The sequence below is a fragment of the Bos indicus x Bos taurus genome, chromosome 10 (genome assembly GCF_003369695.1).
Source record: "Bos indicus x Bos taurus breed Angus x Brahman F1 hybrid chromosome 10, Bos_hybrid_MaternalHap_v2.0, whole genome shotgun sequence".
In the NCBI taxonomy this organism is placed as follows: Eukaryota; Metazoa; Chordata; class Mammalia; order Artiodactyla; family Bovidae; genus Bos; species Bos indicus x Bos taurus.
The window spans coordinates 69412451-69700808 of record NC_040085.1 but is presented as its reverse complement, the minus strand read 5'-3'; the positions used below and the strand labels follow the sequence as shown (position 1 = coordinate 69700808).

At 39.8% G+C, this 288358-nt stretch overlaps 2 protein-coding genes across 6 annotated transcripts; both read left to right on the top strand.

The window, feature by feature from the left end:
- The first annotated feature begins 8778 nt into the window (after positions 1 to 8778).
- Positions 8779 to 55934, top strand: WDR89 (WD repeat domain 89). 4 transcript variants are annotated; one of them, XM_027554274.1, is made up of 4 exons: positions 8781 to 8859; positions 27824 to 27948; positions 45873 to 46009; positions 54624 to 55934. In XM_027554274.1, the coding sequence occupies exons 3-4, from the start codon at positions 45986 to 45988 to the stop codon at positions 55812 to 55814; spliced, it is 1215 nt and encodes a 404-aa protein (XP_027410075.1). In that variant the 5' UTR covers positions 8781 to 8859; positions 27824 to 27948; positions 45873 to 45985; the 3' UTR covers positions 55815 to 55934. The 4 variants fall into 4 exon arrangements, with proteins under 4 accessions (XP_027410078.1, XP_027410075.1, XP_027410077.1 ...); XM_027554276.1 differs by lacking the exon at positions 45873 to 46009 and having other exon boundaries at positions 27824 to 27888; XM_027554275.1 differs by lacking the exon at positions 45873 to 46009.
- Positions 55935 to 98925: 42991 nt separating this feature from the next.
- Positions 98926 to 259474, top strand: PPP2R5E (protein phosphatase 2 regulatory subunit B'epsilon). 2 transcript variants are annotated; one of them, XM_027554272.1, is made up of 14 exons: positions 98926 to 99508; positions 101676 to 101839; positions 184354 to 184550; positions 214446 to 214547; positions 220946 to 221038; positions 238571 to 238701; positions 238858 to 238917; positions 240778 to 240886; positions 242315 to 242368; positions 242473 to 242523; positions 244170 to 244289; positions 247488 to 247615; positions 249689 to 249790; positions 254803 to 259474. In XM_027554272.1, the coding sequence occupies exons 2-14, from the start codon at positions 101683 to 101685 to the stop codon at positions 254900 to 254902; spliced, it is 1404 nt and encodes a 467-aa protein (XP_027410073.1). In that variant the 5' UTR covers positions 98926 to 99508; positions 101676 to 101682; the 3' UTR covers positions 254903 to 259474. The 2 variants fall into 2 exon arrangements, with proteins under 2 accessions (XP_027410073.1, XP_027410074.1); XM_027554273.1 differs by having other exon boundaries at positions 99032 to 99508; positions 101679 to 101839; positions 254803 to 259470.
- Positions 259475 to 288358: the final 28884 nt, after the last annotated feature.

The following is a 288358-nucleotide window of genomic DNA, read 5'->3' as shown; positions in this document are numbered from 1 at the left end:
TATACTTCTGCTTAAATGACTACATTAAACCTTTGACTGTGTGGATCACAATTACCCTGAATGGATTTTCAATTTGGGAATTTAAGGGTGAGAAAATAGTAATTAATTAGATTAATATATTCATGACTGAGACTTTATTTAATGTTCCTTTCCTCTTTTAACCTTTCACTTCATTAGCCTGAGAGCAATCATCTGTAATCATTTATAATCATCTGATTGCAAACTGATGACTCTCAAGTCAAGCTTCTGACTCTCACTGTGACTCTGTATTTTATCACCATCATCACAACGTATTTGCTCAAAGGAAAGAAAACTTGATTTTGCTTCAATGTGATATTATTGCTCAGATATTAAGATGCTGGCAATCATGATGAGATCCATCTTTACAATTCTTTGCACAACTTAGGATTTTGTGTCATCTGGTATGGAAATTTATTTATTGTAATACACTGCTTAGAAAATTAAATCCAACTTCCTACTAAATATTTTTCTAGGATAGTGATGAGAGAGAATCAAACTATATGTAAATCCAAAAATGGGAAGACAATGAGTGGAGTTACCAGTGGTATTTGAGTCTGAGAACCAAAAGTTCCAGAAATCTTTCAAAAGAAAACAGATGGTGTTCATATTTCTTTTACAGCTCAGATGAATAATTTTGTATTATACCATCATATAAACCAATTGGAAATCACATGAAAAAAAGAAAAATCCTAATGAGTCTGTATTTCACATAACTTCATATCAATTGTCTCTTTATTACTGCACTCTACTCTGCCTGTAACTTGGATCTACTTCATCATTTAAACTTTGATTCCACTTCATGGCTGTTGTATAATCCTAGTGTTATCATTACATTTTTTTTTCAAGGATAATTTTTAACAACTAAAGGGCTCAGCAAACATCTTTTTTTATCATCCTTCCTAGAATCACTCAGAGCAACTGGTATAAATGGACCAAGTGCTGGAATTTGAACCAGAGGCTCCTGAACACCTGTACTGTGGCAAGCACTGTGGGGAGGGCTTTATTTACATTGTGTTTATTTTCATAATCTCATTGAAAGGAATATATTGTCACCTGATGAATAATTTGAAGTTTAGAGAGATTAAATAACTTCTTCAAAATCATACAGTTTTGAGTAATAGTCCTTATTAAAATATTTGCTTATTTTAGTTACATTTGGTGGGGGAGTCATCATTTAGAGATACAAAGAATCCTATCTACAAATGAAATGACTTGCTTATAAATAATCTAATAGGAGATGTGGTGGGAAAGTGGGTGAGAGCATAGATATAAGTTTAGCCATCAGTTAAGTTGGTTGATAGGGTCATATACATAATGGTTCATGATACCATTTTTTTCTACTTTTGTATAAGATGGAACTTTCCCACACTGAAGTTTTTAAAAGTAGCCTGGAATGTAGAACTACAATAAAAAAGAAAGTGTAAAGGTGTAGCTGGACCACAAAGAAGGCTGAGTGCTGAAGAATTGATGCTTTTAAATTGTGGTGCTGGAGGAGACTCTTGAGAGTCCCTTGGACTGCAAGGAAATCAAACCACTCAATTCTAAAAGAAATCAACCTTGAATATTCATTGGAAGAACTGATGCTGAAGCTGAAGCTCCAATACTTTGCCCCACTAATGTGAAGAGCCAGCTCACCGGAAAAGACCCTGATGCTGGGAAAGATGGAGGACAGGAGGAGATGGGGGCAACAGAGGATGAGATGGTTGGATGGCATGACTGACTCAATGGACATGACTTTGAGCAAACTCTGGGAGACAGTGAAGGGTACTGCAGTTCATGGGGTCACAAAGAGTTGACAGACACAACTTAGCAACTGAACAACAACAAATCTGTAGTAGTGTTCACCTTAGCAATTCAAGAACTCTTTCAGCTGTATCCTTTTAGAGCTGATCCGGAGGAAGAGCCCTGGATCAACTTTAACGTGCATGGGTAAATAAGTACTTCCATAACTTATTTAATAAAGAAGTGATGAGAATTCCCTGGAAGTCCAGTGGTTAGTACTTGGCACTTTCACTGCTGGCCTAGGTTCAATCTCTGGTTGGGAAACTAAGATCCTGCAAGCCTGGCAACACAGTCAAAAAAGAAAAAAAATTTTTTTTCAAAGTAATTATTAAGATCCTAAGCTGCTCCTGTTGATCCTAACCACACCTCTATAATAAACTATGGTCCTAATTCTTAGTTAAATAGAAGACCCAAGGACCAACCGTTTGTCAAATACTCTAGTCTTTCTTTCTTCTCCTCTTGACTCCATTTAGTGTGCTATTTTACTATTTGTTCATTCTTTTTAACTTCAAAGTAGCAGGAAGAGAACAAACAGCTTAAACCATTCAATTCACCACCTTTGAGCAGCTCTGTGGAGAGGTTTTCTGGAGGTAGGTGGTGTTTTGGGTCAATATAATTATCAGTTGCAGTACCAGTTCTGCCTCTTCTTCAACTCTCAGCTGTCTAAAGGGGTTATAGGAAAGTCCATCTTAAAACTGAAGGAATTAAAATACTGTCACTATCTTGAAAAATCCGCACGGTGACTGCAGTAAACCAATTGGCACCTGTTACAGGATGTTCTAGCCACCTCTCCACCCTGTGGCTTCAACGGCAATGTTGTTGACATTTTCAAAAGGTCCAGAGCGGGTAGCTTGCCAGGAAGTCCTTCTCATACAGAGGTAGACATGCCTACAGGTGGGCCTTTATACTGAGAAACCTCTGTGATTCAAGAGTTGGGCAACATATTCCTGATGCTAGGGAATCAAGCCAAAGGCTTCAAATGTAGGCTGTCAGGCCAACATCTCAAGGAATAGCCAAAGAGGCAGAAAGTTAGAGAAACAGGCTGGAATGGAGTTTGAAGGTAGAGCCATTCCTTTTAGACGCATTTTACCAGAGAGTGGAAATGGAATTGGTTTGTACATCCTGTGTGCTTATACTAACCCTCTTCCCAAAATACAAGACACAATGTCAAATATAGTTTCCGGGAATGAGCTGCAAACCTGAACCCCAACTCTCAAAGATCTCAAGGTCTTTATCTGTGTGCTGCCATGAAGGTATTTTGTAGATGTAATTACTGTTCATTATCAGTAGACTTTAAATAAAGGTTATCCTAGATAATCTGGCCAGGTCCAATTCAATTAGCTGAAGGGCTTTCAGAGCAGAACCGAGGTTACTAGGAAGAAATTCTGCCTGTGGATTGCAACTTCAGCGCATGCCTGAGAGTTCCAGACTCCTTCTCCTGACACACTGCTCTACAGATTCAGACTCGTCTTCTAGCCAGCCCCACAATTGTCTAAGTCAATTCCTTGCAAAAAAAAAGAAAAAAAAATCCTTAATTTATATCTCTGACTGGTTCTGTTTCTCTCATTGAGCCTTGGTACAGTGATTGAGCCTGAATATTTCCAAATAGTATTATGTGTAATTCAGACTTCACATTTTAACAATAGCAAACAAAAATATTTTTGTGCATATATACCAGTCATAGATTTTATTTTCTTGGGTTCCAAAGTCACTGGTGATGGTGACTGCAGCCATGAAGTTAAAAGATGCTTGCTCCTTGGAAGGAAAGCTATAACAAGCCTAGAAAGTGTGTTAAAAAGCAGAGACACCATTTTGCCAACAGAAGTCCATACAGTCAAAGCTATGGTTTTTCCAGTAGTCAGCACAGATGTGAGAGTTGGACCATAAAGAAGGCTGAGCCCAAGAATTGATGTTTTCAAACTGTGGTGCTGGAGAATACTCTTGACAGTCACTTAGACTACAAGGAGATCAAACCAGTCATTCCTAAAGGAAATCAACCTTGAATATTCATTTGAAGGACGGAAGCTGAAGCTAAAGCTCCTATACTTTGACCACCTGATACAAAGAGCCAACTCATTGGAAAAGATCCTGATGCTGGGAAAGATTGAAGGCAAAAGAAGAAGGGGGCAGCAGAGCATGAGATGGTTAGATAGCATCACCAACTCAACGGACATGAATCTGAGCAAACTCCAGGAGATAGTGGAGGACAGAGGAGCCTGGCATGCCACAATCCACGGAGCCACAAAGAGTTGGACATGACTTAGTGACTAAATAACAACAGGAGTGAGAGTATGTGTGGAGTGTATGTATATGTGTGCTCTTTTGACTAGGCTTGACCTTCAGCCCCGTGTCCTTCCTTGCAGTGTTCAAGAATCCTATAGCAAGAATCTTGCTAAGGCAGTTAAACCAGAATCACCCTCTCTCAATATCTGATTGAGTGCCTCATCCTTCATTATCCCCCAGGTGATGTCCAATTATACCTACCAACTTTTAGTAAGAACTGTTGAGTAATGTAGCAATAATCCCCCCTAACCCTGATATTTCCTCATAGTAAACTTCCACCCACTGCCCCCCTATCCCCTGACTATAAATTCCTGCTTTCCCTGTTGGACTCAGAATTGACTCTAATCTCTCTCCCTTTTTACAGAACCCTACCACAGTACCTACCTTGAAGAAAGTCCGCCTTACCTTCTTAAAAAGTGTCATGAATAACTTTTTTCTTTAACACTTCAGACTTTTTTGATCATATATTTCTCAATAATTTTTTTTACCACTCATACATATGTAAACATATTTATATATATGTGATTAGGTTTCAAAGTTTATCCTGCTATATCATGTTCACAATTTTAAAAAATACCTATATATATATATATACACACACACACATATATATAAAGAAAAGTGTTATAAGATTCCCACTGTCCCTACCTACTATCCAGTGAAACCACAGCCAAGGGAACGGGCTTGGCCGAATCAGCAGGGAGAGAAAACCCTGTTGAGACTGATTCTAGTCTAGCACGGTGAAGAGAAATGAGAGGTATAGGATAAGTGGGAGGCCCCCGGCACCCTACCACCCCTGTGTCTGCGAGGGAGCGGGGTGGGGTGCACCGGCCTTGCAGGCCACCAGTGAAATATTCTGATCATTTTTTCACTGACCGAGTGAGGCGCAGGGGCGGGGAGAGGGGGGTGCGTGGCAGTGGCAAGCTCATTTCTGGCACCAAGTGCCCCGCCAGGGCCAGTGCCAGGTGGGGAGTTTGACTGAGGCCGTACACCTGCAAATGGTGTCCTAAGGCGAGCTCAGGGAGAACAGAAACCTCCCATGGAGCAGAAGAGCAAGAACTCGCTTGATCTTGATTTTCAGTACGAATACAGACCGTGAAAGCGGGTCTTCACAATCCTTCTGACCTTTGGGGTTTTAAGCAGGAGGTGTCAGAAAAGTTACCACAGGAATAATTGGCTTGTGGTGGCCAAGTGTTCATATAGTGACGTTTTTGATCCTTTGATGTCAGCTCTTTCTATCATTTTGAAGCAGAATTCACCAAGCGTTGGGATGTTGACCCACTAATTGGGAACGTGAGCTGGGACTAGACTGTGGTGAGACAGATTAGTTTTACCCTACTGATGATGTGTTGTTGCCATGGTAATCCTGCTCGGTAGGAGGAACTGCGGGTTCAGACATTTGGTGTATGTGCTTGGCTGAGGAGTCAATGGGTCAAAGCTACCATCTGTGGGATTATGACTGAATGCCTCCAAGTCAGAATCCCATCCAGGCAGAATGATATGGCAGCCCTGGGAATCCTTGGTTGGCCTTGGACAGCCAGTCCCCTGCCATCCCTGCCAGCGGCCTGCCACCCACGTCCCTCTATGCACAGCATGGCATGCCCTGCTGCGTGCTGGGACCAGGTCATACATTAGGACCGGATCTGGTGCAGAAAGCCTTTCGTCCTAAGACACGGGGCACAGCCAGAAAGATGGCTACCCCCTCGCCTGTCACCACCACAGGTTTGTGGGGAACCTGGTGCTTAACCATTGGTAGATGACCTGCTCCTGGGTTGGGGTTTCATAGGCAGCAGAGCAGCTCCCTTGCTATGATCTATTGAAAGTCAGTCCTGGACACAAGGGTTTGAAAAAAGGAAAAAAGCAAAAAACATTTTTTAAAAGTGTTGATATTAAAAAGTAAACACAGGAACTTTCCCGGGTGGTCCAGTGGCTGGGACTCCACGCTCCTGGTGCAGGGGGCCCAGTTTGACCTGGTCAGGGCAATAGATCCCGTGTGCTGCAACTAAAAGGTCCCTCCTGTCATGACTAAGACTCGGGGCAGCCAAATAAATAAACAAGTAAATAGTTTCAAAAAGTAAACACAAGCAGGGATTGTAATATTCGTTTCCTGTATCTCAAAGTCATCTTGCATTTCTCTCACTTTGAGGTCATTTCTTAAAACTATTTCCCAACAGATGGTGTACAAAGATGATTCCTGGGTTAAAGGGAAGTAGTGGTGACTGCTGCAATTTCTGTTTTTAAATTCTGAGTTAAAAAAAAAAAAAACTATTCAAGATGTTTCCCTTTAAATGGAATACTTTGAGTGCTTCCGAAATACTCCAAAAGAGCGAACTTAGGACAGTTAATACAGATCAGCCAAATGTGCCCAGGATTCAGTTATTCAGTTGATTTGTCACTCTGCTGAACCATGCTAATCATAGTAGCAGTCTTGATATCTGCAATTTTTATTCTTAGTAATACAAATTTAATTAATATCCCAAATGGATCACTGATTTAAAATAGGGGCAAAAGAAAAATATTTTCAGAATGTTAGTTAATGGAAGGCATTAAAACTAACAAATTTACATTTTTGTCTGATGGTGATTTTCATACCAATATATTTCACTGAGTACATCATATCAAATATTTAAAGGAGAAATATAGTGGTGGTTACACTGTTTGGCTCTTTACGTAGAATTATAGAGAAAAAAAACCACTTATGTTTCTCATGTTTCATTTACAAAGAAAACCTGAGACCTTCTGTCATCATTTACAAGACACAAAAAATTGTAAAACCAATTATTCCAAGATTAGTCATAAGAGCAGTTTCTGCTTGGCTTAAATCCTCTAAATTGTCCTTAATTTTTTGTCCAGCAACAAGCCCTGTTTTTTTCTTACACACATGAATGTTTGTATTACATATTAAATAGAAAAAAAAAATGTTGTAAAGGGCCACTCAGAAAAACTTTTGGTATTTATAGATTTTCACTTTTCTTAAACACAAAGCAATGAAATATTACTAAATGTGCTCACAGACGTGAAAGAAGTTCATGATTCAATAAAACCAAGGAAGTGAAGTGAAGTGAAGTCACTCAGTCCTATTCGACTCTTTGTGACCCCATGGACTGTAGCCTACCACGCTCCTCCATCCATGGGATTTTCCAGGCAGGAGTACTGGAGTGGGTTGCCATTTCCTTTGCCAGAGGATCTTCCCGACCCAGGAATCAAACCCGGGTCTCCCACTTGTAGGCAGATGCTCTACCACCTGAGCCACCAGGGGAAGTCCTAAAACCAAGGAAACTTTCTTAAACCAGCATGTTTCCAATAAGACTGAAAACAGACTTCATAATACAATGTTTAATAATATATAGTGTGTGTGTGCCTCCTGAAATTGGTCATGTTTGACATTTTAACTACAGCATTATTTTCCTATCAACACAGTAGCCAGTTCTGCTTTTTATCATATCAACACCTGATTTACTAAACAGACGAAATAGTATATATAACTGTCAAGTTTAAAGCACTTTTCAAATATTGTCGAGTGAACACGAACATGAAAATCAAATACCATTTTGCTGTAAAAGCAAAAAAACCAAGACTTTTACTATCTACTTTGTATGTTAATCACGAACATCTAGCAGAGGGCTTCGCTGGTGGCTCAGTGGTAAAGAATCAGCCTGCAATGCAGGAGACTCAGGTTCGATCCCTGGAAGAGGCCATGGCAACCCACCCCAGTATTCTTGCCAGGAGAATCCCATGGACAGAGGAGCCTGGCGGGTTACATAGTCCATAGCGTCGCAAAGAGTCAGACACGACTGAAGCATCTAAGCAGCATCAGCAGAGGCACAGTAGTGAAATGGTTTAAATACTAGTATTTACCTTTACATACATGAAGACCTTCTAGTTTTCCTAAGTGTCCTTTGGCTTTAATACTGCTGATAAGCGAAAGGATAAGAAAGCACAACGGAAAACAAGAAAACCACAGTAACTATCAGCGGTTGTTAACATGGAGAAGCAGCAACAACAATCACATTCAAAGCTATGGGACATATGCGTCCAGGACCACAAATCCCAGGATTGCCTGGGGTGGACGCGGAGCTACGTTCAAATTGATAACTTTTTCAGCCAATGACACAGGCAAGTCAAAGACCGCGAAAAGGCCAGACTCCTCTGCGTTCCAAAACTGAAGTCATTATTTTAAAGTTCTGAGTGTATATGGGTGTTTCAGGGCCCGATTCGAAGTACTCAGTATTTCTCACCCTCAGAAACTTACTGGTCAACGTACCGTCTACCCGAGTGTGGCTCGGTGGTAGTTCTAGCGTCTAAACGCTGAAAGGAACTCACGTCACCTTTTGTCAACGGAAGTACCCAGTCGCCCAAGAAAGAGGCGGAACTCACTTTCTTCTTGCCCTTTCTCGCACAAGGCGCCAGGAAACTTACGCCTTCGTTACAACCAATGAGTCACTAAAACTTCCGTTAACGTAACGTACTTCCGTAACCTAAAGGGCGATGTTGCCCGTCCCTATACGGAAGCTGGGTCTACGTCTGCGCAGATGCCTAGTGTTCTTCCAATCCGGAAAGAGGCCAACTCCCGGCGTTTCTCCTCACCTCCCCACCCCACCTCTTTCCCCTCCCCTGGGCAATGGCCCGCCTCTCTGCTGTTGACCAATCCTCTGCGGGGTCCTTTGCCCGTTTATCCAATCAGAGAGTTGGAGGGTGGAGTTCCGGTCGTCCGCTCAGCTCCGAGTCTGTGCTCGAGTCCGTTCCCGCACCAGTCGTGGGCGTCCTGGTCAGGTATATTTTCCAGGCCTGGGGTGGTTAAGGTTCCTGGGATGGGCAGCTATCTTGACGGTCGGCGACAGTGCCAGTTGACTCTAGAAAACCGAAGTCGCTGAGCCTGTAGCACTAGGGGCAGAAGGAAATTAGGGGAGGCGGTGAGAGGTAGCCACGTGTTGGGACTTCTGGTGCAGTGATCCGAGTCATACCCATGCTGTCACTGCTCCGCCGATCTTCTGAGGGTTAGGTTGGTGTCGCCGAAGCCGTCCTGTTTGGGTAAAAACTAAGCGCCTGTTTGTCAAGTGTTCAAGGAGGGGTAGCTGGGACCTATTTTTCCCCTACCCGCACTCCCTCCTCTCGCATTCTTTCCTACCCACCTCTTGGGTTGGTTAATTTTCGGGATCAGAAAAGCAGATTCTCCTTTGGGAAGAGAGGTCCTGGAGTATGTAGTACGAACTGTGAGACTAGCTGCTCTGATAAGCGCTTTACGTGTATTATGTCATTTAATCCACACAGCAACACCTAGAAGGGTAGATACTCATTTTCATGCGGAGAAACACATTACTCGGCTATATGTTCTCTTCAGCTTCTTTCTGACCACTTGCGTATGACATTCGGTTTCTATGCACGTAAAATTAAAATATGGTATTGCTTGTAAAATGTTGATCTTGTTTTCTTTTCTAACTTGAAGTTATTTTAGAAGTTAATACAACATACCTAGACATTGCTGTTGTCGAGGTAAAATAATCTAGTAGAAAGACATCGGAGTAGGAGCCATTTACTAACCTTTAACTGGGCAAGTCACCCTCTCAGCTGCTGCTTTTTCCACTGCAGAATTGAATTCAGTACCAGACTTGCCTGCTTCCTAGAGTTGTGAGGATCAAATGAGATAATGAATATAAATTATTGATGTTAACTACATAGGACTCTTTCTGCTTTTCAGTTTCTTTCCTGTAGAAGCTAGACTACCTTTAACATGCAATATATAATATACTTAAAATATTATACACACACACACATACAGTGGATAACATGCAGCCTATTACCACTTGAGTTGAAATACCTCTTAAGCCTATGTGGCCCACTTAGCTGCTTATCCAGGGTTCAGGATCTTATTCCCTATGAATGCAGAAGTGGTACTTGTCTGGTTTGTATTCTTATCTTACACTGCTGTAGACAGCATAAAGCAAAAATAGTTCAGCTCGTTTAACTGCTTTTCTGAGTTCTGATTACTTCTGGAGACTCTGAGAGGAAGTCCCATTTCTTTGGTTTTTTTCAGCTTCTAGAGGCCACTTGTATTTCTTGACTTGTGGCTCCTGTATTTTAAAAGCACATCTCTGAAATCTGTGTTTCCATGATCTTATCACCCTCTGCCTTCCTCTTAATGGGGCATTTCTGTTTACAAATAGGTCCCACCTAGATCAGTCAGTTCAGTCACTCAGTCATGTCCAACTCTTTGCAACCCCATGGACTGCAGCACACCAGACTTCCTTGTCCATTACCAACTCCTAGAACTTGCTCAAACTCATGTCCATCGAATTGGTGGTGCCATCCAACCATCTCATCCTCTGTCGTCCTCTTCTACTCCTGTCTTCATTGTTGCCCAGCATCAGGGTCTTTTCCAAGGAGAAAGTTCTTCACATCAAGTAGCCAAAGTATTAGAGTTTCAGCATTAGTCCTTCAAATGAATATTCAGGACTGATTTCCTTTGGGATGGACTGGTTGGATCTCCTTGCAGTCTAAGGGACTCTCAAGAGTCTTTCCAACAACACAGTTCAAAAGCATCAATTCTTTGGCAGTCAGCTTTCTTTATAGTCCAACTCTCACATCCATACATGACTACTGGAAAAACCATAGCCTTGACTAGATGGATCTTTATTGGCAAAGTAATGTCTCTGCTTTTTAATATGCTGTCTAGGTTGGTCATAGCTTTTCTTCCAAGGAGCAAGTGTCTTTTAATTTCATGGCTGCAGTCACCATCTGCAGTGATTTTGGAGCCCCAGAAAAGTCTCTCACTGTTTCCATTGTTTCCCCATCTATTTGCCATGAAGTGATGGGACCGGATGCCATGATCTTAGTTTTTTGAATGTTGAGTTTTAAGCCAGCTTTTTCACTCTCCTCTTTCACTTTCATTGTGGCTCTTTAGTTCTTTGCTTTCTGCCATAAGGGTGGGGTCATCTGTGTATCTGAGGTTATTGATGTTTCCCCCGGCAATCTTGATTGCAGCTTGTGCTTCATTCAGACCAGCATTTCTCATGATATACTCTGCATATAAGTACTACTCTGCATGTAAGTTAAATAAGCAGAGTGACAATGTACAGCCTTGATGTACTTCTTTCCCAGTTTGGAACCAATCTGTTGTTCCATGTCCAGTTCTAACTGTTGCTTCTTGACCTGCATATAGATTTCTCAGGAGACAGGTCAGGTGGTCTGGTATTCCCATCTCTTTCAGAATTTTCCAGTTTGTTGTGATCTACACAATCAAAGACTTTGGCATAGTCGATAAAGCAGAAATAGAGGAAGTTCATGGTTCATGTACTATTGAAACCTGGCTCGGAGAATTTTGAGCATTCCTTCACTAGTATGTGAGATGAGTGCAATTGTGCGGTAGTTTTAATATTCTTTGGCATTGCCTTTCTTTGGGATTGGAATGAAAACTGACCTTTTCCAGTCCTGTGGCCACTGCTGAGTATTCCAAATTTGCTGGCATATTGAGTACAACATCTTCACAGCATCATCTTTTAGGATTTGAAATAGCTCAACTGGAATTCCATCACCTCTACTAGCTTTGTTTGTAGTGATGCTTCCTAAGGCCCACTTGACTTTGTATTCCAGGATGTCTGGCTCTAGGTGAGTGATCACAGCATTGTAGTTATCTGGGTCATGAAGATCGTTTTTGTATAGTTCTTCTGTGTGTTGCTGCCACCTCTTAATATCTTCTGCTTCTGTTAGGTCCATAGCATTTTTGTTCTTTATTGTGCCCATCTTTGCATGAAATGTTCCTTTGGTATCTCTAATTTTCTTGAAGAGATCTCTAGAATTTCCCATTCTATTATTTTCCTCTATTTCTTTGTGCTGAGGAAGGTTTTCTTATCTCTCCTCACTATTCTTTGGAACTCTGCATTCAAATGGGTATATCTTTCCTTTTCTCCTTTGCCTTTAGCTTCTCTTCTTTTCTCAGCTATTTGTTTGGCCTCCTCAGACAACCATTTTGCCTTTTTGCATTTCTTTTTGTTGGGAATGGTCTTGATCACTGCCTCCTGTACAATGTCACGAACCTCTGTCCGTAGTTCTTCAGGTACTCTTGTCTCTCAGATCTAATCCCTTGAATCTATTTGTCACTTCCACTGTATAATCATAAGGGATTTGATTTAGTTCATACATGAATGGTCTAGTGGTTTCCCACTTTCTTCAATTTCAGTCTGAATTTGAAAATAAGGAGTTCATGATCTGAGCCACAGGCAGCTCTCGATCTTGTTTGTACTGACTGTATAGAGCTTCTCCATCTTTGGCTGCAAAGAATATAATCAATCTGATTTCAGTATTGACCATCTGATAACGTCCATGTGTAGACTCTTCTTTTGTGTTGTTCGAAGAGGGTTTTGCTATGACCAGTGCATTCTCTTGGCAAAATTCTGTCAGCCTTTGCCGTGCTTCATTTTGTACTACAAGGCCAAATTTGCCTGTTATTCCAGGTATGTCTTGACTTCCTACTTTTGCATTCCAGTCCCCTATGATTTGCCAACAAAGGTCCGTCTAGTCAAGGCTATGGTTTTTCCAGTGGTCATCTATGGATGTGAGAATTGGACTGTGAAGAAAGCTGAGCACCAAAGAATTGATGCTTTTGAACTGTGGTGTTGGAGAAGACTCTTGAGAGTCCCTTGGACTGCAAGGAGATCCAACCAGTCCATTCTAAAGGAGATCAGTCCCGGGTGTTCATTGGAAGGACTGATGTTGAAGCTAAAACTTCAGGACTTTGGCCACCTCATGCAAAGAGTTGACTCATTGGAAAAGACCCTGATTTTGGGAGGGATTGGGGGCAGGAGGAGAAGGGGACGACAGAGGATGAGATGTCTGGATGGCATCACCGACTTGATGCACATGAGTTTGGGTGAACTCCTTGAGTTGGGAGGACAGGGAGTTGGTGATAGACAGGGAGGCCTGGCATGCTGTGATTCATAGGGTCGAAAAGAGTTGGACACGACTGAGCAACTGAACTGAACTGATGATGAAAAGGACATCTTTTTTGGGTGTTAGTTCTAGAAGGTCTTGTAGGCAGATAATCCACCTAGAGAATCCAGAGTAATCCGTCAATCTCAAGATCCTTAGTTTAATTACAGAATCCCTTTAACTTGTAAAGAAACATTCATAGGTTCCAGGAATTAGAGAAAGGATGTTCTGGGGGTGCATTATTTTGGTTGCCACAAAGGGTATAAAGAAGGATAAAACAGGTTCTGTACTAGTGCAGCATGAAGACCAGTAGGATATGCTGAAAGAAAAAATATTAAGTGACTTCTGGATTGCTGTGAAAAGATCCTTCTTAGTTACCATAGTTTGGTGCTTCGGCTTTTCTACTGGGGAATAGAAGAGGTAAATGAGTATTCCTGTGATAATGTGAATACAAAGCCTGAATTAATCCCTTAGAAAAGTGAAATTTCTTTGAATTCTAGTCTGCCGTAAAAGTTCGTGTGAGTTTTGCATTCAATTTCATAATATTTATGTTTGATACTGTGTTGAACTGTTGCCATATCATAACCTTGCTGTTCTAGGGAGAATAGAGTTTATTTTGTAGCTTCTTATAATAGCCAGTTTACTGTAGTCATAGGTGTGTCCCCTAGTTTAAGAAGCGTAACCTCAGAAGACGGAGATGTATTCTAAGGAAGTCAGTAAAGACTGAGTCTCATTCCTCCTAAGGCTGGAATATGCGTGAGTCTTCATGGAGACCTGGACTGATAGTCCCTCATCATTAATTCCCTCCAGTCCCCCCAGCAAGGAGACAGTAGCTCTGATGACTTCAGTTTTTACTCATATCTTCAGAAGGTAACAATCTGTTGCTCTCATGTCTGGTTGGAATTAATAATTCTCAAGAGACAGAATCTGATGAGTGTGTTACCATCCAAGTATAGATATATTGGAATAAGATAATACATGAAAGAACTCAGCTCCAAGTAGTCATTTGGTATTCAAGAACTCAGTTCAGTTCAGTTTAGTCGCTCAGTCGTGGACCCCAGGGACTGTAGCATACCAGGCTTCCCTGTCCATCAGCAACACCCATTCCCTTCTTCAAGAGGTCTTCCTGACCCAGGGATCGAAACTCGGTCTCCTGCATTGCAGGCAGATTCGTTACTGTCTGAGCCACCAGGGAAGCCCAAGTCCTTTTTAAGCTGGCTCCCTTCCTTTGCCATCATCAAATCCATAGGAAAAAAATCTCACATCCTTTGCCCTGAAAATAATGCATTGTAGTACAGCCATTTATCCTTGTTCTGTTTGAGCAGGTATCCAGCCACAGTCTCTTGGACCTTTCCAGGCATGGCTCTTGTTTCAACAGTTAGCAGGGTACCAGATCAAGGTCTGAGCTACTCTCATAAAAATGGGCATGAAGAAAAAATTCCACAGTATTTTTCCACAAATAACTTATTCCAAAAATGAATTTTTCAGCTTCTTTTGTGCTTTTATTCTTTAAAATGCATGTCATGCTACTGATTACAAAATTAGTTTTAGGCTACCTTCTTTGCAAGTCCAGTGTGAGTGGTCTGCTTCCTAACTTAGGACTGTGAGGGCATAGTACACAGTCTTAGACTCTAATATATTTTTGTATACTTAAGGTACAGTTTATTGGGTATTTTCTTGGGAATTTTAACTGATTTTTTAAAAAAAAATCTCCCAGTAGTTTGAATTTTTAAAAAAATCCAAACCTAAGGTATTTCACTTAGGAGAAGGAAATGGCAACCCACTCCAGTATTCTTGCCTAGAGAATCCCGTGGACAGAGGAGCCTGGTGGGCTGCTGTCCATAGGGTTGTACAGAGTCAGACATGACTGACACAACTTAGCATGCATGCAACATATTTCACTTACTAAATGTTTCTCTTTGGTTCACTGGTCTTCTGGAGAAGGAAGTGGCAACCCACTCCAGTACTCTTGCCTGGAGAATCCCATGGACGGAGAAGCCTGGTAGGCTACAGTCCACAGGGTCGCAAAGAGTCGGACACGACTGAGCGACTTCACCAGTCTTCTCTGTTTCTTTGCCCTATAGTAATTCACATGAAATAAATATAGAGGAATGAATATTTTTGAAACTGTCTTTGAAACTGATAATCTCTGGGAAGCTAACATTTAAGTGATTGAGATGAATGATAGAAGTGTTATTTTTTTTTTAATCCTAGAAAATAGTAGTATTGTAGAGTTACATTATTTCACATTTATGCATTTAAAATTGGATTTATTTAGCTTTATTTTATTTATTTTTTATTTTGTGGCCATGGCATGCAGTAGATGAGATATTAGTTCCCCTGCTTTAGAAGCGTAGAATCTTAACCACTAGGTCACCAGGGAAGTCCTCACTTCGCTTTAAATGCAGATTTTTCTTGGGTTCCAAGTTTATTTTAGCTAAATTAACTAGTTCATCATTTCAGTTGGAGAACTTGTACATCATACAATAATGAGATTTTTAGCAAATAGACCATAAAACTTCATTATATTTTCTACTGTACCTTTTCCAACTTTTCTTGGCTATAAAGCAACTTGAAAAGTATAAAGCTTAAAATTTTGGCAGCATAATGTGATAAAAGAAGCACTTGGAGTCAGATCTATCTAGGCCGTGTTAACGATTTAACTTCTCTGAGCTTCTGTTTACTTATTAAAATAAGGATAATAAAGATAATAAGGATATTTGTCCTATTTCAGGGTTGTGAGAAGTAGATGAAATGACAAATACTGTAGTACTTAGAAAAATACTGGTTCTTTCATAAAATAGATTATATTAAGTATCGGTAGTGCCTGTAAAGAGTTGAAATATAACACTAATTCTATTGTGAACTCCACTAGTTCATGTGATTTTTGAAATTTTGCTGTTTCATAAGTTGACTGGACTAAAATACAATAAAAATGCTGTCTGTCAAGTCTTTTAAGTTAATATTAGTGTTAGTTAATATTTGTCTCCAAATTTCATTGCTTTGCTAACAGTAGAATTTCGTAGGAAAATTAAAAGCAACCTCTGTGCCATTATAGTTAAAATTGTTTCTCTGGTAGTAGATTAGTTTCTCATATCAGTTAATATATTTCTTTTACATGGTCTTTGTATTGGTATATATACTGAGGTAAGTGATGGTGCCATTCTCTCTGTGGACATTCATTCTGATCATTATTACTTTTTATTGGCTTTAAAAAAAAAGAATTTCACTATTTCTTTTTTATTATTATTACTTAATTGGAGGAAAATTGCTTTGCAATGTTGTGTTGCTTTCTGCCGTACAACAATGTAATTTAGCCATAACTATATGTATATATCCGGAGAAGGCAATGGCACCCCACTCCAGTACTCTTGCCTGGAAAATCCCATGGGCGGAGGAGCCTGGTGGGCTGTAGTCCATGGGGTCGCAAAGAGTCAGACACGACTGAGCGACTTCACTTTCACTTTTCACTTTCATGCATCGGAGAAGGAAATGGCAACCCACTCCAGTGTTCTTGCCTGGAGAATCCCAGGGATGGGGGAGCCTGGTGGGCTGCTGTCTATGGGGTCGCACAGAGTCGGACACGACTGAAGCGACTTAGCAGCAGCAGCAGCATATATATATATATCACCTCCTCCTTGAGCCTCCCTCCTGCCCACCCCCATCCCACCTTTGTAGGTCATCACAGAGCAGCAGGCTGGGCTCCCTGTATTACACAGCAGCTTCTCGCCAGCTATCTGTTTCACATATGGTCATCTATGTATGTTGATGTTACATTCTCCATTCATCCCACCCTTTCCTTCCCACACTGCGTCCACAAGTCCATTCTCTATATCTGCATCACTGTTCCTTCACTGCATATAGGTTCATTGATACCATTTTTCTAGATTCTATGTATATGAGTTAATATGTGATATTTGTTTTTCCCTTTCTGACTTACTTTACCCTGTATAACAAGCTCCAGGTTCATCCACCTCACTAGAACTGACAAATGTGCTCCTTTTTATGGCTGAATAATATTCCATTGTATATATGTACCACAACTTCTTTATCCATTCACCCTTTGATGAACATCTATTTTGCTTCCATGTCCTAGCTATTGTAAATAGTGCTGCCATGAACGTTGGGGTACGTGTGTTTTTTTCAGTTATGATTTTCTCAGGGTATATGCCCAGTAGTGGGATCAGTGGGTCATATGGTAGTTTGGGGCTTCTCAGGTGATGCAGTTGTTAAAGAATCCACCTTCAGTGCAGGAGACTCAAGAGACTCTTTTCCTGGGCAGGAAAGATCCCTTAGAGAAGGAAGTGAGAACCTATTCCAGTATTCTTTCCTGGAAAATTCCATGGACAGAGGAGGCTGGCCGGCTGCAGTTGATAGGGTCGCATAGCACTGGACACGACTGAGCGTGTATGCACGTGTGTAGTTCTATTCCTAGTTTTTTAAGGAATCTCCATACTGTTCTGCATAGTGACTGTATCAATTTACATTCCTACCAACAGTGCAAGAGAGTTTCCTTTTCTCCACATCTTCTCCAGCATTTATTCTTTATAGATTTTTTAATGATGGTCATTCTGACTGGTGTGAGGTGATACCTCATTGTAGTTTTGATTTGCATTTCTCCAATAGTGATGTTGAGCATCTTTTCATGTTTTATTGGCCATCTGTAGGTCTCTTTGGAGAAATGTCTGTTTAGGTCTGCTCATTTTTTGATTGGGCTGTTAATTTTTCTGATATTGAACTGTATGAGCTGCTTATGTATTTTGGAGATTAATCCTTTGTCAGTTGTTTCACTTGCAATTATTTTCTCCCATTCTGAGGGTTGTCTTTTAATCTTGCTTATTGTTTCCTTTGCTGTGCAAAAGCTTTCAAGTTTAATTAGGTTTCATTTGTTTAATTTTATTTCCATTATTGTAGTTCAGTTCAGTCCAGTCCCTCAGTCTTGTCCGACTATTTGCAACCCCATGAACCAAAGCACGCCAGGCCTCCCTGTCTATCACCAACTTCCGGAGTCCACCCAAACCCGTGTCCATTGAGTCGGTGATGCCATCCAACCATCTCATCCTCTGTCGTCCCCTTCTCCTCCTGCCCTCAATCTTTCCCAGCATCAGGGTCTTTTCAAATGAGTTAGCCCTTTGCATCAGGTGGCCAAAGTATTGGAGTTTCAGCTTCACCATCAGTCCCTCCAATGAACACCCAGGGCTGATCTCCTTTAGGATGGACTAGTTGGATCTCCTTGCAGTCCAAGGGACTCTCAAGAGTCTTCTCCAACACCACAGTTCAAAAGCATCAATTCTTTGGCGCTCAGCTTTCTTCACAGTCCAACTCTCACATCCATACATGACCACTGGAAAAACCATAACCTTGACTAGACAGATCTTTGTTGACAAAGTAATGTCTCTGCTTTTTAATATGCTGTCTAGGTTGGTCATAACTTTCCTTCCAAGGAGTAAGCGTCTTTTAATTTCATGGCTGCAATCACCATCTGCCGGAGAAGGCAATGGCACCCTACTCCAGTACTCTTGCCCGGAAAATCCCATGGACAGAGGAGCCTGGTAGGCTGCAGTCCGTGGGTCACTAAGAGTCGGACACGACTGAGTGACTTCACTTTCACTTTTCATTTTCATGCATCAGAGAAGGAAATGGCAACCCACTCCAGTGTTCTTGCCTGGACAATCCCAGGGATGGGGGAGTCTGGTGGGCTGCCATCTATGGGGTCACACAGAGTTGGACACAACTGAAGTGACTTAGCAGCAAGAGCAGCTGCTGCTGGTGGGCTGCCATCTATGGGGTCGCACAGAGTTGGACACAACTGAAGCGACTTAGCAGCAGCAGCAGCAATCACCATCTGCAGTGATTTTGGAGCCCAGAAAAATAAAGTCAGCCACTGTTTCCACATCTATTTGCCATGAAGTGATGGGACTGGATGTCAAGATCTTAGTTTTCTGAATGTTGAACTTTAAGCCAACTTTTTCACTCTCCTCTTTCACTTTCATCAAGAGGCTCTTTAGTTCTTATTTACTTTCTGCCATAAGGGTGGTGTCATCTGCATATCTGAGGTTATTGATATTTCTCCCGGCAATCTTGATTCCAGCCTGTGCTTCTTCCAGCCCAGCGTTTCTCATGATGTACTCTGTATAGAAATTAAATAAGCAGGGTGACAATATACAGCCTTGACGTACTCCTTTTTCTATTTGGAATCAGTCTGTTGTTCCATGTCCAGTTCTAACTGTTTCTTCCTGATCTCCATATAGGTTTCTCAGGAGGCAGGTCAGGTGGTCTGGCATTCCCATCTCTTTCAGAATTTTCCACAGTTTATTGTGATCCACACAGTCAAAGGCTTTGGCATAGTCAATAAAGCAGAATTATTGTAGAAGGTGGGTCAAAGAGGATCTTGCTGTGATTTATGTCAAAGAGTGTACTGCCTATGTTTTTCTCTAAGAGCTTTATTGTTTCTGGTTTTACATTTAAGTCTAATCCGTTTTGAGTTTATTTTTGTGTATGGTGTTCTGAAGTGTTCTAGTTTCATTCTTCTACATGTAGTTGTCTTGTTTTCCTAGGACCACTTATTGAAGAGTGGTCCTATCTTTTCTCCATTGTATAGTCTTGCCTCCTTTGTCAAAGACAGGGTGCCCATAGGTGTGTGGGTTTATCTCTGGGCTTTCTATCTTGTTCCATTGGTCTATATTTGGGTCTATGTTTCTGTTTTTGTCCCAGTACCATACTGTCTTGATGACTATAGCTTTGTAGTATAATCTGAAGTCAAGAAGTTTGAGTCCTCCAGCTCCATTTTTCTTTCTCAAGATTACTTTAGCTATCTGGGGTGTTTTGTGTTTCCGTACAAATTGTGAAATTGTTTGTTCTAGTTCTGTGAAAAATTCCCTTTGGTAGTTTTGACAGGGATTGTATTGAATCTGTAGGTTGCTTTGAGTAGTATAGTCATTCTGACAATATTGATTCTTCCAACCCAAGAACATGGTATATCTCTCCATATGTTCATGTCATCTTTTATTTCTTTCAACACTGTCTTATAGTTTTCTGCATACAGGTCTTTTGTCTCTTTGGGTAGGTTTATTCCCAAGTATTCTTTTTGTTGCACTGGTGAATGGGATTGTTTCCTTATTTCTCTTTCTGATTTTTCATTATTAGTATATAGGAATGCAAAGGATTTCTGTGTATTAATTTTATATCCTATGACTTTACTGTATTTATTGATTAGCTCTAATAATTTTCTGGTTGCATCTTTAGGGTTTTTTTACATATAGTATCATGTCATCTGCAAATATCACCGTTTCTTAAATTTCAACAGAGCTAGTGAGGTTAAGAGCACAGAATCTTAAACCAAACTACCTGAGTTGAATACTGGCTCCAATTATAACTACTTTATAGGCTGTTAGGAGAGTTAAATGAGTAAATATTTGTGAAGTGCTTGAAACAGTGCCTGACACACACTATTTTTTTTAAATTTATTTATTTTAATTGGAGGCTAATTACTTTACAATATTGTATTGGTTTTGCCATATATTGATGTGAATCAGCCACAGGTATACATGTGTTCCCCATCCTGAACCCCCTCCCATGTCCCTCCCCATCCCATCCCTCTGGGTCATCCCAGTACACCAGCCCTGAGCACCCTGTCTCATGCATCAAACCTGGACTGGTGATCTGTTTCACATATGATAACATACATGTTTCAGTGCTATTCTCTCAAATCATCCCACCCTCACCTTCTCCCACAGAGTCCAAAAGACTGTTCTGTACATGTGTGTCTCTTTCGCTGTCTCGCATATAGGGTCATCGTTACCATCTTTCTAAATTCCATATATATGCGTTAGTATACTGTATTGGCTGACACACACTATTAAGTAAATTCCTTCCTTGATGATTTTATTCATATATCATTCATCAAGTATTAATGTGAAATACTAGCAACAAGAGAAGAAGCTCTAGATGATGGCTTATATTTTAAATTATATCTTGTACCTGACATTATTTTAAATCTTTCTTTAAGCCTATAAATACTTGGAAATTTGCACATCTAGGCATCTAAAATTGGCACTGGATTTCACATCATTGATATTACCACTGTCTTTTTAAAAACTTCCTTAGTATGAAGATTTTCCACATATATATGCTTTAAATATTTTAACTATATGTCACTTGGTTGTATGAATTCATTTTTGTTAGTGCCAGCACCACTTTATATTAAACTGTTTATTTTTAATTTGGCTACGCTGGGTCTTCATTGCAGCATGCAAGATCTTTTAGTTGCAGCATGTGGGATCCAGTTCCCTGACCAGGGATTGAACCCAGGCGCCCTGCACTGGGAGCACAGAGTCTTAGCCACTGGACTACCAGGGAAATCCTGAATGGCCATTTTAAAATGCTTTGTGAAATATGTTCTTTATATCATTTGAGAGGTAGTATAAGGAAGTATTTAAGACTGTGGACTCTGAAGCCAGATTTGAGTTCCAGTCCCTGTTCTACATTTGTGAGCTGAGTGACCTTTGGCATGTCACCTACCCTTTCAAGCTTTACTTCCTAATTATAAAATAGGGAAAGTAAGTGTATCTACATTGTAGGGTTGTCTGGGAGGGCAAATGAGATATTCATATAAGGCATTTAGAACAGTGCCTGGATTATAGCACGAGTTCAGTCTATCCTTAGTTACTGTTAATGTCACTGATGTATACAGAAGAATTGGTAAACACAGTAAGTAGGAATGTGAGGATTCTGTGAATTACTGAGGGTCACATGAAAAAAAAGAAAAAAGTAAGGCCCCTCACTTATAGTGCAGATGTTTTCCCATGAAAAGAGTGTCTCCTTTTCTAACATTAACACCTTTTTGCTCACACATAATGACTAGGTACATCCAAGAGACATGTTCCTTCATTTTCCATTGTGTTTCCAACTCTTGGCTGCTTGTTAGAGTATTTTTATCTTGGTTCTAATTCTGTCAGACTGCTTCTCTTTCTTCATGAATCCTTCAGTCCTGCAGCATGCATGACAAGCATCTATTTTCAAGAAAGGAGAATAGATATTGAAACTAAATTTTTCATAATGGTTAGTTTATTTTAAAACATTTGACTTCATTAGCCTTTCGTTAATTTGTATTTCATGTAGCACTGAATTATTTTTGCAGAGCTATTTTATTCTTTCTAAACTTACCCTCCCTCCCCCCCCCTGAAATTATAAAGTCGAACTGAAGTTATTTCTTAGGAACTAAGAAAGGAGCTTGAAAATCACACAAATACCCTGAGCCATTCTAAAAATAGGAAAGATGCAATTTGTGAATCATCAGTTTATTTTTTTAAATTTTGAAAGATTATAATTTGGATGTATTTTTTTGGCATCAAAAACATGTTTATATCATATGAGCAAAGCAATTAGTATTTAGTGCTTTATACTGGAATTTTTGAATTTTTTTGATCCTGTAACCTGTTTTGTGAAGGAAGAGTTGCATCTTGAACATATTTGCTCCGAATTTGGGTGTGTAGGACTAGTTATTAAATTACATTCAAATCATCAGGTGTTTGTTCGCTAAATACTTTCTACATATAGGGTGATGTTCCTAAATCCCAGCCCGTTCTTCAGTTGTGCTTTCATGGTGCTTTCTAGGAGGTCGAGTGAATTGACCTCAAAACTGTGGTTATGGGTTGTTGTTGTTGTTTTTTTTTTAATCAATATTGATAAGATTATTACTATTTAATTTCTCTAGAAAGGGGATAGCTGCTTCTAAAGGTTCGTCTGTGTGTATGTGTGTTTCCCGTCTTTGGCTGTCATTGTTTTACATCTGCGGGTAGTTCCTTATCTTTGCCACCTTGTCTGCCTCTCTTGAGTGTGTTTCGTATCTGTTTGTGTTTTTACACTCCTCTCATGGGAAGTAGGATTTCCTGAGGCATGCTGTGGAGTTAGTCTCTAGCTGATAAAAGATTGATATTAGAGAACTGAAAAATATAGTTCCTGTCCTTAAGAAATTTATACTTTATACTGGGAAAGAAGCAAATATAAATATGTAACACATACAACTAGGGATAAATAACATCTTAGTATATTTAGTATGTGATTGCTAAATGAGTAACAGTTGATATTTTGGCATTCAGAGTAAGTAGAAACACTTTAGGTTAAGAAGGATTTTGTAGTACTGGTGAACTTTTAGCTGGATCTTAAAGCATGATCAAGATAACTCAAAATGATGTAGGATTCTTGGGAAGAGTAGCAACTCTTTTAGCAGCTGTATTGTGGAGAAAATATTTTGCCTATTAAAATGTTGAGTCTAGGGTTGCTATAAAATACATTGTGTAATTCACATGTTCAAATGTCTGCAGCCCATGTGAAACAACAATAGAACATATGTCATACTTTATGAAAATTATTCAGTTTTATGAACTTAAATGTTTGTGAAATCATATATCTGCTTTTATTTCTGATATACTGAATGTCAATATTTTTTACAAGATGAAGTTGGCATCTAAGAATAAAACGCTTACATGCTGTTTCTCCTGTGAGAAGTAAAAAATTTTCCCATTCTTGCCATCTTTGTTCAGGAGTCAGTTAGCTGTTGAATCAAGTGTTTCCTGTCATGCTCCGTATCAGGCACGGAGGAAGTTACTGTAGTTGCAGATGAGAGGTAATGGAAAGCAGGAAGACAGTGGCAGGGCAAACAGTGAGGACGTGGGTGTGAAGGGCGATTTTCCAGGTAGGCTGTATTAGCTGGTGGAATCTTGTCCTTGGCCTCCCTTTAATCAAAGGTAATTCTGAGATTTTTTTAACAGAGATGAAGAATATATGTTTGAGTTACATTTTCAGTATATTTAATTTCAAGTTTTAGCAATATGTTCAGGGGTAGAGGTCTAGGCAGACATTAGAAAAACAGGATTAGAATTTTGAAGAGAGATCAGTGTTGAGAATAAAAGCTAGGAGTTCACATAGAGGTAGTAATTTATATTGCCAGAGGAAGAGAGGAAAAGAACAACTAAGAAAGTCTTAGTTGTCCTGGGAGCAGTTTAAATATCTTCTGTTTAGAGACTTTGTAGTTAAGTCCTGAATGATGTTTTTTGTCATTCTCTAATTTTTGCAGCTGTTGCTTTTTTTCTTAATTAATTAAATTAGAGGCTAATTACTTTACAATATTGTGATGGGTTTTGCCATACATCAACATGAATTAGCCACAGGTGCACATGTGTCCCCCCCATCCTGAACCCCCCTCCCGCCTCCCTCCCCACCCCATCCCTCTGGGTTCTCCCAGAACACCGACTTTGAGTACCCTGCTTCACGCATTGAACCTGCACTGGCCGTCTGTTTTAAATATGGTAATATACATGTTTCAATGCTATTTTCTCAAATCATCACACCCTCGTCTTCTCCCACATAGTCCAAAAATCTGTTCTTTACATTTGCATCTCTTTTGCTGTCTTGCATATAAGGTCATCGTTATTGTCTTTCTAAATTCCATACATATGCATTAATATACTGTATTGGTATTTCCTTTTCTGACTTACTTCACTCTGTATAATAGGCTCCAGTTTCATCTATCTCTTTAGAACTGACTCAAATGCATTCTCTTTTTTATAGCTGAGTAGTATTCCATTGTGTATATGTACCACAACTTCCGTATCCATTCATGTACTGATGGACATCTGCTGCTGCTGCTGCTAAGTCACTTCAGCTGTGTCTGACTCTGTGCGACCCCATAGACGGCAGCCCATCAGGCTCCACTGTCTCTGGGATTCTCCAGGCAAGAACACTGGAGCATGTTGCCATTTCCTTCTCCAATGCATGAAAGTGAAAAGTGAAAGTGAAGTCTCTCAGTCGTGTCCAACTCTTAGCGACCCCATGGACTGCAGCCTACCAGGCTCCTCCGTCCATGGGATTTTCCAGGCAAGAGTACTGGAGTGGGGTGCCATTGCTTTCTCTGGATGGACATCTAGGTTGTTTCTGTGTCCTAGCTATTGTAAACAGCGCTACAATGAACAATGAGGTACATGTGTCTCTTTCAATTCTGCTTTCTTTGTGCACCTGTTGCTTAATGGTGCTAATCATTGGTGCCAAGAGCAAAGTAGGCAAGTATTAAAAAAGAATTTGATAGTTTAAGTCCAAGCTAAATGTTTCATGTTTCAGTTCAGTTCAGCCACTCAGTCGTGTCTGACTCTTTGCAACCCCATGAATTGCAGCACGCCAGGCCTCCCTGTCCATCATCAACTCCTGGAGTTCACTCAAACTCATGTCCATTGAGTCGGTGATGCCATCCAGCCATCTCATCCTCTGTCGTCCTCTTCTCCTCCTGCCCCCAATCCCTCCCAGCATCAGAGTCTTTTCCAGTGAGTCAACTCTTCACATGAGGTGGCCAAAGTACTGGAGTTTCAGCTTTAGCATCATTCCTTCCAAAGAAATCCCAGGGCTGATCTCCTTGCAGTCCAAGGGACTCTCAAAGAGTCTTTTCCAGCACCACAGTTCAAAAGCATCAATTCTTTGGCACTCAGCTTTCTTCACAGTCCAACTCTCACATCCATGTTTAGTAAAGTTAAAATTGACAGTACATTATTTTCAGTCCTTTTTATCCTTCACATCAGATCTATATAGTAAGTGTGGAATTTTTTGTCTCTTAATATCCGGCTTTTGCAGGATGATTCAAGAATTACTCCTTCTGTTGGTTCTTTCTCTGATATCAGGATCTTTCACTGTGTTCAGAAAAAAGGAAATGAGTTTAGAACTTAACTACATTCTTATCTTCCTGTGATATGGCACAGAGTGATTAAGAGCACTGGTCTGTCCTATTGAATCTTTACACAAGCATAAAACTATAAATATTTATGTTTAAGGGTTTTTACCACTCTTTTGATTTCTATTTCAACAGATCCCTTTTGGCCATTCACCTAATTTAGAGTAATAAATAGTGAACCTAGACTTTGAAATGTAAAAGATGTCTTTAACTATCAATTTATAAATATTTATAAAATATAGCCTTTTGTATGAGAGATATGGTGACATGATTATAAGCTCTCCAGTATCAGGAAGCCTCATTCTGGCTTAATCTCAAGTACTGATTAACAGTGGAAATTAAAAGAATGTTAAGGTGTTCTTCCCCCAGTATGTATATTCAATTTCATGTCAGTTGTCATGGTTAATCATGGGCTTCCCAGGTACTGCTAGTGGTAAAGAACCCACCTGCTAATGCAGGAAACAAGAGACACAGGTTCCATCCCTGGGTCTGGAAGATCCTCTGGAGGAGGGCATGGCAACCCACTCCAGTATGCTTGCCTGTAGAATCCCATAGACAGAGGGGCCTGGCAGACTATGGTCCATTGGGTCACAAAGAGACACGACTAAAGTGACTTAGCACAAACACATTGTTAACAGCATGGGTGTGTGTGTGTGTGTGTGTGTGTGTGTGTGTTTGTATATGTGTGTAAAATCTAATAAGTTATTCTGCAAGTTTATCATTTGACACTTGCATTTCTTTGAAATTTTCTATGCTGACACTTACTAGTCTTATGGGCCAGCCATCATTTTGATCACTTAATATGTAGTAGTTAATTTGTATCTTACAACAACCCTAATAGGTTGTCTTATAACAACCCTATTAGGTTGGAACTGTTAACCCCTGTTTAAAGATTAGAAGCTGAAACACATAGCTAGTGAAGCCAGAATTTGAACCTTGACAGTCTGGCAGTATACTCATCCTCTTAACTATTGTACAGTATCTATTTCTCTAAGTCTCAGTTTCCTCACCTAAAGGGCAGTAATAAAAAGATTATTTTTTAGAGTTACTGATTGGTAGGACTAAATAAAGCAATGCTTGTGAAGAGACTGATTTAGGATCCTAGATATTAATGATCAGTTAATACTTATTTGGCTACTTTTTTGGGGTTCTTCTGTTTCTTTTTTCTTTGTCTCCTTTAGAGTTTTTATTTTTCCTCTGCCCATTTCTTTTAACTGGTGTTTCAGGGTTCCATTCTTGACTTGCTGTTGTATATCATTCTGTATAATTCCCCTTCAGGAGGTTCATCCACTTCCCTAGTTTTTAACTACTGCCTACTTCCTGTAGGTCAGTGATCCAATTCTATACTTTCCTCCTGATGTATCCAAATGTCTGCTGTACATCCTCCTTTGCCTACCCCCCACATGTCCTTCCAGCTTGACTTGGATAAAACTATAAAAGGTTTTAATCTAAAATGAAACTAAAGGATATGAAATGGAGAATCTCACACGTTAGCTCTCAGAACAGTGAAACTTGAAGACTAAGAGACTGATTTTCCATAAATGCCTGATTTATAAAAGATTGAAACTTAACCTCTCACCAATGAATTGCTCCCCATCTTTGAGCCAGTTAACTCTGCATGGCCCCTAATTGGGCTCTTCCCTTTCACACTCCTTGCCCATGAATGCAACCCATTCTTAACCTTCTTCAGTGGACTCACCTATAGCTCACTGCAGCTGCATGTCCTGAATTACAATATCTCTGCTGCTGCTGCGGCTAAGTCACTTCAGTCGTGTCTGACTCTGCGACCCCATAGACGGCAACCCACCAGGCTCCCCCGTCCCTGGGATTCTCCAGGCAAGAACACTGGAGTGGGTCACTATTGCCTTCTCTGAATATCTCTGCTACTGCAGAATAAACTGGATTTTTGGTATCTCGTGAAGAAGGGAATGGCAATCCACTCCAGTGTTCTTGCCTGGAGAATTCCATGAACGGGGTGGGGAGCCTGGCAGGCTACAATCCATGGAATCACAAAGAATCAGACATGACTGAGTGACTAACATACACACACATTTGGTATCTTGAGTTTGCCTCAGCTTACCTCTTTTCTTTTAGGTTGACCTTACATGGTGTCATAAGTGGGATCTGAAGGCACCAACCACTTGAACCTCTGGAGTCAAGTGAGTTTCCTATACTTGAGTCCTTTGCACTGTTAGCTTCTGTGAGCCATTCTAACTTTGGTAAGTCTCCTCAGAGCTCAAGCTGCCTTCTTTTGTTTGAGCTCTCCTACTTTATTCAGGATCTAGATAGAGACAGCTTGCCCTTCTGGTAAGTACTCTTGTTTCTGATAATTGTATCTAGTCATCTGAATGTACTAAAGGTACATTTAGTATTGAATGTACTAAAGTACCCCCCCCCCCACCCCCCGCCTGCAACAACCACCACCTTGAGGGATCCTAGCCAGTTTTATGTTTAAAAAATTTATGGTCTTTCCTCATGTGCATGTTTGACTAAATAGACCAGTTTTACTAAGGATAACGCAGAACTCCAATGGCCATTATGTGGAAACTTTGATCTCTGCAAACTTGTTTTCTTTGAACTAAATTAGAAGACCATGGCTACAATATTAAGCAATCTGAGTAGGATAGTTATTTTAGTTGGTATCTAGAGGCTACTAAATGTTCAGGATTCTAAAATTGCCTCCTTATTGTTTCTAAATTAACCGAAGCAAATAAACAACCAAAGATGGATTTAAAAAATCCCAGGTCTCTTCCTCAGTGCTAACTAAGGTCCTTTCTAACCCCACTGTTCCATCTCCTCTATATCTCCCTTTACCCTTCCTGAGTCTCTTCTCTGAATTTACTTTCCTTACCAAACAGAACCCATTAAGACCTTCTTTTTCAAAATTAGACCTTCTGAGGATCCTACTAAAAACTGCCCTAGATTTCCTACACCCCATGGACAAAGGGCAACATAAGGGCTGTAATAAAGGATTTCCCCTCGGTAACTGAAGATCCCAATATATTTGCTGAAGAATTCAATGCTGTAACCCAAACCCACCAACCTCATCTCCCTAATCTCTGTTAATTAGTCTACTTGCTTGTTGGAGAAGGTCAAGCCCCACAGTAGATTAAAACTGCAGCTTGGGGAAACCCTGAACAATTTCTAGGGTTTAAGTTAAACCAACCATTAGTCCTTTTATATGGTTAACCTCATGGCAGAGCCAAATGGCTACACAAAGCCATCCCTGGAGCCTTCCCAAAACCTGCGGACTGGAATTAAAGTCAGGTATGCATCCAAAAGCCTGCTGAACCCTTCCATGATTATTACAACAATCTCCAAACCATTTCCAAAGGGAATTCCGGACTCCCTATAGCTGTTGAGTCCTCTCAGGTGGCTTTTAATTCCGTATGTATAAATGGCCTACATAAGGACTTATCCTTGTTGGTCAAAAGAACCTGTATCAAAGGGAAGGAGTGTTCACCCCTGACCTTGTCAATCTGGCTAATAAATTAGCTCACACCATATAAGATGACTCCAGAAAGAAAGAAAAAAATGATAACTAAGATTTTGAATCTACAGCACCAATAGATGGAAACTCCAAAGCAAATCCATCCTACAAGAATGTGTCATTATTGTAGAAAACCTGACCAGGGGAAAGGATTGCTACAAATTGAACTCCAAATAGTTACAACCTTCTCAGAACCCTGGCCAAATCCACACCAATGATGGGGCTTCAAGGACACACAGAGACTGTTCCTGTTCTGCCATTAAATAGACTGGGGAAAACTACTCTCCAGATCAGGGACAAATTCCTTACAGTGTAAACTGGCACAGGGGCTGCTCCTGTCAGTGCTCCATCCCACTGCAATTGAACAGGCCCTTCCCTAGAGTAGTATATATGTTCAAATAGTGGGAGTCTTAAGTAAACTGCAGTGTAAACTGCAATGTGTCCCTATTTCTCAGCCCATATTTTTTGATCTGGACCTTTTGTAAGGCAAATGTCTGCTTCTTAGTGATTTGGGTCCCAGACATTTATTGGGATGAGATTTTCTGGAGAAACACAGTGCTGCCATTTTTTTCTCTCAAAACGTGGAAGTTAAAAAAAAAAAAGGTGGAAGTGTCTCTTGAGTTTAAGTTCAACATTCAGGAAAATTCAACCCCCATTGCCATTATTTGCATTCTACAACCCAAGGCAGTCCAAACTTTGCACTCATCTGCTCTATTAAACCCAGAATTCTCTGATCTATCTTTGGGTGAAATCCTTAACTGAAATAGGCACAATTCATAGTGCCCCTCCCATTATGATCCAGGTGGACCCCACAAAACCTCTCCTAAGAATAAACAAATACCCTATGAATAAGGAAGGGTACACAGCATAAGGCAAATTATAGAGGACTGTAAGGCCCAGGCACTTACTCTCCTTGGTACTATCCTTGTGTTAATAATACCCTTATTTTGCCTGTAAAAAAAACACCAGTGGCTGTGCAAGACCACAGGGCAATACATAGCATTGTAATTCTCTGCCATCCTGTCTTTTCTAATCCCTGCATGCTATTAGTATCCATCCATGCTGGAAGCACCTTTTACATTGTAATCAGTTTAGGCAGTGAGTTTTTAGTATCCCTGTTGAAAGGGATAGTCAGTGTCTCTTTGCCTTTACCTGAGAAGGACAACAGTACATCTGGACAGTCATGCCTCAAGGCTCTACTGAGGCCTTCTTACTTCTCACCATTTTGACAGGCTGATTTAAATGACATAAAATTCTCCAGGGGCTCCACCTTACTACTACCTTTGGATGAGCTTCCTTTTTGTTTGCCCTCCTAATACTTCTTGCAAAAAGAAGTATTTGCTGAAAATCTCAGCCCTTAAGGGACACACAGTCTTGAAGGAGAAATTACAATTTGTCCAAACTCAGGTTCAATCTTGAGGACATTTAGTCTCAAAACAGGTGCTACACGTAGATGCTGATAGGCTTCAAGGCATTTTAAACTTTTCAAACCATAAAAGCAAATGTTTCTTGGTTTTGGTTTTTTGGCCATGCCATGCAGTTTGTGGGATATCAGTTCCCCGACCAGGGGCTGAATCTGGACCTTGGCAGGGAAAGCCCAGAATCCTAACCATGAGGTCACCAGGGAATTCCCAAAAGCAAATGTTAATTGTGAGGTTTTCTTGGGCTAGCTGGCCATTGTCATAATTGGATCCCAAATTTCTTTTTGTTGGTTCAGCCCCTGTATTCCCTGCTAAAGAACACCAGCCTGACCCCATAGTTTGGGATGATCAAGATTGCTTGGCCTTTAAGATCTTGAAGGAAAGCTTAATAAGTCTACCTGCCCTTGGACACCTAAATTGTCAGCTACCCTTTTCCCTTTTTGTATATGAGAAAGCGGGGAATACCCTCAGGTTACTTACCCAAAACCATGGGGCTATCACCAACCTCTAGGTTGCGCAGCCAACAATTAGATGCAGTGACCTGAGGATACCTCCCTCCCGTGCCTGAGAGCTGTGCCTGCTTCCACTCCTTTAGCGAAGGCTACTGAAGAAATTGTTATAGGATCCTCTTTAATCATCTTTGTGCCTTAGCCTGTTGAGCCTCTCTTAAATTTCACACCACGCTCAACATCTTTCAGCGAACCACCTTACCACCTATGAAATCCTCTTACTTACCTCCCCTCGTACCACTCTTACTCACTCTTAAGTCTCAACCCTGCTCTCCTTCTTCCCTCTTGCACTGATGAAATTCCCCATGTCTCTTTGACTTTGATGGATCACCTCTTGACCCCTCATGACTTACAAGAAAGATGTAAGGTGTAAGAAGAAAGAAGAAAGATGTAAGATAACTTAGAAGATTCATAAGCTCTTACCCTTTGAAATAATTACAGGACAGTCCCTGCTTTCTTTGACCTACAAATAATAAATAGGGGATATACTTCAGTTTTGCAAAGATGTAATTAAATCCACTGAGAATAATAATATTTTCCATAATAATGCTTTGGAAAAATAATCTTTCTATGGCATGCTCCCAGGAAACAAAGATGTCAAATACCACATTTGCAGCCTGGTCTATTGGAAAAGGCATCTCCATAAAGTTTCCTTCCAACCTTGTTGGAAGGGCCCCTCACAGGTGTTGCTGACTAAAAGCCTGTGTCACTAAGCTCCGAGGGGTGGACTCCTGAATTCATGTGTCTCTTCTATAAAAAGTGGATCTGCAACCTAACTGGTGATTCAGAGGTAAAATTTTCTAATGACTGAAGCCAATGACATCAGAAATAGATAGCTTTCCCAAGATAACCAGACCAGGCCTGTGTCATGCTGCTTAAAGTTCTAATGGTCCTTTCTCTGGATTTCTTGCTGCCCCCTCGTTTAGCTTTAGCACATCCTTTGGTTCCCTGCTTAGAAAAACTCCAAGATTCTGCCAGCCTTACTGATAGTTTGATTTGTGCCAGAGCTAATAACACTCATGATGAACCTGAACTGGTAGCCTGGCTATTATCCTTAGAAGGATGGCAAGGTCTCTCTGGCAGAGATGTAGTATTTTCCTTTGGTCCCTTTGAACTGTTACACATTCTTCCTTCTGGCAAATTGGCAGCAGACATTATAACATTCCACTGGGTGCCCCCCACCCACAAAGGTATACCCCTCACTCAAGTCTGGACTCTTACCCATAATCTTCCTTTGTGTTTCAAAAACGTTAATGGGACTGCTAAAAACTTTGTGGTGGGGTAACAAAAATTATAACAGTACTGGGGGATGAACAGTGGATATCCTTCCATTCAATGGTAATTTGGTTGATAAGAAATCTAGTAAGTGGTGGGAACGTACCTTCTCTCTGGAGATTCCCCAGACCTCCATCAGAACCTCACCCACAACAATCCAACTCTCCCATTATTCCAAATATATAGAAATTTAAGATGTTCTTATAGCCATTTCCACCATGCTGACTATCATGAGCTATATGTAAATGACTCTTTTTGGTCATGAGAGCTCTTCTTTTATCAGAGGAAAAAAAATACCTGGGCTAAAGGGCCCACTTATGCCCTTTATTCAGAAAACACTGGTTATTTCTTTCTGTGTGGAAGGAATATGTGTTCCACATTCCGCCTTGAATGGAAGGGACACTGCAGAGTTGTTTCCCTCACTCCTGACGCCAGAGTCAGGAAAACCCTCCCTTCCACTGGAAGAACCCACTTGGGTTCTTTCTCCTCACAACTTAAAGGAGCATGTGAACCTTTTGTTTAGTTAAAGTTGTAAAACAGTTGTTGTGGGTTTAAAATATATCCATAAATTCTTAGATATTCTTCCTTTCAATAGGTGGAACCTAACTGTCCTACCTTAAGTGGGCTGTAGTTAATGACTCTCATCTATCAAGTAAAATGTGTCAAAAGTGGCAGTGTGGTTTTCAGGACCAGATCGTGAAAGGCATAGTGGCTGTATGTGTGTGTGTGTGTGTGTGTGTGTGTGTGTGTGTGTGTGTGTGTGTTCTTTCTCTCTGCCTCTCTCTTGGATCACATCTTCTGGGGAAAGTCAGTTGCCACATCTTGAGGACACTCAAGCAGTTCTGTGACGAGGTCCATCTGATCTGGAATTTAGGCATCCTGCCAATAACCAGTAGAGAGGTGAGGCCTCATCCACAGTGAGGAAGCATTCTGGGGAAGAAAGTCCTCCAGCATCGTCAAGCCTTCCGCTGACCACAGTCTTCGCCACCATCTTGACTGTAGCTTCATGTGAGACCCTGGGTCAGAAACACTCATCTAAGCCCCTCTCTTACTCTTGGAAACTGTGTGAAATAACGCATGCTTATTGTTTTAATCTGCAAAGTTTTGAGTAATTCACAATGCAAAAAAATTAACACACCATATTATCTTTGTCATAGGGGTTTAATTTTAGTAAAATGTGAAAACTAAAAAATCAATGTGAAAACAAACAGAAAAACTAGAATGGATATAATTTTGGATGGATGCCCTCTGATAACCCTGTAGTAGTTAGAAAGGGATTTGAGTGTGTCTTTGGCTGTCTTTTCCCCCTTGGGTTAAAGTAATAGATTGTGAAAAAGCAAGTCGAAACCTCTCCATAGTCATGGGAACTACCTTCAGTGCTTCTCTTAGAGCTTTTGAATAGCAGCAAACCCAGATATACAGCCTAGCAAAAGTAGTCTTACAAAACCACAGAGCCCTAAACCTCCTTACTGCACAGTAGGGAGGAACCTGTGCCTTGCTCTGGGAAGAATGCTATTTTTATGTTAACAAATAGGGAGACACAGTGCCCGAACTAAAAATGATGGACAGTATCAATCTCTTAACTGAAATAGGCCAAGCCCTAGGACTTAAGATGTTTTCAAGCTATTAAGTATAGGTAGCTGGGGAAACTGGTTGAGAAGTTTGTTCCAGTCAGTAGCTATAATTGGACTTCTGACCCTGGGTATAATCCTTCTAATGAAATGTCTGCTGTCTTGTTTCAATAGGCAAATGCCTTTCTCTCAGATATACATACAGAATAAAGTTCCTAAGGCTTATCCTGAGGCTTAATTGACCATGAAACCAAATTGACTCCCTTAGAGGAGTGTGACTGAGATTCTCCATGTTTAAATGAGGCAAAAAATCAACTTGTCATGCCCTCTTCTATGGGACAGAGCATCCTGGGTTGGTCCTTTGCAGCTTCAAGGGATTCACAGCCCAACATCTAGCAACATCTCAGACTAAACAAATACCCAAGGTTGATCATCAATACTTTTCTATGAAAGATCTTGTTCAAATGAGAAAAAAGTAAAAGGATTTTAATGTAAAATGGAACCAGAGGATATGAAATGGAGACCCATGCATGTGCCCTCAGAAAAGCAAAACTTAAAGACTGAGAGACTAATTTCCCATAAATACGTGACTTAGAGAATTATCAGTTCAGTTCAGTCACTCAGTTGTGTCCTGACTTTGCGACCCCACGGACTGCAGCATGCCAGGCTTCCCTGTCCATCACCAACTCCTGGAGTTTGCTCAAACTCATGTCCATTGAGTCGGTGATGCTATCCAACCATCCCATCCTCTGTTGTCCCCTTCTCCTCCTGCCTTCAATTTTTCCCAGCATCAGGGTCTTTTCCAATGAGTCAGTTCTTCACATCAGGTGGCCAAAGTATTGGAGCTTCAGCTTCAGCATCAGTTCTTCCAGTGAATATTTAGGACTGATTTCCTTTAGAATTGACTGGTTGGATCTCTTGCAGTCTCTTATAGACTCTCAAGAGTCTTCTCCAACACTACAGTTCAAAAGCATCAGTTCTTCGGAGCTCAGCTTTCTTTATAGTCCAACTCTTACAACCATACATGACTATGTGAAAAACTATAGCTTTGACTAGACAGACCTTTGTTGACAACGTAATGTCTCTGCTTTTTAATATGCTGTCTAGGTTGGTCATAGCTTTTCTTCCAAGGAGCAACTGTCTTTTAATTTCATGGCTGCAGTCACCATCTGCAATGATCTTGGAGCCCAAAATATAAAGTCTGTCACTGTTTCCATTGTTTCCCTATCTATTTGCCATGAAGTGATGGGACTGGATGTCATGATCTTAGTTTTCTGAATGTTGAGTTTTAAGCCAGTTTTTTCACTCTCCTCTTTCACCTTCACCAAGAGGCTCTTTAGTTCTTCTTCGCTTTCTGCCATTAGGATGGTGTCATTTGCATATCTGAGGTTATTGATGTTTCCCCCAGCAATCTTGATTCCAGCTTATGCTTAATCCAGCCCAGCATTTTGCATGATGTTAAATAAGCAGGGTGACAGTATACAGCCTTGACATACTCCTTTTCCTATTTGGAACCAGTCTGTTGTTCCATGTCCAATTTTAACTGCTGCTTTTGATCTGCATACAGATTTCTCAGGAGACAGGTCAGGTGGTCTAGTATTCTCATCTCTTTAAGAATTTTCTACAGTTTGTTGTGATCCACACAGTCAAAGGCTTTGGCATAGTCAAGAAAGCAGAAATAGATGCTTTTCTGGAACTCTTTTGCTTTTTCGATGATCCAGTGGATCTTGGCAATTTGATCTCTGGTTCCTCTGCCTTTTCCAAAACCAGCTTGAACATCTGGAAGTTCATGGTTCACGTACTGTTGAAGCCTGGCTTGGAGAATTTTGAGCATTCCTTTGCTAGCATGTGAGATGAGTACAATTGTGTGGTAGTTTGAGCATTTTTTGACATTACCTTTCTTTCGGATTGGAATGAAAACTGACCTTTTCCAGTCCTGTGGCCACTGCTGAGTTTTCCAAATTTGCTGGCATACTGAATGCAGCACTTTCACAGCCTTATCTTTTAGGATTTGAAATAGCTCAACTGGAATTCCATCACCCCCGCTAGCTTTGTTTGTAGTGATGCTTTCTAAGGCCCACTTGACTTTGCATTCTAGGATGTCTGGCTCTAGGTGAGTGATCACACCATCGTGGTTATCTGGGTCATGAAGATCGTTTTTCTATAGTTCTTCTGTGTATTATTGCCACCTCTTGTTAGTATCTTCTGCTTCTGTTAGGACCATTTCTGTCCTTTATTGTGCCCATCTTTGCATGAAATGTTCCCTTGGTATCTCTAATTTTCTTGAAGAGATCTCTAGACTTTCCCATTCTATTGTTTTCCTCTATTTCTTTGCACTGATCACTAAGGAAGGCTTTCTTATCTCTCCTTGCTATTCTTTGGAACTCTGCATTCAAATGGGTTGTCTTTCCTTTGCTCCTTTGCCTTTAGCTTCTCTTCTTTTCTCAGCTATTTGTAAAGCCTCCTCAGACAACCATTTTGCCTTTTTGCATTTGTTTTTCTTGGTAATGGTCTTGATCACTGCCTCCTGTAGTGTCACGAACCTCCGTCCATAGTTCTTCAGGCACTCTGTCTATCAGATCTAATCCCTTGAATCTGTTTGTCACTTCCACTGTATAATAAGGGATTTGATTTAGCCATACTGTTTTTGCTGACTGTATAGAGCTGTATAGAGGATTATCAGATTTACAGATTTATTGAAGCTTAACCTGTGACCTTCCCTTGTAGCTCAGTAGGTAAAGAATCTGCCTGCAGTGCAGGAGACCCAGGTTCGATCCCTGGGTTGGGAAGATCCCCTGGAGAAGGAGATGGCAACCCACTCCAGTATCCTTGCCTGGAAAATCTCAGGGACAGAGGAGCTTGATGGGCTACAGTCCATGGGGTCACAAAGAGTCGGGCATGACTGAGCGACTAACACTTACTTAACCTGTGACCAATGAGCATCCTCCAAAACTTTCTTCCCACCTTCAAGCCAGTGAACTCTCTGCATATCTCCCAGCTGGACTGTCCCCTTTTGCACACTTTGTTCATAAAAGCAACCCACCCTAAACCTTAACAGGCTTGTCTGTAATTTGCTACAGCATGGTGTCCCGAATTGCAGTTCCTCTACTGTTCCCAAATAAACTTCATTTCTGGTAACTTGAGCTTCACTTCTTTTAGATTGGCGTTTTATTTTCTTAACCAATTTTCAGAAAGCAAAAGTTTTAAGTTTTAATTAAGTCAAGCTTTTCTTTGCTGGTTTGTGCTTTTGTATACTAAGAAATCTTCACCTAACCCAGGGTCATAACTTCCCTACTTCTTTCCAAGAAGTTTTGTAGTTCTTGCCCTCACATTTAGGTTTATGACAATTTTAAGTGAATTAATAGTCCTTGTTCAGACCTCTCCTTTATCTGATATTAATAAGCCACTGCAGTGTTGGGTTGTAAGTTAGTATGTTGTTGTTGTTTAGTCGCTAAGTCTTGTCCAACTCTTTTGCAACCCCATTGACTGTAGCCCACTAGGCTTCTCTGTCCATGGGATTTCCCAGGTGGCTCAGTGGTAAAGAATTCACCTGCCAAGGTAGGACATGTAGCTTCAACCCCTAGGGTGGAAAGATCCCCTGGAGGAGGGTATGACAATCCACTCCAATATTTTTGCCTGAAAAATGCTATGGACAGAGGAGACTGGTGGGCTACAGTCCATGGGGTTGCAAAGAATCAAACATGACTTAGGGACTGAGCCTGCAGTGTTGGGATGCCGGAGGGCTTTCCTCATTGTCCCTCCTCCACTCATAACTTTAGGCAGGCACTGCTGTGCTGTGCCAGATAGGGGATTTCTCACCTCACCCTTCCTCCTTCAACAGTAGACTTGTTCCTTTTTACTCAGAATGAGAATCTTGATGGAGGCTGAAGGTCATTCTCCTCCATGACGGCTTGTTTTTTCAAATTTGTACACATCTGTGTATCATCACCACTCAAAAGTCCTCTTGCTCTCTTTCTCAGTCTGGATCCCACCAAAAGATAAGCAGTATTCCAGTTGCTACCATTACAGATTTGTTGTTTCTGTTCTTAAACTTTGTATCAGTGAAATCCTGTAGCACCCTGTTCTGCCAGGCTTCTATCATTAAACATTTCTGAGGTTAATCCACCTTGTTGCACATACTGGTGGTTTGTGGCTTTCTGGTTTCTTTGCTGTGTATAATTCTATTATATTAATATATCAATACCACAATTTATGAGCTTCCCAGGTGGCGCAGTGGTAAAGAACGTGCCTGCGAATGCAGGAAACATAAGAGATGCAGATTTCCCTGGGTCAGGAAGATCCCCTGGAGGAGGGCATGGCAACCTACTCCAGTATTCTTGCCTGGAGAATCCCATGGACAGAGGAGCCTGGTGGGCTACAGTCCATGGGGTTGCAAAGAGTTCGACACTACTGAAGTAACTTAGCACGCACATACGCTCCACAGTTTATAAAGACTATTTAAACAATTGGATGATTAATTATCTAATTAATCATCTTTTAATTTCCTAAATGCTTATAATTATCCTAAAAGTAGCATGCCAACGGTCTATCCACCTTGTCCCTGAGGCCAGAAACCTAAGAGTCATCTTTGACTCTTCTCGTACTCCTCTTGAAGTCTAATGAGAAAATTCTGTTTATTCCTCTTTTGTCATTACAGCCACAATCCAGCCACTTCTCCCTATTTTCGTATCTCTTGTCCACAGTTGTGCATCAAGGCTTTTCACTGCCTCATTCTTACCCAAAGGTGTGTTCTCCAGGCTGAGCCAGCCAAGGAATCAGTCACAAGCAATTCTCAGCTGCCGTCAACCTGCAGTGGCTTGCTTCCTTACCTGAGAGTAAAAGCTGAAGTCCTTACCGTGGCCTGCAAAGCTCTTCTCTGACTCCAGCTACCTCTTCAACCATAATTCCTACGCCAGTTTCTTTCCCTGACGCAGCTTTAGCTGCTCCAGCCCACCTGCTGTTTTTCTTTGCCCAGGAGGCTCTTGGCTCACATGGTCCAATACTTCGCTTCCGAATTTTATTCTGGTCTCGGCTCAAATGTCACTTCATGAGAGAGGCTTGCCTCTAATGACCAAACCTAAAAGGCTCTTCCTGGGACTCCCCTGACAGTCCAGGGATTAGGTAGGACTTCACCTTCTAAGGCAAGGGGTTCAGGTTCCATCCCTGGTCAGGAAGTTAAGATCCCACGTGCCACGTGGTCAAAAAACCAAAACGTAAAACAGAAGCAATACTGTAACAAGTTCAATAAAGACTTCAAAAATCATCCACATCAAAATAAAAATCTAAAATAAAATAAGTAAAAGGCTCTTCCCGTCTCATGTCCTGACTTACACATTATTTTTTATGATACTTATCCCTGTTTCCATTAGGACTTCCCAGGTGGCGCTAGTGGTAAAGAACCTACCTGCCAATGCAGAAGACATGAGACGCGAGTTCCATACCTGGGTTGGGAAGATCCCCTGGAGAAGGCAATGGAAATCCACTCCAGTATTCTTGCCTGGAAAATCCCATGGACAGGGGAGCCTCGCAGGGTATAGTCCCCAGGGTCTCACAGAGTCTCACAGAGTCAGACACGACTGAGGAGGCTTAGTACGCACACACGGTTTCCATTATAATCATCTATGTATCTGTCTGTCTCCTCACCACCCTCTTTTGAGAGCAGGGACTTTGCCTGTGTTCTTTGCTAAATCCATTGTGTTTTAGGCCTGTCATGTCAGCCATTCAAGAATTATTTCTGAATTACTGAATAAGGATTTAATGATATTGCTTATTGGTTTCTAACTGTAACAGTATTCAAAAGACTGGTTCTTTGATGTTAACATCATTCTATTGTAAGCCATGATTCTTTTTGTTCTCCCTCCTATCTTCCTTTTTCTTTCGGAGTTTTTAAAGAGAACGTTTACTTAATTTTTAAAAGCATCTATTGAGAATTACAAAAAGAAGTCGTAAACATAGAGTACCAATTCAAGATTTGAACTCTTCCACGTTGCTACTGTCTGTTCCAAATTAAGACATCTGGTGATTGGGGAAGTTTGGTTCCTCTCTGTTTGATTCACCAGCTGCTTGTTCTGGAAAGACAAAGGCAATTTATTGTTCTTGTTGAAAGAAGCTGGGTGTTCATAGACTTACTACGGAGGATGGAAGATTTATTTGAGAAGCTGGACACCTCAAGATGTTACTGAGAAAAATGTCTGTTTTTTAAAAGATACTTTGAATGTTATATCTGGAAGCTGAAGGATAATCTCATACTGCTTGAGGGAGTGTATGTCATTTGTTCCTACCCCCTCCCCCCTTTCTGTTGGTAACAAATTCCTGCACTTTAAAAACTGTGCTCTCCCTAAGAATTTTAGAGTATTTAATGCATGTAGTACCATATGTTGCTGCAGGCAGTATCTTGAACATTCGTGTGAATAAGAATAGCATATTCAGTCTCACTAAGCCGGATTAATTTACAAAGACATTAAGTCTCAGTCATTAATGAATGTGATATTTGAAATTACACTGAAATTGTAGCAGATGTCAGTTTAGCATACCTTCCATTAAATATGTAGCACTTCTGCCCGATTTAAAACAAATGGTTGACAACATAGAGGATTGAATGGGGTGGGAGGTAGGAGGGAGAGGTTCAAGAGGGAGGGGACGTATGTATGTCTATGGCTGATTCATGTTGACATGTGGCAGAAACCAGTATTGTAAAGCAATTAGCCTTCAATTAAAAATAAATTTTAAAAAAATTTAAAAAATAAAACAAATGGTTTCTTGATCAGATCAGATCAGTCGCTCAGTCATGTCCGACTCTTTGCGACCCCATGAATCGCAGCACGCCAAGCCTCCCTGTCCATCACCAACTCCCGGAGTTCACTCAGACTCACTTCCATCGAGTCAGTGATGCCATCCAGCCATCTCATCCTCTGTCGTCCTCTTCTCCTCCTGCCCCCAATCCCTCCCAGCATCAGAGTCTTTTCCAATGAGTCAACTCTTCTCATGAAGTGGCCAAAGTACTGGAGTTTCATTTTTAGCATCATTCCTTCCAAAGAAATCCCAGGGCTGATCTCCTTCAGAATGGACTGGTTGGATCTCCTTGCAGTCCAAGGGACTCTCAAGAGTCTTCTCCAACACCACAGTTCAAAAGGATCAATTCTTCGGCACTCAGCCTTCTTCACAGTCCAACTCTCACATCCATACATGACCACAGGAAAAACCATAGCCTTGACTAGATGGACCTTTGTTGGCAAAGTAATGTCTCTGCTTTTGAATATGCTATCTAGGTTGGTCATAACTTTCCTTCCAAGGAGTAGCGTCTTTTAATTTCATGGCTGCAGTCACCATCTGCAGTGATTTTGGAGCCCAGAAAAATAAAGTCTGACACTGTTTCCACTGTTTCCCATCTATTTACCATGAAGTGATGGGACCATATGCTATGATCTTCGTTTTCTGAATGTTGAGCTTTAAGCCAACTTTTTCACTCTCCACTTTCACTTTCATCAAGAGGCTTTTTAGTTCCTCTTCACTTTCTGCCATAAGGGTGGTGTCATCTGCATATCTGAGGTTATTGATATTTCTCCCAGCAATCTTGATTCCAGCTTGTGTTTCTTCCAGTCCAGCGTTTCTCATGATGTACTCTGCATATAAGTTAAATAAACAGGGTGACAAGATACAGCCTTGACGAACTCCTTTTCCTATTTGGAACCAGTCTGTTGTTCCATGTCCAGTTCTAACTGTTGCTTCCTGACCTGCATTCAGATTTCTCAAGAGGCAGATCAGGTGGTCTGGTATTCCCATCTCTTTCAGAATTTTCCACAGTTGATTGTGATCCACACAGTCAAAGGCTTTGGCATAGTCAATAAAGCAGAAATAGATGCTTTTCTGGAACTCCCTTGCTTTTTCCATGATCCAGCAGATGTTGGCAATTTGATCTCTGGTTCCTCTGCCTTTTCTAAAACCAGCTTGAACATCTGGAAGTTCATGGTTCACATATTGCTGAAGCCTGGCTTGGAGAATTTTGAGCATTACTTTACTAGCGTGTGAGACGAGTGCAATTGTGCGGTAGTTTGAGCATTCTTTGGCATTGCCTTTCTTTGGGATTGGAATGAAAACGTAGTTTAAAACATACACACAAATTTCTCTACATTTGTTATATAAAAGTTTTCTGAGAAACATTCAGCTGACATTAAACCAATGTTGCTTTTTATCCCAAGATATTCTCTAGGATATATTGGTAATGCATATGAGTGACTGTTCTTTAATGTCCAGTATAGTACTTTTGTTTGGAGAAGGAAATGGCAACCCACTCCAGTGTTCTTGCCTGGAGTATCCCAGGGACGGGGGAGCCTGGTGGGCTGCCATCTATGGGGTCACACGGAGTCGGACATGACTGAAGTGACTTAGCAGACTTAGCAGCATAGTGCTTTTGTAACTACCATTAGATTTTTCCCGTTTGCCATCGACCTTGCCAGTAACACATGTCATGAGACATCAGCAGTTACTTCTTCCAAATTCTCTGCTAACACCTCTTCCCTTAAAAAAATAAGTATAGTGTATGTTTATTATACAGATAACATAGCCTACGGAGAAGGAAATGGCAACCCAGTCTGGTATTCTTGCCTAGGGAATCCTGTGAACCGAGGAGCTTGGTGAGCTGCCGTCTGTGGAGTTGCACAGAGTCGGACACGACTGAAGCGACTTAGCAGCAGCAGCAGCAACATAGCCTACACCTATTTCTAAAAAATCTGCTAAGTGCTTATGATAGAGACAGTATAGTATAGGAGTTAATTGTATGTATGGGCTCTGGAACAAAAATACTTGAGTTCAGAAGCCAGCTTTTTCAGAACCTCCCTCCCGCCTCCCACTCCATCCCACCCTCTAGGTTAGCTGCATGTTAGCTGTGCTTTTCTTATCAATTTAATGAACATAATAGTACTTATGGGATTATATCATCATTGTTAAAAATTTTAACAATATGGAAAAAGTACTGAAGAGAAGGCAACATATTCCCTCCATACACACACACATACATATACACATGCACTCCAGATACTTGAAATACATTTTATGAACATTATTCCAAGACCTTTCTTGTGTATATACAGATAAGCTGAACAGAAGCATGCATGAATAGGAAAATTTTTATTAAATATAATATTTACTATTTATATAATATTTATTATTATATATTTTCTGTGAATAGTATTGCATTTAACTTGGGTTTAATTAAAAAAAAATAAAATGAAAGAAATAGCTAGAATGTTGGTGTTTCTTTGATATGAGTTCCTTTGCAAATTCCCTTTGAGTTAACCCAAAGAAAAGATGAATGATATTAAAAATTGGAGTCATTATGCTGTGGAGTTTTTCAAACTACATCTTTCAGGTAGCGTCTACATTGACGATTAACTGATGCAGGCAGATGTAGGTTTTTCTATTCTGCAGTTAGCCTTTCATGTGATGATTGGCAGAATCAGACTCCTTTCATTTTATGACTCAACCACTCTTTTTTTTTTTTTGGTCGCACTGAGCCTTCCTTGCAGTGTTCGGTTTCTCATTGCGGTGGCATCTCTTGCTGCAGAGCACAGACTCTCAGTGTGCGGGCTTCAGTAGTTGTGGCACTCAGGCTTAGTTGCTCTGTGGCTTGTGGGATCCTCCTGGACCAGGGATCGAACCCGTGATTCCTGCACTGGCAAGTGGATTCCTATCCACTGCACCACCAGGGAAGCTTGACTCAACCATTCTTTAGGGCCTTGGAATCCTCTGCATCCAGCCAGCAGGTGGGTGAAGAGAAGGTGAAGAAGGCATCACCTTTTGATCACCTGACCCAAATACAACCGTTGCTTCACTACTACTGGCAGAAAGTCATCACAGGCTAGGGCTGAGGCAATCTTTGCTGGGGGACCTGGACCCTTTTCCCTTCTGGGATGCCGTGAATGTCCTGTACCAAATCGCAGGTATATCTATTCCTGTGGGCTGCTTCTCATGTCCTAAATTCAGTGTGGAGACCTTAGAAATATAGTAGGCAGCCCTCCTTCACCCTTCTGTACCCTTCACATAGCCATGATACATTTGTCAAAACCAGAAAACACTGGTATAATACTATTGACTAAAGTACAGAATTCATCTGGATTTAACTGGTTTTCCCACTGATATGCTTTTTTTGGTTAAGAATCTAATCAAGAATACCACCAATCTAATCAAAAATACCACCAGTCTCTCAGACCTTCCTTCTTTTTCATGACTTTGAAATTTGAAGAGTACTAGCCACATATTTGTAGGTTGTCCCTCAGTTGAGTTTGATGTTTTCTCAAGAATAGGCTGGGGTTATGAATTTTGGGGGCTTCCCCAGTGGCTCAGGAGAAGGCAATGGCACCCCACTCCAGCACTCTTGCCTGGAAAATCCCATGGACAGAGGAGCCTGGTAGGCTGCAGTCCATGGGGTCGCTAGGAGTCGGACACGACTGAGCGACTTCACTTTCACTTTTCACTTTCATGTATTGAAGAAGGAAATGGCAACCCACTCCAGTGTTCTTGCCTGGAGAATCCCAGGGATGGGGAGCCTGGTGGGCTGCTGTCTATGGGGTCGCACAGAGTCGGACACGACTGAAGCGACTCAGCAGCCAGTGGCTCAGCAGTAAAGAATCTGCCTGCATGTTAATGTATGGCAAAACCAGTACAATATTGTGAAGTAATTAGCCTCCAATTAAAATTAAAAAAAAAAAAAGAATCTGCCTGCAGTGCAGGAGCCACAGGAGACACAAATTCGACCCCGGGGTTGGGAAGATCCCCTGAAGGAGGGCATGGCAACCTACCCCAGTATTCTTGCCTGGAGAATCCCACGGACAGAGAAAACCAGTGGGCTATAGTCCATAGGGTTGCAAAGAGTCGGACACAACTGAAGTGACTTAGCACTCAGACACGTGAAGTTTTGAGAAGAATGTCACAGAATGTCATCACATCACATCAGGGGGCAAGTGACAGCAACATAATTTACCACCAGTGATATTAACCTTGATTGGTTTTTAAGGTGGTATCTTCTGGTTTTCTCTGGTTAAAGTCTCTTTTTACTCTTTCCTTACTCTGTTCTTTGGAAGCAAATAATTAAGTCCAGCCTATACTCTAGGAGAGGAGAGTCATTTATTTTTATCAATACGGATTCATGGCTATTTATTCTTTTTTACCTAACCCAGTGTTATTTTGCTGCTCAAATTGGTCTAGAGTGACCAATGGGAGATCATAGCTCTTGTGTCTTTTTTTTTTTAATCACTTCTTTACTTTTGGGCACTATTTGTTGCTTTAGGCTCATCTTCTAGTTCCCCTGTCTGAGACCTAGATTCAGGCCATTTTTCCAAGAAGATCAAAGGGTATTTTTAATAGGATAGATATTAAACCTCTCTAATTGGTACCTAACTTAAAGAATCTTGGAGAAGTTGACTGAGAACTTGAGTTTCACTTCAGTGAAAGTATATTTTCTTCTAAAACATATTGAAGTTCATTTGCTATTTAGAAATGTATTTTTCATTATGAAATGAAAAAATCTTAAAAAACACTCACTCAATTTGATATGTCAATGGTTTGTTCAGAATTGAGAGTTATTGGTTTGATATTTGTGTTCATGAAATTTTGGGTATTGATTCATTTTTTAAAGAATAGTTTTAATATAAAAGTAACAGACTGCTTTCATTTTTTTTTAAGCTGTACAATGGTAGTTTTTAAAACGTGAATGTGAAATGAAATAAGGCAAATCAAATGAAAATTTATTAGAAAGGAAATCAATATTTGCTTTTTTTTTATGCCAAGAATTATGTTCACTACATCCTTCTGTGTTCCATGATTTCTTATGTCCTTGTATCATCACTGTATATTGTAATTGTTTCCTGGTCTTTCTCCCAGCCTTTTGAAGACAGCAAGTGTGTTTCTCATCTGAATCTCCATCATTTAGCATTTTACTTGGCTATAAAAGGCACTCAATATCAAGAATATCCATTTCTATCCCCATTTTAAAGATGAAGAAACTGAGGCTTACAGAGGTGAGGTTAGGTTAATTTGTACAATGATGACTTTGCTAGTTTGTGGTAAACAAGGATTTGAACTTAGGATGTTTTATTCTTAAATATATTGCTTTTTTATTGTACCACATTGACAGACTATTGACATGCTGGAAATTAATTCACTGCATTATTTCCAAATTGACAATCTCTGAAAGTATTCATAAGAAACATAACATTTGACACCTCCTGCGAGAGGAAAGGGGCTTGAGGACAGAAATGTTCTGGAAAGACATTAGTTTTGGAACCTTTTGAATTTTGAACTGTGGGGCTATTTTAGATATTCAAAAATAGATTAATTTAAAAATACACAGAAACTTAGCAGATAGAGTTTTATATTAAGTTTTAAAATATTGTATCATTTCACTGGTTCATTTTTTGTTGTTGTTGTTGATGTCTTTAGAATCAAGGATCCTACCAGTATTACTTGGCATAGATTTTTATAGTCTTCTGACAATTCCTTTTTGTATCCAGTTTTTTCCCTTTTATTTTTGGGAAAAAAAACAAGTAAAAAGGTAGGAAAGGGAGAGGATAGAATGATCAAAATCCCTCTCTTTAAAATGAGTGAAATTTGACTTTTTAAAATATGTTTCCTAAGTCTTTCTTTTAGAAGCCTCTTACATTAAGTCAGAATAATAAACAATGAAATCTTGGTAATAAAACCCAAAAGTAGGAAGTCAAGAAACACCTAGAGTAACAGGCAAATTTGGCCTTGGAATATGGAGTGAAGCAGGACAAAGACTAATAGAATTTTGCCAAGAAAACACACTGGTCATAGCAAACACCCTCTTCCAACAACACGAGAAGACTCTACACATGGACATCACCAGATGGTCAACACTGAAATCAGATTGATTATATTCTTTGCAGCCAAAGATGGAGAAGCTCTATACAGTCAGCAAAAACAAGACCAGGAGCTGACTGTGGCTCAGATCACAAACTCCTTATTACCAAATTCAGACTTAAATTGAAGAAAGTAGGGAAAACCACTAGACCATTCAGGTATGACCTAAATCAAATCCCTTATGATTATACAGTGGAAGTGAGAAATAGATTTAAGGGACTACATCTGATAGATAGAGTGCCTGATGAACTATGGACTGAGGTTCGTGACATTGTACAGGAGACAGGGATCAAGACCATTCCCATGGAAAAGAAATACAAAAAAGCAAAATGGCTGTCTGGGGAGGCCTTACAAATAGCTGTAAAAAGAAGAGAAGCATAAAGCAAAGGAGAAAAGGAAAGATATAAGCATCTGAATGCAGAGTTCCAAAGAATAGCAAGAAGAGATAAGAAAGCCTTCTTCAGCGATCAATGCAAAGAAATAGAGGAAAACAACAGAATGGGAAAGACTAGAGATCTCTTCAAGAAAAGTAGAGTTACCAAGGGAACATTTCATGCAAAGATAGGCTCGATAAAGGACAGAAATGGTATGGACCTAACAGAAGCAGAAGATATTAAGAAGAGATGGCAAGAATACACAGAAGAACTGTACAAAAAAGATCTTCACGACCCAGATAATCACAATGGTGTAATCACTCACCTAGAGCCAGACAACCTGGAATGTGAAGTCAAGTGGGCCTTAGAAAGCATCACTACGAACAAAGCTAGTGGAGGTGATGGAATTCCAGTTGAGCTATTTCAAATCCTGAAAGATGATGCTGTGAAAGTGCTGCACTCAATATGCCAGCAAATTTGGAAAACTCAGGAGTGGCCACAGGACTGGAAAAGGTCAGTTTTCACTCCAATCCCAAAGAAAGGCAATGCCAAAGAATGCTCAAACTACCGCAAAACTGCACTCATCTCACATGCTAGTAAAGTAATGCTCAAAATTCTCCAAGCCAGGCTTCAGCAAAACGTGAACCGTGAACTTCCAGATGTTCAAGCTGGTTTTAGAAAAGGCAGAGGAACCAGAGAGCGCTTTGTCCTTTCTTGGTTTTCATGGTGGAAGAATAAGGCTCATGGATTTTAGCCAGTGGTTCAGTATTAGGCTTCTCTGGTGGCTCAGAGGTTAAAGCGTCTGCCTGCAGTGCAGGAGACCTGGGCTCAATCCCTGGGTCGGGAAGATCCCCTGGAGAAGGAAATGGCAACCCACTCCAGTATTCCTGCCTGGAGAATCCCATGGACGGAGGAGCCTGGTGGGCTACAGTCCATGGGGTTGCAGAGAGTCAGACACGACTGAGCGACTTCACTTTCACTTACTATAGCCTTTTTCCATGTTGGTGTGTTTTTTGGCAATCATTCTGCTCCCTTTTTTCTCCATCTGCTTATGCTGATGTGTAATTCCTCCTCTCAAAGCCTAATAGGCATATTCTTTAATTAAAGTCAACACTAATATTTTAGTACTTACACAGAAGAATAGCATAGAATTGAAATGAACACAGGTTCACAGGTTTTGAAGTTACAATTTGGATTTCAGATCAAACTCCCCCTGTATTTTTCCGCTTATTACCTGTGAGAGCATTGGCAAGTTACTCAGTTTTTCTGAGCTTCAGTTTCTTCTGTGAAATGGTGATAATAATGCCTATCTCATAGGGTTAAATGATTAAGATTAAAAAAAAAAAAAATACTAGATGTAAGTTTCCAGCACACAGTCTAGCATTTGTTGAACTCCAATTATGATTGTTTTCTTCTCTACAAGCCTCTGCCGTCCTCGCCCACCTTGCCAGTTGTTTTAGTATTATTGTAGTTATGTTATTAATGTGGATTGTGTTGTTGTTAAAGACCATCCCGGAATGACTTTTCTCATTTAGCTTCTCCCTACATTTAGGACATTAGCTGAATCTATGCATTTTACCATCATCAGAGTTCCTTGTGGTCAATGGGCAATATTAAGTATGAGCTGTGGGGAATTGGATTTTCTGACCCAAGTCTGATAAATTGTTTCAAAAGAAAACTAGTCGTTTATCCAACATATAGTTTAAATACAACTGTTATTCTTTAGTAGAAAACTGTAATAGTATTTGTTGCTTATGCTGTCAGATCTTTCAAGTATGATGAACATTCATACTGGAAAGATAGAAATGCATCTATTTCTAAACATACTGCTCATTTCTGACTTCCTACACAATAATACATGGCCAAGGATTTTTAGTATAGTGCCTTTTGTAATCAATAGTTTCTAAATAGGTATAAAATGTGTGTTTTCTTTTAATCCTTTTTTCCATCTTGTTTAAATGGGAAAGAAAGCTACTTCCTCTTCCGCTATCTGCTTCCCTGTGGCTCAGCTGGTAAAGGATACGCCTGCTATGCAGGAGACCTGAGTTCGATCCCTAGGTTGGGAAGATCCCCTGGAGAAGGGAAAGGCTACCCACTCCAGTATTCTGGCCTGAAGAATTCCATGGACTTCTTCTATAGTCCATGGGGTCGCAAAGAGTTGGACACAACTGAGTGACTTTCACTTCCATTATGGAATTATTTAAGCTAGCTAGGCTGTCCCTCAGATTTCATATTCAAACTTGGTCAATTCAAAAATAAGAGGAATGCCTAGTTGCAGTTAGATGTATTTATAATGTACTTTATATATAGAAATAACACTTTATTGGGTTTATTTTAATAGGAAATAAAATGAACATTTTGATTGATAAAGATAACTTAACTCTTACTAAGGCAAAAGCCCCAGAAGAAATACTTAATGTTTAGGGATGTTGTTATCAAGTGAATCAGCTCTCAGTTATCTAAGGACTGTTCCTCAGATTAGAGATTAATGAGCATTTTCCATCTAGTGTGTTTCAAGATGGCTTAATGAAAACTTTTTAGCCAACATGGCTTTAGACTCTACTGAACTTCCTTTATCTGGACTTCTCCTCCTCATCTCTTCTCCGTATTGGGAAAGTACAAAGTGCAGTGTGATTTAAGAGGTGGTGGCAGTAACTGCCTTCCCTTCTCTTTCTGTTCTGTTCTCTTTGGGCTTATCTTCATTCCTCTTCTTTTCTCCTCCCTATTCTTTGCTTCAGTATTCTTTTCTGTTCTTTTCTATTTGTGCCGTTTTTCATTTGTGTGTGTGCATTAGTATAAGAAAGGCGTCCTCAGCTCTCACTAGCCTCTTGAGATCTAAAATGCTGACTTAGCTTCCTTTTATGTATCTAACAGAAACAAATAGGGAAAATATTAAAATTATGGTTAATCTTATTTGTTTTCTTTATACATTTTTGTTAGGTTGAACCGTATAAAGTTGTCAATATTGTTTTGATCTCCAGAAATAGATTGAACCTTATACTTCAGTTAGTAGCCTGCAGCAAAAGATTTGAAAAGGGATTGGATGAGAGCCTGAATAGGAGAATTGGATATTCCCCAGAGATTCTGGCTTAGGTAATTGAGTAGATGAGAATGTTGTCATGGTGCCAATACCATCGACCAACATGGAAAACATTGAAAAGCATAATTTGGTTTTACTTTTAAGGAGAATGTTTCATGGAGGGGAAGCATAAATAATCAATTTAACTTGGAGTTGTAGTGGGATTCAAGGAGAGATGGCTAGTTGACACTTGGAAATACGGACTTGTAAATAGATGAGCTCATTGGCATGTAGGTGGCACTTGAAAACATGAATTTCAATGAGGTTACTAAGTGAGAAGAAAAGAGAGACTATGGCTTATCTTGAGGAATGGGAAGAGAATCATGCCAAAAAAAAAAAAAAACCCTCAGATAAGGGCATACACAGAAGTAAAAAGGTTTATTTATCATTTTACAATGATTCATTAGTGTGTAAAATTAAGATTAACTGTGTAACCTTGGAAGTTATATTTCAAATATGGCTCATTTGCATAGGCATATTAATGTGTTAAAACATAAGTCAGAGGTTTTCATCTTTTCCCAAGGAGGTTAAAGTAATATTTTACTGTTTGTATCTGTGGATGAATGAATATAAGCTCTATAATACTGAGAGCATTGTGGGATCTACCTGTCTCCTAACATCTTTCTCTTTTTTTGAAGCACTGTACTGCATTTAAACGGTGTGTCAGGTGGAACACTACTGAGATTGTTACCATTACTGCTGTCTTAAAATGTTGGTTTGCTGTAGCATTCCATCTGGGCCCCACTCTGCCTGCATCATCGATCCCAGAATCCTTTGGATTAAAGCCTTGTAGGGGACTGTTCCAACTCGAAACAGACTCTCTGGGCAACACTGTTGGGGGGAGGAGTACAGCACTGCTATATTGCTTGGGGGTAGCAGTGCACAGCCGTAGTCCTATAACTTACTGTTAACTTAAAAGTCACATTCAGCTTTCTTATTGCTTAAAATTCTCATCAATCTGATATTTCATAGGCAGAGATCAATATGAAACAGTAGCAAAGAATTCTTTTGTAATCTTATTAACACTGATTATTTCAAGAATGGGTAGTTTTTTTTTATCTGGAATTAAAAAGGGTTTTTTTCTTGAAGTGTGTAGGCAGTATACTCTTAAGTGAACATACATTTTAGGACCTATTTGAATAGCTTGTAGTAAAAAAAAAAAAAAAATTATGTTAAATAATGTTTCTTTCACAAATATAAAGTCTTTATATTTCCTTTTTGTGCTTTATTTAAAGTACTGCTAAAGAATGCCATTATGTTACTAATTTCCATAAGCAGAGCTCTCCCTGCAAACATACAGACATATGAGATATCATTTTAGGTTTATTCTGCTTCTCCTGGAGCTCTTCAGCTCTTTATGCATGAAAGCTGAATCAATTATTCATTCATTTATTCAACAACCATATTGATAACAAAAAAGGCAAGAAAATCAGGTAAAATCAAGTTTTTCAAAAATATTGAGTGAAAAGAGCAAATTGTAGCAAAGATAACATATAAATGTGATGCCATTTTTAGAATTTCTTAATCAGAAGTTGTATCTATCGTTTCATTTGTTTAAATAAAAAACTGAGGCAAATATGGCAAAATGTTAACATCTGTTAAATCTAGGTAATCCAGTATTTGAGTATGTTTCCTTTTTTCTACACTTCTGTGTACATTTGAAATAGTTCATAATTAAAGCATTTTTAATTTTTTATTTAACAAAATGGGCAATATGATAGGGAGTGACCAGCCACTTCAGGTTGGTTGATCAGGGAGGTTCTCTCTGGGGAGGTAACATATTGAGACCTGAATAACAGGCAGGAGTTAATCACACAAAAAATGTACAGATAGTATTCCAGACAGAGAAGTAGCTACTGCCACAGTCCTGAGACAGAAGCATGACGTGTTCAAGGAGAGAAGGCCATTTAACCTATCTGGTTATAAAACCAACAATTATGCTGTGGAGGTAAATGATCTTCTAGTCTCTGAATACTTAAAGGAAGCTCACTATTTTCGGACTTAGTTTATTCTTATACAGAGTTGTTCCGTCTAGGGACTTACGGACTAATTGTGATAATGACATATCAAAAGCACACAGAAGCTGGCCTGAGGAGTTTCTCAGTGGTCAGGTCAGAGACAGTTTGAGCACCAGCAACTTAAGGAAGTGTTCAAAGTTGTTATTATGAGCCTCTATGATGTGATGCAGTAAGAAGTCCCCAGCATCACATAACAGAGAAGGCGATGGCACCCCATTCCAGTACTCTTGCCTGGAAAATCCCATGGATAGAGGAGCGTGGTAGGCTGCAGTCCATGGGGTTGTGAAGAGTCAGACACAACTGAGCAACTTCACTTTCAGTTTTTACTTTCATGCACTGGAGAAGGAAATGGCAATCCACTCCAGTGTTCTTGCCTGGAGAATCCCAGGGACAGGGAAGCCTGGTGGGCTGCCGTCTATGGGGTCACACAGAGTCGGACACGACTGAAGTGACTTAGCAGCAGCAGTAACAGCAGCATCACATAAATTGTATCCCTGATAACAATGTTAAACTGGAATCTAATCTCGAAGAGGAGACAATTAGAAAAATCTAGAATATAGGACATTTTATGAGACAACTGGCTGGACTTTTCGAAAAATTCAATGTTAAGAAAACAGAAGATTGGGGAGGTTCTCTGTGTCAAAGTATTTAGAAGTGAAATGATATTTTGTCTGCAGTTCACTTTCAAATAGCTCATCAAAAATGCATGTGTCTGTGTTTATAGAGATAGAAGAAAACAAGTTGGTGATCCTCGGAGGTGAAAGACTGTGTGTATGTGTGTGGGTGTCCATTGTACTATTCTTTCAACTTTTGTTAAGTTTTAAAATGTTCAAAATTTAAAGCTGGAGAAAATGCTTATTCTTCTTTTGAACCTCAATCCAGCTTTTAATATTTTTTGCCTGTTGGTTTAATTGTGCTGTTTGGAGCCACTCGGATAGATTTGCATTCTCTACCATGTGGTGTTAGTGTTATTGGTAATGGTGATCCTGGTCATTTTTATGTAACATTTGTTGAATGCATACACATTATTTCAGTTAATCTTTCTAACCACTCTTGAGTTCATATTCATTTCTCCTTGTAAAGATGAAAAGACAGACAGCTAAAAAGCTATCATTAAAGCAACAGAAAAAAAAAAAGCATTTCATCTTACGAATGAAAATGTGAATTTGTGAGGCTGGCAAGAATATTCATTTGGTGAAACCAAGATAGAAAAACTTGGGATAAAGTCACTAGACTTTATGCATATTTTTCTGGCCTGGAACTTGTTCTATATACAACCTACCATTGAGAAGCAATCTGGTGTGGTGGTGAAGATCACCGTTTCTGAAGCCGGAATGCCTGGGTTCAAATTCCAGCTCTACCATTTGCAAGCTGCTCCTGCCTGAGAAGCATATCTCTGCAATTCCTACTGGATACCTCTATTAGCTTTTTTTATCGCTGCTGTAACAAATTACTGCAAAATTGGTGGCTTGAAATGACATACATTTTTTATAGCTCTGGAGGTCAGAAGTTCAAAGTGGGTCTCACTGGGCTAAAATCAAGGATTAGCAGAGTTGCACTTTCACGTGGAGGCTCTAAAGGAAGCTATTTCCTTGCCTCTTCCACTCTCTAGAGGCCACCCAATTATTGGCTTCCCGCGCCCAAACCAGTAATGTATCTCTCTGAACCTTTTTCCACAGGAACATCTCCCATTGATTCTCATATTCTGCCTGCTTCTACTTTTAAGGGCACTGGTGATTACTTTGGGTTCACCCAGATAATCCTCAATAATCTATTTTAATGTCAACTGATTAGCAACCTTAATTCCATTTACGACCTCAATTCGTCTTTGCCATGTAACCTAACATACTCATAGGTTCCTGGGATGAAGGCATGAACATCTTTGAGGGACTATTTTTCTGCCAACACATCTGTGTTAGATTCTATAACTGTATAAGGTAGCTGGGGCCAGGAGAAGATGATCCCAAAGTAGAGATCCTGGCTAATGCTGAGGACCATGAGTAGGACCAATAATTAGGTTTGAGCTGAAAGGAATTACTAAGCAATGTATGTACATGTACATACATTTTTATAATCTCTTACTGGCAGTAGATTCAGTATATAAAAAGTGGTTGAATTAGAAGGAAGCAGCTGAGTTTTAGTTACATCATGGTAGGGGAATGATTAAAATATTAGATTTTATTTCTGTTTTCTTGTGCCAGCTCTCAGAGGGAAATGTTCTTGATTTAATTACAATGTAGAGACACTTTGGGTTTAATTTCAATTTTTGTTTTTATTACAGATTTTTACTACCCTTGGATGCACTCCTGATATGGAGAAGATTGAAGAACAATTTGCCAACTTGAACATTGTTAAACGTTCCTCAGAAACTAAAGAGCCTACTTACCTGCTTGGCATAGACACATCAAAGACTGTACAAACAGAAAAAGGAAGCTTGGTTGCTGTTTTGTGTTCTAATGGATCAATCAGAATACATGATAAAGAAAGGTTAAATGTAATACGAGAATTTAGAGGGTATCCTGGACTTAATGGAGTCAAGTTTGCGAATTCCCATGACAGTGTGTATTCCTCATGCACTGATGGCACTGTGAAGTGTTGGGATGCTCGACTGGCCAGTGGAAAACCTGTCCAGCTGTTCAAGGGTTACCCTTCCAATATTTTTATCAGTTTTGATATCAGCTCTAATGATCATGTCATTTGTGCTGGTACAGAAAAAGTTGATGATGATGCGTTGTTGGTATTTTGGGATGCAAGAATTAATTCTCAGGACTTGTCTACTACCAAAGAGCCACTTGGTGCATATTCAGAGACACATAGTGATGATATCACTCAAGTACGTTTCCATCCCAGTAATCCAAACATGGTAGTCTCAGGTTCAACTGATGGCCTGGTAAATGTATTTGATATTAGTGCGGATAATGAAGACGATGCACTGGTCACAACCTGTAACTCAGTTTCATCAGTAAGTTTTATTGGTTGGTCTGGGAAAGATTATAAACAGATTTACTGCATGACACATGATGAGGGATTTTGTTGGTGGGATCTTAATCATCTGGATACAGATGAACCAATTACATGTTTGAACGTTCCTGATGTCAGAGAAGTAATTAACGTGAAAGAAGGGATTTTGGACTATTTGATTGGTGGCCTATATCATGAAAAGACGGACAAATTGTTTGTTGTCGGAGGGACAAACACAGGAATTATTCGCATAATGAACTGTATGACATCAGGATTGGTCCATGTGACCAGCCTTCAAGGAGGGCATGCTGCTACAGTCCGGTCCTTCTGTTGGAATATGCAGGATGATTCTTTGCTAACTGGAGGAGAAGACGCACAGTTGTTACTTTGGAAACCTGGAGCAGTAGAGAAGACATTTACAAAGAAAGACAGCATGAAAATAGCATCCTCTGTACACCAGCGAGTTCGCGTTCACAGTAATGATTCTTATAAGAGAAGAAAAAAGCAATGATGTTACATTGGGCGTTTACTTCATAGGTTTTATAGTTGCAAATAATTATTTCTGTGTACTACCTGTGGTAGACATGTTAAAAGCTCATATATAAATAAAAACAAGCCAGTTAGCAAACAATCCTGGGAAATGCTGAGAATGGTTTAATTCAAGTCTTCGTGTATTCTAAAATTATTTTTTTAAAGCTGCCAGTTGAGTATATAATCAGTGAGTTGAAAGTAAAATTACATTCCTCATTTTAAAAACCCATCTGTTGAATTAGTAAATGTTGGGTTTGAAGAAATAGCTTTGATAAGGGTTTTTTAGAAGTAGATGGCTGGTGTGACTTTTAAAAACAGGTGGTTTGGGTTGTATTTTTTAAGCTCAATTTTTTACTTTTTTAATCATCTTTATTATTTATAAAACCAAATAAGACTTTTTTCTTTATTTGAGAAGCCCCCACTTGCTTAATACATGTAGACTACACTAGCATTGTAAGTTGAGTTGCAAAATCATGTTCAACTCTTTGCGACCTCATGGACTGCAGCATGCCAGCCTTCCCTGTCCTTCACTGTCTCCCAGGGTTTGCTCAAATTCATATTCATTGAGTCAGTGATGCTATCCAACCATCTCATCATTTGTCATCCTCGTCTCCTTTTGCCTTCAGTCTTTCCAGCATCAGGGTCTATTCCAGTAAGTCAGCTCTTTACATCAGGTAGCCAAAGTATTAGAACTTCAGCTTCAGCATCAGTCCTTCCAGTGACTATTCAGGTTGATTTTCCTTGACTGGTTTGATCTCCCTATAGTCCAAGGGACTCTCAAGAGTCTTCTCCAACACCACAGTTCAAAAGCGTCAGTTCTTTGGCACTCAGCCTCCTTTATGGTCCAACTGTCACATCCGTACATGACTACTGGAAAAACCATAGCTTTGACTAGACAGACCTTTGTTGGCAAAGTGATATCTCTGCTTTTTAACATGCTGTCTAGATTTGTCATCGCTTTTCTTCCAAGAAGCAAGTGTCTTCTAATTTCATGGTTGCAGTCACCATCTGCAGTGATTTTGGAGCCCAAAAAAATAAAGTCTGTCACTGTTTCCACTTTTGCCCCTTCTATTTGCCATGAAGTGATGGGACTGGATGCCATGATCTTAGTTTTTTGAATGTTGAATTTTAAGCCAGCTTTTTCACTCTCCTTCCTCCAGCCTGGCATTTCACATGATGTGCTCTATATATGAGCTTCCCTTGTAGTTCAGTCTGTAAAGAACCTGCCTGCAGTGCAGGAGACCTGGGTTCAATTTCTGGGTCGGGAAGATCCCCTGGAGAAGGCAGTGGCAACCCACTCCAGTATCCTTGCCTGGAAATCTCATGGACACGAGCCTGGTGGGCTGCAGGCCATGGGGTCACAAAGAGTTGGGCACTACTGAGCGACTAACACTTACTCTATAAGTTAAATAAGCAGGGTGACAATATACAGCCTCGTCTTACTCCTTTCCCAATTTTGAACCAGTCATTTGTTCCATGTAGGATTCTAACTGTTTCTTCTTGACTTGCATACAGATTTCTCAGGAAACAAGTAAGGTGGTCTGGTATTCCCATCTCCTTAAGTGTGTGTGTGAGTCACTCAGTTGTGTCTCACATGCGTTTGAGACCCCATGGACCATAGCTCAGCAGGCTCCTCTGTCCATGGAATTCTCCAGGCAAGAATACTGGAGTGGGCACCATTCCCTTCTCCAATGGATCTTTCCAACCCAGGGATTGAACCTGGGTCTCCCGCATTGTGGGCAGATTCTTTACTGTCTGAGCCACCAGAGAAATATTTTCCACAATTTGTTGTGATCCCCACAGTCAAAAAAAAAGCAGACTGGTGGCACTAGTAGTAAAGAACCCGCCTGCCAATGCAGGAGACATAAGAGATGTGGGTTTGATCTGTGGGTTGGGAAGATCCCCTGGAGGAGGAAATGGTAACTATATCTTTTCCTGGAAAATCCCATGGACAGAGGAGCCTGGCAGGCTACAGTTCATGGGGTCACAAAGAGTCAGACACGACTGAAGTGACTTAGCACTAAAGTCAAGACTTTAGTGTAGTCAATGAAGCAGAAGTTTATGCTTTTCTGGAAACCTATTGCTTTTTCTATGATCCAGTGAATGTTGGCAATTTGATCTCTGGTTCCTCTGCCTTTTCTAAACCCAGCTTGTACATCTGGAAGTTTTTGGTTTACATACTGCTGAGGCCTAGCTTGAAGGATTTGAGCATAACCTTACTAGCATGGGAAATGAGCACAGCTGTGCGGTAGTTTGAACATTCTTTGGCATTGCCCTTCTTTGGGATTGGAATGAAAACTGACCTTTTCCAGTCCGGTGGCCACTGCTGAGCTTTCCAAATTTGCTGACATATTGAGTGCAGCACTTCAACAGCATCATCTTTTAGGTTTTTAAATAGCTCAGCTGGAATTCTATCACCTCCACTAGCTTTGTTTGTAGTAATGCTTCCTAAGGCCCACTTGACTTCACACTCCAGGATGTTTGGCTCTAGATAAGTGAACACACATTGTAGTTATCCGTGTCATTAAGACTCTTTTTGTATAGTTCTGTCTATTCTTTCCACCTCTTAATCTCTTCTGCTTCTGTTAGGTCTTTACTCTTTCTGTCCTATTTATATTTAAATACACTGACATATTTAAATATAAATACTCTAAATAGAATTAAACTTTTTCAGAAATAGTGATTTTCATTTTTGAGAAAAGTATATTTAGTAAATTTGCATTTATACTTTTAATACTATTTGCATTTTTGAGAAAATATGTTGAGTAAATTTGCATTAGTACTTTTAATATTATTGGTTAAACAGGTATTTCACTGATGAAAAGGAAAATATCTTGCAAAATTTGTTTTGAAACTCAAAGTAAATATACAAAAGTGAAAGTATTTATAAAGCAGAATGACTTTTTAGTTTCAAAAGATTCCAATATTTTGTGATAAAATTTTCTTCTAAAGTGTTTCCTCCATCCATAATTTTAAACTTGAGTTTTTGTTTACTGCTAATTTTTCCATACTTCCTTTTAACTGTTTCTCCAAAGAATCTTAGTTAAAAAGTTGATCCTTCTAAAGGTTTGGTACCTTATCTATGAGACTGTAGCACTAGGGGAAATTTTTTTTCTATAGAACATTTGTAACTTAAATTTAGATATGATCTAACTTAACTCAAGTGAGACTGAACAGTAAGTGAAAGTGAAAGTCTCTCAGTAGTGTCCGACTCTTTGCGACCCCATGGACTATATAGTCCATGGAATTCGAGTCAGAATACTGGAGTGGGTAGCCTTTCCCTTCTCCAGGGAATCTTCCAAACCCAGGGATCATACCTGGATCTCCTGCATTGCAGGCAGATTCTTTACCAGCTGAGCCACAAGGGAAGCCCACACAATAGATAAGTAACTATTAAACATATTAAAAATACATGATTCTTATTTCAAGAAATTCAACTATGCTTGGTATTATCCAAACCATACACCTGAGGGTAACTTAGGACTTTTCGTTTTTCTCTTAATCACTCACCAAGTCCTGTGCCATTCTACTTCCTAATAGAAGTAGAAACTTGTCATCCTTTTTTTTTGCTTTACCCCTACCACTACTGCCTTAGGTAAGACTTCCATCATTTCTCTCCAAGATTATAGACTTTTATCTACTCCAGTTCATTTTCTCTATTCTTCTTGACTGAACATCTAAAACACAGGTTTGATAATGCCTCATGCTGCTTAAAATCTTTGATACATTTAGATCTTTTGATAGAGGACTATGTAAAAATGAAAAGCCATGTTTTTAACATATTTAGGATATGAGGTAATGCTGACTATGGTGTAAGTGGGAAAAAATTCAATTATTAAAATGAAATAAGAGGCTATCCCAGAACTTGTCTTCAGGTTGAAAGGCCCAACAAGACTGTCAAGTGTAATGACAATAATAAGACCACCCAATTTTTTCAATGGTCAAAGGATCTGAATAGACATTTCTCCAAAGAAAATATACAAGTGGTCAATAAACACACAAAAAAAGATGCTTAATATCATTAGTCAGTAGGGAAATGCAAATTGAAACCACAATGAGATACCATTTCACACCCACTAGGATGGCTATAATTAAAAAAAAGTATTGGTGAGAGTGTAGAGAAAGCTTCACACACTGCTTTTAGGAATATAAAATGGTACAGCTGCAGTCTGACAACTCTTCAAACAGTTGCTATTTGATAAAACAGTTTCACTCCTAGGTATATGCTGAAGAGAATTGAAAACAAATCCACACAAAAACTTGTATGTGAATATTCATAACAGTATTCACAATAACCAAAAGAGGGAAATTCAAATATCCATCAGTTGATGAATGGATAAAAGTACACATATGATGCAATATTATTCATCCATGAAAAGGAAAGAAATATTCATCCATGTACTAATGTATGCTACAACCCTGATGAATCTTGAAAATACGCTAAGTAAAGATAGCCACAAAAGACTACATATGTATGATTCCATTTACATCAAATTTTCAGAATAGTCAAATCTATAAAGAGAACATATATACAGTATTTGCCTGGGGCTGGGAGGTGGGGGAAAATGGGAGGGTTGATGGCTGATTGCTGATAGGATTTCTTTTGGGGATGATGAAAATATTCAAAAATTGATTGTGGTTATGGTTGCATAACTGGGCATATTAAAAACTATTAAATTGTACACTTCAAATAAATGAATTATATGTGAAATACATCTGAATAAAGCTGTTGCCAAAAAAAAAAAAAAGATATACCAAACAGATATGAACCAAAAAGCTAGGTGGCAATCTTAATTATTGACAAGTGGAATTTACAAATGTAATTATTGACAAATGTACCATTGATTCCAAAATCAGATGAAAATGAAGAAAAAGGCTTATTTTGTTTGTTATGAATATATATTCACAATTTAAAATATTAGCTACCAAATCTAATGGTGTATTTTTTAAAAACATGATAAATAGGGTTTATCTGAGGGATGCTAGGGTGACTCAACATCAGAAAATCTATCAGAGTGATAGAGAGTGACATAGAAAAACATAGAAAAACACGTGGTAAGGCTTCATACCTATTTATGAAAAATCTAAACCTCAAGCTATCAATAGAATAATTTTAACTTGGTTAAAGTTTATATATACAAAATACGCACTAAATGTTATTCTTAGTGGAGAAATGTTAGATTAAAATACATTGTCTTTGAGGAATTGAGACCGGAATGCAATGAGGAAGCCTGTTGGAGTAGTACAGATTCTGGCTAATACTATAAGGAACGATGAAAAAAAACTATAATGTGTAAGGATTGGAAGAGAAGAGGGGGAAAAAAACTCCTTTGCAAATAAAAAATACCTGAAAAATCCAACAGTCAGCAAACTATTTGAACTATAAAGAGGTTCAGCAAAGTTGCCAGAGGACGGTCAGTCTACAAAAATCCAAACATCATTTAACAAAAGCAAAAGTTAAAAACTATCCCAGAATTGACCAAGATTATAGGATATCTATTTGAAAGTGAAAGTGAAGGTCGCTCAGTGGTGTCCAACTCTTTGTCGGACAAAGAGTCCAGGCCAAAATACTGGAGTGGGTAGCCTATCCCTTCTCCAGTGGATCTTCCTGACCCAGGAATTGAACCAAGGTCTCCTGCATTGTAGGTGGATTCTTTATCAGCTACCAGGGAAGCTACTGTACGGCCAGAGAACAATGCAAATGAATAGAACTCAGAGATAAAGCATGGATGTATGGCAACGTAATATTTTATAAAGGTGACATAATGAAAAAGGAAAGTTTTTTCATTAAGTTATTTAGAGGATACTAGCTAACTATATTTGAGAAGGAAATGACAACCCACTCCAGTACTCTTGCCTGGAAAATCCCATGGATGGAGGAGCCTGGTGGGCTACACTCCATGGGGTCGTGAAGAGTTGGACACGACTGAGCGACTTCACTTTCACTTTTCGCTTTCATGAATTGGAGAAGGAAATGGCAACCCACTCCAGTGTTCTTGCCTGGAGAATCCCAGGGATGGAGGAGCCTGGTGGGCTGCTGTCTATGGGGTTGCACAGAGTCGGACACAACTGAAGCGACTTAGCAGCAGCAGCAGCTTACTATATAGAGAAAAACAAAACTAGATTCCTTAAATGATAAATGTCATTCAGTTGATAAGCCTTGTCCAAATCTTGTGACCCCGTGAATTGCAGCATGCCAGGATTCCCTGTCCTTCACCAACTTTCTGAGTTTGCTCAGACTCATGTCCATTGAGTTAGTGATGCCATCCAACCATCTCATCCTCTATTGTCCTCTTCTCCACTTGCCCTCAATCTTTCCCAGCGTCAGGGTCTTTCCAATGAGTCGGCTCTTCACATCAGGTACCCAAGGTATTTGGAGCTTCAGATTTAGCATCAGTCCTTCCAATGTATATTCAGTGTCAATTTCCTTTAGGATTGACAGGTTTGATCTCCTTGCTGTCCAAGGGAATTTCAAGAATCTCCTCCAGCACCACAGTTTGAAAGCATCAACTCTTTGGTACTCAGCCTTTACAGTCCAACTCTTACATCTGTGCATGACTACTGGAAAAACCATAGTTTTGACTATATGGACCTTTGCCGGCAAAGTGATGTCTCTGCTTTTTAATACTCTGTCTAGGTTTGTAGTAGCTATTCTTTCAAGGAGCAAGTGTCTTAATTTCATGGCTGCTGGGACTGTCCGCGTTGATTTTGAAGCCCAAGAAAATGAAATCTGACACTGTTGCTGCATTTTCCCCATCTATTTGCCATGAAGTGATAGGACCAGATGCCATGATCTTAAATGAGACGAGCTCTAATTTAGAGGTGGTAAATGGCTTCTTAAACTTCAAAAGTATAGAGTATAAGGCAGAAAAAATATTATTGTATCAAAATTAAGCATTTCTGGTCACAAAAGATCTATTAATAAATGACAGATGGAAGAAAAGATACTTGGAATCAATGAGTGGTTAAATGTAGACTATAGAAGGAATTCTGCAAATCAATAAGGGAAAATACCAATGGAAAAACTAGCAATAAATATATAAAGGCAAATTTCAGATGAAACCCACAAAAATTGTCAAACTTCTTAGCAATCAGAAAAATGAAGACTTAATCACCGTATATCTTTTATAATTAAAAAAATTAGGAAACTGATACCAAAATGTTAGAGACATGTGGGCACAGAGGAATCCTACTGCACTGCTGATGGGAGTGTAGACACACAGATACAGCTATTCTGGAGAGCAAAAGCACATGTTCATGTACCCTCTGACCTAGCCATTACACTGCGATGTGATAGCCCAAAGATATTTGCATCCAGGTTCATTATTGGGCATTGTTTGTGATGTCATAGAGTAGTAGACAATCTGGATATGCATCCCTGGGAAACAGGTAAAAATGTGATGGATGTACACCATGAAGTATTCTGCAACATTTAACAAGCCACAAACTAGATCTATGTACTTCAGACATATGGCTTAATCATAAAAATATAGTACCCAATGAAAAGAGTAAGAAATGGAATGCATGTGTGGGAAAACCATTTATATAAATTTAAAATATACCAAAAGCAATTCACATTTTGCAAGCACATACAGACGATTATACATGTTAATCACCATAGGGTGGTTGCCTAGTATGGAAGGAGAAAGTAATGGAAGAGGGTTCAGAAACAGGGAGAACGAGAGAAGGAGGAGAGAAAGCAAAGACAATAATTTTAACAGGAAAGAAAAGAAGATCACATTGATGGGATATTACAACCTCTTTCTGCAGTTTGTGGGTCATCTGCTTGGCGGCTATATGGTGAGTGGCATTAATGGCGACCTCCTCCAAAGGGGGTTATGCTACAGGCTGTGTCACCCACGTAGCTGCATCCTTCCTTCCAAGGACATTCCTATTCTATACCTATGCCCCTCATGACTTTCAGAGCTTCAGGCTCTGGTCCTTTCATCAATCTCTAGCTCCATCACAACTTCATTCTTTGCAATGAAGCCCCATCCAAGCCCAGAAATGCAACTGCAACCCACACAACAAACCACATATATGTAAGTGTTCTGTGTACTGCCCCAAACTTCCACAACCTCTGCCTCACCTATCTGATAACCACACAGTGAACCAAAGACCCCTGCAACAGATAGCCATGGCTCCTGCTACCACACTGATTATATTCTTTGCACCCAAAGATGGAGAAGCTGTATACAGTCAGCACAAACAAGACCAGGAGCTGACTGTGGCTCAGATCATGAACTCCTTATTGCAAAATTCAGACTTAAATTGAAGAAAGTAGAGAAAACCACTAGACCATTCAGGTATGACCTAAATCAAATCCCTTACAATTATAAGTGGAAGTGACAAATAGGTTCAAGGGATTAGATCTGATGGAGTACCTGAAGAACTGTGGACAGAGGTTCGTGACATTGTACAGGAGGCAGTGATCAAGACCATCCCCAAGAAAAAGAAATGCAAAAGGCAAAATGGTTGTCTGAGGAGACCTTACAAATAGCTGGGAAAAGAAGAGAAGCGAAAGGCAAAGGAGAAAAGGAAAGATATACTCATTTGAATGCAGAATTCCAAAGAATAACATGGAGAGATAAGAAAGCCTTCCTAAGTGATCAATGCAAAGACACAGAGGAAAACAATAGAATGGGAAAGACTAGAGATCTCTTCAAGAAAATCAGGGAAACCAAGTGAATATTTCATGCAAAGATGGGCACAATAAAGGACAGAAGCGGTATAAACCTAACAAGCAGAAGATATTAAGAAGGGGTGGCAACAACACACAGAAGAACTATAGAAAAAACAACCTTCATGAGATAACACGATGGTGTGATCACTCATCTAGAGCCAGACATCCTGGAATGTGAGGTCAAGTGGGCCTTAGGAAGCATTGCCATGAACAAAGCTAGTGGAGCTGATGGAATTCCAGTTGAGCTATTTCAAATCCTGAAAGATGATGCTGTGAAAGTGCTGCACTCAATTTGCCAGCAAATTTGGAAAACTCAGCAGTGGCCACAGGACTGGAAAAGGTCAGTTTTCATTCCAATCCCTAAGAAAGGCAATGCCAAAGAATGCTCAAACTGCCACACAATTGCACTCATCTCACACCCTAGCAAAGGAATGCTCAAAATTCTCCACGCCAGGCTTCAACAGTACATGAACCATGAAATTCCAGATGTTCAAGCTTAATTTAGAAAAGGCAGAGGAAACAGAAATCAAATTGCCAACATCTACTGGATCATAGAAAAAGCAAGAGAATTCCAGAAAAATGTCTACTTCCGTATTGATTACACCAAAGCCTTTGTGTGATCACTACAAATTGTGGAAAATTCTTCAAGATGGGAATACCAGACCACCTGACCTGCCTCCTGAGAAATCTGTATGCAGGTCAAGAAGCAAGAGTTAGAACTGGACATGGAACAACAGACTGGTTCCAAACGGGGAAAGGAGTTCATCAGGGCTGTATATTGTCACCCTGCTTATTTAACTCAGATGCAGAGTACATCATGTGAAATGCCAGGCTAGATGAAGCACAAGCTGGAATCAAGATTGCTGGGAGAAATATCAATAACCTCAGGTATGCATGCACATGACACCACCCTAATGGCAAAAAGTGAAGAGGAACTAAAGAGCCTCTTGATGAAAATGAAAGAGGAGAGTGAAAAAGCTGGCTTAAAACTCAACACTTATATACTAAGATCATGGCATCTGGTCCCATTTCTTCATGGCAAATAAATGAGGAAACAATGGAAACAGTGACAGACTTTATTTTGGGGGGCTCCAAAATCACTGCAGATGGTGACTGCAGCCATGAAATTAAAAGACACTTGCTCCTTGGAAGAAAAGCTATGACCAACCTAGACAGAATGTTAAAAACCAGAGACATTACTTTACCAACAAAGGTCCATCTAGTCAAAGCTATGGTTTGTCCAGTAGTCATGTATGGATGTGAGAGTTGAACTATAAAGAAAGCTGAGCACTGAAGAATTGATGCTTTTGAACTGTGGTGTTGGAGAAGACTCTTGAGAGTCTCTTGGACTGCAAGGAAATCAAGCAAATCAATCCGAAAGGACATCAGTCCTGAATATTCTTTGGAAGGACTGATGCTTAAGCTGAAACTCCAATAATTTGGCCACCTGTTGTAAAGAACTGACTCACTGGAAAAGACCCTGATGCTGGGAAAAATTGAAGGCAGGAGGAGAAGGGGACAACAGAGGATGAGATGGTTAGATGGCATCACCGACTCAATGGGCATGAGTTTGAGCAAGCTCTGGGAGGTGGTGATAGATAGGGAAGCCCGGCATGCTGCAGTCCATGAGGTCACAAAGAGTCAGACATGACTGAGCACCTGAACTGAACTGAACAGTCCCATTGGAGGGTTTGAGAACTAATCATCAGTTCAGTTCAGTTCAGTTCAGTCGCTCAGTTGTGTCCGACTCTTTGTGACCCCATGAATTGCAGCATGCCAAGCCTCCCTGTCCATCATCAACTCCCGGAGTTCACTCAGACTCACGTCCATCGAGTCAGTGATGCCATCCAGCCATCTCATCCTCTGTCGTCCTCTTCTCCTCCTGCCCCCAATCCCTCCCAGCATCAGAGTCTTTTCCAATGAGTCAACTCTTCTCATGAGGTGGCCAAAGTACTGGAGTTTCAGCTTTAGCATCATTCCTTCCAAAGAAATCCCAGGGCTGATCTCCTTCAGAATGGACTGGTTGGATCTCCTTGCAGTCCAAGGGACTCTCAAGAGTCTTCAACACCACAGTTCAAAAGCATCAATTCTTCAGCGCTCAGCCTTCTTCACAGTCACAACTCTCACATCCATACATGACCACAGGAAAAACCATAGCCTTGACTAGAGGAACCTTTGTTGGCAAAGTAAGGTCTCTGCTTTTGAATATGCTATCTAGGTTGGGCATAACTTTCCTTCCAAGGAGTAAGCGTCTTTTAATTTCATGGCTGCAGTCACTATCTGCAGTGATTTTGGAGCCCCAAAAAATAAAGTCTGACACTGTTTCCACTGTTTCCCCATCTGTTTCCCATGAAGTGATGGAACCGGATGCCAAGATCTTCGTTTTCTGAATGTGGAGCTTTAAGCCAACTTTTTCACTCTCCACTTTCATTTTCATCAAGAGGTTTTTTAGTTCCTCTTCACTTTCTGCCATAAGGGTGGCATCATCTGCATATCTGAGGTTATTGATATTTCTCCCAGCAATCTTGATTCCAGCTTGTGTTTCTTCCAGTCCAGAGTTTCTCATGATGTACTCTGCATATAAGTTAAATAAGCAGGGTGACAATATACAGCCTTGACGTACTCCTTTTCCTATATGGAACCAGTCTGTTGTTCCATGTCCAGTTCTAACTGTTGCTTCCTGTCCTACATACAGGTTTCTCAAGAGGCAGGTCAGGTGGTCTGGTATTCCCATCTCTTTCAGAATTTTCCACAGTTTATTGTGATCCACACAGTCAATAGGCACATGGAACACTATGCAGTTAAAAGAGGTAGGGGATGATTTTTAACTGTAAAGGGGGAAAATTGTACAAGAAAAGAAACAGAATTATAGTATACTGTTTGACCCAGTGGTGAATAATATTTATGTAGTCATCATGGCGGAGAAGGCAATGGCACCCCACTCCAGTACTTTTGCCTGGAAAATCCCATGGACGCAGGAGCCTGGTAGGCTGCAGTCCATGGGGTCGCTAAGAGTTGGACATGACTAAGCAACTTCACTTTCACTTTTCACTTTCATGCATTGGATGAAGGAAATGGCAACCCACTCCAGTGTTCTTGCCTGGAGAGTCCCAGGAACGGAAGAGGCTGGTGGGCTGCCGTCTATGGGGTCGTACAGAGTTGGACACGACTGAAGTGATTTAGCAGCAGTCATCATGGAAGTACAATATTGATTTAATCAAAAGTTGTAAAACTATGTTAACAGCAGGGAAGGGAAGTGGAAATGGTGTGCAAATGCTTAGTTTCCTTTTCCACAGTAAAATGTTGGCATTCTTTCTATGGATAAATCAAGAAAATAGCAAGGTAAGCATATTATCAGTTTTAGAAGTATGTAAGTAAATCATCTGCCAAAACAGTTGAAAATTTAAAATGATCCCCTCTAGAGAAGAAAGGCAGAAGAGAAAGGAAAAGAGATTTCTGGTTTTATTGTTCTTTGATTTTTGTTATATGTAGGCTTCCCTGATAGCTCATTTGGTAAAGAAGCCACCTGCAATGCAGGAGACTGGGTTCCATCCCTGGTTTGGGAAGATCCCCTGGAGAAGGGAAAGGCTTCCCACTCCAGTATTCTGGCCTGGAGAATGCCATGGATTGTGTGGTACCTGGGGTCGCAAAGAGTTGGACACGACTGAGCGAGTTTAACTCACACCTTGTGGTGGAATATCAGGATAGTTTTGGCCGCAAATAACAGCTCAATTCAAATTAACCAAATGAGGAACATACTACCTGGCGTAAGTTCAGAAGTAAGGCATTGCCAGGGCTGCTAGCAAGAATGCAAATTCTTTCCATTTTTCTGCTCTGCCAGTTTTCATCTTGTCAAGTTCAAGTTCACAAGATGACTACAATCAGCCAATGAGCATATCCATACTCAACAATGTCTAATGGAGAGCAGCTGCTTCTTTCGGAGAAGGCAATGGCACCCCACTCCAGTACTTTTGCCTAGAAACTCCCATGGATGGAGGACCCTGGTAGGCTGCAGTCCATGGGGTTGCTAGAGTTGGACACGTCTGAGCGACTTCACTTTCACTTTTCACTTTCATGCATTGGAGAAGGAAATGGCAACCCACTCCAGTGTTCTTGCCTGGAGAATCCCAGGGACGGGGGAGCCTGGAGGGTTGCCATCTATGGAGTCGCACAGAGTCAGAAATGACTGAAGGGACTTAGCAGCAGCAGCAGCAGCTGCTTCTTTGCTTCTGATACTTTTTATTAATGTTTACATACATTTACAGAGAAGCCTTGTAGCAAGTGTCATTGGCTGAAATTTCATTGTGTGCCCAAACCAAAAACAGTCACTAGCAAGAGAAATACTATCACCACCAACTGGCCCAGTCGTGATTCACTGCCTGTGGGGCTGAAGATGGCACGTGTTCCTCGGAAGCACATGGGTTCAGAGAAGGGTGCGAAACGGTAGGTTGGGGTTGATGAATAGTTGTTCTTCCACAGGAAGACTACTTCATTCTGTGTATGTGTTATTTCAAAACAATTTTCATTTTATCACTGAGTCAATATTTGTGAGGGAAGGATTAACTTTCACGGTCTAATCAACATGCATTAAATGCAAATTATTACATCTTCATTGGACTCTTGTTTAGAGGGGAGGTAGACATTAAAAACGAAGAAGGCAATGGCACCCCACTCCAGTACTCTCGCCTGGAAAATCCCATGGACCGAGGAGCCTGGTAGGCTGCAGTCCATGGGGTTACTAAGAGTCAGACATGACTGAGTGACTTCACTTTCACTTTTCACTTTCCTGCATTGGAGAAGGAAATGGCAACCCACTCCAGTGTTCTTGCCTGGAGAATCCCAAGGACGGGGGAGCCTGGTGGGCTGCTGTCTATGGAGTCGCACAGAGTAGGACACGACTGAAGTGACTTAGCAGTAGCAGACATTAAAAAATTAAAAGGAAAACTACTACATATAAAATAGACAAACAATGTCCAACCACATAGCACAGGGGACTATATTCAGTACTTTCTAATAAACCATAATGGAAAAGATTGTGAAAAAGAATATATATGTAAAACTGAGTCATTTTGCTGTACACCATAAACTGACAAAACACTGTAAATCAACTATGTGTGTGTGCTTGCTAAGTCGCTTCAGTTGTATCCAACTCTTTCTAACCCTATGAACAGTAGCCTGCCAGGCTTCTCTGTACATGGGATTCTCCAGGCAAGAGTGCTGAAGTGGGTTGCCGTGCCCTCCTCTGGGGATCTTCCCGAGCCAGGGATCGAGCCCTCATCCCTTATGTGTCCTGCTTTGGCAAGTGGATTCTTTAACACTAGCACCACCTGGGAAGCCCATAATACTTAAATAAAATTTAAAAGAGAAACTGAAAAATGTGTCAGGTGATTTTTGTGGTCTTTTTGGCAAAGTTTACAATACTGATTGCTTCTGAAGTTGGTAATATTATTTAAACTAATTCATTATTCAATTACTGACTCATTAGTAAATACATCTCTCAGATCCACAAACTAACTCTCAGTTATCTAGCTTTGAGATTACTCACCTTATGTCTTCTGTACTTTAGTGCTGCCTGGGTTTTGTGCTTTTCACTACCCATTAGCTATTTGATCATGTGACATGTCAGAATTAAAATCATACAACTTTGCAGCCTCATCACCTTTCATTCCTCCCACTTTTACACTTGTGCATCAGCCAAAAGAAACTGCTTGAAATCCCTGAATGCACCATGAAAATAATGTAACCACACTTTGCATCAGTTTTGTTATATGAAAAATGAAGATCAGTTCAGTTTAGTCGCTCAGTCGTGTCCAGCTCTTTGAGACCCCATGAACCGAAGCACGCCAGGCCTCCCTGTCCATCACCAACTCCCGAAGTCCACCCAAACCCATGTCCATTGAGTCAGTGATGCCATCCAACCATCTTATCCTCTGTTGTCCCCTTCTCCTCCTGCCCTCAATCTTTCCCAGCATCAGGGTCTTTTCAAATGAGATAGCTCTTCGTATCAGGTGGCCAAAGTGTTGGAGTTTCAGCTTCAACATCAGTCCTACCAATGAACACCCAAGACTGATTTCCTTTAGGATACACTGGTTGGATCTCCTTGCAGTCCAAGGAACTCTCAAGAGTCTTCTCCAGCACCACAGTTCAAAAGCATCAATTCTTCAGCGTTCAGCTTTCTTCACAGTCCAACTCTCACATCCATACATGACCACTGGAAGAACCATAGCCTTGTCTAGACAGACCTTTGTTGACAAAGTAATGTGGCTGCTTTTTAATATGCTGTTTAGGTTGGTCATAACTTTCCTTCCAGTGTGATAAAAACTTAATTGTCTCCCATTATCTGTTCTCCCTTTCCATAGTATGGAACCCCTACATTTTAGGATGGGGATGTAATGTCCAGAATAAAGATAGTATTTTCCAGAGTATTCCTTAACTGTTTGTGGTTATAAGATTTTGTTGAGGGACTTCCCTGGTGGTTCAGTGGCTACGACTGCACTCCCGATGCAGGGGGCCCACGTTCAGTCCCTTGTCAGTAGATCCTACACGCCACAACTAAGAGTTTGCTACAACAAAGATCAGAGATCCCATGTGCCACGACTAAGACCAATGCAGCCAAATAAATAAGAAATAAAAATAAATATTTAAAAAAAAAAAAAGGACTAGTTTGGGTTTGGCGTTCCCTGGTGGGCTGGTGGTTAAGATTCCAGGCTTTCACTACTGTGGTCCAGGTTCAATCCTTGGTGAGGGAACTGAGATCCCACAAGCCATGTGTGGCATGGCCAAGAAAAAAGACTAAATTGGGTTAATGAAACATATGTCGAACTTCCATAAAATGACAGTTGAGTTCCTTTGCTCCCTTCTGCCATCTGGAATGTGGTGTGATCGCTGGAGCTCTAGCCAACATCTTGGACCAGGAGGATGAAGGCCTAGAGTAGTTGGCTAAAAGAAACCTGGGACCCTGAGGTTTTATGGAGAAAGGACATATTAAACTATCATTTAAGCCACTGTTATTTTAGTCTTTTTAAGATTGTTCAAAACATTACATGAACTGACATATGTCAAAGCTTTTAGAGCAGTATCTGAGAATAGAGTGAGTGCAAAGTAATATTTATAATGTTATAGACTGCAAGGAGATCAAACCAGTCAATCTTAAAGGAAATCAACCCTGAATATTCACTGAAAGGACTGATGCTGAAGCTGAAGCTCCAATACTTTGGCCACCGGATGTGAAGAGCTGACTCACTGGAAAACACCCTGATGCTGGAAAAGATTGAGGGCAAGAGAAGATGTGGGCAACAGAGGGTGAGATGATTAGATAGCATCACCAACTCAATGGACGTGAATCTGAGCAAACTCCCGGAAATAGTGGAGGACAGAGGGGCTTGGCATGCTGCAGTCCATGGGGTCACAAAGAGTCTGACGGGACTGAGTGACTGAACAACAATAAAACTATTTCTGTGATTTGGTAAGGTTGTTCTATCTGCCTGGGGGTTTATTTGGCAAACTTGTATTTGTTCTTAAGCCCCAGATCAATCATTTCTCCTCTCTGAAACTTTTTCTGATCCCCACCTGGGGAGGTAATCATTCCTTTATTTTATACTGGTTCTTAATCTTTTTTTTCTCAATCTTGTGTATACTTTTATAGCAGGTTGACATTTCAGTTTACAAATTTGTCTCCATACTAAATCACTTTTTCTCATTCAAAACAAAACAAAAACAATTGGAATCCTCTCTCAATAAACATAAGAACCTCATGGCTCATGTGGATTCCAATACTGCCCCTAAGCCTATTACTGCTCCTAAAGCTTTCCTGGTGGCTCAGACAGTAAAGAATCTGCCTGCAATTCAGCAGACCTGGGTTTGATCCCTGGGTTGGGAAGATCCCCTGGAGAAGGGACTGGCTACCCACTCCAGTATTCTTGCCTGGAGAATTCCATGGACAGAGGAGCCTGGCAGGCCCCAGGCCATGGGGTCGAAAAGAGTCGGACACAACTGAGAGACTTTCAATTGCACTTTCAAATTTATTACAGTATTACTATGCTAATCCTGCAGGCCCTTCCCCACTCCCCACCACTGCTGCCTAAAGACCCTGATGCACCACTCTTAGAGGAGACATACCCCTCCTCCCCTCTCCTGGCTGACTCAACTGATGAGTTAGGATGAATGCCTATTGAACTGGACAGTGTGGCAGATGATGCTGGAGGAAGAGATTTGGTCTCGTCTTTATAGGGCTTGCACTGTGCTAGATGAGACAGGGTCTCTAATAAAAATAATACAATGTACAGAGTGAACAAGTAGGTGGGATGAGAGTGTGATTCATTCTGTTCTCAGGCACAGGTTAAGAAAAGATGATGCCTGGACTGTGTTTGGAAAGAAAAATAGTTTACCCGATAGACTGGAGATCGGGGAGAAAAGAGCAAGGCAGATAAATTGGGCAGAAGGAGCAACATGTGCACAGGCGCAGAGGCATAAAATTCATGGTTAATTTTAGTCATGAGCATTGCACTAGGGGCTTTCTGAGATTCTATGCAAACACATTCACAAAATATTTCAAGGGGTGAGCTACCTCTGCAGATGGTTCATCACATCTCTTCTGTCTTGATTTTTCACTGCTTTAGTCTGAGGGCTGTGTTTCCCTGAGCCTCTTTTCTGGACTCAATAACATGATTTAATAGCTGAAATTGTTAATTTCTCTTCTGGAGAAATATCCCTTGGTGCCAGTTCAGGGCCTCACTGTTGATTCATCCTGCAATTGTGCATATTCAGAAGCTCTTCCTTCTAAGGCTCATGCTCTTCTCTGACATTCAGAGCATTTGCAAGATTACTTTGTAGAAACTTAGTGGTTAGTGCTTAGCTTTCCTTTTCTAGTTAACAGCAGGTTGGTTAGTTTTCTACCCTCTGTCTTTAGTCCCTAGCCTAGGGACAATGCTGTGCTCATTTAGCCTTAGTCTTTCTGTGTTTGTTTTTTTTTTATTCCAACAGCCTATTTATAAAGTTCCTCTCTGTGCTTTGATTTCTCTTCTCTTGGAGGGAACAAAGGCTACATATTTCCTTGCTGCTGCTGCTAAGTCATTTCAGTCGTGTCCAACTCTGTGCAACCCCTTGGTCGGCAGCCCACCAGGCTCCTCCGTCCCTGGGATTCTCCAGGCAAGATTACTGGAGTGGGTTGCCATTTCCCTCTCCAATGCATGCATGCATGCTAAGTCTCTTCAGTTGTGTCCGACTCTGTGCGACCTCATAGACGGCAGCCCACCAGGCTCCCCTGTCCATAGGATTCTCTAGGCAAGAACAGTGGAGTGGGTTGCCGTTTCCTTCAGGGCTTTTCAAATAATGTAGCTTGGCTCAGGTGTTGAATGAGCTCCTAAAAGGAGGTTTAACCCAGTACTCTTTCCTTGGAGACCTTCAGCGGCTATGAGTCTCACAGTGCACTGGACCTGGCATGATTTTACTGTCCCCTGGCTGGATAGAGCTGCCACACTCCACCTGGCAACTCCTTTTAAATTTGGATTGAGTTTTGTGAGCCCTGAAGGCTATTTTGGATCCAACTGTAAGCTCCTGCCAGGACGGGGGTCTCTCTGCTTCCTTTGTAGTTTGCTCACACACCTCGGCTGTTACATATAGACTATAGTTTACATTTGTAACTCTACTATTAACTGCCGCTACCACTTGTATTGGCCAAAGCCAAAGAACTGAAATATTAAGAAGTGAATCTTGGGATTTCCCTGGCAGTCTGGTGGTTAAGACTCCGAGCTTCCACTGCAGGGGGCACGAGTTTGATCCCTGATTGGCGAACTAAAATCCTACCTGCTGAGCACAGTGGCCAAATAAAAAGAAAAAGAAAAAAAAAGAGGTGAGTTTTGTGAATGCTCTTCTCTTTACCAAGACTGCTCACTTGGCATGGAGTCTTTGATAAGGTTCCACTTTGAGTGCTGTGTTCTTGGCATCATCAGGGCCACACACACGTAGCCATCAATAGATCTTTAGCTCCTCCTAGATTCGGAGTACTTATTTCCTGCAGCTGTGTGGTCTCTTTGCTTCTCTTTCCTGCCACACCTGTTTTGATACAATCAACCACTTGCTCTAGGATCTAGGTGTGATCCCTGACCTGGCTTTGCTCTCTGAAGCAGTTTTAGAAAGAATCCTCCAGGCAACTTCGTGCAATAGCAACCACTAATCCCAAGAGGAAACAGAGGACACAGGAGAAAACGGAGATTTGCAGAGGTAAAGTTACTTATGATTCCAAGATTAAGAATGGGAAGTAGCCGGCTTCTGTTCTGACCAGCTGACATTCTCAGGATTGTAGGTAGGAGGCTGTAATGTGATCTACATGGTTACCAGTGTGGACTCAGATGTCAGGTTGCCTGGGGTTAAGTCCTGGCTGTATTAATTGTTGCTTCTGTGGTTTGAGGGGCAAGTCACATAATCTCTCTGTGTCTTGGCTTCCTCATCTGAAAAAAAAAATAGAGCAATTAATAGCCTTTACCTTTTCGGTTGTTCTAAAATTTTAATGAGTTGATACAATTGAAGCATGTAAGTCCTTGATAAATGTTAGTTATCATCATCATCATTGTCATCAGTGGAACTGAGTTTCTCAGATAGTAGAAGTCAGATAAAATGAGGCCCACAGCTGTTCGTCACTGACCACACGAATTTGTTACTTCCACAGTGTTTGTCAGTGTTCAGAGAACTTTCACATTTATTATCCTGTGTGATTCCATCACTCTATTGGCTGGTGTAGTCAGTTATGCCATCTTCATTTTATGGAGATATTCAACTCTACTTAGTGAGAGTTATGTGCCAAGCATTTATGTGCCAGGCACCGTTACATTCTGTAAACTCAAAGATAGAAAGATAGCATGGTTCCTGCTCTAGGTCAGTAAGAGCTATCTTTGGGAGTGGATTTTGAGAGGCCTTTTCTTTTTCTACACTTTGTTTAAATTTATATGATAATAATATATTAATTTTGTGGTCAGAAAATTAAAAGATGTGGCATAGGGGATGTGTCTAATGGGGAGACAGGGGTGCAAATTACTAATTACAATACAGTTGTCACAGCAGAGGTGCAGATAAGGGTCAATGGACATATAGGACTTTCAGGAAGAAAGTCAGAGGAGTGGTATTTAATCAGGGAAAGGAGCTTTAGGAAGTTTGCAAGTAAATGATGGAGAAGGCAATGGCAACCCACTCCAGTACTCTTGCCTGGAAAATCCCATGGACGGAGGAGCCTGGTGGGCTGCAGTCCATGGGGTCGCTAAGAGTCGGACACGACTGAGCAACTTCACTTTCACTTTTCACTTTCATGCATTGGAGAAGGAAATGGCAACCCACTCCAGTACTCTTGCCTGGAGAATCCCAGGGACAGGGGAGCCTGGTGGGCTGCCATCTATGGGGTCACACAGAATCGGACACAACTGAAGCGACTTAGCAGCAGGAGCAGCAGCAGCAGCAGCAAGTAAACGAAGAGAGGAAGGTATTCAAGCAGAGGAAGCATGAATGACTGTGCTATAGCTTGAGGAAATTATGAACCATTCAGTGTTGCTTGACACAAAGTGAGCAGCAAATGATATAAATTAATGCGATTTACACAAGCGGGAGGAGTCAGATAAGGAAGGAATGTACTAGGACAGAGGTGTTCAGAATTTGCTCTGTAGGTGATGGATGTTGTGTTGAAGAATTTTGTGTTGGAGAGTAGCAGGATGAGAATTGTTGGCAGTGCGGGGCTTCCCAGGTTGCTCAGTGGTAAAGAATCTGCCTGCCAAGCAGGAGACGCAGGTTGGATCCCTGTGTTGGGAAGGTCCCCTGGAAGAGGAAATAGCAACTCACTCTAGTATTCTTACCTAGGAAATCCCATGGACAGAGAAGCCTGGTGGGCTACAGTCCATGGGGTCACAAAGAGTCAGACACGACTTAGTGACTAAATAGCAGCAGCAGCAACAGTTGGCAGTGTAGACAAGGGGGTGATTATATTCTAAAAGGCTAAAATTGTCAAATCAATACCAATATCAGAACTCAAGTCTTTTGACCCAAGTTTAGCATATTTTCCATTAAACCATGCTGACCCTTCTACAGAGCAGTTTATCAAAAGTCCCACTCTATTGATTTGCTAGTGTGAATTTAAATTCTGAACTAAGAGAATGGGAAAAGATTTCATATAATCACTAAACAACTTAACCCTGTCTTTCCTCTCTTTGGGGAGACATGCCTATTAGAAGATAATTTTCTCTTGAATTCCATCTCGTCATTTGACAATGAAAAGAGCTATGAAATTTGGAAAAGAGCTCCAATTCATTCATTCTTCAGATATGCACAGAGCACAGATTCTACCAAGCAATTTGTTCTAGTGCATATATCCTTTATAAATTCATGTAATTTTTAGTCTAAATTTAATTTTCTTTGATACAGTGTAGTCCCACTTCTCCTTTCATAAGATATATAAAGTCCAAAGATGTATGGACAGCAGCCTTTCACAGGAAAAGCCTGCCTTCTCCGTGTGACTATAACTACCCTCAGTGTGTGCAACACTCTTTGCTTCTACACCCCTGTCCCCAACAGAGGGCCTCAGTCAGCCTAATGCACAACAATCTGGTCATCACAGATTCTTCCATTTGGGGCGACAATGCTTTTGCTTCTGATGCTCTCTACCCAGGGCTCCTGCTGTCTGGCAGGAGAGAAAGGAAAATACACTATTACCTACACTACACTACACTATTAGCGCCCTCTCTCGGCTTTTCCTACCTAAAGCACTATCCTGTCAATTTGCAGGACTTCATTAGTATTCCAAGGGCTTCCCTGTTGGCTCAGATGGTAAAGAATCTCCCTACAGTGTAGGAGATCCGGGTTTGATCCCTGGGTCGGAAAGATCCCCTGGAGAAGGGAAAGGCTACCCACTCCAGTATTCTTGCCTGGAGAATTCCATGGACAGAGGAGTCTGGTGGGCTACAGTCCATAGGGTTGCAAAGAGTAGGACATGACTTAGTGGCTAACACTTTCACTAATTTTATTAGAATACCCAGGGTTTTCTGAGCTCCCCAAATCCTCGTGGTTAGTATGATCCTATGTTACCAGCAGAGATTTAGTCTGAATTCATCCTAGGGATGTTATCGTCGTTCTGGCAAAATTCATGTCATTGAGTGTTTCTTTGCCATCTGTGTTCTACTTCCTGCTTGTTGGAACAAGAAGTGCTAAACTATTCTCTCTCATCAGTGACAACACCCACTTCTGGGGTTAAGTTCAATCTTTTAAACTATAACCAGAAGCATGGTCTTTTACTCATATACTCATTCATTTATCCATGTTTTGACTGCTTGTTTAATGCCAGCCACTGGCAGCCTTAAGTAACTACTTGAGGCACAGTGCTGGACAAAACAGAAAGATCCTTCCATCATGAATCTTCTGACCTAGTGACCCTGATGAGGGGTGGTATTAAAAGTGAAGAACAGATTATTAATTGAGAATGGGAGGAAATGGAAGCATTTACATTTGCCATCATTGTAACTGATGCATTTTAAGTAAAAAGTTTAAACAAATTTTAATTGTTACAGATGAGCATGGATTGCTATTTTCAATTTTATTAGAGGGAAAGCAATATACTGTCTCTTAACATATTGCAGCAGAGTCCATGAGAATGGGGCTATTTGTTTAAAAGATAACTTTTTCCTTAAAAAACTAAATATGGTCCATATGATCCAGCAATCCTACTTCTGGGTATATGCTGTTGTTCAGTTGCCCAGTTGTGTCTGACTCTTTGCGACTCCATGGACTGTAGCATACCATGCCTTCCTGTCCCTTACCATCTCCCAAAGTTTGCCCAAGTTCATGTCCATTGCATTGGAGATGCCATCCAGCCATCTCATCCTCTGATGTCCTCTGTTCCTGCTGTCTTCAATCTTTCCCAGCATCAGGGACTTTTCCAATGAGTTAGCTGTTTGCATTAGATGACCAAAATACTGAAGTTTCAGCTTCAGTATCAGTCCTTCCAACAAGAATTCAGGGTTGATTTCCCTTAAGATTGACTGGTGTGATCTCCTTTTTGTCCAAGAGACTCTCAGGCGTCTTCTCCAGCACCACAGTTCAAAGGCATCGATTCTTCAGTGCTCCGCCTTCTTTACAGTCCAGCTCTGACAACTGTGCGTGACCACTGGGAGACCATAGTCTTCTTGACTATATGGACCTTTGTCAGCAGAGTTATGTCTCTGCTTTTCAACACACTGTCAGGTTTGTCATCGCTTTCCTGCCAAGAAGCAAACATCTTCTGATTTCATGGCTACAGTCACCATCCGCAGTGATTTTAGAGCCTGAGAAGAGGAAATCTGTCACTACTTCCACCTTTTCCCCTTCTATTTGCCATGAAGTAATGGGGCCAGATGCCATGATCTTAGTTTTTTTAACATTTAGTTTTAAGCCAGCTCTTACATTCTCCTCCTTCACCGTCATCAAGAGGCTCTTAAGTTCCTTGCTTTCTGCCATTAAAGTGGTATCATCCGCATATCTGAGGTTGTTGATGTTTCTCCCACCTTATCTCAATTTTAGCTTGTAACTCATTCAGACTGGCATTTCTCACAATGAGCTCAGCATATAGAATAAACAAACAGGGTGACAGCAGACACCCCTGCTGTACTCCTTTCTCAATCTTGAACCAATCAGTTGTTCCATACAGGATTCTAACTGTTGCTTCTTTACCTACATACAGGTTTCTCAGGAGACAGGTAAGATGGTCTGGTATTCCCATCTCTTTAAGAATTTTCCAGTTTGTTGTGATCCACACAAAGGCTTTACTGTAGTCAATGAAGCAGAAGTAGATACTTTTTGGAATTCCCTAGCTTTCTCTATGATCCAGTGAATGTTGGCAGTTTAATCTCTGGTTGCTCTTCCTCTCTAAACCCAGCTTGGACATCTAGAAGTTCTTGGTTCTCATAATGCTGAAGCCTAGCATGCAAGATTTTAAGCATTGCCTTAGTAGCATGGGAGATGAGTGCAATTGTCTGATGGTTAGCACATCCTTTAGTACTACCCTTCTTGGGAATTGGTGTAGGATGATCTGAAGGTCATCCTTGATGCCCTCTTCTCCTGCTGTCTTCAATCTTTCCCAGCATCAGGGACTTTTCCAATGAGTCAGCTGTTTGCATTAGATGACCAAAATACTGAAGTTGCAGCTTCAGTATCAGTCCTTCCAAGAAGTGGGATGACCATTAGAGTACTATCTTTCTTGGGAAACTCCCAAGTCCTGTGGCCACTGCTGGATCTTCCAGATTTGCTGACATATTGAATGCAACATCTTGATGGCATCATCCTTTAGGGTTTTGAATAGTTCTACTGGAATTCTATCACATCCGCTAGCTTTATTAACAGCAGTCCTTCCTAAGGGCCACTTGACTTCACTCTCCAGAATGTCTGGCTCTGGGTGGCTGACCACACCATCATAGTAATCCGGTTAATTAAGATATTTTTTGTACAGTTCTTTTGTACAATTCTTCCATGTATTCTTTCCAACCCTTCTTGATCTCTTCAGCATCTACTAGGTCTCTACCATTTATGTCCTTTATTGCACGCATCTTTGGGTAAATCTTTGAAATCTCCCATTTTCCTGAAGAGATCTCTAGTCTTTCCCTTCTGTTGTTTTCTTCTAGTTTTATACACTGTTCATTGAAGAAGGCCTTCTTGTTTCTCCGTGTTGTTATTTGGAAATCTGCATTTAGTTGGATATACCTTTCTCTTTCTCCCTTGCTTTTCACTTCTCTTCTTTCTTTAGCTATATGTAAGCCTCCTCAGAGGGAAGGGCTTCCCTGATAGCTCAGTTGGTAAAGAATCTGCCTGTAATGCAGGAGACCCTGGTTTGATTCCTGTGTTGGGAAGATCCACTGGAGAAGGGAAAGGCTACCCACTCCAGTATTGTGGCCTGGAGAATTCCATGGACTGTATAGTCCATGGGGTTGCAAAGAGTCGGACACGACTGAGTGACTTTCACTTTTAGATAACCACTTTGCCTTCTTACTTTTCTTTTTCTTTGGGATGGTTTTATTTGCTGCCTCCTGTACAATATTACGAACTTCCATCCATAGTTCTTCAGGCACACTGCTTACAAGTTCTAACCCCTTGAATCTATTTATTACCTCTACTGCAAATTCATAGGGGATTTGATTTATGGCATACCTGGCTGGCCTAGTGGTTTTCCCTGCTTTCTTTAGTTGAAGCCTGTATTTTGCTATGAGATGCTGATGATCAGAGCCACAGTCAGCTTTAGGTCTTGTTTTTGCTGACTGTATAAAGCTTCTCCATCTTCAGCTACAAGAACGTAATCAATTGGATTTTGGTATTGACCATTTGGTGATGCCCATGTGTGAATTTGTCTCTGGTGTTGTTGAAAAAGGGTATTTGCTATGACCAATACATTCTCTTGGCAGAATTCAGTTAGCCTTTGTCCTGTTTCATTTTGTTCTCTGAGGCCAAACTTGCCTGTTACTCCAGGTATCTCTTGACTTCCTACTTTTGCATTCCAATCCCCAATGATGAATAGGACATCTTTTTTTGGTGTTAGTTCTAGGAGGTCTTCTAGTTCTTCATTGACCTGATCAACTTCAGCTTCTTCAGCATCAGTGGCAGGGGCATAGACTTGAATTTCTGTGATGTTGAACAGTTTGCCTTGGAAATGAACCAAGATCATTCTGTCATTTTTGAGATTGCAACTGAGTATTTCATTTCAGACTCTTTTGTTGATTATAATGGTTACTCCATTTCTTCCATGAGATTCTTGCCTACAGTAGTAGATATAATAGTCATCTAAATTAAATTTGCCCATTCCTGTCCATTTTAGTTCACTGATTCCTAAGATGTCGAAGTTTATTCTTACCATCTCCTGCTTGATCATGTCCAGTTTACCTTGATTCCTAGACCTAACATTCCAGGTTCCTATGCAATACTGTTCTTTGCAGCATCGGATTTTACTTTCATCACCAGACACATTCACAACTGAGCATCATTTCCGCTTTGGCCCAGCTGCTTCTTTCTTTCTGGGGCTGTTAGGAGTTCTCCTCTGCTCTTTCCAAGTAGCATATTGGACACCTTCAGACCTGAGAACTCATTTTTCAGTGTCATATCTTTCTGTCCTTTTATACAGTTCATGAGATTCTCACGACAAGTATACTGGGGTGGTTTGCCATTCCATCCTTCAATGGATCACATTTTGTCAGAACTCTCCGCTATGACCCATCTGTCTTGGGTGGCCCTACACAACATGGCTTATAGCTTCATCAAGTTACGAAGCCCCTGCTCCATGACAATGCAGTGATCCATGAAGGGGATATATTCCAGAAGAATCAGAAGCAGGATCTTGAAGAGATATTGGCACCTCTGTTTGTGACAGCATTATACAACTGCCAAGAGGTGGAAGCAGTCCACCATTCATCTGTAGACAGATGAATGAATAAAGAAAATGTGATATAAACATTCAGTGGGACTTCCCTGGTGGTCCAGTGGCTGAGAGTCCACCTACTGATGCGGAGATCACGGGTTCGATCCTTGCTCTGGGAAGATTCCACATACTTTGGGACAACTAAGCCTGGGGTGCCACAACTACCGAGTCAGTGCACCCTCGAACCTGTGCTCTACAGCAAGAGAAGGCACTGAAATAAGAAGCATGCACCACAGCAAAAAGTAGCCCTGCTTTCTGGAACTGGAGAAAGCCCTCGCATAGCAATGAAGACCCAGCACAGCCAAAATTAAGTAAATAAATAAATAAAAATTTTAAAAAGATCCTGCTTCTATCCTCCCAAATACATTAAAGAAAATACCATACAATGGGATATTATTCAGCCTTAAGAAAGAAGGAAATCCCATCATATGCTACAACGTGGACAAACTTTGAGGATATTATATTGAGTGAAATAAGCCAGTCACAAAAGGACAAATACTGTATGATTTCCCTTATATGAGACATCTAGAACAGTCAAAGTCATGGAAACAGAAAGTAAAATGCTGGTTGCCAGGGACTGAGGGGAAGGAGAAATGAGTTGTTTGATGGCTAAAGAATTTCAGTTTTACAAGATAAAACAATTTTAGAGATCCATTACAGAATAATGTGATCATGGTTAACATATTGAACCATACACTTAAAAATAGTTGACGGAAAGTTTTATATTATGCCAGTTTTTTGCCACAATTAAAAATTTAAAGAAGTAATTTTTAAAAGTTAACATGGTTACCATGGAAACAACTATGGGTATGATAGAAGGAGTGGTGAGTTGGGGTCAGTTAGAAGACTGAAGTTATAGACCTAGCCCTGCTGGTTCCTAGCTGTGTGACTGTGACCTTGGACTTGCATTTAACCTCTAAGTCACAGTGTCCTCCCTGATAAAATGGAGATCATGTCACTACTTCAAAGAGTTTTGCAGGTGATCATCTTACAATTTTTAAAATTGCACTATTTAATTTTCAGTGTTTATAAAAAGATGAGTTTTTCCAAAAAAACTCAAAGGAAAAAAAAGTTCTGCAGGGTTAAGTGAGACAGTGAGATGATGTCTGTGCAAGCTGGCAGGCCTAAAGCACGGCTAGTTGGTGTGATGATGGGTTTCTCTATTATCTGGCTTCCCCACTGTGGCATCTGGCCATCCCTGGACTTGGAAGGATGTTGAGGCACTGTGTGAGATAACTGAGCATCTCTCTTCCATTTGTCCTGCTATTTTCTTCAAATTCAAGATTACAGATTTTAAAAGTAGAGTGCCTAACCTGGTTGCTGTTCCTGTTACCAGCAATCATTTTTTTTTCCTGGCTGCACCAGGAAAAATCTTTGTTCCCCAATCAGGGATTGAACCTGCACTCTCTGCAGAGGAAACACAGAGTCTTAACCACTGGAACACCAGGGAAGTCACTCAACAACTGTTCTTACTGACTTCTCTCCAGGCAAGTTCTACCTGCCTCGCTTTTGTTATTTTAGTTAATCCAATCATCGAGTTGGAGAGATTAAATACAAGCATGAGGAAACAGAATTGCAATGCAAGATAGTGGGATAACTCCTAAGACTCTTAGAGTAGCTAGGACCCCTTCTTTGGGGAATGGAAGGAAGGGTTGGCATTTCTGGTGGGAGGAAACCTCATGAACAAAGTTTGGAGATAAAAATAGATGAGAAAAGTTTAAGGGACAAAGAGGATACAAGTATGCTTGAATTAATGAGCTTGAATGATGAGAAAGAGTTATAGATAATGGGAGAGACTTCAGTAGAAGCTGAGGGTATTGGATTTTGTGCAGTGACCAGTTTAGTCATTTCAGTTTGAGAGTGGGAGTTTGATCTGTTTAGTGTGGGTTTTAGACTAAAATTATTCTTGGACCTAATGCAATTACAATAAAATCTCGATAAGCTATTTAGGAGAGCTACAACATGATTCCAAAATTCAACTATGTAAGTCATCAGGTGAGAATAAGGAAGAAAAAGACTTAAAAGTCTAAGGAAAATGGACTTGTCATGACAATAAATGATGGTGGGAAAATTGGTTATTTATAAAAAATCAATTTAGGTTCTTATTTTATACCATATGCCAAAATTAATTCAAGTTCAATTAAAGGATATAGTAGGAGAGAGAAATAAAAATTAGAAGATAATGTTGATAAATGTCTACTTTCTGAATGAGAAAGGATATTTTGGACATCAGAATCTCCTGTATGCTGCTGGTGAGATTGTAAATTGGCACACACATTTAGGAAAGCAGTATGCCCCTATCTTGTTGAAGTTGAAGAGGACATACCCTTTGACCTGATGCCTCTTCTAGATATGCACACTGGAGAAACCACAGTACACAAGGAGATGTGCCCAGGAATGTTCACAGCACCGCTGTACAAGATATAAAATGCTGGGAAACAGTCCAAACATCACAAAATAAGAGGAATAAATGGCAGAACATTTGTAAGCAGAATGCTATATAGCAGGGAAAGTGAATGACCCAAAGCATCTCTATCAACGTGGTTAATATCATGTTGAGTGGATAATTATGTTACAGAAGATAATGTACAGTATAATACTAATTATATGCAATCCTAAAATATGAAAACTAAAGAGCCTCTGTGAAAGAGGAGAGTGAAAAGGCTGGTTTAAAACTCAACATTCAAAAAACTAAGATCATGGCATCTGGTCCCATCACTGCATGGCAAATAGATGGGGAAACAATGGAAACAGTGACAGACTGTATTTTCTGGGGCTCCAAAATCACTACAGATAGTGACTGCAGCCATGAAATTAAAAGATGGTTGCTCCTTGGAAGAAAAGCTATGACCAACCTAGATAGCATATTAAAAAGCAGAGACATTACTTTGCCAACCAAGGTCCATCTAATCAAAGCTATGGTTTTTCCATAGTATGGTTTTCCAGTAGTAATGTATGGATGTGAGAGTTGTACCATAAAAAAGCTGAGCGCTGAAGAATTGATGATTTTGAACTTGGTGTTGGATAAGACTCTTGAGAATCTCTTGGACTGCAAGGAGATTAATCCTAAATCAATCCTAAAGGAAATCAGTCTTGGATATTCATTGAAAGGACTGATGCTGAAGCTGAAGCTCCAATACTTTGGCCACCTGATGTGAAGAACTGACTCATTGGAAAAGACTCTGATGCTGGGAAAGATTGAAGGCGGGAAGAGAAGGGGACAACAGAGGATGAGATGGCTGGATAGCATCACCGACTCGATGGACATGAGTTTGAGCAAGCTCCGGGAGTTGGTGATGGACAGGGAAGCCTGGTGTGCTGCAGTCCATGGGGTTGCAAAGAGTTGGACACGTCTGAGTGACTGAACTGAATCGAAAATATGAAAAAATACTACATGATGTTTAGGGACATTTACTTAAATATGACATCATGAGAATAAAAGCCCCCCAGATTCAGGGTCATGGTAACCTCTGAAAAGAAAGGACATGATGGGAGACCATTACATAAGAGACTTCCACCATAATTTTTTTTTTTTGACCAAGTCATGAGGCATGTAGGATTTCAGTTCCCTGACCAGGAATTGAACCTGGACCCTCAGCAGTGAAAGCTTGGAGTCCTAACAACTGGATCACTGTTTAAGGGAATTCCCTAAAATGTTTTATTAAATAAAAGGTAAGATGATGCCTATTCTTTATAAAAATTAAAACAATATTTCAATATATAATTTAACCTTTACCATCTTCCTCTGAGCCATGCCCTCAAATATTCACTGTTAATAGTTCCAGGTATATTCTTCCAGATCTTTTCTAGATATCTATATATCTATTTATATATCAGGTTTTTCCTAATATAAATGGGGGACTACCTTATCTACAATTTTATGATTCTTGCTTTTTTCACTTACTGCCATAGACACCTTACCACATGAGTGCATATACATCTCCTTTATATTTAATAGCTACATAGTATTCCATAGTATGAATGTACCATAATTTATTTTACTGTCCCTCAACTGATACATATTTACGTTGTTTATATTTTTTTGTTATTAAAATTCTGCAATGAGTATCCCTGTAAACCTCAGGAGTGTTTTTGTTTGAATTATTTCCAGAGGGAGGAATTTTTAAGGCAAAGACTTTCTAAGAATTTATGCTTAGCAATGAAGGAAATCCCAAAGGAAACCTGGTATATTCCTGTATGTAAATCAGTATGTAAAAAATTCATATAAGTAGATCATAAAAGCATTAAAACTGTAATAGAAAAACAAGCAATGAACACTAACAAACAATTTGCAGGAAAATAAATATAAATGACTACTAAATATGGAAAATATTTTAACTATTCTAGCTCTATAATTAAAGAGATGAAAGTTATAATTAGTTTCAAATTTGGGACCTATCAACTCAGACAAGATAAGAAAGGGAGTAATAGTTTTGGCAATGTAGCAGAACTTAATCAAGTACTTAACGAATACTCTTCTCCCCAGACCATTAATTCCACTATTATAAATTTAATTTGAGGAAAAAAAAAATCAAAGATGTCATAAGCAGATAGTCATTGCATGTGTCTTGGGGTAATGGCTTCTTTTCTTTTTTTTCTTTCTCAGCACACATGGAGACAACAGAAAGCCTCATAGCTTTTTTTGTGCAACAATCCTCTGATGTCCTGACCACCGTTGACAGGACCAGACGTGGGGAGGACCTAGGTTGGACCAGAGTCCCTTCCCCAGGGAGTCTAGCCTAACTTCTGGATACTGTCTTAAATGGAGACAATGAAAGCATGAGACCTAGATCTGCCATTTTGCACCATGTAGCCTGGTCTTCGAAGAAAGTGCCTCTTTAATGAGAGAAAAAAAATAGAGTACAATCACAGCAAGGGACAGAGATAAAAAAAGACCTCAGGCTTTCCAGTCCTGCTGCTAGTCCCTGTCGGCTGAGGCTATATGTCCCCGCCCAGAATTTTAATAACAATTCATCCCTTTTCACACTGGCTAAATCCCTGATAAGGCTCCTGCTGCTCTTTTATTATTATTAATTATTTGTATTGAAGTATACACTTTGCTGTACAGTAAAGTGTATCAGTTATACATATACATATATCTACTCTTGTATTTTAAAAAGATTTATTTATTGATTTATTTTTTGACTGCGGTGGGTCTTCGTTGCTGCATGCGGGCTTTCTCTACCTGTGGCAGAAAAGTGGAGACTACTCACTAGCTGCAGCACACGAGCTTCTCATTGCGGTGGCTTCTCTTATTGTGGAGCATGGGCCCTAGAGAGCTGGCTCAGCAGTTGTGGTACATGGGCTTAGTTGCTCCGCTGCATGTGGGATCCTCCCAGACCAGGGATTGCATTGGTGTCCCTTGCATGGCAAGGTGAATTCTTAACCAGTGGACCACCATGGAAGCCCATGTCCACTCTTCTTTAGATTTCCCTCCCATTTAGGTCACCACAGAGCGTTGAACAGAATTCCCTATGTTATACAGTAAGTTCTCACTAGTTATCTGTTTTATACATAGCACTATGTATAAATCATCGAGAAGGCAATGGCACCCCACTCCAGTACTGTTGCCTGGAAAATCCCATGGATGGAGGAGCCTGGTAGGCTGCAGTCCATGGGGTCGCTAAGAGTCAGACGCAACTGAGCGACTTCACTTTCACTTTCCACTTTCATGCATTGCCTGGAGAATCCCAGGGATGGGGGAGCCTGGTGGGCTGCCGTCTATGGGGTCTCACAGAGTCAGACACGACTGAAGCGACTTAGCATGTATACGTCAATCTTAATCTCCTAATTCATCCCACCCTCCAGGCCCCTGCTGCTCTGACTCAAGAGAGAGAACCTAGATTCTACCTTGTTCTGCAATATCCCAGCACACAGAGAGTGAAGGGAAATGAGTATCCTAATTCCTAACTCTGAAGGTGGACTGGGGAAGAGGAGAAGGAATGGAAGGAAGAATTCAACATCAGTTGAGCACTTATTAATCAAATGAAAATAATTTATGTGACTCATTTGGATATTTCCTGGCTATAGCAAAGAATACTTTAAACAAACAACCAAACAAATAAAACGCTGAGCCAGGAATGAATGAGAGCTCTGAGCGTCACAATGTTTAGCTTATATACCACACCCTCTTTTTCCTTTATTTATTTTTTTCCATTTGCCTTTCCTGGTCACAAGGTTTTACACTGGACTCAGATGGGAGAAGGCAATGGCACCCCACTCCAGTACTGTTGCCTGGAAAATCCCATGGATGGAGGAGCCTGTTGGGCTACAATCCATGGGGTCGCTAAGAGTCAGACGCAACAGAGCGACTTCACTTTCACTTTCCACTTTCATACATTGGAGAAGGAAATGGCAACCCACTCCAGTGTTCTTGCCTGGAGAATACCAGGGACGGAGAAGCCTGATAGGCTGCAGTCCATGGGGTCGCACAGAGTCAGATACAACTGAAGCAACTTAGCAGCAGCAGCAGATGGTAAAGAAGCTGCCTCCAGTGAAGGAGACCTGGGTTTGGTCCCTGAGTCAGGAAGATCCCCTGAAGAAGGAAATGACACCCACTTCCAGTATTCTTGCCTGGGAAATCCCATGGACAGTGCAGCCTGTCCATGGTGGGCTACAGTCCATGGGGTTGCAGACAATCCAACAAGTTTGAGTGACTAAAACTTCCCTTTTCACTTCACTGGGCTCCCATAATAATTAACTCTTGATCATAACTTCCTGTAATACACTAGAGTAATATTACTTACTATATCTTATTCATATTTGAATTTCCTTTGAGCACAGAGTAGTTACTTAAATATTTGGAATGAATGCACAAAGGAATGATTAAGTAAAATGATAGAAATTTGGTTAGGAACGTTCTCTGATATTAAGTGTTTGAAAGGCTTATTGAAAATGTACTGACTTTGATGATGATAATGATTTCTCTTGAAGCTAAGCATTTGCTCCCATCTGCTTCCAAAGCCAGTGACTTTTAGTTATGTTTAACTTTTCCTCTCTAAAGGTCAACACAGCTGGAATTTTATATTTTGAATGAGTCTCTTCCAATGCTTGTTCTTCAAAAATACTTTTTCATAAATAGTTTGTTCCAGTTGCCAACTGATTTGTTAAGCGGGTCACTAACCATCCAAATCTGAGAATATAAGCTTTACTGACTTTGAAACCCATCAGACAGAACGTTTTTAAATATTAGAGGTGGCTGCTGCCATTGTCCCTGTTTCAAAGCTCTTTAAGACTAAGATCTCCAAAGCAGATCTCTTCAATAAGAAGGTTGATTTGGAGCCACACTGCAACCTTACTCCACCAGCAAAGTGCACTTCTCACCAAAGACAGAATGGGGCTTCTTTGTTGTTTTGGAAAAAGGCTTGACTATCAAGGGAAATGAGTGAGAAAGTTTTCATGTTTTCTATATATTCTATAAAGCACTATATACAAACCAGATTGTATAGACCATTTCCCAGGGGAGACAGGCAGTAAAACAATGAATTTCAATGCCTGTCTTCTAGTCTTAACTCCTGCCCAAATTCTGACACTTACTAGTTGCATGATTTTTGAAAAGAAACAAAACGTTTCTGTGCCTTAATTTCTGTCTCTGTAGAATAGGATAAAAGTACTTGCATTAACAGGTTATTTTAAGAATTAAGAGAATACATGTAAAATGTCTGCTGTAATTCCTCGCTTATAGGGTGGGAGTTCACATTGATGATGATGATGGAAGACTTGATCCATTGTTTATACCATTTTTTTTTTTCTATATGACATTGTATAGGATATTTGATCTCTGTGTCTTATTAGTCTTTCCTTCTGTAAGATGGAGAAAATAGTAGCCTTGTATTCAATTACTTGGCCATATCATTAGCAAACAAGGATTTAAAAATAGAGGTAACTTGGTACAGTGTGAAAAGGCCTGGGCCCTGGAAGAACTGGATACAAATTGTGGTTCTACTAGTTACTAGCTATGTGGAACTGGACAACTTCCCCATCTCATCTTTCCATATTTATAAAAAATGTCCATATTTATAAAATGGAAATAATATACATCTACAGAGATAGGATTCAAATTAAGTAGTGCACAGGAAAGTGAGCTAAATTGCTATGCATGTGTTTGCAGTTATCATTACCAATACCATACAAGATTGATTATATTGTCCTTATTGTTGTTTTGATAACAGTGTATTCAGATTTAAGTTCTCACCCTCTTGGTTGTCTTGCCCATTGATAACATTTTAGCAGTGATTTACCTCCTGTTCATAGGTTTTACCCAATTTTATTGATCTCTGAGAAGTAATGCTTGCTCTCTACGATAGGTAAGAATCCTGGATGCAACATTCAAACATAGGCTACACTTTCTAAAATATGGTCTGGTGTCTTAAGTGATACAGTAAAAATAACCTACTGAAAAGCAGCAGTTTGCTAAGAATAAAGCTTATTTTCGTGTTTGGTAGGTCACTGCACTTTCTCCTCAGGTAGATGTATTCTAAGGAAACTTAACTCTGTAGGTGTAATTCTTAAAGATATCTGCTTTGAATTTTAGAAATAAAACCCAACAAATAAATTTGATTTGGTAAATTACATTATGAAAGAATTTCTGGCAAGTTCACTTTAAATAATTTTCTCTCATGCATCAGATCAGAGTTCACCTAAAGATTTCATCCCATAGAAAACCCAAGATTCAGGGCCTAAAGAGTAAATTGAGGCTTGGAGAGGTTAAATAACTTGGCCTTGCATTATTAGTCAGGATTCTTTTGGGTGTAAGTTATAGAAATTCAATATCAAAGTAGCTTAAACAAGATAGACTTCATTGAATCACACAACAGAAATTAGTTTCTGACATAGCTGAATTCAGCAGCTCCAATCAGGTGGTTAAAACTCAGCATTTGCCAGTGTTTTCCCCACAGTACTGGCTCCTTCCAGGCTGGAGGAGAGGAACGGAGATGGTCAGAAGTAGCTCCAACTTACATCATTTCTATGGTTTATGATCCAAAAGAAAGAGAGGCATCGCTCTCAGTTTTCACAGAGCAAATCTTGTGGAAGATCCAGGTGATCCCCTTGGGTTGTGTACCCATCTCTCATGGTTAACAGTTCCACCAAGACCACATGAAGTGAGGAGTGTCATCCTCAAAGGAAAAGCGGGTTTGGATGGGAAGCCAATATCCACCACACCAAGGCTAGGCTATTGCTAGAAACAGGCCTAGGACCTCAGTCTTAGTGCTGTTCTGAAGGTTACAAGGAGAAAGAAACTAGGTAAGCTTAGAGCAAAATAGTTTACACCTCTTTTAAAGGTATATAAATTAGAAATGAACATAAAGCTCTGAAATGATGTTAAATCAAATGATCATTTTTTATTACTTTCAAAAGTATGCAGATATTGTACAATGCAAATCCCTGTTATTGCTAATGAATGCTGCCAAACGCACATGATAATTTAGTGTGGAAATGGATTGAAAAGCATGTGGCTCATTTCCTTGCTCCTTGTTTTCTTTTTATCACAGAAGGGCATTTCAGAATATAATTTTAGCGGGGAAAAAAGACAAAACCTCTTAAAGGACAATTTCTAAATGGACAAAAAGTATTGAAATGTGAAGACAGTGGATGATTATGGTAATGACTGGTATTTATTGAACAGTTAACATGTGTCAGGCACTATAGTAAGTGCACTCATGAATGCATGCTAAGTCACTTTAGTTGTGGTCTGACTCTTTGCCATCCTATGGACTATAGCCTACCAGGCTTCTCTGTCCCTGGAATTCTCCAGGCAAGAATACTGTAGTGGGTTGCCATGCCCTCCTCCAGAGGATCTTCCCAACCCAGGGATCGAATCCATGATTCTTAAGTGTCCTGCATTGGCAGCCGGGTTCTTTACAATAGTGACGCCTGGGAAGCCCATAGTAGGTGCATCGTTGTTCAGTCCCTCAATTGTGTCTGACTCTTTAAGACCCTGTAGACTGCAGCACACCAGGCTTCCCTGTCCTTTATCATCTCCAAGTTTGCTCAAACTCATGTCCACTGAGTCAGTAATGCCATCCAACCATCTCATCCTCTGTTGCCCCCTTCTCCTTTCAATCTTTTCCAGCACCAGGGTCTTTTCCAATGAGTCAGCTCTTTGCACCTGGTGGCCAAAGTATTGGAGCTTTAGCATCAGACCTTCCAATGAATATTTAGGGTTGATTTCCTTTAGGATTGACTGGTCTGATCTTGCAGTCCAAGGGACTTTCAAGAGTCTTCTCCAACACCACAGCTCGAAAGCATCAATTATTTGGCACTCAACCTTCTTTATGGTCCAACTCTCACATCCATACATGAATGACTACTGGAAAAGTCATAGCTTTGACTATATGGATCTTTGTTGGCAAAGTGATGTCTCTGTTTTTTAATACACTGTCTAGGATTGTCATAGATTTTCTTCCAAGGAGCAAGCGTCTTTTAATTTCAAGGCTATAGTCACCATCCACAGTGATTTTGGAGCCCAAGAAAATAAAGTCTCTCACTGTTTCCATTGTTTCTCCATCTATTTGCCATGAAGTGATGGGACCGGATGCCATGATCTTTGTTTTTTGAAAAGTGAACATGAAAGTCACTCAGTCGTGTCCAACTCTTCGTAACCCCATGGACTATACAGTCCGTGGAATTCTCCCGGCCAGAATACTGGAGTAGGTAGCCTTTCCCATCTCCCGGGGATCTTCCCAACCCAGGAATGGAACCCAAGTCTCCTGCATTGCAGGCGGATTCTTTCCAGCTGTGCCACAGGCAAACCCATTTTGAGCTTTAAGCCAGCTTTTTCACTCTGCTCTTTCACCTTCATCACGAGGCTCCTTAGTTTCTCTTTGCTTTCTGCCATTAGGGTAGTGTCATTTGCATATCTGAGGTTATTGATACTTCTCCCGGCAATCTTGACTCCAGCTTGTGTTTTATCCTGCCCAGTATTTTGCATGATGTACTTTGCATATAAGTTAAAAGAGCAGGGTGACAATATACAGCCTGATGTACTCCTTTCCCAATTTTGAACCAGTCTGTTGTTCCATGTCTGGTTCTAACTGCTGCTTCTTGACCTGCATACAGGTTTCTCGGTAGGCAGGTAAGGTGGTCCGGTATTCCCTTCTCTTGAAGAATTTTCCACAGTTTGTTGTGATCCACACAGTCAAGTGCTTTAGCATAGTCAATGAAGCAGAAGTAGATGGTTTTCTGGAATTTTCTTGCTTTTTGTATGATCGGGTGGATGTTGGCAACTTAATCTTTGGTTCCTCTGCGTTTTCTAAATCCAGCTTGAACATCTGAAGTTCTTGGTTCATGTACTGTTGAAGCCTAGCTTGGAGGATTTTGAGCATGATCTTGCTAGCATGTGAAATGAGTGCAATTGTGTGGTAGTTTGAATATTCTTTGGCATTACCCTTCTTTGGGGTTGGAATGAAAACTGACTTTTTCCAGTCCTGTGGTCACTGCTGAGTTTTCCAAATTTGCTGGCATATTGAGTGCAGCACTTTAACCTTTGAAATAGCTCAGCTGGAATTCCATCACCTCCACTAGCTTTGTTCCTGGTGATGCTTCCTAAGGCCCACTTAACTTCGCATTCCAGGATGTCTGGCCCTAGGTGAGTGATCACACCATCGTGGTTATCCGGGTCATTGAGATCTCTTTTGTATAACCTTATTTAAATCTGATGACTATCCTGAGTTAGGAAGTATTCTTCTGTTCATTTACAGGCCAGGAAACCCAGGCTGTGAAGAGTGAGAAATCTGGCCCAGTTGCTAGCTCTTGGCACTGGAATTCTACTTTGAGTATAGTATCTGATTCCAGAGTCTGTGTTCTCATCATTATGATTATAATTAGTTACAAATTTAGTCCATTTTTTGTGGCTTCCTTGGTGGCTCAGATGGTAAAGAAACTGCCTGCCATGCAAGATATGGGATTGATGCCTGGGTGGGGAAGATCCCCTGGGGAAATGAATAGCTACCCACTCCAGTATTTTGCCTGGAGAATTCCATGGACAGAGGAGCCTGGCAGGCTCCATGGGGTTGCAAAGAATTGGAGGCAACTGAGCAGGCACACACATTAGTCCATTTAATTGTATATAAGTTGACTATTTTACCAGCAAAATTATTGCTTGTAGTACATTTGTCTTTTAGCCTATGTGAAAGAAAATGCACTTGAAGCATAGGCTTTCTCGTTCCCTGTTTTTCCCCCCTTTTTTGTTAAATTTCCTTCCCCATCAGCAACATAGGGTCCCTCTTCCTGTTTGATGCATTAGTGACCTAGGACTTCTCACTGCTAGGAATGGAACTGGAACAGCTAAATGTTTTAAATCTCAAGCTATAATTATACACATTAATCACATGAAAAGCCATGCATAACCTATGACTTTTGAGGTATATCTGAAAACGCAACTGCACTGTTTAAATTGTGACCCAAGAAAATGTCAGTGCTGAGGGTGTTTCCTGTGTAGGTAAATGTTGTAGTACCAAATTTTCTTGCCTATGTATCTGTATATATAATACTTTTATTGCTTTTCTAAGACAGCAGCTCTTGTCTCAGGCTTTTTCACTATTCTTCACTCTTAGCTCACAACCAGCTTCATGTACCCTCTACCCCCACTCACAAATTGGGTTTGTGCACCTCTGATGGTACTTATGCTGATAAGATGACACCTCTGATGGTGTCATCTTATCAGCAGAAGTCTTTGTCTCCTGTGGTGGTAGTGTAGTCACTCAGTTGTGTCTGATTCTTTGGGACCCACAGACTGTAACCCTCAAGGTTCCTCTGTCCATGGGATTCTCCCAGCAAGAATACTGGAGTGGGTTGCCATTTCCTTCTCCAGGGGGTCTTCCTCACGCAGTGATTGGACTTGAAGACATGTGTCCCCTGCAATTGGCAGTAGGGTTCTTTACCACTGAGCCACCATGGAAGCCCTTTCCTCCTATACTTGTTGATAATTGTTTTGATGATACTTCTGCTTATTATCTTAACCCTTCTTTAGTTCACCAGAAGATGATAGTTTATGTCTTCCAGTCTCATCACATGGTCAACTCACTAGTAGATTCACGGTAAGCTCAGCCTTGGTCTGGGAACTGAATGCTTTCATCTGATACAATGAACAGTGTTTTGTCACTTGATGGCTTCCCAGACAACTATAATGTATTTCTTCATTGTTGTTTGTTTTTATATTTTTGTGTAGAGTAGACGTCTCCAAACTTTTTTGATCATTCATTCCCATCAGCATATTTTTGGGAAGCAATTATTAACTGCATATATGTATATTTATTTATAAAGTGTATACATATGCTACCAGCATTAGCTAATAACTCAATTATATGTTCAGGATGAAGTTCACTGTTAATGACAGTGGATATAAATCCACATTCAGAATCTTCTTGATGAGTTTGGTATTTTTTCAAGCCAAAATTTGGTTGAATTTATTATATTAATTTTGAAATGTAGCTGCCAAAAAACCTGATACTAGAAGATGTGTCAGTTCTGCCATTTGCTTGTTTTCCTGTGGTTTCATTGCAAAGAACCCTGTAAAGCAGCTTGGATATTTTCTATGGATTAGTTAGGAAATGACAACCCACTTCAGTATTCTTGCCTGGGAAATCCCATGAACAGAGGCAGGCTACAGTTCTTGGGGTCACAACGAGTCAGATATGACTGAGCGGCTGAGCTCAATCATGAGTTTCATTAAACCTAGGTAATATATTCAGTAACTTCTCTTAACTGAACCGAGCAAACTGCAATAAGTCATTACATGTTGACAGAGATTTGACTGAGTGGGACTACCACTGCCAACCCTTGAAAATGCGTAACTCCCACTTTTCCTTGAGGACCTCTCCTGTGCTGTTCTAGGCCAAGAGATCATTCCATGGACTGGGTGCAGGATCACTCATTATATATATGTAAAATATTATGTAGAATATTAGTTTTCTTTTTTGATTAGAACTAGGCATAAAGACGGAGAAGGCAATGGCACCCCACTCCAGTACTCTTGCCTGGAAAATCCCATGGATGGAGGAGCCTGGTAGGCTGCAGTCCATGGGGTTGCTAAGAGTCGGACCCGACTGAGCGACTTCACTTTCCCTTTTCACGTTCATGCATTGGAGAAGGAAATGGCACCCCACTCCAGTGTTTTTGCCTGGAGAATCCCAGGGACGGGGGAGCCTGGTGGGCTGCTGTCTATGGGGTCGCACAGAGTCGGACACGACTGAAGCGACTTAGCAGCACCAGCAGCAGGCATAAAGAGATGTCCCCATACTTTCTTCTCCTGCAACCCAAATGGACTGGGTTGACTTTAAAAATAGTCACAATCTAAAAGTTCAGAGTTATATTTTATTTGGTGGGAATTTTTAGGACTTTAAGCCCAGGGAAACAGCATCTCAAGCGACCCTGAGAGAGCTGCTCCGAGGGTCAGGGGGAGGAGTCAGGTTATATAGAAGTTTCCAACAATGAGCAGGTGGTTTAAACATTAAAAGATTATTGTTAATTAAGGAAAACCAGGTATCTCATGAGTTTGAGTAAACTCTGGGAGTTGGTGATGGACAGGGAGGCCTGGAGGGCTGCAGTCCATGGGGTGGCAAAGAGTCGGACACGACTAAGCAACTGAACTGAACTGAGGATATCTCAAGGAATTTAGTGCTTTTCTATATATAGGAAGATGCAAGAGTCTAGGTTCACTGAAATCACTTCTTTCATTTACATCTCAGCTATCTGGGGCCAGTATTCTGCATTTTTCACATCTTCACTGCACCCCTCATCTGCCCTGCCCCTCCCCCACCACCAGCTCCTCAGTGCTCATCTAGGGAATGACTGCAGCCTGAGGGCTTCCTGGGGGCCCTCCCAGCTCAGAAATTCACATTTGGAGAGCCAAAATAGCTGATGGTTGTGACTCCATGCTTTATTGATATGACAGGAAATACTCCATTTCTCAACTGCTTTGTACTTGGCTGGAATATACATACCCCTTGGATGCTTGGATCTCCTTTAGAAACTATCAGTTCAAGGAACAATCTCTCACATAGGCAAGGATTTTTCCATTTAAAAAGACCTACTCATTTCAGTTACTCAGCCATTTTATAGAAAGCGAGAGTTTTGAAATGAATTGTCTTTATAGAGATCCATAATTTGCAAGCAAAATCCCCACTCTACAAAATGTGAAATATTCTAAGCAACAGCTGTGAGCATTTCAAACAAGCACTACTCTTTGACAGTTCAATTGTTGCCAAGGGAAACTGAGTTGGTTTTAAAATCTTCTCTGGTTTAAATTCTACATTTACCCTTAATCAGAAATTGAGCAAAGAAGTACTGCATGGCTGGGACACTGAATTTTTCATGAAGACTGGTATGGGAAATTGAGATGTGGAAATGCAAGTTGCTTGAAGGTGGGAGGGAGACTGGTATTCTAGCCAGTTTTATAATGCTTAGGGGAGATGGAACTTTTCAGAGCAAACACAGACACCACCTATAGTGGCCAATCATCTGGAGCCAGTAGGGGAAGCCCGCTTCCGTCTAAGAGCACCAACATTTTCGGCTTCCTATATCACTTAAAATTTTTTTTAATGACAAATTTTTTTTTCATTCAAGACTCATTTCTGGGGATATGCATAGAAATTTGCAACGCTTGAGTGTTAAACAACACAAACAAGAGAAATAAAAGCATTTCTTTTTCCTGCTGTTAGTTGTATGCATGGTACAGTTTTACTTACATGGAAAACACGATATAATGCCAAGTGGAAAAATTAAAAGTCTACAGAACGGAATAGACAAATTTTAAGGAAGAAAATGCTGGAGAGAAGCACATCAAAATGCGAACAGTGGTTGTCCCTGGGTTCAATGATTATAAATGCTATTTTTTTTTTTTTCATTTTCCAAGTTTTGAACATTTGGTACCTTGGCATTTGTACTTAAGAGTTTTTTTTTTTTTTTTCACCCTCTCAAAAGACAAATGTAGCATGCAGTTGAATAGAGCAACGGTTCAAGAATATTATCTGGTAATGCACCACGTCGCCTGTTCAGTCACTCAGTCGTGTCCGACTCTTTGAGACCCCTTGGACTTCACCACTTGGCCTAGGGCTCACTAAGAATGCAACCATTTCTCTAAATATTTAATCACTTGTTCCAGCTAGAGTTAAGTGAAGCCTTCGCCACAAACTCTTTCGGATCCAACTTGCTAATTAAAAGCTCCCAAACTCCCACAGTTTGGAGCTGGATTTCCCTGAGCTCCGTGCAGCGGGTGAGCCCAAGCGGCGGTTCTCAGTAAATGATCTCGGGGCTTAGAGACAGCGTTCCCACCTGCGCCCGCCACACCGACCTGGCCCCAACCAGGCTTGCAGCAGCTCCAGAGAGCTGACATTCAAAACAGAGGTTCAGGAAAAAGGAGACGAGGACGAGAGAGAATTCGAAGCGATATCCAACCCTTGGCCGGGCCCCAGGGGTTCGGATTTCGGTGCCAGGCCTCCCACAAGGTGGAGCGGAGAGCGACTGCTGGGGGTTTACGGCCGCGAGCCGCGAAGGGCCCATTTACACGAGCAGCGGCGCTGGTTCCCGTCGCGAGTGGACTACTCGAGCCCAGAAGGGCCAGTCTCGCGGCTGAAAAGGGCGGAATCGAGGGCCGGGAATTACCCGACCCTTGCCCTCGGAATCCTCAAGCTGCAGACGACCGCCGCCCAGAGGTTCCGCACTGCACAGAAACCCTTCGTATTTTTGTCCGCTGCACACCTCCCGAGCTTTAGCAGCTCCAGTTAGGCCTAGTCGCTGCAGCAGCTCTTTTCCTCGGCCTACCCTACTGCTTGGCGGAAGCGGCGGCAGCGCGGCCTGAGAACGCGGCTGCATCCGGGTTCCTCTCACCTTAGTCCAATCCTCGGTCTCCTCTCTTCCCACCCTCATGTTTCTCCGCCCACCCCCCGCCGCCAATCCGCGATCGGCTCTCAGCCGAACATGCTGACAGGGGAGTGAAGGCGGACACCGACCAATGAGGCCTTGCTTCCCGTTTGAAGTTTCCAGTGAGTGGGCGCCGGAGGCGGGCGCTGTTGGCGAGAAGGTTCGGTTGCGCGTGTGCCATGGACTCAGCCGCCCGGTGATATTGACAATAGGAGAGAGAAAGGGGCATTGACGGGGACCCACCGCGGGTACCGAACGGAGGCTCTGGCAGCGGCGGCTCCAGCCCCAGCGACTCCTCCTCTTTCTCTTTCCTTCTGCTGCCGCTGCGGCTTCAGTCTTCCTCCCTCCCTTCCCCCCTCCCCTCGTCGTCGCTTCTGCCGCCGGGTCCGAGGCAACGAGCAGAGGCGCCGCCCGCCGGGAATGTGAGCGAGGAGCCACCGGCGGAGCCGCAACGGGGTCGGTGCCGATTTGATGGGACGGGCCCGCGGGGGAGGATCGTGAGGCCGCCGCCGCCGCCGGAGCGCTGTGAGGCCTAGAGGCGCCGCCGCCGCGGAACCGGAGGGACGCCGCGCCGGACAGCCGTCGCCCCGGGCTCCCTGCCGCTGTCCGGACCTCCCCCTGCACGTCCCTGTCCCGCCACCCGCCCCCGCTGCGGCCCTCTCTCCCGTCTCCCGCCCCTCCGAAACCACAGATCATCTTTGGATTCTTCTCCAGAAGCTTCAAGGTAACTTCGTCCCTCCAGCCCCGGGGCTTGTCTGCTTCCTTTCCTCCTTGCTTGCCTCTTCCCTGTCCTCCTGGAGAACCCGCAGGGCACCGGACTTGGGAAAGGCCTGGCCCGAGCTGGCGAGGGGTGCGGTGGGATGAGGTGCGGGAGAGGGAGCGCCGGTCCCACTTGTCTGATTTACCTGCAATTGCTTCTGATGTTGTCTCTCGTTCTGTTTGCCCCCTCCCCCCTTTTTCTCCACCTTCCGGCACTGGAGGCGTATTCTTGTCCCCCTTTATCCACTGACGGAGGCGGAGGGGGGAGGAAAGGGGGATTGGTGTAGTGAGAAGGATTCTGTAGCAGCTTAGCTTCTCCAGGGCTTCGGGTGGTGGGGGGATGGGGTGGGTGGGAGCAAAGGGAGTATGTGAGCATCCCTACAGACCAACCCCTTGTCTGTCTTTCTCCTCCACCCCAGCACCCCCTTTGGATTATCCTGAGCTTTGGAAATGCCCTATGCCTGCTGCTCAGAGGATGATAAAGCTTGGGCGCTCTAGTTCGGGGCGAAACCTGTTTCCCCGGGCTTTGCACCGACCCGCTGCTACTGCACGTTCAGTTCTGCAGCGCTTCAGGGTTGAGATCCTTGACGTTTATCCTGGGCTGCGGGCATAAGGGTCAAGTGATTTAAAAAAAAATTTTTTTTTTTTGGTACCAGTAACTTATCTGTAAGATGAGACGTGAAGAATAAAGGGGAGACAAAATGAGTGATGGAGGAACAGGATTTACGGAAATTTTGTGTTGTGAGGGTTACGTGTAATCTAAATAACTCACATACCAGATTGGAAAAGAAAGCTGCCCCTAAATTTACAACATACAAATGTGTTGTGGAGCTTCTTGTAGATGCAGTCATTATGAATTTTTAAGTGACCTTACTTCTACAGTCATTCATGCTTTGCAATTATCTATCACATTGTATTTGAGGCTAAATTAGATTGCTAAAAACCTTTTTTTTTTAAAAAAGAGCCAAACGGGACTTCAGCATCCCAAACCTCAGCACTGTAAGGTTTTGTTTGTTCTTGGTTTCTGTTTTTGTTATTTTTGCTCTGTCAGAATCCAGCTAATCCAGGTAACTTTTTATTCTCACACGTTCAGAAAGAAACTCCCTTACTCTTTTATTTCGAGGTTAAAAGCCACTCATGTTATGTAGGGATGCCAGGTGAGTGATTGCATTTCAGCGTTTCCACTATGTGTCTTATTTCTATTCAAGACTGCCATTCATTTTACATGGGGCATGGTGGAGCCTGGGTGCCATGGAAATAAGGGCATCTGTTTAAATTGGTGAATGAAACTGAGCTTAATGCTTGTTACTTTTAGGAAATAGCCTTCATTTTAATAGTTTGAGAAGGTTAAAAAAAATCTCAAGGAACTGTTCTGTTCCATTAGTTTGATGGAATGAAAATTAATATTTGATGATGAACTTCAAGGGAACTCAACTTTGTTGTCTAAGTAGGCTGTGACTTTAGGTTTTTACGTCAATTTTGGTGCACGATTTCATCATAGTTTTTAAGCTTTAGTAACATCAGATGGCTTCTTTGAAAAAGATGACTTCTTTGAAATGATTTTAATTATGCCCTTTATGTGTTCTGTTTAATCTAGCCTGTCTTCATTGGTGGTATGGTGTCGTTTATTTTAGCTAGCACATTGCATTAAAAAGACATGCCTTGTTAGTTCAGAAATTGTAAATTTCACCTTGCTGTGATCCATTGGTGTAGATTCTTGAAGTACCATAAGGATTTCAACTCTAGAGCCCATTCATAATATTAAATATCTTGGGAAAATGTATCGATGGAAGTTTTCCAGTTGCAGAATAGCTCCAAAATTAATTTAGGATCTCAAGATGAGAAGAGCTGTGCAGTTAAAAAATGAGTACATGGCTTAGAAGAATTTTTTCAGGTATAAATGAACATCTTTACTGCAATATTACAATATTGTTTATATAGTACTTAAATTCTATTTTCCACCAAGTTTTTCTGTTTTCCCATTGAATATAGAACTGTTAATTGATTTTATTTGCTTTTTTTCCCCCCATATTCCCATTTTCAAAAAAAGTGTGTGAGAATTTTAGAATTTGTGTAACACACTTGTTTGCTTCCACCTTGGGGGTGTGTGGATGATACTTCTTTCTCTTCAGTAGGGATATGTCCTCAGCACCAACTACTCCTCCATCAGTGGATAAAGTAGACGGATTTTCTCGGAAGTCCGTCAGAAAAGCCAGACAGAAGAGGTCGCAAAGTTCCTCACAGTTTAGGTCTCAAGGCAAGCCTATTGAGTTAACACCTCTGCCGCTGCTAAAAGGTAAGGCTCATGACCAGGTGTGGATTCCTTTTCAATTCATCTTTTTATATCTGTATATAATTTTCTTTTTGTAAGTTCCATATTTGTTAAAATTCTATGTTGCAAGTTGAAGGACATGTTTTAGACAAGTCACTCCCCCTTTTTAGAGGGCTCAGTTGAACCTAAATAAATAGCCATGGACAGATGAAAAAAAACTTATTATCAGGAGTATCTCTAACATTGATAAGTAGAAAAACTGAACGCCACAGAAACTTTAAGATGTCTGGGTCTGTGTTTTTCTTTTTTTTTTCTGTTGAGATTTAGATGTATACATTGTATGCAATGACACCTATAAATTGTACAGTCTTAATCACAGGAAGTAGTAGAGGATATGGGACCGTTAATTTAAATATAGAAAATGATACTTGAAATAATTCATTTTTTTAAAATTGAGAAAAAATGGTCAGTAATTGATGACATGCATTCTTGTTTTCAGATAGTACAAACAGGAAATGGATTTGATGATCATTCTTGTTTGTGGAATTAATTATGGATAAGTTCTTATGAGAACTGTTTTTTTTCTAAATTGGACTTTATTCTCAAAGGAAATAAAAAAACTTGGTTTCCTTTAAGCTCAAAGGAAAGAAAAAACTTGGTTGCTAGTTAGTGAACATTTATTTCTATAATGATTTGTGAAATTGTTTCAAAGGTATTATAAGAAAGTTATCATAAGAAAAGCTGGAGTGTGACTAGAAAATGTAGCGGAGGATATTTCAAGCTTCTGTTTTTCCCACATGAATTTATGCTTATGTTTTTCCCAGTGTAAACTTGAAGTTGGTGGAGATGAAATGAATATTTATTACTGTAGAGATGATATATCTACAGTTAATGAAGATGAGCTCATATGAGTTTGGTGGAGAAAATTTTTGACTAAAGATTTTGCTGGTAAAAATGAAAATAGTCTTTGTAAGACTTTGAAAGAAAAATGAAAGAAAAACTTGCTAGGGATAAAAGTAGCCATGCTTGAACTACAAAGTTGGGAGGTATATTGGGTTTTTTATTAATTTATTTTCTCTGAAATGGACAGCTGATAACTACTATCATCTCTGTTTGGCAAAGGACTTTATTTGGCGGAAGCAGTTTAAACTTTTTTAGAACAGATTTAAACTTTGTTATATTAATTTCTTGGGGTCCATGGTAAACATTTAAATTGGAATTTAACTGACCACTCAGAGCCATGATGTTGGTTTTGTGCGTAGTGAAAGAGGCATGCATGAGGCAGATTTGGCTCATGTTTCAACACTTTGCTGTTGCTTACCTTATTTAAAAAAATGTGGTAAAATATATATAACATAATATTGATCACTTTGCCTATTTTAAAGTATGCATTAAGCATGGCATTTACCTTTGCATTGTGAAAGCATCCGTCCCCACCTCTCATCTCCAGGACTTTTTCATCTTTCCCCAACTGAAATCCTGTGTCCATTAAATAAATACTGCCTCCCCGTTACCTCTGCCCCTAACCTCTTTGTAGCCATCATTCTACTTTCTGTCTATGAATTTGAATACTTTAGGTATCTTGTATAAGTGGAATCCTACAATATTTGTCTCTCTTGTGGTTGGCTTGTCTTGCTTAGTGTAATGTCCTGAAGATTCATCCATGTTGTAGCACGTGACAGAATTTCTTTCCTTTTTAAGGCTGATTAATATTCCATCACACACACACACACACACACACACACACACACACTCATGCACACAAAACTCATCTTTTTCCGCCTTTTGGTTATTGAGAATAATGCTGCTATGAACATGGGTGTATAAATATCTGTTTGAGTCCCTGCTTTCACTTCTTTTGGGTATATACCCAGAAGTGGAACTACTAGGTCATATGTTTAATTTTTTGAGTAATTGCCATGCTCTTTTCCACAGCAGCTGCACCATTTTACATTCCTACCAGCAGTGCCCAAGGCTTCTTCCAATTTCTGCACATTCTCACTGACACTTGTTCTTTTCTTTTTTTGATAATAGCAATCATAATGTGCATGAAGTGGTAGTTCATTGTGGTTTTTATTTCCCTAATTATTAGTGACACTGAACATCTTTTCATGTGTTTATTGGCTATTTGTATTTCTTTTTCCTATATTTTAAACGTAGTCCGGTAGTACTGAAAAATTTCCAAGATTTCTGCTCTCCAAAAATGTGATTTTTGTGAACTTGTATATTTTGCCAGCATAGGAGCATTGGAGAGCAACAAGATCATATAATACGAGATACATCTGCAAGCTTAATTCCAGACAGACTAAAAGTGATTCTTGTGTAATAAGCACGTTTTGGGAAAATATTTAGGAAGCATTCCATAAGTTAGATTTCCATATCTGTAGAATAACAAAGAAGTAACAGTCATGTACAGACTTGAGAAATGTGTGTATGTTCTTGATTATAGTGAATGTAGAGAGTTTGTTGAATGACATTTGTTGTCCTTACAATGGATTGACTTTTGTTTGTGTGCCTTCTTACAACTTTAGGAAGTGGTTTATGAACATAATGAAAATGTAAGATGAATTTCTTTTCTTTTTTTGCCATTTCCTTAGGAAAAACCAGAATAAATTATACATGCATGCCAAAGGCTAGCTACTGATTTAATTTTCTATAGAATTGTTTTGACTAACTTGGAAGGCTTGAGTTAATTTTATTTGGGGGTGCAGTATAAAGTACAGTTGAATTTTGGGGGTTGCTTTAAAGAATAAAGTAAAAACATGTCCTTAAGGTCTTTAATTTTAGGGGAGTTTGAAAATGGAAATTGTATAAACATTGTAATTTTGTAACATTTTTAACATATACTTTTTGAAAGCTCAAAAATTAGGTATTCATTAATGATCACTTATTTTGTGTGTTTGCCCTATAAAAATGTTTATTATAGACATCATAGTATTTGACTGTAACTCAGTCAAATAAGTAACACTACCATTATTGCTTAGCATTTTTAAAAGTCTCTTTATTTGCAGAACTGTAATAAAGTGAAAGGAAAGTTTCATCTCTTTTGCTCTTTTTCTAATAGGTGGGGTTTTGATATTTGTATCAGTGATTTTATTCTCTGCAGAAAGCAGCACCAGCACGTAGTTCTGTCTGTGTTAATATATTAGAGTGACCTGGCTTTTCCTGCAATTGTGAAATTGCAGGATAGACCTTGACATATAGACATCTGAATTTTCTCCATGAAGTACTTCTGAAAGTATTTTCAGAAGGTCCTAAAGTTTTTAAGCTTGAGGGACTTTTCCTCATTTTCCTGATAAGGGAAATTCAGTAGAGGTTGAGTGCCTTATGAGCGTCATAAGAAAGTAAAGACTTTGATGCTTTCTGGGTACCTGCACAGCAGGACAGGAAGCAGACTTTGACAGGTACCTAGGACGAGATAAACACTATGCAGATACACACACACACCCATGAATAATAATTGCAATAATACTAATAACTACTAGGAGTTATTATCTGGTCAGGTGGTTTATGTTCTCTACCCACTCCTTATTTCCTTCTCTTTTTAACTTTAAACGATTATATACATTTAGATTTGAGAGAAATGTTTTTGAAAACTACCACCTCTTTGAAAATGTGATTATAATGGAAGTGGCATCATTGTTGCTAGGCTCACAATTCATCATACGTTTCTGAGACATTTTGCTTATAGTTCGAACAGTCGGTATCAGATATTCCCAAAACTTTGATGCCTGGAGGTGCTGTTCAGCAGAAAGAAACTCTTTGCCTCTTGATATTGAAACCTTTAGATGGGTAACATTTCTGTGACACTCATTCTCTGATTTTTTTTTTAACTTTAGGCTTATGATTCAGCATACATTTTTATTTTATAGGGTGACAGTTTGTAAGGACTTAAATAATTTCAAGGTAAAACTAGTTTTTGTGCTTTTGAAATTGTTAGATGGGATAATTCCTCTCTTTGATTTGTATCTGGTTTGTATAGTGTATAGGAAAATGCAGATAGAATTTTCAGTTTTTATAATGGTCTAGGGCTCTAAACTGTATTTATAATGAGAATGATCGCCTGAGAAATAGTGTCCTTGATTTTAGTGTTCACCTTCCTTTGTGGAGGTTATGCTGCAGTGTGGCATGGGAGGAGGTACATAGGCTTTGTTTCCTGCAAAAGTTCTAGCTAACTTCTAGCTTTGTTGCCCAGGGCAAGTGAGTTAACGTCAGAAAGCTTGGTTTCCATATCTTTCAAATGGGAATGATAATAAAAATCAAGAGATATGGCAGTACCACATCCAATACATTACTAATTATTGTCATTTAACTGAGATTTCAGAAGTTAGAATATGAATAATGTGAAATTATTATTTGACTTTTTATATTTTCATAGCAAAAAGTTGAAACTGGAAATTTCTCTGAAAATTAGGAAACAAGAGCATAGTTTTGTGGTCAGGAACCTCTTTCCACCCCCAAATATGAAGAAACAGTGTGCAGATATGTTGATTTTGGTAGACTAGTTATTTTAAATATCTTTATCTGAAGATTTTTTTACCTTCTGCATTGGTATCCTGCCACATATTTGAGTGTAATGCTTTTTTATTTTTAACTTACTGGTGGTTTGAATAGATAGTAGAGTTTTATGGTTCAAATTTTGAAAAATACAAAAGGATATGTAATGAAAATTCTTCCTTCCAAGTTGGTTTTCCTATTTAGTTCCCCTTCCCAGAAACAGGCAGCCATAATATACTTGTGTTGTAGGTATAGGCATTTTTAAACCCTTGATTTAATTTGAAATGCACTGAACAGAATGAATTTATATGCACATTTTGTATGCACATGTCCATTTTTTTTTTTAAATGGGAGAATTGTATAACATTTTTCAAATTCTTGAAGGGGTATTGGAATCAAAAAAGGTTCAGAACCATTGATCTAGTGACCTAGTTTGTACCTTAGATTAGTGAAGTATTTCTTTATTTTCTTTTCCCTTATGGTTTATTACAAGATATTAAATATAATTCCCTGTAGGGCCTTGTTATTTCCCTGTTTTATAGTAGTTTAAATCTGCTAACCCCAAACTCCTCTAATTTATTACCCCCCTCCCTTTTCCCCCTTTGGTAACCGTGAGTTTTTCTTCTTTGTGACTCTCTTTCTGTTTTATAATTTGTAATTGATGTATATTCCTTAGGCAACTAAATTGTAGTGTGTGTTTGTGTTATGTGTGAATGGTTTAAAAAAAATAATCATAAGCTTTGCTTTTGAACCAGAAGAACATCTGTAAGTTAATAGGTGTTAATGTTCAGCTTTGCAGCCTTTGAAGCAATGTGGTAATATTTTTCTTCGGGAGAAGAAATTATAAGATTTTGCACAAACCAAATCTCAAATTACACTGTTATCATGTGTGAAAGATTACAGTAGGTGTAGTGAAGAGGTATTTCATTCACTTTTAGGTGGGAATTTATCTATCTTTCTTCATACATATATGTATAAATCTCTCTCTCTCTCTGTATATATATATCTGTTTATCTATATTCTCGGAAAAGGCAATGGCACCCCACTCCAGTACTCTTGGCTGGAGAATCCCATGGACGGAGGAGCCTGGTGGGCTGCAGTCCATGGGGTCGCTAGGAGTCAGACATGACTGAGCAACTTCACTTTGACTTTTCACTTTCATGCATTGGAGAAGGAAATGGCAACCCACTCCAGTGTTCTTGCCTGGAGAATCCCAGGGACGGGGGAGCCTGGTGGGCTGCCGTCTATGGGGTTGCACAGAGTCGGACGTTACTGAAGCGATTTAGCAACAGCAGCAGCAGCATTTATATTCTCTATATATGTATATCTGTATATATATATATCTAATTATATCTGTATCTATCCTAAAAGTCTGTTTCTGTAGAATAGAGAAAATTCCTGTACAGAGTCTTATGTGGGCCAATATAAATTGAGAGTAAGCATTCCTGATTTGTGAATGATTTAAAAGTAGAGTGGCAGCTTGCATTCATATCCATACCATCTGAGTATGATAATTACTGCTTAATTCTTAACCTAGAATTCATGGATTTCTGGTTGGGGATAGGGTGTATGTGTTATAGATGGGCTTCAAGGTTCTAAGAACCTCCTAAAATTTTATGTAAAGTTTCTGTGTATATACTTTTTTTTTTTTTTTTTGGGAGGACAGAGTTCATTGCTTTCATCAGATACTCAAAGATTTAGCATAATCATTACTGCTCGTTCCCCAGAGTTAAGTGCTTCCGGCTTAGACTAAAAGATTGGGAAATTGTTATTACTATTACTGTTTTTTCTGTGTATCAGGTTAGCTTTGTGTGTGCACAGATGCATTGGATAATTATCAGTAAATATTGTAAGCTATAAACAGAATTCATCATAAAGTGGGTCTCTCCAGGATATAACCCATCCAAGACATAAAAATGAATTAAATTGTGAAATAAAACCTCTCATATGGTGATCAGATCAGATCAGATCAGATCAGTCGCTCAGTCATGTACAACTCTTTGCGACCCCATGAATCGCAGCACGCCAGGCCTCATTGTCCATCACCAACTCCCGGAGTTCACTGAGACTCACGTGCATCGAGTCAGTGATGCCATCCAGCCATCTCATCCTCTGTCGTCCGCTTCTCCTCCTGCCCCCAGTCCCTCCCAGCATCAGAGTCTTTTCCAATGAGTCAACTCTTCGCATGAGGTGGCCAGAGTACTGGAGTTTCAGCTTTAGCATCATTCCTTCCAAAGAAATCCCAGGGCTGATCTCCTTCAGAATGGACTGGTTGGATCTCCTTGCAGTCCAAGGGACTCTCAAGAGTCTTCTTCAACACCACAGTTCAAAAGCATCAATTCTTTGGTGCTCAGCCTCCTTCACAGTCCAACTCTCACATCCATACATGACCACAGGAAAAACCATAGCCTTGACTAGACGAACCTTTGTTGGCAAAGTAATGTTTCCGCTTTTGAATATGCTATCTAGGTTGGTCATAACTTTCCTTCCAAGAAGTAAGCGTCTTTTAATTTCATGGCTGCAGTCACCGTCTGTAGTGATTTTGGAGCCCAGAAAAATAAAGTCTGACACTGTTTCCACTGTTTCCCCATCTATTTCCCATGAAGTGGTGGGACCAGATGCCATGATCTTCGTTTTCTGAATGTTGAGCTTTAAGCCAACTTTTTCACTCTCCACTTTCACTTTCATCAAGAGGCTTTTGAGTTCCTCTTCACTTTCTGCCATAAGGGTAGTGTCATCTGCATATCTGAGGTTATTGATATTTCTCCCAGCAATCTTGATTCCAGCTTGTGTTTCTTCCAGTCCAGCGTTTCTCATGATGTACTCTGCATATAAGTTAAATAAGCAGGGTGACAATATACAGCCTTGACGAACTCCTTTTCCTATTTGGAACCAGTCTGTTGTTCCATGTCCAGTTCTAACTGTTGCTTCCTGACCTGCATACAGATTTCTCAAGAGGCAGATCAGGTGGTCTGGTATTCCCATCTCTTTCAGAATTTTCCACAGTTTATTGTGATCCACACAGTTACAGGCTTTGGCATAGTCAATAAAGCAGAAATAGATGTTTTTCTGGAACTCTCTTGCTTTTTCCATGATCCAGCAGATGTTGGCAATTTGATCTCTGGTTCCTCTGCCTTTTCCAAAACCAGCTTGAACATCAGGAAGTTCACGGTTCACGTTTTGCTGAAGCCTGGCTTGGAGAATTTGAGCATTACTTTACTAGCGTGTGAGATGAGTGCAATTGTGCGGTAGTTTGAGCATTCTTTGGCATTGCCTTTCTTTGGGATTGGAATGAAAACTGACCTTTTCCAGTCCTGTGGCCACTCCTGAGTTTTCCAAATTTGCTGGCATGTTGAGTGCAGCACTTTCACAGCATCATCTTTTAGGATTTGGAATAGCTCAACTGGAATTCCATCACCTTCACTAGCTTTGTTCGTAGTGATGCTTTCTAAAGCCCACTTGACTTCACACTGCAGGTTGTCTGGCTCTAGGTCAGTGATGACACCGTCGTGATTATCTGGGTTGTGAAGATCTTTTTTGTACAGTTCTTCTGTATATTCTTGCCACCTCTTCTTAATATCTTCTGCTTCTGTTAGGTCCATACCGTTTCTGTCCTTTATCGAGCTCATCTTTGCATGAAATGTTCCCTTGGTATCTCTGATTTTCTTGAAGAGATCCCTAGTCTTTCCCATTCTGTTGTTTTCCTCTATTTCTTTGCATTGATCGCTGAAGAAGGCTTTCTTATCTCTTCTTGCTATTCTTTGGAACTCTGCATTCAGATGCTTATATCTTTCCTTTTCTCCTTTGCTTTTCGCTTCTCTTCTTTTCACAGCTATTTGTAAGGCCTCCCCAGACAGCCATTTTGCTTTTTTGCATTTCTTTTCTATGGGGATGGTCTTGATCCCTGTCTCCTGTACAGTGTCATGAACCTCATTCCATAGTTCATCAGGCCCTCTATCTATCAGATCTAGGCCCTTAAATCTATTTCTCACTTCCACTGTATAATCATAAGGGATTTGATTTAGGTCATACCTGAATGGTCTAGTGGTTTTCCCTACTTTCTTCAATTTAAGTCTGAATTTGGCAATAAGGAGTTCATGGTCTGAGCCACAGTCAGCTCCTGGTCTTGTTTTTGCTGACTGTATAGAGCTTCTCCATCTTTGGCTGCAAAGAATTGAGATGGTCCTTTTCTACTTAGAACTTTCTTCTCTTGGTATCATTCTTCAAATTTCAGCTCAAATGGGACCTTCTTACGGACCATCCTGCATCACTTTAAAAAATAATCTTCTTTGACATTTCTATCATTTTATTGTTTTTTAGCATCATATTTATAACCTGAAATTATTTTATCTTTCTTTACTTGTATGTTATCTGTTTCTCATCCCCCATGAGAATGTAATCTTTAGTGTCAATACCTTGTTTCACTTATCTCTAAGGGCCTAGACCAGTGCCTCATATATAGTTGGTATTCAGTAAGTATTTGTTAGCAAATGAATGAACATTGTTAGATCACAACATTGAGATTATTAGTAATAGCAGTATAGACATTTGTTTTTCCTTTCTAAATATTAAAATTCTTCCCCTCAAATCCAGGCCATGCAGATTTTAACTAGTAATTTACACAAAATAGTAAACTTGTTTAATGAAGATTTTTTAGTTTTAAAGGATCAAATTGCTAAGTGTTCACCTAAAATGCTGAGAATGGGTTTATGTTCTGTGTAATTCTGCGTGTTTCAGGTTAAAAACAGAAGTGGTATCTTGTGGAGAGAGAATAGAGTGGATTATATGTATGGTAGACTAAATCATTCCTTTTACTTAGGGGATTCATCACTTTGATTTTGCACAAGTTAAGATGTTAAGTACAATGAAATTTCTTTTTTCTGCTGGTATTTGGGGACTGAATTATGGGCTGATCAGATTATCAGATGTTCTTTCTTAATATAGTTGGAGAGAATATCTGATTTATAATGGACTTTAAGAGCAATGTTTTATGGTCAGATTTTCTTGTCTTTAAAACTTTTATAATAATGTTAACTCTTAATATTAATTAGATTTTGTAGCACTTGAAAAAGAACAGTAAAGTTTCTTGATATTCCATAAAGGCTAACTAAAGTAATTCTTTGATTTGTTTGCCAATGACATTCTCTTTTACCACTTAAAAATACTTTTCTACCTTTGGTATTGTAAGATTTTATTTAAAAAACCAGGGATCTTATTTTTATATTATAGTACAATTATGCATAAAAGAACTTATGCATGTGATAGCTGTGTATTATTATTGTTACCTAATATATAACAGTATATACCTAACATATGTATCATATATTACTTGTAGGAGGCAGTTACCCTCCCTGAGGTGAGAATGATCTCTGGGGTCACACACACGTAGGTTTGAATTCCAGGTCCTTCACAGCCATGTGACTTCTGAGCATTGGCTTTATATCTTCAAAACTGGGAGTATATGGGACTTCCCTGGTGGCCCAGTGGCTAAGACTCTGTGCTCCCAAAGCAGGGGGCCCTGAGTTCAGTCCCTGGTCAGGGAACTAGATCCCACATGCTGCAACTAAGATCTGGTGCAGCCAAATAAATAATTAAATATTAAAAAAAAACAAAACTGGGAGTGTATTAGAAGAGTAAACTCCGGGAGTTGGTGATGTATAGGGAGGCCTGGCGTGCTGTGATTCATGGGGTCGCAAAGAGTCGGACACGACTGAGCGACTGAACTGAACTGAACTGAACTGGAGAGAGTCAGATTAAGTACCATCAGGCAGGTAAAACATTTAGCTCAGTGATGGGGACATTGTAGGAGTTGAAGAGTATTAACTATCACAATTATGGTAAGAACTGCATAGTAGAAAATGCTTACCAGTGTTTTCAGTTGATTTTTTATTTAATTCATTACATGGACACCCCACTCCAGTACTCTTGCCTGGAAAATCCCATGGATGGAGGAACCTGGTGGGCTGCAGTCCATGGGGTTGCTAAGAGTCAGACACGACTGAGCGACTTCCCTTTTACTTTTCACTTTCATGCATTGGAGAAGGAAATGGCAACCCACTCCAGTGTTCTCGCCTGGAGAATCCCAGGGTCGGGGGAGCCTGGTGGGCTGCTGTCTATGGAGTTACACAGAGTCGGACACGACTGAAGCAACTCAGCAGCAGCAGCAGCAGAAAGATATGGAGTGAGTGGAGCTATGAGAATTAGACTGTAAAAGCAAAAGAGGGAACTGGTTTTTGTGGAACAATCTCAGCATTATTGTTGAGTCAGTTTGAAACCAACTTCTCATTTCAGGAGTAAGAAAGATGGCTAATGTGATTATTTTCAAGGGAAATTCCATTTGTGGAGAGTTACCTAGGAGAAACTATTGTTAGGTAAACTAATTTTGGAAGCTGTCTAGTAGGACAGGATTTACAAACTTTTTTTGTGATTGCTTACTCCTGTCAGTAAAAATAACATGTATTTCTGTTCATATATTATATATATGTGTGCTATTATGTAAATATGTAATGCATGTTAAGAACATACACAGACATTGAAAATTAAAAAGGATGATATTGAAAAATACAATGTGTAGATGTTCTTAATACTTCATCTTTTAACCTTCTTTTCCCTTGCCCGCCCTCCCAACACATTCACTAGCCTTGGGCATCTCTTTATTTTGATGTTTTGCTTCAAAGAGAGAACCTTCTTTTTAGGTTTTGAGCCTTGCTAAATTTATAGCATTTTGTTTTGAGCCAGAAAGAGTTGACACTGAACCCAGATGTGGAGAATTGAATGTGAATACTTCTTTCTTTATCTTCTTGAGGTTTTTGTCTAGGCTTTTGAGTTTATTGCACCTTAAAGAAACAAAATCTAAATGGATGATTTTGCCAGTTTGAATATCGTAGATGGTTCCTTGTTGAGGGCTCTTTGCTGTTGATGGGTAGGTTTCAGAGGGCTTGTGAATTTAACCCTCATGAAATTCCAGGCAGTGTTTTATGTCTCTGTGCAGATTGACATTTTTCTGGGCATAGGGTTTAGAGTGTTCATCAGATTCTCAAAAGGAGTTTCTCCCAAAGGCTAGCAATCATTGCCTTGGGTGGTGGGTGTCCATTTGCTCAGAGCAGAAAGAGAGAGAATTCGTCATATGACCCGTTTCATAGAAGGGAGATCTCATGTCAAGAGATTTCTCCTGCCTGTGTCTTCTGATTTTTAATTCTTTTTGGTATCAAACAGAATCTTAAAAGATGTTTGAAGGTAGAAGTTGCTACGTGACTCCAATGTGGTTGGTTGGAAAATTTTTGATCAGTGTCTTTTGAAAAATTAAGCTGAATGAATGTAAAATTGAGAGTGCCTGTAAAACAGCATTTTCTCTGGAACAGTTGTAGACCAGGAAGAAGTCGGGTGGAGAAGCTCAGGTTATCTTTGCTGGTGAAGAAATAATTTAGTAACCAGTGAAGCAGAAGAGAAGCGCTGTCTCTTGGTTCTGCCCTGTGCTGGGCCATGTGGCACGTGGTGTTGCATTGACGCTTCGCAACAACACGAAGAGCATGGGATGTTTGCTGTTGACAGAGGGTAGAGAGGGCCCGAGTTGGGGCCCCAGGCCCACCTGGTTTCAAAGCCAAGGCCTTCTCCATTGTATGCATTAGTGGTGGATGAACACAGGTGGGCCCTGGACCTAACAACTTTCTTGCTTATGCTATGCTAAGATGATTTCCTAAGTGAATCATCTTACTACCTCTTGTAAGAACCCTGAAAATTGTGAGGAGATGAGGTGATGAGAAAGAGAAGCAGAGAGTAGAAGAGCAGGGAGCAGCCAGGCTGGCAGGAGCACTGTGGTGATGGAGAAGAGTTGAGGAATAGTAGCAGGCCTCCCAGACTCAGCTCCCTGGAAACGCCAAGGCAGTGCCACCGAGAGGCAGACAGAAAGGGTAGTTGGCACCTCACAGTGGCAGGGAGAGGGAAGATGCCTCCCTGGACCCCTGTTGTCACTGTCACCGTTAAGTCCAGATAGAGTTTGATAAACAGGTAGCACTCTTGCCATGGTGGTTTCTTTTTCTTTTTCTTTTTCTGGCTGCACAGTGGCATGTGGGATCTTAGTTTCCTGACCAGGGATTGAACCTGCACCCGCTGCAGTGGGAGGGTGGAGTCTTAATCTCTGGGCTACCAGGGAAGTCCCTGGCAGTGTTTTTTTTTTTTACCATTCATCTTCCCATCTTTGGGAACTAGCATATTGTAGGAAAGGGTCTTGGGTTCAAGCCTGGGTGATAATTCTAGCTTTGTGAATTGAGATCGGGTATTTAACCTCTTTGGAGCTTCAGTTTCCACTTTGTAGAGGGGGACTCATACATCCCAAGGTGGTTGTGAGGAATGAGATCATGTGGGTAAACTGCTAATGTGTGGTTGGTGCTTAATAAATAGTCCTTCGCTCGCTTTCTGTTTGCCATTGATCTTTCTTTGAGTCACTCCTGTGGGCCTGTATCATGTTTCAGAGTATACAGTGTGAAGGAAGAGATCTGGCAAAATTCCATCCTTTTATGTAGGCACCATGAAAGCCTTTTTGTCTTTTAAAAAAATTTATTTATTTTTAATTGGAGGATAATTGCTGAACAATGTTGTATTGGTTTCTGCCATGCATCAGTGTGAATCAGCCATAGACACACATATGTCCTCTCCCTTTTGAACCTCCCTCTCACCCCATCCCACTTCTCTACGTTCTCACAGACCACTGGGTTGAGCTCCCTGTACCATACAGCAAATTCCCACTGGCTATCTATTTTACATATGGTAATATATATGTTTCAATGCTGCTATTTTAATCTGTCCCCCCTGCCCCCCCAGCTGTGTCCGCAAGTCAAAAGACTTTCATCTTAAGGTGAGGTTACATCTTAATATAATTAATTTGTGGTTGCCAGTGTCTGGAACATGGTTCAAAGTAAAACATTAAAGCATGAAAAAGAACTTGGAGAAAATTGGGACTTGCTACCATTTCAGAAAAGTGCTATCTTCTGACAGGAAAGATACAGGCTTTGGAATTAGCCTTTCACTGAAACATGCCCAGAAGACCCGCTTCATTGAGGGGTTGCACCTTAGCCATACCTTATAAGGGTATAAGTGAGAGTTCAGAGTGGTTCCAGGCTCCCAAGGAGCTCTTGGTGTATTCTTACATTAGCAGTTTGGAAATCACAGCCAGACTGTACCTTCCACATTGTAAAATTATAACACTTTTTTTGAATGAATATTTTGAAATTCAAGGACATTTAGCAAAAATAATGCTTCTTTTAAGGGTCAGAAGGCTGTTTCAACCTTTTGACTCATCAAGTTAAATTTTCAGAAAGTTAGTGATGAATAGAAGGACTGGTGTTTTACCTTAATTTGTGAGCAAAAGTCAAAATAACTTGAAAGCACATTGATACAAGGGACTTTCTAAAAGTAAAAGGAAGTTTCAGTACTCTCCGTTCCACCTTCAGCTACATCTACACGTGATAGAACCAACTGTTATTTTTAATGGTACCTAGTGATTTAGAAGGGCTTCCCTGGTGACTCAGAGGTAAAGACTCTGCCTGCAATGCAGGAAACGTGGGTTCAATCCCTGGTTGGGGAAGATCCCTGGAAAAGGAAATGACAGCTTACTCTAGGGCTTCCCTCATAGCTCAGTTGGTAAAGAATCCACCTGCAATGCAGGAGACCCTGGTTTGATTCCTGGGTCGGGAAGATCCTCTGGAGAAGGGATAGGCTACCCACTCCAGTATTCTTGGGTTTCCCTTGTGACTCAGTGGGTGAAGAATCTGCCTGCAATATAGGAGACCTGGGTTCCATCCCTGGGTTGGGAAGCTCCCTGGAGAAGGGAAAGGCTACTCACTCCAGTATTCTGGCCTGGAGAATTCCATGGACTGTATAGTCCATGGGGTTGCAAAGAGTTGGACATGACTGAGTGACTTTCACTTCACTAGTGTTCTTGCCTGGGAAATTCCTTGGACAGAGGGAGCCTGGTGGGCCACGGTCCCTGGGGTCCCAAAGAGTTGAATACGACTTAGGGACTCAAAACAACAGCAGCAACAACAGTGATTTAGAAATAAAATATATCTCACTTTAAGAAAGGATTCGCTGGTAGCTCAGATGATAAAGAGTCTGCCTTCAGTGTGAGAGACCTGGGTTTGACCCCTGGGTCAGGATGATCCACTGGAGAAGGAAATGGCAACCTACTCCAGTACTCTTGCCTGGAAAATCCCAAGGATGAAGGAGCCTGGCAGGCTACAGTCCATGGGGTCACAAAGAGTTGGACACAACTGAGCAACTTCTCTTTCCTTTTCTTTAAGAGGGCTTAAGGATGTTTTAATCAATAACAGTTAAGATGAAGTCCTAAAACTCAGTCACTTCAGTCTGGGATGTGACTGGATCTTGGAGATCTGTCTATAACTTTTCATGTATGAGGAATCTTGGCGTAACCTTTGGCTATTGAGAAAAGCTTGTGCTTTACTACCTGAACGTAGTTATTTCTTAAAATTTGAATAGAGCTTTATTTTATTGTGTTTAGACTTATAACTTAACATTGTAAAAGGCATTTCAGCTAATAGTGGAATTTATTTAGGCATTTCTGGTTTAGTAGTATGTTCAAGAAATGGTATATACTTTAAATACCCTTGGCTTACAAGTGGTAGGTCCTGTACTCATGCTCTTGAATTTCAGTGAGATCTGAATGAAATAAATTGTGTGCAGGTATTTTTCAATGTGTATAGAAGCAAACACCTATGAAAAGAGTCTGCATTTGACTCTGGCTAAATTGGTCACATCCAAGGGACTTAAATTCTCATTTTTGAAGTTGTTTTGTGGGCTGTTTAATTCATTTTGTTCATTTGTTCCTTCATTCATTCATCAGATTTCTACTTTGTGGTGTGATGTACCAGGCACTGTCTTGGGAACATGGTGATGGGCAAAACAAGAAGACTGATGAGGTGCTTCTTCTCAAAAGGCCGTTGTAGCTGGAGGTCAGAGACTGATAGAGCTCTTCAGGTTGTTTGCCCAAATAATTCAGGCTAGGTTAAAGTTTGTCCTTGATCCTGAGGGTATTTGTTGTCTGTTGTTGTTTAATTCTGTGACCCCATGGACAATAGCCTGCCAGGCTCCTCTCTTCATGGGATTTCCCGGGACATTTCCTTCTCCAGGGGATCTTCCCAACCCAGGGTGTTTCCTGCAATGGCAGCCAGGTTCTTTACTGTTGAGCCCCCGGGGAAGCCCAGTGGTATTTGCACATAGCTGTAAATATACAATGATAGACTATATACATCACTTGTAAATAAACCTCCTACTCAGTCAGTCACGAGGAGTATTTTCCCCTCATGTTTATATATTCCCTTTAAAAAAAGTCATTTGTTTGGCTGTATCGGGTCTTGGTTGTATCATATGGGGTCTTTTGTTGCAGCCCACGGACTCTCTAGCTGTGGTGCTCGAGCTCTGGAGTGCACAGATTCAGTAGTTGCGGCTCGTGGGCTTAGTTGCCTTGAGGCATTTGGGGATCTTCCCAGGCCAGGGCTCGAACCTGTGTCCCGTGTACTGGCAGGCAGATTCTTAACCACTGGACCACTAGGGAAGTCCTTCATGTTTAAATATTCTTGTGTTATGCTTTAAATTTCTTTTTTTGTTATATGTGACAATTAATAGCATTGTAATTATTTTCAGTTCAGTTCAGTTCAGTTGCTCAGTCGTGTCCGACTCTTTGCGACCCCATGAATCGCAGCACTCCAGGCCTCCCTATCCATCATCAACTCCCAGAGTTCACTCAGACTCACATCCATCGAGTCAGTGATGCCATCCAGCCATCTCATCCTCTGTCGTCCCCTTCTCCTCCTGCCCTCAATCCCTCCCACCATCAGAGTCTTTTCCAATGAGTCAACTCTTCGCATGAGGTGGCCAGAGTACTGGAGTTTCAGCTTCAGCATCATTCCTTCCAAAGAAATCCCAAAGCTGATCTCCTTCAGAATGGACTGGTTGGATCTCCTTGGAGTCCAAGGGACTCTCAAGAGTCTTCTCCAACACCACAGTTCAAAAGCATCAATTCTTCGGCGCTCAGTCTTCTTCACAGTCCAACTCTCACATCCATACATGACCACTGGAAAAACCATAGCCTTGACTAGATGGACCTTTGTTGGCAAAGTAATGTTTCTGCTTTTAAATATGCTGTCTAGGTTGGTCATAACTTTCCTTCCAATGAGTAACCGTCTTTTAATTTCATGGTTGCAGTCACCATCTGCAGTGATTTTGGAGCCCCAAAAAATAAAGTCTGACACTGTTTCCACTGTTTCCCCATCTATTTGCCATGAAGTGATGGGACCAGATGCCATGATCTTCGTTTTCTGAATGTTGAGCTTTAAGCCAACTTTTTCACTCTCCACTTTCACTTTCATCAAGAGGCTTTTGAGTTCCTCTTCACTTTCTGCCATAAGGGTGGTGTCATCTGCATATCTGAGGTTATTGATATTTCTCCCAGCAATCTTGATTCCAGCTTGTGTTTCTTCCAGTCCAGTGTTTCTCAAGATGTACTCTGCATATAAGTTAAACAAGCAGGGTGACAATATACAGCCTTGACGTACTCCTTTTCCTATTTGGAACCAGTCTGTTGTTCCATGTCCAGTTCTAACTGTTGCTTCCTGACCTGCATACAGGTTTCTCAAGAGGCAGGTCAGGTGGTCTGGTATTCCCATCTCTTTCAGAATTTTCCACAGTTTATTGTGATGCACATAGTCAAAGGCTTTGGCATAGTCAATAAAGCAGAAATAGATGTTTTTCTGGAGCTCTCTTGCTTTTTCCATGATCCAGCGGATGTTGGCAATTTGATCTCTGGTTCCTCTGCCTTTTCTAAAACCAGCTTGAACATCAGGAAGTTCACGGTTCACGTATTGCTGAAGCCTGGCTTGGAGAACTTTGAGCATTACTTTACTAGCATGTGAGATGAGTGCAATTATGCAGTAGTTTGAGCATTCTTTGGCATTGCCTTTCTTAGGAATTGTAATGAAAACTGACCTTTTCCAGTCCTGTGGCCACTGCTGAGTTTTCCAAATTTGCTGGCATATTGAGTGCAGCACTTGCATGGCATCATCTTTCAGGATTTGAAAGAGCTCAGCTGGAATTCCATCACCTCCACTAGCTTTGTTCGTAGTGATGCTTTCTAAGGCCCACTTGACTTCACAGTGCAGGATGTCTGGCTCTAGGTCAATGATGACACCATCGTGATTATCTGGGTTGTGAAGATCTTTTTTGTACAGTTCTTCTGTGTATTCTTGCCACCTCTTCTTAATATCTTCTGCTTTTGTTAGGTCCATACCATTTCTGTCCTTTATTGAGCCCATCTTTGCATGAAATGTTCCCTTGGTATCTCTAATTTTCTTTAGAGATCTCTAGTTTTTCCCATTCTGTTGTTTTCCTCTGTTTCTTTTCATTGATTGCTGAGGAAGGCTTTCTTATCTCTTCTTGCTATTCTTTGGAACTCTGCATTCAGATGCTTATATCTTTCCTTTTCTCCTTTGCTTTTTGCTTCTCTTCTTTTCAAAGCTATTTGTAAGGCCCCCCCAGACAGCCATTTTGCTTTTTTGCATTTCTTTTTTATGGGGATGGTCTTAATCCCTGTCTCCTGTACAATGTCACGAACCTCATTCCATAGTTCATCAGGTACTCTATCTATCTAGGCCCTTAAATCTATTTCTCACTTCCACTGTATAATCATAAGGGATTTGATTTAGGTCATACCTGAATGGTCTAGTGGTTTTCCCTACTTTCTTCAATTTAAGTCTGAATTTGGTAATAAGGAGTTCATGATCTGTAATTATTTTGAGGTAGTCTTATTACTGGAGTTGGAATTTTAAAAAGTTCTTTTTTCTTGTCATGGTAACATCATGGCTTGCCATTTTCTGACACTGAGGTTTCTTTGAAAACAAATCATTTAATCATGACTTGCTTTTAAAAAATTTTTACCAGTTTACTTTCAGACTATAAACATGAAGTGTAAAAAATGGAAAAAAGTCTTTTTAAAACTAAATAAAGTCCACTTGTAGGTCCAGCTACACGCTCTATAGATGGCACTGTGTTATTAAAGTGCGTGGTCTTAAGTTTTCATGTTTTAATTCACTCTTTAATGAACTGCTGCTTGGAGTAGTGGGGGACATAATACAGTAGATTTAATTCATTAATACAAGAAAGGTTTGGAAAGATTAGAGCTAGATGTACTGTCAACACCACTTGAAGCTCATTAAATGAGAATGTAAGCAACAGTAAACCACAGTTAGGCAAAGCAATTAACACTGGTAAGCATTATGGTTACTGTGAAGATTGGGAAAAACAAATGGAAAGTATTTTAAATTTGACAAATTGAATGAAGTTAAAAATTGAATCCACCTCTTTATCACTTGCTAATTTTAAATTTTCCCGAGCTATTATGATTTAAATTATTGGGTGTTATCTGTGCTGCTTTTTGTGGGTGGTGAAAATTGAGTGGAGTGAGTGCTTTTCAGTACCAGTGCTTGAAGCAAAATTGGATTTGTGAGAGTTTGTGATGTCTCAGACTCTGACTTGTGGGAGTGTACAACAGAATAAATAAAAGAACTGTAGAGTTTGGAGTTTTTGACAGTCAGAGCTTAAAGGACCACTCTTGTACATCAGTGGTTAATGAATTTCAAAATGATTTTAGAATCAATGTACAGTCCTCTAAGTGCAAATCTGTATTTAATGTTAGCACGCTCCTGGTGAAATTATATTTCTTTGCAGTTTTACTTACTGGAATATTTTCTTTTAGTTGTTAAAATAACACTTTACCTTCATATATTTCCTGGCTAGAAAGACCCCCTTTTTATTTTGTAGTATCTCTTAAGAGATAGTAGGGATAGATAGAAGGGAATAATTTCTTCACATCAGAGCATCGTAGTTAATAATTGATACTCATTTCTCCATAAATATAAGGATAATTGTGTAGTTATTTGCCCTGCTTGGTGAGATAGTTGTAATGTTTTGCTTGACTCATGTGGAAAAGATGAGAGATCAAGAACTTCTCCACAGGGTGGTTTTGAGTGTTGAATGAGTTAATTTAGCTAATGCTCGGAGCAGGGCCTAGCTCATGCCAGGTATTATATAAATGTTAGCTAGCTTTGTCATTGTTGTTACAGTTATTATCATTTATTTATAAATAGTACTGAATTGTATCTTAAGGCTTGGGTTTCAATTGAATCCTGTGAGGATGATCTATTTTTGTATACCATGTTTAGGAAGGGTGTTTTGTTTTTTGAAATCTATTTGGTCTATACATAGACAAAATCGTTTAAGCAAAACAGTGTATTAGTAAATGTATTACAGTTACTAGTGGACTTTAAAGAACATTTAAAACGAGTTTTTGAGTGAAGAAATATTTGGAAGCTGTAAAAAAAAGATTACCGAACCCAAGGACTAGTCTAGCCAAGAGTGAGCTGCAGTGCGTTATGATGGATGTGGAAGCATTGTGCTCACCTGTCTTCCCCAGCTGGTGTGTCCTGTGCTTTGAGGGGAGGGAGGCTTGGAGTTGCATGTGTGTGATGACACTGAACATTGTCACGTGAGACATCAGGAGGGACCGTAGGTGGTTGCTAAATGGAGTTAAGACGTTGGTGGATGCTACCTGGACAGATAGAAAATAGTTATCAACCTAACATCTTTCATTTCGTGGGACCATTAGAAAATCGTAAAAATCCAAAGCAACCCCCCAAATCTAAGAATTTGTTAGGAGTTTTGCAAAAGTATCTTTGGAGCAGGTGGTTTAGAGTATGAATTTCAGGTGTGTTAGAAATTTTCCTTCATCTGTGAGTTTTTACCTAAAGCTGTTTTTATGAACTGAGATTATGGATTCAGTGAACCTGTATTTAGTCTTTCTTCAGGCCTAAACCTAGAAAGTTTTTTTTCCCTTTTTCTTTCCCGTGGGAAGTTATGGTTGTTACAATGTTCAGACCACTCTTTTCTCATCAGATGGTAAAGAATCCGCCTGCTGTGCAGGAGACCTGGGTTCGGTCCCTGAGTGGGGAAGATCCCCTGGAGAAGGAAGTGGTTACCTACCTCAGGATTCTTGCCTGGAGAATTCCAAGGACAGAGGAGCCTGGCGGGCTGCAATGGGGTCACAGTCAGACCTGACTGAGCGACTGATAGAAATCTAGAAGGCTTTTTTCCCTTTTTCTTTCCCATGGGAAGCTGTGGTTATTACAATGTCCTGACCACTCGTTTCTCATACTTGTCTCACGATAATGAGTTTTCCCATTGATATGTCTTCAGTTTATGTTGAGAAATAATGAATTCAAATAAGTGACTGCGAATTGAAAACATTCATGAAAACAGCATGTACATACACTGAAGTAGGTATATAATGAGGGAAACCAAGGTTCCAGGAAATTACTGGCAGTTCAAAGTTCAGTAAGTGGAGTCGAATTGGAATGCGTTCAGAAAAGAACTCTCTCTTCCCAGTGACCTTTCTCCTTGAACTGATAGATGCTGATGATTCTGTTCTACCTTGAATTTTTACTTTTTATCTTAAAGATTTAAAGTAAAGACGCAAACTTGGAGAAATGAAAGCTTCAGTCAAGGCAAGGCACTTTAGGTGTATACTATATTGTTTGACTTCAGCTTTGTTGAAGCAGGAGATGGTTCCTAGACTTTTTTCCCCGCCATCTGTTTAGAAAAAAATTTTTAAGACAGATTTTTGACATTTATTTTTCCAACTCGGTTTCTCTTGCTTAGTTTTTTTTTTTTTGTCTTTCAGGTGAGTTTACTTCAGGCCATATAGAACTAGCTGTGACTGGGTCATAAATACAGTCGTAGCATGGGAAGCTAGGGAGACTGATGATTAAGACACGAAAATGTTACATAGCCAGCAAGGTAGGGTTATGGGAAGAGGCTAGGTTTGTGAGCCAGCCAGCCTGACGTCTTGGAATTCCATCCAGTTTTCCTTGCAAACTGGTTGACTTTGGACACATAACTTTCTCAGAGCCTCAGTTCAGCCTCTCAGTCGTGTCTGACTCTTTGTGACCCCATGAATCGCAGCACGCCAGGCCTCTCTGTCCATCACCAACTCCTGGAATTCACTCAGACTCACGTCCATCGAGTCAGTGATGCCATCCAGCCATCTCATCCTCTGTTGTCCCCTTCTCCTCCTGCCCCCCAATCCTTCCCAGCATCAGGGTCTTTTCCAATGAGTCAACTCTTCGCATGAGGTGCCCAGAGTATTGGAGTTTCAGCCTCAGCATCAGTCCTTCCAATGAACACTCAGGACTGATCTCCTTTAGAATGGACTGGTTGGATCTCCTTACAGTCCAAGGGACTCTCAAGAGTCTTCTCCAACACCACAGTTCAAAAGCATCAATTCTTCCGCTCTCAGCTTTCTTCACAGTCCAACTGTCACATCCATACATGACCGCTGGAAAAACCATAGCCTTGACTAGACTCAGAGCCTCAGTGTACTCATTTGTAAAGTGTTGATAGTATCCATGTCTATAATATGTCTCGACCAGTACCTCACACATGGCAGAGACTTGCTGATTGACCCTTGTCATGGTATTTCCGTCTTTGGGTCAGGGACCATGTCCACTTATGATTATATTCCCACTGTCTAGGACAGTGTCCCTTCACATTGTCCCTGTTGATTGAGTACCTGTTGAGTTGGAGCCATCCTTCAGATAGGAAAGGAATTCTTTATATATGTAAAGCAGTGCTGACTCATCCCTTTTTCTTTTCTGATATGTATCTTAAATATTCTTTTAAACAAGTGTACATATATATTTTAAATGAAGAGACTTTTATGTAACATAGTTGTTTAATAAACTGAACATTGCTTTAAAGACAGATGTCTATGACTGCTTGCCCTGGTTAGGGTGAAAAGGTGCTGCTTTGGACAGAGCCCAGTCTCTGAAAGGATTATCTAAAGTTGCCAAGTGCTTTGAAAGGCTTCCTCTTCTGCTTTTATCTTCAGTCTCTTCAGCTGTGATTTAGAACCGTCTGTGTCTGGTGTGTTGGAGACATAGCATGAGTGCTTATAGAGTGAATGAATATGCTGATGGTTCAGATATCAAAATTTTGTGGGATCTTCATTGGGTACTGTTTATTTAATCATCTTTGCAAAGCAGAGAGAGTATGCAAACATTAAATGAATTTTAGTACCTTCTTGACAATAAAACCACCCCAGTTTCCTGTCACATCCTAAGTGTAGACCAAACAGACTTGCTGGTTCACAGTAATTGCTGCTGACACTAACCTGGCACTTTACTGCTCTCCTTAAAATACACCATAGAGAAGTTTCCACTGGTTTAGCAGCTAGGGCCTGAAAAGCGTCATATTTGTGTAGTCTCCTTTGGTTGGATATGTAGGGGATGTATGCGTGAAAGAGGGAGCTGCAGGAGAGAGTGTGTATGTTCTCGTCTTTTCTCTCACTTTGGCCCAACTTTTCTTGTAGGTATTTATGTCATCTCAGATGCACTGGTTCTGGCTCATTTGTGCTGTAAAAGTTACTACTCTGGTCCTCTGTGTAGTTTCTCTTTTCTCTTTAATGGACTTTTTTTCTTCACCCAGTCTGTCGCTTGTTTGGTGTGTGTTCAGGAAATCTAAAAAGCTTATTTTAATTCTAGCCTTAAGCTAACATAATTAAAAAGGAAAAGTTTCTGTTGGTTATTGCAGGAAGCCCTCCCTACTTCTGCTCCCCGCCTCCCACGCCCTACCATCAGTATATTTTTTAATAACTCAGGAAGAAGTGAATTTTAGGTTTTCCATGTCCCTTCATTAGGGAGTATAATTAAGAGGTGAAAGGATTTGATGTGGCTTGCTAAATTTTTGAGTAACAGGAGAAGCACACTGAGTGGTTCATATTTTTGAAAATCTGTACAGTATTTGGGAACATTTTCTTTTACTAGAAACTTTATTTTCTGGGCTCTTCATTTTTCTGTGCATACTTTGATAAGACGCAGTCTGTCTGTCCTTGTTCTTTATACTTGAAAGGAGATGCAATGTATATTCTGAATAGACCAGCCTGTGACCCTGGGAGGCCTTTGGTGAGCGTAGCTTCAGAAACAGAGGTAATCAGAATCTGTCCCCAGGAATTTCCTTTCTTCCCGGAGACACGTTTCCAAATGCCAAATATAAACTAAGCCCATAAACTCTGGCAAGTGCTTTCCTTTAACCATCCAAACAGTTTCTGTTTCAGTTCTAAAAAAGGTAATTTTCCCCCTCCCATTAAATCTTTAGGTTTTCAGATTAAAAAAAAATATTTTGTGAGGCAGAGTGGATTGTTAACAGTGATTATCTTTGGGGAAGTAAGAGGGTTTCATTTTCAAACTAGAGAAAGTAAGCAAGTGGGAATAAAATGATCCATTTAACATTGGTGATCATTAGATTAAGCCTTTATGTAGTTAGTTGTAACCTGAGAAAACATGTATAGGAGTTTATCCATATAGCGTAAATGCTTCTACTGAAAGCAGTTAATAGTCGAAGTATTATTTGTATGTAGGTATGCCTGTCCTTCTATTCTTCCACCTTCTATCTACCCATCTGTCAAGGAAGAGTGATCTCAAGTTGTGATCTCTTTAATATAATTGGTTTCTTTTCTATAAGGAAAGAGTTTTAATTACTCATCTGTCTACACAGCCTTGAAAAAGTTATCATTTTTAATGTTTAGAAGGGAGGTAAAGTACTTTGTAATTTTCAGAAATGGTGTGTAGGACATTGCAAAGAAAAAGCCTATCTGTGTGAAATCTTTTATTCTCACGGTTTTCTGAGATGCTTATCTTGGTGATTTTATTTCACAAAGAACTCAGCTCCCTGAGTCTCATACACCACACTTTAATGAGCTACACAGTAATTTGTGACTTGTGCTCTCTCCTTTTTAATCAGCTTATCACTCATCAACATCATACCCATTTTGTATCAATTTACTTTACAATCAAAACTTTCTTTTTGTGTAATGCTATTAGAGAAACCAGGAGAGCTTAGTGGTTTGCTTTCAATTTGGGGGATCAAAAGGTATTCAGTTAGCTTTTGCTGCTTAACAAATGATTCCAAAACTTGGTGGGTTAAAACAGCCATTTAGTTAGCTCACCATTCTGTGGTTTGGCAGTTGGGGTTGGGTTCAGCTACGTGATGGTCCTGGCCTCTGCTGGGCTCACTCTTGCACCTGCAGTCAGCTGGTGCATAATAGTGTCATTCATACATCTGGTCGTTGGTTGACCGTTGACTGGCTGTGGCTGCAGGGGTGTCTGGGCTGTGTTGACTCTCACCATGCAGCAGGTTAGCCTGGTTTTCTTTATGTGGTGGATTGTGGGGTGCTGTGAAGCAGTGAGAGAGGGCAATCATTAATGCTTCAGGACTTTTCAAATCTCTTGCATTATTTTTGCTGTTATCTTATTGGTTAAAGCAAGTTACAAGCAAGCTGAAATCCTAAGGGTGGAGAAAGACTCCACCCCTTTGTGGGAGGAGCTCTAAAATTGTATTGCAGTGTCATGAATATAAGGAGGAGAAGAATTAGTGACCATTTTTGCAGTCTGTGAAAGATATTCTGAGGACTTCAGGTCTTGGTTCAGTGGATATTGTCTCTCTTTTGAAATACATGTGGAATCTACCACCACTTCTGGTCCTACCTCCAAGTCCAGACCACAGTCACCTTCTGTCTCCTAACAGGTCCCCCGCTTCCACCCTTGCCCCTGTATTCTACACAACAGCCAGAGCAGACTTTTTGAAATAAGAGTCAAATCATGTTTAAAACCTTCTATTCACTTCTCATCTCTTTCAGAACAAAATTTAAACTCCCTGCTGTGGCTGTAAGACTGCACGATGTAGCCCTTTCTCTGACCTCTTCTTACCTCACTCTTCTCACTCACCCTGTCCAGTTCCACTGCCCTTCTGGCTGTTTCTGATACACTAACTTGTTCCTGTCTCAGGGCTTTATCTTTGCTCTTTCTCTGCCAGATATTCTGCACATCTCCTCTCTTCTGTTAGATCTCTGTTTATATCCTCTTTGCAGAGAGGTCTTCACTGATATCCCCACGTAAACTAGCATTCTTTCCTACCACTCTCCAGCTGGCATTATTTTACTCCCTAGCTCTTATAATCACTTGCTGCTGCTGCTAAGCCGCGTCAGTCGTGTCCGACTCTGTGCAACCCCATAGACGGCAGCCCACCAGGCTCCTCCGTCCATGGGATTTTCCAGGCAAGAGTACTGGAGTGGGTTGCCATTGCCTTCTCCATATCATCACCTGACGTGTGTTTATTTCCTCTCTCCTCCAGGTAGAATGTAAACTCCTTGAGGGCCAAGATTGTGTGTTTATTCCCAATGACTGGAACAGTGCCTGGAGCAGGGTATATGCTCCCTGAGCCTCAGTGGAATGACCATTAGGTGATATTCATCACTGGGCCTTGTTGATGGCCGTTCACTAGAGCTAGTTTCATCTGTGTCCCGTTATTTCTGGGCTGGAAGCAGCCTCTCTCTTCCCCTTGCCTGATGCTCAGCTGGACCAGTGTAATGATATTTAATGAAGTAGTCATTCAGTTTCCCTTAAAAAATTTTAAACAATCTAAATATAATGATTTTTGGATCATTTTTCTTTATAAATATCTGTATGGACTCAGGAAGATAATCATTCTCTTTTATCCTGATGGCTTATGTAAATGCATAAATATTCATTCATTCATTGTTTTTTTGTTTTTTGTTTTTGCAGAAGGTTGCAAACAGCAAACTCTCAAGGCTAAATGGGGAGGTTCAGCTGTTGTGGTGTTAATACCTTTTTTTTTCCTTCAAAGATAATTGTCAGAGTTATTTGTCAGAAAGTTAAGAGCACCTCACAGAGAATGACCGAACTTCCTGAGAATTGTTAATGACAAGAAAAATACTCCTACTTAAGTGACAAAACAAATCAAGAAATAGCAGTTCTATACGTTTGTTCCCAAGAATATATAAGTTGTTGTTTTTTCAAATACGAATAATACATTAAAATAATATAAACTAAAGAAAGTACTACTTCTGCAAACAGTACATTTAAACCTGGGAAATAAAATGGCAAAAAATCAACAACATGATATTTTTATTAAGAAAATCAAGCGGGAGAATGAAATAGGGCCCATAAATTCTTCGCAAGAGACATAAACAGATCTTGAAGGCTGCTAGGACACAGAATGAGAAAGAAGTCTAGGGTAATTCCAAAGTCCCAAGCTGGGAGGGATACAAAACAAGAAAGAGGTTTGGGGAGAGTTGTATTCTGTTTTGGACCTAAGGAGTTTGAGGAGCCTGTAAAGTTCAGTAGAAATGTATAGAGAGCGTGTGTGTGCTCAGTCGTGTCCCACTCTTTGTGACCCCATGGCCTGGCCTCCCCAGTCCATGGGATTTCCCAGGCAAGAATATTGGAGTGGGTTGCCATTTTCTTGTCCAGATAATCCCTTCTTCTTGTATGCTGGAAACTCCTTCAGTCCCCAAGCCCCCTTTTGGTAGGCCTGTGTACCAAATTCAGGTCCTACTGAGCCACACTTCCTCTGCACTTTAGCTGACCCAGGCATAGGGTTGCTTCAAGTGTAATTTGTCTCTCAAATGGCTTTCCTATAGCCACCTCTAGGCTTTGAATCTGAGTTCTGCAGGAGTTTACCATCTACAGGTATTTGTTTGTAACATAGAGTCAAACCTCTAATTTGGAATAATGAGATGGGATGGGGCTGAGTAGGAGGAAGGGCATCTGGCTTAGTGAAACCTCTGAATTACAGAATACTTAAAAATAAAAACAATTATATGATTCTTAAATTATAGTGCGTATGATACACTAATATATAACTGAGACATAATGAGCTGTGTGAACAACAGTAATGGAAATATTTACCATTCACAACAGGGCTACAGAATAAGCTAAGAATGGTAAGCAGCAAAGTCTTTGTGAGAGTTATTTGACTCAGAATTTGAAGGCTGACCTAAAGAACCCGAGGACTCATAAATTTCCTGAAAGCTTTGATTTGAAAATATCATTGATTTTTATATAGAGCGTTCTTAATTTATGAAGACCTGAAAATGTGCAGGTATGGACTGACTTGTATTTGATTGTAATCACAATCTTCGAGTTTAAAATGGGAATGTGGAAGAGGAAAAGTTGAGACAGGAGGTTTCACTGCTTCACCTTCTTTCTTTCTGGCCATTCAGGTAATCCTCTGTGGAAACATCTTCTCCCATCCTAGAAGGTGGGTGGGTACATATTAATTTCTGTTGCTCCAAAGCTGATTGAGTTAGGAAGCTGGCAAGCAAAACAAGATGGGGTTTTAAATAATTTAGTGGAAAGAGAGTGCTCATAATGGCAGTAGGGACTGGGGCCTTTTCTTCATTGTGGCTTCTTATAATGGAATGGCCAGGATTAAGAACATGCACTTTGGAGACAGGCTACAGTTTTAGTCTAGTTTTTGCCATTTACTGTTGGAGTGATCTTGGGCTTCCCAGGTGGCGCTAGTGGTAAAGAACCCACCTGCCAATGCAGGAGACCTAAGAGACGTGCGTTCAATCCCTGGGTCGGAAAGATTTCCTGGAGGAGGGCATGGCAACCCACTCCAGTACTCTTGCCCGGAGAATCTCCACGGACAGAGGAGCCTGATGGGCTACAGTCCATAGGGTCGCACAGAATCGGACACAACTGAAGCGACTTAGCACATACGCACACATTGGAGTGATCACTAATCTAATAATCTACATCTCAGTTTCCTTTGCGATAAAAAGGAGGGTGCACATAGAACTTGTATTTTAGACTTGTAAGGAATAAATGAAGTTAATATATGCAAAAGACTTAATACTAGAGAAGGCACATAATATATACTCATGAAGTACTAGCTAATTTATAGAGAAGGCATACTTTCTCAAGTATCTAGACAAGTGATGGTATCAGAAGGATTTAGAAATGGGCAGCAGGGTATAGTCTTTTATGACGTTCAGGGCCCTATGAAAATATTGAATATGTGCAGTTAGTCTGTGAGAGGGACAGGGTGAGGGGTGACAGGGAGAGGGCAGGGGGTGTCTTAGCATTCACAAGGCCTGTGGCTGGGGTGGGTAGCCAGTGGTTTAGCAAGGAATGGGCAGGGCCTGTGATGTGTGCAAAGTGGCTCTGAAGAGAGGAGTGTGAGGTTGTGTGAAGAGAGAAGAACATGTGCATGATAGTGGGCACAGAGCTATAGAGCAGGAGGAGAACACTGGTGTGTGCGGGGTGTGTAGAGGACAGGGGTGGGAAGGCAGGGAGTGGAGTAAGGACTTGCAGGCTTCAATCTGGCAGTTGCATTGGATTCCAAAGACATTTAGGAGCCACTCAAGCAAGGCAAATGGCAACCCACTCCAGTGTTCTTGCCTGGAGAATCCCAGGGGCAGGGGAGCCTGGTGGGACACGACTGAAGCGACTTAGCAGCAGCAGCAAGCAAGGCCTCTACTAGGAGGGATGATACAAACTAAGGCTCTCCTATTGGCATGAGACAAATGGTGTAAGGATACTGCTCGAGTGTGTCCACTCAGGTGCCTAGCCATAAGAGAATTACCCTTGCCACAATCGTGCAATTTCTTTGAAGTTTTGTTTTTTACTTTAAAAATTCAGAGATTTTTGCATTGCATAGGATCTTCGCTTCTTTTAATTCTCAAAATTGGTGTTTTTAGTAAAGTTTATGGTTCCAGGGAGATGTGCCATATTTATCCTGTGGCTTCTGGAAGACACTCGCACTGCCCTCCTTGGATCAATCCAGGAGCAAGGTAATTAACAAATAGGGCATTTGGAATGTGAGGACCAAGGGGCTGTAGGAGGGCTTCACCCTCAGTAGGCAGGCCTTCGTTACTCTCCTTCCAGACCTTGTAGGCCCCAAATTCTTTTCTTGGGGTCTTTGAAAGTTCATTGACCATGCTCTAGTGCTTACTGCTTCCCCATCTTTTTTTCCTCTTCCCTTGGCTTAAAATATCCAACCTCTTTCTTACTGCTTTTTTCAAGCAACTTTTTGGAGACATAATTTAGATATTGTACAATTCTCCCATTTACAGTGTTCAATTCAGTGTTTAGTACATTCACAGAGTTGTGCAACCGTTGCCACCCTGTAGTTTTGGAAATTTTTGTTCCTCCTAAAAGAATCTGTGCCTATTATCAGTTACTCATTCTCCTTGCCCCCACCCCTGCCACCCCTAATCCTCGGCAACCGTAATCTATTTTCTGTGCATAGATTTGCTTTTTCTATTCATGTAAGTGGAATCATACATTATGTGGTCCTTTGTGACTGACTGCTTTCACTTAGCAGGTTTCCAAAGTTCATAATGCGACGTGTATCATTGCTTCATTCCTTTCTGTGGTCAATCATATTCCATTGTAACACATTTTACTTATCCGTTTGTCACTTGATGAACATTTGAGTTCCCATTTTTTGGCTTTTATGGATAATGTTATGTTTTTGTGAGGACATGTTCTTAAGTTTTCTTGGGTAAATACTTTAGGCGTAGTAATTCTGTGTTTAACTTTTGAGGAGTCGCCAAACTTCTTCACAGGGGCGTGCCATTTTGCATTTCTGTTAGTAATGTATAAGGGATCTGATTCTTCTGTATCCTTGCCAGCACTTGTTATTCTTTGTCTTTTTGTTTCGGCCCATCCTGTTGGGTGTGATAGGCATTTTTCTGATGGCTTGTGATGTTGAACATCTTTTCATGTGCTTATTGGTCAATTAAAAGACGCTTACTCCTTGGAAGGAAAGTTATGACCAACCTTGATAGCATATTCAAAAGCAGAGGCATTACTTTGCCAACAAAGATTTGTCTGGTCAAGGCTATGGTTTTTCCTGTGGTCATGTATGGATGTGAGAGTTGGACTGTGAAGAAGGCTGAACGCCGAAGAATTGATGCTTTTGAACTGTGGTGTTGGAAAACTCTCTTGAGAGTCCCTTGGACTGCAAGGAGATCCAACCAGTCCATTCTGAAGGAGATCAGCCCTGGGATTTCTTTGGAAGGAATGATGCTAAAGCTGAAACTCCAGTACTTTGGCCACTGCGAAGAGTTGACTCATTGGAAAAGACTCTGATGCTGGGAGGGATTGGGGGCAGGAGGAGAAGGGGGCGACAGAGGATGAGATGGCTGGATGGCATCGCTGACTCGATGGATGTGAGTCTCAGTGAACTCCGGGAGTTGGTGATGAACAGGGAGGCTTGGCGTGCTGCAATTTATGGGGTTGCAAAGAGTCGGACGCGACTGAGCGACTGATCTGATCTGATATCTTCTTTGGAGACATTTTTGTTCAAATCATTTGCCTATTTTTGTTTCTTTGGTTATTGAGTTGTGAGACTTGCTGTAATATTTTGAGCACAAGTTTCTTATCAAATATTTTTTCTTGTTGTGGCTTGTCTTTCACTTTTTTGATGGTGTCCTTTGAAGCAGAAAAGTTTTTATCTTGATGAAGTCCCACTTATTTATTTTTCTCTTTCACTGCTTGTGCTTTTCTTCCTGCTTTATAATCCCAAGCTTGTTGGGATAGGAACAAGAGAACCTGGGTTTTAGTCCATTTTACCAATAATGAACTGGTTGACAGTGGGCAAGTCACTGTTTGCTCTGCTGACACCAGTCTGTCCTCCACAAAAGAGATCTTTTTCTAAAAATTCCACGGTGATCATGTAAGTTCCCTCTTCACAAATGTCTGTTTATTATTGTCCATAAAGGATAAAATCTAAATATTTAAGACATTTATTTAAAGTTGGTCCTCTGTTCTTTAGCACACATCTTTCTGGGTATGCTGAATACCTCATCAGTGTTTAAATCTATGCTGAATATTCTCACCTGCGTCTCAGTCTGTCGTACCCTTTTCCTACTTCATGACTCTGTGTGCTTTTTTCGTGACTGAGAAATCTTTCTCCATCCCATATTCCTCTTTGTTTAGTAAACTCCCTACTTTAGTCTTTCAAGATCCTCAGCAAATGTTCATTGTTGTGCCCATGCAGTGCCTGGTACACAGTACATACTTAATAAATAATTGTTGAATAAATGAATGAATGAAACATTACCTTTTCTTGAAAGTCTTACCAGACTTTATTCAAAATTGTAATTTCCTCTTTCAGACTTCTAGAGCATATACTTTTTTTATGTCTGTCATGGTATTCCCACACAGTTTTGTACTTTGTGATACTTTTCTGTCCCACCCAGTGATCCCTTGGGAAGCAGGGACTATGTCCTCTATGCTCCAAGCTGAGTTTCTGCCAAGGGCAGCAGGATAGCTTAAGGTGGTTGGGAAATGTTGCCTGTGAAGGGACGAGTTTCTCTGGGGAACTCTGTAAAGTGTAAGAGGGGATATAGACTGTTGATTCTCAGCTTTTATGAACCAGGTTATAGAATGATTGTAAAGCTGGTGTAAAAGGATGTGAGGAGTTAAATTCTCAGCCAAAGATACTCCTCCAGACTTTGACAGAGACTGTTTGGAGACACGCCAGCTCCGTGGACCCAGCCTCCCTTGCCTAGTCTTTTGAGTGTGGGGAAGGAGTTGGGGGAGTGAGTGGGAAGAGTACTTGAGCAGGTAGGTGGTTATTATTAGGGTTCTGTAATCCCCACCGTTTATGCGGATTTCCTCAATTCTAAAGTAGTTACTACCGAGTTTAATTATCTTTTTAACCTTAGCGGGGTGTAAAGCTGCTTTTGGCTTCTTTAGAAACTTCCTTGGGAGTAACTAGATTATGTGATCCTGCTAATGCTATAATAAGATCTGTTGTAGTTCTGAGATTTCATGGTTCAAGACTTTGTCTTGCCTGTGAAATATTTCTTGATTAGTCCTCAGTGATCTCTGTCTTCTTATCCTAAGTCATGCAAGACATATTTATGTGTACTGCACCCTGTCGTTCATTCATTCAATAGACCTTCTCCTAGGAACGTGCTAGATGCTGTAGTGACCAAGATGACTAAAACAGCATCTGTTTAACTGCATTTATTTGGCATATATTTTATACTATGTCCTGGGGATAACGTGTGAATAATACATGCAAAGCTCTGACATTGCACCGGTTGTTGTTGCTTTTCATGGGTGTTGGTTTGCTCTCCCTGATTAGACGGTAAGTTTGTATTTCATTCCCTCAGTCATCTTAATACGCTGAATAAATAGTTTGCAAGAATTACCTGATTGACTTCTTGGATAGGGTTCTTTTGATTGATTGCCAAGAAAAATTCTACTTGCCAAGAAAACACATGAGCTTTTTGGATAAATCAGAACTTTGAAGTTTATAATCTATACAATGGTGTCCAGGTCTTACATGTAGTAAGGTAGATAATGTGATAGGAATAATCTATACCTGTAGTTGAGTTTTATTTGGAAGGAAAAATTGGAAATAACTTAAACTCCTGGGCTTTTTACCCAGATTTCATTGCCTAGTGATGAACTTGTATTCAAAGCTTGGACTCAGGATCCTGGCATGTGACTTTGGTATTGCATGCTAAATCAGAACTTCAAAGAGTTTTTCTGTTTTGTTTTGCTTTTAAAAACAGGGCAATGCCCTTCTTAGTAAAGTAGAATCTTTTTGTTTGCTTGTTGGAGTTGTATTGGGGTTCTCCCAATATTTTTTCCTTGCATTCTGCTTTTAATAAGGGCTTTCAGAGCCCTCATGCAGTTCTCACCGGTTCATTATTTAATACCTAAGAGGATAGAGACTATGATTGTTGTATCATTTGCAGATACTTTCTCCATTCCGTAGGTCATCTTTTTGATTGGTTGATGGTTTCCTTCACTTTGCAAAACCTCTTAAGTTTAAAAGGTTTTGCAAAGTGGTCTCATTTGTTTATTTTGGGCTTTGTTTCCTTTGCCTTAGGAGACAGATCCAAAAAGATATTACTATGTTTTACGTCAGAGTATTCGTCCTATGTTTTCTTCCAGGAGTTTTATGAATTCTAGTCTTACATTTTAGATGTTTAATCTGTTCTGAGTTTATTTTTGTATATGGTATGAGAAAATGTTCTAATTTCATTATTTTACATGTAGCTGTTCAGTTTTCCCAGTACTACTTATTAAAGAGTTTTCGCTGTTGCATATTCTTGCCTTCTTTGTCGTAGATTGACCATAAGTGAGTGGGTTTCTTTCCAGGCTCTCTATTCTCTTCCCTTGATCTGTGTGTGTGTTTCTGTGCCAGTACCATACCTTTTTGATTACTGTAACTTTGTATAGTATAGTCTGAAGTCAAGTAATGTGATACCTTCAGCTCTGTTCTTAGGATTGCTTGGCTACTCGGTCTTTTGTGCTTTCACACTACTTTTGTATTTTAGTCTTCCTACTGACTGGGTATGTGGTTGATTTGCTGCAGTTACTGTGGTTTTGCCATTACCAGTGAGCTTTTTCCTCTTGTACCTTTCATGTTTCTAGTTGTGGCCTTTTCGTTTTTGCTTAGAGACCTCCCTTTGACATTTCTTGTAAAGCTGGTTTGGTGGTGCTGAACTCTTTCAGCTTTTGCTTATCTGTAGAACTTTTGATCTCTCCATCAAATCTGAATGAAATTTCTTGGTTGTAAATTTTTCCCTTTCAGCATTTTGCATATATCATGCCACTCCCTCTGGCCTGCAGAATTTCTGCTGAGAAGTCAGCTGATAGCCTTTGGGAATTCCCTTGTATGTAAGTTGTTGCTTTTCCCTTGCCGCTTTTTATTATTCTCTTTATCTTTAATTTTTGCCTTTTTAATTACAGTGTATCTTGGTGTGGTCTTCTTTGGATCGATCCATTTTGGGGCATTCTTTCCAGGTTAGGGAAGTTTTCAGGTATTGTGTCTTCAAATAAGGATATATTTTCTGTCCCTTTCTCTCTTCTTCTTCTGGGACCCCTGTAATGTGAGTGTTAGTACCCTTGATGTTGTCTCAGAGGTCTCTTAAACTGTTTTCATTTCTTTTTATTTTCTTTTGTCATTGTTGTTCAGCTTCAGTTCCACTGCTCTTATCTTCCAGCTTGCTGGTTCATTTCTCTGTATCATTTAATCTACTGTTGATTCTTTCTAGTTTTTTTTTTTTTTTTAAGAAAAATTCATTTGTTGTATTCTTCATCTATTTTTGGCTCTTCTTTATATTTTCTAACTCTGTTCATCCATTCTTCTCCAGGGTTCTTTGATTATCTTTACCATCGTTGCCTTGAACTCTACTGTGTAGATTGCCTGTCTCCACTTTTTAATTAGTTCTGTGGGGGGTTTATCTTGTTTCTTCATGTGCAACATGTTCCTCTGTCATCTCGTTTTGTCTGATTTGCTGTTTTTATTTCTATGTATCTGCTAGGTTGATTATGTTTCCTGACCTTGGAGAAGTGGTCTTTTGTAAGAGATGTCCTGTGCATGTCAGCAACTCACTTCCCTCTGGTTACCGGGCTGTATGCTTTAGGAGTATCCCCTATGTAGGCTGCATGGGTCCTTCTGTTGTGGTGGGCTGACTACTATGGGCAATCTGGTTGGTTGTCAGGCCTTACCTTATGTGGAGCCTTGATGGCCATTGGTTGGTGGGTGGGACCAGGTCACAAGGTAGCTGGCTATGGAACCCCAGGGGTTCTTACAACTAGTGCTGGCTCACTGGAAGGCAGAGCTGGGTTCTGGGGTGAGGGGTTATAGGACCAGGGTTCCTGAATCCAGTGTTGGCCTGCTGGTGGGTGGGCCAGTTCTTGTCATGGCTGACTGCAGGTTTCTGGGTGTTCCAAAGTTAGTGCTGGCCTTTCGGTGAGTATGGAGGATCCTGGCATGACTGGCTGAGGAGTTTAAGATATTTCAGAGCTAGTGTTTGCTCGCTGGTAGGTGGGTCCAGGTTCCAAGGTCCCTGGCCGCAGGGCCTTCAGGGTCCTGAAGCTGACGTTAGCTGGTGTTAACCCACTAGTGGCTGTGGCCGCTGGCTGATGGACCTAAGGTTTTCCCAGAGCTGGTGTTGGCCTAATGGTGGGCAAGATCAGGGCTTTGGCGGTCCTAGGGTTTTTGCCAGCCCGCTGGCATGTTGGATGGGTCCTGATAAGGCAGGCTGTGGGGCTGTGGTGGTGTTGGGCTTGTGCCTGCCCACTGATGTGTGAGCTTGGTTCCTGGTCTAATGCTGGCCTTCTGGTAGGCAGAGCCAGGTCCCAGAGTCTCTGACTATAAGACCTGGTGGTTGCAGAATTGGTGTGTTACTGATGGGTGGGGCTGAGGCCCAGTGGGATTTGAGGCTGATGCCTGGTCCACTGGTGCGTAAGCTGGGTCCTGGACCCTCTGGTGAACAGGGCCCGTGTTCAGGGCTGTGGTTTCAGGGGGATTTAAGGCAGCCTGCCTACTGGTGGGTGGGGCTGCATCCCTGCCCATCCAATTGCTTGGCTCAGTACTGGTGCTGACAGTCTGGTAGGCGGGGCTAGGTCCCTAGTGCTACTAAGCTAGTGGGAGAATTCCAAAATGTTGCTTGCCAGCACCAGTGTCCACACAGTAGAATGAGCTAAGTGATGACTGCCGCCAGTGTCTTATATCCCCAGGAGGACTCCAGTTGCCTCCTGTGTCTCTGGGAGGTTCTCCAAGATCAACAGGTGGGTTTGACCCAGGCTGCTTTCACATCACTGCCTCTGCCTTGGGTTCAGAGTGTGTGAGGTTTTTGTTTGTGCTCTTTAAAAGTGGAGCCCCTGTTTCCTGTTGCTCTCTGGGTCTCAGGAAAGTAAGTCCTGCTGGTATTCAAAGCCAAACATTCTGGAGGCTTGTCTTCCTGGTGCAGGATCCCTGAGGCTGGGGAGCCTGATGTGGGAACTCAGACCTGTTGCTCCCTGTGGAGAACCTCTGCAGCTGTAATTATCATCCTGCTTGTGTGCTGCCCACCGGAGGTGTGGGTTCTGACTATATGGGTTTTGACTATACTGCTACTCTGCCCCTCCTTCTTATTTGCATTGTCACTTGTAGATGATCTTTTCTGCTAGATTCTGGTCTTTCTCATCAGTAGTTGCTCTGTAAATAGTTGTAATTTTGGTGTGCCTGTGAGAGGAGGTGAAATCAGGCTCTTCCTACTCTGCTATCTTGCCCAAGCTCCTTGAGTATGTAATTCTTGATGTATGGTATGTATTGCTTATTGGACCATTCCCATATACTAGACTGCCTTACTAGCATACTTTTCAGGGCTCCCACATAGAGCTTTGCAGATTTTACACTCACTGCATAATGTATAGTGTTTTAATGCAAAAAATAGCTCATTTCTCTTATTAATATTTTCAGTTCCTTGAAAGTAGGAATAATCTTAGATTTTTATGTTCTCCATAGTACCTAGTTAACTATTTATGTTCAGCCTATTTCTTCTAATGTTTTTATCAATTTCATACAGCAAAAATATGGTGGTATTATTTTATCTTTTATTTAGGAAATAATTGTACTAACAAATGATTTAGGATTAGTCACAATCTTAAATTTGATGAATGTTCTTTTTTAGTTTTAGAGTTCTTTTGCCACCATTGCTTCATTTTCATTATAATTTAATATGTGATGAGTAATGTTTTAATAGCCATTAAAATTAAAGAACTATTGATTGAATATTGTCTTATGAAATATACAGTTGCTAAAGATTATTTTTATGTAATGATTCCAGTTAGAAGCCTTGAGCTAAGTTTTTCCAAATCTACCCCTCCACTACCTTCAAAATATACAGATTATTCTTATGTGAATAGTTGAATGTGTTTTTTGGTCTTCTGAAAAATAAAAAAGAACAAAAATCGCAACATTTTCAGTTATATAAGTCACACATATATCATTATAGAAAATACAGATGAACATTATAGAAGGACATAAAAATAATCACCCCTACTTTCAGCTCCAGAGATGGTTACAATATCAAACATTTTGTTGTTATGTTCTTCAAGCTTTTGGTCGGGGGTGGTGGGGGGTGACTATTTATATGGGCTCATGGTCTTACAAATCATTCTGAATTTATTTTTAAATTGATCCCCCATTTTGGGGGGTAAGGGCTAATTCTGTCGTATCCACAACTATGAGTAATTTGTTAATTTGCCTTTTTTTCAAGTCACATCAAGAAATTGACTTAGCCAATTAGTATTATGTCTCTTGGTTAGTTCAGTGCTTATTGAGCAACAAGACTGAAATACAAAGAATATAAAGCAGTGCTACTGGGATATTAGGTCATTGTCTTCTGCTTCAATAGCCTACCCATTTTGGGAACCACTGACTTTTTTTTTTTTTTTTTTTAATATTGGAAGCTGAGCCAGAACATTTTGCTTGTAGTTTGAGGAAAAAGACTGCTGGCGCTCAGCTTCTCTGCCTTTTGGAGGATCATGGTTTATGACTTAATGTGTACATTTCTCCAGTTCCCTTCTTACCCTCCCATCTTCCTGGCAGAAGGAATCCAGGTTAACTGCTGACTAATGCCAGTACAAAGATTTCTTGTGTTCATAGAAGGAGTCTGGGGTAGTGGAAGAGAACAGGCTTTGGAGGTTTGCTGTTTTTGCCCTGTGCATGACCCTTAGCAAGAGCATAACCCTTTTGAGTCACAGTTAACTCATCTATTGGAGTCTGCTCCAGTGGTCATCCCTGCTGTTGTCCTGGCTCTCTGTCCTTACATCACATTTCATTTGGTCTTCATGGCATGTGAGAGAGTGAGGAAGATGAGGATTATTATTATTTAGATAAGGGAAGTTACAGGTGTTAGGAGGCAGGCCCTTTTGCCTCTAGCTGTGGTACCCTCTACTTTATGATATGTTGATGTTTCCATTAAAAACAAAAAGAACTAAAAACAAAACAGAACCTAAAATAATTTTAGATTTAAAGTTGCAAAAGTAGAGAATTCAAATTGCTTTCCCTAATACTAGCAATTTATATAACCATCATCTCCATTTTTTTCTACTGAATATGGTTCAGTTTTGAATATATTTCACCACCGTCTTTTCATTTTATTTATTTTGGCTGTGCTGGGTCTTTGTTGCTGTGCATGGGCTTTCTTTAGTTGTGGTGAGTGGGAACTACTCTTCCTTGTGGTACATGGGGTTCTTGCTGTAATCGCTTCTCGTTGTGGAGCAGAGGCTCTAGGGTGATTGGGCTTAGTAGCTGTGGTTTTTGGGGCCCGAGAGCTCAGGTTCAGTAGTTGTGGAGCAGGGGGGCTTAGTTGCCCCACGGCATGTGTAATCTTCCTGGACCAGGAATCGAACCCATGTTCCCTGCATTGGCAGGTGGATTCCTATCAATTGCTCCATTAGGAAAGTCTCATCTTTTTCTTTTTTTAAAACAGCTTTATTGAGATAACAGTTTATTGAGATAAACCTAAGGTTCCAAAACTGCAGATTCAACCAACTGTGGATTGAAAATATCCAGGAAAAAGAAAAAATTCCAGAAAGCTCCAAAAGGCAAAACTTGAATTTACTTCATGCTGGCAGCTGTTTACATAGCATTTACATTGTATTTACAACTATTCATATAGACATTTACATTTTATTATAAGTGATCTAGAGATGATTTGAAGTATAAGGGAGGAGGTGCATAGGTTATATGCAAAGGCTATGCCATTTTGTATAAGGAATTTGAGCACACATGGATTTTGGTAGGTGGGTGGGATTTGTGTCCAAAAACCAATTCCCTGAGGATACCGTGGGTTGACTGTGATATGCACACCATATAGTTTACCCATACAATTCACTAGTATTTAGTGTAGTCACAGATTTGTGTAACTATCACCAACAGTCTAATTTTAGAACATTTTTATCACCTCAAAAATAACCCTATATCCATTAGCAGTCACTTTCCTTTCTTCTTTCTACCCCTTTCCCCAAGCCCCAGGCAGCCACTAATCTACTTTCTGTCTCTTCTAGATTTGTCTAGATATTCTGGACATTTCATGTACATTTTCTACCATCTTTGTATCTTGTTAGCATTTTCTATACAGATTCCAGAGCTTCACTTCCTGATTTTAAGTCCCTTACTAGAACCTAACCGTGAACTTGTCATTTAATTCGTCTCTGCCTTGATTTTTTTAGTTTGTAAAATAAAAGGTAATTATAGTACATACATACAAGGTTTTAAGAATTAAATGAGTTAATGCGTGGAAGGTACTTAAAATTGTACCTGTCCCCAGTAAATACTCTATAAATTTTAGCTGTTGTTATTGTGGTATGATCTGTCATATTTCTAATTAATTCATTTTGCAGTCTTCTGTATTAGTATTTATTGTTTATGTGTTGTTAACGACTTACCTTAAAGTGTATAAAAGTCATTCAGGTCAGTTTTAACTCCAGAGTTTAGAATTTAGTTGTAAACTATTTCCTGTCACAAAGGCTTAGTTGGTTAAAAAAAATACCAAACAACCCCCCCAAACATAAAAAACCTGCAACATTTTGCAGTGTAATTATGCCTCTTCATTTGGTACCTTGATGTGTTTATTTGAATGGGAGATGATGCACCCATCTGATTTTAAAGTAAAGTAAATCTCAGGCATTGGTTTCTGAAAACCAAGTTGGACTTCATTAAAGGAAGTTTGTTTCTTGGAAAGTTGTGTTTGAAATTGATTTTTTGGACACAGTTATTTTTCATAGACTTCCAAAATCCAAGAGGAGATATGTTCCTATAAGAAAAATTCACAGTGCCCAAAAAGCATATCCACCACCACCACCACTTCCATAGATGGGTAAACTCTGAGGCTCAGTTGAAATGATCTGTAGGATAGTAAAATGAAGCGTGAGAAATGTCTGTTTAAAGTTAGTTATCTTTGTCAAAATAATTGTCAGCATAAATGCAAATCACATCTAGATTAGGACATTCAAGAGGGATTGTAAAATACCAGATAAGACACTAGAGAGGTTAGGCTAGGAACCAGAAGTTCTGGGGCTACCACTTGCTATATCAGTCGGCTGAATGACCTGGAACATGCCACTTAATGTTCTTTGGGTTTTCTCATTTGTAAAATGAGACAGTGGGTCCCGAATAGATGGTCTCTTGGGGCTTATCCAGAGGGAAAATTCTTTGGTTTATTTAGTAACAGACAAGATGCTAGCAAACATTGATCAATTCCCTGTGCACTATAAGGGAAGGATAGGGCAGAGGAATGACTAAATGTGTGTTGTTACTGCTCTTTCCCCATTCTTGTAATTGCTGCCACCTTTCTTCTAGTTTCATAGTGAGGTGGTTGTTTTATGACTTGTATTTATGCATTTCTGCAATGTGTTTGTCTCTCTCAGTAGCAAAGTCTTGTTAAGATTTTAGTTAGAGATGGTCTGGCTGAGCAGCATAGCTCAGGACTAAAATCAACCTTCTCTTCGGTGGTGGAAATGGAAGCTGGCATACCCCATGTTCTAGAGTATCCTGAGGCCTTTTTATGAGTAATTGCATTTCTTAAAAATTGCCTATGAAGTAAATGCTTGTATGTAAATGATTTTTGTGACTAATTTTTAATTTAAATTCGGAATTGTAATTTTAGAGGGAAATAGCGTATTCATGCCTGACATACAATAAACTGTCACTTCAGATTCCAGATACTTAAAGAGCTGTCTGCTGTTTGTACCTAGGCAGTTTTGTGTTTCCTGTTCTCTGCCAGTGGTTCACCAAATGTGGCCTTCAAAAGATGAGGGATATGTAGTAATTGTAAGGGGTTCAGTCATCTATGCAAACCCCTAAGCTACAGGCTAAATAAATAGGCCTTGGGCATAAATGTATTGTACTAGTATTTTTCAGATGTTTATAGGTGCTTGTGATTAATAAAGCATAGATTTATTTAAAAATATATATTGAATTCAGAAAAACTTTGTCCTTGTATTTTCTTGAATGATAAAATTACTAGCATGTAAAGATCCCCAAACACTGTAAAGCCTTGTAAAAATTCATATATGTGAAGCTTGGAAAAACCATGTCAAGAAGGTAGTGAAATGCTTAGATGAACCATCTGATAATACATATTTGTTTATAAATATGTGTATTAAACAGTTTCTGTCTTAAGTAAAACAATTTAAGCAAGCTTTGCCTTTTCACTTAATAAAACCCACAGTATTTGTCTCTCTAATGGATTTAGGGCATTGAGTCTCAGGACAAAATGACAAACATTCAAAAAAGCTCTCAAGACTTGGTTGATACTAACTAAAAAAGCCATCTAAGTCATAAAGAAAAAATACTAACTTCTTTTTTAAGATGATTATTTTGTTGACCGAATGATATTATACTTAAAATAAGACATAAGCCATAGAAACTGAATTCAGTTATTGCCAAAAGTTCACCAAATGTATTGTCTTCTAAGTGAGTAAGGAAATGAGATTTACTGATATTTGTGACGAAGGAAATATTGAACAATACCAGGTGGCACCATTAAACTGAGTGTGTTTTGGCCATGAAAGAAGTGGTGTTTTTTGACAGGTTGCAGTGATGGTTACCTTTCCAGTTTCTGGGTAAACTTAGTGCAGTTTCCTGTGTTTATACCTGCCTGGTTCCTTACTCCGTACACTGTTAGTTACTTTTGGAGAATGAAGGAGTGTGGTTTATCTGCAGATGGTGCTTTATCTTGGTGGTGTCAAGAAAGAAGAGGATTGTATGTAGCCTTTTGATGTAGACCCAGGTTTTATGAAATCCCATGGATCCAGTCTTCAGATCCAGCATTCTAATTGAATAAAGACCTTCAAGGTTCTTTGTTATATTGTTCTTTCAGTAGAAAGGAAATAGTATCATGCTCACATTTATGCATCTCTATGTAAAATAATTTAGAAGTGGTATCATATCATCATCGTTATAGTCACTAAGACGTGTCCAACTCTTACGACCAATGGCTCCTCTGTGGATGGGATTCTCCAGGCAAGAATACTGGAATGGGTTGCCATTTCCTTCTCCAGGGGAATCTTTCTGACAGAGGAATTGAATCTGGGTCTCCTGCATTGCTGGCAGCTTCTTTACTGACTGAGCTATGGATATAGTGTATTTGAGATAAATGCCCTAATAAAGGTTAAACTATCTTGGAAAAATGGGAAAACTTAAACAGGAGGGAATACAGTTTATTTTTACAACTTAGAATGTTCCATTTAAAAGCAGTTAAACTGGTTAGAGCTGAGGGTAGAGGGTGGTGTGCTAAACTGGTTTAAAGGCCATAGCTATTATGGTTCATGCTTGACATTTTGTTTTGAAAAGTGTCTGCTCGTTTATTTTAGAACCAAAAAAGGTTTTTTTGGAAAAGTACCTTTCCTACTGTGCACCCAGATAAAATAGTTTGTTACTCTAAATCTAGAATTGAGGTTTTACTTTTTATTTCTTATCAGGTCTGTCAGTCCTTCCGATGTTTGATTATTCATTGAAGATTTAAGTAGAAGAGGCAAAGCCACATCAATAAGTATGGATCATTTAGAGCAATAAATTGAAAAGTAAACTTAGAATCAAATTTAAATTTGTATAAGATAAGAGTCTGCTAAATTAAACAATAGGACATTTATTAACATTTCACAAAAATTAAAATATTGTGCTAAATTAAAATACTTCTTTCTGACTATGTTCTTAGTTATCCACTGACTATGATTCAAGAAGGCATCTTGGTGAGATTTCTTACCTCTTTGAAGTTGACTTGGCAAAGTGAATTAAGCCTTACGTGACTGCTTTGAAGGCTCAGCAATGTCAACATTATGTGGTTGACAAACGGCGGACTCTGATACATCCCAGTGTGTGATACAGAATTACCACAAAGCTTGATTTATCGAAAAAGTGACATACAGAAAAAACAAGTTTTTAATAAGCCTTAAATTTGAAAAATGAAGGTAGCCCAAGTCTAACTTTAAGTCTGTGTCTTGAAAATTATTAGTGGCTTAAAAGAACACATACTTGTCAAAAAAATCAAAACAAATTGGTGTATATTCTTTCAGACTTTTTTCTGTCTGTATCTACACACACACACGCCCTCACCCACACCCACATACATGAAGCCATACTTTCTCTCACTATATATATTTCTTTGTCCATTTATTTCCCACTTAAAAGTTTGTCTTATTATTGCTTTTTTTTTTTAAAAAAATGGCTATACAGTCTTCCAAGGTGTGAATATACACTAATTTATTTAAAACTATTTCCTTATTGGCATTTGAAGTATTTCCAATTTGTTGTTGATGTAAACAGTGCTGTGGGAACTGCTTTATGCATCCCTCTCCTTGTGTAGAGGTGAGTATACCTGTAGGATAGATTCCTAGAAGTGGAATTTTGAGTAAAAAATGAAGTTTGGTAGATGCTGCCAAATTACTTTACAAGTTGCAGTCTACATTCCTAGAAGGTTATCGGAGAATACCTGTTTTCCCACAGTCCCCGGATGTTCTCAATCCTGTTAATTTTTTGCTAACTGTGTGGGTTGTGTGTGTGTGCGTGCTAGTCGCTTAAGTTGTGAAGCGCCTCTTTACGACCCTATGGATTGTAGCCCGCCAGGCTCCTCTGTCCATGAGATTCTCCAGGCAAGAATACAGGGGTGGGTTGCCATGCCTTCTTCCAGACAGTCTTCCCAACCTACTTACCGAATCTGTGTTTCCTCCGTCTTCTGCATTGTAGGTGGACTCTTTACCACTGAGCCACTGGGGAAGCCTGAACTATCTGGGTCACAAAGTGGTATCTTATTTTTCTTTAAAACCATGTTAAGACAGTAACCATCTGAGTTTAGGGGTTAGAACATCATGTCTTCTGAATAATCATTGTTGGTTAATCTAATAAAAATGTTTACCAATTAAATTAGTTACTTAAGGCAGGAAGCTTTACTTCCACTGTAGTTGAAGAACCTTGTGTCTGAAGCTTGGCTGGTTCCTTCAATAAATTGTGACCCTCCATGTTTGGTCGTATCAGAGACTTCGTCAGAAGTACTTCTTACCAGGTGTGCAAGACTAGCTGTTGGAGTACAACTTGCCACCCGGCCTCCACACGGAGAAAGTTGCCTCTGATTTGGTGCAGCTTTTCAGGTGCTTTTGCTCTCTACCAATGATTCTTGACTGTGGGCTTTTTTTGTCTCCCAAGGGACCTTTGACAGTGTCTGGAGACCTTTTTGATTGTCACAGCTCGTGGTGTGGGTACGTGGGAAGGAGGTCACTGCTGGCATCCAGTGGGTGGAGAGTGCACAGATGCTGCTAAGTATCCTACAATTCACAGAACATTGCCCACAGTAAGGAATTTTCTGGCCCTAAACACCAGTAGTGTGAAATTGAGAAACCCATCTCTATACAAAGAAGTTAGGGTGTTTAGCCTTAACAGCTATTTGATTTCTTAAACTGTACCCCCATTTCTTGCTGCTTCATGCCAAGTCTGTCTTTAATGTATCAGAATTTTTTACTTAGAGTGGCTGATGGGCAGATGACCATCTGGTTAGCCCTTAGCTACCTTTGGGGACTTTGTTGTTAGAATGTCTAGCTTCTTCATGTTTTGCTCAGAGGTAGAGACAGGCAGGATTAGGCACAACTTGGCCAAGTAAAGCCTGGTATAAAGAGTCGACTTCTAAGTTCCAGTGAGGACACTCTGGTAGTTTCTGTCTTGGAATTAGCTATTTTAATTTTGCTATTATTTTCTACTTAAATGGATAAGTAAAGCATTCCCCCCCCCACCCCCCGCAACAAACAAACAAAATTGCAAAATCCAATCAAACAAAAATCCCCCCATAAACAAAAACAAAACACCTGAGAAGGAGAGAGCCTGAAGTAATTCTCTTTAGTTCACATTTCAAGTTTGTACTTGACTTGGGTTAGCGTAAAAGAAAACGAACTGGTGTGACCGTCCGGTGTGCATTTCCAGTGAAGAGGCTGGGAGAGTCCAAAAGAATGTTTTGAGTCATCAGATCCTTTTAAAATGCCAGATTCTTTCTGTGGGGTTAACTTAAACCTGTTGTGACCCTTTAAAAATTTTCACAAGAGGCCTCAGAGTCATAATAACGTGGAATACTGCTTGTTTAGTAGAAGTTTCTAAAGGGCACCTTTATATTTGGCCACATTTTTTACATGATTAACCATCATGTAAGAGAAAAACAGGAATTTTGGAGTCCTTAACAGGAAAGAACAGTTGCTTAGGGTAGAGCCTCTCATGGCATCGTTGTCTTTTGAATAAAAAGGAAGCTCTCTGATTGAAAAGTAAGGTATTTTCTTCTTCTTTTTCTGTGACAATTTAGGTTTAATCTAAGTGTATGGAGTGTCAGTGAAGGTGTAACAGTTCAGTGTGCTGTTTATTTAAGGTTGTCTGCACTTCTTGTTCAGAGGTAGTAAGCTGTTAGTCAGGTTATTGAAGAGCAGAGAATGACTGGGTTTCTTCTATGATCACAGAGTAGAATGGTGTGGGCTATTCCAGGTCCAAAGGAATGGCAGTTTTCCTCTTTGTTTTTTGTTGTAGCAATTTGTCTCCTTTGTTTCTTGTGTTAGTTTAGTGCTTCCCAGGGAAATAGGATGCAGACCTCAATATGAGTCACATACATAATTTAAAATTTTCTAGTAACTAGATTTTTAAAAAAGGAAAAAGAAACAGATAAAATTAATTTTTATTTCTTTAACTCAAGGTATCTAAAATACATTTTAATACATATATGATATAAAATGAATTATTTCTCTTTTTCATACTTAGTCTTTGAAATCTCATGTGTTTTTTTACACATTTATAGCGCACCTCACTTATTAGAACACCTGATACTTCAAATGCTTAATAGCTACATGTGGGCTACTGTATCGGACTGCACAATTGTTCTTTGTTTTTTTGTTTTTACTGAAGTATGATTGACGAATAGAAATTATATGTATAATTAAAGTGTACAATGTGCCATTCTAATACTTAAGCATTGTGAAATTACCAGTCAGGCAGTTAACATATTCATAACTGCATATAGCTACTGGTGTGTGTGTGTGAGAGAGAGAGATATGAGAATACTTGTATAAAATAAATTATTTGTTACAGAAAAAAGTGGGTTTGAGACAGCTCAGCTCTATTCATGTTGTGTGTTGGTCTCATAGGGGCTACATGGCACAAATACAATTAAATGTAATTCCAAGAGGGCAGATATTATTGCATCCTGTAATCTACTTAAGTGCAGTAAGAGAGTTAGAAGCAAAGGACCCCTGCACTTCAAAGGCAGGGAAAGATGACATCAGGTTGAGCAAATCACCAGCAAAGGTTCATGACCTTTGAAAATGACATTTGAGAGGGACATCTAAGGATGGATGGGGATAGAGCCTGGAGGGGTCCGGGGCCAAAACGAGGAGAGTGAATACTTGCTTGGGGTCTTTTAGCTGAAACACAGGTAATAGTTTGGGGCTTAGAGTCTATACAGGAGAGAGGAAGGCAGGAAAGCAGAGATAGGATGGAAAGAAAATGGAAGGGGAAGGAAATGGTAGAGCATAGTGGATCTCATGATTTCTAGTTTCGTATTCTGATATATTCCAAATGATGGTGTTGGTAAGCAGTTTGTGATGAGAATTGAGTATATTTGCACAAATAAACTAAATATGTAATTTAGTGTACATCTCAAGGGGTTTCCCAGGTGGCACTAGTGGTAAAGAACCTGCCTGCCAATGTGGGAGACTTAAGATATGTGGGTTCTGTCTCTGGGTTGGGAAGGTCTCCTGGAGTAGGGCGTGGCAACCAACTCCAGCATTCTTGCCTGGAGAATCCCATGAACAGAGGACCCTGGCAGGCTGCAGTCTATAGGGTCACGAAGAGTCGAACATGACTGAAGCAACTTAACATGCACACATGCATACATCTCAAGATAAGAATGTTGCCATATATAGATAATAGATCTTTTTGTATGAGAGAGAGGTAGAGAGAAGAAAGAAAGAGACTTATTACCGAGAAGAGTGTGTCTTTTGGTATTTGTTAGAGAACCTATTGTTTGTGCAAATGTTTTCACTTATAAGCATCATGGAAAAAAAATTGCTTCCTGGTGAAAATGTTTAAAGTGTGTGTGTGTGTGTGCTTATGAAAGAGAGAGTGGAAGAGCCAGAAGTTAGGAGAGGGCAGGGGGGAGAAAGGTGAGGAGGAGAGGAGAGAAGTGAGAAGGGGAGTTGGAGAGAATAGGTAATACCAAAGTGTAACGAGGACATAGTTTTTAGAGGAAATGCCTTTGGGAGGCTTCTCTACCACAAATGTTTGTCAGTATTTACACAACCATAGATTCATCGCAAGTTGTTGTTCAATTGCTGTCATTTTGACTCGTTGCGACCCCCTGGACTGCAGCATATCTCCTGGAGTTTGCTCAAATTTAAGTCCATTGAGTCAGTAATGCTATCTAACCCTCTCTCATCCTCTGCCACCCCATCTTCCTTTTTTGCCTTCAGTCTTTCCTCGCATCAGGGTTTTTTCCTGATGTAAGCCTTCAATCTTTCCTAGCATCAGGGTATTTTCCTGATGTAAGCCAGCTTTTCACGTCAGGTGGCTAAAGTATTGGAGCTTCAACTTCAGCATCAGTCCTTCCATTGAATTTCAGGGTTGATGTCCTTTAGGATTGACTGGTTTGATCTTCTTGCAGTCCAAGGGATTCTCCAGAGTCTTCTACACCACAACTCAAAGCATCAGTTCTTTGGCGCTCAGCCTCCTTTATGGTCCAGCCTCCACATCTGTACATGACTACTGGAAAAACCATAGCTTTGACTATACGGACCTTTGTCGGCAAACTGATGTCTGCTTTTTAATACGCTATCTAGGTTTGCCATAACTTTCCTTCCAAGGAGTAAGCGTCTTTTAATTTCTTGGTTTCAGTCACTGTCTACAGTGATTTTGGAACCCAGGAAAATAAAATCTGTTACTTTCCTCTTTTCCCCCTTCTAGTTGCCATGAAGTGATGGGACCGGATGCCATGCTCTTAGTATTTTTCTTGTTGAGTTTCAAGCCAGCTTTTTTCATTCTCCTCTTTCACCCTCATCAAGAAGCTCTTTAGTTTCTCTTCACTTTCTGCCATAAGGGTGGTATCATCTGCATATATGCATCACAAGTTATATATCACTAATAATAGAAACACCTGTAGATTTTTTCCCCTGCTTTTTAAAAAAAATAAGAAAAACATGGAAAAGAGCACTCACATTTCATAGTCATCTTGTTGAACTAGTTATGTAAAAAAATGTGTTTTTACTTGAATACCGTAGCAGTAGCTCTCTTCTGCGAGGCAGAAAGATTTAAGCCAAAATCTTACAAAAGGAGTTGATGCTTCCTTTGGACGGAACATTTACTTTCATGAAAGCAAAGCAGGTGAAAAGGCTGTTCAAAGAAATAAATGGTTGAGTTTGGATATAATAATGGCTTTAGGAGAAAAATTATTTTTTCCTTTCTTTTAAAGTGCTGAAAAGTTTTTATTTTTAAAATAAGAAATGTGGTTACATTGTCCCCTCCTACAGGACTGTTTTCAGGGGTGCTCCCACTGAGAAGGATGAGGCAGCTCTTTGCTGGCTTGGTCTCCTACAAATTTAAAATAATTTGTTGGCTTATCTGTTTTTATTATGAATTATTGAAATCTTAGGCTATAAAAAATGAACTTGGTGGTGCCCTGGTAGTATTTTTAAACTTCCTGTATCTCTGACTAGCTTGAGAACACTGTGAAGGACCCAGCAAATATACCTGGCCTAGTTAGAGCCTTGTTGTGTCTGGCTTTCCTGATCTTTTGAGTAGATTCTGAATACTTTTCTTTGGTTTGAATTATAACATTGTTCCTTGTGGTTCTGGAAACTATCTGTAATAGCCTCATTCTTAAGAAGTTCCTTTTTTGCTTTTGAGTAATTGTGTTTGGCACTGTGCACTTAGGACAGATAAAAAAAATCGTAGTAGTTGTGTTGTTGCAGGCTGCTTCTTTCTGAAAAAGATGAGAAGATCTTGGTGCTCTCTTTGTAACTGATACATTGTGTATGTATGTACTGTATGTGTGAGAGAGAGAGCTGGAGAGAGAGAGGGAGGGGAGGGGAGGGGAGAGAAAAAGATTGATAGTATCCATTCTGATGCCTTCAGCTGCACCTCCCAGACTTTTCAGTTTATATTTCCAGGCTAGAATTTTTTCTAATCCAGATCTGCATTTCTCACCACTCCATGGTCCCTTTCACAGGTCCCTTACATTGAGCGTGCCCCAAATCTCTAGGATCTCTTTTGAATGTCCCCATTTTAGGGAGTGGTACCTTCATCTCCAATGTGGCCTTTATTGTATCTGTTTGGGCTCCGTGTCTTTTCTGCTTCTAGCTGCTCAGTAGATGTTTTGAGTCTGTCCTGTCCTCCTTTCCCCATCACTGCCTCTGCTTTTTCATTTCTTTCCTGGCCCCACACGAAGCTGCCTTTCAGAGCTGCCTGTGTGAGTTTTCTGTAGCACAGCTTCGTGGTAGAAAGCCACCCCCTCGAAGGCAGAACCCCCTTGCTGTGACCCCTGCCTGCCTTTCTCACAGCTGCCTCCTCCCCCATCATGTCAGCCCTGGCTTCATCCTGGGAGGCTGCCCTCTCCTAGCTCTCCTCTCCCGGCCACGGCACATGCTGTTCTCTGGGCATTGAGAGCCCATTGTCATCTCATGCCTCTGGCCAACTTCTCTTGATCTCTCAAAAATTGGTTCAGATGTTCCTTCCTCTGGGAGGCAGAATTAAGGGCCTCCTCCTCCTTCCCACTGAGCCTTGATCAGATCTCACGTAATACGTATTATCATATTGATGTCATAATTAGGTAAATGTCTGTCTAGGCCACAAGTCTGTGAGCTCATCCTACTTAAAATTGTAACCCTGCTGCCTTTCCCGTTGCTCTTTCCTTGCTTTCTTTTTCTTTTTACTGTTGCACTTATCCCCCTTTAAAATACTAGCTAATCTTCATATTTATAATAGTATCTGTGCTAGAACATAAACCCCATCAGGGCAGGAATTTTCATCTTGTGCCTAGAGCAGTGTCCAATGCACAGGAAGTATTCAAGAAATATGTGTTGAAGGAAATATGCTGGGGTTCAGCTCACAGCAGGCATTGGATAAGTTAAACTGTTGATGAATAGTATATTCTGTTAGACTTGCCAGAAGGTATATGCCTGTGCCTTTGTGTGGTACATAGAAGTAAATATAATTAAATACTTTTCAGGATTTTTATGTGTTCAAATAGTTGTTTTATTTTGTAAATGGCTGGCTTACTCTGTTAGTTTCTTTGTCCTTGTTGATGAGAGATATTTTGTGCCAGCATATATTTACCCCTCTTTCTTATATAAACCAAAACTCAACAACTAAGAAAATATTTCACCAAAACTCATGCTTTCAGAATACCATCTATATGGCATCCAGGATCACACACGCCTGATGGCAGCAGTTTTCAAGTATTTTTGGTCTATAAACCTGACAGAATTTTGTAGAACATTGAATTTTTGAATTGATTCTGACAAGTTTATCTTGTATGTTTAGACAATTGCATAGCGTGTAATTTCCAGGATGTTGTAAATATTGACATTTAGAGAATGTCAGAAAGAGAAGTTGGATGATGTGTATGTGGGGATTTATTATACTGTTTTCCTTTTAAGTGTATTTTAATACAAAACACAAAGTAAAACAAGACAAAGCAAAAGTTCTCTGTGGAAAGTGTTTTCACATGTGTATTCTGGTTTGAGCCTATTGTCCTTTGATGCTACTAATATTATTAGTCTTAGTGCTATTAACGAATTAAGGCATTCTCTTAGGTTGAGTCAAGTGAAATTGCCTATATTTCATATAGGCCTAGGATCAGTTTTGACATATAAAAACATTTTCTGTTTTATTTAATTCACACTAACAATATTTGATCATATGCATTGGTTTTCTCTTCACACGTTTCACTTTTCTAGTTGGAAAATTTCATTTTACTAGCTTGATGGCTCAGGGAGAATTTTTTTCAAGCTCTTTAATCCTTATAGACAGTATTTTTAGTTAGGATTTGTCAAAAGGGTTTTTAATTTGATGTCAGTATGGTGCTAGGTGCTATTTAGATTGACATGTAACCGTGTCTTACTCTATTGTATCAAAGACTGCGTTTTGTTCAGCTCTTGATTCCTAAGTGTAGGCAAACAAACGGGTCAGTTCATTTAGCGAGGTGTTGAGTGAATAGAAGACACCGTTTGGGGCCAGACAGCTGGAGCTGTCACCTGAATAGTACTTGACAAGTAGACTTTAGAGGGAAATTAATCTTCTAAAGAGCTCAGAGTGTGTATGTCTCTGTGTGTTTTTGTCTTTGTTGTGAAGTATGGGAATAACAGACTGGAGACAGATACTCTTCTTAATGTTTTCTTTAGCCAGAAGGAGATTAGGATCTAGAGAAGATAAGTGATTTAGTCTGCTCTTATGCTAAATCAGGGATAGAGTCAAGTTCTCATGGATTCTCATACCCTAGACTGGTTGTACTCAGAGTGTGCTTGCTGCCTTAGCCAGCTTGGCTGTTGTCACCCAAGAGATTCCTGGCCCTCTAGTTAAATGTGTTACTTACATACTTTTTAACTTAACGTCGGGTAAATATTGGAGAAGGCAATGGCACCCCACTCTAGTACTCTTGCCTGGAAAATCCCATGGATGGAGGAGCCTGGTGGGCTGCAGTCCATGGGGTTGCTACAAGTCGGACACGACTGAGCAACTTCACTTTCACTTTTCACTTTTCACTTTCATGCACTGGAGAAGGAAATGGCAACCCACTCCAGTGTTCTTGCCTGGAGAATCCCAGGGACGGCGGAGCCTGGTGGGCTGCCATCTATGGGGTCGCACAGAGTCAGACACAACTGAACAGACTTAGCAGCAGCAGCAGCAGGGTAAATATTAAGCATTTAATGCATTTTTTTTCCCTAGTTAGGTATCATATGGCATAAATTACAACAAAACTCTGGCTTTTGTGATATATAGATCTAGCCTCTGAATTTCAGTAGAGGGCTTTGCCTATGGTACAGTTTGCTTTGCTACTTCAGCCTCACTGTAGAGAATCTCAGACATACGATTATTTTGTGGTATCTCACAAAAGAATAATTATGCTCAGAATTTATCTTGAGTTTATAGTAAAGTAGTGAATTTACTATTCACTGTAGTAAATTTTTGTGTTTTGGTTGGGAAAAAAAGTTACAATGGTTTAGAACTGTTCGACCATATGAGTGAGTTCATTGGTGAATTTTGAATGTATGTTTCAAGTTCTAGGTTTCATGTAGGTACCATGTTTGTATTTTCCAAAGCAGTACTTGGAAGTTCAGTTCAGTTCAGTTGCTCAGTCGTGTCCGACTCTTTGCGACCCAATGAATCGCAGCACGCCAGGCCTCCCTGTCTATCACCAACTCCCAGAGTTCACTCAGATTCATGTCCATCGAGTCGGTGATGACATCCAGCCATCTCATCCTCTGTTGCCCCTTCTCCTCCTGCCCCCAATCCTCCCCAGCATCGGAGTCTTTTCCAATGAGTCAACTCTTCGCATGAGGTGGCCAAAGTATTGGAGTTTCAACTTTAGCATCAGTCCTTCCAGTGAACACCCAGGATTGATCTCCTTCAGAATGGACTGGTTGGATCTCCTTGCAGTCCAAGGGACTCCCAAGAGTCTTCTCCAACACCACAGTTCAAAAGCATCAATTCTTTGGCGCTCAGCTTTCTTCACAATCCAACTCTCACATCCATACATGACCACTGGAAAAACCATAGCCTTAACTAAACGGACCTTTGTTGGCAAAGTAATGTCTCTGCTTTTGAATATGCTATCTAGGTTGGTCATAAATGTCCTTCCAAGGAGTAAGCGTCTTTAAATTTCATGGCTGCAGTCACCATCTGCAGTGATTTTGGAGCCCCCAAAAATAAAGTCTGACACTGTTTCCACTGTTTCCCCATCTATTTCCCATGAAGTGATGGGACCAGATGCCATGATCTTCGTTTTCTGAATGTTGAGCTTTAAGCCAACTTTTTCACTCTCCTCTTTCACTTTCATCGAGAGGCTTTTTAGTTCCTCTTCACTTTTATGCCATAAGGGTGGTGTCATCTGCATATCTGAGGTTATTGATATTTCTCCCGGCAATCTTGATTCCAGCTTGTGCATCTTCCAGCCCAGCGTTACTCATGATGTACTCTGCATAAAAGTTAAATAAGCAGGGTGACAATATACAGCCTTGAGATACTCCTTTTCCTATTTGGAACCAGTCTGTTATTCCATGTCCAGTTCTAACTGTTGCTTCCTGACCTGCATACAGGTTTCTCAAGAGGCAGATCAGGTGGTCTGGTATTCTCATCTCTTTCAGAATTTTCCACAGTTGATTGTGATGCACACAGTCAAAGGCTTTGGCATAGTCAATAAAGCAGAAATAGATGTTTTTCTGGAACTCTCTTGCTTTTTTGACGATCAAGTTAGAATCAAGTTGGAAGTTATGGTCTGGCAAATATTTAATTTTTCTTCATGGTATTTGACACACATATGTATAAAACTCAGATACTATTTAGTTAATATACTTCCTTTTACTTTTATTGATAAATACAATTCACATAAGAATGAAACTATCCTAGAAAATCTAAGATGGTGGTTTTCTGATTTTTTTTGCCGCCTCCAGTAAAAGGTTCATTTTGCATTCTGGCTGCAATTTATGGGCCTCTCCGTAAATGCAACAGGGTACATGTAACCAATACAAAAGTTAAATGAAATAGAACTTATATTTCATATGTTAGATGCACTTGTTTATATTGTTGTTTCTATTCTGCTTCATTTACAAATATATGCTGTTGCAATTCCCTAAGTTGAGATTGAAAAAACAATGAAATAGTACATATTGTTATTATATACATGGTATTAAGTGCCTTCTAGAAGGAATTTTGAAGAACTGTGTTGAGTACCAATTCCTGTTGATTATTTGTGTAATCTTTCTTTCTTTCCTCCCTGCCTCCAGTATTTAATGGCTACTCTCTGCCAGGCTCTACCCACCGTCTAAGGCAGACGCAGTCCTTGTCCCCTAGAAGGTTGTATTCATAATAGTAACTGTGATGACTGTCACCTGCTGAGCCACTTGCAGGGGGATTGGCCTAACACTAAAACCTAACTAAAAACACTAAAGTGTCTCCCGCTTACCTAGCACCTATTACTTGCTGATGTTGTACATTCTGTTTTCTTTATTTCTTATCAGCTTGCTAGAAGAGTGGTATAGTTCTCTGATTGGATGAGGAAAGTGAGGCAACACTTAGTGAGGGAACTTGGATCGTACTCTTAAGTATGACATTTCTTTATGTTCCTGCTTTCCACTGACCATCTGGCTTTTTTAGACTTAACCCCTCTAGGTTTCAATTTCATTATTCTTAAAAAAAATGGTTGGATGTTGGATATTAGGTTGCTGAAGACCAGAAGTTGCCATTTATTTGTTTTGCAAGTTGAGAACAATGGTCTCAGTGTTCAGTTCTACAGGGTAGGTGTCCACATCAGTAGATTCAATTTTTCCTTCTTTTGTTTTATTAGTAGTATAAACAGATGATCAAGTAATAAGCCGGATATTAAATGAAATTGAGCTCTGTCTTTTTTTGTTGTTATTATTTCCACCTTTGAAATGGGAAAACAGCCTCGAGAGTGTTTGAAGGATCTCAGAGCTAAATCATACTGATTCATTTACCCATGTTTTGCATAAGAGCAATATCACTTGGGATTCATTGTTTCTCTCATGTAGATTTTTGGATTTTTAACTCTAGTATGCATGTTAAGTAAGAGCTTTTTTTTTTCTGTAGGAGTCAGTAGTGGATAGTGACTTAACCTTAAGCTAACCTACACTTACATTTTCTTTGAAAGAGCTTGCCTTAAAATGAGGATATAAATCCTCATTTATTGGCAGTTAGTTTTTACAGATAATGTATCTAACTTCTCTTTCCCTCATTTTCCTAATTCCTTCTTCTCCCCTTCCCATTTCCTTTTAGTATTATTGCATTTTTTTTTAAAATAAATGAATCAGTAAAATAATAGAAGATGACATTTTGTTACAAAGATACAAAACTCTGGACAGTCATCACTGAACTTGGCCTTTCTTTCTGAAAGCTTTGACTTGTTTCTTCCTGAGGTTTCGCTTACGGATCTGTTACCTTCTCTCTTCTCAGTTTCCTCTTGTTTTCCATATTCTTTTCTCATGTTTTTATTTTAGGAGTTTATTTGATTGTTAGGAAGATTGAGTAATACTGGTAACAATTACTAGCATCTATGGAGTGTTCATCATGTGTCAGGCATTGTTCCAAGCGCTTTACTTAAATTAGCCCATTTTACTCACATATGATGAAGAGAGAGCAGAGGTTGTGGTGCTGGGTTCTTCCTAACTGCCAGCGTGACCTTGGGCAAAATTCGTAGTCCCTATGGATCTTAGTTTCTCCGTTTGCAAAGAGGGGTGTATGTATGAATATGAGTGAGTCACTCAGTTGTGTCCGACTCTTTGCGACCCCATGGACTATACTGTGCATGGAGTTCTCCAGGCCAGAATACTGGAGTGGGTAGCCGTTCCCTTCTCCAGGGGATCTTTCCAACCCAGGCATCAAACCCAGGTCTCCGGCATTGCAGGTGGATTCTTTGCCAGATGGGCCACCAGGGAAGCCCAAGAATACTAGGGAGGTCATTTCTGCAAACCACGGAGAACATTATCTGGTATTTGTTGTTGTTGTTGTTATCATTAAAGCACATCAACAGTTCCTAGAATATATCAAGTGCTCAGTAAATGGTAGTTATTCATATTATTTAATATTGTTAAAAAGCCTCTTGATGAAGGTGAAAGAGGAGAGTGAAAAAGTTGGCTTAAAACTCAACATTCAGAAAACGAAGATCATGGCATCTGGTCCCATCACTTCATGGCAAATAGATGGGGGAAACAGTGGAAACAGTGTCAGACTTTATTTTTTGGGGCTCCAAAATCACTGCAGATGGTGACCGCAGCCATGAAATTAAAAGATGCTTACTCCTTGGAAGAAAAGTTATGACCAACCTAGATAGCATATTCAAAAGCAGAGACATGACTTTGCCAACAAAGGTCCGTCTAGTCAAGGCTATGGTTTTTCCTGTGGTCATGTATGGATGTGAGAGTTGTGATTGTGAAGAAGACTGAGCGCCGAAGAATTGATGCTTTTGAACTGTGGTGTTGGAGAAGACTCTTGAGAGTCCTTTGGACTGCAAGGAAATCCAACCAGTCAATTCTGAAGGAGATTAGTCCTGAGTGTTCATTGGAAGGACTGATGCTGAGGCTGAAACTCCAATACTCTGGGCACCTCATGTGAAGAGTTGACTCATTGGAAAAGACCCTGATGCTGGGAGGGATTGGGGGGCAGGAGGAGAAGGGGACAACAGAAGATGAGATGGCTGGATGGCATCACCGACTCGATGGATGTGAGTCTGAGTGAACTCTGGGAGTTGATGATGGACAGGGAGGCCTGGCGTGCTGTGATTCATGGGGTCACAAAGAGTCGGACACGACTGAGCGACTGAACTGAACTGAACTGAATTTCACATTTGCTTTTAGGTGGTGTATTGAGTTTGGCTGAGGCAGAGAGGTGAAATAGTAGTTTAAATGCTATCTTAATTTCTAGGTGAAATTTCTTTTTCTTATGAAGTGATGCAGATGCTGGATCATGCCTGTGATCCAGATATGTAGTAGATATTGTGGACTTCATAAAGGATACCCTGAGAACAGTCTGTTAAATTAAATGGGAAGTGGGGAGAAGAGATACTGGTGAAGTGGCATTTCAGGTTACAAATCTAGGGCTGTTTGAATCATAGTGTATTTCCATGCCCTGTGCTCTCTTATTTTCCTAGAGAGAGAATGTGAATAGCAAAGCATGGGGCCCTGAAAAGGGAAGCAAGAAGGCATCTCAGTGGAGAAGAGAGAAGAAGAGGAGCATTAAGGACAAAGTTATTGCACATTCTAATTTTGCCTGTGGCCTTTCTTGAATCCTTTAGTTATGCTCTGTCTGATATGGTGGCCACTACATGCATGGTATTATGGAACGCTTGAAATGAGGCTGATAAAAATTGAGATGCTTTGGAAGTATAAAAATACACTGAATTTTGAAGACTTAGATATGAAAAAAATGCAAAATATCTCATTAATACTTTTATACTGATTATGTGGTGAATGATAGTATTTAGAAATTTTGGGTTAAAATGTCTTATTAAAATTAAAAGAAAGATTTGATACTTGTTAATCAGCATCTTAAAGTAAAGCGGTGTTGGATTTTTTGTTTGTTTGTTTGTTTTTTGGTGTGTGTAAGTCACAAAACAGACTCTAATACTTTACAGTCTAAATGGTTCACCTTGTTCTTTAATTTTCAGCTATTACTCTTAGTTAAATGAAGTTGCTCAGTTGTGTCTGACTCTTTGCGACCTCATGGACTGTAGCCCACCAGGCTCCTCCATCCATGGAATTTTCTAGGCAAGAGTACTGGAGTGGATTGCCGTTTCCTTCTCCAGGGGATCTTCCCAACCTGGGGATTGAACCCTGGTCTCCCGCTTTGCAGGCAGACGCTTTTATGGTCTGAGCTACCAGGGAATCCCTATTACTCTTAGTTAAGTTTGTGTTAAATATATGATCTTACTCATGAATGCCATGAATGAGTAATTTATAGATTACTTTATAACTGCTAATTATTAATGAGTTTGAAATCAGTGGAACTTCTAAGAAAGGATGGAAACACAGTGACCACCAACAGTCTTACAGTGATTTCTGTGTGCTCATTAGGAAAAATAATAGCATAATGAATGAACTGTCAGAATTGGCTTTCTGGTCATACATCAGTGTAGTTGGGCATCTAATGCCTCAGAACTAATCATCAAAGCTTGGTTATTACTTGGGCAAATAGCTGAGTCTGTTGAGAAGTCACAGTATTTTATGTGATATTTGAACCAATTTTGGCAGGGATTTGAAACCCTTTAATTAAAGACTATATTACTGTAAACTTTGGTGGAGGGAGAAGTGGACCTCTTGAAACCTGTAAGACATGGATTTGAATGTGGTCCTTGTTAACTCTTATATGTGTAATTTTGAGCAAATTGTGCCTCTTTGGTGCAACTCAGGTTCCTCAGTTGCAAAATTAGTATCAAACTTAGCCTACCTCATAGTTTTGTTAGATCACTAAATGAAGTATTGTATTTTAGGGATGCCTTAAAATGCTTCTGAGTACTATACAAATATAAATTAATGTCAGTCCTGCTTTCAAATGCAAAGGCATTGTTTGAGAGTATTCTGACTCTAGCTTGTGTTTATGGTTTTAATTTTTTGTTTCGGTTCATCAGTGGCAAGTATAAGCTTTAAGTATCATGCATGATCTTTTATTTTTTTTGACCACTAATTGAAATGGAGGATGTATGCATTTGTGTCTGGCTATGTAGGCATAAGTAATGATAGCAGTGCTGTTTATGACACTATAGTTAAGCGTTTGTCAGAGTTTCCACTGTAAACTTTCCATTAGATTTTTTTTTTTTTTTTTTCATTTTACATTGGCTTTCCTGTGGGGTGAAATTATAGAGGCCTGAGTGTTTTGGTTGGAAACTTTTTTTCTCTTTAAAATAGGGAGTGAAGGCATGCTATTAAAAACTTTTCTTGCACTTTGTTTTATTGTAAAGGTTTTAAAATACATGTATGTATTTTTCTTTCTATAATAATTAAAAATGTATTAAATATTTTCACTCTATATTCATAAGTAGTTTTTCTTTGTTGTAGTTTTTCCACTTAAAATGATCACTGTCTTCATTCTATTATCCCAGTTAAAAGGATGTAAATTGTTTTTATAAATTAATGATAAGGTCTAAGAATGATGTCTTGAACACCTGGATACTTACTCCAAATTAAGAAAAACTAAACTACTTACAGTTTTAAAATTTCCTTTGACCTTCATCAGTAAAAATATTCATTGATTTTTGTTTTTTAAAAAATTTTTATTTATTTGGCTGTGCTCAGGTTTAGTTATGGCTTGTGGGAGCGCAGAGTCGTAACCACTGAACCTTCAGGGAAAGTCATGATCTTTGTTTCAAATTTAAGTAGAGGGCAATGTATTAGGGACAAGCCAAGACTTAGAATACCCATTGTATTCACAGACCTTCTCTTAATGGATGTCATGTAGAACCTCGTGGTCTGGTCTCAAGACCATGCAATGAATAGGCAGGCCTTTGATCCAGGCAGGAAGGAATCCAACCCAGAGGCTCTACCCAACAGATGAGAGTGACGTGTTATACCAAAATCAGAATCCCTAAGTTTGAACTTGGCACAGAGCAACTGAAGGCAGGAATAGAGGCTGAAAACATACCTATGGCTGATTCATGTTGATGTATGGCAGAAACCAACACAATATCGTAAAGCAGTTATCCCTCAATTAAACATAAATAAATTGAAGAAAAGTTATGTTAATGGTGGGGCCACAGGGTAGGATTCCATAAATTCCTGGTGTTGTGTAGTCCTGCCTTTTTGTTGCTTTAGTGAAATTACTCTTCAAGGCCACCTCCAAATCTTGATGGACACATGTCTGTCAGCAGCATCTGCTGCTTGTCCCCATTCTCCTTGGGGAAACATACTTTGCTTTGGCTTTTCTGACACTCTGGACATTTTCTTCCTAACTCTGGCTATTTTTTCTCATTATCCTTGCTGCTTCTTCCTTCTCTCCTACACTTACATGTGTTGGATTTTTTAGGCTTCTCTACTCACCATAGGTGGTCTCATCTATTTGATTGGCTTTAAGAACATTTATGTGCTGTTTGCTTCCACATTTCTATCTCCAGCTCTGACCTTACTTCAGATTTTGGTCTTGTATGCCCAGTTACTGACTAGACATCTTCAGGTTAGATGTCTCCTAAACACCTCTAACTTAACACATTCTCAGTGGAATACTTGATTTCTCCCACTCAACTATTTCTTCTCTTTTTTACTGACGACTCCTTCATTCGCCCAGCTGTTCAAAGTAGGCAACCAATACTCACCATTGATTCCTATTTCTCACTTTCAAGTCGCCTTCATACCCTCCCCAAAGAACGGTTGCCATCAGTAAGTGCTTTTGATGCCGCGTCCGGTATATATCTCTAAGTCCACTTTGTCTCTAGTCATTGTGGGGACTCCATGGCAGTAGCCTTTTATATACCAGTGGTCTGATTGGTTTTCCAACTTCTTCTCTTGCCCCCTTTCCATTCATTCACCTCATTGTGCCCAGAGAAGTCTTTTTAAAAATAGAAATTGTATGCTATGTCTCTCCCTCAGGGTTTAACATTGCCTAACCTTCACCTTTTCCTCTTCTCTCTTCACCTTGGCTTTTTTCATGCAGTTTTCCTGACATTACTAATTAAAATGTAATGTTGAAATCAATAGCATGTGGGTTAAAACTGCTGAGTTCCTAAGAACTTGAATGGACTTGATTTTTTTCCCTCTTTCATCTTGTCTCTTTTTCCTCTTGTTTCTTCTCTTAATTTGATAAAAACTAAATCAAAACCAAATTACAGCTGTCCCTGTCCCAGTTCCCAAGTTTTTGAGTTCATTGGGTATCTCAGACCTCTTTGGGAACTTGTTTTGTTTCATTAGCATCAGGAGAATTTCTTTAAGGCTACAGGAGAAGTTTTTTCCACTTGTATGTCATAAACTCTTGGCATAGGATGTGGCTTAGAAGTTCTGCTTATTGTTATTGGTGACACTTCATCTTGGTTCTCAGCTCCCATACGGAGCTTTCTGCCTTGTGATTGAGTTTTCTTTGTCTTGTTTCTAGCCACTTTATGGTTCCATTTTTAACCTTCTGTGCTTAGCTCGTCACTTATAGTGTCATTGAGCTTATTTATTTCTCTGACTTTCACTTTTATGGGAAAACTCTGGAATCTCTATTCTCTAGTTTAGCCTCATGTTTCCAGTACCGTCAGGAATTTCTCTTCCCGTGCATGCCCTGGAGTTAATCTCATACTCCATTGTCCCCAACAATGACATACATGAGCTTCCTTTATAAATTAACCTCTCTAATGATTCCACTTTTACCACCAGTATCATCATTCTCTCAACCTGGAGACATTAGTAATCTTTGACTATCTTTCCTTTGCGTTACACGTAGTATGACAAAAAAATCCTTTTGACCCCTTTGTTCCTGTCTTTTAAATGTATCTCAGACTTTCCTCCATTCCTCGGTTGCCATCAGCATAGTTTTGGCTGTCATAACTCTTCATGTTTGGTTTTGGTGACAGTGTTTTTGCTAACCTTCCTTCACACCTCTCTTAAACACTTATTGTGTTTGCTCCTGCTTAACAGATCTCTGTTGTCACCTGCATGAAACTCAGATTACTGTGCATTTTTCAAGGCCATTTGAAGGCCTGGTCTGTTCTAATTCTTCACTCTGGTTTCCTACTCTTCCCAATCAACTGTGTCTGCTATCCAGTCAGTTGTACATTGTTGTTGTTGGTCAGTCGCTCTGTCCTGTCTGACCCCTCAACCCCATGGACTGCAGCATGTCAGGCTTCCCTGACCTTTATTGACTCTGAGTTTGCTTAAACTCATGTCCATTGAGTTGGTGATGCATACCATTCAACTATCTCATCCTCTGTCTCCTCCTCCTCCTTTTGCCTTCAGTCTTTCCCAGAGTTAGGGTCTTTTCCAGTGAGTAGGCTCTTCGCATCTGGTGGTCAAAGTATTGGTGCTTCAGCTTCAGCATCAGTCCTTCCAGTGAATATTCAGGGTTGATTTCCTTTAGGATTGACTGGTTTGATCTCCTTGCTATCTAAGAGTCTCTCAAGAGTCTTCTCCAGCACCACAGTTCAAAAACATAAATTCTTTAGTGCTCAGCCTTGTTTTACGGTCCAACTCTCACATCTGTACATGACTACTGGAAAAGCCATAGCTTTGGCTATATGGACCTTTGCCAGCAAAGTGATATCTTTGCTTTTTAATATGCTGTTTAGGTTTGCCATAGCTTTTCTTCCCAGGAGCAAGCATCTTTTCATTTCACGACTGCAGTCACTGTCCACAGTTATTTTGGAGCCCAAGAAAATAAAGTCTGTCACTCTTTCCATTTTTTTTCTCCATTTATTTGCCATGAAGTGTTGGGACCGGATGCTCTGATCTTCATTTTTTGAATGTTGAGTTTTAAGTCAGCTTTTTCACTCTCTTCTTTCACCTTCATCAAGAGGCCCTTTAGTTCCTCTTCACTTTCTGCCTTTAGAGTAGTGTCATCTGCATAGCTAAGGTTATTCATACTTCTGGCATTCTTGATTCCAGCTTGAGCTTCATCCAGCCTAGCATTTTGCATGATGTACTTTACGTATAAGTTAAATAAGCAAGGTGGCAGGTAGGGTAGTCTGGTATTCCCATCTCTTTAAGAATTTTCCACAGTCATGAACATCTTCTTATATTTCCCATATAATGTGCTCGATCTTAACCGTATTCTTCTTGCCTAAAATAAAATGTCTTCTTCCCCTTCCTTTGTTTTTTCCCTTGTCCCATTCATGGTTCCCTTAAGTTCCATTGCCCTCAATCTGCCGGATGTCTTCTTGACCTTAGGCCCTGCCAGTGATAACAAAGGATTGAACACTCAATTTGACTCATCTTATCAAAACATATGAAGGATCAACAAATGTCAGGTATTCCAGAAAAAAATGCAACAGCTAAACCTCTGTGTCCTTACTTTTCCTTGAAAAGTAAATTAAATCCAAACAGATTAAATTTAAAGCAGCTCAGGTGCAAAGGAGGGTGTTGGAAGGCCAGAGAAGACTTGTAGTAATCATTTGAGAGACTTAACATCAACATAAAGGGGTCCTTTAAATGTTAATAGAAATAACAGTCCAGATAGAGAATCTGTATAACTCCTGGTACTTGCGTTTTGTTTGGTCCAAGTGGAGGTAGATCACTGAACTTGTGTCTTTAGTAGACACTATATTAAAGAATCTATTAAGAGGATACCTTTTCAGTTTGTCCCTCTAATGCCATGGTCACCAACCTTTTTGGCACCAGGGATCAATTTTGTGGAAGACTATTTTTTGACGGATTAGGGGAGTTGGCAGGGTGGGGGGATGATTTCAGTATGATTCAAGTGTACATTTTTGTGCACTTTAAAGAATAATTATTTATTTGGTTGCCCCGGGTCTTAGTTGCAGCATTCAGGATTGTTGATCTTCATTGTGACCTGCCAGATCTTTAGCTGTGGCGTGTGAGATCTAGTTCCCAGACCGGGGATTGAACCCCAGGCCCCTGGATTGGAAGTGTGAAGTCTTAGCCACTAGACCACCAGAGACATTCCTATTGTGCACTTTATTTCTATTATTATTTTATCAGCTCCACCTTAGATCCTCAGGCATTAGATCCCGGAGGTTGGGGACCCCTGCTTTAGTTTATGTTGTAGGTATGAGATGAAAAAACAAAAGTGGTTATTGATAAGCCAACTCATATTACTCTCTGGCAGAGGTGATAGAGTGTACAGGTGCCAGATTGTTTGAGTCTAAGGCTCAGCAGGGCTCCTTTCCAGCTGTGTGACCAAGAGCAAATTACTAAATCTCTCTGAGACTGAATTTCCTGTATGTAAAATGAGGATAATAATGCCTCCTGCACAATATTATAGGAAGGATTAAATGAGTTAGTAATGTAAACTGCTTAGAGTAGTGACTGTCTCAGAGTAAGTGCTTACTAAGTTTTTACTATTATGTATACATGATATGGCTGGGAAATGGTGACTCATTGAAGATTTTCAGAAAGAACTATTTATTGTGAAACAGGAAATGGCTCTTGAGAGTGTGTCTTTTTTTTTTTCATATCTGACCTGTCCTTGGTGACTCTTGTTTATTTTGATTTATTCATTCATGAACAAGTATTTTTTGACATTGCTTATAGTGTTTCGGATCCTAAAAGGGCAGATTGTCTCTAGGAGATTATGGTATTTTCAGTAGAAGATGGATTCTGAAAAATACTCTAATGAGGGGTGTGAATGAGGTTCTTCTGGCCCATCTGGATCTGTGAACCAGCTATACAGATAAAGCATCTGGTTTTATCGGAAGCTGGAAACATACACATTTTAGCATGTGCTTTCTATTCCCACAGAGAATCTGGTGCATATTTTCCCCAGTTTATGTAATATGAGAGTTTCTGAACTCTGGATGAATGTCATTCAAAACTCTGCTGAGCTTGCTGCATGTTAAACCCTTTCAAAGAGACATTATCCTTTGCTGGCAATGCTTGATAACTCTTAAGACTTTGGACTTCAGGAGGAGCAATGGCTCAGGAGCAATGACTCATGCTGTTGCCTGGTTATCTTTCTGTCCTAAAGGAGATCAGTCCTGGGTGTTCATTGGAGGGACTGATGTTGAAGCTGAAACTCCAATACTTTGGCCACCTGATGCGGAGAGCTGACTCATTTGAAAAGACCCCGATGCTGGGAAAGATTGAGGGCAGGAGGAGAAGGGGACGGTAGAGGATGAGGTGGTTGGATGGCATCAATGACACAATGGACATGGGTTTGGGTGAACTCCGGGAGCTGGTGATGGACAGGGAGGCCTGGCGTACTGCAGTTCATGGGGTTGCAAAGAGTCGGACACGACTGAGTGACTGAACTGAATTGAATGATATAAACGAACAATGTGATTTGTTTGAACTTCAGAATAGATATTTCATCTTTTTAAGACTGGGGCACAGGTGAGAGAAGGGGGAATTGAGTGAAGGCAGTCCAAAGATATATACTTACAAGATAGGTAAGTACTAGGAATATAATATACATGTGATAAATATAATGAACACTGTATATATTATGGGCTTCCCTGGTGGCTCAGACAGTAAAGAATCTGCCTGCAATATAGGAGTCCCGGTTTTAATACCTAGGTTGGGAAGAAGGGATTGGTTACCCATTCCAGTATTCTTGCCTGGAGAATTCCATGGACAAAGGAGCCTGGTGGGCAGCAGTCCATGGGGTTGCAAAGAGTTGGATGTGACTGAGTGACTAACACACACACACGTTCAGTTCAGTTCAGTTCAGTTAGTTGCTCAGTCGTGTCCGACTCTTTGCGACCCCATGAATCGCAGCACGCCAGGCCTCCCTGTCCATTATCAACTCCCAAAATTGTCAAGAGTGTCAATCCAAAGAGTTCTTGTTATAAGAAGGGAACATATTTTTCTTTCATTAACTTTGTACCTGTGTGAGATGATGGATATTCACTAAATTTATTGTGATAATCACTTCACGATGTATATAAATCAAATCATTATGCTGTATACCTTCAGTTCAGTTCAGTTGTGTCCAACGTTTTGTGTCCCTGTGGACTGCAGTGCGCCAGGCTTCCCTGTCCATCACCACTTCCTGGAGCTTGCTCAGACTCATGTCTGTCAAGTCAGTGATGCCACTCAATGACTGTATACCTTAGACATGTCCAATTATATCTAAGTAAAACTGGAAGAAAAGAAACATATTTTCTCTTTTTATCAAGATGTGCTTTTCTTGTTTTTTTTCCTGCCCAAGATCTATTGGTAAGACTTGCCTTATGAGGATGTGAGTAGTGTAAATATAACTGGGAAGGAGGGGGCTCTAAGTATCTTGCCCATTTTGTTTGAAATGTCCATTGTTAAAATTAGACCGAGTGAGGCCATTTTGTTATTATTTATGAAATCTTTGCAGTAGTATAAATATGTTTCTTCATGGGTGTAAACCTGTTAGCCCTTTAGCATTCAGGGTAATCCACCATATTTTTCAGAGGATAAGGCAGATACTTGCGGGTGTGGAAAGGTCATGAGTGCATGGTGTGATTATGTGAAAATACTGTCTGCCTCAGAGGTTGGAGATGGACTATAAAAGAGGAAGTAGAGGAATCTGTTCTCCACATTCCTGCTGCCACGTATATCTGTTCAAATTAGTGCCAAAGAAGGATTCCATTTTAATGTAAAATTTTCATACCTTTTGGTTCTGTACAATGAAACTGCTTTTACATCATGGTTATTGGCCTATATTAATGAAACTGAATAGCTTGCAGCCTCAGTTTTCTTATCTGTAAAATGGGATTATTAATGCCTGCCTTTCAGGATTTTTGCAAGATTTCAAGAGAGAACTCATGGAAGGACCCTGGCTGGAATATTTTAGGTCCTCCCTGAATGCTTTTTACTTTTCTGTCTCTTAGTCCTTGAAATTTAGGTACTTAATTGCATTGTTCTTATATTTTTTGCTCTCGTTTACATATGTTAATTTTGCTTCCAACCAGGCTGAATTTCTTTGAGGACAAGCATCATTTCTTTTTTATTCTCTGTAGTTTATGTTCCTATAGTATCTTGTACCTTTTCTTCATTGTGCAACCTGTTTTATATTTATTTACATGACTCTTTAGTTAGATTTTCTTCCTTTTTGGTCTGTAAGCTTCTTGAAGAGTAGAATCCTGTTTGATCGTGCTCAGAAATGTGTACTTAAGGCCTGAACTAGTGCCTGGCATGTAAAAAGTGTTCTGTAAATATTTGTGGAATGAATGAATGAATGATTGATTATTAAATTAAACATACTAGATTCTAAGCCAGTTCTGTTCTGGGAAGGCTGAAACTACCTATCATATTCCTTCCAGACTTAGCCTGAAGCCTTGTAGGAGGCTATAAAAAGTTTGCTGAATTTTAACTAACACCTTAGATCTTTAAATAACAGAGTATGTGGAAAAGAAAAAAGGTTTACGAGGTACTTTGAAGTGGTTCAGTACTTAATGTTATTTTTGTGGGAGGTCAGTAATGTTTGTTATAAATATGTTATTGTAAAGAACTCTTTAAGTATAAATTACTGTTATTGCTTCTAGCTAATATTTATAAGTATTAACATCTGTGAGTACTAATGTTATTTTAAAATTCAGGCTTGAAGGACAACACTGTGCAACATTGTTTATTTTTCTTTCCTTTGCAAACCTGATTGTTTGGGAATGTGTGAGAACTGGGTGTGTCCGGGTCTGGCCAGTGCTCCTCCAGATGGTTGTATTTCTCATAACTTCTTGGTTTTCTGTCCCTGATGCTCTGTTAGGCTCTCATACTTTGAATCAAATGCTGACTGTCTTCACCCTCTGATTGTGACACACTGCTGAAACATGTCCTGACAGCCAAATCATTTCACGTATTGAATTGAGTCAGGGTCTTCACCTTTCTTCTAATCAAATTACAATTTTATTTTGAAGTAATCTCACTGGATATTAGTAGATCAAAAGCTCAATATTATAATTCTACAAATATGGCTTGCACAATTAGACACATGTACACACACACATGCAGAAGGGAAGGGAAGAAATCCTCCGTGTATCATCAATTTATGTTTTTCATTTGTTAGGTATTTTTTAAAAAGCTGATATTTTGAAACATTTTCCATGTGTCAGGCATTGTGTGAAACATTTTATGTATTATCTCATGAAATGCTTGAGCTCTCACTGTGACAAAGCTACTATTCTTAGATTCATTTTGCAAAGGATTTTAAGGTTCAGCAGTGCTTTTTAGCAACAGCAGTGTAGCAGCTAAAGTTTATTGAGCACCTAAAGTGTTCCAGACATTGTTCTATGTGTTTTTATTTTTATTCACTCACTTAATCCTTAAGTCAATCATATGAGGTAGGTAGTTACTACTCTTAAGCTAGTGCAGGTGATGGAATTCCAGCGAAGCTATTTCTAATAGTAAAAGATGATGCCCTTAAAGTGCTGTACTCAATATGCCAGCAAATTTGGAAAACTCAGCAGTGGCCACAGGACTGGAAAAGGTCAGTTTTCATTACAATCTCAAAGACAGGCAATGCCAAAGAATGTTTGGCACAATTGCACTCATTTCACATGCCGGCAAGGTTATGCTCAAAATTCTCCAAGCTAGGCTTCAATAGTACGTGAACTGAGAAATTCCAGATGTTCAAGCTGGATTTAAAAAAGGCAGAGGAACCAGAGATCAAATTGCCAGCATTTGTTGGATCATAGGAAAAGCAACAGAATTTCAGAAAAGCATCTACTTGTGGTTCATTGACTATGATAAAGCCTTTGACTGTGTGGATCACAACAAACTGTGGAAAATTCTTAAAGAGATGGGGATACCAGATGGAAACACTGTACCTGCCTCCTGAGAAAGCCGTGTGCAGGTCAAGAAATAACAGAACTGAACATGGAGCAATGGACTGGTTTAAAATTGGGAAAGGAGTACATCAAGGCTGTATATTGTTAGCCTGCTTATTTAACTTCTGTGCAGAGTACATCAGTGTGAAATGCCGGGCTGGATGAATCACAGTCTAGCATCAGAATTGCCAGGAGAAATATCAACAACTTCAGATATACAGATGATACTACCCTAGTTACAGAAAACAAAGAGGAACTAAAGAGCCTCTTGATGAAGGTGAAAGAAGAGAGTGAAAAAGCTGGCTTGAAATACAGCATTCAGAAAACAAAGATCATGGCGTCTGGTTCCATTACTTCATGGCAAATAGAGGGGTAAACAATGCAAACCATGATGGACTTTATTTTCTTGGGCTCCAAAATCACTGCGGCCGGTGACTGCAGCCATGAAATTAAAAGACGCTTGCTTCTTGGAATAAAAGCTATGACAAACTGAGACATCGCTTTGCCGAGAAAGGTCTTTCTAGAAATGCTATGGTTTTTTCCCAGTAGTCATGTATAGATATAAGAGTGGGACCATGAGGAAGGCTGAGCACTGAGGAATTGATGCTTTCGAGCTGTGGTGCTGGAGAAGACTTCTTGAGTCCCTTGGACAGCAAGGAGATCAAACCACTCAATCCTAAGGAAATCAACCCTGAATATTCATTGGAAGGACTGATGTTGAAGCTGAAGCACCAAAACTTTGGCCACCTGGTGTGAAGAACTGACTCATTTGAAAAGACCCTGATGCTAGGAAAGATTGAAGGCAGGAGGAGAAGGGGACAGCAGAGGATAAGATGGTTGGATGACATCATCAACTCGATGGACATGAGTTTGAGCAACCTCTGGGAGATGGTGAAGGATAGGGAAGCCTGGTGAGCTGCAGTCCATGGGGTTGCAGAGTCAGACACAACTTAGCACCAGAACAACAATAAATACTCTTAAGGGATTTCCCTAGTGGCTCAGTGGTAAAGAATCCACCTGCCAAAGCAGGAGATGCAAGGAGATGTTGATTCGATCTCTGGGTGGGAAAGATCTGGAGAAGGAAATGGCAACCTGCTCCAGTATTTTTGCCTGGGGGAATCCCATGGGCAGAGGAGTCTGGTGGGCTACATGCTGTGGGTTTGCAAAAGAGTTGGACATGACTTAGTGACTAAACAATAACAACTATTATGCCCTCATTCCTGAGGGAATCGATGGACTGAGTCTCACCTCTGATTCTCTGGCTAGGAAGTGGCAGGTACAGGCTTGGAATCCAGCAGTCTGATTTTGTAGTCCATTGCCTTAACTGTCACCCAAACTGACAAACTGGCAAACTTCTCCAAACTGACAAGCGACAAACAGTGGAGTCTGCTTAGAGCCCAGACCCCTGACTTCAGAGCGTGGAACCTGCAGCATAATCTCAGCCATCTGGTATATTGAATGTAGAAAGTTTCCGCTTGTGCTGAAGGAAATCAGCTTAATGTGAAATTGTAAACATCTATGTAATGTTCCTTCAGAATTATAACTGACAGACTTTTGAGATAGTAGACTTAAGTGTCCAGTTTAGTGTTGATCACTCTTATTAACGCCAGATCTTATGTCTCACATTTGGTCTGATTCCTTAAGTGGAAGATACAATCATAGAATATGTTTCCTAAAAGTCGTTTTTAGTATAACTGAAGAGAAAATATTTGTACTACCCAGTGACGTTAGCTAAGCCCTAGAGTACTGAATCGGAGAAGGCAATGGCACCCCACTCCAGTACTCTTGCCTGGAAAATCCCATGGATGGAGGAGCCTGGTAGGCTGTAGTCCATGGGGTCGCTGAGTCGGACATAACTGAGCCACTTCCCTTTCACTTTTCACTTTCATGTATTGGAGAAGGCAATGGCAACCCACTCCAGTGTTACTGCTTGGAGAATCCCAGGGACAGGGGAGCCTGGTGGGCTGCCGTCTCTGGGGTTGCACAGAGTCGGACACGACTGAAGCGACTTAGCTTAGCAGCAGCAGAGTACTGCATTGGTTGTAGAATGCTGAATTAGATTCAGTAAAAATACTTGTGCTTAGAATTGCATCATTAGCATGCTTATCTTTAGGTGTCAGTGACTCTTCCTACCTTTGGTGACAGATTTTTGTGGCCAGGAAGTCAGTAGCAAAGAAGGGAGTTATGTTGTAAATATCCTCGTTCTAGTTGGTGTATCTTACTGTTCAGTGCTTTAAAATGTTTCTCTGCTCTGAAGCTGTTAAGCTTGCCAGATTAATTCTGTGTCTTTACAAAATCTTTGTATTACTGTTTTCTAAGTTTCCATTTTGGAATCATGCACTCACAGTTGTATTTATACATACAAATGAACATGATACATGAATACATACATGTAAATTCCTGTCTATTGTTTTATACTTGACTACTGTCTTTATACATAATAGGAAATAAGGTTTCAAAATTGACTTCATTTTTCTCAGTATGGTGTTTATATATCTATATGGGCTTTGCATTTATCTTCAATTTCTATTCATTAAGTAATATCCTTTGTATGAAGTATAGGCACATTCCACAGTTAGTGAGGTGTACTACATGCCTTTGCTGGATTTTATTGTCCAGATTATGACTTTAATTATACATATACACTCTTTATTACTCTTGGGATTAGAGGTCATTTCACTGTGCTCAGTCCTGTGTCACTCTCGGGAGCTTAAGGTCTCATATTTAAAACTCCCAGCCGAGGTTCAGAAATAGCATCTCTAAGCTGGCATTGCAACATTGGATTGATTCTTTTTTTTTTATTTTAAATTTTTTTTTTTTTAAGTTTAATGATATCTTTAGTGTCAGCTGTAAGTTGTGAAATAGAGGTAGTGGTGGTTAAATAGCAGACATGGGCTTAATTGATATTAATGTGATGTCTATCTATTTAATTTGTTTTTAACTTCATATCATACCATTAAAATAGCTGAGGTTCATCTCATTCTGAACTGATTCCCACTGATGTTAATCCTCAAAACAAATGGAAAGTAGATAGGCCATTTTTTATCCCTTGTAGAAGTAATCCCTAGGGAAGAGGTGGGGGTGGTGGTGGTGGTGGTGGTGCTCAATTAACTGAATACTTGAAGTAATGCATTTTTTTTTCTTTTGGTGGGGGAGGGTCAGCTGAAGGGCTAAGTGCTTGTTGAAAAAAGCTATAATCCCATTAATTTATTTCTTACTTTATAATCATGAAATAAGTGAAAATAATCTTTTAGAAGGTTTTTGTTGCTCATATATTTGAACTTGGCTGAAATTTGGGCATCAACAGTGCTGACTCTTTAACATATCCCGGAAATTTGTTCTATTAGTTACTTTTTATCAGATTATGATTTTCATGATTTACTCCTTGTCTTAAAATCCAAATGTAGAAAAGACAAATTATTGTTATCTTAGGGGTTTAAAGAAATGGCCTTTATTTAATTGAAGTTTGATATTATTAGAATAAATTTTCAAAAATTAATGTTTCTGAAAACACTTCAGAATGTATTTTGTATATGTTTTTAAAATACTAATGAAGATGTGCTAAAAAAGCAAATGTAAGCCTTTCTATACAGAAAATAGTTTTAATAGGATTTTATATATCAAATTTATTCAATACTGTATGCTGTAGATATGATGTTTGTGAAGTAAATGGTAACTTTTTGAAAGTGCTTTTGGAAAGGACTGAATAGCCTACAGAACACCTAATTCATTTACTTCTCTTTCCACCCTGTGCAATACATTTTACAGATAAGGAGACTAATGCTCAGAAAGTAAGTGGCTTGTCCAGTGTCTATTATTAAACTGTAAAAGTGTGATTCCACTTCAGAACTGGAAGCCTTGTGTGCATGCTCAGTTTTGTCTGACTCTTTGTGACCCCATGGACTGTGGCCCACCAGGCTCCTCTGTCCATGGGATTCTCCAGGCAGGGATACTGGAGTGGGTTGCCGTTCCCTACTCCAGGGACTGGAGGCAAGGCCAGAGTCCTTACTGTGTTTTTCAAGGCCCGCCATGATCTCCTGCAGCCCATCACCCCACTTTGCACTCAGGCTCCAGCCTTGTTTGCCTCTTTGCTGATACTCAGATTCATCTGCACACTCTGCTGCCATGGTCCCCTGGATTTATTATCCCTCTGCTTAGGCACTTGCCCCTCAGATACTCTCTGATTACCTCATCTTCAAGAATTTGCTCAAAATTCATCTTCCAGGTAGCTCAGACGGTAAAGAATCTGCCTGCAATGTGCAAGACCTGGGTTCAATACCTGGGTTGGAAAGATCTCTTGGAGGAGAGCGTGGCAGCCCACTGTAGTATTCTTGCCTGGAGAATCCCATGGACAGAGGAGTCTCAGTTAAGTTGCTCAGTTGTGTCCAACTCTTTGTGACCCCATGGGCTGCAGCATGCCAGGCTTCCCTGTCTATCGGAAAAATCTCCCTGTCCTTTGGAGAGTCCAAACTCCAGGAGCTTGCTCAAACTCACGTCCATCGAGTCAGTGATGCTATCCAACTATCTCATCCTCTGTGTCTCCTTCTCCTGCCTTCAATCTTTCCCAGCATCAGGGTCTTGTCCAGTGAGTCAGTTCTTTGCATCAGGTGGCCAAAGTATTGGAGCTTCACATCAGTCCTTCCAAGGAATATTCAGGATTGATTTCCTTTAGGATTGAATGGTTTGATCTCCTTACCATCCAAGGGACTCTCAAGTGTTCTCCAATACCACAGTTCAAGAGCATCAATTCTTCAGTGCTCAGCTTTCTTTATGGTCCAGCTCTCACATACATACATGACTACTGGAAAAATCCACGCCTGGTGGGCTACAGTCCATGGGGTAGCAAAGGGTTGGACATGACTGAGCGACTAAGCACAGCAGACAGCATCTTCCAGATAAACATTCCACTTAAAATCATACTCTCCAACCCAACAGGCCTCATCCCCCTTGTCCTATATATTCTGCCTGCCTCCAGCATATACCATACAACGTGTTTATTATTTTCAGTTGCAGTTTTTTTGTCTCCTCCTGCTAGTATGTAAAGCTCTGTGAGAGAAGGGATTTTTGTCACTTTTCCTCCTTGTGATTTCCCTGTGTTTGGACCTCAATGAGTGTTCAGTGAATATTAGGTGAGTGAATGCCCTTTGCACCAGATCTCCCACTTTTCATTTATTAATGAAAAACTTGACAAAATTACTAGATTTATGTTTGCTATGAAGGGCATTCCAAATAATACTACTTCATTAATTTCATGCATTCATCTTCATTTCAAATATTTTTTTCTGTTGTATTTTCCTCTCATCTGTGAAGATGAACCATTCTGTTTGATTTTAAAAGTCAACCAGTTTTGTTTTTTTTTTGAAGAAAGTGTTAGAAAGTGAGACATAATCTTTTCAGATAGTAATAGGGGCAGGTGGTTCAAAGAACTTAAGTCTTTGTCAAATAAGCCACACTTTTTTTTTTAACATTCATAAATATTGTGTCATTAAAAACCAACCTAGTTTTAAAATTTTATTTATGTCTAGTTTTCTTGAGATGTATATAATATTGTGTAAGTTTAATGTGTACAGTATGTTGATTTTCTACACTTATATTTTGCAAAGTGATTACTACCGTGGTGTTAGCTAACACCTCATCTGATCACATAATTACCATTTCTTTTTTGTGGTGAGAACATTTAAGATCTGTTCTTTTAGCAACTTTCAAGTATATAATATAGCTTTATTTAGTGTTACATCATGCTGTACTTCAGATCCTCAAAACCTGTTTATAACTAGAAGTTAATACTTTTTGACCATTATCTCTCCATTTCCTCCACCATTCTAGTTTCTGTTTCTTTGAGTTTGACTTTTTTAGATTTCACATATAAGTGGTAACCTCCAATATGTCTTTTTCTGTCTGACTTGTTCCATCTTAGTTTTAAAATTTGCATTTTGTGACTTGGTATTACTAAAATATTAGGAAATAATTTATTCTATTAAATATATTAAACTTTTTCGTCTTCAGTATAATTTTTTTCTAGAGGAATAAAGCTGTAGTTTACCATTGAAAGTAGAGGGAAATAAGATTCGGTTTATAAAGTCAACCTGCATTTATTATGTACCTAATGGCAAGCCACTCCAGTACTCTTGCCTAGAAAATCCTATGGATGGAGGAGCCTGGTAGGCTGGAGTCCATGGGGTCACTAGAGTCAGACACGACTGAGCGACTTCACTTTCACTTTTCACTGTCATGCATTGGAGAAGGAAATGGCAACCCACTCCAGTGTTCTTGGCTGCAGTCTATGGGGTCCCACAGAGTTGGACATGACTGAAGTGACTTAGCAGCAGCAGCAACCATGTTCCAGAAACTTCTTCTGGGGGGCATTAAAAGAGGAACAAGACACATGATTCATTGACTTGAAAAAAAAAAAAGTGGTCCTAATGTAATGTGGCAAGTCCTTGAATGGAGTTATATATATAAAGTTTTACGGGGGATTTTTATGTTATGGGATTTCAGGACTTCATGGCTGCTATAAAGTGAGATACTCCTATACTCATGCAGGGTGTATGATTATCTTCTCAGCGTTTACAACCATCTAAATACAATTGAAATTAGTACTGTCATTACAGCTGAGACTGTTATCCACGCTACTAGAGAAATGTTGGAACAAAGAAGTGATGTGGCCCAGAGGTTCCCAAACGCAGATGACCAGTGGAAGAGTTGTTGCTGGTACTGGGCAAAATGAAAAAACAAGTAGAGGGGAAAGCAGATGGAGAGAGAATACATGACTGTGTGTGTGTGTGTGTGTGTGCTCACATGTGTGCAGGTGTGTGTGCATGTGTGTACGTGTGTGTGGAGAATTGCCACCCTCCTTTTTGAGGAAGGGTTATTTTTTATTCTAAGTTTGAGCTTTCTCTTCTTTTTCTATCCTTAAAGGTCCTTTCATTTTAGGAAATTATAGTGGAAATAAGTGATATCTAGTTATTATTTTAGTGTCTTTTCCTGAAATAAAAGAAAGTCAACCTCTTCTTTTTAATACTTTTACTGCTAAAATCTTAGAGGGAGCCGCTGTCAGGGATACTTTAGAACATTCTATAATTCTTGCAGCTCTTATTTTATTTTTTTGACATAGCCCAGCATGCTTCAGGAATTCCTTTTATTGAAAAAGCCTTGGTTCCTATTTTCCTAGTCTCATCTCTGCAGATGGTAATGGACTGATAGTAGAGAGACTGTGTTAGTCAGAGGCTGTGGTGGCTATCCTGTGAATAAGTTTAGTGGCAGAAATGTAATCTACATCTGTAACTAGGAATGTTTAAATGTTTTATTTTTCTTGTCCTGACAAGTTACAGTGCATGAGAAGGTCAAGCATGAGGGAGAACTGTGAAAAATTGGAAACATATTTATTAGAAGTTTTGTATGTGTGGGTGCATGTGTGTGTTTCCCATTTATTCTGATTAGAACACAGTGTTGAAACAATATGATAACTCTGAATCCTATGGTTTTGGTGCTGAGGCCACTTTTCTGCATTAGTGGTGACCTTTGGGTATTGCTTATAAACTGGCATGTACATATTTGTCAGCTTTGGGGAAAGGATAACTGGAGAGATCCATGAAAGAGTAATAACACATGTTGATTGTCCAAATTAGGAAGAATAATTAATATATTATTATTTAAAACTGTATCCACCTACCATTGTTCACTTATGTTAAAGTTTTAAAATGTGTAAATACTTGTAGAAAAGTGTATCAGATTTTCCTTTACTTTTAGATACTTTTCTTAAACAAATAAGCAGTCATAATAGTTTACCCATTGCTCCAGTGGTGGTGGTGGTGATAGTAGTGAGTTGCTTTTCTTTATCCCAGTCATCGTCATCGTCATTGCTATTGGTATGTGCACTGGATTAAGACTATCTGGGTTTGGATACTAGCTACAACCCTTAATAGTGGGTGATGTTGGGCAGGTGACTTAGCTGTCTAGGCTCTATTTTTTGTTTTTGTTTTTTTGTTTTTTCATCTGAAAACCTGGACTATTAATAGTGGCCACTCATAAGATATTCTAGGGATTAAATAGGATAATGTGTGTCAAGAGCTTAGTACAGTGCTTTGCAGTAGTAAATGTTCCTTATCATTGTCATCATTCTTTTAACCTTAAAATATCAGTACTGGTCTTAACTGCCTTTCAGTTTGTTTAATATTTAACACCTTGGTCTTCTTTTGATACTATTTTTTATTGGTGTAGTAGTTCTATGTGACACATTTTTGAATCTAAAAAAAAGTGTGTGCTAATAATCAGCAAAGTGTTTTTGACCTTCCTAATAGATTGTGAAGAGTTCTGAAAGCAGCCACCTCTACATTCACATATTTATAGCCAGGGCCAAGAAGGAATACTTTCACTGTTGTAGGTGTTGCCAGGGACCTTCCTTTGCTTGAAAACCAAAAGTTTTCACTGTTAGCTTTAAATAAACTGAGGGCAAATTTCAAAGGTGAAGGAGATGAAAGAAGGATTTTAAAGTGATTACTTTAAAAACAGTGGTCTTCAGCTGTGGTTACACATTGAAATCACACGAGACACTTTTATAAAATACAAATCCCTTGTAGTGGAAGCATCATCAACAATAAACGTTTTTGGAGTCCCTACTTGGAACACAGTAATAAAGTAATTGGGATGGTCAGATACTTAATACTTATTTTAGCTCATGTCAATTTCTTATTTGCTTATTTATATGAGACAGTCTTGTGTCACCAACATGGTATGCTTGGGTTCAGTTATAGGACACGAAGCCTAATTTTATTATTTGGTTCATTATAAGAATTTATAGTGGTCTTATTTTGATGAAATATTGTTGGCTATATCTGATTTTGTTTTTTTTTAAGTATCAAAAGCAGTTCCTAATAGAAGCATAGTTCCATGAATAAAATAGGATTCTTTTTAGGTTTGTTTTTGAAGTAGGTATGACAAAAGTGGGGGCTTCCCTGATGGCTCAGTAGTAAAGAATCTGCCTGCAGTTCAGGAGACCTGGGTTTGATCCCTGGTTTGGGAAGAAACCTGGAGAAGGAAATGGCTACCCACTCCAGTATTCTTTCCTGGAATACCCACGGACAGAGGAACCTGGCGAGCTACAGTTCATGCAGTCGCAAAGAGTTGGACATGACTGAGAGACTAACAGTTACTTTAGGTATCTTACCACATCTGCCAACATACCACACTTCAGTCTTCAGCGCTCAGGCAAGCTCTTCTCAGTGCTGTGAGACTAGTTTTCTATAAGTATATTCTCATATACCCATACAGATACAGTTCTGTGACTTTGTTGAAGTTTTGAAGGGTGACTTGTAAGGGACTGATAGCATACTTGGATGGGGGTGTGTTTGCCTTAGGGAAAGTTCTAAAGGAGGAGGTAGAGGATCAGAGACCATATTGACATGCTGAGTACTATTTTTGTTGTTGTTTGAATTGGGGAAATGGATGTAAAAGGGCTAAAGGAGTAATAGCTCAGGGTGTTCTCAGGTGAAAAGCATTGTTAATTTAGAATTTTTTTCCCCAGATCTTTTGAATGGATATAACTGATTATAAATATTATTCATTAGGAGCTCAAACAGTGTTACTGCTTAACTTCTAGTACAAACATGACCATTTTATGGAAATATTTATCTACATACATTTAAACAGCTTATGTGTAAATGCATTATCAGCCCACATCTCTTATTTTATTTTTTTCTAAAAACCAATCTGCTTTCTTCCTGTGATATTGTGGCTAATGAATTTAATGATGTGGGCTTTCTTTATTTACTCGGTTGGCATATTTATTTGCAAGTTGCAGTGATTTTCAACAATTTCGTTTAACTGGCATCCGAGTACCAAACCCAAAGGACATTGAGCTCATGTTTCATTTCTTCTGCCTTTGCTGTTTTCTTCTTTGCAAAGTCCAAAATTGAATCAGGCCCTCAGAGAAGATGGGCTGATATTGGGTCCATGATTCTGTGTCCCAGACTTTAGAAGGGGTGGAATACTGGAAGCTGTTGATTAGGGAGGAAAGAGTGTTCTTCCAGTTATAAACAAGTAATAAACATCCATCCCTTGAAATCATAATGAGGGTGAGTGGGGTGTGTGTGTGTCTGTATGCATGTGTTACATGTTTAACTAAGTGTGTGTAACACCCGTTGACTATTCTTTAGATATAAGGAGAATCTTTGGCTCTTAAGCTGAATTTGCATCCTTTCTCTACTGTTGAATTCTGTGCCTGTTTTCCCAATACTTTGGGGCTTGTAAATTTTAAAATTCTTTGGGTATGAACACCTTGGAGGTGAGAGTAATCATTTCAACTTACTAATGAAAATTGATAGGAGGATGCTGAGAGATGGTGATAGAAAAAAGCATGTGTGAGAAAATGACTCATGCTGAAAGGGAAGGACAAGGACACTACAGTTAGAAATGCAGGTGTCAAAGAAGATCGACCGTTTGGTCATTATCCTCTTGGGTGAGGAACATATTCTGGAAATCAGCTTAAATTCTAAGAGTTGTTCCAGAAGAGTGGAATCTGACCTTATGAAATTTATCAAGCTAAGATCATTAGATCAGTTAACTCTTCCCTTCAAACAGATACTAACATTGGATGGATGGGTTGTTGTGCTAATGACCTTCATGGCATTATATAACTGCTTACTGATTCTTCATTATTTATGGTTATGATTTTATGGAATCCCTCTCCTGGGGGGAGGGACGGTCTGTGCAGGACTGAAGAGAGACGGCACAAGCCTCCACTGCCGGGGTGCTTTGGGACTCTGCAATGACCCTTAGTTTTTCTAGTTTACATTTATTTTGAAATGTCTATAATTTTTTTTTCTTCATCTAAGTTACTGAATGTTTCGATTCTTAGGTGGCTTGGATTTGGGAGGTGGGTAGTTTTGAGTTGTTAAAATCTAGTGTTACTGCATGTGGCCATTAAATGTACTGCTTGTCTGATTTCTTCTTTTTGTCATTTATGGGATTTTCTTTATGGCCTAGTACCTGATCCTTTTTTTACACATGTTTCTTTAAAAAAGAATATTTGCATCTGCCTCTGGGACTGGTTCTGTAGACATTAAACTTACATCTCTGGGACCGTCTGCCCTACTCAGTGTTTCATCTCTGATCCTGCCCGGTCCTGCCTGTTCACATTCTACTTTTATATCCCGCTGGAACTAGGGAAGATGAGGGCACGCGGGGTGGGAGCAGCACAGCCATGTGGGGCAGTCTGAGGGCCAAACGGAGAGCCCTGTGCTTGGACTGTTGTGAGTTAAGGGCATCCTTCAGCACAAATGAAAACACAGTTTTTAAATATTGTTATAATGGGATGGGTTCTTTGAGGACACCATTCCCCTTTTTTCTTTGTCTTGACTCTCCTTTTTTCCCTTCAGTCTTGATTATTTAAGTTCTTAAATTTAGAGGAAGGAGGTTATTTTAGAGAAATTTAGTCTGTGATAAAGGATAAAACATAGCTTGTTGCTGTATGTATTAATCTCTGGGAAATGGGCTGGAGGGTTCAGCATCATATTTTATATTGAGGGCATGTTGGAAATTAGTTGGTTGTTTTCTTTCTGTGTTCTTCCTCTTTTCTCTTTGTGCATACCTCTCTGTGGAATATGGTATTATTCCCGCATTTCATTGAGTTTGATTGTTGCACAGAGGGAAGAGTTCAGGCTCTGGAGTCAGTTAGCTTGAGTTTGAATCCTTTCTCCGTTGCTTATTAGTTCTAAGACTCTGCAAAGGTCACTGGATCTCTTTGTGTCTTGGTTTTCTCATCTCTTAAGTGGGAAATAGTACCTATTGCATAGGGTTGTTGTTGGGACTAAGTGAGATATAAAATATGTAAAATGCTTAGAATATTACCCAGTACTTGTATCCAATAGTGGTTAATAAATGTGAGCTGTTACCATTATTGGGCAGTTGAATAGCCTGTTTCACATTTGTCTTTGACATTATAGCAATTTAGATTAAAAGAGAATAAATTTCAGTTGTTTAAAATTAAGAAAGAGGACTAAATGTTAACTGCCTGCATTTTTTTAAATAGCTAAATGTGAATTATTTGAGTATCATTGTACTGACCACAAAGAATAATCATTGTTAAATGATGATTTGCTTTTTGGAGGAAAAAACTGTCATTTATACATGCTTTTATAATTCATATGTGCTGAGTTAAGGAGTTCTCCTTGTACATGGCCTGGTTTTTAAGCTTTATCAAAATTACTGTATCAAGAATAGGATTCATTAAAATTTGTCCTGAAGACTTTAATACATTAATAAGCCTTTTCTTGTTCTCTGTGCAGCGTCAAAACTCCTCTTCCACTTTGAGGTGTGGGATCTGATTTAGAACTTAGAAGACTTCAGTAATTAACCATGATGGTTATGTTCATTTAATTAGCCATGGGTTAAGGATATAGAGTCATGTTGATAAGCAGCCTTGTCTAGTTTTTGTTTGTTTATATAAACACCTGAAGGAGATAGCAGTTAAAGAGAATGCTTGGTTTGTCTAATTTAGTCCTTATAAAGCTTAGATGTTTTGAAAGTGATTAAATTTAGGGGAATAGAATAAGACATCTCATGGCTTAATTCAAATTCTTTGATGTTACTAAGTCAATATGTTAGACTTTTGGGGGGACTTTGGGGGGTGGTGGTGAGAGGGGCAACTGGTTGAGAATACTTTCTAAATACATAACTTGTTCTTGCTGAGAATAGCAGTGGTGCTATATACCTTTTAAAATGATCAGCTATTTCTTGTTCCCTTACATCTGGTAGAGAAATGTGATACTTTCAGATACCGTTATGCTTCACCTAAAGTTGACATCAGTTTTGAGGGGAATGATCCATGAGGTCCTGGGTACATGGGCTGGCACTTGGGTTGTGGGTTGTGAGGAGGAGAGGGGGAATGGAGAGGAGGAACCAAGTGGATCCTGTGACTAGCAGTCTATCCCTGTCCACCCTCTGCTGGGGCTGCTGGTGACTGTGCAAGATGGGTGCTGTTAGTCTTTGCATTTACCTCCAGGAATCAGGAGGCCCGTGCTGCAAGGCCGTTGTAGTGCATTTCCTGGGAGATTGGCAGCTGAGGATGGTTGCAAGTGACTGGACAAACATTGTTCGAGTCCTTCTTGAATCGTACAGAGGAAAGATGGGAGTGTGGTTAGAGACTCGGGTGCTGTGCCTAGCTTCACAACTCATTCGTTGTGGAACCTCCATGATTGTCTCTAATTTTCATTGTGAAAAATGGAGAATAATAATAATAATGCCACCTGCTTACCTCAGAGAGTATTCTGAGGATTATGAGTTAATCTCCTTGGATGAAGGCAGCAGAAGTTCTCTTGTCGTAATATCATTGCCTTTCCAGAGAAGCTCCAGTTTGGTGGAATAAAGTAGTGGAAAGAAGATAGAAGTGGAATGAACTATTTATCATTAGTTGGTGTCTTTCAAGTCCAACTCTAGGTCAGGTTTCCATTCTAGCTGGGGAATTTAGTGTAAAATTTCTACTTTTTTTTTAATGACACCAAACCAAATGTCTGATCTGCTGTTTGTAGGAAAAGAACAGATGTTTATTCTGAGAACACATTAATGAACATGTTAGTGGTTTTCGCCCCTGTAAGAGAAGATGGGTCAAGAGGGAGAGCCTAGATAGAGTTTAGGTAGAGTTTGCTGCATTGTCCTGTTATGGATGTGCCCTTTTTGAGAGAGTCTATATTGCTTCATTCTTTTGATCTTTTGAGTGTCTTTGACAAGAAAGCTTCACAGATACCAAGCCAAAACAAAACAAAAAATATAAACACTCAACAACAGTTGCCTTAAATACCAAGGATGTCAGCGTGAAATTAAAATGAATCAACTGACATTTCTGCTTTGAAAATTTTCTAGTAAAATAATTTAAACCAACAGTGAAAACGTCTGTGTCTACCTTATAATGGAACGTTTGACCTTTTTCAGTGTTTTTGGCTTAAGAGTGTAGACATTGGGATGTTTTTGGTTAAAATTTGCTTCACCTCTCTAAGGGCTCTTGGGATGTTGGTTGGTGTCTGGTGGCGGAATAGCAAACGCTGTCCATTGTGTTGGTACCCTGCAGTTTCTGAAGACAAGGTCTCTGAAGTAGTGGATGTGGTATCTCCTCCTGTCCATGTGTAACTGTTTTAAAAGAACACTGTTGTCATGTGAATTCTTATTTTTTTGAGCTTGCTTTTGAAGTTAACTTTCACAGAGAATTCCTGTTACCTAGAAATTGATGACAGACTTACACCATTTCCTTTTTTTTTCTTAGACGTTCCATCCTCAGAGCAGCCTGAACTGTTCCTAAAGAAACTTCAGCAGTGCTGTGTCATTTTTGACTTCATGGACACGCTATCTGATCTTAAAATGAAAGAATACAAGCGCTCCACTCTTAATGAACTGGTGGACTACATTACAATAAGCAGAGGCTGTTTGACAGAGCAGACTTACCCTGAAGTAGTTAGAATGGTGAGTTTCTTTTTTTCGCCGCGGACACATGTAAGCACCTTCCATAAGGACGCACAGGTGTATTTACTGCAGAGTCAGGTCACAGGAGGTCACCTCCACAAATGAGAGCCAACCTTCTGAGAGCTAAGCACAAGTAGTCGGCACAATACTAGAATTTGAAGAGCATGATTTCATGAGAATGAAATCCAGAACTTGTCACCTACAACAGTATTGGCGGAATCATTGACTTCACAATACGAAACCAAGATTGCCAGAGCGTTACTGGATTTCTGGCATTGGGAAAAGAAAAGACACAGGAGAATCAACAAAAGTTTTAGATCTGTGTTCGAAAATATACAAGCCTGTTGGATGCCTTGATTTCCCCACCCCAACCCCCATTCATTGTGGTATATTAGAAATGGCTTTAAACTTAATGAAATTGTGATATGTAGAACCTAGATAAAGCCTCTCTTGGCTTTATAAACAAATCATTCACTTTATAATCTTACAGTCAGGAGTGATGTCTTTCATTATTTTTGAACAGCTTCTTATACTTTGTGTGGTCGTTAAGAGTTATGAGAAGAAACATTATTAGTATAATATAAGAAATTATGTTCTTATTGTATCAATAATTATATTAGTTTTTCAAAAGCTGAGCCAAAATACAGTCTGCTGTTAGATTTTTGTGAGAGGGTTGCCTTCCTTGGCCTCCTAGAAGATCTTGGGTCTAGAGAGCACACGCTATTTGGAGGTGGTGGCACGGGTCTACTAACTCCTGAAATGATGCTGAAGAGATCTAAGGGGCTCAGTGCATCATGGGAAGCCCACTGGGGATCTGGCTCACCCTCTGTGTACTGCTGAAATGTCCTTAGGCTTTTTGTGTAACTTGTAGCACTCAGATTCAACAAATGCAGAAGAGAGACATCTGTGATGGAGTAGTTTTGGTTAAAAATGAATAGTTTTCTCATTTGGGAAGGGACCTGAATTATCACAGCTTGAGAAACTATCACACATATATGAAGGTCATTTCAAAACAGTGTCCAGTATAGTCCTCAGATTCACATTGGAGTGTCTATTGCGTTTACTAATTTACAGGAATGTAAAACAGTGTTTTGTACATTAACTGTTTACATGTTTACATTGTGGCTCTTGAGCTGTGGTTCTCAACCAGGGGTGATTTTCCCTGCCAGGGCACTTTGACATTGGAGACATTTTTGGGAGCTGCAGTCAGGGTTGAGAGAGGGGTGCTACCAGCATCTAAGGGGTAGAGGCCAAGAATGCTGTTAAACCTCCTAAAATGCACAGGACAGCCCCTGTAACAAAGAATTATCTGGCCTCAAATGTCAGTAATGCCACTGGTGAGAAACCTTGGCTCTAGAGTTTACCTGTTCTCCAGCCCTCTTACCCTGATACCTAGGATTTTCTTTAGTCCACCTGCTTCTTCAGAGCATAGTCCCTTGGTTTTAACCTACCTGTGTTCTCAGCCAACAGAGTTATCCACTGTTTATAATGTTCTTCTGCATCTTTCCATGGATAGTCTGTGAATATTGAAGCATATCCAAGCCTATTATCTTTTGTAAACACACAAATGGTAACATACTATACACACTCTCTGTATCTTGCTGTCTTCGCTTACATAAGTACATACAAATCTGCCTCATTTCATTTTTTTGTATTTAAAAAATTTCTTTTTAAATTTTATTTTATTTTTTAACTTTACAATATTGTATTGGTTTTGCCATATCCTCATTCATTTTTATAGCTGCATTTCATTGTGTGGATGTGCCATAATGTATTTAACCATAACCGCATGAATATCTTTGTATGCATATCGTTTGCCCTTGTTTGAGAACAGCTATGTATTTGTGGATCTGTTTTCTAATAGCCTGTCTTGTCCCCTCTTCCTGGACCTTTGTGAATTCCCTGGCCCCCTGCCTCTTAATTCTAGTCCCCACCCCCCCACGCCCCCGCCCCCGTCCCCGCCCCTGCTTTCAAGAGCTGGCTTAAAGTGCTACCACTGGTTCCTGAAAAGTCCAGTGTTTTCTCCTTTCTTCAGTTCTACCACTTCTTGACAACCCAGCCTTTAGAATTTGTTCACTGGCTGCTCTTTAATCCTTTCAAACATTTATTTGATTTTTCTATTTAGATTATAAGTACTTCTAGGGGTCCCTGGCCTCTGGGCCACAGACTGGTACCTCCTGTCAGATCAGTGGCAGCATTAGATTAGAAATAAAGTGCACAATAAATGTAATGTAATTGAATCATCTTGAAACACTTCCCCCCCCGCCCTCTAGTCCATGGAAAAATAGTTTTCCATGAAACTGGTCCCTAGCCATAAAGACTGGGGACTGCTGAGTACTCCTAAGCAGGAACTATGTCAGGAACATCCCTGTGACCTCTGTAATATCCTAGTCCAGGCCTACCTGGAGATTGTCAAATGAGTGAATGAAAGCGTATTCCCTCTTAAAATATGGGCATTTCATGCTGTCAAATTACGATGAAGATACTGGATTTATTGGGTTATATCCAGTTTTAAACCCAGTATGTGGCATAATTCAAAAATTAATTCATTCCTGTGAATCATCTTGGTCCTAAAGCAGCTTGAGTCTCAAAGGAGAGACCATATTCTCTTCTCTTTTACCATCCATCCGTGCCTCTCCCCCGCACCGGCCACAACTCTCAAACCTCAACAAAAAAAATGACTCCTGTCATTTGCTTCTGAATATATACCTTAAAATGTACTTAAGTCCTGTTTTAGGAAGTATTGCATCTGTAGCATGCCTGCTATTCTAGGACATTAGATAATTGACTTTCTAGATGATAGTTTAGGGTTCTTGGAGGTGTAATTTATTTTTCACATCTTGTGATTTGTGAAATTGCTACTAATTTTACATGATTCTTAGATAGTCTGGGATTTACAGAGAAGGAAGTAGTATGGTAGAGTAGAAAGAGAAAGGGCTTTGAAACCCCACAAACTTGGGTTCAAATGCCAGCTCTTGGCATACTTTCTTGCTCCATCACCTTGGACTAAGCCCTCCATCTCTAACGTCCTCGGTTTACATGAGGTTCCAAGAGGTGGGTAGGATGGAGGGAAGAGTGGCTACAGTCCCTCTCACCCTGCTCCATAAATAGTCCACTAAGGAAAATTGTTATGCTTTGTTTGTACATCAAGGTTCTCACCACCTCAGATACACATACAATCTAGTAAACAGGGATTTAGGGATTTTAGAAGGGTTGGAACTAAGTCCCTCCTTATCCTCTATTCCCTTCCATTTTGCCACCTGTGAGCCCCTTGTATGTAGAAATCCTGGTGCTGTTACTGCTTATTTTTGTCATCTGTATTATACCTGCCTTTTGGTTATTTTGTGAGGATTGGAGATGACAATGTGAAGCTCTTGGTATAATCCCTAAAGGGCTTCCCCAGAGGCTCAGTGGTAAAGGATCTGCGTCCACTCTAGGAGATGGGGTTTCGTCCCTGGATTGGAAAGATCCCTGGAGAAGGACATGGTAACCCCCTCCAGTATTCTTGCCTGGGAAATCCCATGGACAGAGGAGCCTGGTGGGCTGCAGTCCATGGGGTCGCAAAGAGTCAAACATGACTTACTGACTGAACAACAACGATAGTCCCTAACACATGGCAAGCGTTTAGTCAGTAATACTATTACTATACTTGGAGGATTTCATTATTAGGTACTTGACTTTATAATCATTGGAGGAGCTCAGAGTTCCTGTTTGCTCTATTGGCTAGATGTGTTATATCCCACTGCCTCTGGTCCTCAGATTCTCTAATTCCAATCCTGCCTGTTGAATAGTCACTGTCCCCACCTGTTCCTCTTTCTTATTATTGTAAAATGAAATTGCTTCAGTAGGATTAATGAAAGAAATGGTGGTGCTTTTAATGAAATATCAGTGAAGTTGATAGCCAGGTTTTACAAACGAGTATGACTGATGACTTAAGATAGCATGTTCTGTTGTCAGCATTATTCCCAAACCCTGATGGGACTGTTCTGAGAGCTGCTGTTCCTGTTAGGGTAAGAAAAGAGTGGCAGATGCAAGTAATGGAGGAGTTGGGGAACCCATTTCTGACATTTAAATAAAGTCTAGATACCACCTACAGACTGTTAGAATTAAGAAAGAAAAATGACTCTTTATGTGTAAACAAAATAAAACAATGTAGCATGTAACTCACCTTCGGGTGGTGTGGGTAATGGAATAGCCCCAGATAAAGTAGAAGCCACTGTCCTCATTTCTTATCTTCCACTTAACTACTGTGAGACTTGGCTAAGCTCCTCTAAGCCCATTTCTCCCCTTGTAAATGAAGGGAGTTGGTGGTGGTCTCTCATGTCCGTCCAGCTTCAAAAACTACCACCACATTTTAAGAAATTTAGAATGGGTCCTGCCATCCTTAAAGTTTACTGAATATTGTCCAAAGTAGTTGCTTCTATTCTGTCAGTGGTTTCTTCCATGTGTTTCTTTCTCATGGGGTCATATCTGATGGAAAAACGAGAACCAGGACTGTTAGTTCCTTAGGCTTTGGCACATGTTGCCTTGTATCATTTCAGGTGTCAGGCTTCTGTCCTTGAGGCAGTGTTTTTACATTTATGCTCATGTTTTTTTTTTTTTCTGGTTCTGTTGCCATGCATCCATTTGAGAAATTTCTTAGCATTTCTAACTCTCTCAAAGGGTCGGACATGACTTGCCCACTGAACAATAAGTAATCTTGGGTTAATTTTTTTATCCAGACTTAAACTCAGTCTTTTATACTCTTTATATTCACACATCTTCCTTTTCAAAACCATCTCTGGGAAATAGTTCAAATATGAGAGGAAATCTTACGGGTGAAGGCATTATTTTAATTAGCCCCAGGTAATATTTGTTGAGTGATTTAGAGCCACACCTTTACATTTTGATGATTAAAAAAAGACAGGGCCCTGCTCTGTCAAAGTCTGGTAGAAAGGGCACCCATGTGAGCAAATAATATGTCATCCATGTATTAATAGAAGTTTGTAGAAGGCAACAAAGGAGCAGAGAGAAAGGGGAAAGGTAGGAAGGTCCGGAATGGCTTTACAAAGTGAGGAAAGCCTGACTCCAGTGGTTGAAATGAAAAAGAGAATTACATGATACAAAGGCATTCCCAAACTACGTGATATAATCAGAGGAACACAAGCAGTACTGTGTTGTTGTAGCATTGTGTGTGTGGGAGGTGGGGAGTGAGAAGAGGCGAATGGTGGCAGTTGAAGATGTAGGTGTGGACCAGAAGGACCTGAAAGAACCTCTGGTTTATCTACAGACAGTAGGTCACCATTGAAAAGTTATGAACAGGGGAGGGATAACGGTCAGTTTTGTATTGTAGTGGCAGTGGGCCAGGTAGATTGGAGTGAAGGCAGAGAAGAATTGATTAGGGGCTTGTTGTATCAGAGAAGTTTTAGAGGTCCTGAACCAAGGACAGGGTGGAAGTAGAGAAGGGGAGGAAAGTTCAGTTTAGTTGCTCAGTCGTCTCTTACTCTGCAACCCCATGGACTGCAGCACGCCAGGCCTCCCTGTCTATTACCAATTCCCGGAGTTTAGTAAAACTCATGTTCATTGAGTCGGTGATCCGTCCAGCCATCTCATCCTCTGTTGTCCTCTTCTCCTCCCGTCTTCAATTTTTCCCAACATCATGGTCTTTTCAAATGAGTCAGTTCTTCGCATCAGGTGGCCAAAGTATTGGAGTTTCAGCTTCAACATCAGTCCTTCCAATGAATATTCAGGACTGATTTCCTTTAGGATGGACTGGTTTGATCTCCTTGCAGTCCAAGGGACTCTTTAAGAGTCTTCTCCAACAGCACAGTTCAAAAGCATCAATTCTTCGGCACTCAGCTTTCTTTATAGTCCAGCTCTCACATCTATACATAACTACTGGAAAAACCGTAGCCTTAATTAGACGGACCTTTGTTGACAAAGTAATACTTTTTAATGTGCTGTATAGGTTGGTCATAACTTTTCTTCCAAGGAGCAAACGTCTTTTAATTTCAAGGCTGCAGTCACCATCTGCAGTGATTTTGGAGCCCCCAAAAATAGTCTGTCAGTGTTTCCACTGTTTCCCCATCTATTTGCCATGAAGTGATGGGACCGGATGCCGTGATCTTAGTTTTCTGAATGTTGAGCTTTAAGCCAACTTTTTCACTCTCCTCTTTCACTTTCATCAAGAAAGGAAGGAAAGGATGGCATTTAAAACTCAAAATGGTTCCAGTGGTTAATAATCTGCCTTCCAATGCTGAAGACACGGGTTTGATCCATGGTTGGGGAACTGAGATCTCTCATGCTGCAGGGCAGCTAAGCCCATGCACTGCGACTAGCGAGCCTGTGTGCTGCAACTATAGAAGCCCACCCGCTGCTGCAACGACCGAGCCCGTGTGCTGTAGAACCTGTTCTCCACAATAGAAGTCCGTGTGCTGCAGTGAAGCCCCAGTGCAGGTGCCCACCACCCTCATTAGGAGGTAAAACTGAAGCCACTTAGCGTTTACATTGATGTTTAGAGAGAGAGAAAGGAGTCTCGGATAGCTCTGGAAAACAGGTAGTCTATGGAGCTACTATTTGAGAAAAGTACAGCAGGATTAGCAGCAGGTTTTGGATGGAAGCTGAGTTGAGTTTAGATATATTACCTTTGAGGTTATAGGAGTCCTTGATGGGAAGGTTAGAGATGGTTATTCGTAATTATCAGCATGAGCGTAGGGCAGGGGAGATAAAGAACAATGCTGGGGACCCCAGGTGATAGCAGAGAATCATTGTGCTTCACTGCAGTGGTTCAGGGGGAGCTAGTGGGTTGTATGTGAAGTGTCAGGAAGTTGAAGTGATGGCTGTGGATAATGATTGCACACACAGTAGTGGAATCTTGGGTGTACTATCCTCATTAGAGTGAAAATCCTATCCCTTCTTTCCTGAGTGAAGGATGTTTTATCACATAGGTAGTTTATTGTTATTATTTTCATATTTTCTCTCTATATCTTGGCTTTTCTTGATTTGAGTCGGCTCCACTCCTGCCTCATTTTGGTTAAATATGTATCTCAAATTATAGAATATATGATTTGCCAAAGTGAATGTAATTTTAAGATAAAATACAACATTATCTACTGAAATCTTGCCTTGAGTCCTTTATACTGCTTCTTGTCCACATGTTTGGTTTGTTTTTCCCACTCTCAAATTACGCCCTGTCACTTAGTTATCTACGTGTTTTATCTTTTCTTTGGCTCTACTGGGTCTTCGTTGCGGCGGGTGGGCTTTCTCTAGTTGTGACCAGCAGGGACTACTCTTGTCGTGGTGCCTGGGCATCTCATTGTGGAAGCCTCTCATGTTGGAGAGCGTGGACTCTAGGTTGCACGGCCTTCAGTTGCAGCACGTGGGCTCCTAGTCGTGACTCTTGGGCTTTAGAGCACTGGCTCAGTAGTTGTGGCGCATGGGCTTAGTTGCTCTGCAGCATGTGGTATCTCCTTGGACCAGGGATTGAACCATGTCCCCTGCCCTGGCAGGTGGATTCTTAACTACTGGACCACCAGAGAAGTCCCTGTTTTTATCTTTTATATGTTTTATGATTTAACTGGAAATCAGCGCTCTGGTTAGCCTCTTAATAGACTAAAACGGTTTTGTGGAATAATACGAAGTCCGCAATTTAAAGATCTGAGAGTCTCCCTACACAGACTCTTATGGGTGCTTTGTTAACTTCACTGCATCCTCTCTAGGCTGAAGGATGGAAGATTTCTTTTCATAAAATAACAGCCATCTGAAAGTAGCTTTGGGGATGATAACTACCGGAGGGAGCATGAAATTTCCATTTTTCATTTTCCTGCATCTGATAAGGACTTTAGCTCTACATTCTGGCTGGATTTGTCTTGGAGGTGACTCTTTAGATCCAGAGGAGATTAGATCTGTATGTAGGTGTGAGCCATTGGGTGTGGTGGGATAGAGGAGGTGGGGTTGCTTACATGATTAGAAATATAAATAATGGAGGAGAATTGAGCAACATCTGGGAAAGGCATTTAGGAAGTGATGAATTTACTGGGAAATTTTTAAGGATAGGATAAGTCTAAAAGATAGGACCTAGTAAATTAGAAGGTAAATAATTCATTGGCACTTTGAATATACAGTGGTGGTGATTTAGTCACTAAGTCATGTCTGACTCTTTGCGACCCCATGGACTGTAGCCCTCCAGGCTGCTCTGTGCATGGAATTCCCCAGGCAAGAATACTGGAGTGGGTTGCCGTTTCCTTCTCCATGAATATACAGCAGGTGCAGACAAATAATTGTTGACGCCACTTATCACGAGGTACCTAGAATAGTCAAATTCATAGAGTTAGAAAGTAGAAGCCAGGGGGCCTGGGCGTGGGGTGGGAGTGGGGAAGGGGGATGGGGAGTTAGTGTTTACTGGGGTTAGAGTTTCAGTTGAGGAATGTGAAAAACTCTGGAGATGGATGATGGTGAGAGTTGTGCAACATTGTGAATGTACTCAGTGCCACTGAAGTGTTAAATGTGGTTAAAATAGTATGTTTTATATTATGTGTAATATAATATATATTGTGGACTTTTACCACAATTAAACATTTTTTAAAAAAGAATTTTTTGTTATTTTGTAAAGATTGTAAGGTTATGATGATGAAGATTGCCAAAAGATATTTTTAGAATGAGATCAGGAAGAAATCACTGCTCAAGGTTAGGAGTAGATTGTTACCGTTTGTAATGTATCAGAGGGTAGAGAAACTGGCAGGCACTCTGTCCTGTTATTAAACTATCACTCTGTGCTGCATCTGTTAATGCTCATTTAATAATGTTGTTTGGCATGTTTGTGTGTCCATCGAATATTTTTGTGGGGGTCAGTGGACCTCTTGATGTTGAGCACAGAATTTTGTGTGTTTTGCCTGTTTTTATGGGAGAAGATCTGTAGTTTTTGATGAAATTTTGAGACATAGTCTGACTCCAGAATGGTTTAAGCTCAATTTTTACATGTGCAGTGCTCTGCTAGGTGCTGCTCCCTAAAATATAGCATGAGATTAGGGGGGAGCAGGGTCTTCCTATTTATGGCAGTAACTAAAGATGAAGATGAAATTGTTAGAATGATTTCACCAATGAAACCATCTGGGCCTGGAGTTTTCTCCATGGGAAGGTTTCTGGCAGTGAATTCATTGTTTAAAAAAATTTAGTGTATTGAAGTATAGTTGATTTATAATGCTCTGCTAATTTCTACTGTATAGCAATTATATGTATCTCTCTATATATACATCAATTATGAATATATATATACACACGTTATTTTCATATTCTTTTCCATGATGGTTTATCATAGGTTATTAAATACAGCTCCCTGTGCTATACAGTAGGCCCTTGTTGCTTATCCATTCTATATAAGTTTGCATCTGCCAATCCCAAACTCCTAATCCATCCTTCCCCCACCCCTTCAATTTTTAAAATACATATGTGACTATTCAGGTTTTTTGTTTTCTCTTGTGTCAGCTTTTGTTGGTTTTTATAATGGTTTCACAATTAAGAATTGTGTTTGAATTACTTAATCCTTAGTGGTTCTTCATAAAGGTGTGTACTAATGAAAGATGACCAGCACCTGCACAACTTCCAGTGTTAGCAGTGTAATTATCTCTTGCAAATACTGTGTGAGTCAGTTAAGTCTTCACAACAACCCTGTTGTATTATATGTTATATTATTATTATATATTATTTTATAGATTATGTTAAGGAAGTAGAGAGAGGTTAAGAAACCTTCCCAAAGCTACTCATCTGGGTACCTGTCAGGACTGAGAATTGAACCCAGTCTGGCTACAGAGTTCATCCTCTTGACTGCTGTGCTGTAATACTCTCCTGGGATCAGTCTTTCTAATAGGAATGGAGACTAAAATCTCTAAACTTGGACTCTTGCCTCAGTACTGTGTCGTTTTCCTTGAACCCCTCTACATAAGTAATAAGGCTTTGATGCTTTCCCTGGAACCTTTTCCTTGCTTGTTATTTTACCAGATAATAAGCTCTGGGTTTAAATGTTCATTTTTGCTTAAGGAACAGCTTCCTTTTCACTCCCTCTCCACCCCCCACCCCAAACCTCACTACCCTGTATAATAACTACGTTGCCTTTGTTATTCTCAAATTAATTTTTTTTCCCTGCCTGACTACTGCCTCCCAGTAGGCAAGAGTACATGGTCATTGGGAGTGAGGAGGTGGTCAGGAGGAAAGCTTTGTAGTTCAGAACTCTCCTCTGTTCCACCCAAACCACAGTCCTTGAGATGGTCGTATCCCCTAAGTTCATGTGCTCCCTGCATGACAGTTCTCCCCCTCTCTCCTTGTTAGAAACAAGAGGGCCATATCCGCAACTAAAGGATCCTTAAATTGCTAGGTTAGCTTGGATTTAGAGCTAGGAAGTTAGATATTTAAATGTCCTTTCATCTTTATGTTGGCCCCTAATCCTTGGAAGTATTTACGATTACTTAGGATTGTACAGCCTGCCTATTTGTGGTCCTTACTGGGTCAGTGATACAGACGAATAACCTGGGCCACTTACTTCGCTGTGTGATCTTAGGTGAATCTTCATCCTAAGATTGTTACGCACTGTAACTTTGTAAAGTTATTGTGATGTGATTATTGTTATCATTTATGGTACTACCTTTGCCACCTCTGTTAGACTTACTTTTTTCTTTGAATGGATTAATTAGTTTTTTGGTCACAATGAAGTCTTGCTAGCATGAAAGCTCTTTTTGTGTCATTAAGGTGGCTTTTCACATCTTTGACTATTGATTTTAAACTTTAATTCTCTCTGGGAAATCTTATTTTCAAGTCTGTTTTTTTGTGATAGGGTACGGCCCTGTAAATCTGCAAGTGCCCATGTGTATATAATTATATTAGGTTGTCCAAAAAGTTTGCTTAAATTTTTCCATAACGTGATAGGAAAAACCTGAACAAACTTTTTGGCCAACACAGTATATACTTACGTATGTGCTGTCCTTAGTTCACCTATATAACCATTTTTTTCTGATACTACTTGCATAGTAATATCCACACTGTATTAATAATTTACCACTTCTCTTCTGCAAACATTGTCTCTTAACATATCTGATAGGGATTTTAATGGGTTTAGTTTAATTTAAACATTCTAAGGAGCAGGTTTTTACTCAGGAAGCAGTGAGCTACTCATGATTGCTATTTGCTTCATTTACAAGCTGTAGTCCCTCTGGCTTAACTGCTTCACAGATTGTTGAGAGTTTTCAATATACTTAAAATGGTTTGACAGCTGTGACTTGTCTAGCGCTGAACTATCCAATACTATGATTTCAACTGAGATGAGAATATTCCTTTTCTTTCTCCTCCCTCCTTGCCCCCAGCCTGGCAGCAGAGTTTGCAGCATAAGTTACAGTACTGCATTCAAGTTGTGATTTCTCTTTTATCCCACCTTGTAATTTAACCTAGAAACTGAAAATATGGTTAGTTATATAAGCAATACTTCTGGAAAAACCTGCCAAGAAAATGGATGACAAAATGATTGGAAAATATTGCCGGTCGTATATTTAAGTGGGTCCTTACCTCTAGCATAGCAATTCAATTGATGTTAGTTTCTATGGCTCGGTCTTCTTTTTACTGAAGAAGGACAGAAATGAGAGAGAGAGGGATTTATTGGTTGATTCTCTAAGGGAAAAGCCGGTTACACCATAGCGGTGCATTATTAGCAGGAAAAAGTGGAGAAAATGAGTGTCTTCCATGCGGAATTCTGAGAGATGCTTGAGGCAAGAATTTGGCAAGAAAACAATGAGCAGGTCCTTTCCAGGAGGTAGCTGGCCTCTGACCAACAGTAAAGACCAAACTTGATCTGTAAATGAAAACAAGGAATACGCTATCTAGTGACTTCTGCAGAGAAAGTTGCCTCTGAAAAGTGAGGGGAAAATAAGGGACGCTATTCTATGCAGTTACAGTGATGAATAGAGAAGTGGTGGGGGTTAGCAGAGGAGGAACAACAGGAAAGACCAGAGCCTGAGGCAGAATTCAGGGAAGAGCAGTGCCAGGAGAGGACGGCAGGGGTGACACAGAGAAGAGAGGATGTTTCTGAGTAGAAATAGGACTGGGCATAACTATCTGGTGAGTTGGAGAGCAAGTTTATTTTTTCATAAAATGGACAAGCAAGGTATTTTGGAGAGTATGATATTTCCTGGCACTCCAGAAATGTAGGTTACAAACAGAGTGGGGGGCTGGGCAGGTGCTTACACGGGCATACTGTGGATTTTCCCTTCCTGAAGAAGTTAAGCCTTTTATGAGAATAGGGTAGAACATTCTGGAATAACCCCAGCCTCTTTCTTTTGTGGGACTTTTGGATTTTTCTCTGAGAAGTTAGAAAAATTTAGACAGTAGGTGAGGTGCTAGAAAATGGAGTTTTGTATCGTCAGGAACAAAGCGGGGTGTCTCTTATGCCCTATTCTGGAAAGCATGTGTAGTAATTTGAAGGATAAAATAATTGGAAGGCAGTGGTCTTTAAGAGCACATTTTAAATGGAAGCTAAAAGGGTTGGTACACAGTGCCCCTAGAACCCTCTCTCGTTTTTTTTCTGAGGAACTTACACCCACGCTTTTGCCTCCCCCTCCCAGACGGGGCTGGCACGCCTCTGTGAGGCTGGTGAGGCGGGGCTGGCTGGCTGGAGTGGCGTATCTTACTCAGCTTATTATGAAGAGTAGTATCTGGTAAAGAGTGATGTTCATCTCTGGTCAGAGGTAGGTCAGGTGTGTTTTTGTTTTCGCTGCTCACCCTCTAGCTCAGGGCTTTTATTTTCCTAATGAGGGGTCACAGAGACCAGAGAATTACACACAGACACAGAGTAAGGGGCAGTGACAGTTTGGGCAGTTTCCTGTTTATCTTCAGTGATTTTATGTAAGAACACATACTCAGTAGCCAGAAATGCCCCATTAGGAGCCTCCAGTGTTTTGTGTGTTTTTTTAATTCAAAATTCAAGAGGTTTAATTATTCCTTTAGCACTGGCTGATTTTGAAAGTAAAGCGTTGAAAGCAGATGTTAAAAGACCATATGTGTTCTCAAAAAAGCCCCGTGTTGTTATTGTTTTATCAACTTGGGCACTGTGATTCTTACTGGAATCACTTAATTGAGCAGTTTGAGTACCTTTCTGGGATGTTCGGACCTGCAGTCCGTGCATAATGAAACGCACTGAAAACCTGGTGTCACAGGGCGAGCCTGAGTGTGGGGTGTGAGTGCGCGACTGCCAACAGCAGGACAGCCTGCTCTGTATTTATACACAGCAAGCACCATGACTATTGCAGTGTTTACACCTCTATTTTTGGATTCCAAGATTTAATATCAACAATCTTCACTTTTGGATTCACTGCTACATTTCCAATTTTGGAGACGGTGCAATATAGTTGTCTCTCTGTGGGAAATATTTCCCTGTGATGGTTCGTGTGGGGATAATAGACTCTAGAGAGAATAAATTTGACATTATTGTCAGCGTGTCAGCAGGTAAAAAGTTGCCTCTTTGAGCAAAGTCTAGTCTTGAAATAGAAGCCTAATGGGAGTGGAGGGTTCATGGTTGGAATTTGTGGGAAATGAGATGAAGCTGCAGGGATGGCTCTAGATTACAGAGGTCTTGGCAGGCTAAGTAGGGGAGAGTAGGCTTAATCTCGTGGATGGCAAGCAGGAAGTTGCTAAGGTTTTTGAATAGGAGGTGAAATGTAAATGATATTCTTATTTTTCTTTCTCCTACCCCACAAAGAGAGCTTCCTGCCAGCTCCTTTGTGTAGCTTTTCAGTGGGCCGATTCAACCCACCATGGCCAGTGGCAGAGGACTGTTGTCCCAGTCCTGTGCAATGGTGGCAGAGGAAGAGGAACTAGAGAAGAATATGTAAAGAAACTCCCCATCTTCTCTATTTTTTTCTGTGCTCATCAAAGAAAGTTCAGGAACCAGAGGGAAAAATGATCTGTAGTTTCATTATTTAAATTCAATTATTGCCCACATTTTGGCAAGTTTCCTCCTATCAGTTTTTTTAAAATGAGATTTTTCCCTTAAGTAAAAAAATTTTTTTAAGATATATGGAATATAATTTTAAGAGTAGAGCTTAGGCAGTGAATGTTCAGTGAATTTAACAATTCTATATACTCATGTAACCATAACCCTAAATCTAGAACATTGCTGTCACTAAGGAAAATTTCCTGTTTCATGTTTTCCCTTGTTAAATTTTTTTTCTAATCTTACTATATGTATAATTTCTATTAAAATTTTTCTTTAGAATTATGATGCAAACATGCTTTCATGTAGTTAAATATCTTTTAAAAACATCATTCTAATGTCTGCCTCATACTACATCTTGTAGATATAGCATTGTTTTATAAAACAGCTTAGCTGTTTTCCCATTTGGAAGACATTTAAGCTGCTTGCAAATTTCCACTATTAGAAGTAACACCACCATTAACTCCAAGAGACATTATGAAGGAATAACTAAAATGACTTCTTGATAAGTTGCATAAAGCAGATAATGAAGAGGAAGAGTTAAAGAAAATTTTTAAGAGTTAGAATAAGGAAGGTGAAAGGAGAATTCTCTTTTATGGGGTGGTGGAGGATGTGATTGGTTTTGACTAGAGTGAATTTGAGATCTACTGAGAATTGCACAACTGGAAATAATGGAGTTAAGGACATCCTAGGGCCTTGGAAACGAAATCATAGTAGAAAAGGTGACAGAAAACAGACAGGAACTTCCTGCTGAGGATTCAGCTTGCTCCACCTTGAGATTTAGTGATCATCTCTCTTTTGAGATGTGTGTTCCTTGGGTGAAATTGATGACTTTGAGGCATTCATTGACTTCTGTATTTAATATTCCAAGACCCAGAATGTGCTTTGCTTTCTGTTCTGCTTCACACTAAGACGTTTTACTGTGATTGCTGCTAATTCTGAGAAAGAAAACTTGATGTGGGGGTCTCTCACTTTTCTTTGGCTCAGGTCAGAGCAGTTGCCATTTAATTTTCTTGACCTTCTACTGGATTCTTTCCCACTAATGGAGGATTGATGTATTAGCCTAAGAAAATTAAATTGCTTGAATTTGCAGAAGTTATTAATGGAAGAAATAGTTTTGTAGGAAATGATGGCTAACTTTTGAGTAAATAGCAGGAATTGAACATATGCACATATGCAGAGTACATCATGAGAAACGCTGGGCTGGAAGAAGCACAAGCTGGAATCAAGATTGCCGGGAGAAATATCAATAACCTCAAATATGCAGATGACACTACCCTTATGGCAGAAAGTGAAGAGGAACTAAAAAGCCTCTTGATGAAACTGAAAGTGGAGAATGAAAAAGTTGGCTTAAAGCTCAACATTCAGAAAACGAAGATCATGGCATCTGGTCCCATCACTTCATGGGAAATAGATGGGGAAACAGTGGAAAAACAGTGTCAGACTTTATTTTTTTGGGTTCCAAAATCACTGCAGATGGTGATTGCAGCCATGAAATTTGAAGACGCTTACTCCTTGGAAGGAAAGTTATGACCAACCTAGATAGCATATTCAAAAGCAGAGACATTACTTTGCCAACAAAGGTCCTTTTAGTCAAGGCTATGGTTTTTCCAGTAGTCATAGAAGATGTGAAAGTTGGATTGTGAAGAAAGCTGAGTGCCAAAGAATTGATGCTTTTGAACTGTGGTGTTGGAGAAGACTCTTGAGAGTCCCTTGGACTGCAAGGAGATCCAACCAGTCCATTCTGAAGGAGATCAGCCCTGGGATTTCTTTGGAAGGAATGATGCTAAAGCTGAAACTCCAGTACTTTGGCCACCTCATGTGAAGAGTTGACTCATTGGAAAAGACTCTGATGCTGGGAGGGATTGGGGGAAGGAGGAGAAGGGGACGACAGAGGATGAGATGGCTGGATGGCATCACCGACTTGATGGACGTGAGTTTGAGTGAACTCCGGGAGTTGGTGATAGACAGGGAGGCCTGGTGTGCTGCAATTCATAGGGTCGCAAAGGGTCGGACACGACTGAGTGACTGAACTGAACACATATGTCTACTTCCTTTATCTCTGAAACCACATTGAAATTACTGAAAGGAAATAAAACCCACAGGAAAAAAGTGAAACGGAGAGATCTCAGAATCAACATTTTGGAAACCATAAAGCAAATGACCTGGTGATCACTACCAAGGCTGATTAGAGAAAGCTGATTCTGGTCTGTAGCAACAATAGTTTGGAAATTGCCAGCTCCCACTGCATTAACTCCAGAAGGTGCAGAAAGGTACTTTTCAAAGTAAGGGTGCTTGGGGTGAAAACAGACTTGGTGGACAGTCTGTATAAGATATAGCTGGAACTGCTTCTCCCAAACCAGGCAGCCAGATGACTGCTCCTCCCAACCCGCAGCAGAAGGCTGAGGGTTACTCTCTGGAGAGGCTAAACTGGAGGGAATCCGAACTCAGGGACATTGGTTCCAAGCAGCAGTACCTTTCTGAAAGCAGGGAAGCGTATTGAGTGAAAAGATCCTTAACCCTCTTCCCCACTCAGCTCCCAGATCCTTTATGCCACTATTCTAGAGATGTATGCTTCTTTTCTAGAGAATTAGATAAGCCTAAGAGAAAAGATCCAAAGGCACCAATAAAAGGAGCATTCCTGGGGGGATGAAAGGATGGCTGTGGTGAGGAATAGCCCAGCCAGTCTCACTGTAGGGGAGCCCACTGCTCACTGCCACCCTCTCATACAGGTCTCCCATTTTAGTACGACGGGTGCGATACTGAGTAAGAGCACCAATTTTGTGGGTTTAAATCCTCTCTTCCAGTTAGTTTTCCAAGATTTTGAACTTTATGTAAGTGTACATGGAGGGGTTCAGCTCAGATGTCTTCCTCTTTCCCTTGCACCCCGCTACCCTCCCAGTCTCTTTTCCTGCCACTGGTCTTTGCAGTCTTCTGATGGGCGTAGGTCAGAGAGAGTGGAGCAAAAAACAACGGCCTGTCCTTCCCACACTTTCTCCCTTTCGTCTCCTTGTAGCTAAGTGTTGATGTTATTCCTCAGAACTGCACCTGGTACTTGTATTTGATCTGTATTCAAGTTCTGTTGATTGTCTGTCCTTGATCTCTCATGGACGGATTCCTTTCTTCCTATACAGCTGTCAGTGCTCTGATCCTTCTAGAAACCGATTGTCTAAAGGGGTCAAATTATTTTCAGAAAAATCCAGTTATATCTGTTGATCATAACAGTTATCAACTACTGCCACCACCACCAGCAGTAGTAATAACATCAGTGAAAACAGGTTGTTGTTTTTTTTTTCCCCCAGTCTGTGTAATCTGAATAGTGTGTGTACCTAGTAGATTTTGAAAGGAAAACTTGATTAAGGAAATATTGATGTAAGTAAAAATGTTGGTATCCTTGTGAGTTAGGAAAATGCCTAAGATTTCTATTACTCTAATCTTTTGAGTTTGGCTGTGTATTTAAAAACTCTGATTGGGCAACATAAGTTTTTAAGCTTCCTTTTGTTGTTTGTTTGTTTTGTTATTTGTTACTCTCTTTCTTCAACTGATTGCTAAGCTTTAAAAATTTTTTTTATCATTTTAAAATGTTCTTTCTGCCTCATTTCAGAAATCAGTTTCAATAGAATAGCTGCTATGTCCTAGAAAGCCCTGTTAATACAGATTTAAAATATGATGGTGAAGGGGTAACAATAATTAGGTTGTAATCGTTGACTTTAGAAATCTTTTAAATCCTCTTTTAGATTTCTGGATCTTGTAAAACAAACTGCACAACTGTCTCACGGGCATATTTCTTAGTCACACGAAAACAGTGCTCTCTGTCTTGGTTCTGGTTTGGTGAATGTGTTCTGAAAGGTATAGAGCTTTGTCCACAAGATGATTTTATGATACAAATGTGAACAGCCTTACTGGAGTAGCTTGACACACCTACGTGTCGCAGTATTTTAGTCCTTACTGTGTTGCTAAGACCTGTGCTTGTGACCTGCGTGGAGGTGGTTTTGGTTCAAGGAATCATATTCTAATGAGCATGTCTGGAATGATAACTTATGGAAATGCTTGTCTGAAACTTCTAATTTCATTGACACTTACCATATTTAATATATTAGAGAATAAAATGACACCTGTAATCTAAGAAGTTGTTATACTGATTTAATTTCTCCTCTTTAGAATTAGTGTTAAGGACTTGTCTTTATGTTAGAATAAGAGATTTTAATGATTCCATGAGTTAGATAAGTTTTAAACAGCCTTGTCCATTCATGTAGACAGTGAGGTTTAAAAAGAAAATTTGTGCCTAGTCTGAAGTGGAGACTACAGGAGATTTATTATAATTAAAAGACATAGTTTGTCTTTCAAAACATTGATTGAAGGGATTGCCAGTGAATTAAATTAAGTGCTAATTGAAAGTTTAAAATGTTGCCATTTGTTTCCTAATCAGAGCATGAGTTAAAAAGATAGTTTATCTTCTGCAATTTTCTTGAGCATAATTACAGATGCTTTGGGATTTCCCCCTTTATTTTTATTTACGTGTAATTAAAAGGGGCTGAGAGTCAGGTTTGGAAGGTTCTTTATAATTGGGATCACTAAGAATTCTTAAATTTGGTGTTACCAAAAGTAACTTGACACTATATATGTATATGTTGTTACTTTTATGTTACAAAAATTATATAGCATAGCAAGGTGTACCTAAGCAAATTTTGTTAGAATTTTATTTCTTAGAGTTTGAATGTTTAATACAAATTCTAGTATGTTTGGAAATCAGTCTTCTCTGTTCAAATGTCTGATTTATAGATTTAAAGTAAGTTTTGTTTACATTTTTATTTTGGATGTGATTATTTTTAAAAATGGCATACATGGCAGATGTTGATGAACTACTATGAAATTTTCTTTCGATTTAGTGTATCTATTTAGATACATCTTTTGAGCTACCACAGAATACTATGAGAATAATGCGTGATGACCTAGCTTCAACATTGAGTTTCCTGGGTCCTGCTTCTGCTTATAAATACTTGATTAAATCATTTGTTTGTTTTTAATACATGATAGATTATGGAATGATAAACGAAGAACTGGATGAAAAAACTCAGGGATATTATTGGAATTGTTACTTGCATGGGGTCTTGATACAAATTTTGCTAGAGGAGTGCTAGAGGAATAATGGCATTTTGAATTTTGCTTGAATGTTCTCTGCTTAACATCATGTAGCTCTTTTTTGTTAGAAAACTTACTTCTTAGATGTAATCCCAAGAAAATTTATTTTATAGTTATGATGTCATTTTTTGTATTTACAGCTAGTATTGCATAAGTATTTGAAATTACAGTTTCACAGATGAAAGGGGGAGAAACCTTTCTGATGTTAATTAGTTCACTTGCTTTTATCAAAGAAAGATGACACTTAATCATCTAGAAAGTATTGTTTTAAAGCACAGGGAAGATAATTTAAGTTACCTTGTTATACTGTGGTGGAAGTGTCCCTGACCACATTACATGCCTGGTTTCCGCAAGCCTTAAATATTAATAGTGCTAACAAATATATAACCAAAGGAAATAAAAAGTATTCCTTTAATACCTTTAAAAAGTACTTTTTAATATTCCTTTAAGTTAAGTAGGTATTTTTTTTTTAAAAGCAGTACTCAACTGTATTATCCTTACCTTCTGTTTTGTTCATTATTAATCCTGGGAGATATTTAGTAGTTACTAGGTGCTTCCACATTCTGTTTTTTTATGCTAGGCTACTTATTTTCCTTAAGCAATAACAATGGCAAGGTGTCAACCAAAATCATGGTGTAAAGTTAGTAGTTTCTATGGAGAGAAAGAGATTGAGGATATTGAGTTTTCCTGCAGTAATTTAATAAATTATTTAAAATGCTAGTAGTTGTATTTTAATATTGCAGGTTAAAATGAAATAAGTTGTTTAATCAAAAACTGTTGAAAATATGCCTAAACACTTCTTCTTTTGCTAGATGGGCTATGTACTTAGAAACTTTTTAGTCTTCTCTTTCACATTTGGTCAAGACTTCAAAATTTATTTCTTTACACCGAAGTTAACAGCAATCAGCGGGAAACCAAAGAACTGAAAAATAAGAAAGCAGCCAGTCCCTCAAAGCAAGCTGCTGTCCGGTCCTAGGCCTTGCCTAGCATCTCCCGCTTTCACCCTCTTCCCCAGTGTGTTACAGTGCCAGTTTTGAGTTGTAACTGAGTTGTAACTGGTAGATTCTTAATTAACATTAGTATTATTTTAGGGCTGTTGGATTTAGGAAATAAAAATACAGGGCACCTACTTCAATTTGAATTTCAGATGAACAGTGAATAACCTTTTTTAGTCCCCATGTAGTGTGTGGGATGTATTTGACCAAAAAACTGTTTATGTGAAACTCAGACTTAACTGGTAACCTGTATTTTATCTGGAAACCCTATTTATTTCCATTTTTTTCTATATTAGGCTCTAGGCATTCAGAAATTAGGGATTCCCAGGTGGCTCAGTGGTAAAGAATCTGCCTGCAAAGCAGGAGACCCCGGTTCAATCCCTGGGTCAGGAAGATGCTCTGATGAAGAGAATGGCAACCCACTCCAGCATTCTTGCCTGGAGCATTCCATGGACAGAGGAGCCTGGTGGGCTGTAGTCCATAGGGTCCTAATGAATTGGACACCACTGAGCGACTGACCACACACATGCCCATGCTTTCAGAAATGAGTAAAGAGCCCTAGAGGGACTCAGAAGCTAACTGGGCAAGGTGAGAAGGGACGTGAGGAGAAACACCAGAGACGAAACTTGCAGTCATCCAGATGTTTGATGATGGGGCTGTGAACCAGACATCAGGGATGCAGAGCTTGCTTTATTTCTGTGTTAGTGCCGGGTAAGGGCATCAGCTTGAGTCTGAATGCTCTCAGAAAAAGAGTGTCCGTGCATGTCATTGAAGGCCACTGGCAGACCAGAAACCTGAGAAGGGGGTGATGGGAAAACAGAGTCTGGTGAGGGGAATCAGGGAAGAAAGAGAGATATAAAGAAGGCAGGTCCATACATGGTCCTCAGGGGTGGTGGTAGAGGTGAGGTGTCAAACAAAGAACCCGAAGAACCCTCTGACAGATCATGGCACTTTTACCTTGAAAAACTCACAAGCTCTTAGGACCTCACTTTTCTGATTTCCTACAGTGGAACTGGGTTTTTTTGTTGCTGTTACGTTGCTCAGTCATGTCCCGACTATTTGCGAACCTATGGACTGCAGCACGCCTGGCTTCCCTGTCCTTCACTGTCTCCTGGAGTTTGCGCAAATTCATGTCCATTGAGTTGGGAATGCTATCCAATCTTTCATCCTCTGCTGCCCTCTTCTCCTTTTGCTTTCAGTCATTCCCAGCATCAGGGTCTCTTCCAGTGAGTTGGCCCTTTGTATCAGATAGCCAGAGTATTGGAGCTTCAGCTACAGCATCAGTCTTTCCAATGAATATTCAGGGTTGATTTCCTTTAGTACTGACTGGTTTGATCTTGGAATTCATGGGACGTTCCGAAGTCTTTTCCAACACCATGGTTTGAAGGTATCATTTCTTCTAAGCTCAGCTTTAGCTCTCACATCTGTTTATGACTACTGGAAAAGCTATAGCTTCTTTTACTATACAGACCTTTGCTGGCAAAATGATGTCTCTGCTTTTTTAATACACTGTCTAGGTTTGCCATTGCTTTCCTTCCAAGGAGCAATCATCTTTTAATTTCGTGGCTGTAGTTACTGTCTGCAGTGATTTTGTAACCCAAGAAAATAAAATCTGTCACAGCTTGTACTTTTCCCCCATCCGTTTGCCATGAAGTAATGAGACTGGGTGCCATGATCTTAGTTTTTTTAATGTTGAGTTTTGAACCAGTTTTCTCACTCTCCTCTTTTCACCTTCATCAAGAAGCTCCTTAATTCCTCTTTACTTTTTGCTCTTTGAGTAGTATCATCTGTACATCTGAGGTTATTGATATTTCTCTTGGCATTTCACATGATGTACTCTGCGTGTTAAGTTAAATAAAGTGACAATACATAGCCTTGTATTCCTTTTCCTATTTTGAACCAGTTATCTGTTCCATGTAAGTTTCTAAGTGTTGTTTCTTGACTTGCGTACAGGTTTCTCAAGAGACAGATAAGATGGTCTTGTATTCCCATCTCTTTAAGAATTTTCCACAGTTTGTTGTGATCCACACAGTCAAAGGCTTTAGTGTAGTCAATGAAGCAGAAGTAGATGTTTTTATGGAATTCCCTTGTTTTCTGTACGAACCAGCAAATGTTGGATTTGATCTCTGGTTCCTTTCCCTTTTCTAAACCCAGCTTGTACATCTGGAAGTTCTCGGTTCATGTACTGCTGAAGCCTAGCTTGAAGAATTTTGACTCTAACTTTGCTAGCATGAGAAATGAATGCAATTGTCTGGTAGTTTGAACAATCTTTAGCACTACCCTTCTTTGGAATTGGAATGAAAACTGACCTTTTCCAGCCCTGTGGCCACTGGTGAGTTTCCAAATTTGTTGCATGTTGAGTGCAGCACTTTAACAGCATCATATTTTAGGATTTTAAATAGCTCAGCTGGAATTCCATCACCTTACTAGTCTCTAACAAGATCTGATTCTAAAAACATCTTGGTGGAATCACCTACCCTAGGTTTTCTGTCTGTGAGCAGAAGTTTTAACATCCAGATTTAATACCTATTCCTTCCATTCCCCCCACTTTGCTTTCTATCCTTATCACTGCTTTCTAGAGACCAGGCCAATGCCTTCAAGCCTTTAGTTTGGTCCAACTTTCAGTGTTTATTTTAATATTGTTGAAATGAAAATGAATTAAACTTACCTCAAAGACACTTGTTTCTTAATTTTTTTCATTGCATTGACCCCAGTATAGATTAAAATAAAATAGAGATAGTATACTTTAAAAACTTTTGTTCATTTCTGGTTATTAAAAATGTATTAATAGTGACAGTTTGTGACTTTATAAAGACCTGAATGCATTTTAATCTAGCTACATAGATGCTTTAAAGTTTTCTATGCAGTGAGGAATGATGCTGGTGGCTACTTGTGGTCATGATACATTTGCCTAAGCACGCAGCTGCCAGTTCAGTTCAGTCGCTCAGTAGTGTCTGACTCTGTGACCCCATGGACTGCAGCATGCCAGGCCTCCCTGTTGGTCACCAACTCTTGGAGTTTACTCAAACTCATGTTCATTGAGTCGGTGATGCCATCCAACCATCTCATCCTCTGTCGTCCCCTTTTGCTCCCCCCTTTAATCTTTCCCAGCATCAGGGTCTTTTCAAATGAGTCAGCTCTTCGCATCAGGTGGCCAAAGTATTGGAGTTTCCGCTTCAACATCAGTTCTTCCAATGAATATTCAGGACTGATTTTCTTTAGGATGGACTGGTTTGGTCTCCTTGCAGTCCAAGGGACTTTCAAGAGTCTTCTCCAACACCACAGTTCAAAAGCATCAGTTCTTCGGCACTCAGCTTTCTTTATGGTCCAACTCTCACATCCATACATGACTACTGGAAAAACCATAGCTTTGACTAGACAGACCTTTGTTGGCCAAGTAATGGCTCTCCTTCTTAATATGCTATCTAGGTTGGTCATAACTTTCCTTCCAAGGAGCAAGTGTCTTTTAATTTCATGGCTGCAGTCACCATCTACAGTGATTTTGGAGCCCGCCCCCCCCCCCCCCCCCCCCCCCCGCCCCACGCCAAATAAAGTCTGTCACTCTTTCCATTGTGTCCCCATCTATTTGCCATCAAGTGATGGGACCAGATGCATTGATCTTAGTTTTCTGAATGTTGAGTTTTAAGCCAACTTTTTCACTCTCCTCTTTTACTTTCATCAAGAGGCTCTTTAGTCCTTCTTTGCTTTCTGCCATAAGGGTGGTGTGACCTGTATATCTGAGGTTATTAATATTTCTCCTGGTAATCTTAGTTCCAGTTTTTGCTTCACTCAGCTAGCGTTTCTCACGATGTACTCTGCGTATAAGTTAAATAAACAGGGTGACAGTATACAGCCTTGACATAACTAGTTTCTAGATTTGGAACCAGTCTGTTGTTCCGTGTCTGGTTTTAACTGTTGCTTCCTGACCTGCATATGTATTTCTCAAGAGGCAGGTCAGATGGTCTGGTATTCCCATCTCTTGAAGAATTTTCCAGTTTGTTGTGATCCACACAGTCAAAGACTTTGGCATAGTCAATAAAACAGAGGTAGATGGTTTTTTGGAACTCTCTTGCTTTTTCAACGTTCCAGTGGGTATTGGCAATTTGATCTCTGGTTCCTCTGCCTTTCCTAAAACCAGCTTGAACATCTGGAACTTCACGGTTCATGTACTGTTGAAGCCTGGTTTGGAGAATTTTGAGCATTACTTTACTAGCATGTGAGATGAGTGCAATTGTGTGGTAGTTTGAGCATTCTTTGGCATTGCCTTTCTTTGGGATTAGAATGAAAACTGACCTTTTCCAGTCCTGTGGCCACTGCTGAGTTTTCCAAACTTGCTGGGATATTGAGTGCAACACTTTCACAGCCTCATCTTTTAGGATTTGAAATAGCTCAACTGGAATTCCATCACCTCCACTAGCTTTGTTCATGGTGTTGCTTCCTAAGGCTCACTTGACTTTGCATTCCAGGATGTCTGGCTGTAGGTGAGTGATCACACCATCATGATTATCTGGGTCATGAAGATCTTTTATGTATAGTTCTTCTGTATATTCTTGCCACCTCTTCTTAATATCTTCTGCTTCTGTTCAGTTCAGTCGCTCAGTCATGCCCGACTATTTGTGGGCCCATGAACCATAGCACATCAGGCCTCCCTGTCCATCACCAACTGCCTGAGTTCACCCAAACTCATGTCCATTGAGTTGGTGATGCCATCCAACCATCTCACCCTCTGTTGTCTCCTTCTCCTCCTGTCCTCAGTCTTTCCCAGCATCAGAGACTTTTCAAATGAGCCAGCTCTTTGCATCAGGTGGCCAAAGTATTGGAGTTTCAGCTTCAACATCTGTCCTTCCAATGAACACCAGGACACCTTCCAATGAACACCTGATCTCCTTTAGGATGGACTGGTTGGATCTCCTTGCAGTCCAAGGGACTCCCAAGAGCCTTCTCCAACACCACAGTTCAAAAGCATCAATTCTTTGGCACTCAGCTTTCTTTATACTCCAACTCTCAAATCCATACATGACCACTGGAAAAACCATAGCTTTGACTAGATGGACCTTTGTTGGCAAAGCTTCTATTAGGTACCTATTTAATTGTTACCTACTTAATAGTCCTTTTAAAACCTGGGCTGTAAATCAGAAGTGACTGCCATGATAAAGGAAGATTTAATGGAGGCATATTTATTATTTTGAACAGTGGTTTTAAACCATTTTAGAATCTGGAAGTCTTTTGGAAATCTGATGAAGGCAACTGGGTCGTTTCCCAAGTTGGACTCACACATACACAGTGCTGGCTAAGACTTGAGGAATTTAGAGAACTGTCTCCTCACTTTCATCCAAGGATGACCCAATTTTAAACTCATGATTTTGCAGCTCAGCTGTATAGTTCACCTGGTCCATTCATTCATTCCTTCAACCATTCATTCATGAGGTAGATCCTAGACATTGTGAGAGGCTCTGATTTTTAACTTTCCTGACAACCATAATCTTTTTCAAACAAATTCAAGAGCTTGTTTTTATTTTGAAATTAAAGGCATAATGCACATACCTCATGTCTCTAACTTAGGCTTTTTATGCATTTAGAACTTATTTGGTGTATCCCAAGAGAATGAATAGCAGCTACTGAATTTCATCCATATTCCTCTTACTTTAATACAGCTTTTCTTAATTTATTTTTAGTTGTTGTGCTGTGTGATCAGTCGTTTCCGACTGTTTTTGACCCCATGGACTGTAGCCTGTTAGGCTCCTTTGTCCACGAGATTCTCCAGGCAAGAATACTGGAGTGGGTTGCCATTTCCTTCTCCAGGCAATCTTCCTGGTCCAGGAATGGAACGTGTGTCTCTTGTACCTCCTGCACTGGCAGACAGATTCTTTCCCATTAGCGCCACCTGAGTTATCCATATCTGCTCTTATCTGTATAGTTACAGTTGACAGCATTAGAGCTCAGTTGGTAAAGAATGCACCTGCAATGCAGGAGACCCCGGTTTGATTCCTAGGTCGGGAACTTCCGCTGGAGAAGAGATAGGCTACCCACTCCAGTATTTTGGGGCTTCCCTTGTGGCTCAGTGGGTAAAGAATTCTCCTGCAGTACAGAAGACTTGTGTTCCATCACTGGGATGGGAAGATCCTCTAGAGAAGGGAAAGGCTACCCACGCCAGTATTCTGGCCTGGAGAATTCCATGGACTGTATAGTCCATGGGGTTGCAAAGAATCAGACACGACTGAGCGACTTTCACTTTCATTATAGTCACATCATCTTTCCCCCTAAATCTTTATTTCTGACATCTCTTTGTGCTTCAATATAATGATTAACTTTAATCCTGTACAGTGTTCTACTGAATCGATGTGCTTCTCTAATGTTGGACTTAAAGGTTATTTCCAATTTTACACTTTTTGGAGAATGTTGCAAATGACTAAATAGTTTTTTCAGTCTTAGATTAGTTTCTTAGAATAGATTCTCAAGGATGGGAACAATGGTTCATTCAGTCATGACATTTTTATTAAGCAACTATGATGTGCCAGGCGGAGTGAAAGGCTGACTTGATTTGCTTTCCATTTGTTCTAGACAACTACTTAATTAGTTGAGTTGGCTATTAATTGTTCAGCCCAATAGATCCTTGCTTCCTCATTACTCATGGTGAATGTTCAGGAGTACTAAGTAAAGCATTGTAAGGAAGGCGGATCTGAAGAATGGCGTTGTGTGGCTAAGTGACATGTACATGCCTTTAGAATTCTTTGTTGTTTGGATTGGTTATACAATTCAGCATTCTTTTGATGTGACAATAATTGAGAGATGAAGCTTTGGCCAAAAGAGAGGCTTAGAACACTGTGCAAAGCTAAACATCTTAGGTTAAATAACCTAGGCTTATTTAAATCACTCAAAAATTTAGATTGAAATTTGGTTAAAGCAAAAACATACAGTTGTATTATATATCCAAAACTTTATTTTATGAACATTTATTGGAAGACTCATATGTGCCAAGAAAACCAGTGTGAATATGACATTGCATATTCCTAATTAGTGGGAAGAGACAAATATGTAAGCAAATATTTGCTGCAGCCCAGTATTTCCTCACCGTGAAAGAGTTTGAATGTCAAAGAATACAGAGGAACAGAAGTTTCTGTGTCTTTTTACCCAGATTTTTTTTTTACTATAGAAAGTGTGTTTCTTTTCTCTCTCTTTTCTCTTTCTTTTTATAAATTAATCTTTATTGGAATATAGTTGTCCTTCCTTCTGTGTTTTACTTTTGCATCTTGTGGGAAGGAAGATAAAACTTGTTCCAGAGTACAATAAATATAAATGATGTAGTTGAGATGGAAACTCAGTTTCTGCAATAAACGCATAGTTGAATGAAGATTCGAAAGCAAGTAATTAAAAGATTTTTGCTCTTTTGATTACACAGTATGAATGGCTGGTTGAAGAGAAATCATTGATTGATGATTATCTGAAAAGTCACTGGTTTCTTTGTAAACATAATTTCTAATCGTTAGAAGGGATGAAAGTAACTGTGTGCTATACATGCTGTAGTTAGTTCCTGCAAAAATATTCTAGAATGATAATTTTATTTTTCAGTCATTTAAGCTAAAGAAGTGCAAAAGAGTTAGACTACCCACTTTTTTAGAACACTGGGGTGGAGCCTGACAGGTTGGGTTCAGTCATAACTGCTGGTTACTAACGATAACCTCAGCTCTCAACACCTGTGCCTTTATTTCCTCAATGGCAAATTGAGGGTAATGATAGTACTCGCTTTATAGGGCTTCTGAATCCAGTAGGTTTTGCTCTGGAGGAGGATCCAGCAGCATTTGCTGCTTGGTCATCTTTTTTTCCTTAAGACACTCATTTCTCCTAGCTCATAAGATCCTCAAACTCAAATCTTTTTTTTTTCTCCTACTTCCTACTCCTTTCCATTTGTCTTTCTTGTCTCCCCCACATCCATGTCTGGTTTCTAAATGTTGGATATCTGAGGGTCCTTTCCCTTCTTTCTATTTATTCCTTTCAAGAAGATCCCTTAATGCCATGGTTTCAAATATCTTTACATGCTGATGAGTCTGTATAGATCTCCAGTCCTGACCTGTCTACCTCTGAGCTTACAGGTTCATGTGTCTGGTTGGCTCCTGGATATTGCTCTTTTAACATATTTTAACATGGATCTCTGGTGTCCCCACTAAAGCCAGCAAACAAAGGAAACGTTTCCCTTTCCCAGTCATTTTCATCTTGGGTAAATGACCTTACGTCTATGACTCTTTCTCGAGTCTTTCCTTTTGTTCTCCCCGTACTTCCAAGCCAGCAGCAAATACTACCTCTAGAAGATACTTGAATCTGTGTTTCTGTCTTCTCTGCTAGCCATCATCATGTCTTGACTCTTTCATAGGCTTCTAACTTGTCCCCTTCCTGTCTGTTCTATACATAGCTGCCAGAGGGATTGTTTTAAAAGGAAAAATGGAACTGTATCCTTTTTCTGTTTAAGATCCACTAATGGCTTCCCATTGCACTTAGAGTAAAATCAAGTCTTTCCATAGCTTACACTTCTGAGTTCAGTGACCATATCTAGAAAATAGGGATAATTGTGACTTTAAACTAGAATATAAACTCCTGGAGGGCACAGATTTTTATCTACTTCATTCACTTCTATTGTCCCTGTGCCCAGAACAGTGTGAGTTCATAATGAGCACTTAACAATTATTTGTTGAATGAGTAAACACATTCAGATTATATGAGCCTTTCTTTTCCCCTCTTTCAGAACAACATATTATAGCCTAGTATTTTCTATATTATATAGAAAGTTCAGCAAAGGCTTCTGGTACCATATCTACCCATCCCTGCCTTGTTTCTTTTGTGTTTGTTTGTTTGTTGGCCTTAAGGCTCCAAGATCTTAGTTCCCCAAACAACTGTTGTACCCTTGCGCTCTGTAGTGAAAGCTCAGAGTCCAAACAGTTGGACCACCAGTGAATTCCCTCCCCACCCCTGTTTTATTTTTAAATTTGAGGCTGCATTTGAGTCATTAGGAGAGGATAGATAAGTAGTAGAACAAGAAACAGAATAGAAATTGGAAGGAACCCTGGGAAGGTCACTGCAAAATAGTAGCAGCAGCATTTAAAAAAATAAGCATTTTACCATAGAAATCTTGGACTATGTGCAGAAATAGTAGAATAGTATAATGAATTCCTGTCTCTTCGTGGCCCAGTTTCAACAGTTGTCAACTCATGGCCATTCTTTGAGCCTCCAGGATTTAGTTTGGAAATTTCCTATGGTAAAGGAGTACCTGGTTTATAGAAGTTTGTATCACAGATACCTTACCCTGGTCATTGTTACTATTTTACAAACCCGCTGAGAGCAGGTTAGATATGATTGTAAGGACTCTAGGTTCTGAAATATTTTTTCCGATTTGCTTTCTGTAAATGCCTAAAATTTACCATTAGTATGACTGTAAACCCGCAAATTGTGAATAAGCCTGAGAAGGGAAATACATGAAGCCCATTAGCAGTTATTTGTATTTTAGTGTAAATTGATTAATGAGAAGCTTGCTTGAGTGGTAAGTAATGAAGCACAAGCTTTGATGGAAGGCATAAAATCACAGAGGCCTGGGGTGGAGATGGCATCGTAAGCACAAGGAATACTGTTCAAGAGGGTGGAAGGTACTGCTGTATTTCCCAGCTTTTCTTGGAGCTGGTCCTGGCCTCAAAGCCGGGTCTTCTTCCAGTTTGGTGGTGTTCTTGTCATCTGGGTTCCCTTTGGCTGGCCGCAAAGACCTTGTGTAAGGCTGCCAAGGAGGTGATTCCATTCCAGCTAACTCTGCTACTTGTTTATTTTTAGGTATCTTGCAATATATTCAGAACTCTTCCTCCTAGTGACAGCAATGAATTTGATCCAGAAGAAGATGAACCTACCCTTGAGGCATCGTGGCCACACTTACAGGTACTTTGAGCTAACATTTGTTCTAAAAGAAAGATCCATTAATCCATGAGCTGATTAGCATGGGAATTCCTTGACGGCCTTTATTCACCAAGAAATCAGATTAAGAGTACATTGCTGGAAAGCTGGAGAATGCTTTTTATGTTTCTTACTCTTGATAATTGGATGCCAAAAGAATAAAATAATAAGTGTTACAATGCTTTAGGGCGGCCCCTCCCAGCTTGCACACTCGGCCAGCAGCTTTTATTAGCGTTTCTGTGATCTTCCCACTGGAGCCTCAAACAAGAACAGAACTATTTCACATTAATATTAGTTAGATGTGATTAGGTCACAGAGTACATACCTCATTTTCAGCAGTTAGGTGCCCTGGGGACTTTGAATGCCTGTCTTCATGATAACCACGAATGTGTTTCTTTAGCCTGGAAGGACAAGAACAAATTGCAGTAGCTGTTTCACGGCGTCGTAAGGAGGAGCAATAGCTGAGAAAAAGCTTGTGTGAAGGCCAGTTTTGCTCTGTTGCACTGAGAAGGCCATGTTTTCCAGTTACCCTCATGGGCCAGGACAGATTAGGACCATCCCTGCATCTTCTTTCCCAGCATTAAGCCCATTTGTACTGTGTTGAGTTATCCACACCAGCCCTTCACCATCCTCCTTTCCTGGCTGCCTTCTTTCAAGACCGGACTTTATCAAATGAATAGAATGAGGAAATGTGAGTACAGTGAACCTTAAGGCCAGTTTTTCCATTCAGTTAGGTTGTTTTCCAAGGCTGTGTAACAGTAAGGACGGAGGGAATGATGGAGAAGGAATATGACCTTGTACATTTTAACCCGAGGCAGAAGCCACTGCATCTTTGTAGCAGTGTGCTTGTGGTTACTAGTTGACTTTCTGAAGGGCAGAAAACTGTAGCAGGGAGAGAAGGCCTAGAGATATTCTAAGGGTTTATTTTTTTCCCTGTTTCAGAATTTTTGACATACATTTGCAACTTTCCCTGTCCTGCTTTGGCAGCTCAAGGTTGCTGCAGATACATATGTAATGCTCTTTTGTCTAGTTATATGGAGAGCTTTCAGGGCTGTGTTTTCTCAACTCTCACCTAGGCATGTCATACATATATATTCCTGCTATGATTGCCAAGTGGAGTAAATTAGTTAAAACCCTATAGTTGATTTACTATCTTAGATGCTTGATTTTTTTTTTTTTTCCCTTAAGGTGCCAGACATACTTTCTGCAGTCTAAGAAATTTGGGAGACTATTTGTGCTTTTCATGGTGGATCCCAGATTGTGACCAAAAAAAAAAAAAGCAATAACTCTTTTGAATGGATGGGGGTTTTGTCATGTCTTATTCTTCATACTTGGCATCAGGTCACAGAGGTGCAATATTGTCTGGAAGAAATTTAAAAAACAAAGCAAACAAAAAGATAATTTTCTTAGAAAAGTCCTGTATCGTGTAGTAGAAAAGACGAGGAGGGAAATGCCTTCAGAGCTTCAACTTTAGTCTAGTCTACATTCTGAAGAAGAGACCAGTAGACCATTCTTACCATTTGCAAGAGCTTTTGAATACTCTAAATTATGATCACCATAGATATAAACTTCCCCTAAAGTACGATAAAGTTTAACTCAGTATTTCAGTTAATCCTTCCTAAGCTTAATGACTCTATAAAACATGGGACTAAATTAATTTCTAAAGCTATTAAGCTGAATTCCACCACCACAAATGTCAAGCTTACACCGTGTCATTAGTACAGAAACATTAACCATTAGTTCATTTGAAACTCTTAAAACCAAAGCAACAGTGAAGACTGATGCTGAGATCTGTGTCCTTGGAGAGCTAAAGTAACAAACTGTGTTCCAGAACAGTCTGGTTTCATCTCTGTTGACACGTGTTTCAGCCTGTAGTCCTCTCAGCCCTTCTTTAGCTCAGGGGAAAACATGACTTAGACTGGATCAGGTTCCCCGAAGGCTCAGTTGTAAAGAATCTGCCTGCTAATGCTGGAGACTTGGGTTCAATCCCTGGATTAGGAAGATCCCCTGGAGAAGGAAATGGCAGCCCACTCCAGTATTCTTGCCTGGGAAATCCCAGGGACAGAGGAGCCTGATGGGCTATAATCCAAAGGACTGCAGAGAGTTAGACCCAACTGAGCACACACAAACACACAAAAGAAAACTACATGAGAAAAGATTCTAAAAAAGAGTGAATATATGTATATGTGTATCTGTATCATCTTGCTATACACCTCATACTAACACAACATGGTAAATAAATTATACCCCAATTTAAAAAAAAAAAAAAGGAAACCTCTTAAAATTCACAAAGCAACCTTCATTCATAGCAAAGGTCAAGTCAGTAGGCAGTCTTGCCTTCACTCTCTTTGGCTTTCTGGATGCCTCTGTACTGGTTCCTGACTTGTCTCCTGAGTTCTGTCTTCTTTGTGCATTCTGACTCCACGAATCAGTCACACTGAAAGACCCTGGGTGGATGTTTCAGAAATCTCCCTTTCTGTCCATGATTGGTCTCTCTTGTTGCAGTGATCCATCACTACTATTCAACATCTTACTTTATGATTGATCAGACAATTGATTTTTCCTAACCCAAACTGCATGTTCTTCAACCTTTTCACTTTTTCGTAACTCCAGCATCTGTAGTGTGCTGCTGCTTCTGGAGCACATTTTACAAGAAAACACAGTGAAGTTGCTCAGTTGTGTCCAACTCTTTGCGATCCCATGGACTGTAGCCTACCAGGCTCCTCCGTCCATGGAATTTTCCAGGCAAGAGTATTGGAGTGGGTTGCCATTTCCTTCTCCAGAGGATCTTCCCGACCCAGGGATCGAACCCAGGTCTCACACATTGCAGGCAAATGCTTTACCGTCTGAGCCACCAGGGAAGCAAAACACAGGAAACAGTGTTTATTACCACATCTCTGACAATAGTAGAGAACAATAAAATCACACTGTGGTTGTTGGGTGGCTGGCTGTGTTCATTGCTTTCACTAATTGTCTGCTCCAGCACACTTGGATTTTATTTTTGGCTCATACAGTATTACTCATAACAAATTATGAATCTTTGAGGATTTATTGAAAAATAAGAAAAAATGTTAAACCTACCCTATGTGTTTTGTTTGATGTTTTCTGTTATTGGTATCTTTAAAACTGGCATCCCATGGTTACCACGGTTATTCTTTGCATTTTTTTGAAATTTGGTCTATATTTCTAGTAGAAAATGATTTTATAGGACTTCCATTTACAATTAAGGGGTTATTTGTAATGTTTTACACTTGAGACTGAAAATCCGGAATGCTCAAGTCTTCTTAAGTTCCTTGGAGAATTCACTTGTGTGACCTTGAAAAGTAATTTATTCTCCCCAGTCCCTAGTCTTTTCCTTTAGAAACTCAAGGAGGATTTTTGATTCTGAGGTGAAATTGGTAAAAAAGAGAGCATTTACAGTTATTAATAAATGTGTCTGAAGTATTTCCACCAAACTTTTTTAAACCATAGCGGCTTTCAGGAAGGGAGAGGACACTTTGCCAATCCCACCAGAAAGCCCTGCCAGCCCACAAGTCGGGCCTGGAAGATGGAAATCTCTCCGTTTTGTGGGAGTCAAAAGAGAGATGAAATCCTCTTTCATGAGTTATTTGAATAATGCTGATGTAAAACTATTGGTAAAACTGTAAGTTGAAAGATTAGTATATTGAAGAAAAGAGCAATTCTTCTAGGGCGTGTTTGAACTCGGGCATTGGTATGACTAGAAGTACAACGTGGCGGTGTTCAGATCACAGGGAAGAAGTTGTTCTGAATCTAGAGTTTCAGAGAGCAAAACAGAATTTTATAGAAAATTAAAATGCTAACATGAACACCTGATATAAGTGTTACATTAGAGTCTAAAGTCACAAGATCCCTATGTGACACATTTAGTTTAGTGGTATTTGCAGACCATTGGGGGATCCTGAGATCAGATTTTCAGTGGCCTGCAAAGTCAAAATTAGTTTTATAACAATACTGCTTTATTCTCTCTTTACTGTGTTGGCATTTATTAGCACAAATCAAATGTCAAACTGACTCAGTAGTTGCCTTCTCTACTGCCATGCACCTACAATTTAAAAAAATCCAATTTCAATTAAGAATGTCCTTGAAGAGCAGCAAAAATTACTAATTGTATTAAATCTGAACCTTTGAGTACTCATTAAAAATAACATTCTTCATGGTGAAATGGAAAGTATGCATAAAGCCTGCTGAATCTTTGTCTTGTGCTAAATAAAGCATTTGTGTGATTGTCTGAGCTGCAAGTTAAAGTAACTATTCATAAAGTATCATTTTTACCTGGAAGAATACCTGACAAACTGTGGTTGTTCTCACTTGGGTATTTAGTAAATGTTTTCTGTGAAATAAACAAAGAAAACAGTTGTTTTCCCACTGATAAAATTAGAGCATTCAAGCAAAATTAAGAATTAGAATTTTGGAAAACTTGTGTCTGTCCTTTGTTTGTCACCGTGAGCTTTATAGCTCCCCAAAGCTTAAAGACTTAAAAAAAAATTGGAGATATTAAGGAATGTTAATTCCTTGGAGATATTAATGGAGATATTAAGGACTTTTATTGATACTATGTAATAAAATATATCAACATTTGCAGTAACTCAGTGAACCAATGTTTTCCAGTTGACCAATGAATGATGTTAAGTAACCATGCATGGGTAGATATCATCCAAAGTGCAAGATAGATGATTGGAATTTAGTGTAACAGTGAAAAATTCGTTGATACGGTTTCAGATTCTTAACTGCAGCTTTAAGAAATGACTGTCGTTCTGGTGTAGTATCAAAGAGTATCCATAATTATGTAAAAAAAAACTGTGGAAGTACTCTTTCTTTTTCACAACAGTAGGTTTGTGTATGGCTTGATTTTCTTGATATACTTTAACCAAAGCAACATATTCTAACAGCTTGAAGATAGAGGCAGATGAGAATCTGTCTTCTAACATGCCATTAAAGAGATTTATAAAAACAAAAAACAATATTCCTTTTCATAGTAACTTTTTTGAAAAATAAAGTTTTTCACAAAAATATATTAGTTATGTTAACATGTGATGTGTTTTATTGTTCTGAATAATAAATATATTAAAATAAATATAATTTTATAGTTATATTTATAAAATAAATAAAAAGATATTAAAGGTTTTGTATTTATTTCTACTTCTATATCTCATGTAAACAAAAGCATTTTAGAGTCTTCAGTAATTTTTCATTATAAAGGGGTGAGACTAAAAAGTTAGAGGATCCCGTTTTAAGCAATAATGCCAGTGGTGGTATGTGTCAGCCACTGTGCAGGGGCTTTATGTATATATTATCACAGTTAATCTTAGGGATGATCATTCGCATTGCACAGTTGAAACAACAGACTAGGGTTACACAGTAAGGAGTAGAGCTAGGTTTTCAACCCAGTATCTGTCTCTTGAAAGTTCTGGTTTTAACATACTGTGGTATATGTGCTACACCAGGATTTAATGTATACTTTAACATAGGTTTATTTTGCAAAGTATGTAAACAGTGATCCCCCACTGTTTATCAGAAGTTATTTGAGGTTGACTCTGTGGATGAGATATTCTTAAATCTTTGCAGATCAGAACATCCTGACACGCTCTTATATATTGTTGTTGTTGTTGCTAGAGGAGTGTAAATTTCCATAAAATTTCTGAAAGGCAATTGGTAATGAATGTTGATAATCCTGACATGTTTGAATATCTTTTGATCTAACAATTCCCCTTTAGAAATATTTTCTCATGAAATATTTGAACAAGTGCACACTAATGTATGTTATATAAGGTACATTGTGATGTAATTTAATAGAGTGGTAATTTAAGAACTATTTACATGTCTCAGCAGAGGGTATTGGTTAAAGTAATTATGAATAATGGAATTATTTATTATAAATTATCTATAGTGGACTATGCTTCTGGCTACTGAGAATGGTGGTATAGATATTGTTGGCACAAATTGACCACAGTATATTGTTTAGATGGTAAAAGTAGTTTGAAAACTATATTTTATATATGTGTGTGTGTGTGTGTGTGTGTGTGTATACATACATACATACATATATTTATAGTACATTGATATGTTGTAGAGGTATAGAAAAAATCGGTAGTTTTATACATTAAAATGTTAACAGTGGTTCACTCTGAATGATGAGATTTGGGGAGGTTTTTATTTGCTTTCTTAGGCTGTGTTTCAGATTATAAATTTAAAAAGCTGAAAATCATAACAGCAACTGTGAGCTGCAAGAAAGGCTAGCACTGCTAGTTGATATTAAAACACACTAAACCCCTCGTCAGTTTTACTATTAGAGCTTTTTATGGTTTTTAATACTGTTCTCAGTGAATTATAGTTTGAAATTAACAATAATCCATTTCTTGCAGCTTGTATATGAGTTTTTCATACGGTTTTTGGAAAGCCAAGAATTCCAACCCAGCATTGCCAAAAAATACATAGATCAGAAATTTGTATTACAGGTAAGTATATTCTTGTCATTGTATGTATTTGTTTTTCAGTTGATAACACTTTATCTCATTTGCTGTAGATGTTTGTTAAAAAATCTTACAGTGGCAGTTATATAACCCCGTAAACAAATATATATGCACAAATTTATTATTGCCCATTAAAAGTAATAGGTACCTCTTTAATTTATTTTACTGGAAATTACATTTTAAACAACAAGGAATGCTAATGCCTAAATCCCTGCAATTTTCTTTCTTAAAATGTAATTATAAAGGAATTTCACTTATATAACTCTAGTTTGTGACTCTTTATATAATTCGAAAACTTCTATTTGCATAAGGATTTTAAACTATTTCATACATCTGTTAAAACTGAGTAGGCATGGTCTAGAGCGTAAGTAAGCTTTAATAAGTAATCAAAGTCAGGGTACTAGTAAGCTTTCATAGCTAGGAAGTAGCACAGGTTAATACTTAAGATTCCCTTGAAGAGATTAACTCTCACCTATCTGTTTCAGAGAAGGTAATGGCACCCCACTCCAGTGCTCTTGCGTGGAAGATCCTATGGACGGAGGAGCCTGGTGGGCTGCAGTCCATAGGGTCGCGAAGAGTCAGACACGAGCGACTTAACTTTCACTTTTCACTTTCATGCATTGGAGAAGGAAATGGCAACCCACTCCAGTGTTCTTGCCTGGAGAATCCCAGGGACGGGGGAGCCTGGTGGGCTACCGTCTATGGGGTTGCACAGAGTCGGACACGACTGAAGTGACTTAGCATCTGTTTGGAACTTCCTACATATTTTTCTTGAATGTCATTTTACATTTTATAATTATGGATCATATCTGTTTACTCCAGACCTGAAGTATGTTCATGGTGTTCTTGTTGACAGTCATCTGTAAAAATGGATACTTGAGCCAACTGGTGTATGGATTGTTGTAGCTTCTTTCTAAGTGATTAATGAGATGCCTTATGTAGAAAAAAATAAGTATCTCCTAGTGAGTCAATATTGGAGAAAGCAATGGCAACCTGCTCCAGTACTCTTGCCTGGAAAATCCCATGGGCGGAGGAGCCTGGTAGGCTGCAGTCCATGGGCTCATGAAGAGTCGGACATGACTGAGCGACTTCACTTTAACTTTTCACTTTCATGCATTGGAGAAGGAAATGGCAACCCACTCCAGTGTTCTTGCTTGGAGAATCCCAGGGATGGGGAAGCCTGGTGGGCTGCCATCTATGGGGTCGCACAGAGTTGGACACGACTGAAGTGACTTAGCAGCAGCAGCAACAGTGAGTAATATGCAGAATTTCAAATTTAAAACATTGCTTTGGCAGGAAATTGATCCTCTGTGTCTTACGGGATAAAGGTTAATGACTCAAGTGATGACCTCATTCCCCTTTCTTAAATTAATACCTTTAGAATTCTGGACATATGAGGCTGAGAAGTTTTGGAAAAGTGAGATTTGATATTTGTTGTTGTTCAGTCGGTCAGTCATGTCCGACTCTGTCACCCCACGGACTGTAGCATGCCAGGCTTCCCTGTCCTTCACCATCTCCCAGAGCCCGCTCAAACTCATGTCCATTAAGTTGGTGATGCCATCCAGCCATTTTGTCCTCTGTCGCCCCCTTCTCCTCCTGCCTTCAGTCTTTCTCAGCGTTTGATATTTAAAGAGGTGGTTCACTGGGCAATAGGTAGATTGGTCCAGATCCTTATCCCAAAGAGGTAAATGCATTTCAGGCAGAACAAAAAACAAAACACAACAGATCTGTGTTTGTATTGGAAAGTCCTTGCATTTCTACAGCACTGTATAGTTGTCAGAGCACCTTTATATGCGTTATTTAATTTGATATATACAATAATCTAAAGCAGATATGGCTAAGTTTTATGCCCATTTTGTAGATGAATAAATTTGAGGTCTAAAAAAGTTAACCAGATTCCCCACACACATGTCCTGTTCAGGTTTCTGTCTCTTACACCATGATGCCTCTGTGTGATTCCCTTCACTATAACTTGGAATGACAGGAGTAGCCCCCATCTCTCAACATGGATGAAATGATACGATTCTCTTACATTTATGGTAAATTAAAGTGCCCAAGAGGATCCAATAATTATTCAGCAGTAGACGCTGTTGACATGGAAACAGTAAATCCTGCAATCTTATTATGAAAGTCGGTGCTTTTCTTACATGAAAAACATTCAGGGCCCAGTCTGTGTGCTCTCCATGGTTGATAATACTGATGATAATAAAGCTCCTAGAATTAAAACATCAGAGACCCCCAGACTTGGAAGGGACATTTTGGTTTGTCTCTTCTAGTTCTTTACCCATTGAATCAGTTTCCTTTGAGACCCTGATGAGGGGTAACCTGCTTGCTCTTTTTCAGTGAGGAAGGGCCACATACTTAGGCAGGTTCTTCCCTTTTTGTTGGAAAGTTGTTTTTTATGTTGAATCTCTCTGTACCTCATATGCCTTTGGCCTTATTTCTTCAGTAGAGTCCCTTAGTGTGTCATTAGCCCAGGCATAACCTTTCAGGTCCTAGAACACAGCTTTTGTATTTACCTCTATGCAGTTTTTCTCTAAAGCAGCAGTTACAACTCAGATGTTTGTAGGCTCATTTAAAATAGTCTGGGGGCTAGATTCAGACAATAGGAGGCAGACCAGCTGCTCCTGAAGGGAGCTTTGACTGTACCTCTTTCATCAGTTCTTGCTAAATAAGGTTTTTTTCCAAGAGAAAGTTTTTTTTCTTCCAAATTTGTTTTTTTGGTGAAATTTTCTGATAGTTTTAAAATCCTATTCAGAGTGAATTAAAGCCATCTGCCTCACGGATCTAGCCTTCCAGCTGTCAGTGTGCGTTCTCTGCTCTAGACTGAGTCCTAAGTATCTGTCTCATTTGTTAGTTTTTGAAGTCTTTGACATGTGTCCATTTGTCTTTAAGGGTGACATCTATATCTGAACACAGAGCTCTGAGCTCGGTCAGTCCAATGGTACTTAGAGTTGGGGTCTGCATTCCTTGTCTGGATGCTAGGGTTCTTAAAGGAGTCATCTCATTAGCTCTTCTTGCTGTTCTATGACACTGTTAATTTAGGTTAATAAGCTTATGGTCTTAACTTTTTTTATTTTTATTTTTTTTATATTGGGATATAGCCAATTAACAATGTTGTGATAGTTCAGGTAGACAGTGAAGGGACTCAGTCATACATATACATGTATCCATTCTCCCCAAACTCCCCTCCCATCCAGGCAGCCATATAGCATTGAGTAGAGAGTTCCATATGTTACACAGTAGGTCCTTGTTGGTTATCCATTTTAAATATAGCAGTGTGCAGATGTCCATCCCAAACTCCCTAACTATCCCTTTTCCCTATCATTCCCCCTACCGCCCCCACTGGCATTGGACTGACTTCCAATTTAGTTTCATGCATTTTGTCATAAACCCATTTTCATTTTCCCTTGTTTTTGTTCATTTTGCAGTTAGCTTTTTTACCTTGACGTAGGATCTGACATATATTCTTATGGAATATCTTATCTCCCAGCCTTCTGAAGTCTTTCTGGGTCTTGATTCTGTCATCAACCTTGTTCACTCTGCCTTCCATCTGTATCACATTTGTGACTTTCTAAATATGCTAGCTATTGGCTTCATTAAAGCCACTAATTAAAATTGTTAAACTAGCCGGGATGGAGGATAGAAGCCTGTGGCATGCCTTTAGCAACTTCCCTTTATTTTAGCACAGATTCATTAATCAGCAGTCTTTGAATTCCATCCTTGAGCCAGTTAGAAATCGACTGTAGAATTTCATCCTCCTCTGATTCCAAATTTTTGTTTATAAAGAGAGTCAGAGAGATATTTTGTCCAATGCAGTGGTAAAAGCCAGGACTTCATGTTTACAGAATTCCCCTCCTCTATGGACCTTGGAACTTTATCATAAAAAGGAAAGCCGAAATCCAGTGGTCCAGTGGTTAGGACTCCTGAGCTCTCATTGCCGAGGGCCCAGATTCGATCCTTGATCAAACGTCACCACTGAGTGGTACTTGAATGTAGTCATGTGACTCAAACCATTGCATCAAGTTAGAGATGAGCTGTTGTTCTGTCAGCTTCCATCTTCCATATCACCCTGTTCATTCATGTTGGTGGCCTGTACAGTTGGCCTCCCGTTCCTTTTCCTTTCCTAAGTTTGCCCAGCACCTTCTTGGAGAAGGGACTCAACCGTCTACTTGCTTCTCCTGAGATTCCTTCCTTGGACCTTTGGCCCCAACCTGGGACCTTCTGGCAATGGTGAGCCTTTTGGATCTTGAGACATTAGTGCTGAGATTCTGTCTGTTATCCCCTGTCCCACCCTCGCTCCCTCTTCCTCTGACCACCATGCCTTAACCGTTCTTGAACTGGCAGGTCTTTTTACGTCTGTGCTCTATCGTCAGCCCATTCATTTTGCACACCCTGACTTTCCTCTGCCCCATGGACTCGCATGGTGCAGCCTGGTTCTAGTCTGTTTCTCTTGTGACATGGGAACCCTCAGATTTTTCCCTTTTGCAAATCAGAATGACACTTACCTTATTCCTTTCCTTTGAGCAGATATCTTATTCTCTGTGAATTCTCATAGATTCCAGAGAGTTTTGGTGATCTTAATGCAGAACTGTATTTATTCAGTTAGACATAATTTATTCTAGTTACAAGATTTACACTATTGGTAGCAGCTAGCTAGATTCTTTATAGTTTGATTCCTCCATCCCCTAAAGCAAAATAAGAATTGGGCTATTTTAGCATGATGTAATGGAAAGAAAGCTAGAAAACTCTGGATTTGAACCCTGACTCTCCTGTGTATTGACTTATATTTTAGGAGCTGAGAATATGACTGTGGCATAAGAAGAAACTGTTTTCAAACCCTGGCTTTTCTGCCTACTTACAGTGTAACTTTCAGCAAGTTAATATACTTGCTACCAAGCATGGATTTCCTCATTTGTGACATAGGGATAGTGGAATAAGTGAGATACTGTTCAGTAAAGTAGAAAATACCCCAAATTGACAGCTGTTAGATTTTCTTAATTGAATTGGCACTACAGATACAAACACAGGCTCCCTACCTTCAATCTTAAATAGGTACTGAAAACTTGGGCAGATTATTGACTATTCTGAGCCTGTGTTTTCTTCAGTAAAGTGACAATGACAGTCGTCTCTCTTATAGCAAGTTAAAACAAAGTAGTAGGCTGTTATGATGATAAAATAATATGACTTACATAAATGTCTGCTAGTATTGTATATGAGGCCTAATATTTGCTCATTAAATATGAATTCCTCTTTTCACGTCCTCATTATATTACCTGTCCACATTGGCAGAATATCTTATTTTTCTTGATTCCAATATTAGTTTCATAATTTCCGCCTTTTGAAATAATTTTAAAATTTATGAGAAACATAATAAAAATTTGCAAAGAAGCCTTGTATAAATGCAGAAATGTAACATTCCAAGGCGGGAAGACTTGCCATCAAAAAATGTCCATAGAATCTCCAGATTAATCTGCACATTTATGTGCACTTCTAATTAAAATTTCAGTGTGTGTGTGTTTGTATGTGTGTGTGTACACACACACTTTAGTAGTGTCTGACTCTGTGCGACCCTTTGGGCTGTAGCCTACCAGGCTTGTCTGTCCATGGGATTCTCCAGGCAAGAATACTGCAGTGGGTTGCCATGCCCTCCTCCAAGGGATCTTCCCAACCCAGAGTTCAAATCCACATCTCTTAAGTAGTCTGCATTGGCAGGTGGGTTCTTTACCACTAGCACCACCTGGGAAGCCCAAAATTTCAGTAGTTTCTGTACTTGAAAATTTCAGAGTTCATGAAATAAAATGTTTTTGAAAAAGGAAATTAATGATATGTTATTAGACATTAAAACATACTATAAAGGTATATTATAAAAGTCTGGTATGGGTACAGGAGACTAGAATATAATGAGATTTGGGTAGAAAAGACTTTTTCTTGTTAGGGCTTCCCTGGTGGCTCAGATGGTAAAGAATCCACCTGCAATGTGGGAGACTTGGGTTCGATCCCTGAGTTGGGAAGATCCCCTGTATGCCATAAAACTCATAAAAATGCACAAATGAATAGATAGGTACCTACATACCTATGCTCTGAAGAGGAGATCTGATGGTATTCTGTGGATGCAGATTGGGACTGAGCAGTTCCATGAGAAATAGATATGTACACAAAGCAAAATATACAGGGATAGTGAATGCATCATTGTTAATGATTATTAGAAAATTGGGAACAATTAGAAAGTTCCTCAGTAGAGGGTTAGTTGAATAAACTGTGGACAGTCATTTAACAAAATATAGATCACTGAGTAAAAAGAATGAGATAGAGTTACACAGGATCTGTTTTTAAGTGGAACATGCACATTGTGGAACAGTAAAATATTTTGAACCTGAGTCTGTTATTTTAGAGAAAAAGATTATTTGTCTATGCAATAAAAAGTGTGAAAGGAGATACAGTACATTTTTGTTAATTATCTCGTAGGGTGTCAGATTATGTATGATGATCTTTACTTTTTAATTTTGGTATTTCTCTATTTTTTCATTTTAAAGTATGAACATGTATGTTGTAATTAATAAGAATAGTCAAAGTATTTCCATTGCAACTACATTCTCATTTTGTTGCCTTGCATTTTTCATAAATGTCAGCTGATTCTGTGCATTAACTTTCCTAAGACTACTTTTATAAGACTGGGCCATTCCTTTACACTTAACATTTTTTATGTGTCCATCCTTTTATCTTTTGTGTATGTCCTTTTAAAGTCTGAATCTCAGCGGAAGCTTCCTGTATTTCCTCAAAAGCCTCTTTCAATAACTCTTTTTTAATTGATAATTCCTCAGCAGGAAGCAAAACAGATGAGTGGATAATGTATAGAGAGGTTTGGATGCAGACTCTGCCATTTTTTAGTGTCTGACCTTGGGCAAATTATATAACTGCTCTGTGCCTCAGTTTCCTCCCCTGGAAAGTAGATCCAAAATATCCATAATATGATAGTAATTACAAGGTTGTTGTGCAGATTTAAAAAGTATATTCATGTGTAAGTATGGAGAACAATTTCTGATCACTAACTATACAGTAAACGTTACACTGCTGCTGTCACTACTGTTTTTGTTAGGATCACCTCTTGTTTTGAGGAGTTTCTTTGTCATTATTTTCTAGAACAGCCTCCGTCCCCAGAGTTATATATTAGTCTGTCATGTCTTACCTAGCATGTTACCAATTTTTTGAGATTTAACTTTTACCAATCTAAAAAATCAAAAAGCCCTTTGGACTCTACTTGTATGGTTCTTCTCTGGCTGTTGGGTTTTTTTGTTTTTTTTTTAAGATGTTTAATATGGTCTCTTGTCCTTGAATTCTTATCATTTCCACTTCTCCAACTGATTTCTTCCAGTCAGTGTTAGAAGTAACTGTTTAGTGCCAGGAACGCGTACTTTTTAGTATGTGAGAACCAGGGAAAGCACATTCAAATCTTCAGAGGTCAGACAAGTGATATGGAATTTAGTAGTCTGGGTTTGACAGAGAGGAGTTGATGGAAACAGTGGTGACCCAGAGAGCTTGGACCCTGCTGCCAGTCCACTCTGGTCAGCTGTTGGCTAATTGCTAAGTGGGCCAAGTATTGCTAGATTCTTTTGATTTTTTTTTCAGGAAAACCTGGAAGTCTAGATTTCTTTATGGGCCAGTCAGAACTATCTGTGACTTGTACCTTTGAAGGGTTTGCTGGTTTTTATTTCAGAATGGACTTATGTTGTCCAGTTGCTAAGTTGTGTCCAACTCTTTGTGACCCTGTGGATTGCTGCACGCCAGGCTTCCCTTTCACGATTTCCCGGAGTTTGCTTAGACTGGTGTCCGTGGCATCAGTGATGCCATCCAACCACCTCATCCTCTGTTGCCCCTTTCTTCTCATACCCTCAATCTTTCCCAGCATCAGGGTCTTTTCTAATGAGTCGGCTCTTCAAATCTGGTAGCTAAAGTGTTGGAGCTTCAGCTTCAGCACCACTCCTTCCAATGAATATTCAGGGTTGCTTTCCTTTAGGATTGACTGGTTTGATCTTCTTGCTGTTCAAGGGACTCTCAAGAGTCTTCTCCAGTACCACAGTTCGAAAGCATCCATTCTTTGGCCCTCAGTCTGCTTTGTGGTTCAACTGTCACATCTGTAAATGACTACTAGAAAAACCACAGCTTTGACTCTGCGCATCTTTGTCGCGAAAGTGATGTTTCTGTTTTTAAATATGCTGTTGAGGCTTGTCACAGGTTTTCTTCCAAGGAGCAAGTATCTTAATTTCATGACTGCAATGACTGTCCACAGTGATTTTGCAGTCCAAGAAAATAAAATCTGCTACTATTTCCATTTTTTCCTCATCTATTTGCCATAAAGTGATAGGACAATATGCCATCATCTTCGTTTTTTTTTCATGTTGTTTTAAACCAGCTTTTTCACTCTCCTCTTTCACCTTCCTTCAGAGGCTCTTAGTTCCTCTTTGCTTTCTGCTATTAGAATGGTATCATCTGCATATCTGAGGTTGTTGATATCTCTCCTGGCAGTCTTGAGTCCAGCTTGTGATTCATCCAGCCTTACATTTCGCATGATGTACTCTGTATAGAGATTAAATAAACAGTGACAATATATAGCCTTGACGTACTCAGAATGACATATTAACTAGCTTAAATTTCATACTAATTTTTGTTAAATCTAGGTTTACGTAACCTTTAGCATTTGTTATGTACTTAATCTAAATCCTTACATAAGGAATCTGTCAGAGACTTCAAAGATAGTCGATTGATTACATAGTGCACTTGTTTCCAGGGTAATGTTGATTTTAGACTTAGGTAACTTAAGCTATAAGTGTGTAGGCTTGCCTAGACTTAGGAAACAACCTTGTCTGTTCCCAATAAAGATAAATTTCATCTGCATTAGCTGGGCAAATGGTTCGTTTCTGACACTTCGTACCCCCAAGACCAAAAATGAATCACCAAACCTTGAATTATTTCACTGGGTGGATTATTGTGGCAGGAATTGAGTGGTGAATTTCTAAAGACTGCTTTCAACCACTCTGCAGGTCTGAAAAGTAGTCAGTGGTTGCTAAGAGACATACGATTCAAGTATCTCCATAAACATATGTACTTTGGAGATGGCTGGCTAATAACTTGTTCCTCACATGTGCGGTTATATTTAGCTGAAAGGTGCTGTAATTTTTATGCAAATTATGCAAATCTTCCAGCCTGTCCTTGATAGTGACCTTTGGTTATTGTGTTTTAAAAACTGAAGACAAATTGGACACAACATAAAACCAACCTGTGAAAAAATTTTAGATTCTAACATGAAATAAAATTCACAAACCTTGAATCTCAGCCCTAATACAAAGAACTATTTTCCAAACAAGTTCCTTGAGTGTGTCAAAATGTTTACGTTTCTCTCTCAGAGTCTAGCAAATAAAACTTGAGAGTTTATTTCTACCATGAATTTTATCAGATAGCCATTACCAATGAACAGTAAATTACCATGTCTCATCTGTCCAACCTGTAACTCAGAAACCTTAAAAAAGGGTCTTACTGTTCTGACTCCTGCATTCAAAGCCAGCTTGGTGGGGATGCAGCTCATGCTGGGGCAGAGGGCCCTGTGCTTAGAAGGCACTTGTTCATGGTTTAATGCTTTGCTGTTCTTGTCTTGAACTACTTAACACTCCTTGAACAGGGAGTAAGGCATTTTCATTTTGCACTGGGCCCACAGATTACGTAGCTAGTCCCTGCCTGTGTCCCACTAAGTGCATCATTATGTAGCGTAACCAGTCTTTCTTGAGATGCCCTCCAGACTGATTGTCTTAAAATTTTAAACCGCAGGGTTTTCTTGAGTCAGGATAAATGCTTAACGGACAAAGAATGGACTTCTCTACTTTGTAGGAAGAATGCTGAAATTAGGAGGAAAATAAAAGCATGTGACTTGGTGGAGTTGTTCATGTTTATATGACTTATACCTTTGAAATTTTTATACTGAGTTACAAAGTTCCTGAAGTCAGAATTGCTGTAAGCTTATAATGTGAGCTTGTGCACACTGTACTTACACATTGACTGCCCCACAGTCAGTTCATTTCATATGTTGGTCCTCTTGAGTTGTGATACATGGGAGTCAGGCTGCCGCTGGCTCTTGTTTCTTGGCTCTTCTCCAGGTGCACTTTTGCTTGATCGAGGTGAAGGTATTAGGAAGATAGTATTTTTTCATGTAGCAGAATTTGTTGTTCAGTCACTCAGTCATGTCGGACTCCTTGCGACCCCATGGACTGCAACACACCAGGCTTCCCTGTCCTTCACCATCTCCCAGAGCTTGCTCAAACTCATGTCCATTGAGTCAGTGATGCCATCCAACCATCTCATCCTCTGTCTTCCCCTTCTCCTCCTGCCTTCAATCTTTCCCAGCATCAGGGTCTTTTCTAATGAGTCAGCTCTTTGCATCAGGTGGCCAAAGTATTAGAGTTTCAGCTTCAACATCAGTCCTTCTAATGAATATTCAGGGTTGATTTTCTTTAGGATTGATTGGCTCGGTCTCTTTGTAGTTCAAAGGACTCTCTTTGTCGCCCAACACAACAGCTCAAAAGCATCGGTTCTTCTGCATTCAGCCTTTGTTACAGTCCAACTCTCACATCTATACATGAGTCCTGGAAAAACCATAGCTTTGACTATACACACATTTGTTGGCAGAGTAATGTCTCTGCTTTTTAATATGCTGTTTAGGTTTGTCATAGCTTTTCTTCCAACTAGCAGCGTAGCAGAATAGCTTAAGTAAAGCCTGACATGTAGAGATCTGATTTGAGTTAGGTTTGAAACATTTAGAATACTAATTTCATTGATTATTTACTCTTCTTTACATGAAGTTCCCTTGTGGCTCAGACGGTAAAAGCATCTGCCTACAATGCGGGAGACCCGGGTTCGATCCCTGGGTTGGGAAGATCCATCCCCTGGAGAAGGAAATGGCAGCCCACTCCAGTATTCTTGCCTGGAAAATCCCATGGACAGAGGAGACTGGCAGGCTACAGTCCACGGGGTCGCAAAGAGTCGGACACGACTGAGCGACTCACTTGCACTTACATGAAATAGAGCTGGGCAGTTGCTTCTTTATTGCAGAAGAGGATCATGGGCTTTTTGTTTCAAGTCTTTTGCTCACACATTTTGTAAAGAAAAATAGCAACTCCTGCCTGATCCTTCCCCGACCCAAAGTCTCATTCCCTGGAAGTAACCACATTCAAGTAGCTGTTGCCTGGTATGTATCTCAGTATTTCTAAATAGCATTCTTACTGCTGTTTCTTGATGGCACCCCACTCCAGTACTCTTGCCTGGCAAATCGCATGGATGGAGGAGCCTGGTAGGCTGCAGTCCACGGGGTCGCTAAGAGTTGAACATGACTGAGCAACTTCACTTTGGCTTTTCACTTTCATACATTGAAAGAGGAAATGGCAACCCACTCCAGTGTTCTTGCCTGGAGAATCCCAGGGACAGGGGAGCCTGGTGGGCTGTCATCTATGGGGTCGTACAGAGTCGAACATGATTGAAGCGACTTAGCAGCAGCAGCAGCAATGCTGTTTCTTGATTGTTTAAAATATCTTCCTGTTATGAGCTATTACATGTCTGCCTCTCTATCTCCCTCCTATCCATCTTTCCAGTACAGTCAGAAAATTTAATTAAATCAAATTGTAGTATTTTACAGTCAAACAACATGACTGTGTACATGTTGTTCAGAGCAAAGGCACATTATGCCATAATGACATTTGTTTTCTTGTAGGGTTTTTTTTTTTTTAAACCCCTAGAATTAGTAGTTACCTGATTTTTCACTTGCTTGCTTCCTTATGTAGTGGTCATTAGTCATTCGTTAGTTCTGTGAGAGTGTCACACAGCTCTTAATCTGGCCCACACTGGTAACTAGTCTTTTGTCTTTGTATTTTCCTTGGAGGCCTTCTTCCTGGAGCCCAAGTCATCCTGCTCTAGTTGCACTTTCGGCTGTGTCCACCGTGGCCATCCTGGGACTTCCCTTTGCCCCTTTTCTGACTGTGTCTTTGCTTGCTTCATTTCCTTTCATTTTGGTGGGCTACATCCTCTAGATGCTTCCGAGGAAAGCATGGATGGGATGTACATTTTTTGATACCCACTTCTCTGAAAATGTCTTTATTCTGCCCACATAACTTGATTGACATTTTGATCTGCTAGTTTTCTTGTCTTCTTTCTTCTGTATACTCTATCATTTGGTTATACTTTCAAGCTAGATTTGCTCACTTTAATGCGCCAGACCTTCTGTGAATTTCTAAGTGTGCTGTTTTATTTCCTGAATATTCATCTATAGTAGCATTCTGTTTTTGTTTCAAAGATCTAGTAGATTTGTTTATTTTGAGGATGTTACAGATTCTTTTATTTTCAGTTTTTTCCACTCTTGCGCTGTTTCCTCTGGATTCTTTATGATTTTTTGGGGGGGTCTGTATCTTTTATGTTAGAGTCTTTGGTGATCTTAGACTATATTCGTAGTTGTTGTTTAGCTGCTAAGTCGTGTCCAACTCTTTTGTGACCTTGTGGAGAAGGAAATGGCAACCCACTCCAGTGCTCCTGCCTGGAGAATCCCAGGGGTCGGGGAGCCTGGTGGGCTGCCGTCTATGGGGTCGCACAGGGTCTGACACGACTGAAGCGACTTAGCAGCAGCAGGACTGTGGCCCACCAGGCTCCTCTGTCCATGGGATTTCCCAGGAAAGAATACTGGACTGGGTTGTCATTTCCTTCTGCAGGGTATCTTCCCAACCCAGAGATCAAACCTGCGTCTCCTGCGTTGGCAGGCAGGTTATTTATGACTGAGCCACCAGGGAAGCCCTATATTCATAGTTAACATGTTAGTTTTAAAAAAAAGACCTCTTAGAATCTGTATCTGTGTGTGTGTGCATGTGTGTGTGCATGTGTACACACACGCGTAAGTGGGAAACACTTGGCAACTTGGGCAGAGGCCTTGCCATTTAATTGAGAAACCTTCAGATAAGAAACCTTCAGATATCAGTATGTCTATAGCTGTTTCCTCTTGGGACTGTCCATTTCCCCCATAAGGAACTTTCTAACCTCCTGCCTCAGTCAGAACTGAGAGCTTAGTCAGGGAAGGGCCTGGCAAAGATAATGCTCTTCAGCATGCAGAATTTTATTGAATCCCATTGTTTTTAATAAGTGTTTTACTTCAGCCTATATCTGATGTCCTCAAGACTAGAGACTTGCTCATTTATTCTCTCCAGGCCTTGAGTGTAAATCTTCAGTAAACTGCATGGATCTGGGAGATCTTGTTACTCTTCCTCCAAACTTTCAATCAGTTCTCCTGTTTCTAGCTCCTCACAACCTTGCCATCAAATGTATCTGGTGCCTTCAGTGCTTATGCCTTTTAAGGGTTCTCTGGTGTGAATTGGCTTGCTTCTTGTTGGCTTCCCTCCCTGCTGGCAGAATGGAAAAACACTTAGCAGAGTGGAGAAGAAGAAACCTAAGATAGTTACCTCTTGCCATCCACTTTCCATCTTTGAGAGATATGCAGATTTGTCTGATCTGCTCCCCAGTCCTCTCTGCCCCATGGATTTCTTTCATTTTTATTCCTTTACTCTCATTTCAGGGAGTGTTTAAGAAGAGAGAGGTTCAACCCCTCTAGTCTAACTGACAGACCCTGACTACCTTTTTCAATTTGTCCTTTACATTTCACTGTAGATTTATGATGAGGTTCAAAGGAGGTTGTTGGGCTAAGTCACTGGGCACTGTCTCTGTCAACTTCAGGATGGCTGGTTTTGTAAAGTGGGAGACAGCATGTTGACAGGTCTGTCTTTGCTCTGCAATCACCTTGGAAACTCTCCAGCTTCATTTCTTTGACAACAAGTTGCCTGTTACATTATAGAGAGCACAGTCTACCTAGGCATTTACAGATACTGGATTATATTTTTCATAGCTTTTTTTTTTTTGGTGGGGAGTATTTGGACTTTATATATGACTATGCACACAAATATTACTTGGTTTTGGAAATTAAAACTCATCCCACTCCCTTCTTTTTGGGCCTACACATGATTCTACCTTTTCTTTTGCCTCATATATCATGAAATCATTGAGTGTGTTCTGTAGCGGTGCAGAAAAGTAGTTTGTATACTATAGTTCATCTTTCTCAAAGAACATAGTATATATATATTATTTGTGCCTTTAAGACTGGCTCAGATTAGGTGCCTGGTAATACATTTTCTTTGAGGGCCTAATGAAAACACATTCAGTTCAGTTCAGTTCAGTCACTCAGTCACGTCCGACTCTTCGCGACCCCATGAATCGCAGCACGCCGGCCTCCCTGTCGATCACCAACTCCCGGAGTTCACTCAGACTCACATCCATTGAGTCAGTGATGCCATCCAGCCATCTCATCCTCTGTCGTCCCCTTCTCCTCCTGCCCCCAATCCCTCCCAGCATCAGAGTCTTTTCCAATGAGTCAACTCTTCGCATGAGGTGGCCAAAGTACTGGAGTTCCAGCTTTAGCATCATTCCTTCCAAAGAAATCCCAGGGCTGATCTCCTTCAGAATGGACCGGTTGGATCTCCTTGCAGTCCAAGGGACTCTCAAGAGTCTTCTCCAACACCACAGTTCAAAAGTATCAATTCTTCAGTGCTCGGCCTTCTTCACAGTCCAACTCTCGCATCCATACATGACCACTGGAAAAACCATAGACTTGACTAGACGGACCTTTGTTGGCAAAGTAATTGTCTCTGCTTTTGAATATGCTATCTAGGTTGGTCATAAACACATTAGTTAAATAATTTTTGTTTAATTATTATGTGTTCATCAAGCTCTTAAGATTAACAGTACATAAGCATGGTTGATTCAAGTTTTGCTAGCATTACACCCCCTCAAACCTTCTCCTGTGTTAGTTACAAATTACTCATTAAGCCTTTTTGCAACACTTAAAAATAGAAACCAAATTAAAAAATAGAACTCAAAGGTAAATTATTTCTGTTAACACGGAATGGAATGGGTCAGTTAGAAATCTGTCATTTTCTGCGGTAGAGGCAAGAAATAACGAACCCATGGGGCCTTTTTTGCCCACAGGGCTCGCATCTTTCTTCAGTGTTTCCTGTGGAAATGTGTAGTTGACTTTCTCATTGCTTTCCTGTGGGTTTCAGGTTTGTTCGTGTGTGTGTGTGTGTGTGCGTGCGCGCGCGCACACGCATGCATGCACCCAGCAAAGGCAGTGGTCATGGTCATGGTCCCTGGTATGTGTAGAGATTGATTGATTGACTGGCTGGTTGATTGTATGACTAAGTAGGCAGAGAGACGGCAGGTATTTTAACCACATCTTCTATTTGGATAGGCTGCAGGTGAAGGTATGTACTGTTGAGTCTGCCATGAACACTTTCTTCACCTCTGGCTCCTAATTTTTACATGGATGTCACTTCGAGTAGAAGTCTTACCTGCTCACTCCATTTCTCTCAAATAGAGTAGATGTTGCTGCTGTGTATTTATCTAGTATCCTGAGTCACTTGCCATGGTGTTTATTTCCATGTATTCCTCATTACACTAGGTTCTATAAAAGCAGTGTCTGTATTGCTCATCATTTTGTCCCTGACACTGTGCTCAGTGGCTGGTGACATGCTCATTTGAAATATTCAATTTTTGAATGGATGGATGGATGACATTGTACAGTCAAAAATTTAGTCTGTCTTACTGCTCAGTTTTGAAGACTGTTCTTCAGTTTGTGTTTTTTTGCCTGTAACTCTGTCTTTTGTTCAGACAAAAGTAGATAATTTATTTGATTACTGCCCACCAAGTTCTTCTGCTGTCAATCCCAGCCTCAGTCTTTAATCACCTGAAATCATGTTTAAGTGTGTCTTGACAGCTTTTTTTTTTGGTAATTAAGGTAGTCTGCATTCATTTGTATGGTGTCTATATGCTCATGAAATGTTTTGCTATAAAGTTAACATTAGAACTATGAGTTGCTTTATTGCAATGATAATGAAGGTATGAAGAATTAAAATTCAAACCAGTCTCCAAGTTTGTTCTACAGGTAGAGGAACCTTCCTGTTATCATTAAAAAAAAAAAAAAAAAAAAGGCAGCCTTACTGAGATATAATTCATATACTGTAAAATTCAGCCTTTTAAAGTTTATAATTTAATGTTTAATATATTCTACAATGGAGAAGGCAATGGCACCCCACTCTAATACTCTTGCCTGGAAAATCCCATGGATGGAGGAGCCTGGTAGGCTGCAGTCCATGGGGTCGCTAAGAGTTGGACACGACTGAGCGACTTCCCTTTCACTTTTCACTTTCATGCATTGGAGAAGGAAGTGACAACCCACTCCAGTGTTCTTGCCTGGAGAGTCCCCGGGATGGGGTAGCCTGGTGGGCTGCCGTCTATGGGGTCACGCAGAGTTGGACACGCCTGAAGCGACTTAGCAAAATATTTTACAAAGTTTAATCATCACTGTCATATAATTGCAGAACACTTTCTGTCATTTCAAAAACAAATGCCATACTCATTAGTGGTCACTCCTCATTCTACTTTCTGTCTCTACGGATTTGCCTATTCTGGATATTTCAATGAAATCATACACTATGTGGCCTTTTTGTGTCTGGCTTTTTTTGCTTGGCATGATGTTCGATAGGCATATCCATGTGGTAACATATTTCAGTACATTATTCCTTTTCATGCCTGTATAATATTCCACTGTAGCACACTTTGTAGCAGTTGATGGGTACTTGGGTTATTTTACTTTTTGGCTGTCATGCATCATGCAGCAGTGGACATTCGTGTGCAAGTTTTTGTGTTGGCATATGTTTTCAATTCTGCTAAGATGTGATCTTATCAGGATTCAGTTATTGTCTTTAGATTATAAATGATTGGAAGCTTGAAAAATGTTATTCATGTATAACATACATACGGAAATCATAAATGTTCACACCAGTGAGTATTTATAAAGTGGACATACCCATGTAATAAGATCCAGGATCTCAGAAGAGAATGTTGCCAGTGTTCTTGGGAACTTTTTGGTCTTTGCTTTGGGTTAGGTTATCTCAGTTTACTTGTATGCTCTGGGAGAGCTGAAAGCCTAGCTGTATCTTTGAAACATAAGCTCAGTAGATGGCTTATGTGACAAAAGTGTGGTGACTGAAATAATGGACTCTAGGGTCCCGACTGCTTGGGTTCAAATTCTAGTTCTACCACTTCTCATCTTTGTGCCCCAATTTCCTCTTCTTTAAAATGGGAATAAGACTACAACGTAAGCAGGTTGTTTGGAAAAGTGCCTGCTGATCATACTAAGTGCTATATGTGTGTTACCTAATATTATAATTACGGTTCTGATTATTGTTCTTCTTGTGCATCTCTTCTCTAGTCTGACTGACTTATCCCTGCATTCCCAGAGACTAGTGCTGTGCTTGTCACATAATAGATTTTTAATAATGTTTTGAAGAAGGAAGGAAGAGATTTTAAATAACAAGTGGCAGAATTTCTAAATCCTTTGCTGAAACCGCTTTTGACAGCTACACTATTTTTTATTTACAACAGCTTTTGGAGCTGTTTGACAGCGAAGACCCTCGGGAACGGGACTACTTAAAAACAGTCTTACACAGAATTTATGGCAAGTTTCTTGGTCTTAGAGCATTTATCCGAAAACAGATTAACAATATTTTTCTAAGGTAAGTAGAGGGAGGAGAAGCAAAGTTGATGGTTTTATAGAAGTATTAAGTAAACCTCAAATATTTGAACATAGCGTACTGACTTTTTCTTTTTTTCCTTCTCTTTCCTCTCCTCTTCTTCCCTTCCCTCCCCTTTTCTTTCCTCTCTGTTTTTAGGTTTGTTTATGAAACAGAACACTTCAATGGTGTGGCTGAACTGCTGGAAATATTAGGAAGGTAAGCACATTTTTCGGAGAAGGCAATGGCACCCCATTCCAGTACTTTTGCCTAGAAAATCCCACGGACGGAGGAGCCTGGTAGACTGCAGTCCATGGGGTCGCTAGAGTCGGACACAACTGAGCGACTTCATTTTCACTTTTCACTTTCATGCATTGGAGAAGGAAATGGCAACCCACTCCAGTGTTCTTGCCTGGAGAATCCCAGGGACGGGGGAAGCTGGTGGGCTGCCGTCTATTGGGTCGCACAGAGTTGGACATGACTGAAGCTACTTAGCAGCAGCAAGCACATTTTTAGCTCATTGCTAATCTCGGGTGAATATTGTTGTGATGGTTAGGGTCAGGTGGCACAGGGAGACGCTGCCCCAGATCTTACTGTATGTACGTCAGGTCTCAATTGTGCTTACAGCACGTTTCCCAACTGACTCTACAAAACATAGTTTTGTGTTCTCCTTCTTTCATAATTATGCATTGCTAATTATTTTGGAATGACAGAAAGAGCCGACAGTTTATTCGTTATTCATCTAATCACCGTCAGACCAGTTACTCAAACATCTTCTTCTTGTCATTTACGTTTCTCTGCCATAATTTTTGAAAGCAGGTTTGTAATAAACTAGAGGGACATCCCTGGTGGCACAGTGGATAAGAATCCGCCTGCCAGTGCAGGGGACATAGGTTTGATCTGGCCTGGGAAGATTTCACGTGGTGCGGGCAAAAAAGCCTGTGCACCGCAACTACTGAGCCCACGCTGTAGAGCCCACAAGCTGCAACTGCTGAGCCCCCGTGCCGCAAGTCCTGAAGGCTGCACACCCGAGAGCCTGTGTTCTGCAACGAGAGCAGCCTGTGCTCTGCCACCAAGAGTAGCCCCCGCTTACTGCAGCTAGAGAAATCCTGCACACAGCAAGGAGGACCCAGCATAGCCAAAAATAAATAAATACAGTATTTTTAAAAAATTAGAAAGATTGCCATTTTCAAAGGGCCCATGTACCAGGTGTAGTTCTTGAACGGCTGCTGCCTGGAGTAGTGAAATGAATTGGGGAGAGGCAGCTGTTGTTGGGTTTCCACACACAAGGGAGTCTAATGTAGCTGGACAATGTGGTTACTTAGTTTCTTCTCCTAATATGAGGAGAGAGAGAAGGTGGAGCCACTTGGTTCCCTTTAGGACTTCCCACGGGTGGGCTTTATACCCTGGGGTGTTCTTGGCATGAGCAGATTTCAGGGATGGAAAGAAACACTGTCTGGAAATGGAAAGGGTCATCAGTGAACCAGGCCAGCGATTATTTGGGGAAGGATAAGGGGGAAGGAACGGAGAAGGCAATGGCACCCCATCCTGTGGATGGAGGAGCCTGGTAGGCTGCCGTCCATGGGGTCTCGAATAGTCGGATATGACTGAGCGACTTCACTTTCACTTTTTCACTTTCATGCATTGGAGAAGGAAATGGTAACCCACTCCAGTGTTCTTGCCTGGAGAATCCCAGGGATGGGGGCGCCTGGTGGGCTGCCATCTATGGGGTCACACAGAGTCGGACATGACTGAAGTGACTTAGCAGCAGCAGTAGCAAGGGGGAAGGAAAAATAAAGAGTTTTGATACAAAAGCTTTTGGGAACTGTGCATCTGAGTGTAAGAGCTCAAGAGCCTTTGCTGGGAGATCAGAAGCAAATTTCCTTCTTTTAAATTCTCTTTCTACTTAAAGATATTCTTTAAAGCAACTGAGAGGACTTGAATGCCACTGGGGTGGGTTTTGGTTTGTTCTGGATCAAACAGAAACTGATTTAGATATACCTGATCTCACAAGAACAGCATCTCAATTTAGCCTGTGGTAATAACATCACTAATTCATGTCTCTTTTCTTTTTCCTAGTATTATCAATGGCTTTGCTTTACCTCTTAAGGCAGAACACAAACAGTTCCTGGTGAAAGTGTTGATCCCTTTACACACTGTCAGGAGCTTATCACTCTTCCATGCCCAGGTAGAATTTTGTACAACTACTTTCGGAAACAAAATAAAGTTTGTAAACCCAGTGTTTTGTTGTTCTTTTTATTTACTTAATTTAAACAAACAAAAGGCTTGTGAAAGTTAAAAATATTCCCCAAAGCAAATAAAATGTGTATATATTTGCCTGTGTATAGGAGAATCATGGGAATTATTCCTTAAGTGGGAACAGCAGTTGCTTAGTCATCTCATCTTACAGAGAGAACTTAGTTGCCCAAGTTCATAATCATATATTCAGCGGGTTGCGTGTGATAAACATGTAGGTTTCAGATTTAGACATTTGGAGGTATGTCATCATTTTGGAATGTTCTCAAGTCTCTTGGCCCATCCTCATCTTGTGTTACTCTGTCCTTGCCCTTTTTGCCCCCTCTTCTAGTTCATTCACCTTTTTTTCCTCACCTTCTCCATGCAAATAACACTCTCACAGGAAATGAAATCAATCAGTATTTTCACTTTAGCCTCCATTACTTTAAAAAGCATACCCTGTCTAGTCCCCTCATTCTAATTTCCCGCTAACACTGCCTTGCATGCTAAGCATGTCACTGGGAGGTCAATACATGCTACCATGGCGTTTTAGTTTTAGCATTTCAAACCTCTGACATGCCCCCTCCCTGTAATGGGAATGTTTTGAGTTTTCATAAAAATGTAACACATCTTTCAGAGTAGTGTTCCTCTTTAAATGTGAAATAGTGTGTTTCGAGGAAAAATTAGCCCATATGCTTCTAATTTAGAGCACCATCAAAATATTGTTTCATAAGAGTGAATTTCTTGTCCAAGAATCTTTCTGAGCCCCTTTGCTGATCTTGCCTTGAGTTTTTGAAATAGGATATCACACTTCATGATCATTTAAAAAAATTCTTACCTTGACGAGTTAGCATCAGATGTGGAACTCTTCGTGTTTATTCAGGGTTCTATCCATGGCAGGTACAACCTTTTAAATCTTTCCATGAAACTATTTCAACTTGGATGTGCCATTTCAGGTGGTCAGCAGTGTTTTCAGTTAAGTGCCTGCTTCTCAGATAGGGCTCTTCTGGAACCACAGTAAAACCGTATATTGTTAATGTTCCAGCAAAGAGAAAAGAAACCCGTGAGATGTAGCTCAAACTCTATGTAGATGAGATACTTTCAGAATATACTGGATGTGGTATTTCACCTCTGCTTTTCATTAACTGACTACTTCATGTCCCAACATTCTTTTTAAAAAAATTTCCCTGCTGCCTTATTAGTGTCGATCTTTGGCTTGAAAAAGTAGCTTATTTTCCTTTATATGTATTTTATTTTTTAAATGAATGTGAAGTTATTAAAACCAGATTCTGGAAGCTTTTTAGGGCTTTTTAATAATACATCTTTGAGCCCTGAGCATATAGAATTTCTAATTTTGTCTTGTGTTTGCTTGTTTTTCCAGCTGGCATATTGCATAGTACAGTTTCTGGAGAAAGATCCTTCACTCACAGAACCAGTAAGTATTTTTTTCTATAATTTTGAAAAACTTCAGAAAAACCACTTTTCATGGAGTATATAAGAAAAATGAAGTGCAATTTGTTTTTCTCCTTTTCATTTTAGGTTATTAGGGGATTAATGAAATTTTGGCCCAAAACATGTAGTCAAAAAGAGGTAAGTGTTCAGTGTCAGTGTGTTAATAGCTCACTAGAGCACTGAGATAATAGGCATCTGTAAAGATGCATTATCTTAGCTAATCCTCACGGTAACTCAGAATAAGGCAGGACTGTAAATATTCTCATTTTTACTAGTTAGGAAATTGATAGTTAGGGGTTAAGTAGCCTTCCTGGGCATACTAAGTTTAGGTGATTAGGCCAGAGCCTTCCCGCCTGACTCCTGCACCCTGGGCTTTTATCCTGGTCTGCTCACTGATGTCCGCTTCCTACGGAGTATGGAGGTTTTGCTGTCACTGTTGATAGATGCTGTAGCAACCTGCCCAGATACCCACTTTAAAGCATCATGTGGGTGAGATCTTACTATGCACAATCTTAAAATATGTTGCAGACCTTTAGTTTCAGCTGTTCACAAGTGGCCCTGGAAATCCCTGATTTATAATCATTTGTACTTTTGCCAAGACCTCACCGGGCATGTGCAGTGTGAGGTTGTGGTGGAAGCAAGTCTTGCAAAGTGAGCCTCGCTGAGCACCAGATCTATACCACCTTTTCTGAAAGGTTAGAAACCATGTGGAAAACGGCCCGGAAACAAAGGTCAGCAATTGGTTTTATATTTGGAGAGTGTTTTAGAAGGAATTCAGAATGTTTCTTAACAAATGGTAAGGCTCGACAATATTTCACTTTTGATGGAAACACCCTCCTTCTCAAATCAGCTTCAGTTCGCCAAAACCCTCCTTTACATATTTTCAGAAACTCTCTAATTTCTTAATACCTGTTAGGTAAAATTAAACTAGTCATTGCTGCCCAGATGCATCTTAAGATATGAAAAGATCATTTTTCATATTTTAATTGCGTACTTGATTTTTTTCTAGGCAGTCATTTCTTCATACCTAAATAGGAAAATGGTTTTTATTTCTCTCTCAGTTTTCCATTATATTTAAAACAAGTGACTGTACTATTGATTTGGCTCCATTTTGTGATCTAAAAGCTCTGGTTCTGCAAGCACAGGGTACTGAGGCAACGAGATTCATTGTGCTCAATAGCGAGCGAGTGTGTACATATGTACATGTAAGCGTGGACAATGGGTCAGCGTGTGCTGAGGAGTTTAAAGTGGCATCTGTCTGTGACTAAATCTGCTCACTGGTGTGTCTCTGACTTTGTATGTTCTGTGAACCGGTGTCTCCTAGAGGAGCACCTCGCTCATGGCACGGGGCTGTCAGTCTTTGGCAAATATCTGCATGTGCCGCAGTGGACTTTGTCCATCATGCAGGAGGGCCACTTGCCCACCGTTTTAAAAATATGGAGGAGGGGAGGCAAGCCCCACAGGGACAGTCCCATTTCCCAGGGCCCTGCTGCAATGTGTAAGTACTCCCTGCTTTATGTACTAGATGTAGCACACAGAGTATTTTTTCCAAAGTAAATAGAATCACATCTTCAATGCTGCAGGAAATTTGTTCTTAACAAGTACCCTCCGGTGAATTTCTTATGAAATAAACATCCAACATAAGTTAAATTCTGATTTGTTCATGTTCGATTTTATGCATAAATTTTCACTATATTAAAACCATGCAGAATTCTCGTTTTCCTCATTGTCCGTATAGATTTTTAATCAATACCTGACTCTTGGTGTTTTGCATGTACTTCTAGGTCATGTTCCTTGGGGAGCTGGAAGAAATACTGGATGTGATTGAACCTTCGCAATTTGTTAAAATCCAAGAACCTTTGTTTAAACAAATCGCCAAGTGTGTGTCTAGCCCCCATTTTCAGGTTAGTTAAAAAGAGGGCATGAGCCAGAGTGGCTTGTACAACATGTATTATTTTGGTCGAGTTTTATTTCTATTGAAAGAAATGTAATGGACACTAGCTACCTGTTGTTTTTATTGGCTGTTTTTTCACACGATAATACTTGTGATAATCACCACCTTCATCTTTAACTCTTGCTACATGACATCCACTGTGATGGTGCATGTCTAGTAACTTGAATTCTCATGACCACTCTGCAGGCAGGGCATTATGATTTTTACAGATGTAAACACTGACCTTCAGAGCGGTACAAGAACTTGTCTCAAATGAAAGGGCTGAATAAGAGGTAGACAGGTAGGGCTCCTATGGTGTGTAAGAGAGAATGGTGAATAAAGCTTAAGCGAAAAAAAGAATGCTGATCTTCTTTACTGTGTTACATGTTTCACATACATTACTCCTGAACTTCAGATCATCCTATTAGACTCCCCCACTCCACTTTCTAGATGAGAAAAAGGAGGTTCAGAAAATGATTTGTTGAAGTTCCCAAGAGGGAGTGAGGAGTCACATGGCATAGCTTCTTGTGAAAGCCTGTGACCTTCCGGTGGCACCAGTCTGCCTCCTTGTGGCCACTCTCAGAGATTACAGGGAAGGTGAGCCTGGGCAGCGCTTTTCTCCAGGGAAGGTGAGCCTGGGCAGCGCTTTTCTCCACTGGGGCCATTTAAGTTGTGCTGTGGGACCCACACTGGAGAGAAGAAGGTGATCTGGGGTGAAACACATTAGGTTTTCTAATTTGACTGTCTCATCAAAGGTCCAAATCACAGACCTAGAGAATTGACTGTTTATATACTGCCTCTTGATTGGAAGAGATTGTTCAGATTGCAGTTGGCAGCACAAAGCCCCACTGCTAGCATGATGGACTTGATGGTAGACTTCCCTCTGAGCTGTTATTATCTTGCATAGTTAGAGACACTGGCTGTTGCTGTTCTAATTTTTGACCTAAAGACATCTTTAGTATGTCAAGTCAGTAATCTAATGACCACCTTGCAGTTGTACCACAGAGCCAAGAAAAAAAAAAAAACCATTCTATGAACCATCACATTCAGATGATATGACACATGTCTAGATTTCTTTGAAAATGAAGGACCCTTTGTAGATGTTTTACATATTACTCATGGTCTGTGGTACTCAAATACTTGGGTTGTTTACCTTATTTTTCAGTTTTTATTATGTGTTTGGGGGTAGTGGAGGACAAAGAGCAGGAATCTCTTTCCAAATGAACTTTATCAGGAAGACTTAGACTCTAGTGAAGCTCAAAAGCATCAAAGGGAGACAGAGTGTCTTAATCCACTGGGTCTGTGTCTTAGGGCTGCTTAACAAAATACCACAGACTGGGTGGCTTATGAAAAACAGAAAACTTTTCTCAGAGTCCCAGGGGCTGGCAGTCTGAGATCAGGGTGGCAGCATGTATGGGTGAGGGCTCTCTTTTGGGTCACAGACTTCTTGTTGTATCCTCACGTAGTAGAAGGGGCTAGGGGGCTCTCGGGGGTCTCTCTGAAAAGGCACTAATTCCATCATCTTTGGAGATTAGGATCTCAATTTAGGAGTTTTGGAGGACGCAAACATTTAGACCACAGCAGACTTCCATAGCGCTTCCCAGGTGATGCTAGTGATAAAGAATCCACCTGTCAATGCAGGAGATGCAAGAGACATGGGTTCGGTTCTTGGGTTGGGAAGATCCCTCTGGAGATGGGCATGGCAACCCACTCCAGTATTTTTGCCTAGAAAACTCTGTGGACAGAGGAGCCTGGCAGGCGACAGTCCATGGGGTCACAAAGAGTTGGACATGACTTGAGCACACACATGTCTGTGTGGCTTAAACACTAGGAATTGATTTCTCATAGTTCTGTAGGCTGAAAGTCTGAGATCAGAGTGCCAGCATGGTCTGCTGCTGGGAGGGTTCTTTCTGGCTTGTACATCTTCTCACTGTGTCTTCGCATGGCCTTTCCTTGCTGCATGCTTGAGGAAAGAAGCAAATCTCTTGCTTCCTCTTCATACAAGGTCACCAAGCCTATCTGATTAGGACCTCACCCACATGACCTCATTTAACCTTAATTACCTCCTATCTCCAGATGCACTCACACTAGAGCTTAGGGCTTCAGCAGATGAATTTTGTGGAGGGGGTGGGGACAGATTTATTAAATGTATTTAAATGAAGCATAATTTCTTAATTGGTGTAAATGAAAGAAACTCTTTTCCTTTCCCCATATAACTACTCTTAGAGTTTTTAGTGGGTTTTTTTTGGTACTGTTTTTTTTTCTTCTGAGACTTTGGTTTACTTGAATTCTTATTGTTATCTTAGATTGCTTTTTAGATTTTTTAGGTTTTCTTTGAAGCATTCCTTTGAATTCAGAGGGTCAGTTGGTAAAAGTGGCAGTCAGAAAAAAGAGGTCTGAGATAGCAAGTGCATGTACATACAGCCAGTAGCCCTAAGTCCAAAACTGAGTGCCTTCCTCCTGGCTTACCCAGTTCAAAGGAGGGGACCAGAAATGAACTCTGGAAGGAGTCTAGGCACTAAACTCATGTCTCAGTTTATCACTGACAAGCAGTGTGACTGTAGCCAGGTTCCCCATCTCTCTGAACCCCAGTGCCCTCGTTTGTACAGTGGTACCCACTCCTCGGATGGTGGTAAGGATGACACATTCTGCCTGCAGGCTGGGCATAGTCTCTGGCTGAAGGAGGTGTTTAGCAAATGTGCCTGCTCTGCAGGGATGGGCAGCTGCGTTTTCTGCAGCAGCTATTGACTGAAGGCCAGCTACATGCTGGGCCCTGTGGTTGATCTGAAGTGTGTGGGATGAAAGAGGTGAGCCAGGAAGGGAATTAAAGTGATGGGAAACAGCATGGCATTTAGAAGCAGGGTGAAGGTGTCTGATGCTTGCGAGCTGTGTAGGGAAAATGTGGAATCAGGAGAATAAATGTGTTAAAAGGAGAATAAAAATAAGCAGGTAGCAGATCTTCTTTTTCTTTCCCAAATTGATTAACCAGTTTGGAACTTTGTGAAAGATTTTAAACCCACAAAAATGTAAAGTGTGATTAATACTTAATTTTATACTTGTTTGAATGATACTAAAATAGTCTTAAAAAACTTTTTTTGATGAGGTTATAATTTTGTTTTATCTTTGTCTCTTTCTCTCTGTTAACATTTTCTTTTTCCTTTTCTCAAAGGTGGCAGAAAGGGCACTCTATTATTGGAATAACGAATACATCATGAGTTTAATAGAAGAAAACTCTAACGTCATCCTTCCCATCATGTTTTCCAGTCTTTATAGGATTTCAAAAGAACATTGGAATCCGTAGGTTTTCACAGTTTTCCCTCTCCTTCTCTTTCTTCCTCCCTCCCTCCTCTCCTCCGCCTCTTCCTTCCTTCCTTCTTTCCTCCCCGCTCTCCATACCTCCCTCTCTCCTTCCATCTTTCCTTCTCCTCCTCTCCTTTGGCCTCTCTTCTTCCTTCCTTCTCCTTTGCTTGATAAAATATCTTGTATGCATGCTGTATGTCAGATGTTGTGCGTGCTGCTGAAGATACGTGTGTGAAAAGGTAAAATGTCTCCATTTTAGAAATTCACTGACTGGTTGGGGAGACCCACAAGTAAACAGATTTTTTATAAAACAGTGTTTTAAGTGTTGTTATGTTCACGTATCTGTTTATTTGAGGGCATCTTAACCTGTCTATGAATATTGCTAAGATCTTTTGGGGATGCTCTGGATCAAGTGGAGAGATTTGTATTATATTGATGGGGGTGATGATGCTCATACTGAATCTTAAAAGAATTGGGCAAGTGGATGGGATGGGGGTAGCCCATTGAGATGGTGGGTTTACCCGTCGCCTAAAAAGGCACAGAAGGTAAGAAGCACCTGTCGTGTTCTGAGGCCTGTGAATTCGGGAGGGCTGAAGCGCACGGTCATTTGAGAACATCGAGTAGTGCCTACGTGAGTCTTCACCAAGTGAATAACAAGGAGACGTTAGAGAGTTGGAGGAAGGGAAGTGGTCTGAACTGATTTGCATTTTAGCAAGATCCATTTTTTAAAAACCAACTCAGTCATTATACATATTCTGTAGAGGGCAAAAACATTTTTGAATGTTTTTTATCATCTAGTTTTATGAAAGTTAAAGCATTCTGTATTGAATGACTTGACATGTTTCTCTATGACATAGAAAGAAAATTGAATGTGGCATTAAAAATGAAATATAATTCCATATTTCCATAGTATGTTTGTCTACAAGCTTTGCATACAACTGTAAAATGTCATATTTCTCACTTTTCACATTTGTCAAATTTGTGACTAAAGCTTATAAAAATATAAGAGCTGGCAAACAGTTAAATTTCATTATGCAGGGAGCCTCTTGAGAACCTAGAGTGCTTCTAGCACGTGTCCTTAACCGCTCAGCAGACTGTGTTTGCCTTTTCTCCATCACAGCTCCATCACGGTCATATCTGAGAAGGTCTTTCTTTTCAACAAAAGACAGCTGAAGTTTCTCTTTTAATGAACACAGGGTAGAAGCAACACAGTAAACCCACTTATAAATGTTTTAGAAACTTCAAACCCAAGGAATGCCTTTTTCATGGTGTTGGAAAACACGCAAAATGGAAGAAATGTTGTATAGTTTTGCACAGGGAAGTGTTATTTAGATTCTAGTCTGGAGATACTAGGCTTGTCATGGCAGAGTCCTCACATTGCCGAGAGCTTATTCTTAGACTTGATAAGCATGGGCAGCCATTTGGCTCTTGAGCTGTTTAGTGTTCCATCACTGATAGCAGCCATCACCAGCTAGCCAATTACCTTCAGCCTGTGTGTTGAGTCAGCAAGAGGACTGATGCAAATCACCACTAGAAATGTAACTCTTATTAAGCTGCCCAACTTACGGGGGGGGAGGGCTTGGTATCATCTTTGAATATGAATTATAGATATATAAACTTTGTTACCATGGAAACAGCCTTTGATTTTGATGAATTATGTATTTTATCACTTTAGAAATAAAATTCTATGCAAATTCAGGTCTCAAAGGTTGGTCCTGCCACAAGTGTTCATTTTTAGGGTGAAGTTGCTTTATACTTGCCTTTTTATTAAATGAAATTAACAAGTGCCCATAGGCAAGTCTATTCTGGGTACCAGTGATTAGAAGGGCAAAATTAGATTTTCTTTTTCTAATCCTGCCAACCCCTCAGAAAGATCTCTTGTCTAAAGAATGTAGCTCTCTTCAGGTGGAAATGAATTGTAGGTCATTTCTAGTTGTTCCAACTAAAAAAGGGATGGTGACTAGGCGGTGTGAGCAGCTCATTCAGGTAAAGGTTGTACATCCATTTTCTTTGGGCAGCAACCCATTACATAGGACTAAACAACACGTTCCTTTCTCTCTGTGCTTCCAGGGCTATTGTGGCGTTAGTGTACAATGTGTTGAAGGCGTTTATGGAAATGAACAGCACCATGTTTGATGAGCTGACAGCCACATACAAGTCAGATCGTCAGCGGTAACTTTTTAAAGCTTTTTTGTCAGCTGTGCATAAAACTGTTGAGTTCTTTCCTTGCTCTTTGCTGAATTTGCCTCGTTGTACCTGAAATCCTAAGCAGCACAATTGTATTTATTTCCGTATTCATTTTCGCATGTGCATTAGTTGTGTCTTTATTAGTGTGTCACTGGGTAACAAAGCGTCATTTTGGTTAAGTTTGCTTTCCTCCTCCCTTCCCTAATGTTTCTCTTCTGCGTCCAGGTTAGAAGCCTGACGCATAACTGGTGTTTCAGGCCCACATAAGGGGACCATCAGGTTGATAGCCATCTGGATTCACTCCCATTCTGAACTAGAATGGGGCTGATATGTCCTTCACTCCAGCAGCAAGAGAGATGGGGCATGCTTTTGTTTAGCTCTTTGACCCAGAACTTAACTTTCTATACTAGAACCCAGCACATTCCTGTGATTTAGAGGGCAGTGAAAAGAACAAGGAGGTAAAGAGTATTATGCAAATCTTGATACGTTTAAGGTCAGAGGGAGCAGAAACCAGTTGAACTCATTATAAGAAATGCTTCTGGTTTCATGGGTCTTTCTTGATTTCATTTATGTGATTCTTCAATTTTGTTATTTCTCGTTCAGTATATTCAACTTTCCAAAAGATGTGTCTTAGTCTGTGTGGGCTGCTATACTGTATTATAGGTATCTTGTGGGTAGCTTCCAAACAACAAAAATGTTCTGGAATCCAGAAACCCAAGAGCATGGCGCTACCATAGTTGGGTGAAGGCCCTCTTTCTGGTTCAGAGCTGGTACCTTCTCACTGTGTCTTTGAAGGTGGAAGGGGCAAGGGATCTCTGTGGGGTCTCTTTTATAAGAGCACTAATCCCATTCATGAGGGCTCCACCCTCATGACCTAATCACCCCCAAAGGCCCCACCTACTAATACCATCACCTCTGGGGTTTAGGATGTCAACATGTGAATTTTGGGGGCATACAAATATTCAGACCCTTTGATGTACTTGGAGAGGTTGAGGAAAGTCTGGAGAGCTAGTTAGTAGTTGAACCGCTGGGTTGACTTTTCTCATCCAGAAGAAAATGTCAGCTTTGTGTATATTGTAAAACCATAGACTTTCAGGGATCCCAGTGTTCATACTCAGGACCTGGCTAAACCTCCTGAGAAAAACTGTCTGGTTCCTTTGCACCTTTTCCCGATTTTTAATATGTTACTTGGATTTTAGATAAAAGGAGCAATGAAGGGAAAGGTTTGGTGGCAAGGGACAGATGATCGTCACAGTGATTTTTTAAAAAATTACCAAGATATGGCATACAAGAGCAACTTTATGGAATACGAAAAGTGTTTAATAGTAGAGAGAAGAGACTTGAGTTGTTTTTAATACCATGTTGAGGTAAATATTAGTTATTGGATATGTTGTACCAGACTTAAAGAACTTTTAATTTACTATATTTGTAGTTGTTTCAAATCATTAAATTTATAATAATTCTCCATGTTTCAAACTTAAAATCTTTAAAAAATGTTATTTAAGTGAAGGGAATACAGGGCAGATTTTCATACTGTGATATACCATTAAGGAGTGCATTGTACGTAATATCCTTCTTTTTATAGTAACTAAAAACCCATTTTTATTTTCCTAGTTGAATAAGAATTAAATCTGTAGAAATCCATTAAGACTACTGAAGACATGTTTCTAAAATATTCAAATCATTTGAATTAATTTCGTTCATTTTTATTGAATTTCAAAACTGTTTTATGATAATTTATCATTTAAACTAAATAGGCCAGCCTCTTGAAAAAGATAATTAACAGCAAATAGACACCATGAAGCTGACTATGACAGTCTGGTGCTTTAAAGTGATTTATAGCGAGTGGACTTTCTTAATGACAGAAGGAGTATTTAAAAACCAGTATTTTGTCTAATGAGCAATACAAGGGTATACTTAGTAGATGGAAATACTAGTTTTTCCATGGATATAGGAAGAGAAAAAGAGACTAAAGAGATTTATTTGGTATTGTCCGACAAGAGCTTCTCTGGTGGCTCAAATGGTAAAGAATCCACCTGCAGTGTGGGAGATGTGGGTTGGATCCCTGGGTTGGGAAGAGTCCCCTGGGTTGGAAAGAGTCCCTTGGCGGAGGGAATGGCAACCTACTCCAGTATTCCTAGCTGGAGAATCCCCATGGACAGAGGAGCCTGGTGGGCTACAGTGCATGGGTCACAAAGAGTCCCAACAAGAAATGAAAAGAGGATTTATTTCTAGAAGGCAAGAAGTTAGTAACTGTTGCAGTTCACATCAACATTTTTTAAAATATTTAATCTGAAAATGGTGGGTGGAATAAGTAACTAACTCTGACGGATACATATGTCAACATTAGTGCTCTGTGAAATTGTAACAGGGAGTTTGACATTATCCCTAGTATGACAGCCTAGTGAAGTTTTAAACTGCCACCTACAGGGAGAGAGAAAAGTGGGAAAGAATAGGGGTGACAGAAGCTATATCAGAAATATTTAGGGTTTTTGAAGATAAAGCTGTCAGTATAAAAGATGTATGATAACTCAGCAAAAAGTTTACCTAGAAGAAAAGCCCCATAGGGTAGACTGCTGCTGCTGCTAAGTCGCTTCAGTCGTGCCGACTCTGTGCGACCCCGTAGACGGCAGCCCACCAGGCTCCTCTGTCCATGGGATTCTCCAGGCAAGAACACTGGAGTGGGTTGCCATTTCCTCCTCCAATGCATGAAAGCGAAAAGTCAGAGTGAAGTCACTCAGTCGTGTCTGACTCTTAGCGACCCCATGGACTGCAGCCTACCAGCTCCTCCGTCCATGGGATTTTCCAGGCAAGAGTACTGGAGTGGGGTGACTGCATTGATTGCTATACAACTCTTGATCAAAGACTGGTGAAATGCCTCAGTGACAAGATTATGAATGTTTAATCATGTCAGCTCTTCATTTAAACTGCAAATTAAGGTAGTAAGAACCTAACATATATTGAAGCTGTTTTTTAGTTGAATAAAGTCTCTAAAGCCCTTGCTTACTATCTTCCTCCTCTTCCAAGTAAAAAGATCAATATGCATTGAAACTCAGCAGGATCAGCAAAATTTACTTTCAAATCAGTATTCTATGATAACATTTATTTAGACCTAATGTTGGGCTTCCCCGGGAGTCCATTGTTTAAGAATCTGCCTTGCCGTGCAAGGGAAACCTGTTTGATCCCTGGTCTGGGAAGAGCCCACATCCTAGAGCAACTAAGCCCGTGTGCCATAACTACTGAGCCAGCCCTCTAGAGCCCGAATCACAATGACTGAACCCACACACTGAATCTGCTGAAGCCCAAGTGCCTGGAGCCTGTGCTCTGCAACAAGAGAAGCCACTGCACTGAGAAGCTTGTTCCACCACAACGAAGAGCCCCCGCTCACCACGACTAGAGAAGGGCCTGCACGGCAATGAAGACCCAGCACAGCCAATGATAGATAAATAATAAAGCTTTAGACAGACCTAATGTTATCCCCAAATTGTACTGAGAAACCTAAAGTGATGATTTACCAAACAGTTTTGCTCTGCAGTTAGGTATCTAGGATCCATAGTGGTTGGAGAATTATTGCCCTATAAATAAAATTTTTCAGGGTCAAAGGTACCAAGTAGGTAATTGTTTGAAAAACTATTATGCCTACTAAAATTTATATTGTATCAAGTGTATTTGAGCCAGTTAAAACTAGTTGCAGTAAACAAGGCTTAAATTGCCAAAATACTAATTATAAAATGATGGAATGGGGATGTAAAAGTCTTTAGATATTTCTAGAGGTATTTTGGCAGAGGGGGATGAAGATTAATTTCTGTTGCTGTAGACAATCAGTACAACTTAAAAAACTGGTAATGACTTAAAAAATATAAGGCGGTGGAATTATGTATACATTCCACTTATGTGGATTTCCTTCACTGAATAAATACACTATACTACAGTGAAGTGCAAAATTCTTGCTAAGTCAAATTCTTCCCAAGTGAAGTAGAGCCCCTGTTTTTAGGAATTATCTGAATTTATAGATTCACAAATATTATCAGGTGTGCTGTTTACTGGTTCATCACAACATGAAGAAACTAGGGACAGTGTAGTGAGTTATTTTTAATAAATATGAATTTATAGTGTACCCATGTGTTCCTGGATTGCGTACTTACTACTTCATTGATATTAAAGTTAACATCTTTTCTTTTATAAAACTATGGTAATCTAAAAATGTCCTTGGCAAAATAAAATTCATTTACCCTATTTGGAACATCTAGTTTTTGGGAAAATTTTAACCAAACAGTAAAATCTGAAGTCTGTAAGTCACAAATTGATACTGAGCCAATTCGAAGGCTTGGAACATTAAAAATTTAATAACTGATAATACTAACAAAGTTCTGTTGAGAATTAAAACTGAAATTATAGAAGAAAGATGTTTAGTTTTATATATAGGTATAAAATAAATTCATAATTTGGTTCCTGTGGTTTGATATTTTTAAGAACAAGATTCTGCTAAAGACTTTACATACATATAATGCAGAAAAAATGGACTGTAATAAAGAGGAAGTATGTTTTCTTGACCTACTACCTTCTCTATATCATGTCATCTCTAGCAACCCTTTTGAGAAACTATTCAGAGAGAAAAAGAAAATCAGATTTGAACTAGACCCAAAGTAAAAATGCCATTGGATTTAGGGTAACAGATACTTATAAATGTTGATCTTTTTTTTTTCTTGGTATTTTGAAGTTAATCTTCCTTATTAAGCTAAGTGTAAAGGAATATTAATGTGAAATGAAATCTTAAAATATACTTGTCATTTCCTACTCTATGTTCTTTCTATATATGTGTCAAGGAAAAAAAAAGAGCAGAAAACCAAAAAGATTAAACACCTACAAGTTTAATGCCAGAGTTTTCAGAGATTTTTAAAAGACTGGGTTAAAATATGTCAAAGGGGCAGTTATTGTTGGATAATCTTTTTAAACTTTCTCAGTTGTTTACCTTATATTCTATTTTTTTTCCCCAGTGAGAAAAAGAAAGAAAAGGAACGTGAAGAATTGTGGAAAAAACTGGAGGATCTGGAGTTAAAGAGAGGTCTTAGACGTGATGGGATAATTCCAACTTAACAAAAATATCAACAACAACATTACTAACCTGTGGAGTCACACATTTATGTAGTAGAAGATGGAGCAACAGTTTTCTGTATTGTGCAACTTTACAGTAGATTTCACATTTGTTTCATTATTACAACAGCACTGTATATACCTGTCTCTAAGTAAAGGAAAAAAAAAAAATAAGGACTTCAATCCAAAGTTTGGACAGTAGATGGACTTCTCAGAACTTGGCAAACATAATTATTGTTCTAACCCTCTTTTAAAAAAAAAAAGCAGTCTTCAGAGGTCTGTTGATGAAATTGCTATATTAAAATTCCATTATTGGGAGTTCCTTATTTATCATTAGCAGAGAGTATGAAACAATTTTCAAATGTGAACAATCTTAAATTTAGCTTGTCTTTCTGCTAAGCTGTTAAATGTATTTATAGTAAAGGAAGGAAAAAAAAAAAAGACTGTCATTTCCTTATAAGTTTGTATAACATCCTCCTCTGGATAACTTGACTGTAATTTGACATCTTTTCCTTTTGCACATCTTCATGAGTTGAATGTGGAATGGGGGCTATGAAGTATAAAGGTCCCGTGTTAAAAGTTTTGTTTACTGGAATGAACATCCTTCCAGTAACCAGGTAGTGCTGGTACTCCTTTAGTTTTAAAATTAGGAGTAAAAGAGAACAGGTGATAAACATGGTAGGGAAGGGAATTTCGGATTCATGCCTGAGTTTATGGTGAATCCAGATCAATGTCTTGAATCCTTTGAAAACAGGCACTGGGACAGGAGAGGGTTCAGCACCTGACCAGTATTAGTTATGTACATCACTGAAAACACATACCAGAGATGTTTTAGAAATGTCAGGAGACATCCTTTCGGACCATTTGGAAATAAGAAAGACAAACACTGAACAGTACAACCATGAAATTGATTGCCAGGATGTGAATCTAATTGGGAATAGTCGAGCAAACAGCTTGGACTGTTTGGAGTTGTTGCCTTACTTTTTCATATGTATTTATAAAGTATTCCAGCAAAAAGAGGATGTAGCCTCTGGGGAAAACAAACAAACATATTACAGTGTTTTTTGTAGATTCTCGTTCTGTATCCCATCACAGCGCCAGCCCTGTTTTTAGCCAGAAAGGATTCAGGATAAACATTATTATGCATTCTGAATTGGATGCGTATTCCTAACTACTGTATTTGTTACCAAAAGTGGTTCTACAAATGCTACTGAAAAAAATCTGGAAATTCCTAATGTCCTGAGTGTTAATAATAAAGTTTAAAAATGCTTTTATATCAAAGGTGCATTGTGACCAAATTGTTTAAGAAAACAAAAAAACCCACAAAATCTAGGGCTGTATTATAGATATATCTTACTGGCTCTCTGCTCTGTATTTGAAAGAGGAATCTTACATCTTGGGGAGTTAAAATGCTGATAAAACTTGTGTACATTGTGTACTTAACCTAATGCAGTTGCATTATCATGTACTGAAAGATACGTGTTTTGGGATTTATTTCCAGGATGCTTTTGCTTGTTATGGACATGGCAGCAGTGAGTTGATAATCCTAAACCATCCCTTCCAGAAGTATTCGTGACATGGAGCTGATTCTGCGTTCATGTGTTGAATTGTGATAGTAGCAAACAGGAACATATGAACTGTTGTTGCTCTTAATAGAAATATGGTATCAATATGGGCTTGTATAGTTTATTCCTTCCATTTAAAATATAAGATAGAATATGCAGTTTTATTCTTTATAAGAAAAAAGGAAAAAAAAAGAAGCCGCTGACCTTTCTCCCCTATCAAGTGTTTCAGGATTATCAGGTCACAGTTTGTGCATCAAAAGTCAGCCAGTTATGGACATTGTCATCTCAATAACTTTGTAAAACAAAAACAAAACTTGGCATTGTTAATTCTGAAAAAGAAACAGCAGTAAAAGAGTCGTATGCAATATCAAACACAACATGGTTTAGTGGAATTAATAGATTTTTTTTTTTTAAAGAACTTTAATGGGGATTCAATGTAAAGCTGGCAGAGGCTGCCAAAGATGAAAGAACTTACTTTAAAAGTGCTGGAGCAAAGGTGCAAGTTCAAATGCTAAAGATAAAAAATAAATTTGTAACAAACCATCTCCTTCAGCCCTTTTGATTTTAGCCCATGGGTTTTGACTTTGCTTTATATTTAATTTTGACAATATGAACTTTTGTTTGCTATCAAGGTCACAGGTTTATGAACTATATCTCTGCCCATTAGAATGAAATGCAGTCATTTGAAATGAGAAAGACCAGGACTCTTTATTGCACCTTACCCTGTCCTCAGAGTTAAGGTGAAAGCTGTACCGATATCCTTGATGTCAATTTCGTATGCTGAGCATTCCAAACTGAGAAGAATAAAGCCAAATTTTAGACATATTTAAAGAAGCTATTATATGTCTAAAATTCATAGGGCAACTTCTGAGAAGAAACACTGTCTTTTCTACTTTAACCGAAAGTGACAATGTGACATTTGTCATGTTGGATCCAGTGACGCAGAGTAACTGAGGTAACCTGACTGTTGCACTATGTGACATATTTAAGGACGTACTTGCTGCATTTGCAGCAGCCCTCTCTCTTTGTCCTTTCCCACATTTCTGCTGTTGCTGCAAGTCGAGTTAATTGTGACAAATGCATCTTTGTGTTATATTTTGTTTGCTTCCTAATTTCCAGAACTATATATAAATATATTTTTTAAATAGCAAATATTGTAGTTAGTGAGTGATGATCACTCCAACCTTATCCCTACCATATTGGTTTCAGGGGTAGGACTAAGAGTGTCTTTGGAAGAAAAACAAAAAACGAAAACAAAACCCTGTGGTTTAGAAGGATGCTGAGGCCTTAGGCTGTGGGCCTGGAACAGCCATGTGAGTGAACTGACCCATCTCATACTTTGAATCAAGCATGCATTCCTTTTCTCATTGTGCAAGTGTCCCCAGTTTTCCCTCAGTGTTTAGTTTTCGGCCTTTGAAATTTTATTATATTTTGCTCTCCCTAACATCTGTTTTTTATAAAATAAAATAAAAAGTAAAAAAAGTGAGATATAAGTAATACCCTCAATGCCTCTGGATACTCACAAGCAGGGTTATACTCCTTCATCTTGGGCTCACTTGCCTAAATGGAAGGGTTTAATTTATTTTGTACCTCCTTCTATGCGTGGGACAGTCCAGGGTGCGGAGCCAGGAATTGCTCATAATTGCACCTGCTATACTTAAATGTATAGCCCTAGGCTCAATCACACTATGGAAAGAAAAAAAAAGTATATTTAGAGCTTTAAAAGCTTTTTTATTTTTTTGTGGGGGCCGGGGTGGGGGGTGGGTGGGAAAGGGAAGATGTATGGATGCTATTGGCATTTTTAAGTGTTCAGAGGTGTTTTTTTTCCCCCTTCTGTTTTGTTTTTTTCCCTTCAATTGGATGCACTGACCTGGCCCAAGAAATAAAGAGATTCTCTCTTTTGATGCTGTTACCAATGTTATGACAAAGTGACAGTCGCCTAGAACAAAAAAAGTGGCACCAGACATGATCAGTGATATTTATTTGCACATCGATATTTTTATTTTTATATTCTGGCTCAGCTGCTTCTCTGAGTGGAGTTAAGGAATGAGCCACAAAGAATTTTTGTAGTAGCTATATTGGGAACGCATTTTATATTTCTCAGTATTTAATTTTGAAACTCTAAAAGGATGGTGCATCTTGAGAGAAAGCTGAGCAAATTTTAATCTGGTGGAATGTTCGTTTGTGCTGCTTATTGTGCACAACTGCAGCAGTAGCATCTCTCTTGGAAATAAACATCCCAGATTATGACGTCTATGAATATAGGTTTCCTTTTCTACCCCACTCTTTCCCTTCCCTCCCCCGTCTTTCCTTCTTTCCCTTCTCTTGACTTTTTTGGAAATCACTTATTGTATATAAGTTGTAATCCAGACCTCATGTATCAGTGGGGAACTTTCAAATATAAATATTACCAATACATTTTCTGGTTGTTGTCTGATTTTTGATTGAGGTATAATGAGAATGACATGTCCATTGCTTTTGGTTTGAGGACTTCGCTTTAGCTTCATACATCTTTTGGTATTTTAGTATTTCATTGTTTTAGCAGGAGAGGGCAGCAAAAGTTCATTTTCCCTGTTAGAAATGCTGTGGTTCATGACCGGTTTTAAATTTAGTTGTGTGTGTGTGTTTTTAAACAGCATCTGTTTGTGGGTAGAGGTAAAAAATGAAACATTTTTGATAATGAAAATTTGCATATGAAAATTATAGACTGATTCAACCAGACAGTGAAGACTTCTGATCCACATGAAAGTCAAAAGGCCACAAAAGAATCTTCTGGCACTGGCTAAAATATGCTACTTCCTTTTCAAACACAACAAAATGCAAGCTGAATCTTAAAACACTTGGAGTTTAAAATGTCTTTCTTTGGAAATGATTTACTTTCTTCAAAGTGGTAACAGAAACAAAAATGAAGGTGCTCCTGAAGGAAAATGTAACCTTCCCCTTTCACAGCTGTGTGAGAGGTTCTGTACTGTGGGTACATCCAATAAAGAAGCAGTGAAGAGTTTTCAGGCGCCTGGCTATGTGTGTGTGTTCATCTGTTTCTGACCTCCGTGACCTTTTTGAACCATACAAATGGTAGATTTGATCAATATAAATGTGAAGTTGGTATGTTTAGGCTTTCAACTTGAGAAAATCAGTTTGTAATTAGGGTGGGCTTCAGGATCTATTGCTGGATATGCAAATACCCCAAAACTTGGTGGCAAAATCAAAGTTATTTTGTTCACAAATGTACAATGTGGGCAGGACTTGGCAAGAATTCTTGTCTTTGCTATTCCAGTGTCAGCTTGGGTTTATCAAGGGGGACAGGAGTCATGGCTCACTTGCATGGCTGGCCAGTCGGTGCTGGCTGTTGACTTGGGGTTCAGCCAGAGACCTCATTTCTTCTTGACACAGACCTCCTTATGGGGGTGCCTTCCTTTACTTCCTCAAAGTATGAAAACTAGGAATGAACGTTTTAATCGACAGGAGGTGGATACTGCGAATTCTTTAAAACCTGGGCCCAGAAACTGTCACAGCATGATTTCTGTCATATTTTGTTGCTCAGACAGTGATGAAGTCTGCTCAGATACAAGTGCAGGGGATGTGAGCCTCATTGCTATGTGATGAGAGGAATGTCATCTGTAGCCAACCCTGGGATACTTTGTAAAGCATTTGATTTAGGTGTGGTTTACTCTCTTGGCTAATTAGATTTGGAACCACGTAGAGTTAACTAGTTAATGTTTCATGTTCAGTTAAACTAAGTTGGGAGGGGAAAAAAAATCCTTGTACATTCAGTAGTTTTGTATTTCAAAGCATGACAATTTTACATCTGAAGATCACCTTGGTAAGTTACTTACCAAGAAGAAACTTGTAACAAAAAATTTCAGGGTTCATAGAAATATGAGTTGATTTCCATGGAATGTCTAACCTTTTCTATAACATTGCTTCCTGTCTTATAATGAAGCAAAAGAAATGTATAATCCAGATTTTGTTTGTTTGTTTGTTTTAGCCAAGACTATGGAAAAGTATGGAATAGTTGACCAAGACTGTGGGATTAGGGGAATTAAAATTTGCTTGTTTCTGATTATGATACATGTTCATTGTATATTCTTGAGAAGGAAGATTTTAAGAAACAAACTGAATACCTATATGCTACTCCCCATATCAAAAAGACCATTAAAAGTCATGTATGTTCATTGATTGACTGGACCAATGTTAATTGATCACCTCTGTCCAGAGTTTTGCCCATCCTCCGTTGTTCCCATTTCCTACATCTTTATTGTCTCATTTAATTTTGTTCACAATCTGAATTAATTATACGATTTGAGTCAAATTTTGCTGCTACCAGATGATATGGGGCCTCAGAACCAGGATGGATATCAGTCACGGCCCCCTTTGTCCTCCCTAAAGCTCTTCAGGCAAGGTGTCTTCAGCCAGTGTCACCCAAGATGATGACCATGGACTTGGAAGACAGAGACCCCTGGGATCATTTGGCTTCTGACATTTATCAACGGTGTGACTTTGGGAAAACTGAGCTAAGCCTCAAATTCATTTGTAAAGTGGTACTTATTTTTCAGTGTTGTTATATTCTATTAGGCAGTATGTGTAAAATAGCATAAAGTGTGACACATGGTAACCTTAAAAATATTATGTTTGATGAATACTTTATTAAACCCAAAAGTTAAACCCACAGCAGAAGAATGGAAGTAATAAAGATTATTAAGCAGAAACAAAGTAGAGTATAGAAAAACAACGGGAAAAGTGAAACCAAAAGTTGGTACTTTGAAAAAACCAGGAAAATTAACAAACCTGTAACCAGATGGACTAAATAAAAGAAGACTCAAATTACTAAAAATCAGAAGTGAAAGTGGAGATATCTTTGCTGATTCTATAGAAATAAAACATAAGAGCATTGTGAACATTTGTTTGCCCAAAAAAAAAAAAAAAAAAGTTGGGTAGTCTAGATGAAATGATTCAATCACCATGAAATAGAAAATCTGAATAGACTTATAATTAGTGAGAGGATTGCATTGGTAATCAAAAATCTCCCAACAAAAATCTTGGCCCAGGTGGCTTCACTAATGAATTCTACCAAACATTTAAAGAAGAATTAATACCAGTGCCTCTCAAATGTTTTCAAGAAATCAAAGAGGAGGGAACACTTCCTAACCCATTCCTATCAGGTCAGTATAATCCTGATACCAAAAACAGATACTTTAAGAAAGTAAAACTAAAGACCCATATCCCTTATAGACATTGATAAAAAAATGTCCAGCAAATTGCTAGCAAACAGATTCAGCAGCATATTAAAAGCATTATCCATAATTAGATGGGATTTATTCCTGGAATGCAAGGATGGTTCAACATACAAAAATGAGTCAATGTAATGTACCACATCATCAAAATGAAGGGAAAAAACCCCAACGTAGTAATCTCAACTTATGCAGAAGAAGCATTTGAGAAAATTAACACCCTTTCATGATAAACACTTAACAAAATAGAAATAGAAGGAAATTATCTCAACGTTGTAAAAGCCACATGTGAAAAATCCATAACAAACGGTATTCAATGGTGAAAGACTGAAAGCTTTTCATCTAAGATCAGGAAGAGCATGAGGATACCCACTTTTTCACTACTTATATTCAACATAGTGCTGGAAGTTCTATTCAGAGCAATTAGGCAAGGAAAAGAAAAAGCATCCAAATTGGAAATGAAGAAGTAAATTTGTTTGCAGGTGGTATGATGTTACATGTAGAAAACTCTAAAGACTCCACAAAAAGTTGCAACTAATAAAGTAGCAGAATACTAAGTCAACACACCAAAATCAGTTTCATCTCTGTATACAATGAACAAACTGAAAAGGAAATTACAAAAACAATTCCATATACTATTAGCATCGAAAAGAATAAAATCCTTAGTAATTAATAGTGAAAGACTTGTACAATGAAAACTACAAAACTGCTGAAAGAAATTAAGACATAAATGGGAACATATTCCATGTTTATTGATTGGATTAATTATTGGCAAAATGTACATACTGCTGAAGTGATCTATAGATAGAATGTAATCATTGTCAAAATCCCAATTGATAATGATTGATAAAAGGATTTTTTGCAGAAATTAAAAAATCCATTCTAAAATGTATATGGAATCTCAAGGGAGCATGAATTGTCAAAATGATTTTGAAAAAGAACAAAACTGGAGGACACTCTGATTTTAAAACTCACTATAAAGCTACATTAATCAAAACAGTGTGGTGGTTTTGGCATAAAGCTATATAGGTAAATGGGATAAAATAGAGAACTCAGAAGAAACATATATGGTCAAAAGATTTTTGACAAGGCTGCCAAGACCATTTGATGAGGAAAGGAAAGTCTTTTCAAAGAACAGTGCTGTGAAAACTGGATATCCACACTTTGAAGAATGAAGTTGGATCACTATATACAAAAATAACCTCAAAATGAATCAAGGACCTAAATGTAAGACCCCAAATAATAAAACTCTTGGAAATAAACATAGGACAAAAGTTTCATTGTACAACATTGTACAATATTTGACAGGACTTCTTGGACATAACATCAAAGGCACAGGTAACAAAAAATATGTGAATTAGACTTCATGAAATTTTAAAAATTTGTGCATCCTAAGATACTATCCACAGAGTAAAAAGGCAGCTCATGAATGGGAGAAAATATTTGCACATCGTATATCTGTAAAAGGTTTAACATCAAGAATATGTGGAGAACTTTAAAAAACTCGATAAAAAACTTAAACAGCCCAATTCAAAAATGGGCAAGGATTTAAATAGATATTTTCCCAAAGAAGATAATAACTGGCCAACAAGCACATAAAAAGATACTCAACATCACTAATCATTAGGAAACTACAAATCAAAACTGAGGTATACCTCCTCATACCAATAAGGATGGCTACTATCGAAAAACCAGAAAACAAGAAGAGCTGGCAAGGATGTGGAGAAACCAGGTCATTTGTGCACTATTGATGGGAATGGAAAATGATACAGCTGCTGCGGAAACAGTATGGAAGTTCCTCAAAATATTAAAAATATCATGATCTGGCAATTGCCCTTCTGAGTATATACCCAAAAGAAATGAAAACAGGGCTTCAAACAGTTATTTTTACACCCATCATTATTCACAGTAGCTGAAATGTGGAAGCAACTCAAGTGTCCACCAGCAGATGGCTGGATGAGCAAAATGTGGCATGTACATGGAATATTATTCAGCCTCAAAAAGGAAGGAAATTCTGAAAGATGATACATCATAGATGAACCTTGAGAACATTATAGTAAATGAAAATAAGCTGGTCACACTAAGGCAAATAGTGTTTGATTCCACTTAAACGACGTACTTAGATGAGTCAAAACCATAAAGACAGAAAGTGTAATGGTTGTTGCCAGCGGCTGAGAGGAGGAAAGAATGGGGTATCTTCTAATAAGTATGGAGTTCCAGCGTTAAAAGATGAAAAGAGTTAAGAGGATGGGTGGTGGTGATGGTTGCACACTGAAGTGTACAAATGACCTGTACATGTAAAAATGATCAAAATGGTAAATTTAATTTTATGTGTATTTTACCTCAATAATAAAAAATGCTACTAAACCATTTTCCACCGTGGATATGACATTTCACACTCTGAACAACAAGGTATGAGGATTCCAGTTGCACATTTTTGCCAACATTTAGTGGTGTCACTTTAAATAGTTTTAGCCATTCTGGTGAATGCATATAAAGATATTTTATTGAGGTTCTCATTTGTATTCTCCTGATGACTAATTATATTAAACACCTTTTTCATGTGTTTTTGGCAATTTGTATATCTTCTTTTGTGAAGTGTCTGTTCAAATTTTTGCCCATTTTGCTTTATTGTGTTGTTGACCTTTTTATTATCAAATTGTAGGGTATCTTTATGTTTCTTGGGTAATAATTCTTTGTCAGATATATGTTTTGTGAATATTTTCTCCATACCTAATGAGCAAAAGGTTTAAATTTTGATGAGATATAATTTAACTTTTTTTCTTTTATGATTATTGTTTCTTGTGTCCTAAGAAATCTTTCTTCCTGCTTCCTTTCATCCCTCCCTGCCAGTCCAAATTATACTCTTTTATATATCCCCTTTGAAAGCTTTATAATTTTTGCTTTTATGTTTAGGCTCATGATTCATCTTGGATTATTTTTTTGTGCTCATCTCTGGCTATTTTCAAAATTTTCTTTATCCTTTGTTTTCTGTTTGCTTCTGATGTGCTTCATGTTTTGCTTCATATTTATCATGCTTGGAGATCACTGAGCTGCTTAAATCTCTACATATTTACCTATTACCAGATTTGGTAAATATTTTGATCGTTATTTTTCAGATATTTTTTTCTGTCCTGTTCTCCTTCTTTCTTCTGGAACACTAATTACATGTACTTAAATCTTTGTTATAGTATCATACATCACAGGTACTGTTCATTTTTTATTAATAAATTATCTTTTTATTGAGATAGAATTCACATAAAATTAATCATTTTATTTACTTTTAAAAATTGGCCATTTAAAAATATACTAGTCACTGACATTTTGTACATTAAAGATATTGTACAGCTTTCTTTTCTATATCATTCCAAATATTTTCACCATCCCAAAAGAAAACCCCATAATCTTCAGGTAACCACTTTCCATTCCTCCCTCCCAACACCTGTCAACCATAAATTAGCCTTCAGTCTTTATGCATTTACCTAGTCTGGATATTTCACATAAATGGAATCATATAATGTATAACCTTTTTGTCTGGCTTCTCTCACTTGGCATATTCCTTTTGAAGTTCATATTGTATGTATCAGTACTTCTTTCCTTTTTATTGCTGCATATTTCATTGTATGATATACCACATTTTATTTATCTATTATCAATTTATTGATATTTAGGTTGTTTTAACCTTTTGGCTATTGTGAATAGTGCTGTCATGAGTGATGATTATGAGTTTTTGTTTAAATACATGTTTTCAGTCCTTTCAGTAAATAAGGTTGGAGTGAAATTTCTGGGTCATATGGTAATGCTATGATTAATTTTCTGAGGAACTGTCAGACTTTTTTTCTACAGTAGCTGCACTAATTTACACTCCTTGAGCAATGCATGGGGGTTCTGATTTCTTTACCTCATTGCTAATGCTCGTTGTTTTCTGTTGTTGTTTTTATCTATAGTCATCCTAGTGGATGTTCTGTTCATTTTTTAAAAAATATCTTTTTTTCAGTGCTTTTTAAATTGATACTATATTGATCTTCCTCAAGTTCTTTTTCCTCTGTCCTCTCTATTAACTGTTATGCTCATATAACAAATATTTTTATTTTAGATACTATATTTTTTAGTTTTAGAATGTTCTCATGGTTCATTTTCTGGAGTCTATTCCTTTGTTGAGATGTCTATCTTTTCATTCACTGTATGTCTTTCTTAATATCATTCTGTATAGTTACCATAGCTATCATAAGGTTCTTTTTGCAAATTCCAGTATCTGGGACTTGTCTCTCTTAATGGTCTTTTTCTTGAGAATTTGTCACATTTTTCTGGTCCTTTGTATGTTGAGTAAATTTGAATTTTTTCTTGGATACTTTAAATTTTATGTTATGGGAACTCTGGATTGTGTAATATTTCTCTGAAGAGTATTAATTAGTTGTAGCAAACACTAATTTGGTGGGACTCTACAAGCTCCATCTCTTGGTAAGTAGCTTATATCATCGTTCAGTTGTCTTATCCTTCTCTGGAGTTTGTTCCACGCGTGTGAGGGTCAGGTGTTAGTCATAGATTTGGGTTAGATTACGCACACAAAATTTTTGTTTCTCCTTTCTAGTGCTGTCCTTTCTGTGATATCACCCTCACTTTCCAATGGCTGTGGCTGCCCTGCACTCTGGTTCTTTAGGGCAGAAAAACAGTTTTCCTGTTATGTTCTACTTGTGTTCTCCTGCTTCACCTAGCATTGACGCTCAGGCTCAAACTTACAAAAATGGAAGATTTACCCAGTGTCATCCTTTTTTCCCGAGTGTTGACTTTCCTACAGAATATGCCTTTTAGTGCTTTCCAGTTGCTTTCCTTCTCCTCTGTGTGTATGTCTCTCTTGTGCTACATTTCCCCATTTTTATCTGCATGAAGAGGTCTGGCAGAATTCTGATCATGTATTCTTAAAGCAGATTTTCCCTCAAGGGCTATAATTTGGAGACACATGATTCTCTCCCTCCCCCACCCCAAAACATTCTACATATGGGGCATGGTACTAAGTCAGGTAAGTATTTCCCACACATCAGTAATTTACATATCACTGCCATTAATTTTGCCACTTTAATATTACACTTGTAATGTGTTAGCTTATTTTTAAATGAATCATATTTTCATTCAATTTTATTTATTCGCTTTTAAAACTTTTTGTTTTGAGACAAATTTAGACTTATACAAGAGTTGAAAAATATTACCGTGAATTCCTGGATATCCTTCTTCCAGCTTCCTCTTATGTTACCATCTTCTATAACCAAAGAGGATTTATCCTTGGCACAAGTACCCTAGATGTAATGCTGTCAACTAAAATACAGAATTTATTCAGATTTTACCAGTTTTCCCATTAATGTCCCTTTTCTCGTCTAGCATCCAATTCAGGACTCCACGTTGTAAGTAGCTGTCACGTCTCCTTAGTCTCTTCAACTTGGTGACACTTTCCAAGTCTTTCCTGATCTTTCATTACTGATGCTTTTGAACAACACTGGTAAGTTATGTTTTAGAGTGTCCCTCAGTTTGGGGTTTCAGATGGTTCCTTATGATAAGATTGAAGTTAGAGGCATTATTTCAAGATATTGATAGGATGCTTCAGAGATGATGCTCCTCCCTCAGTGCATGATATCAGGGAGTACATGGTGTCACTGCTTATTATTAGGCTAGAGAGAATATTAACATACTCATATTAACGCAGCCCCTGATTACTGACTTAATTAAAAGAATGATATATTGGGAGGATGGGAGAGGGGAGACACAGGTTATGCAAAATTAAGCTGAATCTTTGACAATGTTTGTAGAATTTCCAAATCAAGAAATAACGACATAAACAATTGGACATGTGGAAGCAACTACTGATAGCTTGCAGATATAATATAGGTAATATTAGCTAAAGGTATTCAAGAGGAGAGAGATCATGAAAAAAAGGCTTAATTGTCTTTTATCAAAGTCTTGATGTCTGAGAAATAGGTCAAATAGTGTGCATTCTTTTTTCAAAAACTCAAGTGGAGCAGACCTATAACAACCTCCAACGCAAGTTGAGACATGCCTGTTGGTATAAAAGGGGCTTTCTTCAGACCAGAGTGATTACATATTGTATGGATAGAGCACATCCCGGTCAAGAATTAGGATGTAACAGGTTGAGTTGATATCCCTCAAGATGCATAATTCTTTTTCTGAGATTCTGAGAATGCAGGGGGTCAGGAATTGACCTCTGCCACTGATTAGAAAGAAATCTGGCACAGATAACCTTCTAGTTTGCTTGAATGAGGAAATTTGAACATCAGATGGTGTTAATTTGGCGTTTACAGGCTATTTCACTGACACAAAAAGGATATTATCGCTGTTCCCCCTTGCACTTCAGCACCTGGAGTGTCTCAGACAATAGCGAATTCACATAATGAGCAATGTGAAATGGCAAGTGATTATGACTGAACAAATTGAGCTTGTGGAATCTCACAGGCAGACTCATTTCCTCCTTACAACTCTGGAATAGCTCTGTCTCTTTGGAAAGTCTGCTGCTTGTTCCAGGAGCTTCAGCAATCCAGGAAGGACCACCTGGAGAAGCCCAAGAGGGGCCAGTCAGGAGAGAGAGGAGAACTTTTATTATTTCTTCTGCAGACTCTGAAAATCCAAAGGTCAGGAGGCATCCTTATGGGGGTGGAGTCCTGTACTCTTCTTATGGCTAATTTGATGAGGAATCATCACAGGGAGAAACCTCTGAAGATACATAAAACACCACATGAATGGTTCAGCTAAATTACAGCAGTGGGAGAGGGAAGGGAAGGGAGGTGCTGGGGAGAATCATTTTAAAAGCTCATGAATAAAAAGTATATCAATTTTGCAGGCCTTATTTTCATTATGAAATTATATGTACCCTTTCATTTTTACTGCTTCTTGAGGTATAATATGGGGTTTCCCAGGTGGTGCTAGTTTTAAAGAACCCACCTGCCAATTCAGGAGACATAAGAGGCATGGGTTTGATCCTGGGTCAGGAAGATCCCCTGGAGAAGGGCATGGCAACCCACTCCGGTATTCTTGCCTGGAGAATCCCATGGACAGAGGAGACTGGTGGGCTGAAGTCCACTCGGTTGCAAAGAGTCTGACATGACTGAAGCAACTTAACACACATGCACATCCTTGCAGAAAAGAGTACATATGCTACATGAACAACTCACTGCATTTTTTACTGTTTTCTTTAAAGAGATAAAAACAAGAAACCAAAGTGAGACATAGAAGATAGGTTGGGAAAGACTGCATTCTGCTGTTACCATCTGGAGACAAACGGCTCGATGCTTTGATGTACACCTGATAACCACGTATGACTACATCTCCTTGAAATTGTCTCCATGCCGCTAAGAACCAACCAGGATCACCTCAGGCTGACCTCCTTTGAGGATACCCATAGCAATGGAAGTCCTGCCAAGTTCGGCGCTGAACCCAGCAGCACCTGGGAAGACAGTAAGTCTTCAGGTACAGGCTATAAAAGAAATAGGACTATGAGAGATTAAAGGAATCATTACAAAGTCTCTCCTATGGTTTCTCCATGAGCTTCATGGTTTGTTTCCATCCCATGACACATCACTGATTCAGATAAATGAAAGAAAGCCTGAAGAAAAGGCAGTGGATTGCTCTGAATATCAGATCATGTCAACATTCTTCCAAAAACCCTTTCCGTGATTACTTGATGTACTAGGAATAAAGACTAGACTCCCAAGCGTGGTGTACAAGGTGCCAAGTTATCTGGCACCACCCGGCTCTCTGATCTTGCCTGCTATTCTCTTCCCTTACTCGTTGATCCGAGCTCCCTTGGCTGCCATCTTCTTCCTTGGCTCTGCCTCAGGACTTTTGCATTTGCTGTTTCCTCTGCCCTCGGTACTTTGTGTCATTGGCTGCTTCTCACTTTTAGTTCTCTGCTTAGATGTCAGTGGATTCCCATGACTGGTCTACCTAAATAAACAAGTCCCTTCTTCTGAATCACTCCTGTCTCATAGTCCTCTTTATTTACTGAATTTAGCTTCTCATAGCCTGAAACTACCTTTTATTTGTTAACTTTTTTAAACTTATTTTTACCTCCCCTTTCTAGAAGGTCAGTTCAATAGGGGAGACTTTATCTGCCTCACTGATGCCTATAAACTAGCCCTGAGAATAACAGTGCCTGGCAGGTAGTGGGTGCTCAGTAAGTCTGTGTTGACTGAATGAGTAAATGAATAGTGAACAATATGCATAATAAACGTATCCATTACGCTAAGGTTTCTGTGAGGATGAGCCTATGCTCTTCTTCTTTGGAAGGCCCCTGGGGTCTTGCGTATAGAGATCTGAGCACTGTGCTCTACATGTAGGCTTCTGCAAAGCCCAGGCTAGCTTACTGAGCTCTGTATTAGTTATTGCTGTGTGACAATTTACCATAAACTTAGAAACTTTAGAGACTTAAGTCACATTCATTAGCTCCTAGTTTTTCTGGATGAGGAGTCTGGGCATGGCTTAGCTGGGATTTTGCTTGGGATTTTGCATCAGGCTGCCATCAGGGTGTAGGCTAGGGTTGTGGTCTGTTTGTTCTCAAGGACTGATGGGGAAAGGAACTGCTTCCAAGCTCACGTGGCTGTTGGCAGAATCCTGTGCTTTGCAATTTTAGTGCTAAAGGCCTCAGTTTCTGGCTGGCTATTGGCAGGGTGCTGTCCTCAGTTTCCAGTTGATTGTTGACCAGAGACTATCCTCAATTCCTTGTTATGAGGGTCTCCCCAGTCTGCCTGCTCACTACAGTGAAGACAGCAAGGGAGAGAATCTGCTACAAGATGGATGTTCTGATCTTATGTCATGTGGTCACAGAAGTGACATTTCTGTTGCCATATTCTAGCCTAAAGCAAGTCACAGGTCCAGGCTATACTCTAGGGGAGGAGATGATGTGAAACAGGAATGCCAGGAAGCAGGGCTCCCTGGATCATCTTAGAATCTGCTTGTCACTGTCCATAATCTAGTTCCCAATGGTTTACATCCTCTTGGTGTCCTCCCTGCCCCCCAAAATACATCCACCTCCTTCCAAGAGGAGCCACTTCTTTTCTCATTACATTTCTCATTACAGCCTCTGTTCAGAGTCTTTTTTTTTTTTTTAATTTTATTTTATTTTTAAACTTTACATAATTGTATTAGTTTTGCCAAATATCAAAATGAATCTGCCACAGGTATACATGTGTTCCCCATCCGGAACCCTCCTCCCTCCTCCCTCCCCATACCATCCCTCTGGGTCGTCCCAGTGCACTAGCCCCAAGCATCCAGTATCGTGTATCGAACCTGGACTGGCAACTCGTTTCTTACATGATATTTTACATGTTTCAATGCCATTCTCCCAAATCTTCCCACCTTCTCCCTCTCCCACAGAGTCCATAAGACTGTTCTATACATCAGTGTCTCATTTGCTGTCTCGTACACTGGGTTATTGTTACCATCTTTCTAAATTCCATATATATGCATTAGTACACTGTATTTATGTTTTTCCTTCTGGCTTACTTCACTCTGTATAATAGGCTCCAGTTTCATCCACCTCATTAGAACTGATTCAAATGTATTCTTTTTAATGGCTGAGTAATACTCCATTGTGTATATGTACCACTGCTTTCTTATCCATTCATCTGCTGATGGACATCTAGGTTGCTTCCATGTCCTGGCTATTATAAACAGTGCTGCGATGAACATTGGGGTACACGTGTCTCTTTCCCTTCTGGTTTCCTCAGTGTGTATGCCCAGCAGTGGGATTGCTGGATCATAAGGCAGTTCTATTTCCAGTTTTTTAAGGAATCTCCACACTGTTCTCCATAGTGGCTGTACTAGTTTGCGTTCCCACCAACAGTGTAAGAGGGTTCCCTTTTCTCCACACCCTCTCCAGCATTTATTACTTGTAGACTTTTGGATCGCAGCCATTCTGACTGGTGTGAAATGGTACCTCATAGTAGTTTTGATTTGCATTTCTCTGATAATGAGTGATGTTGAGCATCTTTACATGTGTTTGTTAGCCATTTGTATGTCTTCTTTGGAGAAATGTCTATTTAGTTCTTTGGCCCATTTTTTGATTGGGTCGTTTATTTTTCTGGAGTTGAGCTGTAGGAGTTGCTTGTATATTTTTGAGATTAGTCGTTTGTCAGTTGCTTCATTTGCTATTATTTTCTCCCATTCTGAAGGCTGTCTTTTCACCTTGCTAATAGTTTCCTTTGATGTGCAGAAGCTTTTAAGGTTAATTAGGTCCCATTTGTTTATTTTTGCTTTTATTTCCAATATTCTGGGAGGTGGGTCATAGAGGATCCTGCTGTGATGTATGTCAGAGAGTGTTTTGCCTATGTTCTCCTCTAGGAGTTTTATAGTTTCTGGTCTTACGTTTAGATCTTTAATCCATTTTGAGTTTATTTTGGTGTATGGTGTTAGAAAGTGGTCTAGTTTCATTCTTTTACAAGTGGTTGACCAGATTTCCCAGCACCACTTGTTAAAGAGATTGTCTTTAATCCATTGTATATTCTTGCCTCCTTTGTCAAAGATAAGGTGTCCATATGTGCGTGGATTTATCTCTGGGCTTTCTATTTTATTCTATTGATCTTTATTTCTGTCTTTGTGCCAGTACCATACTGTCTTGATAACTGTGGCTTTGTAGTAGAGCCTGAAGTCAGGTAGGTTGATTCCTCCAGTTCCATTCTTCTTTCTCAAGATCGCTTTGGCTATTTGAGGTTTTTTGGTTTTCCATACAAATTGTGAAATTATTTGTTCTAGCTCTGTGAAGAATACTGTTGGTAGCTTGATAGGGATTGCGTTGAATCTATAAATTGCTTTGGGTAGTATACTTATTTTCACTATATTGATTCTTCCAATCCATGAACATGGTATATTTCTCCATCTGTTAGTGTCCTCTTTGATTTCTTTCACCAGTGTTTTATAGTTTTCTATATATAGGTCTTTAGTTTCTTTAGGTAGATATATTCCTAAGTATTTTATTCTTTCCGTTGCAATGGTGAATGGAATTGTTTCCTTAATTTCTCTCTCTGTTTTCTCATTATTAGTGTATAGGAATGCAAGGGATTTCTGTGTGTTGATTTTACATCCTGCAACTTTACTATAGTCATTGATTATTTCTAGTAATTTTCTGGTGGAATCTTTAGGGTTTTCTATGTAGAGGATCATGTCATCTGCAAATAGTGAGAGTTTTACTTCTTCTTTTCCAATTTGGATTCCTTTTATTTCTTTTTCTGCTCTGATTGCTGTGGCCAAAACTTTCTGTTCAGAGTCTTATCCCATTTCTCATTACAGCCTCTGTTCAGAGTCCAGCATCTCGTTATCCAAATCAGAAAGTGCACTTCGGGTAAAATTCCTCTACATTGATGGATTTTTAAAACTAGAGAGACAACTTATCCACCCCTTGTCCCTGCACCCTACAACTGTGGAATATAGGCAGAGGATGAAGGCTATAGATATAGATAGTTCTGTTCAAAAAGGGCGAAATGGGAGGTACAAATTGGCCCTGTTCTTTGAGATCTTGGTTTCATCCCCTGAATGATTCTTTATTTTATTTTTTTAGTGAAAGATGGTACTCTTTGTAGCTTAATAGTCCTATTAGCCTACTTCTTGTGAGTAGGATTTTGTGAGTTCAAATGCCTCTTTTCACTTAGTGATGGTGATTTAGTCACTAAGTCATGTCCCACTCTTTGTGACCCCATGGACTGTAGCCTGCCAGTCTCCTCTTTCCATGGGGGGTCTCCAGTCAAGAATACTGGTGTGGGTTGCCATTTCCTCTTCCAGGGGATCTTCCCAATCTAGGGCTCGAACCCAGGTCTTCTACGCTGCAGGCAGTCTCCTGCATTGCAGGCAGATTCTTTACCGACTGAGCCACTAGGGATTTATCTCTAGTTCCTTCAGTCCAATCTGGCAGGACTTTTGCTAAAATAACTTTTTTGAAAACATAATGGGTCTTCCTTGGATTCCACTAGGACTGGGGTTCATTTCATTGAATGAGTCCACACTCGCAGATCTTTGTGAGGTAGCCCTTTTCTACCTGTGCCCCTGGTGCGATGGCTGAGATAGGAGGCTCCTAAGATCCCCACTGAGCTTCCTTGGTGGCTCAGCTGATAAGGAATCTGCCTGCAATGTGGGAGACCTGGGTTTAATCCCTGGGTTGGATTCTTGGTTTCATTCAATGGCTATTTGGTGTGATTAAAAGAATCTGGGAGACAAAGCCTTGGTGTCTTGAGAGGACATTTTGTGTGACTGAATACTATTCTGCAACTCTGTCTTGAGATTTTAACAAAAGTCACATCCTTGGCTTTTTTTCCCGTGCCACATTTTCCTGACAGTGCAAGGAAGCCATTTCTTAATTTTAGTATCTTTCAACATACAAAAAGTCTAATAATTTAAAAAAGTCATTAAGTCCTGGTTCTTGATTTAACAGTTCCACCCCCCACCTCCAATTCACTGGTCTCCCAGTGCATTTTACTATTGTACAAATGGCAAGAAGAAGCCAGGTGGTACCTTCTTTATTTTGCTTGGAAATCTCTTTGGCTAAATAACCAAGGTCAATCCTTACATTTTTTTTTTTTGACGTAACTGCAGGAGACCTTTGCAAAGCTTTCTGCCACTGCAAGCATCTCCCTTTCTCCAGTTTCCGGTAACTTGCTCCTCACTTCCTTCAGAGCCTTAACAAACAGTGTCTTCAAGTCTCTTCTACTAACAGTCTATTGGAGTCAATTTAGGTTTTCTCTCTCATGTGCCTCAAAAGTCTTCCAGGCTCCAAGACCATGCTCATATTTGTTATGGCAGGACCCCACTTCTACATACCCAAATTCATCTTAATAGATTTTCTGTATGCCTTCCACCAAGCTGAATTAAGGGAAGTTAACAGTTGACTCACTTTGATTCCCTAAGTGCTGAGTAAAACGTTTTATACTCCCAACAGTATGTTAGGGGCACAGAAAACTATTTGATGACAGTTACCTTTTAGGACAAGTTTGTTGGTGTTGTTCTGATGCTGTTGTTCTATCATCATGGATAGGTTTCTTTTCTCTTCATATTTATATGCCTGTGGGGTTCCATCCCTCTGCTGAGCGAATAGAGCAAATTGAAACCAAGCCACTGGGTGAAGATTTGGGCTTGGGGTTTCTGGAAAGTATTAGCAGCAAGGAGGACTGTGAGTGGCCTAGAGGGGTATTAGGGATGGATCATTTGGTGTTGGGTTTGTGCTTTGTGATTGTCAATCCATTTGAAAACATGTTTTCCCCAGCAGGCTGTTGGGCCACTGCCTGTGAGTACCCTCCAGCAGTCTGACCTTTGAGAGGAGGAGGCTGATGATGATGGTTGTCCCCTAGGGTGGCAGCCAGGCTGTCCAAGCATCCTGACATATGATAAAGATGCTTCAGTCTAGAAGGCCCTCATGACAACCCTGTTCTGCTGCCAACAAGTCAAGCTGGCCATGGGATTCCATGACTTTGTCCACTTCTGGGGACACACCCTGAAGGTGAGCCTTGGGGTCCCAGGTTGGGGTCCTCTCAAGGCTCAAGAGTGCTGCTTGGCATTCATGTTTGGTCTCTACTAACCTGGAATGTTTCTCTATGGCAAATGCCAGGATGAAAAATCTATAGACATTTGAGTGCCCTAAGGATCATGCCTGTCTAACTTGGTATGTATCTCATGAGCTTAATTCAGTATGATTTCCTGGATGCCACAGGCATGTCCTTATATCTTAGTGTCCTAACATCTCAGTTGACCGAATGACTCATTCTTCTGCTTGGGAAATTGCTATTGCATTTGTAGCATCCATCCTTACACATGTTTCCATTTCATCTAGGTCAATACATTCCTCAGTTTCAGCTAGGCTCTTATTCTCCACTGTCATGCACATATATTCTTTGTCTTTTGAAAGGTTCACTTTTTACCTTTTTATTAGGAAAGTGCCCTCAATTGTGAGTGGTCTTGCCTTGTAGTTATTCCTAAGAGCCTTTGTCCAACTTTCTGATCAACTTTAGTTAAAACTGTGTTTTAATTTTTTGGGTGGATAGGAGGCAGGGCTTCCAGGGACAAGATTGTATGGTTAACAGTAATTTCAGCTGATGTGGGAAAGAGGCAGTCTTAGAGTCTCTTGCTGAGTAGAAATTGCCAATTCTTAAGAGAAAAAAAAAAAGACAAAGGTAATTTTTATTTTATTAGCTCCATTGGAGTAGGTTCCTATTCAGGTCAAGTTATATCACATTATTTTTGATCATCAAGCCTTCACTATCACTTGTCCAGAGGCAAAGAATATATCCAGCCAGAACTTGTGAATGTGACTCTACATGGAATGGATCTTTGCAGAGGGAATTAAGTTGAAGATCTTGAGTGAGATCACCCTGGATTTAGGTTGGATCCTAAAACCAATGTCAGGTGCCCTTAGAAGAGACAGAGAGAGGGAGATAGAGACACAAATTGGTCTCCTTAAAAACTAGGATGAAACATTGGAAGCTAAGGGGATCAAGTTGTTGGCTATGGGATCAGACTACAAGCGTGCTTATACTTTCCTCCTGATCAGGAGGTGAAAGTCTAGGTTTAAGAAGCAGCCACTATGAAGAACAGTATTAAGGTTCCTTAAAAAAGTAAAAATAGAGCTTTCATATATCCCACTCCTAGTCATGTATCTGGAGAAAACCATAATTTTAAAGGATGCACAGGGAACTCTACTCAGTGATCTGTGGTGACCTAATTGGAAAGGAAATCTGAAAAAGAGACAATGTCTGTATATATATAACTGATTCACCTAGCTGTACAGCAGACACTAACACAATATTGTAAAGCAACTATACTCAAATAAAAATTGGTAAAAAAAATCACACACCCCAAAGATGCCATTTTTAAACTCTGTGCACATGAATGTAAATAAGTACTAAAAGCAAAACTTAAATGCTAACTACACAGCTGAAATACAAATGAAATAAGCCACACGTGAAACCCTTAAAAAAAGAAACATTCATGTATGTGTTCAGTTATTCATGAAAGTGTAGTTTGTGGCGGCAGAAGATTGGAGACATTGAAGCAATAGGGGAATAAAGGACGATACTATGGCATGATGACTATACTATGGCATGACATGCAGCTGGTAATAAAGGATGAGGGGGATCTCTATGAAATGATAAGGTGAGATCTCTAGGGCATATTATTGGATGGAAAAAGCAATACTGGAAAGAGGTTATACAGTAGGCTTACTTAAAAAATAAAACAGAGGAGAAAATAAGATTTTGGGCGGCATTTCTTTGTATTTGCCTAGTGAAATACTGTAAGGATAAGTAAGACATTAATATAAATGGTTCCCTGTAGTGGGTGAGGGCAGAACTGCGTGAGTGGGGGACAGGGTGGGAGTTAGACTTCTAATGTTGATTTGCTTTTAAAGTAATGTAAATATGTTATTTTTTCAAGAAAAGGAAAAAATTAATAAGACTGAGCCTGCCAGGCTTCTCTGTCCATGGAATCCTCCAAGCAAAAATACTGCAGTGGATAGCCAGTCCCTTCTCCAGGGGATCTTCCTGACCCAGTGATCAAATGCTGCATTACAGACAGATTCATTACCATCTGAGCCACCAGGGAAGTCCAATAAGATTGAGGTTCTCTTTTTTTCAAATATATAACATCTATGATATATAATAATGTAGTGTTGTTGTTGTTCAGTTGCTCAGTCGTGTCCAACTCCTTGCTACCTCATGGACTGCAGCACACCAGGTTTCCCTGTCCTTCACCATCTCCCAGAGCTTGCTCAAACTCGTCCACTGAGTCAGTGATGCCATCCAACCATCTCATCCTCTGTTATCCCCTTCTCTTCCTGCCTTCAATCTTTCCCAGCATCAGGATCTTTTCTAATGAATTGGCTCTTCACATTAGGTGGCCAAAGTATTGGAGTTTCAGCTGCAGCATTAGTCCTTCCAATCAACATTCAAGGTTGATTTCCTTTAGTATTGACTGGTTTGATCTCCTTGCAGTTCAAGGGACTCTCAAGAGTCTTCTCCAACACCACAGTTCAAAAGCATCAATTCTTTGGTGCTCAGCCTTCTTTATGGTCCAACTCTCATATCCATACATGACTACTGGAAAAACCATAGCTTATACTATATGGATATTTGTTGGCAAAGTAATGTCTCTGCTTTTTAATATGCTGTCTACGTTGGTCATACCTTTTCTTCCTAGGAGCAAGCAAATTTCATGGCTGCAGTCACCATCTGCAGTGATGTTGGAGCCCAAGAAAATAAAGTCTCTCACTGTTTCCATTGTTTCCCCATCTATTTGCCATGAAGTGATCAGATTGGATGCCATGATCTTAGTCTTTTGAATGTTGAGTTTTAATAATATATATATAAAGCTATATATTTTCTATCATTTATGTATCTAGAATTTTAAAATTCAGCCTGACAATCTAGGTTTTTACTTAGAGTAAAACCTTGAGAATATGGATGTCTAGAGAGAAGAGAGAGCAGGGGGTGAGGCTGGTGAGGAAGGTGAGGGAGTTATGGGCTAGATAACACACAGCTTTTCATGTTGCAATAAAGCATTTGGATTTTATCCCCCAAACTATCCAAAGTTACTGAATGAAGTTAAGAAGAGGAAGGACTGAATATAATTTCTATATACCACTTTGGCTGCTCAATTTTCTGGCCATCTCACTGATAGAGTAAACTGAAGTTCTTTGCAACTCCCAATATCGTATCACAAATCATTATGAACTGACCATATTGCAGGGCAAAACATTTTTGAAACTTAAATAAAAGCCAACACCATTCAGTTCAGTTCAGTTCAGTTCAGTCGCTCAGTCGTGTCTGACTCTTTGTGACCCCATGAACTGCAGCACTCCAGGCTTCCCTGCCCATCATCAACACCATTAACAGATTAATAATCTAATATGTAGACAATACTTTCAATTAAAACAGCTTTGCCTGAAAGCTTTAAGAATTTGATTTTGAGATTTAGGGAGAAATCTTGGTAATTGGTGCCAGTCAATATGTTACTGCGGAGAAGGCAATGGCACCCAACTCCAGTACTCTTGCCTGGAAAATCCCATGGATGGAGGAGCCTGGTAGTCTGCAGTCCATGGGGTCGCTAAGAGTCAGACACGACTGAGCGACTTCACTTTCACTTTTCACTTTCATGCATTGGAGAAGGAAATGGCAACCCACTCCAGTGTTCTTGCCTGGAGAATCCCAGGGACGGTGGAGCCTGATAGGTTGCCATCTATGGGGTCACACAGAGCGGACACGACTGAAGCGACTTAGCAGCAGCAGCAATATGTTACTGACTTCATAAACATGAATGCAAGTTGGTACTTACCCCATTAAAAAGATATCAAGATGTGTGTCATTAATAGTTCTACTATTAATAAGTTTAGGTGAAAAATGATAGTGATTTCTAGTAATTAACCAAAAATCAAATTTCTCTCTTTCTTTCTCCCTTATCCCCATCTTTCTAGTCCAGCTTTAGTCTATTGTTTTTGTAGGGCGGTGCTTCTCAAAGACTGTAGGGCAGTGTCTCTTGGACACTGAGACCCTTTTAGGAATCTGCAAAGTAAAAACTATTTTCAGAATAATATTCAGATGTTATTCACTCTTTGTGAATAACTGTGTTGTTATTTCCACTGGTAATGTAAAATCAATGGAAGATAAAAGTGCTGGCAGATAAAAGTGCTGAATTAAGGCAGTGTACATCAAACCATAATAGTAGTAATGGAAATTTTCACTCAGTTTAAAAAAGAATGCTAGTTTCAATTAAGAATGTCATTCATAAAGCAGTAAAAATGGCAAATTTTACTAAAATTCCCATTCCTTGAACAATTTTAATATTTGTGTGATGATATGGAAAGTGTATGTACAGCACTTCTGTTACATATTGAAATATGATTATCTTCAGAAGTAGCACTTGTTTGAGTTGGGAGTTGAATTAGCTGATTTTTCATGGGGCATCATTTTTACTTGAAAGAGTGAAAGACCAGTTGTGGTTACTTAGCATTGGGTATTTTGCATATATTTTCTGCCAAAAATTTCAAGTGAACCTATCACTTCAAGGAAAATAACTGATAGTGTTGGTTGGCAAAATGAAATTTGAAATTTTAAGGGAAAATTAGAATTTTGGAAAACATATCCACTACTGTGACCTTGTCAGCTTCCAAGAAATTTAAAGACATTTCTGATCAGAGTATTGGTGAAATTAATGAATGTGATTTTATTTTTATGTTGTATGATGAAATTTATGAACTCTCAGAACATTTGCACAATTCAGTCAACTAATGTTTTCTCAATCACCAATGCAGTATGTGACGATATCATGCCTGGGTAAACTATTTAAAGTGCAAGAGAGACAAATGGATTTTAATGTAATTCACTACAAAAAGTTCATTGATGTAGTTTCAGATTCTATGTTACAAACCAACCTTAAAGAAACTACCACTTGTTGAGCTTTGGTTTAGTACCAAAGAATATGCTTTATCATCACAGTAATGTTTTCTTTTTTTGGATCTGTCTTCTAGGGTAATGGAAATAAAAACTAAAATCACCAACTGAGACCTAATTTAAACTGAAAAGAGAATCATTAGAGAATACAAATTAAACCTATAGTAATGTATCTCCCCACACCAGTCAGAATGGCATAATTAAAAGCTCTATAAATTATAATTGCTGAGCAGGGTGTGGAGAAAAAGGAACCCTCCTTCACTGTTGGTGGGAATGTAAATTGATATGGCCACTATAGAGAAGAATATGGAGGATGTTTTGAAAAACTAAAGGTAGAGCTAACGTATGACCCTGCAGTCCCACTCCGGGGCATATATCTGGAGAAAAACCCTAGTTAGAAAAGATAAATGCACCCCAGTGTTCACAGCGCAATATTTATAATAGCCAAGGCATGGAAGCAACCTAAATATCCATCAACAGATGAATGGATAAAAAATGGTGCATATATTATATATGTATGAATATATATATGCACATACATAATAGACTATTACTCAGCCATAAAAAGAATGAAATAATGCCATTTGCAGCAAACTGGATGGTCCTAGAGATTATCATATTAACTGAAGTAAGTCATACAGAGGAAGACAAATATCATATGGTATCACTTACATGTTGAATCTAAAAAATTAATATAAATGAACTTCTTTACAAAACAGAAATAGACTAACAGACATAGAAAACAAACTTTTAGTTACATGAGGAGGATAGCAAGGAGGGGTATGGGGGAGGGGAGGGATAAATTAAGAATTTGGGATTAACATACACACACTACCATATATGGAATCGATAAATGATCAAAGACCTACTGTATAGCACAGGGAATTATATTCGATATCTTGTAATAACATATAATGGAAAAGAATCTGAAAGAGAGTAGCTGTATACACACACGTGTATAACTGAATCCTTGGGTGTACGCCTGAAACTAACACGGCATTATAAATTAACTGTAATTTTTAAAACGTTAAAAATAAACATCTGAAGAGTATGAAAATATTTCTCTCATTCCCAACTATGTATGATTATGAGACTAGCTTGTCATCATATACGTCAACATAAACAATGTGTTACAACAGATTGAATATAAAAGTACCTTTAATATACATCCAGATGTTTTTATATGCCAGCTCTTATAGCAACTTGTAAATGAGTGAAACAGAGCAGTTTTTCTTACTACCTTTTTTGGGAAAATATATTTTTCCCACAAAATGTGTTATTTATGTTAACATGTAATGAGCTTTTTATTGTTATTTTAGAACTGATTAGTAGTTGAACGTTAGAGTATATCTATGAATATGTGCCATGAATGAGAATGAAAGGATGAAATGAGGGTGAAAGGTAGAAATGAAAGGATTTAACAGTTAGAACGTACATGAACAAAAGCTCTTGGGAGTCTTCAATAATTTTTAGAGAATAAAAGGATCCTGAGATCAGAGTTTGAGAATCTGTGGTCTAGGAAAAAAGTCTGTGTTCCTCATGTGCATTCCAGTGTTACTCTTGTTCTCAACGATTTCATGTGAGAAAGTCTTTAATTTCAAAATTCTCATCTGAAGCAAAGTACAAACTAATATGTACGTAGGATAGACAATGATTGAGATATTTAAAATTTTAAATACTCTTGGTAGTTTATTATTCTCTCTTCCTGTAAGAAGGGGTTAACATCACCAATTTTATGGAGCTGTTGTTGGGACAGATGATGTATGTAAAACGCATTATATGATTCCACTTGTCTCTCAGTGTTCTTGATTATCATTTTCTTCAAGTAGATGCGTGTGTGTGTGTGTGTGTGTGTGTGTGTTAGTTGCTCAGTCGTGTCTGACTTTTTGCGACCTCATCGACTGTAGCCTGCCCGGCTCCTCTGTCCATGAAATTCTCCAAGCAAGAATGGTTGAGTGGGTTGCTGTTCCCTTCTCCAAGGGATCTTCCAAATCCAGGGATCGAACCCTGGTCTCCCACATCACAGGCAGATTCTTTACCAGCCAGATGCATAAATATGCTTAAATGAGATTATCTGGGCCTTAAATTCCTCTCTGATGTCTTTGCTGGCACGTTTCTGTGTGGCATCTGTAGTCCTGCAGCTCTTCCTCTCATCATCAAATGAAACTTCCATATAAGGAGGTTCTTGTATATATTTCTTCATGTCCCATAAGGAGAATGAGTCCAAGAGGCCACCTCTAAGCAACAATCATTGCTTTTCTAAACAGACTAAGTGATGAGGACTTCTATAGAATATTCCTTACAGGGAACTGGAAAACTTACTAGGATACCACATTATCCTAAAGCCATCTTGGAACCTTAGTGAATTTGAGTGACGAGTTCCTAAGAGGAGAGATTATGCAATTCTATTACTGCCCTGAAAAATCCCTACTTACAACCTTTTCTTTTCCCCTCCACTTGACAAATTATTCCTAAAAACCATTGCCCATTACTATTATTTTCTGATTTTCCTGACTCATCTACAACTCCTCTCAAAAATCCTTGGCTGTGATGTCTGAGATTTCAGAACAGTCTGGTTCATTATTGTGTAACTAGAAACCAGGTAATGAAATTTCTGTTTGGCTTAACTACCAGGGAAAAGATTGTGGAGAAATAAGCCACAAGTAGTCCTAGTATTTTTCTTTGATCAAATGTCATAGTCATGAATAATAGAAATTCTGATTTAGTTGGGAAGTTGACTAATTAGCACAGAGTTACTATGTTTTCCTAAAGTAAACAAACATGTCTTTTGTTGTCTTTTTACAGATGGGCTTTTAAAAGTTTTATATTTTAATGATATGGATTTCATTACTATTGATGACATCTGATTGGCAGCTTATGAACACGAATTAGAAGAAGATTAATTCTCTAGGGGAAACTTTGGAAATGACTGGAAATTTTTTTTTGTTAATAGGTAGGTATCCTTTCTAAGGAAACCTTCCCAGTATCTAGTCATGGAAGAGGTAAGATAGAAACCCACTCAGAGCCTGCTGGAGAGAAACTGAATAATGGAGTTGGAAGAAACTTATGTAAAGTGGATTTTTCCATATTAGCTTATTCTAAGTTCTGAACATGTTGGCTTTGTTTGCCAAAGCACTGACTAACTTATTCTAAGATTGGGTTATTGAAGTCTCTTGCTTTTCTGTCTTTCTCTTGTGTTCTGATATTTGTGTATTTCATTACTCATTAACATTTATATCAAAGGATGAGATTATAACAGAGAAGAAATTTATGGCAAGATGGAAATCTGATGCTTCCTTTCAGCTTGCCTTTCCTCATTTATAAAATGAAAATGATAATATTCCCTATTTCATAGGGTTGTTTTGAGGATCAAAGAGATAATATATGTAGAGTGCTTAACATAGTGGCTGGTACAAGGTAAGATCAACAAATACAAATTGCAAACCATTTTATGTGGGCTTCCCTGGTGGCTCAGACAGTAAAGAGTCTGCCTGCAATGCAGGAGACCCAGGCTCATTCTGTGGGTCTGGAAGATCCCCTGGAGAAAGAAATGGCAACCCACTTCAGTATTCTTGCCTAAAGAGTTCCATGGATAGAGGAGCCTGGTGGGCTACAGTCCATGGGGTCCCAAAGAGTCGGATATGACTGAGTGACTAACACTTCCCTTTTTCACTTTACATGAATTAGTTTTATTGATTTCTCAATAAAAAAGAAGAGGGGGTCAGATTATTGGCTGAAATGAGGCTTAGATTTTATCTCTGTTTACATCAGGTCCTCCTAAATTAGCTGGTCAGAAATATTGTCAACAATATACTTACGAACCCACCTAAGTTATTGTGCTTCTGAACTTCTTGACCTAAATACATGACTATTTCAATTTAAGTGAATTCAGTGCTACCGCCTTGTTGCAACAATATCGTGTGAGTTACAGCTGGCAGGTGAGGGATCCCACTCTGTTGGTCTCATTGTAACAGGTGGAATAGGGCGGCAACTAACAGAAAATTGGACTAACAATGGCTTAAATACTGAAAATATTTATAAATTCACATAATAAGAAGTCTGAAGGTTGGATGCAATGACTTTGATCTTATCACACCACTGTCCTTAACACGCTGGTTTTCCTTCGCAAACTTTTCTCTTGCTTACTAGATGGCTGCCTCAGTTCCAGGCGTCATGTCTTCATGTTACTGCATCCAGAAGAAGAAAGAACAATTTCTCTTTATAGGTCTCTTTCCACTAGAGAGGAGATTCTTTTCTAGACGCCTCCCAGGAGACTTACCTGCCCTTGCTTGGGTTCCCCAGAAAGCAGAGTTTGAGCGTCAATGTCTTAGATTTTAAAGGGTCAGAGCAAAGGAAGCAAAGAAGTATCCATCTGAGACAAGAATTAACAAGGATGAATAATAATGGTGAGTTTTGTCTAACGATGATCCTAGTGTTCTAATGTATAAGCCCCCCCCCCCCAATTCTCTGTGTGTGTATGCACATGTGTGTGTGTATGCACATGTGTGTGTGTACATTCATGGTATATATGAATTCATTCATCCATTTCTTTCATACATCATAAATTCAGTATGTACTGATGAGCATTGACTATGCCGGAACCTGGGATTCAGAGACAAATGTGACCTGGCCCTTGCTGCAAGGACTCCATGGCCTGTTAGCTCTCCCTTGTCCGCATTCTTTCATCCAGTTCAGACTCCTGCTTCATTTCCCAACTCACTTTGTCTACAACCTCTCAAGCCCCTTGCCTTAGAGCAGTCCTGAAAGTGAAAGTGAAAGTCGCTCAGCAGTGTCCGACTCTTTGCGACCCCATGGACTACACCGTCCATGGAATTCTCCAGGCCAGAATACTGGAGTGGGTAGCCTTTCCTTCTCCAGAGGACCTTCCCAACCCAGGGATCAAACCTAAGTCTCCTGCATTGCAGGTGGATTCTTTACCAACTGAGCCACAAGGGAAGCCCAGAGCAGTCTTGGAAACCTCCTAATCTTGCCTCAGTCTGACTCTCTGCTTTCTACAATTTGGCTGACGTTGGCCCCTGATTTCTGCCAAATAAAATCAAGTAGACCTAGAGATTAGTTTCTCTACTAATGTGTAGTTTCAGTCCTATTGGAACTAGGAAAAGCTGTGATTCTTTTGAACACCTTTAGGTTGGATGTATCTATATATATCCTCATGGGATATATACGTGTATCTCCTTATGAATGTTTAAATCTTCACTAGGACTTCGCTTTGGATGAAAGAAAACTTAGAGTGAATTTGTGCCTTGCTGTAGCACATGAGCAGAAGCCTACTATGTGTACAGAAGGGTACACCAGAAAGGGACGAGGCTGCCTGGCTGAGGGGCGAGCCTTCCTGTGGTGGGAGCCCTGTTACGGAGGATGAAGACCTGGGCTGGATTCTCCAGCTCTGTGCCTTGCTGACTGTGTTCTGGGGCAACTTGTATCAAATTTTCTGGCTAGTAAATTTTCTGGCAATGTTGGGTGTCTTCAAATCTACAATTCCCTCTCATTTATTACAAAATTAGTGGATGTTTTTTCATGAAATAGCTTACAAATGTTGGATAATATTTAGACCCATGTCATGTGAGTAAACAGTAGCCCCTTTGAAGAAGATACCCTTGCAAGATAATTAGAAAGAAGCAAGAAAGTTTTACTCAGAGCCTTACTCTTTTTTGTGTTAGAAACAAAATATGTGCCTTTGCTATGGTTGTTTGTGGCGTCAAGTGCCGGGGGTTGAGAAGGAGGCCAACTTATCGTAGTTTGGATGTATCGGATGTTGAGAAAGCAGCATTTTCAAGGCATGTGAAACATTCATCCCCAAGTGGCTTAATATAGTTAGTGACAACTCAACAGCTAATCAAAAATAAAATAATTATATGAGACTTAAAGCATCTCACTGTAAAAGGAGCCACTGTAAAAAAATGATCAAATATTTTCTAGGGAGGCTACATTAGAAGTTGATTTGTGCTTTTGCAGCAGGTTACATTGGATGTTGTAACATTGTTCAAATGGTAGACAATACTTCAGATGTTTTTCAACGTCTCTCTGGGGCTCTTTTTGCTAGGAAATCACCTTAATGTCAGAGTTGTGACCAAAGCAACTTTTAGTGTAACTATTGGTTAACGAGTGTAGGTATCTGTCTGGTGATATAGTCTCAGTAACTTACAGCCTGGCTGATTTTGCTGACAACATATTTTCTCCTGTGTTGAAATGCTGCCTTTCTTCATACTGCCTGAATAGGAAGTAAATGACCTTTAATTACTGTGGAGGAATATGTTATTTTGTAGATGCTTCATGTTTTGATACTGATTTGTGAAAAATGCTCTCTGGTGAAACGTGTTTTGTACTGCTGTTTCCGTCTCCTTCCCTCAAGAAAGGGTTATATTTGACTCTCTTTCCCCCAGTGCTCAGTCTCTCCCAGGAGGAAAGGTTTTGAGACTGGTCTCCTGTCTAAGAGTGGTACTTTACTCAAGACATCAGTTCAGTTCAGTTGCTCAGACATGTCCGACTCTTTGCAACCCCGTGGACTGCAGCACACCAAGCTTTCCTGTCCATCACCAACTCCTGGAGCTTACTCAAACTCATGTCCATTGAGTCAGTGATGCCATCCAACTATCTTATCCTCTGTCTTCCGCTTCTCCTCCTGCCTTCAATCTTTCCCAGCATCAGGGGCTTTTCCAATGAGTCAGTTCTTTGCATCAGGGTCTTTTATAATGAATCAGTTCTTCACATCAGGTGGCCAAAGTATTGGAGTTTCAGTTTCAGCATCAGTCCTTCCAATGAATATTCAGGATGGATTTCCTTTAGGATGGATTGGTTGGATCTCCTTGCAGTCCAAGGGACTCTCAAGAGTTTTCTCCAACACCACAGTTCAAAAGCATCAGTTCTTCAGTACTCAGCTTTCTTTATGGTCCAACTCTCACATCCATACCTGGCTACTGGAAAAACCATAGCTTTGACTAGATGGACCTTTGTTTACAAAGTAATGTCTCTGCTTTTGAATATGCTGTCCAGGTTGGTCATAGCTCTTCTTCCAAGTAGGAAGCATCTTTTAATTTCATGGCTGCAGTCACCATCTGCAGTGATTTTGGAACCCAAGAAAATAAAGTCTATCACTATTTCCATTGTTTCCCCATCTATTTGCCATGAAGTGATGGGACTGGATGCCATGATTTTCATTTTCTGAATGTTCAGTTTTAAGCCAACTTTTTCACTCTCTTCTTTCATTTTCATCAAGAGACTTTTTAGTTCTTCTTTGCTTTCTGCCATAAGGGTGGTATCATCTGCGTATCTGAGGTTATTGATATTTCTTGCAGCAATCTTGATTCCAGCTTGTGCTTCATCCAGCCCAGAATTTTGCATGATGTACTCTGCATATAAGTTAAATAAGCAGGGTGACAATATACAGCCTTGACGTACTCCTTTCCCCATTTGGAACCAGTCTGTTGTTTCATGTACAGTTCTAATTGTGTTTCAAGATCCCAAGAGGCTAGTTACTCTGTCAGAAAGGGTTTCCTGGGCTTGAGAGTTCTCTGAAGTCAGAGATCATAGTTCAAGATTGGTTGTCTGTTTAAGACAAGGATTCACCTACTTTTTCCTCCTGAAACTCCTCCATTGTGAGACAGTAGAGGCTGACTCTAGCCCTTCTCCAGGGATGGATCCTCATTCATGTGAGCCAGAATTGGAATTTAATCCTCCTTTTCAGTGGTTGGTCAGGGGTGGGCATGTGATAAACAAAGGGAGCTCAATCAGATGGAAGGGAAGGACTTTAATTTCACAATGGGTGAGGAATGATGGTTAATTTTATGTGTCAACATAAGAGAACTCTGACTGGTATAAAGGGAGAATCTTTCTCTCTCTCAAATGGACATGAAAGAGAAAGCATGTTGCTCTAGGTACTGCTGCAGCCATCTTGTGACCATGCGGGCAGCCTCTTTCTAAGGATAAAGCAGGCATGCTCAAGGGGGAAGACCACAGAGAATTTCAAGAGAAAGAGAAAAAAACCTTTACTATTTCCTGGACCTAGTCCTACCTTGGGGATTTAGCTTTGTGAGATAACAAGTTCCTTGATGTTTAAATATGTGTGAGTCATATTTTCCTCTTTATTTCAACAATTCACTTAACCTGTTGCCTGCTTAGTAGCTACTATGTGCCCGGCGCTGTCCTAAACAATGTGGTCAAAGTGCCTATCCTCATGAAACATAATTTCTGTTAACAGAAAAAAACAGTACACACATG

Excerpts from the sequence above, each read along its gene's own strand:
- WDR89 (XM_027554274.1), top strand. The coding sequence starts at position 45,986 with ATGAAGAAACTGAGGCTTACAGAG. Across the intron at positions 46,010-54,623 it reads AGAAACTGAGGCTTACAGAG|ATTTTTACTACCCTTGGATG; the intron begins GTGAGGTTAGGT and ends TTTTTATTACAG.
- PPP2R5E (XM_027554272.1), top strand. The coding sequence starts at position 101,683 with ATGTCCTCAGCACCAACTACTCCTCCATCAGTGGATAAAGTAGACGGA. Across the intron at positions 184,551-214,445 it reads ACCCTGAAGTAGTTAGAATG|GTATCTTGCAATATATTCAG; the intron begins GTGAGTTTCTTT and ends GTTTATTTTTAG. Across the intron at positions 242,369-242,472 it reads ATCCTTCACTCACAGAACCA|GTTATTAGGGGATTAATGAA; the intron begins GTAAGTATTTTT and ends TTTTCATTTTAG.